At 30.4% G+C, this 233,292-nt stretch overlaps 19 protein-coding genes across 42 annotated transcripts; 14 read left to right on the top strand and 5 right to left on the bottom strand.

Moving 5' to 3' along the window:
• Positions 1–5,893: 5,893 nt before the first annotated feature.
• Eth (ecdysis triggering hormone) lies at positions 5,894–8,311 on the bottom strand. 2 transcript variants are annotated; one of them, XM_072895298.1, is made up of 6 exons: positions 8,306–8,311; positions 7,242–7,312; positions 6,862–7,055; positions 6,654–6,708; positions 6,478–6,571; positions 5,894–6,231 (listed from the first exon to the last, which is right to left on the bottom strand). In XM_072895298.1, the coding sequence occupies exons 2-6, from the start codon at positions 7,291–7,293 to the stop codon at positions 6,165–6,167; spliced, it is 462 nt and encodes a 153-aa protein (XP_072751399.1). In that variant the 5' UTR covers positions 7,294–7,312; positions 8,306–8,311; the 3' UTR covers positions 5,894–6,164. The 2 variants fall into 2 exon arrangements, with proteins under 2 accessions (XP_072751399.1, XP_072751389.1); XM_072895288.1 differs by lacking the exon at positions 8,306–8,311 and adding an exon at positions 7,390–7,525 and having other exon boundaries at positions 5,895–6,231.
• An 867-nt stretch (positions 8,312–9,178) lies between these two features.
• On the bottom strand, positions 9,179–10,855 carry Sifa (neuropeptide SIFamide). The gene is made up of 3 exons (XM_072894754.1): positions 10,817–10,855; positions 10,002–10,155; positions 9,179–9,542 (listed from the first exon to the last, which is right to left on the bottom strand). The coding sequence occupies exons 2-3, from the start codon at positions 10,129–10,131 to the stop codon at positions 9,451–9,453; spliced, it is 222 nt and encodes a 73-aa protein (XP_072750855.1). The 5' UTR covers positions 10,132–10,155; positions 10,817–10,855; the 3' UTR covers positions 9,179–9,450.
• Positions 10,856–13,444: 2,589 nt separating this feature from the next.
• On the bottom strand, positions 13,445–16,451 carry LOC140673271 (uncharacterized). The gene is made up of 2 exons (XM_072906139.1): positions 16,217–16,451; positions 13,445–15,485 (listed from the first exon to the last, which is right to left on the bottom strand). Exon 2 carries the CDS (start codon positions 15,483–15,485, stop codon positions 14,322–14,324), a length of 1,164 nt encoding a protein of 387 aa, XP_072762240.1. The 5' UTR covers positions 16,217–16,451; the 3' UTR covers positions 13,445–14,321.
• Positions 16,452–23,200: 6,749 nt separating this feature from the next.
• Gad1 (glutamate decarboxylase) lies at positions 23,201–49,336 on the top strand. 3 transcript variants are annotated; one of them, XM_072906105.1, is made up of 12 exons: positions 23,201–23,601; positions 24,490–24,581; positions 25,844–25,932; positions 26,561–26,651; positions 29,244–29,480; positions 35,776–36,092; positions 36,421–36,672; positions 37,312–37,379; positions 41,594–41,672; positions 42,925–43,074; positions 43,923–44,117; positions 44,275–49,336. In XM_072906105.1, exons 3-12 carry the CDS (start codon positions 25,876–25,878, stop codon positions 44,446–44,448), a joined length of 1,620 nt encoding a protein of 539 aa, XP_072762206.1. In that variant the 5' UTR covers positions 23,201–23,601; positions 24,490–24,581; positions 25,844–25,875; the 3' UTR covers positions 44,449–49,336. The 3 variants fall into 3 exon arrangements, with proteins under 3 accessions (XP_072762206.1, XP_072762197.1, XP_072762214.1); XM_072906096.1 differs by lacking the exon at positions 24,490–24,581 and having other exon boundaries at positions 23,202–23,601; XM_072906113.1 differs by lacking the exons at positions 24,490–24,581; positions 25,844–25,932 and having other exon boundaries at positions 23,205–23,601.
• A 318-nt stretch (positions 49,337–49,654) lies between these two features.
• On the top strand, positions 49,655–52,497 carry Faa (fumarylacetoacetate hydrolase). Its single transcript, XM_072906126.1, has 8 exons — positions 49,655–49,906; positions 50,459–50,688; positions 50,769–50,909; positions 50,974–51,224; positions 51,350–51,556; positions 51,647–51,792; positions 51,983–52,100; positions 52,233–52,497. The coding sequence occupies exons 1-8, from the start codon at positions 49,823–49,825 to the stop codon at positions 52,313–52,315; spliced, it is 1,260 nt and encodes a 419-aa protein (XP_072762227.1). The 5' UTR covers positions 49,655–49,822; the 3' UTR covers positions 52,316–52,497.
• A 1,479-nt stretch (positions 52,498–53,976) lies between these two features.
• LOC140673292 (cilia- and flagella-associated protein 263-like) lies at positions 53,977–57,101 on the top strand. The gene is made up of 10 exons (XM_072906177.1): positions 53,977–54,327; positions 54,402–54,451; positions 54,592–54,685; positions 55,161–55,278; positions 55,389–55,511; positions 55,616–55,817; positions 55,897–56,133; positions 56,212–56,444; positions 56,518–56,717; positions 56,896–57,101. Exons 2-10 carry the CDS (start codon positions 54,429–54,431, stop codon positions 57,013–57,015), a joined length of 1,350 nt encoding a protein of 449 aa, XP_072762278.1. The 5' UTR covers positions 53,977–54,327; positions 54,402–54,428; the 3' UTR covers positions 57,016–57,101.
• Positions 57,102–57,250: 149 nt separating this feature from the next.
• LOC140673242 (angiotensin-converting enzyme-like) lies at positions 57,251–64,561 on the top strand. 4 transcript variants are annotated; one of them, XM_072906082.1, is made up of 14 exons: positions 57,251–58,208; positions 58,656–58,857; positions 59,230–59,367; positions 59,462–59,620; positions 59,804–59,903; positions 59,984–60,127; positions 60,223–60,526; positions 60,660–60,812; positions 60,949–61,073; positions 61,150–61,325; positions 61,499–61,659; positions 61,756–61,878; positions 61,971–62,155; positions 62,236–64,561. In XM_072906082.1, exons 2-14 carry the CDS (start codon positions 58,738–58,740, stop codon positions 62,349–62,351), a joined length of 2,004 nt encoding a protein of 667 aa, XP_072762183.1. In that variant the 5' UTR covers positions 57,251–58,208; positions 58,656–58,737; the 3' UTR covers positions 62,352–64,561. The 4 variants fall into 4 exon arrangements, 3 of the variants coding, with proteins under 3 accessions (XP_072762183.1, XP_072762174.1, XP_072762158.1); XR_012048028.1 differs by lacking the exon at positions 57,251–58,208 and having other exon boundaries at positions 58,518–58,857; positions 62,236–62,902; positions 62,986–64,561; XM_072906073.1 differs by lacking the exon at positions 57,251–58,208 and having other exon boundaries at positions 58,518–58,857; positions 62,257–64,561.
• A 1,544-nt stretch (positions 64,562–66,105) lies between these two features.
• On the top strand, positions 66,106–71,462 carry LOC140669773 (uncharacterized). Of its 2 annotated transcripts, none has more exons than XM_072899876.1 (11): positions 66,106–66,315; positions 66,587–66,904; positions 67,372–67,506; positions 67,862–68,170; positions 68,404–68,523; positions 68,839–69,165; positions 69,398–69,532; positions 69,800–70,126; positions 70,576–70,680; positions 70,933–71,068; positions 71,273–71,462. In XM_072899876.1, the coding sequence occupies exons 1-10, from the start codon at positions 66,234–66,236 to the stop codon at positions 70,947–70,949; spliced, it is 1,875 nt and encodes a 624-aa protein (XP_072755977.1). In that variant the 5' UTR covers positions 66,106–66,233; the 3' UTR covers positions 70,950–71,068; positions 71,273–71,462. The 2 variants fall into 2 exon arrangements, with proteins under 2 accessions (XP_072755977.1, XP_072755987.1); XM_072899886.1 differs by having other exon boundaries at positions 66,107–66,315; positions 68,404–68,517.
• A 741-nt stretch (positions 71,463–72,203) lies between these two features.
• LOC140673280 (angiotensin-converting enzyme-like protein Ace3) lies at positions 72,204–76,410 on the top strand. Of its 3 annotated transcripts, none has more exons than XR_012048035.1 (8): positions 72,204–72,553; positions 72,624–72,719; positions 72,800–72,974; positions 73,148–73,308; positions 73,405–73,527; positions 73,620–73,804; positions 73,885–74,551; positions 74,636–76,410. XR_012048035.1 is itself a non-coding variant. In XM_072906152.1 (8 exons), the coding sequence occupies exons 4-8, from the start codon at positions 72,918–72,920 to the stop codon at positions 73,998–74,000; spliced, it is 642 nt and encodes a 213-aa protein (XP_072762253.1). In that variant the 5' UTR covers positions 72,208–72,318; positions 72,400–72,553; positions 72,624–72,719; positions 72,800–72,917; the 3' UTR covers positions 74,001–76,410. The 3 variants fall into 3 exon arrangements, 2 of the variants coding, with proteins under 2 accessions (XP_072762265.1, XP_072762253.1); XM_072906152.1 differs by having other exon boundaries at positions 72,208–72,318; positions 72,400–72,553; positions 73,885–76,410; XM_072906164.1 differs by having other exon boundaries at positions 73,906–76,410.
• Positions 76,411–77,780: 1,370 nt separating this feature from the next.
• LOC140666817 (uncharacterized) lies at positions 77,781–82,771 on the top strand. 3 transcript variants are annotated; one of them, XM_072894372.1, is made up of 10 exons: positions 77,781–77,978; positions 78,250–78,567; positions 79,035–79,169; positions 79,525–79,833; positions 80,067–80,180; positions 80,502–80,828; positions 81,061–81,270; positions 81,451–81,777; positions 82,226–82,330; positions 82,583–82,771. In XM_072894372.1, the coding sequence occupies exons 1-10, from the start codon at positions 77,897–77,899 to the stop codon at positions 82,639–82,641; spliced, it is 1,986 nt and encodes a 661-aa protein (XP_072750473.1). In that variant the 5' UTR covers positions 77,781–77,896; the 3' UTR covers positions 82,642–82,771. The 3 variants fall into 3 exon arrangements, with proteins under 3 accessions (XP_072750473.1, XP_072750480.1, XP_072750476.1); XM_072894379.1 differs by having other exon boundaries at positions 77,782–77,978; positions 81,061–81,141; positions 82,583–82,770; XM_072894375.1 differs by having other exon boundaries at positions 77,784–77,978; positions 81,061–81,195; positions 82,583–82,768.
• Positions 82,772–89,975: 7,204 nt separating this feature from the next.
• Positions 89,976–95,133, top strand: LOC140666846 (uncharacterized). Its single transcript, XM_072894392.1, has 10 exons — positions 89,976–90,159; positions 90,431–90,748; positions 91,216–91,350; positions 91,706–92,014; positions 92,248–92,361; positions 92,683–93,009; positions 93,242–93,376; positions 93,646–93,972; positions 94,426–94,530; positions 94,783–95,133. The coding sequence occupies exons 1-10, from the start codon at positions 90,078–90,080 to the stop codon at positions 94,797–94,799; spliced, it is 1,869 nt and encodes a 622-aa protein (XP_072750493.1). The 5' UTR covers positions 89,976–90,077; the 3' UTR covers positions 94,800–95,133.
• Positions 95,134–96,050: 917 nt separating this feature from the next.
• LOC140667797 (angiotensin-converting enzyme-like protein Ace3) lies at positions 96,051–100,244 on the top strand. 3 transcript variants are annotated; one of them, XR_012047074.1, is made up of 8 exons: positions 96,051–96,405; positions 96,476–96,571; positions 96,652–96,826; positions 97,000–97,160; positions 97,257–97,379; positions 97,472–97,656; positions 97,737–98,403; positions 98,487–100,244. XR_012047074.1 is itself a non-coding variant. In XM_072896065.1 (8 exons), the coding sequence occupies exons 4-8, from the start codon at positions 96,770–96,772 to the stop codon at positions 97,850–97,852; spliced, it is 642 nt and encodes a 213-aa protein (XP_072752166.1). In that variant the 5' UTR covers positions 96,055–96,173; positions 96,255–96,405; positions 96,476–96,571; positions 96,652–96,769; the 3' UTR covers positions 97,853–100,244. The 3 variants fall into 3 exon arrangements, 2 of the variants coding, with proteins under 2 accessions (XP_072752174.1, XP_072752166.1); XM_072896065.1 differs by having other exon boundaries at positions 96,055–96,173; positions 96,255–96,405; positions 97,737–100,244; XM_072896073.1 differs by having other exon boundaries at positions 96,052–96,405; positions 97,758–100,244.
• A 1,192-nt stretch (positions 100,245–101,436) lies between these two features.
• LOC140666841 (uncharacterized) lies at positions 101,437–107,038 on the top strand. The gene is made up of 11 exons (XM_072894385.1): positions 101,437–101,809; positions 102,080–102,397; positions 102,865–102,999; positions 103,355–103,663; positions 103,897–104,010; positions 104,332–104,658; positions 104,891–105,019; positions 105,279–105,605; positions 106,057–106,161; positions 106,414–106,548; positions 106,753–107,038. The coding sequence occupies exons 1-10, from the start codon at positions 101,728–101,730 to the stop codon at positions 106,470–106,472; spliced, it is 1,905 nt and encodes a 634-aa protein (XP_072750486.1). The 5' UTR covers positions 101,437–101,727; the 3' UTR covers positions 106,473–106,548; positions 106,753–107,038.
• Positions 107,039–107,901: 863 nt separating this feature from the next.
• On the top strand, positions 107,902–111,905 carry LOC140663830 (angiotensin-converting enzyme-like). The gene is made up of 7 exons (XM_072888368.1): positions 107,902–108,040; positions 108,110–108,113; positions 108,286–108,460; positions 108,659–108,819; positions 108,917–109,039; positions 109,132–109,316; positions 109,397–111,905. Exons 1-5 carry the CDS (start codon positions 107,902–107,904, stop codon positions 108,918–108,920), a joined length of 483 nt encoding a protein of 160 aa, XP_072744469.1. The 3' UTR covers positions 108,921–109,039; positions 109,132–109,316; positions 109,397–111,905.
• Positions 111,906–113,251: 1,346 nt separating this feature from the next.
• On the top strand, positions 113,252–118,392 carry LOC140664465 (uncharacterized). 3 transcript variants are annotated; one of them, XM_072889594.1, is made up of 10 exons: positions 113,252–113,471; positions 113,743–114,060; positions 114,528–114,662; positions 115,018–115,326; positions 115,560–115,673; positions 116,110–116,430; positions 116,663–116,869; positions 117,066–117,392; positions 117,844–117,948; positions 118,200–118,392. In XM_072889594.1, the coding sequence occupies exons 1-10, from the start codon at positions 113,390–113,392 to the stop codon at positions 118,256–118,258; spliced, it is 1,977 nt and encodes a 658-aa protein (XP_072745695.1). In that variant the 5' UTR covers positions 113,252–113,389; the 3' UTR covers positions 118,259–118,392. The 3 variants fall into 3 exon arrangements, with proteins under 3 accessions (XP_072745695.1, XP_072745713.1, XP_072745704.1); XM_072889612.1 differs by having other exon boundaries at positions 113,260–113,471; positions 116,663–116,740; positions 118,200–118,389; XM_072889603.1 differs by having other exon boundaries at positions 113,262–113,471; positions 116,663–116,794; positions 118,200–118,387.
• Positions 118,393–119,453: 1,061 nt separating this feature from the next.
• On the top strand, positions 119,454–121,233 carry LOC140668503 (uncharacterized). Of its 4 annotated transcripts, none has more exons than XM_072897560.1 (6): positions 119,454–119,594; positions 119,676–119,829; positions 119,900–120,197; positions 120,285–120,430; positions 120,527–120,606; positions 120,746–120,920. In XM_072897560.1, exons 2-6 carry the CDS (start codon positions 119,691–119,693, stop codon positions 120,845–120,847), a joined length of 765 nt encoding a protein of 254 aa, XP_072753661.1. In that variant the 5' UTR covers positions 119,454–119,594; positions 119,676–119,690; the 3' UTR covers positions 120,848–120,920. The 4 variants fall into 4 exon arrangements, with proteins under 4 accessions (XP_072753661.1, XP_072753679.1, XP_072753652.1 ...); XM_072897578.1 differs by adding an exon at positions 120,927–121,233 and having other exon boundaries at positions 119,460–119,829; positions 120,746–120,764; XM_072897551.1 differs by having other exon boundaries at positions 119,460–119,829.
• Positions 121,234–122,090: 857 nt separating this feature from the next.
• On the bottom strand, positions 122,091–129,330 carry Jub (uncharacterized). 2 transcript variants are annotated; one of them, XM_072888899.1, is made up of 7 exons: positions 127,984–129,330; positions 126,909–127,878; positions 125,691–125,781; positions 123,739–123,908; positions 123,593–123,655; positions 123,331–123,513; positions 122,091–123,025 (listed from the first exon to the last, which is right to left on the bottom strand). In XM_072888899.1, exons 1-7 carry the CDS (start codon positions 128,841–128,843, stop codon positions 122,804–122,806), a joined length of 2,559 nt encoding a protein of 852 aa, XP_072745000.1. In that variant the 5' UTR covers positions 128,844–129,330; the 3' UTR covers positions 122,091–122,803. The 2 variants fall into 2 exon arrangements, with proteins under 2 accessions (XP_072745000.1, XP_072744991.1); XM_072888890.1 differs by having other exon boundaries at positions 126,909–129,329.
• Positions 129,331–136,268: 6,938 nt separating this feature from the next.
• Positions 136,269–181,305, top strand: Rau (RA domain-containing protein rau). 2 transcript variants are annotated; one of them, XM_072898419.1, is made up of 7 exons: positions 136,269–136,432; positions 140,610–140,718; positions 149,863–150,082; positions 176,451–176,707; positions 177,375–177,438; positions 178,021–178,260; positions 178,714–181,305. In XM_072898419.1, exons 3-7 carry the CDS (start codon positions 149,879–149,881, stop codon positions 179,077–179,079), a joined length of 1,131 nt encoding a protein of 376 aa, XP_072754520.1. In that variant the 5' UTR covers positions 136,269–136,432; positions 140,610–140,718; positions 149,863–149,878; the 3' UTR covers positions 179,080–181,305. The 2 variants fall into 2 exon arrangements, with proteins under 2 accessions (XP_072754520.1, XP_072754512.1); XM_072898411.1 differs by lacking the exons at positions 136,269–136,432; positions 140,610–140,718 and adding an exon at positions 147,903–148,510.
• On the bottom strand, positions 181,031–216,131 carry LOC140668988 (voltage-dependent L-type calcium channel subunit beta-2-like). 4 transcript variants are annotated; one of them, XM_072898376.1, is made up of 11 exons: positions 215,818–216,131; positions 214,385–214,657; positions 203,844–203,960; positions 201,891–202,010; positions 200,763–200,973; positions 197,714–197,811; positions 196,013–196,149; positions 195,499–195,664; positions 195,005–195,374; positions 194,180–194,212; positions 181,031–190,262 (listed from the first exon to the last, which is right to left on the bottom strand). In XM_072898376.1, the coding sequence occupies exons 2-11, from the start codon at positions 214,445–214,447 to the stop codon at positions 190,081–190,083; spliced, it is 1,497 nt and encodes a 498-aa protein (XP_072754477.1). In that variant the 5' UTR covers positions 214,448–214,657; positions 215,818–216,131; the 3' UTR covers positions 181,031–190,080. The 4 variants fall into 4 exon arrangements, with proteins under 4 accessions (XP_072754477.1, XP_072754487.1, XP_072754467.1 ...); XM_072898386.1 differs by lacking the exons at positions 214,385–214,657; positions 215,818–216,131 and adding exons at positions 207,978–208,495; positions 211,668–212,594; XM_072898366.1 differs by lacking the exon at positions 215,818–216,131 and having other exon boundaries at positions 214,385–215,513.
• Positions 216,132–233,292: the final 17,161 nt, after the last annotated feature.

Below are 233,292 nucleotides of genomic sequence, written 5' to 3'. Positions count from 1 at the left end.
CGTGGCAGTTGGTTGCTTCTTTGTTCCTCCGTCGGCATCCGGACAGACGAGATGTAAGAAACGGGAAGGAAATAGAGAATAAGGGAAAATTGAGAGATAGAAAAAGACGGGACCGACGGGTCGGCAGTCGGCAAACGCCAACAAGTTGGACGTAATGGGTCGCTCCGATCGGGCGGTGGTCTCTCTTTCTCTCTCTCGTGAAGCTACGGATCGAGGAGAGCGAATCCGTTGCATGCCACAAATTGGCTCAAATATTTACGCAATTGGCATGATAACCGCATTACGTGATTATGTACGGTTGTTGCGCGCGATCCCGATGCTCACCCTCTTGTACCATCATCAGCACCCTCCGCCTCCTCTCTCCATTCCTCCGTATCTCCCGCCGTCCACCTCCACCTCCACCTCCTCCACCAACCTGCTGTATAAACGGCAAATCAGGGTTATTAAACGACCGCTCGCGGGACATATGCATTGTTCGCGCTGGCCATGCAACTTCCGCCTCGAAGACCTTCCTGCTAGCATGACCCCCTGCCCCGCGTCGTTTTTCCGCCAGCACTCGCTTCTCCGTGGCCAACTCCATTTTTTCTGTATATTGTATGCTGCAGTGATTTTTCAAAGGCACAATCAATTATGATATTTTCAGTTTATTTAATTATATTTGACATTTGTAATGTAGAGATAAAATAAAACTTTAAATGTTAAAATAAGCAAAATCTTAGGATATTGATCTGTGATATGGTAATCTTCTTTTCAAATAATGTTATGATTATTAATAAAAGTACATGTATCGCTTCTTCGTAAACTATATTAATAATTATATAATATTAATACGTGAATTAATTTTATTGCTACTGATAAATAACTGAACTTTTCGATTAAAAAGAAACATATTTTTATTTACAAAACAATAAATTTTAAATACAATTATGTGATAGAATGAGAGAACAACTGCAACGTTCACTCGCCACCTACAAAGATCGTGTTTCCAACGTATTATTTTCATTCCCGAATGGTGCAAAACATCAAGGCCAAAATGTAATAATCGGTCATTTGAATAGATTATTAAATGCGACTGAGAAAATTGCCTCTCACGCAACATTGTACAAACTGCTGATCTAAAGTCAACGCGATGACTTGTATAAAAACTGTCACCACGTGGCATTTTTTATTTTAAAGTGCAATTCAATAATTCATAAATATCAACATCTTAACCTTTAGCGATACAATGTACTCAGATTATAATAATGAAAATACATATATATGCTAATGACCGCACTGAAAAAATTATGTTTTTGAAATGTAGACTTTATAAGGAAAATAGATATTCCTTTTAATAGATATTCTTAATAAATGAGGATATTTTCTTTTTTATACTGATATTTCTTTTAAATATCTTATTTTTAAATTAAGTAAAAACTAAATATTTGACCTGTCAAAGTTTTAATAAATAGCAAATGTTCATTTGTAAAATTCATTTTTATTATCATTGTAATTAATATAATATAATCTTAAATATTAAGTAATATAATGATAAGAAAATATACCGTTCTCTCTTTCACCAGTATATTTTTACATGTTAAGAATATTTAAAACTACTCTACTCTTAGAGGATTTCTCTCTTAAACTAGGAAGATCCTTTTGGCGTTTATTTTAGAGATTATAAAAATAAGTGAAATATTCTGAAGAGAATATCATTTTTTCTGTGCGGTCACTGTCGTAAATGGTTCTAAAGCACATTCAATTGCATTGAATGGCTGAAACATGTGATGCTATTAATAGCCAGAGGAAGCCAAATACATAATCTTAACAAACTAAAATATTTAATAAATTGCAATATTAATTATTAAGAAGAAAGTAGTTTAAATGTATTTTGGGAATAATTTATTCCAAATATTCAAATAATTTAAAAAAATCTCAGTAACTCTATAAAAGTTATCAATATCTCTATCCTCTATCATCCTTAAGGCTAAGTCTTTTACCTTAGATGATTTCGCTTGGACTGGTCGCTTCTTCGAAAATACAGTTACTTGGGCCGTCGATCCAACGTCGATCCGTTACATAACACTCCGTGGAAACGTTCGCTCGTGTTGGCTCGACTCGGCTCGGAGCGCGCGTTACGTGCGGTTTCCGTAAATTGCTACGTGCAAACCCGCGGCCGCTCCGCGTCGCACACGATGCATAATACATACTCGTCCGTCGTGTCGACGTGTCGGCGGAATCGTATAGGTATCCTCGAGAGATGCATCTCGCAAAATGGGAGGCACGCAGCGCCGCGGGGGAAAGCGACCGCGGAAAAATCGCCGCACGGAAACCGCACGTGGCCGAGGAAAGCGGCGGAGAAAACGACGTTTCGTGCACGTGCGAATTATGCATCGCGCGCGATTACTATAGAAAAAATGCGAGGCGAAAATACGGGAACGCGCGAGGATGTTCCGCTAAAGGGTTCTCGTGCTCTCGTGCTCTCGCGAATGTACGTTCGGCGCGCAATTAGCTGAATTAAATAAATAATACGCGGGATAATTATTTGGAAAGTTGGCGCACCGATGTGGCAGTTTTAAGGAATATTGAGACGCGCACCGAGTTTAATTACAACGTATATAGTGGAGGGATATCGCTGCGGGATTTATATATCTATTATTAAGCGAGAGGGAGAATAATTATTACAATTGAGTAATGCTTTATCGCGGCGGGAGATACCGATGCAAAAATTACTGTGTTTACAAGAATTTATCATTTTTTTTAGGCATAACAATATTTATATCATTACCGTTATCTATATAGTAAATCTTTGCGAAAAATCATACATATATAAATGTCTTTTATATGAATAGTTGTGATAATACTTTTTGAGATAGGAAAAAGATACATAGGAGATAATCTACATCGTTCTACAATCGGGTAACTACTACCTGTAGATAATCGAACCTATAGTTGCGTCAAATCACAAAACAATTGGAGTTAAGAGCTATACTTGCCTTAAAACGTAAACAGAGCTATACGTACGACTATATTTAGCTAAAAATTGAAACTATAAGATATACTTATATCTATTGTGTATCTTTAAGCTTCTGTTTGTTTATTTGTCTATACTTTTCATAGAAATTGATTGATATAATCAGAAATCTCTTTTTCTCTTTTTCTATTTAATATAAATAAATTCTTCAATCATTAAAGTTGTCCAAAAGAGACAGAGTTCTGATATGGCGATGAAGGAGAAAAATTCTGCTTCCGATAATCTTGTTGGGATTTAGGTCATCATGACAAGAGAGTGAATCGCCTTGTGGTTACCGCACAATGAATTAAAATTACCGGTTGCGGGGCGGTGGGTCTTAAACACAAAGCATCGCTTTAAAGACAAGAATTATTGTAATTACAACAATTTATTGTTACGAGAAGCAACCAATGGTACAGAATGCTTATTTGATGAATCAATGGCGCTACCTAGTGATGTCTTCTTCAAATATATACATCAAACAGCTTTGACTGGCGACATCTTGAGTTTTAACGTTGGACAACCTTAGGTTACTAATCATTTCAATCATTATATATTTCTACGTCGATATTTTACATTATATAAAATTGAAAAAAATATATTTTAAAATATTATAAAATTATAAACAATAAAAAAATAGTTTTACTCTTACTTACATTTTGCATGATGTAATTATCACTTAGCTCATTTTGAATAAAATAAAAATGTCAAAGAGAAGAACCAATCAATAAGATCAAAATATTAAAAAAATTTTAAAGTTGAAAAAAAATTATATATTTTTTTTATAAACTTAGGATGAATTTAATATTATAAATAGAAAACGCGCAAAAGGAAAAAATAATAATCTTTCCTTCTATCACATAAAACGTGCTGAGAAGAGAATGATGGAAATTTCCAGGGTAGTTCTATCGATTTGGCTTGAAGCTGAAAGTGTCATTTTTCTCATGATATAAGAACCGCAAGGAAATTTATCGACGGCAGATGCGAGGAACATTTATCTTACGGAAGTCGAGATGTGGGACGACTCTTCCTTCATCGTTGCGATCCAGTCCACCTACGCGTAAATCGTAATGTGATAGAAATGATCACATGATCAGGAGAGGTTCCACCCCTTCATTATCATAACCGCTTCTATTCCATACGGGGTCTAAGTTGGCTCTAATAAGGAGCGATCGTGACGACCGGAGGAGGCCACGCGTTTGCTTTCATGTGAAAACGCCTCGTTGTTTCGTTCATATAAATCCACTTTCTTATTTATTTATGCTTATGTTGTTGCACATTACACATCGACCTCCGTCAATATCTTGTAGATGTGCATTAAATAACGCCTCGCGGTGATACGTGCCATGTAACGGCGCAGTTCATCGGAAGATACGAAATTACACATTCATGTTTCGATCTTGCTTTAGCCAAACGTTATCGAATCACATTATTAATACTATTAATTAGTAATTTTGTATGTTATTTAAAAGTTTATATATGATATTAATTATGGAAATATTTTAGCATTATCTCCATGTATCATACATTATTGAAAATAATAAAGTAAATATTTGAATATAATGATAACATATATTGAATTATTTGAAAAAAAATTTAGATATGCAAAACATCTTTTTTATCGCTCAAAAGATCATGCGTATATATAGTTCTTGTTTCGAAAAGCTGCGTGCATTTGAAAGAAAGTGTCCAGACCAGGTTTTACGCAAATGTCGATGTCATGAGAAATAAGGATAGCTTTACCTTTCAAAGCGTTTAACTCAGACAGTATCGATCGCCATATCTCTTACACCAGCCTGCCTGTTACATTCCATTACATATATTCACATCAGTTAAATTATCGATTATATCGATTCTTTCTCAGTTATTACGTTTTCGGTAATGTTAGCGCAAATTATTATTTGTCACATACTGACACATAACAACTGACTCGAAAAAGAGGGATTCGCATCTGTAATTTTAAAGCAACAACTGTCGCTCGAGACGCCTTGCAACAAAAATGTTAGTCCTTCCTAAGTATAGTAATCGATTTGATTGCAGTGGTAATCTTATGAAAAGAGAAAAATATACAGATGCTTATACAAAATATAATATATGGATTAATTATGAAAAACATATAAAGGTCAATTTCGAAATCTATAAAATCTATTAAATAAAAATCTTGTAGACAAAACTTTGTGAAGATTTGAGAAGTAAAAAAATGTCGCCGAGAAAAATAATTTTTAAAGTATTTTATACATTTAATTAAATAAAATTTATTTAACAAGTGTTAATTAATAACTTAGAAGATTGTTATAAATTATTTTTCTGTTGATATTTATTAATAATATAGTAAAATATATAACAGAAATAAAACAGTAAAATAAATAAATAACACATGCGTACAGCATGCTGTATGTTAGTTGAAAATAAAATAAAGATGGACAAAGATTCTTTGCTTGTAATATCCAAGCTGGTGTAACTTCGCGTACCGTTATTTTTCGATCGATTCTTCAAATATCAACTCGACATAATGTTGTAACGGTTGAAAAGTTTTTTCTTTTTAACTGCAGAACGTGAATTGTATATATAAAAGCAGCTGTTTGCGAATTTCGCGAATCGCATACAATCTCGTGTTAATTTGTAAAGATAAAAATAGATTAATTACGTTCAAAATAATATTTCTTTATATGCAATAACATATATAATATATAAAATGAATTATAATAAAAATGGTTTAGAATTTTTTGGATTAAGGAATAGCAGAAATAAAAGAAGACAAAATGTCAGGGTTTTCAGAAAATTTTTAGATTTTATTATTATCAGAGGTAAATATTTATACATTGATTAACACAATCAATAAATTTGTTTGTATATGAAACATATTTGAGACTCTGCATTTTAAACAGCTAATTTATTTTTTATGAATTTTAAACTTTTATGTGCATATCATTGCAGTGTATAATATTGTCACAAAAAATTATGACTTGATTAAAAGGATTAGTTGTTTAGTCAGGCAAATTCTCTCCAACGCAAAAAAGAAGAATGAAAGCGAAACGACAGTTTGTATTAAGATAATATTTATTATTTTTTATTATTTCCCGTCACCACATAGCTCAGCAAAGGCCATATAACGATAACGAATAACATTTAGCGTTTCCAAAGCGATGAAGAATTGTTATTGTTGTTTATGTTATTTTGCTTGCGTGGTCACTCCAGTTTCGGTTCTTTTTTTCCTCTGCCATACTTCGTTCTCGATACTTGAACGAATTAAGTACATTGTGAACATTGATATAACATTAATAATACCTTACATTGTCGAAAATATGTTGAAATAATTATATAAAGTAAAAAATGTTTTTTGTTTTTCAATAATTATTTCAAATGTTATATTTCATACAGTTTTAGAAATAATAATATTCTTGAAAGTATTATAAATTATTCGAAAGAGAGAGAACATTAAATATTTTTGTTTCGTATAATGTGGTTTCTATAATCAAACTTACTCATCACCAGCATCTCTTGAATATCCGGCTAATGCTCGCCATAGCTCCCTCGGACCTTCAATGGCAAGTGGAAAGTTTTGCCAAGACCATTCTTCTGATTAATGATAATAAAAAATAATACATGTTATATGTGTTATTCGGTCATACATATATGAAGAAATATCAATTGATCTAACCTTTCGCGGGATAATTTATACGACGTTTATTTAAACTGTAAGTATCTTGCTGGTCCTATAGTGATAGACAATTGGTTGATTAAAATGCAGAAATCAAGTATTATTCAATATGATCATTAAGAAATCTTCAGAATGTATACAATGTGCCATAAGAGAAAGATTATATAATAATTTTATTAACTTTAATAAAAGAGAAAGAAACAGATACCTGCTGAGTGTTCATATTTCTACCAATCCGAGGTATATGCTTTTCGGCTTTGTAAAAAAAATTTTCAAATTTTCCGCTACGCCCCACTCGAGGCAAAGTAGGTATTTTTGCTATTTTGAGGAAGAACGCTGGTACTTCGTCTGCCTTGGCAACATTTTGACAGATCAATAACATAATCACTCCAAGAAGAGAAGCTGAACATACGAAAATAAAATGTTAACCATCTTAAACATTAAGAAAAAAAAAAAAAAAAAATATATATATATATATATATATATAAAAGAAGATTACTCTTTAGATATATCATGCTTAACTAAACGCTAAACTTTTTATTTTTATGAATTAAATATGAAAATTTGTAATAATACCAATTAATTTACCATGAAAGAAGACACCTCCGATCCGCCGAGTATAAGATCCCTGTAGCATCATGCCGAAAAAATCGCAATACCTGCAAAGAAACAATCACAGTTAGATTTCAAAAGAACAACTTCTTTTACAGGACAGCACATCACCGATTATACGCGCCTCAGAAGCGAGCGTAACGATTATTTCGGTAGGTGAGCGCGTGCCAATCGACGTGGCATTCTCGATCACAGTCGACGTGTAAGTGACTGCCATAGAATTCTGCCGAATCCCGCGGGAAGGATGCACGTCCCGCGGGTGTTCGATGAACACTGAGAGATTTTTCGCGTATGTACGGTTTCTTCCATTACCGTGAAGAGTGGATACGTGTACTTGAGGATTGTGGGCGAGGGAGAATCGACAAAGAGTTTGCACGTCGAGAAACCCCATTGCATTTGAATCATGCTGCACTGTTTGTCCTCACGCGGAACACGCGCGAGAATATTTAACTGCGCGTCGCAAGTAAAATACATTCTATAGAACGGATATGTCGTAGGACGTTAAGGAGAATGTTTGACATACTGAGATGCCTTCGGCTATTGGATGGATAAGAGTAAATAGCACGGAATTTACGAAATCACTGACACGTGATCGATAACGTGTCTTTAAAATTAAGATGATTTTATGTATTAGATGTAAATTTCATCTTTTTGATAAAGAAAATCATGAGAGACAATGTGCGAAAAAATTAAACTTAAAAGATTTTTAAATAACCTCTCGAATTTGATAATAATTCTTTTTAAATAAATATAATTTATATATGTATAATGTATTAATTTTTATTTTAGTTATAAGCTATTAATAAAAATACTTATTTTTCAATTATAACTTTTAAAGTATTTTTCGTAAAATAACGTAGAAAGCAAATGTCATATATTCAGATATGATATTTGCTCTTCTATCTCAAAATCTATCAAAAAGATATTGGATATTCTAATTTCGTCGTAGATATAATTTTAGAAAATCAATCAGATCTTTTACAAAAACAAGAATAATAAAACGATAAATAGTATGTATAATTGTGAATAATATTGCTTACCGCAGGTAATTTGGATGTACTGAACTAAACTCCATTAAGATCCGCATATTTATACTGGATGAAAAAGTAATTAATATTTTGTTCATGTGTATCTTGTAAATGAATACACACGCTTGTAGTCCTCAATAAATTGTATCTCGGCCTGTTTTTATCAGCGGAAGATTTATCGTCCTCAATATCTGATATCTTAGTACATGAAATAATGCACAATTTTACATATTTTCTACTGCAATATTAATATATAATGTATATTGATTTACTTGAATATAATTAATACTGTTATATATCAGATAATATAATTAAAAATTATCAAAATATCTTATAAAAGATTTTTTTCTTAAACTTTATTACGTTGCAATTAAGTAAATATAATTAAAGTATTTTTTATGTAAATATAAAATACATTTTACATTGAAAGTACTATAAATTAGGACATATTACAACACAATTAAATAAAACGTGTGGCAATACTTTTTCAGTCGATCCATACGTGCCTTTTTCAGTCACAGTCAATAGACAATAACCCTTATCCAGACAGGTGAATAATACGTGCTTTCCATATTAAAATCTTTCAATCTATGTTTAAAAATGTTTCAACAAACTCTTATAATTACATAAATTATGTAAACCAAAGATTTCGTTAAATAATATTATTTTGATTGTCTTCAATATTTGATTTTCTGCCAGACGATACATTATATAATAATTGAAAAATTGTCGGGACATATTATTGTTTAACAAAGAAAAAATAAAATTAATTTATTGGTCATCAACACAAACATATTTAATGAAATAGGAGATCTAATGAAAAGGAAAAATATTTAAAATAGTACTAATTAGCTCCTGAAATCATCATATTTTATTTATGATGCTTCTAGTAAACATAGCTAAATCGTGGAATTTTAAACTGTAAATATAATAAATATAATATGTAAACGTAATTACAATATTTTTAAATATAAGTTTATATAACTAGAGATATGAGGAGAAAGGCGATTATTATTAATGCAACTATTATTGATAGAGAACAGTGTGACTTTCAAGCACACGATTATAAAGGCCTTTACAGGAGCTTGATTAATTACATTATTTCATTGTTCGATCAGTCGGCGAAGTAGTGAATCATCTTGGTCGGTTATTGATCCTCAGTTGGATTCTTGACGAGGAGGCCAAGCGCTGCATGTTTCGCTCATGAAGTCGCAAATAGCTGACAGAGTACGGTAGGTAAATTCGTAATCTGAAAATATTAACGAGTAATCTATATTAGTTTTTAAGAAATATTGTGACAAAAAGTGAGCGTCAAAAACCCTCACTAAAATTGATTAGCATAAGAAAAGCTGTAAATTGTAATTATTTTTTAAGCAAGTAATATATTATAAGAATAGATTTGTTTAATAATTATTGTTTTATTTCAAAACGATACAAAAGACATTAAATAAAAAATTAAAGAACAAAATCTAATATATATTTTTCTTTTTTATAGTGTAATATATAATATAAATATAATAAAAAATGTGCTCAGTTGATATTCTTACAATTGGATGCAGACCATAGACGGAGTTGGCTTTATATTTTCTTACAATATATACATGTAAATTATTTAAGAATGACATTTATTTTATAAAGTTAAATTTTCTAAAAAAATATTTTACTAAAAGAGAATTGTTAATACAATTAATATAAAATTGATGCTTACCAGTCATAGTATTTGATCGTTTTCCGAATATGCTACCATTGAAAGGTGGTTTTTTATAGGCAGCATCTACGTTGAAGGCGAAGATTACCACAATAACAGCGAGTGCGAAAGTAACACGGATGGAAACCATGCCGACGATTTGATTTGTTTCCAACTAATATAACAAAAAAGAAAAAAAAATAAAGAATTTTCATTGACAATTTATAATTCTGGAAAATTTTATAATTATTATCACATTCTATTTATTTATGTAATGAAATTAATCATTGTTATTATTATAATTAAAGATGAATAATAATAAATTTCGAGAAGATTTCTAATGAATAAATGTTGTATATAAAATAAAAGAAGCTTACTTGCGAACGAAGAAACTTGCTTGACTCTTAAAGAATTCTAGTCACTGAATGTTACAAACGAAGCAAACGCTGCGAGCTTTTATACTCGAGGAAACGACTCGAAGACAAATGTCTCCATCAAACGCAGTCAACCTACATTATTTGCAAATAACGTCACGAGTTGGTCCAACAGAATATTGATTTGTCGTAAAATATCAAAATTCGTAATATACGATGGTGACCAGCATTTGTGCGAAAAAAACAATACAGGAGTTATATATTAAAAACTTAAAATTTAAACTTTTATCAGAATCGAGAATATTTTTCGCGCGGTATCTGATTAGCTATAGATTAACTTACAATTTTACATTCTTCTACGGAAATAGAAAATATATTACATAGAAACATAGAGTGAAAGAGATAGAATGTGGATTAGTAGCTACACTACAATTAAAAATAACATGTCTATGATACTTTTACCTGAATAAATAGTGCTTTGTATCTGAGAAGTAGATGGAACTCGACTGATGGATGCTTCGACGGTTGGCTTGGCTTTTATAAGAGGATGCTTGCGCTATAGAAGTGCAGTGTATGATATAAAAAGGATAATAAGCTATCAGAGAGTGTAATGTAATTGAGGACCTTTCTGATTGCCTTTTACTTCAGGGAAATAAGAATTGCTTAGAGAGACTATGCATTGAAAATCGTAACACAATTGAATAAGATATCCGTTTAATATTGTTTATTAAATAATATTGTACTGAAATAATTGACTGCAAAGTACAGTGTGCCTTTATGTTACTAATAAGTTTCAATTTCATTATCATTTTTTATTATGAAAAAATAAAGGTAGCAAAAGAATCATTAATAATTATCCCGTTAACATAATAATATTTTATTGATTACATCAATTTCATGATTTATTTTCAAGATGTAATATATTGGAATAAAAAAGACTATAAAAAGTATTTCTCTTTTTATGGCATACTATTTAGGCGATTAGTCGAAAGAGTATATTTTAATTATTTCTGATAATAAAATTATAAAAAGTTATTGTATAATATAAACAACAGGATAGAAAAAAATGTTTATTTCTATTTAAAAATATTACCAACAAATGTTACTTTTTAAGATTATCTATTGTTGCTATATTTTCTCTGCTTACATTACTATCAGTTGATAAAGCGATTTTGCTATACTTTCAATGAACGGTACGATGAAGCAAGTATCGAACGTTGGTAATAAAATGTTATATAAATTTATTATTATATTATCATTAATTTCATAAAATTTTTCATGTTTTATTAACAAAATAATAATATTAAAATAATAGGATTTTTAGAATTTTTGTTGTAACAAATATTGTTTTTATTATATATTTTATTTACGTATAACACACAAATCATCAAGTATACATTAAATCTTTTTGTCTCATATGTACATAATTTACACTTTTAACATAAATAGTATAAATATAATTAGAAAGAGATCATGATTTAAAAACTGTCTAAATTAGTATATCGAAAACTTTTTACATATCTTATATATTGTATTTTTAAATCTTTTAAATTATTAGAGTATATTTATTTATTTTATTACGTTCCATAATCACGTTGCATATATAAAAAGCGATTAATTTTTATAAGTTTTGTATGTTTATAGTTTATAGATACATATATGTAAATATGAAATGTTTGTCATTCTTTTCATATTTTGTCTATTTTATTATATTATACTATTTATATTATTTTAATATATATATATATATATATATATGTGTGTGTGTGTGTGTATATTTATAGTGTAATTAAAATATTTACACATATAATTAAATGATTATATAAATATTATATAAATATATAATTAAGTAATTACATATTAATATAATTTATATATTACAGTAAGATAATAAATATAAAGTTTATTATAGCCAAATTTTAATCACGTTCTCGATGATCAATCGGTTTTACGCGTGTCCACTTGTGAAGATACATATATATTTATTGTATATGTACACATTAATGATATTATAATAATAACATTTTTCTAGGCAGTCAATAAGTAACTCTTGGACATTGTATAATATTAAAAAATCCGTAGAATTAAGGAAGAATATGACATTTATATCGATGAATAATCGAGAGCGTGATACGATTGAAAAAACATCGTACAGGCATACTAAAATCTACGTCTTATTGTCATGTCACAACTTTTCCTTTCGGCACGATATAAACAAACACGCCGCCGATTAATCGCTGTATGATTGACCTAAACCATAATCGTTTTCCGCGATCGATAGCTGTTCGATCAGAAGCAATCGAAGACGACGTATTCATGTCGGCTATCATGCCAATACTTATTGCACTAAATAATTAATAATTATCTAATCAACGTATATATGTTATTATATCCCTCTCTGCTTATAATATAATATAATATCGTATAAAACGGTTGCTCTGCCGCCAAATATTGTTTCGACTACAAAAATGGAAGACGTGGATTTTGTTTCGTCGCTCATATGTTTTTGTTTAATATATTTTATTCTTATATATATAAAAGCTAATTGATTTTGCAGACTACATTTAGCGCGACATTGCACGTTGCATATCGTGCGCGCAATATAAATAGATTTTATTGCATAATACACATATCACACATTGATGTCCTGTTCACACGTCGCAAGTCTCTCGACTGGATTTTATTAACATATATGTAATTAATCTAATTCTTTAAAAAAATTCAGTTATATATATTAATAAACTTTTATAAAACGATTAAGTCTTTAAGTCTAAAGTCACGCGTGCTTGATATTCTTTATTATTTATAAGAATCATTTATTCAAAGATGTTTCTTAAAGATCAATATGTGGAAAATATAAAATATAAACGTTTTTGTTTGGAATAAATGAATAAATATATATACAATGCAATGAAAACGTAATGTTTTTTTAATGTGTAATAACAAATATAATGTCAAAAATGTAATATTTTTTGGAATGCAATTATAGTATCTATATTATTAAATACTTATTAACATGCTATATAATAGTAATTTAAACATACAAAAAAGATATGAATAAAGTTTAATTACATATCTATAAATATCAGCTTTTTGTTACATAAATATATTTCTTTGAAAAAATACATACATGTTATCTGAAAATAAACCTGAGAATTGTGTCAGAACTGATAACGATAAAAATTGTTGATTACGTTTTCTCGATCGGAGTAAAACATAATGCGAATCGTGTGAACTGAACCTTGTGTAGAATTCTTAAGCCTAAAGCGATTACATCCATATTAAATAATAAACCAAATTTGATCTTTTCTATTATAATAATTTGAACTAAACATTTTTCGCAATTATAGTTTATTTATTAATAATATATTGAATGCTGTGTAGCATAATTTATTATTTTAAATTTTAAGCAATGTATATAATTTATTTTTATTACTCTCCTTTATATTTCTAATAGATATTTTTGAATTTATCCAAATTAATTATATATAAGTAATAATAAAATTATAAATCCATATAAATACATATAAAAATAAAAAAATTATAAATCGTACATATAAAAAGTAAAACAAATATGAAAAAAATATATAATATATGGCAAATCTCTCTTTTTTTAAGCAAAAACAATACATATAATTATCAATTACATTGACGTTGCAATTATTATTATATAACGTTGAATAAAATTGTTGCTAACATTTAATAACAAATTATACAACTCCTAAAATTACGCATGCCATAAAATATTACAACTATTGAATAATGATTTTTTAATTTATGTAACTTATTAGAATTGCTTATAAATATTGAGTTATCATGAAAACTCTCAATTTAAATAACAAAAAAAAATTGCTTTAAATTATCATTTCTTTTTTATAAATCTCTTTGATTATAACTAAAATTGATTTTAACATAATGGACTACACCGTAATTCAATTAATCTACGCAAGATATATAAATCCAACCATTATTTACCCTCAGAGAAGTGCAAATCCTCAATGTATTTACACTTATTCTTAATGATGTTACAATTACAGAATTCCACGAGCAAACTTTTTTCTTGTGTCTTCTTATCAGCTTGACAAAAGTTTTTGCAGTTTGTGCAGATCCGGGTCAAGGCCAGTTCGTCGTCGGATGTATTTTTTTCCGTGGATTCTTCATTTACTTTGACTTGCATTTTGCTTTCAGAGTCGACAATTGTTACGTCTGACTCCTGTTGAGCTTCATTTTTTTCTTGGTCTTGTTTTAAGTCTTCTGGTTTCTCTTGTACTAAATCTTCTAGTTTTTCTTGTTCTACGTTTTCTAGTTTCTCTTGTTCTATGTCTTCTGGTTTCTCTTGTTCTACGTCTTTTGGTTTCTTTTGTTCTACGTCTTCTGGTTCCTCTAGTTTTACGTCTTCTGGTTCCTCTTGTTCTACGTCTTCTGGTTTCTCTTGTTCTACGTCTTCTGGTTTCTCTTGTTCTATGTCTTCTGGTTTCTCTTGTTCTACGTCTTCTGGTTTCTCTTGTTCTACGTTTGGTATGTCCTGATCGTTAGAGTGTTTCAATACTTTGACCCACTCTTCTGAATTTTCAACTGAGCGTTCAGATCTAGTTGAATTTTCTGCGAAGCATTTTTGAAATTTTTCTCCTGTCGGCCTGTTTATAAGGCCAGACAACAACTCTTCGTGAATCTCACATATGATGAGCATATCGAGAGGTGAATCGTAGAGTGTGTTGAGGATGTCGTTCGCCAGTTCCTTCACTAAGAAATTGAGCCTCCAACTTTCGTGAAGGCGCATAGTGTTCGGGCTCAAGGGTGTCATAGCTTCACAATAACATCCTAAGTTCGCTCCGAGGGATGATCTTAGAGCAAAACAATTTGCTTCCATCTGAAGTGATAACTCGCTATTGCACAGTTTCAAGCACTGGCTGGTAATAATCCACGCCTGTTGCTCTTCGGAGTCAGACTGAAGCTTGCAGTTCACCTTAGGATATCGCGGATATAGAACCGGATCCCGCTCTCGTTCAGCCTCGGTTTCTGCTCCGGGGTTGCAGATGAGAGCGCATGCGTCCACTACGAGAGGTTGCGGCATGCTCGCGGCGCGGCCCACCAACGCCAACAGGAACACCCAAGAGAACGTAGGCGTCATCTGAAAATGATGGCTAATCAATATTCTGAAGGGGATGAGGGATTCTGCGTTCCGAGCGCGTCGGGAGGGATAGGCGCATATACGGCCAAGAAGGAATTCCTGGAGTCTGACCGCACGTATATATTCGAGAAGGTTGAAACGAGATTCGGTAGGTCGTTGTATAGGATAAAGACTAGAACAGAGTTTCGCGTTGTGGGACTCTTGACGTAATTAATGCTTGCAAATAGATGTCATGCATATATCGAACGTGTAATTTTAAAGTCGAATTATTTTATATAAAGTATCTCGATTTTGCAAATATTATTATAATATAATAGAAAATAATTTTACTTTTTTTTGTGAGAAATTGATAAATATCGTTTTACATAAAATATTTTTAAAATATAATTAATCATTGAATTTTACAATGTGTTTTATTCACTTTAAAAGTAAGTGAAATACGATATAAAATTTCAAATCACTTGTGTAGGATAAAGACCAGAAGATAAAGACCAGAACAGAGTTTCGCGTTGTGGAATTCTTGATGTAATTAATGCTTGCAGATATATATCGAACGTGTAATTTTAAAGTCAAATTATTTTATATAAAGTATCTCGATTTCGCAAATATTATTATAATTTAATAGAAAATTATTTTAGTTTTTTGTGTGAGAAATTGATAAATATCGTTTTACATAAAAAATATTTTTAAAATATAATTAATCGCTGAATTTTACAATGTGTTTTACTCACTTTAAAAGTAAGAGAAATAAGATAATACAAAATCTCAAATCACTTTTCTCCGGATTATAAGGCCTCTTATTTGCAGTAGAATTGTATAGAAATATTTAAAAAATTCACAGTAATATGGTCTTGAAAACTTTAACTTTATCTTGATTTCGCTTTGAAAATTTTTTTGCAAATGACTTTCTCTTACTAAGAGATATACAATTTCACGTCGACGTCTGAAACACAAATATCGCTTTCGACATACAGACTGATGATTTTATAGTTTCAGTGTTAAAAAGTGCCGTCTTTAGCATTGATAGGGCCCGACACCACAATATACAATAGGTAGCGTTTTCTTTTCATTTGTACCTATTGCGAATAATTTATTTTACATATATATGCATACATATACATATTTTACATATATTTTTTAACTACAAGAGAAAAAAGATTTCAAATTTTTTCTAATTATGACTAAATGATTTAGCTTGTACATAAGTATATACTAAGCTAATAAATACTAAAAGTGTAAATTATATTAAAGTATATAGTCTTATATGTCACTCAAAGTGCTTTTTTACTATATTTATAAAAATAAGTTGAATCTTACTTACTCGTATTTTGTTTAAAATGATACGAATTGAAATTGCTTTAACGAATCTGTAATTTTAACGGTAAATTTATTTTATATTTAACTATGTATATTTCTAATATATATACATATACATATATATATATATATATATATATATATATATATATATAATTCAGCTATTTAATTTTAGTCTAGAAAACAAATTTTAGTTTGCACTCGGTGCTCTCGAATTGACGCCTAGTATGAGAATAATTTCGTACAGTCCTGAAACCGTTACTGATATCAATTCAAGCTAACCATAACAAGTACTGTTATTATTTGCTAACAAAGATCGAAGGGTCGAGAAGAGTCAAATATGACCAAAACATAATTGTTGATATAGAAGCACCTGAATAATACGTTAATTTTTAAACAAAATAATAATCGCAAAAATGCTAAATTACGTCATTAATAATTGTTGAAGCAGCGATCGCAAAAAAATTAAATACATTTTGATTCGTTTCAAGATAAAATAATTTTATTGACAGATAAAACTATAAAAATATTATATTTTAAAAAGAATGCCTGTTATATTTCTGAAGAACTACAATCGTAACAATTTCTTAAAAGCATAAAATAGGAAATATTTACATATTGCATTATAATTATAATTGACGTTTTTCTAATTCATCAAATTATGTTCTATATTAAAGAATCTTGTTTTATTTTCTTCATACAAATAAAATATAATATAAATATATCTCTTTAAAATTACAAGAGAGAATGTCGTAGAAATCTGTGACGTACACAAAAAGTATTAATTATAATTCGAAAAGAAAATCGCAGAAAGATACTACAGTTGTGTGTAAATTAATCAATCAGAATAGTATTAATGATTTTTGTCTATACATTTGTCTCACTTTATACACCAATTTTGAATTTAATTTTATCGATAATGACAAACTAAATTTATAAAAAAGAAAGTGATTTTTTTAGTTGTTAAAATATTTTAACAACTTATTTATATTTTCTATTCAGTTTTATGTTATTATATTATTGTTTCATTATTTTATCCTATTGTACAGTCTATTTGTTATTATCTTTACTTTCTATAATTGTGAAAAAACATACCACAAAGCTAATTTCTTTATTTAGGTATGATATCTACAATAACATAATACGCTCGTTTACTTTAATGATTTAAAAGTAAATGAAAAGTTTGCTATTTCGTGATCCTTTGCTGATTGAATTGTTAGTTATCGAATATTTGTATTGTAGTAATATTTTTTAAAATCATACACAGTTAAAAATAAATATTATCTAATCATATTTAATTACATGTAATTAGTATAAATTGTGTAATGCATATGTATTAATCAAATTATACTTATTGCGAAGTTATAACATTTTTACATAATCATATTGGTACTAATTTATTATAAGAATTAGTAACTTATCTAAATATATGATGAGAGTATTAAATTTATACAAATATAAATCTTATTTTATTTTAAAAAATTTATAATTTACTTTTATAATATACTTCTATACTTTTATAATATACTTCTATATGTACAGGAGATTGACGGAGATATATGAAGATTGACAAATATTTACAATGCATACATTTTGCAAAAATAAACAATGAAATAATTCTAAATAAGCATATTTAGTAATGTAGTTTAAAACGTGTCAAAACAATTAATCTTCAAAGTTCCATTCTTAATTTTTCATCATTATACTCATTAACTCGTCTACCTTGAATTGCATAATTGTCATTAGTTTGGCTATTTGTTATAAGACAACAGATAGTGCATGATTCAAGAAAATAATGATAAAGAAAACAATGATATTGATATCTTTTAGATTTATCTTTATTATAAAAATTTCTTCAAATTCAATTAGCTCTCAAGGAAATTGTTAAATTTTCAAAATTAGATAACATTAGGTATATTTATTTTTAGATGTAAAGACGATTATGCTTCATAAAAAATTTGAAAACAACTATCAGCCTGGCGATTAAGAGTCATACGCAGGTGTTAATGCGTAAATTTCTTAGAAATTAATTTTTTTCGCGAAAATTGAAGTAAAATATGTGCCTGTGCACGTTTCAATTTTCGCGGAAAAAATTAATTTCTAAAAAATTTACGCATTAACATCTGCGTATGGCTCTTATTTGCCAGGTTGATAGTTGTTTGTTTGTAAATATTAAGAGCCTTATATTCGAAATATTAAAAAGTTTGAAGTTTTATGTTTTACATTTTTATATAAGTTATTATTTATTTATTTATATTTTAAGTTATCATTTATATTTTTATATAAGTTATTTTTATATATAGTTATTATTTATTATCTACATATGTGACTTCTATTTTTGTTTGTGAATTATATATTATAATAATAAATAATAAATTAATTGTAAAAAAGTTGCAAAAATTATAAATAATTTGATTGTCTGCATTAAACAAATAGGAAAATATTTCCACAGATAATGAAAATCTCTTAACGAAATAAGCGAGGTAATAAATGTTGCTCAATTACATGAGAAATATATTTATTAATTATATAATATATACAATCTTTTAACTTAAAATACTGCCAATACAACATTTTATTTAGAATATAATATATTTTACTTGATACACATATATTTTTATTTTTTGTGAAAATAATATAATTAGAGTTAGTAAAGCTATAAATAAATAAGTTGTAAAATTAGATACGGTATAGAATATATTTTAAATTAAAATACAAATAAAAAGGCAAATTCTACCGCGTGGTGAAAGGGCGTGGTAAGAGTATAAATTTATTCAAAAATAAATCACTAAATTATTGTAAGTACAATCTATCGAACATTTCGGTTAATTCTTCAGACTTTTTTTAGTGCAAACATTTAATTAGCTGACAAGAGATCTTGTAGTAATTAAATAAATAAACATAAATGGCAAAGAGAGTCAAAGATTATATTAATAAAGACAGTTAATATAAAATTAAATAATAATAAATAAGTTAATGTGCGGTAAAAATAAAGCTTATCAGACTTGAAACAATATATAAGAAAATGTCTCGTACGTCAAAACAGAAAAAAGATTCAGATATACGCGCCGCATTCTTACATGCGTTCCTACCAAATTGAAAGTCTAGGAAGAAAATGATGACTGAGTATAATTAGCATGTGTGTTTTTAATAAAACAATAAAAACGCTGAATTATTGTTAATATACGGTGATGGTAAATGCTCGAACATGAGTTGTATATAATAAACAAATCTGTGTCGATGATTTGACAATCGTATGGCAAATGTATTTTAAGACTTATACACATGTAGAATAATGACGAAATAATAAAAATTGTTATATAATTATTATAAAAATATTATAAAATTATTATATAAAATTGGCGGCATTGATTAATTACAAAATAAAAATTATATATTTAACTTTTGATTATAAAATTAAGTATAATTAAGTATAATAGACCTTATAAAATACAAAATTTAGTGCTTAAAGAAGTTGTTGATGATTAATTGTTAGAGATTGAAATGTATTTTTGCCTACAAAAAAAAGCTGTAAAATGATTGAAACACAAAGATATACCACAGCGATTAGTAAAATGTTGTCGACAATTTTCCAGTGATAATATATGTCTACATGGTAAATCTCTTTTCGAGCTCAGTGCAAAATGTCAACTCAATTTAAAGTTTTCTCGAAAGATGAAGAACGGAAAGTTTGTCAGCATCTTCGTATAGCTGAGTTATCTTTCTTGAAGAGTGGAAGGTAGACGGGTGAATGCAGGATCGATGCTATCCAACCATGGTTCCATTAAATCGATCGACCTACTCCTCTTCCCTTTTCTCTGTCAGCCATAGTAAAATAACTTGGGTCCCTTCTTAAAACAGTCACCTCAAGCTGATAGTTACCACTTATAGGGAAACTTTATGCTAAAGCTTTACAAGCGACGATAATACTCTTCTTGTTGATATGTTATGACAATCGGAGTAATCTGTGTAAACTGCAGAATAGTTTTAGAACATAAGTGTCCGTCTGTTTTTTTTTTAAGAATTTGTAATTGCAGTTATTTGATTCTATTTGTAATAACGATGATCTTATTGTTTAGCAAAAACAATTTTATGAGGATTTTAAGCAAGCAATATAATCCTTTAATTTTTTTTGGTTGAGCAATATACTCTTTTAGTTTTTTTTAGACGAATTATTTTAATATCTAATATCATTTAATCTCCAACAAGTTTAGAAGCTTGCAAAATTTTTGTTGCGCTATACATGCATTAATCATATTAAAACTGGTGAACTGAAGCTATTATCAAAATGAATTTCAAATAAATAATGATTTAATTACATTATGTAATTTATATTTGTGAATAATGATTAATTAAATATTTAAAAAATTTCAGTGATACAAAAAGTATAAATTATATAAAAAAATAAAAATTTTTTGTGATATATTATTTAATATGCTTATGATACATACAACTTATATTTTAATTGTTTTGAAGCAATAATACCTATAAGTAATAATAATATTATTATTATTATAACTTATACAATAATAATAAATTTATAATAATAAATATTTTGTGATATATCTACGTTATTTTGAAGGTAAAATGTGTAACAACGAAAATATAATGCGATTAATTATAACTGAATTAAGGTGATAATTTTCGCAGTTTCGAAATAAAAATATAACAATCTATTTTTGCAAATTTTCTAATACATACAGAGAAGTACAGTATAGAAAAATGTTACGTAACATCTAACTTGATGTAAATTTCAGATTTTACTCAGTTCCTTTCGTTGTTTGCGAGGCATTGACACGGTGTAGTACAACGGCGGAAATAGTAAGTTCTTCATGTTACATGGAGAGGTGCGCCCACATAGAAGATTTACACGCCTACACGAGACGAAGACTATATCGACCTCAAGGAAAGAGGTACGTGCGGTATACACTAGTTACGTTCCTGACCCTTTCTAGGTCTCGTCCTGTCCTCCACCTACAACGAAGGACGGAGGACGGTATTGATTAAATTCACCGACGGCCATTTTGTTCTTGCACCCTATTGGTTGCCGTCCATTTTGTCCTTTCAACCCCTCCGTCGTTGTAGCCATAATCATCTCTTCCTCTTTCAATATTCTCGTCTCTGTTTACCTACCTGTTCGCGTTCTTCGCCCTCGACCACCCCACTTGGTCGAAGACGCAGGCGTCGCGACATTTTTCTCTGAAGAGAAATCGGAGACCATCAGAGCAATTAGATTCTTTCATCGTAGCCCGTTGTACATCCTAATGAGCGTTCCGTTTCTATTCTAGCTATATTTTGGCGGTATAAACGTTTTTTTTATTTGGACCTTAACATTTTAATAGCATTCTTCGGCATATATTGATGTAACACTCTGATCATTATTTTAAATTTATTTTATAATGTATAAGATTATAAAAAGATTATTATCTATATTTATTGATATTATATTTCATTTGTGTGCAGTTAATTTTTAATTTGTATCAAAAAATAGGCTGTAACTACTGTAACGACTGTTTTTCTCTATTGCATTCTTTAGTTATAATGTACATGATTAGCTGAAAATGATTGATATTGAAATAACTGATATTTGCCGTTTTTCTCTCAATATTATGAATTTGTACATATCATACATATATCTATAATTTTGATACCATAGTTTCATAAAAAAAATAATATTTAATATAGGTATTTATACGTACAAAACATTACACATGTAAGCTAAAATAAAATGTGAAAAAGAGTATTAACATACACTAGAATATAATTGATTAAATTTTAATAGATTTTAAAAAGTAATCTCATATTGAAGAATTTTATGTGGTAATCAAATTATTAATGAGTTTAGTCGTTAATACAAATTTGTAATTATATATTTTGTATATCTAATGTTTCACTGAGCACTGAAAATTCTAAAAAATTGTCATACGTTTTTGTCAATATATATATATATATATATATATATATATATATATATATATATATATTGTATATGTATATCTCATAAACAGCGACATATTCTATTCTTTAGGACATTTTCGAATCTCATTTCCCTCTCCATATTTCCGTGCAGCAAAGACACTAAGATTTTCGTTTTCCAAACACTGAGATTCTTGAGACTCTTCCTATAAGAACCTTCTGAGATAGCGAATAGAATATAAACATACAAAAGTGTTGGCAGCGAATACGTTCCGCAGAGAAAATCGGGTGCACGGCTAGGATAAATAAAAAGAAATCTGGAAACAAAAAAAGAAACAAGAAGAGAAATTGGCATACCTGCTCTCTCACTTTCTCTTTCTCTCTCTCTCTCTCTCTCTCTCTCTCTCTCTCTCTCTCTCTCTCTGTCTTTTTATTTCACCCTCTTTTTCTCTCTGACGTCAAAAGTGACGTTCGCTCTAGGATTGGTGGTACGGCGACACGCCCTGCATCTACCACTGAATTTCACCCTTCTATTTCATCCCACTATACAACTCCCACCAGTTGCAATCGGACACGGCCACGCCTACGTAAAAGCATCCCCTATTGGAGAGGGTGATTGCGTAGGTTGTGCTGAAATGAAACTGGGTCAGGCAGACTCGAGGCAGGGCCGAGTCAGGCCGAAGCTCGAGAATCGTCCAGGCGTTTTCGGCACGAAGCAGTCCCTTGGAAACCACCCCGAAGCCCGTCGTTGCTGCGCTACTTCGTCGGCATTTCACCTTAAAATCTACACTCGCTCCGAAGCGAAATCTAGCCCTCGTTGAGACCACAAATCAAGCCACCCGACCACCCGAAGAAAAGCCAGTGAAGAAACAAGCAAAATTAGGTAAGTACGACATGAAGGTTGTATTACAGCAAGTAGATTACTTTTCTTCAATTTAAAATTGATTTCTGATGTAATGTGTGTTACAGAATTATCGGGGGAATGCTTTAGAACTTGATAATTCATATTCTATTTAAAAAAAAAATCATCACGGTAAATCGGAATTAAAGATGTGAATTTTTGAAAAGAGTTTGGAGAGTAAATACATTTAAAGGGATTATTGAAATTACAAAATATATAAATTGGTTAGTTAATAATAAAATTTTAATGAGTGTAAAATAATTTAAAATTTTGCTACTGATAACATATTATTTTATAACCTGTGATTCATATAGAAGCAAAATAATTATAGTTGAAACTCGCAATGTTTAATGTCGATTTTATAATTTTTATCTTTCTTCTGGTGTGATAATGCATTTATTTATTTTTACTAAATAATTTATAGCTTTAGCTTTCTCTAATAGTTCTACTGTTTATTACAATTAATATATAATTTATAGTATTATATCTTATAATTCATTCATTTTGTATATCACTTGGTGCAAGAAAAATCTTTTTTTTAATATAAGAATATATTATTTTTTCAAAAATTAATGGCTGAAAAAGTTGTTTATTTATAGAAGTTTTTTTTTAAATTTTAAAAAGCAGAGACTGAATCTACTGTTAAAATAATAAAAAAAATAAATTTTTGCTGAATATAATTTAAGTTAAAAATGATTTTAATTCGTAAATATTTAAGAGAAATATATAAGAAAAAAATTGGAGTGCAAACTAAAATTGTTAATAATATCTTGAACTAATCTTGGAAACATTATTGAATCAACATTTTTATGACAGTTGCCTATCTCTGTTTCTAAACTCTCTTTTAATGGATTATTTCCTCCAAAATAGATTACATACATGAGTTTCTCCACTTCAAGAAAAAAAAAACTTCGACGCATTGATTTGATAAAGCGGATGATGACAACATTCAACACTTTAATGTAACATATATTTTCTTCGAATACATTCATTAATCATGCACGTTTCTCATATAATCATTTTATCTCTCTTCTGTATTTTTTCTATTGCATGTTTCATTATTGTGGATAATCGATGGATGTCTTTCAAATTTTCTCTAGCTTCTCATATCCCAGGACCGCTCTATTGATTCAGAGAGCAAAGTGATGCGATTGCTCAAGAAAATCATGAAGACTATTATTTGGCTTATTTACTACTTAGAACAAAAGTGCAATTAATAGTTTAATAATCTGGAAAAATGCTTATTTTACGGTTACATATTCTTATAATTGAGATAATAATCACTTTAAAACTAATTATCTTTTATTGGCTATATGTGTGTGTATGTGTGTGCATTTCTTTTCAATCGTAGTGTTCGCGATCCCATTATACTTACTTGCGAGCTCATCAGTCTTTACTTGTGGTCGTTGACAAGTGTCAAATAACTAATTGTAAGCACGACCTTGTGTTTCTCCTGTGCCTCTATGTATCAAAACTTCCTTCTTTATACATCTGTTATTCTTTAAAATTAATGTTGCCATCATAATTAAAAACATAATTTTTAGCGAATTCAATAGTAGTCTCTTTAGTTATTTTCTACGCATATCTTAATAGACTCGTTTATTCCACGTTACATTATGTGTAAGTTGCTTTTACCTAAATATTATTTTATTTATTATTATTTAATTTTTGTTTTTTTTTCTATATGCTCTGGTAATCTTTTATATCTTTAGCTTTAATTCTAGATTTTTCTTTTTTTTAATTTTTCTCTATATGATATTTTTATTATTTTTCTTTCTATAATTCAAATTCTTTTTTTCTTTTTGTAATCTTCCTATTAATTGCTATTTAAATCTTGAAATGCTTTATTTTTTCTATACTTCCTATGATATTAGCAGTTTATTTTCTATATATGCAAATTGCTAATAAATCCTACTAATACTATTATTGTTATATCATAAAATTTAAACTTATATATTTTATTAAGAAAAATTTAATTTTGCATAAATTAAAAACTTGCAATTTTTCATGTAGTCATGAGAATGCTCTGTGTTTTAGAAGTTAATTTAAAAAAAAACAACAAAAAAACTGCTCTCTGTCCATGTTTCTTCGGTCGCTCAGCCTATCGCGCTGCCAAGGCGATGACAATCTCGCTTAACAATTTCGCAATCTCGCTAAAACTCGCCAAAGACTCGACGCCGCAGTACGTCGTGACTGAAGCGGAACCTGTTGTTGATTGTTGTAGGGACTGTTGAGGCGAGGGACACAAGCAGAGACATGGACAATGTGCAAATGATCGGCACTAAAATCACAGCGATCAAGGAATACTTATATGTAAGGCATCCACATTGCACATCATTCATCACATCTGTTCGTTTAACGAGATCGGCATCGACAATGTTTTCATTAAAAATATTTTCATTGATTAGTATAAATATTACCTATTATACATGGTAATATTAATTATAGGCTTATTTTATGTTTTGTCAGGTAAGCAATGAATCGTTGTTATAAGGGAGTTCTAGGATATCTAACTTTAAAATAATAAATTTTCAATAGCATGATACATAGAAATCTGTGAATGTATATGTCGGTGAATGATTATATCAGTTAGTATATATAATTGACAAATTCAATATCTACGAAGATAGTATTGGTGAAAACATTGTCGATGAAATTTTTGTCAGTGATTTTTATGTAATTTCATTTAGTGATTCTTAGGTTCATTGTGTCAGTTTCTTGATTTCCAGCAAGCAACAATTGATTGACTTATAATATTATTTATTACTATCACATATATATTTTTATGTCAGCAAATTAATTATTCTATTGATTGATAAAAGTTCTTCGATAAAACGATTCGATTTTAATATTTGCTATTATAAAGGTCAATACATTAATGCAAATGTCATATAACTACGGACAACTTAAAAAGAAAAATTTTTGTTATTTTGGATTTCAGAACTTTGCACGAACGCATTCACCCACCAGACTAATGAGTTCCGAAAATACCTATTCGCTCTCCAAGGAGCATTGCAACTTGAAGTACTCGGGTAAGTCATTATGACAATTTGTAGTTAATCAATTTTTGAGTATTGCATGTGTGTGAAAATAATTTAATATAAAGCTAAATATTTTCTTTTCTAATATATTTGCTTCTCTAACATAATTAATGTGTGTTTGCTTCATGAATGCTACTTTGATTATTCACAATTTTGCGTAACCTATATAATAACCTATATGATATCATTCGGTGTTGATATATAAAATCAATCAAGAAGAACAAATGATATTTGTCATGAGTACATTTTACATTACGCGAGTGTTGACTTAGCTTTTCGAGGGCAAAATTCAAGCGTCACAATATTGTCCTGATTTCGCGAGGCTTGTGGATCGGAAGGGTGCATAATAATAGAGGATTTAGAATTATTCCAAAGAGGTTGGTAGACGCCGAGTGGCTGAGGACAGATTACACGCCGCAGGGATGCGGAAGGGTTTGTCATCTTCACCGTTTGGGAAGTGTTAGCGGGCGATAACGACACGTGCGTGCCTTTCGTAGAATTTTAGATATTTTAACGGATCTTTCCTCCAATGATTTTTACTACGATTCTTTGCCAGTGATATACAAGCATTTAGAAACGTTTCGTAAGAGAACGCATAACGCGAAATCTGCAGTATTACTATAAATTAAGGTCGTAATCCGGCTTCTAAATCGGCGTGACTAATTGCCGCGTGTAACAATCCCCAGAAGACGCGTTGATTAAAGTCGAAATGCGAGGGTCTAGGCACATCTGGTGTCGAATGACTATACGTGCGATAGATATATTGAGTCCGAACTGAGCGATATACTTGACAAGATCTGCGAGATAACTGTTTCATAAAGATTAGAATTACGATACATAATATAATATTGCCTTTGCATTTAACCGTTTATTTAGATAAAATTATTATTATACACAAATTAGATTAGAGTATTGTTTTTAATAGAAAATATTAACAGGCAACAATTAAACTATATTTATTTTAATTAATAACGTGATTAAATCTTGCAATAGTTTCGAACTTGTTTGTATCTCAAAAAGTGTTATAAACCTCGAGAAGAAGGTCTTTGGACATTAGATTGATGGAGCTGGATTAGCTGGATCTGACTGTTGGAAGCCGGGGATTTTCCTTGTCTAACCATAGGCTCAAGGCGATCTATATAAGTTTTCGTACGCCCTTCTTTTATTTGGCACAATCTTTACGATCATTGAAAAAGAAAATTCTTATTGGTTAAAGAGGAATCTTTTTTGAAAAAAGTATTATTGCCTGATAGATCTATTTTTTTAAATTATCATGAAATGTTTTTGTTCAAATATCCTTATTGTTTTATCAACGATTTAACAAAATTATTATTTGATAGGAAATTAGATTTTATTAAACTATTGTGTTTGTAAAATTTGCAAATTTTTAATCAATATTTTCGTTCAGGAGACTTGTAATTTAAAATAATAATATTCGATATTTCTGAGCAATATTGTATATATTGAAAGAGAACAATAAGCATTCAATTCCAAATCTTCTTAAAAAGCCTCCTTGCAATATCCCTTCTTAAAAAATCTAAATAATAATTTGAAAGCGAAGTCTCATAGCAGCTTGGCTGTTTATCCATGGGATCACTTTAATGCAATGAGAGACGAGGGGTGGTCTACTTCATGGGATATTTTATGGTCGCTCTGCTATAGAAGGACAGTTCAATTTGTGGAAGATTTACCACGAGTACATTGAAATGTTCCATTGCAATGACTTCGTTCTATCTTTATTATTTTGCATCGATGACATTCGATAAAAAACTATACTATATATGTATATATATTTATATAAAGTTACGTTTTAGATCTTGGTCTGTTCTGATTTTGAATTATATTTGTTATGTTTGTAGAATATAATATGTGTGTATATATATACATATATATATATATATATATATATATATATATATATATACATAATTATATGGTGCATGATGTATGGATATTGATGTTTTCACGCAATGAATTGCATGCTATTACACTAAAGACAGTCTCACACACATAAAAAATCACGAAGAACTTACTGCGAACAGAAAAAGGAAGAAGAACATGAGATGATGTCATCCCACCAAACAAGTGAGAGTGTGTCAATATAGGTCTATACTTTCAATTGTTTGATGAGGTGAAATCATTCTAATTACGCGTTACCTTCGAGGATGACGTCAAAGTCATGATGGTAGGTCGAGCAACGAAATGACAGCCGAAAGGAATTTTGTCAATATAATTTTAATCGATATCGTTGTAGAAGAGATTTCACTTGATTCCAACAATTAGAGAGTTATCGTAACTATTGTATCGTATTGTGTATAAATTTTATTAGTTTTTTAACGAAAAAGAAAAAAATAATGTATAAGAACTTAACATCGTAAAAACAATATAGATACACAATTTGTTTTGGAAACTTGCTAGTGTGGTATCGCTATTTAATCAAATATTATGCACAAATGTATAAATGTTTACTAAATGTTTACTAAATGTTGTTAAATTGATGATTATTGCATATCATAACATCATTTAACAAATAGACAATTCATATATGAGATTAGTGCTTGTATTTTCTTATTTTGTTCGCAGATATTCTGCCACAAAATGCAGAAGGCTATCCGGCTACTAGAGAGTTCTTGATGAAGGTAGTAGATATTCTGCTAGACTTCGTCAAATCAACGAATGATAGGAATTCGAAGATCCTCGATTTTCATCATCCTTCCGACATGATGCGTCTGCTCGATCTGGAAATACCTGATACCGGATTGACTCTTCAACAGCTCCTATTGGATTGTTCCATGACCTTAAAGTATCAAGTGAAAACAGGTAAGTGCAAATCACGAAATATACATACTATCATGAATAACGCGCAATCTTAATCGAACATTTTTTTATTAATCAATCATTTCTGCAACTAATTGTAAGTCACAACCGTTAACAAATTTTACAAGTATTAATTATAAACGTATTAAAACATAAAATAATATCACAAATGCAGAGAGAAAAAGAGAGACACAAATTAATAAATCATTTTGAACTTTTTTCGATAATAAAAAGAGATCGTAAAGGTGTGTATGTAGATTGTAAACGTGTGTACGTATGTGTGTTAGTATCTAATATATATATATATATATATATATAATATATAATATATAATATATATATATATATATATATATATATATATATAATTATTTCTATTTTTGCAATCTGTTTTTTATTCTTAATAGTAAACTAAAAATAAAAATATTAATGGGATGTATACATTTTAAAAGAGATAATTGTTAAAATTTATCGAAAATTTAATTATAAAAACAACTAATTCTTAGAATAGAAAATGGCAAATTTGGAAGCGTATCTTTCTCTACTTTCTCTCTCTTTGTCTTTTTTTTCTTTTCTCTTTTTTTTAACATTTTAAGAATTTATATACAATCAAAAACTAATATAAAAGCATTTTGAAGCAATTTTGTATTATTTTAAGTCATGATTTTGTATGTTAATGAAACATTTTATATATCAAACATGTAAAAGGCTTTTTATTCCTTCGAAATATCTCGAAATATTTTGAGATTCAAACGATCATTACACAGAAACAAACATATATACATAAATATTTACCTCTTGTCGTCGATTCTTACAGCCTTTCTGTCGAAATTTTACAACAAAAAGATTTTTCGTTTTCTTCATTTTTCTGTAATTTTAAATCATTTTATATTTATATTTCCTGGCAAAAAGACGTATTCTATTTAGTCATAAATAATTTCAAGTGTTTAAAGTGTAGTAAAACTTCAAATATTTTAACTTTAAATAATTTAGTTTTAAAAACTTATTTAGTGTAAGAATTTGTAAATCAAAATTATTTTAAAAACTTGCATCAACGTGAAACGCAGAGATGCATAATACGTAGTGGAACAAAAATATTACAAAAATGCAGATATCCCTGTCAGGAAGAGCATTTTAACACTGCTATCGCGCATCCCTATCCCTTAGGGCGATAAGCCACATAATTTCATATTCAATTTAGCATTTGCGCTCGCAGAGGAGCAAAGATAAGGTGGCGACAGACATCGGCAATGAAGCCCGACGGCTATCGACCCTCGAAATAAACACACTGACGTGGTGTTTGTAATAAATCGACAGGGGTATACGCAGTAACTACAAAACTGAAAGATATCTCCGCGTCACGTTTTCATGCCACGTGCTATGTCATATTTTGTGTCACCATAGATGAAATGCCAAAAGACATTTTTTTAGATAGCTTACATTTGTTATTTTTTATCGTACAAATTTTGCTTTAAAAAATGATTAAATAATATTTTATATTTAAATTGTCAAGTGTTAACAATATGTACATTGCATTTAATGAAATTTTCATCAATTGACAAACGAATGCATCATTCTTCTTGATATAAAATATAATTTATATATAATATTTATTATTTATATATTTTTGTAACTAAATTTTTTAAAATTCTTTTCCATCTGCATCTTTTAATTAATTTCGCAATTTTTTGTCATAAAGTTTATTCTTATAATATGTATATACTGGAAGGTTATAAACTTTATGACAAAAAATTTACAAAATTAATTAAAACATTAAAAAATTAAATATACAAATATATATAGAGAGAGTGAAAATTTTATAAATCCTTCAGATTCTTTAGATATATTTTATTTCATTAGGCATATTTCATTTTAATAAAATGTAAGAAGCAAAATAAATATATCTAGGTATTGCGCCAAGTTTCAATTCGCAGAAATAATGCAGCAATAACGTCGATATGGCTAGATTGTGATAGAGCGGCTTGGCAAAATACCAAAAGTCAACCGCAAATCTCCCTTTCGGCGTGCGAAAGTTCGCTATCTCGGTAGGATTCGATTACCAGCTTGAATAGATGGTAATGCACAATGGAGAAGACCTAACTAAACTTAGGCCAGGAGGAATCTGGTCTGTCTGCAGTCCATGTAAAAGGAAGCGAGGGCCGCGTGATCATCCCCTCGTCACCAAAGGGCGCGTGCACGATACGTGCCGACAAAAACTCGTTATTAGATTATATACCACAAAATTCGAGAGCCCTTCTCACATCAGGTTTAGGAGGATGGTCTACCCTCGGCCACAGGAAAATGTCCTATCTTTGAAGAATATCAATTGATGTGTATCGATATAAAAGTCGCTTTTGAAAGGGAAGACATATATATCAGAAATACATTGAAAAATATCAATAATAGAAGCGAAAATGCAGTGAACCTGGAGAAAAATCTTCCAGTACATATCGATAGAAATCGCAATATAATACTGGTTCTAATAACATATCAAAAATAAAAATTTTCTGCGACGCGATAACAATGGATTCAAGGAACATCTTGAAATGAAAAAATATGATAGAAACTTAAATCTAAAATCTAAATTACTTTTACAATTACTTTTGTATTATTAAACGATCACAAATTTATTATATAAGAGTGACACACATTTGTAGAATTATACAGTATACTTATGCAAGATACAATTATAATAATATTATATAAAAATATAAAATACATTAATATATAATAATTATATTAATAGATAGACACAATTTTCATCAATAGATACAATTTAAATTATTATAATCCAAAAAATAATTGTCCTTTAAATTATAATTATGATAAAAAGACACTACGACCTTATTGTTATTATGCTTAAGTATATGTATGCGACACCGCTGCGTAGAGTGGCAAATTCAATAGGATTGGTGTAATTAAGAGCCATTTCTACACGATTTTTCTCCGGTAGGGTCGAGGGGAAACAGTAAATAGGGAGCAAAACCCGGTTGCAGAGGGTGGTTTACTATGCGATATAGGGGCAGAGGCATTTCGCGAAGCTTTAACGCGGGAAAAGCATCGGGGTGCGGCGTCGGAGGAATTTAAATTGATACCGATAGTTCGTCGCGGAATGCGCGAATCGGTCCGTCACGGAATGTGAAAAATGCCGTATCACATGGATGGTATCTGCGCGATGATAGTTTCTGTTGAAAAAGAACAAGCATACTGGGTGTGCAAAACATTCAGCGCATTTATTTGCATCAAAGTGCACTGCACATCATTCCATTCGCTGCAATTATCTGATCAGAAAGGAATAATTTTAACATTTATCGTACTGCATTAGAATTATAATATTTTTTTCAGGTAAATATATATTTTAAATAAAAATTAATAAACAACTATACTTTAAATAAAACTTAATATAAAGAAATGTATCTAGTTCTGAAGATAATATTTCTATGTTCTAGGACAATGAAATAGTAGAAAGTTACCGTCATATAATATAAAGGGATATAAAAATAGCATATTATGACACACAATTTTGCAAAATTCTTTATAGGAATAATATAACAGCACTGCCAGGCACAATATTTTCTTCCTTATGAGTAGTATGATTGATCGCGTGGCATTAATGTTAAACCCGAGTTACACACTTCGCTCCATACAAATCCCGATCCCTATAATATATCACCGCAGTCTGCTCGGAGCAGGTTCGCCTTGTGTTCTCTCTTTCTCTCGACTATGCTACGTGAGGGCAGGAGCAAATTAGTCGGAAAATGATTCTCTGGATAGTTACGAAGAACGTTTGAGACAAATCATTTATTGTAATAGCTGAAAATCGAGATGTTGTGGTTAAAAAAATTATATTTATGCTTATTAAAAAGCATAAATACAATTGCAAAAATAAGAAACTAAATATAAAGCTATATATAAAAATTATGTAATCTCTAAAAAATGTAATTTATACATAGTACAATATCAACATTTTCATCGTAAGCTGTCATTTTTGATGATTAGACGTTGTTATCACACAAGAGGAGCTTTACAATTTCTAAGAATTAATGTTTTCTTCAAAATTAACGTCTATTCAAGTCTGTAATATTGATCTGTTTATTTTATTTAAGGCAAGAATACACTTGCGTTTTTTTTTTCATTCTAATTGACTTATATTTAAAAATATGTGTACGACATAAAATTACAAGAATAAAAAAAAATAGGTATACATTTTTCTCTCAGCTAATAAGTACGAGATGAGAATAGTACAAACAATGTAATCTTTACGAGAAAATGCCAAACGCCCGCGCAATTTCAAACTCGCGACACAAATCTATATAATGAAAAGCGGCTTATTTTGCATCAGTTGGCCGCACTTTGTTTGTTTTTCCTGGACAGTGTGCGAGTTTGAGAGCCTCTGCAAACAATCTAGTCGAGCAGCGACGCGTGTGACGCGCAAAATGCGGGCGCTTCGGACCATCGAATCCTGCTCCACCCTTAGTCGCAATGCGATTCTGTCGCTCCTATCAGACGGGAAAAAGAGAGAGGATCGTCTTTTCGTACACCCTTCGACCGGACGCGTGCCACGTTCCACGGACCGAGATAATTGCGAATAACAGTACGACAAACGGCTCAAATATCACCGTCTGACATCGTGTCTGAGATGGTTTTCGCGGATTTATTGATACTGGCGTCAATCGATGATTTGTAATTATTTATGAGAGGTAGTTGAGACTTTATTCAAGCTGAATGAAGAACTAAAAATATTTTAAGTATCTCTAAGTACCTTTCTAATCGATGCAAATTTTCAAAACCAAACGTAAAATATTGAAAAACCGTTTGTATTAGAGAGATTACAGTTTTGTTTAAATGGACACACATATGTTAATGGGTCTAATGATATGCAATATTTCTAGTTGCTAAAATAATAAGATGATAAAGTTGATAATAATTCATAGAATAATGAGATGATAAAAATCCACAGGTTAAGAAACATTTGTTGCTACTTTATTTAAGTATGTAGTTTGCGCTCCATTAATGGAACTCTTTTAAACACTGTGTTCATGAGTTTTTCAACAAGAATCGGAGATTATCCTTTTAGGCTTTTAACGTCAATTCGACTTTGCCACGCGGCAAATCCCAAGCTCGAGGTAGCCGTCGGTGAAGGGGAACGTCCATACTTCATGGAGAACGATGATGCCATGTATCAACCATTGTTTAAAACAAAAATTAAAATACATTTATAGGCAACAAAAATTTCTTTTTGTCTCATTTAAACACATATCATATATTTAATATATAAAATAATTTTGATTAGGTCTCATGTGGATTAAAAATCTTTATGTTTTTTTTTTATATATTTTATATTTTTTATTTTTTTACAGTGTTTTTGTGTGTATGTGTGTGTGTGTGTGTGTGTGTGTGTGTGTGGGGTGGAGGGGGGGGGATACGTTAGCCTATGTGTATTGTGCAAAAAGTATAAGAATATCGAACGCACAAGGGTCAAAGTCTTTTCGATACCGGATATTCAATGAAGTGAATCCATCATATTTCAAAGACTAAGGGATTTGCTTCATCCCTTAGAAGGTGTTAGTGCTCTCGAAGGGTTCCTCTATACGTTATCTGTTTCATTGATTGTTTCCTGATGAAACATGGGAGGAAACATGAGAAATAATGTTCTTCTTAAATTTCAATAGTCACATATTCTTTCTTTTCCTTTGTATTTTACAGTTTCTTCGCGAATATCTTTTTTTTTTTTTTTTTTTTTTTTAAATAAACGTATTTATATTGATTTAAAGTAAGTACGTTTAATGCGTAACGCAAATAACGGATTAGAAGACTGACATAGCTACGCATTTATGTGAGAAAGAGAGGGAAAATAAAATACTCGCTCCCCTAGTTGCATCAGAAGGTTGGGATCCCATCGAACAGAAGCATTAGGCTTGATCCTCGCGCGATGTTCAGCCGAGCGGATGACAACGTACTCTGGAAGAGCTTAAAGCTCTCTCTCTAGGCGCCTTTTCTCTAGCGTGCCTTTGGCTTACGCGTTATGATGAGGTCGCGTGTAGCATAATAATACTCGAACACGTGCCACGTCAGCGTTATTAATTACTTTGCTATTAAGAGTCACTTGTCAACAATCACTGCAGCCGCAATCGAAGCAGAATGATTTATTAATTATTGTCACTGACACATCAGTAATTAATTGCATTTGCATAATTTTCAACAAGAATACGTATACTTTAGGAAAATTCTCGCCAAAAAATTATATAAAATCGGAATATATAATCTCTTTAAAGGAACCGTTTTTTCTTACTTTTAGGACATCCACATTTCTTTAATCAACTATCATGTGGCCTCGATTTAATATCCATGGCCGGTGAGTGGCTAACCGCGACAGCAAATACGAACATGTTTACCTACGAGATCGCTCCCGTGTTTATTCTGATGGAACATGTCGTCCTGCAAAAAATGCGCGAGCTCATAGGTTGGAATTGCGGCGATTCCATTCTCGCTCCAGGTGGATCTATTAGCAACCTTTACGCCTTTCTTGCGGCCAGGCATAAAATGTTCCCGTACTATAAAGAAAAAGGACTCTCTGCTATCGGTGGACAGTTAGTTATGTTTACGTCCGATCAGGTACGTTTAAATTTGACTTTTGATAAAACTATTCCTAAAATGAGAAAGTAATGATAAAACTACTCGTCTTTCTTCTCGAAAACTGTTTAACAATTAATTAAGATTCAACCTTTAAAAAAACTTTGTTATCTAAAAATTGAAAAAATTGGAGTTATATGATAAGTAAAAATTATTGAAATTGTTAATTATAAATTTGTAAATTTTTCGAGAGACATTAAGTAAATTTCTATTGAAATTATAGAGGTTATTTAAATATACCTTGATACATCAGAAACAAAGGAAGTTGATTAAACTGTTTACCATTCGTATGGATTATTAATGCCTGCAGTGCCATTATTCTGTGAAATCATGCGCTTCCGTTTGCGGTCTCGGGACGGATAATTGCGTGATGGTGCCTAGCGACGAGCGTGGTCGCATTATTCCATCGAAGTTGGAGGAATTGATTCTGGAGCGTAAGGCCAAAGGTCACATACCGTTCTTCGTGAATGCCACTGCGGGAACAACAGTTATTGGTGCATTTGATCCGATCCCAGAAATCGCTGATATCTGTCAAAAATACAAGCTTTGGTTGCATGTCGACGTAAGTAACGCTCTTTTCGAAAAATGTGGAAACATATATTGTATATTTATGTGCTGAATATTAAACATAAATAACATTAGTATTATTTAGAGATATTGAACATTAATCTTTTTAGACAATGTTAAGTAAAATATTATTTTAAATATATTATTTTAAATCACAAGCAATTTTTCTGCATATTAATTATAAATAAATAAAAAAAAAAATATATATATATATATATATATATTATTAAATAATATTTTTTATTATAATTTATTTAATTGACAATTGCAATAAAATAATAAATATAATAATTAATAAAAGAGAGAATGTCAGTTCGAGTAGTTTTAAAGGATATTCTCACTTAAGTTGTAAAATCCCTTTCAAATCAGATGTGCTTATGCAATCAAGTTCATCCAAACACAGTTTAAGCCGTAAATGCCAAACGCGTAAGAGCTTTAACGTAAATAATAAATGCGGGAAACAACAGAAGTTCCAATACAATACTCATAAGTGAACTGTAGGGAGACTCTAAGTCAAAGAACTGCTTAACGCAGAATCCTACATTTTGCTTATTTATTATATCGTCGTTCTAATTAATTGCTAGCATTCCATCATCAAATATTGTATTTTGAATTTTCTATATTTTTGTTCCAGGCGGCTTGGGGTGGTGGACTGCTTCTGTCGAGAAAGTATAGACATCCGAGATTGACTGGCATCGAACGGTGAGTATTGATATAAATATTAAAATATACTTTTTGCATATCGAATAAAAAACAGTTATTAAAAAATTATAAATTTTATTAATAATTTTTAAATGTTTTATAATATTTAGTTTAAATTAAAGTTTAGATTAAAGTGTTTTATAATATTTTTGTTATTGTTAGATTAAATACTATTGTTGTATAAATAATGTTTATTTATTTATTTATTTATTTATAAACAAGATACAAATATCTTTGGTAAAATTAGGAAGTAAGACAATAAAAAGAGTAATAAAAAATAACTGGGTTAAGCAAATAACAGTTTATGTAAAGTTTGTATGAAAGAACTTAGGCACGGGCAGAAAAAATTAATATTATTAGATACTCGTAGTTCATTACCACGTATAGCGAGATTTAACGGTTTAAACTTGCCATAAGAGGTTCTGTGAGACTCTTTATGAAAGTTCTTACAGTTCCTAAATGATCTAACTGAAATGTGAAATTTTATTTTATCAAGTAATTCCGAGCAAACTATGAATCCATTTATTAGTTTAAAGAGAAATACCTATCAATCATAGTTCTCCTTTTAGTAAGCGTTGATATTTTAAAATTATTTAGTAGATGACCTGAAGATTGGGCACTCTTAGATGAAAGCTAATTTTACAGAGAAAGCGATGTTGTTCAATCCGCACTTCGTGATTTAATTGGATAATAAGAAGCCCAGACAGCCGAGGCACATTCCAGTTGAGATTTAACAAATGTTGTTTTATATGCTTATTGTTCTTATAATGTATCTTTTATACATATATTAATGCAATTACGTTGCGCAATTTTATTTACTTTTGCGATTAAGTCCGAACATCGTAGATATATGTACATATAGGAGATTTAATTCATGTATTTTATAGTCAGAGCTTAGTTGGGCTTAGCTATGATGAACTTCTTTAAAAAACATCTTCAACCTAATGTGCATTATATATGTGGAATAAAATCAATACGAGGATTCGCTTTAGAGGTAACTGCGATTCGAACGCCGGGATGAAAATGATTTTACATGAGAATGGACGAAGGCAGTCAGCCCATAATGTATTGCTCGCATAAACCGCGATTAGGATGCTACGAGGGGCTGGCGCCAGATTGCTTCAGAATGCCTTCTTGTGTTAGCAGTACTCCTATCGATACGGAAATTTTGTACAATTATTGCGAAGCGAGTATCCTTTGCACATTATAAATGTATAAAAATAGTTTCAACAAAATTATATTTTTTGAAATTTAGCTGTAATATTGAAAAATTTTTAGAAAGATATGATATTCAATTGAATATTTAAATAAGCAATATTAATTTCAAATTTTATCGAAAATCTGTATTTCGCGCGCGAGAAAATCCACGACTTTTGATTCACCTAGTATATCTATGGATACGAACGCAATGGAACCCTCCGAGCTGTGATAGGGGTCAGGGGTACGGACGAGGAACGTATGGGGTTGGCGAGATTAATCCACGATTTGCATCCAGGCGCATCTGCTCCCTCAATTCGACAACACACAATCCCTGACCTGAAAATCGGTGCGAGAAGTCTCTCGGGAATGATTTATGTACAAAAAAAAGATAGCGAGCCATCTATCAATCGTCACTATATTTAAAAAATGTTGATAAGTAAAAAAATATATCTTATCTATTTATAATAGATTATGATGATGACTTTAATGTTTCTTAAATTATAATAATTTCATATATTATTATTAAAACGTTTTTCATTTTTTATTTATTTTGCTAGTGAATATCTTTAATATATAATTAACTAAAAATACTTAAAATATATTTGGAGACCATTATCATTATTTTTTATTTATTAATATATTTAATTTTATTTTTCCTATTATATCAATGACAGATAGTGCGTTTGTGATTTTTTTTACGTGGACTGTACCGCGATGGGTACTTCCTTCCTGGAAGTCTTGATTAAAATGGCAAACGAATGGCGCACTGAGAAAGATCCGACGCACGAGCAACAGCTGGATCAGTTCCCTGGAGCACATTTGTGGAACAGAACTCTCCTTTTACATCGACGCGCCGCGACATCGTGCCACCACCGCGTCTTCCCTCCGCAAGACTGAAATAAAAGCCGGTGCCTTGACAATGCCAGATTAAACTCGTACAAAGAGAGCTACCTCATCCTCTGGATGGTCCTCTTTACTCCCCGTCGCATTCCCGTTTCGATGCGTAGAATCGAGAATGGCTGTCGTGATTTCACCTTCTCGGTTAAAGTCGCTCAAAAATGATCTCGTAGAAAGGAACAAAACCGGGAAAGATCGCGAGTGTACGTGAAGTTCGAAGTGTACGTTTCAATTCATTTAGGAAGAGATATTATTAGACCACTTGTAAAACTTTCTTCAAATCAGAGAAACTTTAAGTTCCTAATTGTAAGTTCGTCCTTTACCCCATTAATTTCTTGAAAAGCTAATTATTATTAAAATTTATTATTATAAAAATTTTTTTTAGTCTTTTTATACTCTTTAAAGAAAATCTTTAATTTAGATTTTTCTATAAGATCTATCTCTGCGTTGTAAAACATATTATGTCTCAGTAGGCATTAAACTCTGTTCATATTTTCTTTTTTATCATTACTGATGATGAGTCAGAAGAATAAAATTCGCATTATATAATTTTTGTACGTAGTCTGTGCATATCACACTTAAGGGTGTGGGTAATTAACATTCTCTGTAATATATATTGCGCAGCTTTTGGGGTTGGCATCTCAGATGAATTTAAAAGCGTACGGAAGGGTGCCACGCGCGCCAGCTCCAGCTGCGAATCGCATTAATCACTTGCACTTTATACACGCTTTTCAAGTACAATCTATCGTCTTATATACAAAGAACATTTCTTGCCTTACTTTTTTAATGAATTATTACTCGTAAATTTATCGTAAAGTTTATGATAATTTTTGGATATTTAAAAGATGCAATATAAATATCTACATATTTTAATTTTAACTTATTATAAAATTAATTATATAAATAATGATTAATTTTAAAATAATTTGAACAAATATACTGCAATGTAAGTGCAATTTTCTTCTTGCATAGATTAGACAATTTTTAAATTCATATATTGATATTTGTTTAAATATAAATTAAAATTAACATATAAAATGAGGAAAAAAAAGAAAACACTGCACGAGATTTGGAATAAAATAAAAATGTGACAATCTGCAACAGAAGAAGATGCACACAAGTGAATAATGGACAGCATCTGTTAACGACACGAATCGTGCTTCAAGGGCACTTCAAGAGTACCCTCGTATCATTCACAGGGCATTCAACCGACACGCTGGACCAGTGTCACGATAAACATGTCACTTGCCAAGCATCAAACATTTATCACATAGCACGCGACGTATATACTTAAAGCTGAAATTTTATAATTATAGAAAAAAGAACACACGTGCAAAATTTTTGCAATTTTTAATAAATTCTAATTTCAGAAAAATATTAATATAATATTTTTAACAAATATTATAATTGCAGAATTTTATCTTGCTATTTATTGCGTTTTACCAGATTTAGTTTTCTTCTTTTTTATTCCCACAATTTTCTTTATATTAAAATTATTACTGCTAAAATACTTAAAATACATTACAAGTTTATGTTGAGGAATGTGAACGTAGATGTTCACATTTCATAATACTTTTTCAAGGATTAAGAAGGGTTAAAGGTTTTTACCACTAGAGTAGGTCCCAGAGGATCAGGGGACTAAATCCGGTCCCGTGGCTATATTAATAGCTCTTCTCTCGAATTGATAGACCTCTTTTCATAGCACGGCAGAAAGATAACTCATATTTTATCCCCTATTGGTTCCCGTGGGAGTGGATAAGAGTGGATAAGAGTTTGACGACCAGCTGAGTTTGGCTGGTTTTTTCAGTTAGCTGCGGCTCGCTTCGACAGGTTGCTGATAAGACGAGAGGAAGAATAATTTTTCCATACCATTCATAATCTTGGTCTATATGATATACAATGCTACCGCAAACACGTTTTCAATCTATAAAAAATATATAGAATAATATTTTTCTATAATGTAAAATTACAAAAGAGATTTGATAGTGTGCTTGATGTTTAGGATAATATTTAAAACATTTTAACTAAATTGTTTTATCAGTTCTATTACTTTCGAAAAATTGGAAATTAGATTTTGGAGCAAATTAAAATTTCTTAATAACATATGATTTTTTTAGGGCTGACTCGGTGACATGGAATCCTCATAAACTTATGGGAGCCCTGCTTCAATGTTCCTCTATCCATTTTAAGGAAGATGTAAGTTATGATTGACATTAGATATGTGTGTGTGTGTGTGTTTGTGTGTGAGTAATTAGACATATTTTCATTATTATAAATCTATAAATGATAAAAGTATTGATAAATTAATCAAAATATTTCATGACACAACAGCAGAATCTTTTTTATACAAAGCGTTTTTTATTTTTCGAGTTGTGACATTTTACTCAACGTTTTTCCTTCAAATTAAAACGCTGACAAGTAAATCTCGGATAAAAAGCATTCACGAATAAATGTCAACGTTGCATCCGTGATATGTCCAAGACGCTGCACTTTTAAGAGTTTCCCTCTATCTGTTTCTGAACGTACTGAATTCCTGCATCGCGCAAGGCCAACGACACAACTAGCCGCATTCCAAGGGGTAGATCTACGTGCCGGGGCGCGCGGCACTACAGGAATTTAATTAAACTAAGAGATAACATATGTTGCCATTCCCCCCGCTTCCAACACGCCGCTAGGGAGGGTTCTTCCCCCCACGCGACTCAGTTATTGCTAACTCCGTACTTCCCCTTCGGATATTAAAATTCCGTGCACCGGCTGCCACAAGATATCCAGGGGAGACTGCGCCATGCTTTTGTCGGACCGCGTTGCTGTTGACGTTGAAGCGCGATGTCCACGTTTTCAGTGACATTGACAATCATATTGTTTTTTCTAATATAAATTTACAAATTAAAAACTATATGGAAAAGTATTAATTTATTTTTAACTAATCGACTACATATGTAATTAAATATTCAGCTCTCAGTTTACCAAGCATTAATATTAAAAACAATAAATAGTAATAACGAAAATATTATAAATGGTAACTAAACCGTTTAAAGAATCTTTTTTTAGCTTGAGATAAAATATTTATCAGCATTATTTAAATTGATACTATGTGTTAAGAGTTCCGTCTATATAATGTAGAAATTTTTAAAAATATGTTAAAATTTGAGAAAGCAGGTATACATATTTTGAAAAGGATAATCTTATTTGAAACAATGGTTGTCAATAATGGAGCGCAATATCATTGTGGCATATCCGCCATTTTGTAAATTCAATATCCTGAATTTTCCTCCTCATGCGCATGTGTTGAAACGTCGTATCGACCCAGACAGACTCACCCTCTTCCTCCTCCGGCCTGTCAATCGGAAACCGCGAGACAATTCTGGAAGCGTTCCGTTATTGGAAAAATATTATATGCGATCGTCTCTCACCGATTTTGAAAGCGAGAGCTATTTCCATTTTGCAGGGGCTACTGATCAGCTGTAACCAAATGTCCGCGGAATACTTGTTTATGACGGACAAGCTGTATGACGTGAGGTACGACACTGGCGATAAGGTCATTCAATGCGGACGTCACAATGACATTTTCAAGCTTTGGTTGCAATGGCGCGCTAAGGTAAAATCCGTTAGATTATTACACAAAGCTGCCTTTATGCTCTCTTCCTCGTTACTCATTGATTCTGCATTCTCTCGCGTGACATTATACGTAGCATTGCCCTTATGGAATTTAATACTGCGAATCATTGAGAAAAATAAAATAATTGGTAAAAAAAGAAATACTGGTCGGTATTTCATTAATTTTTTGGTTACTTGGTCCAAACACTAATTGAAGTACTTAATAAAATTACTGATATTAATAAAATATTGAGAATTATCGATAAATACTACCCGGACATTTTTCCCCAAAAAATCAGTTTAATATCTAAATTCCCCTGTATAGGAATCAGAAATTGAACCGATAGAAATAATATATTTATTATAGTTATTATAATCTTATTAACCGCATTTTGTATGCTTTATAATCGCTGATGAAAAAAACTTGTACAAACACGAGTATAGATAGAGAATAGCGCATCGCGTAGCGAATGAGCTTATAAGCTCAAATACTGATTTATTGTTAGAAATTGAATATTGAAATATTCATATTCAGTGCTTTATCTCAGTAATTGAATTTTTAACAATGCTTCTCATAATTCTCAATATTTTGTCATTAACGCAAAGTATTATACTTTAATATTCTAATAATACTATGTTAAATATTAAGGCAGTATTTAATCACTGAAGTGTTTGTAATCACTAGAAGCTCAGTCATTGAATCACTAAAATTATTATACATTAATAATTTAACTACAAAATAATTACAAAGTAATTAATTAATCACTAACTCAGTAGTGATAAATTTCTGTAAAAGTGTTCTATGATGATTTATAAGCTTTTACTGAGTTAAATTTATTTTACTATCAGGGCTCAGAAGGTTTCGAAAAACATATGGACCGGCTGATGGAGTTGACAGAGTACATGGTTAGAAGGATTAAACAAATGCCCGACAAGTACTATCTGATCCTTGAGCCTGAATTGGTGAACGTCTGTTTCTGGTACCTGCCCACACGTGTGCGAAACATGCCACATACCGCGGAGAGAATAAAAATTTTGGGCGAGGTGCGTTTGATAAATTGAAGACATCCGGTTTTAATGCAAGCAATATAATCTAACAGATTTAAATATCTAGCTTTAGATTCTTTAATAATAAAATACTAAAACTTTCCATCTCTTTATCGGAAAAGTCTCGGAACTAAAGAATCATTTATACTTCTAGATTTGTCCAATATTAAAGGGCCGCATGATGCAAGCTGGTACGTTGATGGTTGGCTATCAGCCGGACGATCGACGGCCTAACTTCTTCAGGAATATTATCTCCAGTGCCGCCGTGACGGAAGCCGACATCGATTTCCTCTTGGCCGAGATGGACCGATTAGGCCATGACTTGTAAGAAATCTGTCCACACATAAGTATTAATCATACAATATACAGTGATTAGACGATTGACCGTTGACAAAAAATCATATTATCGTGATAATCATCTGAATTTTTCGCAACGCGTTCAAAAAGATGTGTGTGCGATGAAGCTCAGATCAAAATTTAAATTCATTATCAATATGAAACGTAAGATATCTAAAAATATATTTGGTTTCAATTTTGCAACATTTTCAATTTTGTTCTTGTAATTTTTTGATAATTAACATCAATTTTTAGCAACTTAAATCATTTATATCGCTTAATTAAGATTTCTCGCGTTGATTAACACATTAATATTATTTTTTAAATATTAGCGGCAACATGATGTTTAATTAATTTCGCGTTTAAATTGGAAGAAATTTAAATTGAAGAAAAAGGTAATCTTGTATAGTTCTTTATACAATACTTTTTCATCGTGTTCCATAACACTCTGAATCAATCGACACATATATATATATATATATATATATATATATATATATATATATATGTATACATATGTATACATGTATGTTGACTGACAGAGATAATTTAATTGGACATGAATCTTAATTGAACGAAAAGGACGATAATTTCAATGAAAGGTCAATGTGTAGGTAATGCTTCTTTATCCTGCGGCCTGTTTGCAGCAGTAATCTAAATATATGTCGAATGATATTAGTAGTACATAAGTTTTCTAGATTTAAATGAAACACACAGCATATCTCCGAGAAACGAAAGGTAAAGGTAAAGGTAAAGTTACAGAGTTAAAGATGCTTCCGGCCGTAAACTATGCAGATTAATTATTTTTCGCTGCTCGATGCATGATGATATCCATGCGTGTGATGAAACTATCAATCTCTTATTAATCGAAGCAATATATATATATTCGCTTTCCAAATGAAACATGCGGATAAAATTTTTTATCTTAAAATGTGGATTGCGAAAAATAATGTTGTTTAAAGTTTATACTTAATTAATTATGTTGAATAAACTATCTTTACTAAGTTAATTTTGAGATTTATATAAATAATTATATATTTAAATTTATAAATATATTTTTTTTTCGTTCTCTCTCTCTATTTCTGTCTTCGTGACGATATAATATACACTTTTAAATATATTAAATTAAATATATATTTAATTTGTTAGCGGTCTTTATATATAGTTTATTCGATATAAGATTATTCGATATAAATCGTTTAATATGTTACACTTTTATTAGTTCTTCTTGTTGTTTGTTGATGAAATAGCTAAAAATGTTTACAGTTTCAATTATTTAATTATAATACGTAATTAAAATTGTTTTAGATCTTTGTTTAAAATTATACAAAAATAAATTATGTGAAAGTAAATTAAATTTAAATACAAAATCATGGTTCTCTACAAATTCAAATAAAAATATTTATTGCAATTTAATCAGAATTTGTAGTTTGTCCATAACGCATTGGAACAAAGGCAACGCTATTTTCCTGAGTGTAAAATATATATATCTAAAATGTAACTTGTAAAAAAGTAAACACTTTTTCTGAGCGTTGTTTTGTTTCTGTTGTACGAGTTGCAACTTGCAACACAAATTGTCATCGAATAGTTTCGAAATAAAATCTTTTTATCGCCGTGATGCTATAGATAAATGATATAAGTTGACATTGCTCTTTCCATTATAGAAAATAGATTTAATGCTGTGCATTATTCTCTGTTGAAGTATTGACGGAGTTTATAATTCATCGATTGTTTGCAAAGATAATGTTACACATGAGATGGACTGCATCTATTATATACACAAAAATATATATATAATTTACTGTTAAACAGTTTTAATCGCGAACGAAGAATACTATTTAAAATATATATATATATAGATATATATAAAAAATATAAATATATATATATTATATATATATTTAGTGTTGAGATTTTAAGAATACAAAACACAAAAAAACTCATGAAAGTACATGCTTTTTCAAATATTGGTGCGAACGGTTGTCACTTGATTCGTCGATGCTATTAAAACTTTATTTATTTTTCACTATCAACACAATATTGTTATTAATGATTGATATTAATGAATTATCACAATTATTTCAGTATCAACAAGCTTGCAATAATTTTCTAGAAAAGTAGATCTTGTAAATAATTTTCTGATTACGTGTTGATATATGTTAATTAATATATTTTTTTACGTTTGTGCTCACTAATTTTTATTTCAATATTTCTATATATATATTCTATATACATATGAATATGTGTTATTACAAATAACATAGTAACTTTCTCACTATGATGACAAACGTTTCAATCTGTTCGACGACACTTACAACCGAACGGTTCTATAGATTTCAACTCACTCGCCAATACGGAGTAACAAAAAAAAGAAATACTCAAAAGTAATATAAAATATCTAGATGTATTACTATACAAAGAAATATGAGTGTATTTATGTACATCTTTGGAGAGCACTCAGCGCGCGTTTCCTTTCCATCGACGACTGCCGTGCCGTCGTGATAAATAGTTTAAAACTAACAGATATATAACTTTTCATGCTGAACATTCGTTTATTTTCAGTGTCAAAAGACATCACATGACTAAAAAAAAAAAAAAAGATATTAATTCGTCATTTTTGATCACGTGACTTGTTTTAATATTAAAAATGAGCGTCAAGGGTCAGCATGAAAAGTTATGTACCTTAAGTCATTCTTACAATTAGAGAAATACATTTAGAAAAGGAGTCGCAATTAGTGTCAGGAAATTAATGAGGGATTAATCGAAGTAGAGAATAATCGATATATCCTGTAATTTAATGCCAAAGACGTTAATCGTACGTATTTAAATGACTGCGCTTGGCTGACGAATTATAGCAGGCAATGTCAATTCTATGAAAAACGTATATACATAATATATAAAACATAGAGCGCGTTATATATTGAACTCTGCATCAATGAGGCAAATAAAACTAGAAGTTAGAAAGAATAAAAGCATAATTTATTAAAAAGAAAGTAAAATATTCTAAAGTATTAAATATTAATACTTTTTTGAAGATCACACATTCTTCTTAACTATATTCTTTTTTATTCTTATTTTTACATGAAAAACTATAACAATAATAATTTTTATTCTTATTTATTTGAAAAAATAATAAGACACATTTTTAAAATTATAACATTGTTACGTAATCGCGTGGAAAAAAAATAAATATCAAATATTTTGATATAGCAGCCTTTAAACGATTTACAGTTTGTATCGTAAATTATTGCCGACTTAAAATACTATTCGGAAGAATAAATAGTATTTATTGATCCAGAGTTCAAAAATAATTTATTTGTAATCACTATGCGCCAAAGGAGAGACAAAATGTATTTTTCGAAAGGAAAATGAATTAAACAATTCATCTGACCAGCAAACCGATACCTGCAAAGAGGCATTTTATCAAACCGTTGTTAATTATTATTCATAATTCTATCGGCGTTGCGAGTTTTTTCAGTCATAGTCGTTGGCACTGCCAACATAGTGATCAATGCTATTCGTAAACGAATTTCTCTCGTAATTACACACATCTTACCAATTCCTGTGTAAATGATCGTTTTTTAAGGAAAGAGTGATATATTTATACGGAAAGAGTATACTCGTCCCTGTAGACTTCCGATTATTTAATTTGCGTATAATTAGATATATTGAGATGTTTGGTGCCACATTTTTTCCTTCGTAATGTAAAGCATTGTATATGCAGCTAATATGACGAATATTAGCGATAGAATTAATATAGCATTAATAGTTTAAAAACTGTACTGACTTATTAGAAGTTATATAATATTTATATAATTACAATTTAGAATTGCTAATATTATGCAATTTTTTTGTAGGTAATTAGTGAACCGTATTATAAAGTATTTGTATATAAAGTACCATTTTAATGCGTATAGACACTTTATTTATTATTACATACAATGGAATTAAATATAAAGTTTTTCTAATACAAGGTGATATATATAAATTTTATATTTAATTCTAATTGAGTATTATTTATACACTACATATCTAAATATCATACACATTTTCAAAAATGCACTGCACAAATCACATTTTTGTATAATGCAATCTTATTATGCACTATTCTTAAATGCACTTTTATGCATTTTGTCCTTTATGTTACTTATAACATTATTGCGAATATTATATTTATTACATCGCATTGCATATATTAAACATTAGACATCATATTGCACTAAACACATTACGCTAATAACACTTATCAGTATATTTATTGCTTTCTTCGATAGTCTACATCGACGAGAAATACGTGTGTATGTAACCGAATAAATCTTTTATTTCGATTATGTTAACGAGATAGGAAATCATCTTCTCAAGTCATTAAGTCATATACATCAACTAATATTTCCTTTACTGACAATTTAAAGCATCAAAACTTTGAAAACATTATCGTTAATTATTAGTCCTTGTCCTCATTATCGTTAATTATTAATCTAATTATTAGTCCAAGTTGGTAACGAAACAAGATAAGCAACAAAATCCCATGTCTTCCAAACGACGAGAGTATCGATTAGTGTTTAGCGAAAAAGCCTCGAAACATCTTCGGGGAGAAAGCTGTCCTTGTATACTGTACGTAATGAGAAATACATTTATAAATACATAGAGAAAAAAAAATATATATATATATGTACATGCGTGTGAGTAAAACTTGGTTGATACGTGAATGAGACGCGAAAGAGAGTATGCGGCGTTGAGATAAAAATGATTGTTTGCTGGCACATAACCATGTTGTTCGAATACCGCCTACCTAATTGCCCTTATATCCACTGTATATCAATGTCTAATAAACTGCTGTTATCCCAAATAATCACATAATATATATATAGTTTACATAATTTGTATAAATTTTGTCATTAATATTTTCTTTTTAAAATTTATTGCTTAAAAAATAAGATGAAACAAATCAAAAAATTTCCATCTTAATTAAAACATAATTAAACGTTTATATGTTAAGGTCTATTTCTAATTCAACATCAAAGAATTTTTCAATAGAAAAAAGTGAGACTGAAACTGAGACTGAGACTGAGATATGATATGTATATATTACGTAACAACAATCATTTCTGTTATCAAGTTTAAATAATCAACATTCAAGGCAACAGTGAAAGAAAAACAGAGTAAAAAAAAATACAGTTTTCGTTGCATTATTAATGTGTGAAACTAGTTAAACCGGAGGCTCGGCGCCGAGAATCGTAAACAGGTGTATATATTATACTTGTCGGTCGGACCTTGGTGGGATCACGGAGACGAATATTATCGTCGCAACTGGCGTGCGCGACGCAAGTCGAGTCCGAGATAGTCGTTCGTAAACAGCTGTAATCATGAAATCCTTTGTGAATTATTCAGCAGATTGTGATTTCCCGATCGAGAATTTGCCGTATGGAATCTTCTCCACTAAGAATAAGGTGAGTAAGGCAAAATACATCGTAAACATTTACCATGTTACGTAGTGGGACTCCAAAACAGTTGTACATAAATACATATGTACGATAGACCTAACTTTATGTGATTTAGGGAACTGTAGATTATATCAAGATAAAACCTGTAATACTTACATTTTATATTTATGTATATATATATATTTCTATAAAATATTTTTAAGGATGTTAAAGAATTGTATAATAAAAGATTTTAAAATGTTACATAAAAATATAATTTTAAGCAAAAAATGGAATATTTTCATAGACTACATTAATCCATGTCTCCAATACCTTATAAGCAGCTTTGTCTAGTTTTTTCTAATATACCATCGACTGGTACGTTACTATCGTTCGATAACTTTTCGTTAGTAAAGTATATTACATTGAAAAATTTTCAGATTTATTAGATTGAAATATGAGATTCATATTAATTTTATTTATTAATAATATATATGTATGTTATAATATGGATATATTATATATAAAATATACTACTTGTATATAATACACTAAAGATATTTGTACAAAATATTTCAGCCAGAAAAGAGAATAGGCGTAGCAATTGGTGATGAAATTTTGGACTTGAGTGCTATCGCAAATTATTTCGATGGACCACTATTAAAAAATAAACAGGATGTATTCCGCCGTGATTGTCTGAATGATTTTATGTCTCTTGGAAGACCAGCATGGCTAGAAGCAAGATTAAAACTTCAAGAACTGCTTTCTGCCAGCAATAATACCTTGCAAGATCCGGAAATCCGCTTAAAGTGAGAAACAAATAAATGAAAATTAATGTTGTAAATACATATATAAAGATTTTAAAATAATTAAAAAAAATTTTTTTTAGAAATTTTGTTGCACAGAAGGATGCGATAATGCACTTGCCAGCAAAGATTGGCGATTACACGGATTTTTACTCGTCTCTCAATCACGCCACAAATGTCGGCATCATGTTCCGCGGCAAGGAAAATCCGCTGATGCCAAATTGGTAAATTCTAAATATATATTATACGCGGATTATTTAATAAATCTGTAAATTAATATGATTATAGGAAATATTTACCGGTCGGATATCACGGTAGAGTGAGCTCTATTGTTGTGTCGGGTACACCTATAAAACGACCACGTGGTCAGACACTTCCAGTCGAGGACGCAGCACCAGTCTTTGGCCCCTGTAGATTAATGGATTTTGAACTCGAAGTTGGTTTTTTTGTTGGACCACCTACAAATCTCGGTGATACCGTTCCAGCTTCGAAGGCTTACGATCATATCTTTGGAATGGTCTTAATGAATGATTGGAGTGGTACACTTTGATATAATTAAAAGAAATATTATAATTAATTAATATCTTGCATTTAAATTGTTTAAAATATATATTATTGTTTTTGTAAAAAATCATTTATTTTAATTATTTCAATTCTTTTGTAGCACGAGATATCCAAAAGTGGGAATATGTGCCATTGGGACCATTCGGCTCAAAGAATTTGGGAACTACGATATCTCCGTGGATAGTTACAATGGAAGCTCTAGAACCCTTCAAGGTACCCAACATGACTCAGGATCCAACACCATTTCCGTATTTGCAACATGACGAATCCTGTAATTTTGATATTAAATTAGAAGTTGACATTAAACGTAAGTTTGTCTTATAAATATTACATTTATTGTTTCTTTTTACATTATTTCTTATATTAATTATATACGATTGCAACTTTATTTTTGCAGCTTCAAGTGGTGTAGTCACAACCGTATGTCGAAGCAATTTCAAATTTATGTACTGGACTCCACGGCAGCAACTGGCGCATCATACTATTACTGGATGTAACATTAATCCTGGTGATTTAATGGGCTCTGGAACTATAAGTGGAGAAGTGCGTTTAAAATGTCACTTTTTCATTGATATTATTTAACCCATATGCTACCTTATGTTTTATATATTTATATTTTTAAAATCTTATATTAATTTTTCTTATCAATTATATTAACTTTTTATAAGGTGCAAATTATGATTCTATTATACAATTTTGATAATTGAAATTGAGATGTGATAATCATTTTTAGACTTCGGACTCTTATGGTTCTATGCTAGAATTATGTTGGAAAGGCACACGTCCCATCGTATTAAAAGATGGTACAACAAGAAAATTCCTTCAAGACGGTGATGAAATAATAATTCGCGGTAAAAGAAATAAATTATTTAATATATATATTTACTATTATAATATATATATATATATATATATATATAATATATATAATATATATTTACAGTTAAAAAAATAGTGATTTTTAGAAGTTTATTGTTTTTTAGGTTACTGTATCGGTGATGATTACAAGATCGGTTTCGGATCATGTGCGGGTAAATTGTTACCGCCTACACCGGGTGATATGTAAACAAGGCAACATTGTTTATATATATTTTATTGTTTTTCATATTTTATGTTTGCATTTTAATAGGTAATACATTTTTCTACTATTTGCATACTTTTGTTTTAATTCTTTGTCGATAACGAGATTTGAAAAAAAATAATGTAGTTTTGACTAAGATTGTATAGAAATAAATATCTGACATAAAATGCAGTTTTATACACATACATTTATATATTAAATAGTAGTTCTCTCTCTCTCTCTCTCTCTTTCTTTCTCTCTCTTTCTCTTTAATAAAATGCTGCATAGAAATGTTTTATCAAAATTGTTTTGCTTTCATTCTTATTTTTAAACTTAAAAAATTAATTTTAAAAAATTAATTAATTCTTCTATAAAAAATAATTAATTATTTATTGCTAAATAATTATATATTTATTATCAATTAATAATTTATACTTGTCTATTATGTGTTCTGCATATTGTAATGTATGCATATAATGCGACTTATAGTTAAAACAAATGGCAAACTTACTAATACGTTTAAAGAAATAGTATTGTAACATAACGTAAAACATTATAACTCGATTATTGATCGAAAGCATAGTCGTAGTAAGGGCGATCAATAAGGAGGCCAGTACAGATACAGTTGCAAGAAGTATGGCAGGCGCTCTACTTCGGTGAGTAAAATACAAAAAGTTATGTTTGATAATTGTGAGAGATTGTGCAACGCATAAATTATCGCAATTCATTATCGTAGTTATTAACTAGTACTACGTAGTTGTTATCGTAGTTATTTTTACTTCTGAAAATACATATAAACTGTGTCAAGTATAATATCAACAAGTAAAGTTGGATTTTTCAGGCAATAATGGTTTCGTTATATTATTGAACAATATAATTATAATATTAATTTAATTAATATGTTATATAAATATTATAGTAATATTATATATAATATTATATAAAAATTATTTTTTCTTAACTTTTATTAAGTATGTGTGTACGTACGTGTGTGTTATGTATCCAGAAATATTTATATAAACAAGTTTTATATTTTTCTTTTGTTTTGATTTTAATATTTTATTTAATTATTGAAAAGTTCCAAAAATGATATATTAATATGAATATTATTTGTGATTTATTAATTAATATAATTTTAATGTAATAAGCAAATATAAATTCGTCTTTTTAGTGAAACTAATTTCGATTTTTAATCCTTCCTACCAACGGTAGGCAATTAACATGCTTGGCAATCAAGTTGATTGCTTACCGTTGGCTGAAAAGAACTTATAAATCGAAATTCATTGTAAGTTCTACACTAAAATAGATAGAATACTACAAGATTATCAAAATATTTATATGTACGTTTGTATTTATCTATTCTTACTTAATCTATTTTAAGAAAATAAGTTGAAATGTATTATATAATATTTGTTGTGTTAATACAGTTTTGCATAAAAGCTCTTCAATATTAATATATATATATATATATATATATATATATATATATATATAACATTATTATCTAATATTAATCTAATAAATCTATTTCTTTCTTTTTTTAAAATATATGCCTTTTATGTTTTACATTTCTTAGAAGTCTTCATAATTTGGAAAGTTCGGCTAACGAACCAACTGCTAAGTGGACCATTCCTTTGAGCGACGGGAATCATGTAGTGGAATTTGAACATGGTACAGCGACAGGCCGACGTATAGTAAAAATTGATGGCGACAAAATAGTTCACAGAGATTGGATGTTTCGTCTAGTCGGTGATGAAGTTTTTATGTTCAATAATACTAAGTTCGTGATTAGAGTCGATCCAATGCCAGGTAGAGAGAGAGAGAGATTGATCGCCTTATCCATCTTCGACGATAAATGTTTTATTATTTTATCATGATAATTGTGTGAATAGGTCTGAAATATGCTTACTCGTTGTGGGTGAATGGAAAGAGTTATAAGCAGTTTGTTCAGTCGCAAACAAAGATATTGGAAACTTGGTTGGCTAAAGTTGGGAACGACGAATATAGAATTGTGTTAGGTAATTATATATAATAAAACAATTTATAAGTATATTTGTTGAAATACTTAACTTTTTCTGTATGATATTTATAGATAAACAAGCTCATAGTGTTTGGGTAAATGGACAAGAGGTGGAAGTCGAGGTAAACACAGAATTTTTATTAAACAATGTATTATATTATTCATACTTTGTAATAAAATTTTATTATGTTATGTATTTTAAGTATATGTTTTAATTATACGATATTAAAAATTTCATTTAAATTAAGCAATTTTTTTACAGAACGAATTCATGGACAATGGTGCAGAGATTCTCTTCTCCGTTGGAGATTTACCAGCCGCGATCAGATCTTACAGTTCAGAACAAAAAGAGATTGGTATAGCGTATTCTCTATATATTGATAATGTTGAAATACAGCAAGAAGTTCTATTGGAAGAGTCCTAATTGAAATACATTTTGATCTATTTATAAATTTTTATATTTAACATTAATTGTGATAAGTATATATCGTTAGTCATAAATTAAACACAAATTGACACGTTTTTTTAACAAGATTGTGGTTCTAGTGTGAAATGTTCAATTTGATCAATACTAATCAATGCGCTATGCAATTTTGTCTATATTTTTAAACTATGATAAATGTAATAAAATCGTTGAGCACACACATAATATGATGTGAATTTATTTACTTTATGGTTAAAAATACTTGCTGAGAATTACTTGAAAATAGCTGGAAAGAATGTATGTGTCTCCTTGTTCATGTGACATGTAAAAATTGCAAAATGTGTGAAATAATTGTATACACGTGTTTGTACATTGTGTGTAATATTATATACTAATATTTTCTATAGTGCAAAATTTTAAATAATTTGTTAAAAAACACTTGGAGAATAAAAATGTCGCAACAACGAGTCCTTAGTATCGCAACTATTTTAACCCCTAAACAAGATGAATTGTGTTATTATGAAGGTAAAAAGAAATCTGTATTATGTGTAAAGTAGTTATATCGATGTAAATAAGTGTACTTTTATATCTTAATTATATTTCAAAAATTGCAGAAAGATTTATTTATTTTTTAGATATGACAGAAGCAGAATTACGACAAGCGCTCGAAAATATCGCTCGTTCAAATCTCTTGCTGAAGCTAGAAAACGATGTTTACGAACGATATCTCGCACGTCGAGATCCTGAAAATCTTCAAAGTGATTTTCTCAATCTATCTTTATTTCATCTTTCTTTTTCAAATTATTTTAGATTTATTTTTTCACAAAATTGCTAATCTTAATTTTTTACGTGCTTTATTCAGCAATAGCGCAAATCTTAGAAACCGCTAAACGCGTGCAAAGAATCGCGTCTCAACACCCGGGTACATCACCCGTTATGAGCATAAGCGGAAGTCTGACGAATGTTTACGACAGAGACACAGAAAGTGTTAGCAGCATTCAATCCGGAAGTCGACGCGTCTCGCCAACTCTCTTAACAACCAGAGCGCCAAGAGCAGGATCAAAGTTAGTCCGTCGGGTGTCACAATTTTTGTCACTGTACCTTTCATTACATAAAATATTTCGCTCAATTGTCAAATCATAGACTCACGTATGCGTGTCGCATCGAAATGGTAAATACCGAAATTCGAGAAGTGCAAAAAGAATTAATAAAACTCGAACAAACGTCGGCGAAGAGGAAAATATATCTGCGAGCGCAAATGGAAGAAAATGAGATGAGCATTCGCGAAACTTGTAAAGCTAGGGAGGAATTTGAAGAGAACGTTGTACTGAAAGGCGTAGATAGTATTACAGGAAAAATACCTGCTGAGAAGTTTATTAGGTGTTATATATAAACATCTCAATTATTTATATTGATCATTACGTGGCATTAAATAATAGATTCGAGTTTGATGTATAGATTTATAGAAGAATGGTTGAAAATAGCCGATATCACGGTGGAACAAATCAGATTGAAGATGACTACCATCAAAACTCAGATAAGGAAAGTCAAACTGCAGTTGCAGCACAGGAAAGAACTTGGCGAGGCTCTACGCGCTGTAGATTTCGAACAATTGAACATAGAGAATCAAGTTTGCATACGAGAAATCGACGAAAAGAATCGGTATTTGCTCAAAATGAAAAAGATCGTGGGTAAGGAAGCTATAATGTATAGATAATTCTGCGATTTTTTTCGCAATAACATAAACCGTTACATTTAATGCAGGTCGTTACAGTATTGCATTGACCAAGCACAAGGAAAAATTAGGTAGCTTGATGTCTATCGTGGATGAAATAAGAAACAAGATTGCTTTTAAAAAGCAGGAAATTCTAAAACTGCAGTCTGAAAAAGTAGCTATGGAGGTTGAAATAAAGAGAACGGAAAAACAGCTCAAGTCGGTGATGACATTATTAGAGGATTTTGAGGTAATATTTTTATTTGCATTTTATTGTTGGAAATACTTAAAACTTATTTTTGACGAATATCTTTTTTTACAATTGTTTTATTTTGACTCGATAAAAGATGTTGAAAGATTGGAAAATTAAAACTGATATTTATATTTACTTATTACTTTATAATTATTAAAAGATTTTATAAAAACAGATACCAGATGTCATAGAGTTTATTAAAATGCGTATAGAACTTCAGGAATTACGTAGAATCCACAAACAATTAAGCAGGCAAAGAAATATTCAACTACTAAAACTCAATTCTAGCAGATAGTAACTGCAAGGCGTTTTATAGAGATATTATGTGATTATTAAAAATATATAAAAGTTAAAATTATATTCTATCTTATTTGACATAAACATTTTGACAATCTTTGACTCTTCTATTCTTTTGTATTTTAAGAGACTCGAAATATCCGCAATTATGCAATATAAATTGTACGTAATAGTGAACATAGTTATGTGAAATCACAAAGGTACAATGTTTCTCTTCTCCTACCGTAGAAAATAGATTTACCGTTGTAGGACATATGTGTTGTTCTGGACAGATGCTTATAAGCAGCGAATCATAACTTGTTTCGCGAATTTACATTCAAAAGACTTATTTTTTCACCCCATTTAATAGCCAAAGTTACATTGTATAATATGCTAAAATTATATTTATGCACTTGGAGTTATGCTTGCGTTTTGTATAAATAAACTTAAAATATATATCTGCTTTATTTTTTATTAGAAAAATAGATATTAATTTAAATAAAATATTAGTATGATATAAAATATTAAGATATATATAAATTTAACTATATTCTTAATATACTTTTAAGAATAAAAAACATCAGGTTCGATATTACTTATAAAACATAAGAGACAGTTATAGTCTATATAGTGACTATATCGTACGCTCATGTTGTCACTGATTACGCCACAAGGTACATAATTAAAGTTACGGTATTCATCTACAGCTGAGATGACGGAAGTTCGGATACATATTCTGTTGCGTACAAAGTGCATCTCATAAATTTCAAACTTTTTTATTTTAATTAATACTTACTGTTAGAAAAAAAATAAAGTATACAAAATCCTTTTATACATATATAAAATATATTTTTTTTCAACGCGATGCAGTTGTGAGTTGTAACGAAAGAAAATGCAAGAGATATTGCTTTGCTTTGATATAATAAATATAAAGTCATAAAAATGTCAACGATTTTTTAAATAACTATTATGAGACATTTAATCGAGCAATTGCGAAATTAAAGCGACATAGGAAGATTTTGGCGTGTGCCGCGATGCGTTGGGCGGTTACGCTTCACGCACCGATAGTGCCTGTCCCTTCCTCTTTTCGCCCGTGGAATATCCGTCCCAGAAAGACCCGTCTCTTTTTCTGCCATGATTCAGTTTTGCCGCGACGACATCGAGTTGTTGGTTTCTTCAATCAGTTGCCGAGTGATCGATTGTCATTCTAAAGTATATAAATTTAAAAAACATTTGTGCGATTTATTTATGGCGGGACATCATTCACGATAATTCAACTTTGTTAAAATTTTTGACGTTATCCGATTTGGATTTGAATTATGGCATAATTTGCACTAAAAGAATGACATATAATTGAATATATACGTATTCACAGTTTTCCGATAAATTTTCTTTCACTATTATGTAATTTAAACGTATGATTAAATTAATATTAAAATATTGACGTATTTAATAATTATATGATATTCAAACATACGATAATATACGATAATTGAATATACGATAATATACGATAATTGAATACGTATTCACAGTTTTCCGATAAATGTTCCTTCGCTATTATGTAATTTAAACGTGTGTTTAAATTAATATTAAAATATTGACTTATTTAATAATTATATGATATTCAAACATATAATTTATGCGCCCATTTTTAAGTCATTATTGTAGTTATCCGTTTGTGACTATAATTTTTCTTGAGAATGAAAGACATTTTAATGCATATAAAACGAAGCTCATTATGTCACTTGTTAATGCACCGATAAACTTGAAATCGAAAATGGTGACAGTGGAAATTCGTATTCTTATTGCTTTTTGCATTATTCTATTACGAGGAGAAACTTATGGAAAATATTTGGAGGTAAGATTCCGAATTGATTACAATCTCTTAACTAAAATTATATGTTTGGTCACGCTCGGAAAAAAAAAATCATAGCTATTATTCTCAACATATCAGATCGGATACACATCAGTTAACTAGTACATTTAAAATTGTAATTGTCGTTTCACACTATGCTATATACTTAATACATAAGTTGCTGGAAATATACATTTATTCATAATTATCTTTAATTACGTTATGTCCAAGAGAATACATATTTCCTGTGATTACCTAATGATACAGATAATACACACATATTTAAATAACACTAAATTTAAACGCTTATATTTTAAATTATATTCAAGTATTACATTTTATTTTTAAATATTCTCTTTCATGTATTATTTAAAGGGTACCAATGTAAACTTAGGAGACGCTCTTTTATTTCTGAGAGAATATGATAGTGCAGCTTCGTTAATGTGCACGAGAGTGACGCTGGCCCAATGGAATTTTGCGACCAATGTTACCGATGCAAATCATCAGAAAATGGTGTAACAGATTTTTTAAATTTATATAAAGCAACACATATTAATGATTAAAATAATTTATAAATATTTTGTAACATTTATATGATTTTTATCAGGTAGATGAACAAGAACTAAAATTAAAATTTGAAAGGGCTTCTTGGCGAAAAGCAATCACTTACGCTTGGAGTCGAATACCAGATCCTTTAGCAAGAAGAGAACTTAAAATGATTGTTACGAAAGGTCGAAATTCCTTGACAGACGATAAATTTAATGAGGTAGATAAATATCTTGAAATAAAAGAAATGTTATTTTTTTATCCTTTATATATATAATTAATATAAATATTATTTAAATTGCAATTAAGCGTTAAAAAAATAAGTACAATTAAATGCTCCTGCGATTCTATTCAAACAATCAAATTTATTTATTCACGCATTATTATTGTACCTAATATCTAGACACATCGTTTAATAGCCGAGATGAAAGAGAGTTATATTAAAGCTAGAGTATGTCCGTACAAACAAATTGATGGAGACTGTAATTTGAATCTAGATCACGGTTGGTTAATCGGTTCAGTTTAATCTGATACAAAGAGATAAATATAATATAGATTTACATAACATTATATTTATTTTTAGATATTAATAAAATAATGTCACAATCAAAAGACTATGACGAATTATTGTATTATTGGCACGCTTGGCACGAAGCAACTGGTCCACCACTTCAAAATAAATATTTGAGATACGTTCAATTGGCTAATCGAGCAGCTAAATTAAACGGTATAACTTCGGTTATAAATGTAACACTTTAGCTTGATATATAAAACAATACTTTTTGTATAAGAATATATTCGAAGCTCATAAATTGTTTTAAGGTTTTGCTGATGCTGGCGATCAGATGAGAGAGTTGTTCGAAGATGAATACTTTCAGCAAAATATAGCAGAAGTGATGTCAGCCATCTCGCCGCTGTATAAGAATCTTTTTACTTACGTGCGATCAAAGCTGATTGAAAGATACGGCGACAAAATACAAGAGGATGGACCTTTACCGGCGCATGTTTTGGGAAATATGTGGGCTCAAAATTGGGAAGGTCTGTTCGAATTGGTGCAACCTTTTCCTGCGAGCAGAAAACTCGATGTGACTGTAGATATAATGATTCAGAACATCACTCCAATGAGGTATTACGTTCTGAAACGTATGATACACTCTTTTATAAATTTGTAAAATATAATAATAATGTTATATATAAAATGATATGAATAAATGATATGAATAATGTTATATATAAAAGAATGTTTTCATGGTAAAAAGGATGTTCCAAATAGCAGAGGAGTTTTTCACTTCGCTCGGAATGAAGCCGATGCCGCCGGAATTTTGGAAATTTTCTATATTTGAAAAACCTATTGACAGAGAAGTTAAATGCACTCCCAGTGCGTGGGACTTTTGTAACAGAATTGATTACAGGTTACTCTTTTGTTATTTCTAGAAATTTTATTATGCAAGCTAATTTTTTATTTAATTCTGAATTAGCTTTTTATGTGTGTATAAAATGACAAAGTAATAACAGTGTTTAAAATTGTATTCTTTTACGTAATTGCAGGATAAAACAATGTACCAGAGATACAATGGAGGATTTATTATCGACACATTACGAAATGGCATATTTGCAATATTATTTACAATACAAAGATCATCCAATCCTATTCCGAAATGAAGCAATACCAGGTATTTTCTTTTATCTGTATCTTGAAATTTAATATGGTATTATATGTATATTATAATTATATTTTTTTTTAATTAGGATTTTACGAAGCTGTTAGTGATGCAATTGGCTTATCTGTCTTTACTCCGCAACATTTGCATAAAATCGGATTGTACAAAAATATAACAAACGAATATGATAGCAGCATCAATTTTCTGATGTTAATGGCACTCCGTAAAGTGACTTATATGCCATTCGCTTATATAGTTGATCAGGTAACAAATAATTAAATAATTAATTTATAATTTGCATGTGTAGGTGTAGCAGTTATTGTACTTTCTATGTTTACGTAAGTTTTTCATGACATAATCTTTTGAGTAAGAGAACTGTTTTTATTATATATATATAATTTAATAATCATAAATTGCATGCATTTATTTTTTTCAAGTGGAGATGGCACGTCTTTAGCGATGGCGTGGAAAATATGACAGCACGTTGGTGGGAATTAAGATTGCAATATCAGGGTATTGTTCCACCTGTACCTAGATCTGAAAGGAATTTCGATCCAGCATCCAAGTATCATATTGCAGCGGACAGTCTTTATGTCAAGTAAGTATACAAAATAAATACATGTATGTTTACTGTTACTCTCTGCAGGTAGCATTAAGAGAAATATATTATTTTTATATTTTTATTAATTTTTAGATATTTTGTAAGCATTGCCTTACAATTTCAACTGTTCCAGTCATTGTGTGATATTTCTGGTCACACAGGTGAATTGCACACTTGCGATATTTACAGATCACGGGAAGCTGGTCGATTATTATCGTATGTGAATTTTGTGAAAGCAATTAAATAGTGTTTTTATTGGAAATAAATACACTATTGCTAAAACTATGTTTGTGTAATTATATATACAGAGACGTTCTGTCGATGGGATCTTCCAGACCATGGCAAGATGTCATCAGGCAAATGACAAGAGGTAGAGTAAATAGAGTAGACGCTGGTGCCATGCTCAAATATTTTGAGCCTTTAAATGCGTGGTTAAAACGACAGAATAAGAGACAGTCTGTGATCGGCTGGATGACGAATCGCGACGACAAAGGTTCGATCAAAATTAATATTTATCCAATAATTTCAAATATACTATCCAATAAAAGTGCAAAGTGTATTTTGTAAAAATAGGAATTTTTCATTTTGTTTCAGCATTGTTCGCCGAATGGTATCAAAACAGTGCAGAAAAAATTAAATTATGGAGTTTATTCCCTTTATTATTTGTTTGCAAAGCTTTTATTTATTAATGATTATATTGTATCTGATGATTTGAAAAAGTACTTATATCTAAAAAATTTCTCTCTTATATTATTATAAAGTATTATTTTGATTAAAATTACTATATATATAAGTTGATTATAAAAATATTCTTTATACTAATATTTGTCGTAGACATGGTTTCTCCATGCTTTAATTCAACATTTTGAATTTTGATTTACTTTTTTATTTTAGCCATAATATTTGTTAATAGGATATTAATAATCGCGAGTGTTTTAAAAAATATAAGCGTCTGTAAGAAATTGGAAATCTTTAATATTATTTTATACATATTATTTCGTTGATGCTATACATTATAAACGAGGTATATAAGAGTTTAAGGAGCAAGTGAACTTATATATAAATAGGTAAAGTCAAATTTAAAAATTAAACGCGAAAGATCTTATCCCTAAAGCTTCGTAATTATGAACCAAAGAAATGATGAGAATGATAATTCTGACTGGGACGGAACATAGATTTTAAATAGTGAGCCTTGCGAGTCCGTTGAGCGTTTTGTACATCTGTATTGGATCTTTCATTGGTGAGTCCATTAATTAAATTTGATCGGTTTTTTACCACAAAAAATTATTGTAAAATAAAAAATTATAAATAATATCCTTCTAGGCGACTTACCATTGTGACCCTATTTTGTTCTTCCACAAGTTTTTGTCACAACTTTGTTAATGGATATTTGAATATTGAACTAATGTGTGTCAGAAAAGATTTAACATTAATAATAATAATTAACAACGCGACTTACAATTAGACATCATCAGGTTTCTCAATTTTTGTATTTTTATTTATTTATTTTTTTATCTGTATTTTAACTATTATTACTTTATCATTATCTAATTCGGCACTGAAGAAAGTCCAGTGAAGACTGCTGTTTATGCTTTAATTTTCTTGTTATACATGTTTCTTATTATATTTTTGTATTAATTTTATGTTTAATCTGTATTCTCTATCCCCTCTTTTTTATATTTTGTGACTATTTGGTTTTACTTTTACTTATAACTTGTAATTTCTTCGGACGTATTTATAATCGATATAATTTGTTTTTTATGTTACTTTTAATTAATAAAATTAAAATTTACGCAAAATAATAATACGGTAATAAAGTAATGACTATCCTACGTAGCAACATCTTCGTAAAATTATTCAGTGTATGTCACTTTCAAATAAAATGCCACGAGATAATGGTAATTCCGATACAAAGTAAACAAAAGTACAGAAATGCACTTCTCAATATAATGCTATAATGGCAAAATTGGAAAAAACCAATGACCAAGAAGAAACCCATCATATAGATTTGAAACGCACGAGATAATTACAACAAATCGCACACAACCGTCGCTCAACTTGTGACGCACAAGTGGATATAACAAAGACCCTCTGCTTATAAATTGTAATAAATATATAAATAAATAATAAATATTTTTACAAAAATTTTTTTTTGTTTTGGCGTCACAACGCTACCGCGACGCTTTATATGCATATTAATATATATTTTATATAAATAATTGTATATAATAATATATAAATTAATAAACATAACATATAATGTAATAATTGATACGATTACAGAACTCACAACCACACACACCTAAATGTGCTTTGAAACTCACAAATTTATTCCTAACGCTGGGTGTACAAAATAGTGATAAGTGATGTTGATTTTTTTTTCAGGAAATCGATTTTTTTTTATCTTTAATTCTTTTCAATTCGATTTTTGTACGAACCGATCCTAACAACAGAGAATCGATTTTCGATCCGTTGATATGCTTATTGATCAATGATTACGATAATCTTGCCACGTGACTATTTTATCAATTTTTTGAGAACTAAGTTTATCAATAAATATTAAAAATAATTATAAAAAGATATATTTAAAAGATTTACTTACGGTAAATAAAAAATGAACAATAATAAAGTAAAAAAATAATTAAAAAGTTAATAAAAAAGCGGAAATTATTTTAGTCTATCGTTAAGAGACACGTATTAGAGAGTCGATTAAGAATCAATAAGAGTGATAAGCAAACTCAGATGTCATAGCTATCACATTGAGAAATAAACTGTCACTCGATATATGTTCGTACGCACATTATTGCATCGCCATAGAAATAAAGACGGTATTATTATCTCTTCTTATCATACATCGGTTCTACCAATATAATCTATCGTTAGCTGCACTGCTGCCTTTTAAGTAAAGACAATGATATTTGTCAGTAAACTACGCCTCGAAAAATTTATATTTTTTCAACTTTATATTTCTTATTTCCATTGTTAAAATTGGTACTAAAGAGCTGGATTTTGTAATTTGGCTCATAAAAATTTATAATAAATTGTACACGCGCTGATTTACATTCTATACTTTTAGCACACTGATCATTCGTTTTCTACATATTCTCGAAAAAATATCTCTTTATAAATTTTTCTTTATATATTTTTTATAAATCTAGAATGAATGATAAAGAGTTTTGGCTCTTAAAAATTTATAATAAATAAGAAACAAACTCATAGTCATGTTTTCCGAAATAATAAAAAAAAAAAAATTTATCATACTATTTTAAAAATTTCTACTTAATAATAAAAACAGTTCTTATACATTATTATTAAGATCTACAAAGTAATATAAAAGTTATTTAAGAAAAATGATTCGTAAATTTAAACTTTAGAGACACATATTTCGGTAGAAATGCATTTTAGAAAAAAATTTTATAGAAATTTTTACCTGCTCTACATGCTCACGAGAAATTGTCCATCTTTACAAAGACATTCTGTATATATTATCTACTAATAACACAATAAAACATTATACATTTGTATAAATAAATATTCTTTATCATAACATACTTCTATTAACAATTCTATAATACTTACTTTATATCTCATTTGATTTAAACGTACTTACGTCTTACGAAAACTTACGAAATATTTACAATACACATGTATAATTTGATATGCAGCTTGAAACTCAAGAAGTTTTTTAAGATTCCATTATCACAAATTAATTAAAATCTATGATTTTTAATAAAAATTATTGTAATTAAAAAAATTTATTACATATTATAAAAGCTAAATTGAGGAGACCACATGCAATGAAAACAGTTGTGAAAACTCAGATTTGCTATATCAAAGTTTGACTAATTGTTTAGATAAATATAAATAAATCTTGAATACTTTATGGTATATACATATTTCGATTAAAGTCTATATTCTTAATATATTTTATTTCTTATATTATTGTCTAAATATTGAAATTTTAATTTTACAACCTTTAAAGTATCTCAGTATTTTCTAAAATTTCTTCAATATTTTCTAAAAATGTAAATATAAAAAACATTTTTAAAAGACATAAAAACATAATTATACACAAGCAGCGCATATAACAAATTATAATTAAAATTTTACATAATTTAAAATAATTTATATGTATATTAGTCCCGTAAATCTTAAGTTTAAAGGAATATTTAAGTTCAAAAAGAATGTGATTTGATTTGAAGATGCATAATTTTTAATTAGTTCGATGTTCTGTTCGTATCCTATGACAAAATAAATAAAAAAATTGCTGAACCGATATTAGTTTTTACTCTTCAAATAATTTTATTTTTAAGTTTATTTCTCATGTTGGTAAATAGCGTGAATTTCAGGAGATCGTTAAATAATTAGATACAAAACAAACATTAGTCAGATTTAAATTGTGTATCAATATTTATGTTTTTCAGAAAAATAGTATCTCCTTTCGTGACCTTTCTTAACAAATATATTCTACGAATACGTTGCGACGAAGCAGTTTTTCTATTCTTGTGTTCGATATCATAAGTTGTATAATAGATAGTGTTAATATCATATTTATTAATACGCAAGCAGATATGGAAAAAAATAGCAAGAAGAGAAAGTATGCCTCATCAGAAGAAGACGAGAAAAAGAGTACATCAAAAAACAACGTTTTGGGTAAAAGTTCTACAATTTTGAAATTTTAATTTTTATGGATTTAATAATTTGAATGTAATTAATGGTACCTATATTATATTATATTTGAATACAATTAATAACAAAATTATGTATTCAAATACAATAATTGTATACAAAAGAATTTGATTTAAATTATAGTCCATGATCTAAATATATATGAATAATTAATTTATATAAATAATTAATTTATACGAAAAATTTATTTATGAAAGATTTAGTTTAATAACACTATGTTAATATGATACTAAAGCGCAAGAAAATATGGAAAAAGGACATTGGTGGATAAAACATTGCACAATAAAAAACGATGAAGCACATTGCAGATATTGTAATGACACACGTGATAGAGTTTCAATTGATGCAACGGATTTCGAAACACACCTAACAACACGACATTCGAAATTTAATATAAAAGGAAAATCACAAGATAAAATTATGCAATATTTTAAATGCAAAGACGATGAAATAAAATGTATGACATGCAAATTTCCTATCAAAGTTAAATTAAAAAGTAGTTTTCCAAATCACTTAGAAAAGATTCATAAAAGTGAAATTGAAAACAAACAAGGTAAAGAAGTTAATTTTATGTATATTATGTATTGTACTATTTTTTCAAACATATACTTTTATATAGAAAAAGATATTAAAAAACGGATGTTTGACCTTTATTGTAAATTTATAAATATGTTATATAATAATATTTAGGATAATTTATATAAAAGCTAATATCATATACAGATATAATAACTAAATATTTTTAGTATTATTATATTTTAAGCATAATAATATAATTATTATTTTATTATATTATTTAATTATAATTGATAGATTGTCAAAATCGTGTTTAACTAGTCGCAAACAAAAAGATTCACATAAATAATATTTCCGGATCTGAAAACTCTGATATTCGGTTAATAGTGATTTAATAATAAGAATTTTATAATTAAAATAAATAATGAGATTAAATGTAGATATAGGATATATTACTGACCTAAAAATATTTTAACCTTTATGTTTCAATCATTCTACATGCAGATGATGGACAAAATCAAGAAATAAATAGCGACGTGGAACCAAATATAAAAAATATTATATCAAATTTTACAAAGTACGTATTCCAAAAAGTAGAGGCTAGTAAAAAACAAATAATAGAAGAAAAAATTAAAGAAGGTAAATTATGTTATAAGTATTATTTAAGATATACTTACCCATTAAAGCAACAAAAACATAATATCTATTTCCTAATTTTTTTATTCAACAACGTAACTGCAATATATATACACATCTTTTTATGTACATTTCTAAGTGAAAAATTATAACATTAACGTTATGTTACTGCTATAACATTAATGTTACATTACCGTTGTTTTGTATTTATTTGATAAATATATTTGTAAAATCTGGTATTAAAAATAATTGCGTACTAGCAAATTATTTTGTTTGAATAATGTTCAAAAATCTAAACTTTTGGATATTTAAGTTATAAAATATTTATTAATAACACTATGTTAATATAATATTAAAGCGCAAGAAAAAATGAAAAAAGACCCTTGGTGGATAAATCATTGCACAATAAAAGACGATATGACAAAATGTAATTATTGTAATAAAGGAGAAAATAAAGTTATGTTTCAATTGAATAATTACAAGACACATTTAAAGCAACATTCGATAATTCACATACAAGAAAATAAAAGTATTATGTTGCAATATTTTAAACTTCAAAACGATATACTAGTAAAATGTGTGACATGTGATGAATTTGTTTCGATATATTTCGACACAAACTTTGTAAGGCACTTGAAAAATATACATAAAATTACAAGTAAACAAGGTAAAAAATAATTTCATATATAGTACAATTTCTTTAAGTATATCCTTTTTAATTCTTTACTAATATGTACAATAAACATTTAAAAAAATAGATGTTTGACTTTTATATATACTTTAAGTATATTATAAATATTTGAATTAATAAAGCTTAATATTACACACAGATATAATAACTTTATAAAATTTGATAACACTAAAGATATTTTAACATTTATTTTTTATTCTGTATTGCAGATGAAATAAACCAAAATATTAATAGTGAAGCGGAAACACATAGAATAAATCTTATATCAAATCTTATAAAAAGTATGTTCCGAAACCTGAAGATAGATGAAAAAATTAAACGAAGTAAATGTATAAGTGTTAAAATATTCTTATCTAAACATTAAGTTATTTTTACCCATTAAACATAGAGCAACAATAACATAACGGTTAATGTTACATTACCGTTGTTTTGTATTTATTTGGTAAATGTAACTAACTTTGTCAAAATATTTTATTTTTTTACATCCATTATTTGAATATAATTAAAAATTTGTAAAATCAAGTATTAAAAATAATTGTGTATTAGAAAATTATTTCGTTCAAATAATATTCAAAGATGTAAAAATATGGATATTTAAATTATAAAAGATAAATTAATTACACTATGTTAATATAATATTAAAGCGGAAGAAAAAGTGATAAAAAGTCATTGGTGGATAAAACATTACACAATAGAAAACGATATGGTAACATGTAAATATTGTAAAGATAAAGGAAAGAAAAAACGAGTTTTCCTTAACGTTGGAACTTGCCGTAGACATTTTAAGCTCACACATTCGGCAATTTACAGACAAGAAAATGTATCAAATAATATCTTGCAATATTTTGAACTTCAAGACGATATACTACTAAAATGTTTGGAATGTTATAAACATATTCAAATACAAATCGACCAAGATTTTTCAACGCACTTAACACAAACACATAAAAGTGAAATTGAAAGCAAACAAGGTAAAAACTAATTTTATACATAGTACAATTTCTTTAATTATATACTTCTTAATTATTTACTATTATATACAATAAACATTTAAAAAAATAGATATTTGACTTTCTTATATGCTTTAAGAATATTATGAATATTTAAATTAATTAAACTTAATATTACACACAAATATAATAACTTAATAAAGTTTTATAATACTAAAGATATTTTAGCATTTATTTTTTATTCTATATGCAGGTGAAATAAACCAAGGGATTAGTAGTGAAGCGGAAGCAGATAGAATAAGTCTTATATCATCTTATAAAAATCTTATAAAATGTATGTTCCAAAAGAAGAAGACAGAAACCAAGAAACATAAGATAAATAGTAAAGGTAAATTTATAAGTGTTAAGTTATTTTTATGTATTAAACATAAAAGCACAATAAGAAAAACACAACATCTATGTTGTATGTGTGTTAATTTTCTTAATCAACAATTTAACTGCATACAAAACAGATATATATGTATACATGTATATATGTATATATATATATATATATATATATATATATATATATATATATATCTTTACGTATATTGCTGAGTGAAAAATTATAACATTAATAATATGTTACTGTTATTTTTTATTTATTTAATAGCAAAATTTATACGCAAAATCTGGTGGATGAAACACTGCACAATAGAAAGCGATAAAAAAAAAGTGCGAGCACAATGTAAACAAAAGGATTGTAAAAAAAAATATCCAATTTATTTCAATATGGCGTATTGTTATACACATTTCAGAAAACATTTTAAAATTAACAATGAAAAAAGTGCATTAAATATCATTATATGGAAATATTATAAACTTGTAGACGATGTAAAACTAAAATGCACGGAATGTAATTCGTCTAGTTTTGTTCAATTATCATGTCATTTTCAACATCACTTAATGAAAAAACATCAAATTACAAAAACCGGACAAGGTAAAATAATTTTAAGTATATTTTTTTAATTATACTATTTTTTTATGATTGTACTATTTTTGTAATTATATACTCTTGTGTCCAATAAATATTAAAAAATAGATGTTAGATTTTTATGTACATCATAAATATATTATAAATATTTAAGTTAATTCAAATTAAAACTGTTGTTATTATGTACACATATAATAACTAAATATTGTCAGTATATTATTTAATTATAGTTGATAGTTTGTCAAAATCGTGTTTCAGTAATCGTGTAAAGGTGTGTATAATATTCGCGTATATGAGTACTTTGACATTCGAATATCAGTGATTTAATAATAATAATTTTATGATTTAATAATAATAACGTTATGATCCAATTTATAATACATTTGATTGTAGAACAAGGTTTTATGGTACTAAAAATATTTTAATATTTATTTTTTTAATCATTCTGAATACAGATTTTGATGATGACGCGGAAATAGAAAGTAGTATATTTAAACTTATAAAGAACATATATGATAATATGAAAAGTAACACAACAGTAAGTGAAGAAGATGAACAAGGTATAAATTTATGCTATAAATATATGAATAATATTATAAATTATATATATTTAAATATTTAAATTAGTTATTTTTATATCTAACATTATATTCGGATATTAAGTCATTTTTTGCATTTATTATATGTATAAAATATATAAGTATAACTAATACTTTATAGAATTACATTTGTATAAAGTAATAATAATTGTAGCATTTATATAACGCTGAAATTATTTTTACAGTTTTCATTTTTTTAATTATTTTCTACAGATGATGAATCAATTTAAGCTAAAATAATGGTCGATAATGGACTTCAAAACAGATATTGAAGACATTGCTATAACAAGCAGCAACCAATAATCCAGCATATTTGAAGAAGAAAGAAATGAAATAGCAACACTGACAAGTAATAATTGATTTTATATTTATTACATAATGTAATTTTAAAAATTAAATAAACTTATGCAAATTGAAAGAGTAAGATTGATTTTTCTGCAACTTTGCAGTTTGTAAAATTTTGACTAATTGATTGGTAAACGATATATTTTTATTATACGTTTAATGAAAAATAGAATATGAATAGTTTTATATATATTATCTAATCCGATAGGTACAGCGGAATGTGTATAGCATAAATGCCTTCGTTGATAATCTAATGTAGTGACTATGAGAATAACTTAATAATGAACAAGTTCGTTATACCACGTTATAATTTCCTGTTAGATCGGTACGGAAGTAAATTTCGGAGACTAAAATATTTTATAACTGATTACAGTTCAAATCAAATCAAAAAAAGAAATTACACATAAAGAGAGAGTTTAAAAGAGTATTTTATATATATTTATTTTCCGATTTTTATGTGTTATACTAGTACATATTATATATTTACTAAAAATTTTGTAATGAATTTTTTTAATAAATCTTTCAAACACTTCTCTTAAAAAAAATTAAGAATAATCTTTTTTTATTCTATTTATATGAAAAATTATCCAACTGGCTCGATTTGGTGGTAGTTGAAAAAAAGAAAAGAATTGATTGCAATTTGACTTATATTTTGTTAGTTTTATATATAAAATAAGTATTTATTAAATTATCATTTTTACATAAAATGTTGTAATATGTATATTATACCATAATAAAAACTACATATTAAAAATACATATAGCATTATAATCACAAGAATATTTATATTGTTACGTTCGCGGAACGTTATCGATATTATTTTCCGAACGCGCGCGACGCAACTATTCGCTTTCCTTTCTCACATTCGCGCACATGCAATAAAGGGAGACTTCTTTAAATATAAAACGATCTTTATTAACGTAATAATTATACAGATTATAATTATAATTCTTAAAGTGCACCTTGAAAAGTTTCACGTAAAATTTGGAAATTTGAAAAATAAACAGTGAAAAATTTCACGTGAAATTACATGATCGCCGCCCTGGTGTTATCAACAACGGGTTAACGTACTATATTATTACTAGTTCCAAACTATAGATGTCAATACTTGCAAGATTTTATTCGCCTTAACATTTATGATTAGTTGCAACATGTTATGACATGTCAAGTTATGTTTTTGTGAATATATCTATATGAATATTTCACAGCTTGAGAAGACACAAATTGCAACGGTAACGATTGAAAAACTTCCTCGTAAGTTTTCAATACGCAAAACCTTTTCTTATGCACGTGACAAACTGTGACATAAGAATCTTATGATTGTTGTTGGTTAAGTGGTGTTTTTCGAAAATGGATCTAATCTTGGCCCGCGGACTGAGACTTAGCCCCGATTTATGCACTGTCTCATTTCTAACGAAATATCTGCCGTTGTCCGCATGTTACACGTGTCATGTCAATACATCAACACGTTGGAAGTCAACATTTCCTGGTAAGTTTATGGACATTGGACATTATGTAACATTAACAAATGCATTATTAAAGTTTATTTTCTTTTGCAGAAAGGTATCATCGTTACAGGATCACATCATGTAATTCATCAAGTCTTATAAATAATGTACTTGCATGTTTTCTATTTCGAAATGAAGCGATGCCAGGTATTTTTTTTTATCTGTATTTTGAAACTTAATATGGTGTATTATATGTATATTCTAATTATATTTTTTTTTTAATTAAGATTTTACGAAGCTGTTAGCGATGCGATTGGGTTATCTGTCTTTACTCCGCAACATTTGCATAAAATCGGATTGTACAAGAATATAACAAGCGATTATGATAGCAGCATCAATTTTCTGATGTTAATGGCACTCCGTAAAGTGACTTATATGCCATTCGCTCATATAGTTGATCAGGTAACAAATAATTAAATAATTAATTTATAATTTGCATGTGTAGATGTAGCAGTTATTGTACTTTCTATGTTTACGTAAGTTTTTCATGACATAATCTTTTGAGTAAGAGAATTGTTTTTATTATATATATATAATTTAATAATCATAAATTGCATGCATTTATTTTTTTCAAGTGGAGATGGCACGTCTTTAGCGATGGCGTGGAAGATATAACAGCACGTTGGTGGGAATTAAGATTGCAATATCAGGGTATTGTTCCACCTGTACCTAGATCTGAAAGGAATTTCGATCCAGCATCCAAGTATCATATTGCAGCGGACAGTCTTTATGTCAAGTAAGTATACAAAATAAATACATGTATGTTTACTGTTACTCTTTGCAGGTAGCATTAAGAGAAATATATTATTTTTATATTTTTATTAATTTTTAGATATTTTGTAAGCATTGCCTTACAATTTCAACTGTTCCAGTCATTGTGTGATATTTCTGGTCACACAGGTGAATTGCACACTTGCGATATTTACAGATCACGGGAAGCAGGTCGATTATTATCGTATGTGAATTTTGTGAAAGCAATTAAATAGTGTTTTTAATGGAAATAAATACACCATCGCTAAAACTATGTTTGTGTAATTATATATACAGAGACGTTCTGTCGATGGGATCTTCCAGACCATGGCAAGATGTCATCAGGCAAATGACAAGAGGTAGAGTAAATAGAGTAGACGCTGGTGCCATGCTCAAATATTTTGAGCCTTTAAATGCGTGGTTAAAACGACAGAATAAGAGACAGTCTGTGATCGGCTGGATCACGAATCGCGACGATAAAGGTTCGATCAAAATTAATATTTATCCAATAATTTCAAATATACTATCCAATAAAAGTGCAAAGTGTATTTTGTAAAAATAGGAATTTTTCATTTTGTTTCAGCATTGTTCGCCGAATGGTATCAAAACAGTGCAGAAAAAATTAAATTATGGAGTTTATTCCCTTTATTATTTGTTTGCAAAGCTTTTATTTATTAATGATTATATTGTATCTGATGATTTGAAAAAGTACTTATATCTAAAAAATTTCTCTCTTATATTATTATAAAGTATTATTTTGATTTAAATTACTATATATATAAGTTGATTATAAAAATATTCTTTATACTAATATTTGTCGTGGACATGGTTTCTCCATGCTTTAATTCAACATTTTGAATTTTGATTTACTTTTTTATTTTAGCCATAATATTTGTTAATAGGATATTAATGATCGCGAGTGTTTTAAAAAATATAAGCGTCTGTAAGAAATTGGAAATCTTTAATATTATTTTATACATATTATTTCGTTGATGCTATACATTATAAACGAGGTATATAAGAATTTAAGGAGCAAGTGAACTTATATATAAATAGGTAAAGTCAAATTTAAAAATTAAACGCGAAAGATCTTATCCCTAAAGCTTTGTAATTATGAACTAAAGAAATGATGAGAATGATAATTCTGACTGGGACGGAACATAGATTTTAAATAGTGAGCCTTGCGAGTCCGTTGAGCGTTTTGTATATCTGTATTGGATCTTTCATTGGTGAGTCCATTAATTAAATTTGATCGGTTTTTTTACCACAAAAAATTATTGTAAAATAAAAAATTATAAATAATATTTTTCTAGGCGACTTACCATTGTGACCCTATTTTGTTCTTCCACAAGTTTTTGTCACAACTTTGTTGGTGGATATTTGAATATTGAACTAATGTGTGTCAGAAAAGATTAACATTAATAATTAATTTAACATTAATAATAATAATTAACAACGCGACTTACAATTAGACATCATCAGGTTTCTCAATTTTTGTATTTTTATTTATTTATTTTTTTATCTGTATTTCAACTATTATTACTTTATCATTATCTAATTCGGCACTGAAGAAAGTCCAGTGAAGACTGCTGTTTGTGCTATAATTTTCTTGTTATATATGTTTCTTATTATATTTTTGTATTAATTTTATGTTTAATCTGTATTTTCTATCCCCTCTTTTTTATATTTTGTGACTATTTGGATTTACTTTTACTTATAACTTGTAATTTCTTCGGACGTATTTATAATCGATATAATTTGTTTTTTATGTTACTTTTAATTAATAAAATTAAAATTTACGCAAAATAATAATACGGTAATAAAGTAATGACTATCCTACGTAGCAACATCTTCGTAAAATTATTCAGTGTACATCACTTTCAAATGAAATGCCACGTGATAATGGTAATTCCGATACAAAGTAAACAAAAGTACAGAAATGCACTTCTCAATATAATGCTATAATGGCAAAATTGGAAAAAACCAATGACCAAGAAGAAACCCATCATATAGATTTGAAACGCACGAGATAATTACAACAAATCGCACACAACCGTCGCTCAACTTGTGACGCACAAGTGGATATAACAAAGACCCTCTGCTTATAAATTGTAATAAATATATAAATAAATAATAAATATTTTTACAAAAATTTTTTTTTGTTTTGGCGTCACAACGCTACCGCGACGCTTTATATGCATATTAATATATATTTTATATAAATAATTGTATATAATAATATATAAATTAATAAACATAACATATAATGTAATAATTGATACGATTACAGAACTCACAACCACACACACCTAAATGTGCTTTGAAACTCACAAATTTATTCCTAACGCTGGGTGTACAAAATAGTGATAAGTGATGTTGATTTTTTTTTCAGGAAATCGATTTTTTTTTATCTTTAATTCTTTTCAATTCGATTTTTGTACGAACCGATCCTAACAACAGAGAATCGATTTTCGATCCGTTGATATGCTTATTGATCAATGATTACGATAATCTTGCCACGTGACTATTTTATCAATTTTTTGAGAACTAAGTTTATCAATAAATATTAAAAATAATTATAAAAAGATATATTTAAAAGATTTACTTACGGTAAATAAAAAATGAACAATAATAAAGTAAAAAAATAATTAAAAAGTTAATAAAAAAGCGGAAATTATTTTAGTCTATCGTTAAGAGACACGTATTAGAGAGTCGATTAAGAATCAATAAGAGTGATAAGCAAACTCAGATGTCATAGCTATCACATTGAGAAATAAACTGTCACTCGATATATGTTTGTACGCACATTATTGCATCGCCATAGAAATAAAGACGGTATTATTATCTCTTCTTATCATACATCGGTTCTACCAATATAATCTATCGTTAGCTGCACTGCTGCCTTTTAAGTATAGACAATGATATTTGTCAGTAAACTACGCCTCGAAAAATTTATATTTTTTCAACTTTATATTTCTTATTTCCATTGTTAAAATTGGTACTAAAGAGCTGGATTTTGTAATTTGGCTCATAAAAATTTATAATAAATTGTACACGCGCTGATTTACATTCTATACTTTTAGCACACTGATCATTCGTTTTCTACATATTCTCGAAAAAATATCTCTTTATAAATTTTTCTTTATATATTTTTTATAAATCTAGAATGAATGATAAAGAGTTTTGGCTCTTAAAAATTTATAATAAATAAGAAACAAACTCATAGTCATGTTTTCCGAAATAATAAAAAAAAAAAAATTTATCATACTATTTTAAAAATTTCTACTTAATAATAAAAACAGTTCTTATACATTATTATTAAGATCTACAAAGTAATATAAAAGTTATTTAAGAAAAATGATTCGTAAATTTAAACTTTAGAGACACATATTTCGGTAGAAATGCATTTTAGAAAAAAATTTTATAGAAATTTTTACCTGCTCTACATGTTCACGAGAAATTGTCCATCTTTACAAAGACATTCTGTATATATTATCTACTAATAACACAATAAAACATTATACATTTGTATAAATAAATATTCTTTATCATAACATACTTCTATTAACAATTCTATAATACTTACTTTATATCTCATTTGATTTAAACGTACTTACGTCTTACGAAAACTTACGAAATATTTACAATACACATGTATAATTTGATATGCAGCTTGAAACTCAAGAAGTTTTTTAAGATTCCATTATCACAAATTAATTAAAATCTATGATTTTTAATAAAAATTATTGTAATTAAAAAAATTTATTACATATTATAAAAGCTAAATTGAGGAGACCACATGCAATGAAAACAGTTGTGAAAACTCAGATTTGCTATATCAAAGTTTGACTAATTGTTTAGATAAATATAAATAAATCTTTAATACTTTATGGTATATACATATTTCGATTAAAGTCTATATTCTTAATATATTTTATTTCTTATATTATTGTCTAAATATTGAAATTTTAATTTTACAACCTTTAAAGTATCTCAGTATTTTTTAAAATTTCTTCAATATTTTCTAAAAATGTAAATATAAAAACATTTCTAAAAGACATAAAAACATAATTATACACAAGCAGCGCATATAACAAATTATAATTAAAATTTTACATAATTTAAAATAATTTATATGTATATTAGTCCCGTAGATCTTAAGTTTAAAGGAATATTTAAGTTCAAAAAGAATGTGATTTGATTTGAAGATGCATAATTTTTAATTAATTTGATGTTCTGTTCGTATCCTATGACAAAATAAATAACAAAATTGCTGAACCGATATTAGTTTTTACTCTTCAAATAATTTTATTTTTAAGTTTATTTCTCATGTTGGTAAATAGCTTGAATTTCAGGAGATCGTTAAATAATTAGATACAAAACAAACATTAGTCAGATTTAAATTGTGTATCAATATTTATGTTTTTCAGAAAAATAGTATCTCCTTTCGTGACCTTTCTTAACAAATATATTCTACGAATACGTTGCGACGAAACAGTTCTATTCTTGTGTTCGATATCATAAGTTGTATAATAGATAGTGTTAATATCATATTTATTAATACGCAAGCAGATATGGAAAAAAATAGCAAGAAGAGAAAGTATGCCTCATCAGAAGAAGACGAGAAAAAGATTACATCAGAAAACAACGTTTTGGGTAAAAGTTCTACAATTTTGAAATTTTAATTTTTATGGATTTAATAATTTGAATGTAATTAATGATACCTATATTATATTATATTTGAATACAATTAATAACAAAATTATGTATTCAAATACAATAATTGTATACAAAAGAATTTGATTTAAATTATAGTCCATGATCTAAATATATATGAATAATTAATTTATATAAATAATTAATTTATACGAAAAATTTATTTATGAAAGATTTAGTTTAATAACACTATGTTAATATGATACTAAAGCGCAAGAAAATATGGAAAAAGGACATTGGTGGATAAAACATTGCACAATAAAAAACGATGAAGCACATTGCAGATATTGTAATGACACACGTGATAGAGTTTCAATTGATGCAACGGATTTCGAAACACACCTAACAACAGAACATTCGAAATTTAATATAAAAGGAAAATCACAAGATAAAATTATGCAATATTTTAAATGCAAAGACGATGAAATAAAATGTATGACATGCAAATTTCCTATCAAAGTTAAATTAAAAAGTAGTTTTCCAAATCACTTAGAAAAGATTCATAAAAGTGAAATTGAAAACAAACAAGGTAAAGAAGTTAATTTTATGTATATTATGTATTGTACTATTTTTTCAAACATATACTTTTATATAGAAAAAGATATTAAAAAACGGATGTTTGACCTTTATTGTAAATTTATAAATATGTTATATAATAATATTTAGGATAATTTATATTAAAGCTAATATCATATACAGATATAATAACTAAATATTTTTAGTATTATTATATTTTAAGCATAATAATATAATTATTATTTTATTATATTATTTAATTATAATTGATAGATTGTCAAAATCGTGTTTAAGTAGTCGCAAACAAAAAGATTCACATAAATAATATTTCCGGATCTGAAAACTCTGATATTCGGTTAATAGTGATTTAATAATAAGAAGTTTATAATTAAAATAAATAATGAGATTAAATGTAGATATAGGATATATTACTGACCTAAAAATATTTTAACCTTTATGTTTCAATCATTCTACATGCAGATGATGGACAAAATCAAGAAATAAATAGCGACGTGGAACCAAATATAAAAAATATTATATCAAATTTTACAAAGTACGTATTCCAAAAAGTAGAGGCTAGTAAAAAGCAAATAATAGAAGAAAAAATTAAAGAAGGTAAATTATGTTATAAGTATTATTTAAGATATACTTACCCATTAAAGCAACAAAAACATAATATCTATTTCCTCATTTTTTTATTCAACAATGTAACTGCAATATATATACACATCTTTTTATGTATATTTCTAAGTGAAAAATTATAACATTAACGTTATGTTACTGCTATAACATTAATGTTACATTACCGTTGTTTTCTATTTATTTGATAAATATATTTGTAAAATCTGGTATTAAAAATAATTGCGTACTAGCAAATTATTTTGTTTGAATAATATTCAAAAATGTAAAGTTCTGGATATTTAAATTATAAATAATTTATTAATAACACTATGTTAATATAATATTAAAGCGCAAGAAAAAATGAAAAAAAGCCCTTGGTGGATAAATCATTGCACAATAAAAGACGATATGACAAAATGTAATTATTGTAATAAAGGAGAATATAAAGTTTTATTTCATTTGCATCGTTACATTACACATTTAAAGCAACATTCGATAATTCACATACAAGAAAATAAAAGTATTATGTTGCAATATTTTAAACTTCAAAACGATATACTAGTAAAATGTGTGACATGTAATGAATTTGTTTCGATACGTTTCAACACAAACTTCTCAAAGCACTTGAATAATATACATAAAATTACAAGCAAACAAGGTAAAAAATAATTTCATATATAGTACAATTTCTTTAAGTATATCCTTTTTAATTCTTTACTAATATGTACAATAAACATTAAAAAAAATAGATGTTTGACTTTTATATATACTTTAAGTATATTATAAATATTTGAATTAATAAAGCTTAATATTACACACAGATATAATAACTTTATAAAATTTGATAACACTAAAGATATTTTAACATTTATATTTTATTCTGTATTGCAGATGAAATAAACCAAGATATTAATAGTGAAGCGGAAACACATAGAATAAATCTTATATCAAATCTTATAAAAAGTATGTTTCGAAACCTGAAGATAGATGAAAAAATTAAACGAGGTAAATGTATAAGTGTTAAAATATTCTTATCTACACATTAAGTTATTTTTACCCATTAAACATAGAGCAACAATAACAAAACGATTAATGTTACATTACCGTTGTTTTGTATTTATTTGGTAAATGTAACTAACTTTATCAAAATATTTTATTTTTTTACATTCATTATTTGAATATAATTAAAAATTTGTAAAATCAAGTATTAAAAATAATTGTGTATTAGAAAATTATTTCGTTCAAATAATATTCAAAGATGTAAAAATATGGATATTTAAATTATAAAAGATAAATTAATAACACTATGTTAATATAATATTAAAGCGGAAAAAAAAGTAATAAAAAGTCATTGGTGGATAAAACATTACACAATAGAAAACGATATGGTAACATGTAAATATTGTAAAGATAAAGGAAAGAAAAAACGAGTTTTCTTTAACGTTGGAAATTGCCGTAAACATTTTGAACTCAAACATTCGGCAATTTACAGACAAGAAAATGTATCAAATAGTATCTTGCAATATTTTAAACTTCAAGACGATATACTACTAAAATGTTTGAAATGTCATAAACATATTCAAATACAAATCGACCAAGATTTTTCAAGGCACTTAAAACAAACACATAAAAGTGAAATTGAAAGCAAACAAGGTAAAAACTAATTTTATACATAGTACAATTTCTTTAATTATATACTTTTTAATTATTTACTATTATATACAATAAACATTTAAAAAAATAAATATTTGACTTTCTTATATGCTTTAAGAATATTATGAATATTTAAATTAATTAAACTTAATATTACACACAAATATAATAACTTAATAAAGTTTTATAATACTAAAGATATTTTAGCATTTATTTTTTATTCTATATGCAGGTGAAATAAACCAAGGGATTAGTAGTGAAGCGGAAGCAGATAGAATAAGTCTTATATCATCTTATAAAAATCTTATAAAATGTATGTTCCAAAAGAAGAAGACAGAAACCAAGAAACATAAGATAAATCGTAAAAGTAAATTTATAAGTGTTAAATTATTTTTATGTATTAAACATAAAAGCACAATAAGAAAAACACAACATCTATGTTGTATGTGTGTTAATTTTCTTAATCAACAATTTAACTGCATACAAAACAGATATATATGTATATATGTATATATATATATATATATATATATATATATATATATATATATATTTACGTATATTGCTGAGTGAAAAATTATAACATTAATAATATGTTAGTTGTTTTCTATTTATTTAATAGCAAAATTTATACGCAAAATCTGGTGGATGAAACACTGCACAATAAAAAGCGATAAAAAAAAAGTGCGAGCACAATGTAAACAAAAGAATTGTAAAAAAGAATTTAAAATTTATTTCAATATGTCGAATTGTTATACACATTTGAGAGAACATTTAAAAATTAACAATGAAAAAATTGCATTAAATATCATTATATGGAAATATTATGAACTTGTAGACGATGTAAAACTAAAATGCACGGAATGTAATTTGTATAGTTTTGTTCAATTATCATGTCAATTTCAACATCACTTAATAAAAAAACATCAAATTACAAAAACCGGACAAGGTAAAATAATTTTAAGTATATTTTTTTAATTATACTATTTTTTTATGATTGTACTATTTTTGTAATTATATACTCTTGTGTCCAATAAATATTAAAAAGTAGATGTTAGATTTTTATGTACATTATAAAAATATTATAAATATTTAAGTTAATTCAAATTAAAACTGATATTGTGTACACATATAATAACTAAATATTTTTAGTATATTATTTAATTATAGTTAATAGTTTGTCAAAATCGTGTTTCAGTAATCGTGTAAAGGTGTGTATAATATTCGCGGATATGAGTACTCTTTGACATTCGAATATCAGTGATTTAATAATAATAATTTTATAATTTAATAATAATAACGTTATGATTTAATTGATAATACATTTGATTGTAGAACAATGTTTTATGATACTAAAAATATTTTAATATTTATTTTTTTAATCATTCTGTATACAGATTATGATGATGACGCGGAAATAGAAAGTAGTATATTTAAACTTATAAAGAACATATATGATAATATGAAAAGTAACACAACAGAAAGTGAAGAAGATGAACAAGGTATAAATTTATGCTATAAATATATGAATAATATTATAAATTATATATATTTAAATATTTAAATTAGTTATTTTTATATCTAACATTATATTCGGATATTAAGTCATTTTTTGCATTTATTATAGGTATAAAATATATAAATATAACTAATAATTTATAAAATCACATTTGTATAAAGTAATAATAATTGTTGCATTTATATAACGCTGAAATTATTTTTACAGTTTTTATTTTTTTAATTATTTTGTACAGATGATGAACCAATTCAAGCTAAAATAATGTTCGATAATAAATTTCAAAACAGATATTGAAGACATTGCTATAACAAGCAGCAACCAATAATCCAACAATTTAAAGAAGAAAGGAATGAAATAGCAACACTGACGAGTAATAATTGACTTTATATTTATTACATAATGTAATTTTAAAAATTAAATAAACTTATGCAAATTGAAAGAGTAAGATTGATTTTTCTCCAGTTTTGCAGTTTGTAAAATTTGGACTAATCGATTGGTAAACGATATATTTTTATTATACGTTTAGTGAAAAATAGAATATAAAAAATTTTATATATATTATCTAATCCGAAAGATACAGCGGAATGTGTATAGCATAATTGCCTTCGAAGATAATGTAGTGGCTATTTGAGAATAACTTATAATGAACAAGTTCGTTACACCACGTTATAATTTCCTATTAGATCGGTACGGAAGTAAATTTCGGAGACTAAAATATTTTATAACTGATTACAATTCAAATTAAATCAAAAAGAGAAATTACACATAAAGAGAGAGTTTAAAGTAATATTTTATATATATTTATTTTCCGATTTTTATGTGTTATACTAGTACATATTATATATTTACTAAAGATTTTTTAAAGAATTTTCTTAATAAATCTTTCAAACAATTCTCTTAAAAAAAATTGAGAATAAAAACTCCTACCGGACGCTTGCGCAAACTATTCTTGGGTTAATGGTTGGTTGGGGAGGAAAGATTGCGCAAACATATGAATGGCATGAATATTTTCTCAATGACTCAAAACTGCATATAAAATACATTAATCTAAAAGAACAAGTTTAAGAACTGACTTAGAAACCACTGTATTTGCAATTATTTAAGTAAAATATTTCTTATAAAAATACATGAAACATTTCTTATATAATATATGAAACATTCTCGAATATTAAAAATTTTTGCTTTTATAAAATAGCAGAAAATTGTTATAACACAGATAATCGCTTGAATTAACACATAAATTTAACAGGAGTCTTTATGTATAACGTGCTTATTGCTTCTTATGTAGCTGCACGTGCATACTACTTATTTGAACTTAAAAATAAGAAACTTCTAGCTTTACCTTAATATACATATAATACATAAATGTATAAAATCCAGGAATGATCAAATATATCGAAAAAACAAAGCAAATTTAGGAGAAAAATATTTTAAACAAAAATTTGTCATTTTAAAAAATTAAATAACAGTATTAGAATTTTGATGTTTGATCATTATGTATGGCTCTTGTGAAGATCATCTTAACAAAGTTTTTAAGGGAGAAAGATTTAATCGCAGTATTTTGAAAACATTTTGATATTAACTTTACAATAATATGCAAAATGGTATTTTTTATTTAAAAGTTCAAAGTTTTATTTCAATTTTAAAATATTCGATTTTCTTGGAGATTTGTATTTACTTTATTTTATTTCATTTGCCAAAATGTTTGAAAGACATCTATGTATATCTATGTATATCTGTCATATTTTATTTTCAAAAATTTTATTAGAACAAAAACATATAGTACGTTGAGTATGTTATAAGTACATTAGAGTACAGCTGTTAAAGTACACAGAGTCTCTCAATGAATTATTTACGATAACTATAAATTAGATTTAATGATATTATGTACTGAAATGTTATTAATAATAATCAATTAGACTAATCTTCAAATTATTTATAGGAAGAACCTTTAAATTTTTCTTTTGTGAATATAAAAAGCGGAAAGTATAATAAATGTACTATAAATTTAAATATATCTTTTGAATGCATTTATTTTTAATTGAAATTGAAAACTTTTGACATAACAAGAGAATAAATTTGCTTATTTATGTAGAAAAATACACATTGAATTATAGTGGTGTCTTTAATTTCGACATCACTAGACTGACGTGTCAAGCGAGCAGCCATAACCCAGGACCGCTACGTGAAGCATTGCTAAAGTTGAGCGTTGCTAATTACGTTTCAGATTAATTAAGCCAACACCGATAAGAGGCGTATTGAAACAATTTCGCGTAAAAAAAAAATAATCAAGAAATATATACATACAAAAAAGTACTTTTGACAAAGAATATTGAGAAGAAAATGTTAAAATTTATTATTAATCTATAACTCTCGTGTACTTTTAAAAGTCAAAAAGAAAAAACATATGTTCGAGTTCTTCCAGAACATCTAGCTCTACCAGATCATCTGATTTTTTATGGCCTACAAAGCCTCAAGATTCTCAAGATTTTTCAGACCTTCAAGATCATCAAAATCTTCCAGCCTTCAAGACCTACAAGGTTTCTTAGGCCCGATTGCATCAACATTATTTTGGCTTCAAGCCAGATTTAAATATATGTCTGTCATTATTAATTTAAAAAGAAAGATAAAAATAGACACATGTTTAAGTCTTACTTAAATCCAAAATAATGTTGGTGCAATCGGGCGTTAGACCTTCAGATCCTCAACTACAACTTAGAAAATAAAAACCTTCAGTGCTTTTTATCGGAAAATCATAATTATTTCTTCAATTTCTACTGTCGAGGAGGTTGGTCCCGATAGATATTTATAAAACTCAAGATTGTCATCACTATTCTTCCCAATAACTCCAAGCATTCTTCTCCTTTAACACCAAGGATAATTTGGAAAAAAAAACAAAGAACATTTGGGAGAAATTAAATATTCTAAAGCCTACTATATCTTATAGAAAAAAATTATGAAATAAAAAAAATTAAAACTAGCCTGCAATATCTTTCGAAAATTGTATGTGGTACCAACAATATGTAAAATTAATTGCTTGGATAATGTATTTATCAATCTATGTATTACTCATAAACATTAAGAAAAAGAAAAAACCTTAACAATTATTTTTTATAAACTATAACATTTTTTTAAATATTAGAATTTGTAAAAATATTGCTTGCTTGTAAAAAATAGATAGGTCTAATTCTTATTAGTTTGCCTATATTATATATACTAATAACACAATAAAAAATATTTTATATTTGTGTGAACAAATACTTTTTGTCGTAAAATACCTCTACTAACAATATTTACTTGTTTTTTTATATTTCTACGTAAACAGATGTGCTGATGTTCGTATCATTTGCTTAGATGTAGGACTTAATAAAAATTCAATTACATAATAAAATATTAAATATTTCAATAAATTATCACGCTATTATAATGATTATTCTTTGTAATCTAAAAAAAATATACCTATTTACGTTAATGAAATACAGTTATGGTTATACCAATTGCAAACTTAATTTTTTTTTTGTTTTAGTTTTATGATAAACATATAATTTGTGTGCATGGGTAAAAAATAGAATAACAAAATTTAAGAAACTTTAAATCTTTCTGAGTGATTTCTCTCTCTTTCTTCCCCCCTCCCCCCTCTTTTGCTCTCTCTCTCTCTCCTAAAAAGTGAATCCAGAAATCATAGCACTGTCAGAATCTAGGCTGATTGATGAAATTAAAATTAGTGAAGTGAACATGGCAGGTTATACTATAATTAAATGTGATGCGGAAAATAGAAATACAGAAGGAGCAATTTTATATGTAAGAAACGATATTAAATATGAAATAGTAATTGATGAAAAAAATAGTGTCGAACTGCTGGTGTATTGCGATAGAGATAAAAGAGAAATTGAATAAAGCTATGATAATGGTATTATATTTCTCACCGAGTGCATAGCATCGTGATTTTGTGAGGTTTCTAGAGGATATAGTAAAGGAGTTAGTAATAAAAGGAGACTGCATGATAATGGGAGACTTTAATAGAGATTTTACGATTAAATCGTTTTATACTAAAAAGTTGCAAACGGTAATGGCAAGTTTAGGTATGAAACAGTATGTTAATAAACCGACGAGAGTTACAAAAGACAATCAAACTATTATAGATTTATGTTTTGCTAATAATAAGGTACAAGTACGAGTAATGCATGAGCTTACAATAACAGATCATGCATGGCTAATTGTAAGAGTTGTATTAAAAGCGAATAAAGCCATAAATAAATTTAGAGAATTTAGCGGTAAGAACTACAATGAATTTAATGTAGATGAATTTATTAGATTAATAGAAGTCAGAATAGAGCAATGTCAAGGTTTAGAAGTTAGTGAGAGAGCGAAAAAATTTGTCGATAATATAGTAAGATGCACACTGTATAGTATAGCACCTAGGAAAAAATTTAGAATTTCAAAAGTATGAAAAAGTAAAAAGTGGTTTTCAGATAATACAAGAATAGCAGCAAATAAAAGGGATGTAGCATACAATAACGCTTTGTTCGATTATACGCAGCAAAATTAAATGCAATTCAAAAGTGAAAGAAATGTAGTAGTCAAATTAATTGGAGAAGGAAAAAGAATATTATGAAGATATGATAGACTGTAACAAGAATGATCCGACAAAAATGTGGAAAACTTTAAAAGAAATAGTTAGAGGTGAGCTAATGCATACAAGAGAAATAGAAGATATAGATTTTGAAATATTAAGAGACATGAATGAGTGCAATATAGCTAATAATAAATTTAATATGTATTATATACAAAGTATTAATAATATTGTAAAATCTATAGATAGTGAAAAAGTTAGAAGTGCAGGTCCGAGTGGAAGTCCGAAGACTAGAAGAATTATTTATGTTATTGAAAATAATAACAATATTATAAAAAATTTTGAAATGATTAAAATAGAGGATTTAGAGGAAATTGTTACGGAACTGCGAAAGAAAGAGGTACGGAAAAAGAAATAACTAGTAATATACTTAAAGTAGCATTTTGCGTAATAAAAGAGAAGTTTGTCGAGCTGATAAATAATTCTTTGAGATAAGGTTGTTTTCCAGAGAGTTGGAAAACATCGACAATAATACCGATCCCAAAAATAGAAAAAGCTAAAAAAGCAAATGAATATAGGCTTATTAATATATTACCAAAGTTCGAAAAAATATTAGAATTAGTAGTAAGAAAACAAATTGAAATGTACATACCTTGAATCTAATGTGATATTATAACTTAACGTCAATCGGACATTAGAAGACAGTATTCGTGAGAAACGGCGATTCAAACCATTATCGACGAATGGAAATTGATAGTTAGTAAGGGAAAAATGATAGAAGTAATTTTTATGGATCTTAAACGAGCATTTGACACAATAGATAGAGAAAGATTAATAGAAAAATTATATCAATACAATAATTAGAAAAATGGTATGAAAATGGTTAAAATCATATTCAAATAATAGAACACATCAAGTCCGTTTCAATAATAAATAGTGAAAAATTAATTGTCACTGAATATGTAGTGTTACAAGAGTCAGTTTTAGGGTCTTTGTTATTTATTGTATATATAAACGATATAATTAAAGTCTGCCCGCGAAAGAATATAGTATAAAAATGTTCGCAGATGATAGGTACATTATATGTAACTGGAGTAAGCAGTACGGAGTTAGAGAATATAATAAATATGGCATTCGTATAGTAGAAAAATGGATGAATGTAGATAAATTAAACGCAAAAAAATGAAATACATGATAGTCAAGAGTATTAGGAAAGAACTGAAAGGATTTGCGTTAAAATGTTTGGATGGAACTGAGACAGAGCGAGTAGAAATATTAAAATACTTAGGTATAATTATTGATGATAGACTCCGATTTAAAGATCACTGTGATTATATGTTTAAAAAGATAGGAAAGAAAACAAATTTTTAAAATAGAATAGATAAATTTATATTGGTGTATGCGAGCTATATTGTATATAAAACAATTGTAGCGCCTTATTTTGAATACTGCGCAACGTTGTTAATAGATATGGGGAAAACGCAACTGGATAAATTGCAGATAGCGCAAACTCGAGCCATGAGAGTTACTTTGCAATGTGATAGGTATATCAAAGTAAATGCTGCAAACATTGCAGTTCATATCCGTAAGACAGAGACTATATATTATAACGTGTGCATATTTATTTTTAAGATTTTAAAAAATATGTTACCGAATCAGTTAAGAAATAGAATAGAAATAGTAAGAAATGAGAGTGAAATGCAAATACGACAAGCCGGGGACATTGCACTACAACTTTGTAGAACAAGAAGCGTGTAAAAGAGTATGTTTTATGAAGGAGTGAAAATTTATAACGCTTTACCAGGTGAAATAAAAACAAGTGAAAAAATTGAATCATTTAAGCGTAGGTTAGAGGAGCATATTTATTATAATGTAACTTAAATAATTATGTAATTTTCTGTACTACAAATAGCTGAGAAAGCTAATAAAGATCAACCAATCTATCAAACAATCCCTCTCTTTCCATCTGTTTCCCTCCCTCCCTCCCGCACTCTCTCTTTTTTAATATCTAAACTAATTATTATAACAATTTATGAATAATTATAATATTATAATTTCTTTATATATATATATATATATATATATATACTACATATATTTTTATTATTATTAAAACGGCACTACTTATTGCGAACCTTGGCCTACACTATTGCATTGCTCCCTACTTGCGAGGCCGTAGTAATTTTTTGTAACAAGTTTTGTTCTGTTAGGTAGATTATCAACTCTACTCTAAATACTACATATATATATATATATATATATAATGAGTTAATATTTATTTACATGTATTATATGTACACTGCTCGACAATGATTTGTTCCGTTTTTTTTAAGCAGTTTATGTTCCATATATTACTTTTAGCTTTCAAGAGAGATGGAACGAATCATTGTCGGGCAGTGTACATATATATAAAATTGTATATATCAAAATTATATTTATTTTTTAGTTTCCCTACAATTGTAAGTCTTGAATTAGATGCTTGCTTCATATATGCCACCTGTTGACATTAGAACGCAATGGGTTTTTCAGTTACAGTGATATGTAATAGTTAATAAACACTTTCGACAACAATCTTTTTTTTTATGTCATAAATTCTATTAAGAAAATTATATATTGAAAATAAGAACACATTTCTAAAAGACATAAAAACATAGTTATACACAAGCAGCGCATATAACAAATTATAATTAAAATTTTACATAATTTAAAATAATTTATATGTATATTAGTCCCGTAGATCTTAAGTTTAAAGGAATATTTAAGTTCAAAAAGAATGTGATTTGATTTAAAGATGCATAATTTTTAATTAGTTTGATGTTCTGTTCGTATCCTTTGACAAAATAAATAACAAAATTGCTGAACCGATATTAGTTTTTACTCTTCAAATAATTTTATTTTTAAGTTTATTTTTCATGTTGGTAAATAGCGTGAATTTCAGGAGATCGTTAAATAATTAGATACAAAACAAACATTAGTCAGATTTAAATTGTGTATCAATATTTATGTTTTTCAGAAAAATAGTATCTCCTTTCGTGACCTTTCTTAACAAATATATTCTACGAATACGTTGTGACGAAACAGTTCTATTCTTGTGTTCGATATCATAAGTTGTATAATAGATAGTGTTAATATCATATTTATTAATACGCAAGCAGATATGGAAAAAAATAGCAAGAAGAGAAAGTATGCCTCATCAGAAGAAGACGAGAAAAAGAGTACATCAGAAAACAACGTTTTGGGTAAAAGTTCTACAATTTTGAAATTTTAATTTTTATGGATTTAATAATTTGAATGTAATTAATGATACCTATATTATATTATATTTGAATACAATTAATAAGAAAATTATGTATTCAAATACAATAATTGTATACAAAAGAATTTGATTTAAATTATAGTCCATGATCTAAATATATATGAATAATTAATTTATATAAATAATTAATTTATACGAAAAATTTATTTATGAAAGATTTAGTTTAATAACACTATGTTAATATGATACTAAAGCGCAAGAAAATATGGAAAAAGGACATTGGTGGATAAAACATTGCACAATAAAAAACGATGAAGCACATTGCAGATATTGTAACCACACATGTGATAGAGTTTCAATTGATGTAACGGATTTCGAAACACACCTAACAACACGACATTCGAAATTTAATATAAAAGGAAAATCACAAGATAAAATTATGCAATATTTTAAATGCAAAGACGATGAAATAAAATGTATGACATGCAAATTTCCTATCAAAGTTAAATTAAAAAGTAGTTTTCCAAATCACTTAGAAAAGATTCATAAAAGTGAAATTGAAAACAAACAAGGTAAAGAAGTTAATTTTATGTATATTATGTATTGTACTATTTTTTCAAACATATACTTTTATATAGAAAAAGATATTAAAAAACGGATGTTTGACCTTTATTGTAAATTTATAAATATGTTATATAATAATATTTAGGATAATTTATATTAAAGCTAATATCATATACAGATATAATAACTAAATATTTTTAGTATTATTATATTTTAAGCATAATAATATAATTATTATTTTATTATATTATTTAATTATAATTGATAGATTGTCAAAATCGTGTTTAAGTAGTCGCAAACAAAAAGATTCACATAAATAATATTTCCGGATCTGAAAACTCTGATATTCGGTTAATAGTGATTTAATAATAAGAATTTTATAATTAAAATAAATAATGAGATTAAATGTAGATATAGGATATATTACTGACCTAACAATATTTTAACCTTTATGTTTCAATCATTCTACATGCAGATGATGGACAAAATCAAGAAATAAATAGCGACGTGGAACCAAATATAAAAAATATTATATCAAATTTTACAAAGTACGTATTCCAAAAAGTAGAGGCTAGTAAAAAACAAATAATAGAAGAAAAAATTAAAGAAGGTAAATTATGTTATAAGTATTATTTAAGATATACTTACCCATTAAAGCAACAAAAACATAATATCTATTTACTAATTTTTTTATTCAACAACGTAACTGCAATATATATACACATCTTTTTATGTATATTTCTAAGTGAAAAATTATAACATTAACGTTATGTTACTGCTATAACATTAATGTTACATTACCGTTGTTTTATATTTATTTGATAAATATATTTGTAAAATCTGGTATTAAAAATAATTGCGTACTAGCAAATTATTTTGTTTGAATAATGTTCAAAAATCTAAACTTTTGGATATTTAAGTTATAAAATATTTATTAATAACACTATGTTAATATAATATTAAAGCGCAAGAAAAAATGAAAAAAGACCCTTGGTGGATAAATCATTGCACAATAAAAGACGATATGACAAAATGTAATTATTGTAATAAAGGAGAAAATAAAGTTATGTTTCAATTGAATAATTACAAGAGACATTTAAAGCAACATTCGATAATTCACATACAAGAAAATAAAAGTATTATGTTGCAATATTTTAAACTTCAAAACGATATACTAGTAAAATGTGTGACATGTGATGAATTTGTTTCGATATATTTCGACACACACTTTGTAAGGCACTTGAAAAATATACATAAAATTACAAGTAAACAAGGTAAAAAATAATTTCATATATAGTACAATTTCTTTAAGTATATCCTTTTTAATTCTTTACTAATATGTACAATAAACATTTAAAAAAATAGATGTTTGACTTTTATATATACTTTAAGTATATTATAAATATTTGAATTAATAAAGCTTAATATTACACACAGATGTAATAACTTTATAAAATTTGATAACACTAAAGATATTTTAACATTTATTTTTTATTCTGTATTGCAGATGAAATAAACCAAGATATTAATAGTGAAGCGGAAACACATAGAATAAATCTTATATCAAATCTTATAAAAAGTATGTTCCGAAACCTGAAGATAGATGAAAAAATTAAACGAAGTAAATGTATAAGTGTTAAAATATTCTTATCTAAACATTAAGTTATTTTTACCCATTAAACATAGAGCAACAATAACATAACGGTTAATGTTACATTACCGTTGTTTTGTATTTATTTGATAAATGTAACTAACTTTATCAAAATATTTTATTTTTTTACATCCATTATTTGAATATAATTAAAAATTTGTAAAATCAAGTATTAAAAATAATTGTGTATTAGAAAATTATTTCGTTCAAATAATATTCAAAGATGTAAAAATATGGATATTTAAATTATAAAAGATAAATTAATAACACTATGTTAACATAATATTAAAGCGGAAGAAAAAGTGATAAAAAGTCATTGGTGGATAAAACATTACACAATAGAAAACGATATGGTAACATGTAAATATTGTAAAGATAAAGGAAAGAAAAAACGGGTTTTCCTTAACGTTGGAACTTGCTGTAGACATTTTAAGCTCACACATTCGGCAATTTACAGACAAGAAAATGTATCAAATAATATCTTGCAATATTTTGAACTTCAAGACGATATACTACTAAAATGTTTGGAATGTTATAAACATATTCAAATACAAATCAACCAAGATTTTTCAACGCACTTAACACAAACACATAAAAGTGAAATTGAAAGCAAACAAGGTAAAAACTAATTTTATACATAGTACAATTTCTTTAATTATATACTTCTTAATTATTTACTATTATATACAATAAACATTTAAAAAAATAGATATTTGACTTTCTTATATGCTTTAAGAATATTATGAATATTTAAATTAATTAAACTTAATATTACACACAAATATAATAACTTAATAAAGTTTTATAATACTAAAGATATTTTAGCATTTATTTTTTATTCTATATGCAGGTGAAATAAACCAAGGGATTAGTAGTGAAGCGGAAGCAGATAGAATAAGTCTTATATCATCTTATAAAAATCTTATAAAATGTATGTTCCAAAAGAAGAAGACAGAAACCAAGAAACATAAGATAAATAGTAAAGGTAAATTTATAAGTGTTAAGTTATTTTTATGTATTAAACATAAAAGCACAATAAGAAAAACACAACATCTATGTTGTATGTGTGTTAATTTTCTTAATCAACAATTTAACTGCATACAAAACAGATATATATGTATATATGTATATATGTATATATATATATATATATATATATATATATATATATATATATATATCTTTACGTATATTGCTGAGTGAAAAATTATAACATTAATAATATGTTACTGTTATTTTCTATTTATTTAATAGCAACATTTATACGCAAAATCTGGTGGATGAAACACTGCACAATAGAAAGAAATAAAAAAAAAGTGCGAGCACAATGTAAACAAAAGGATTGTGAAAAAGAATTTCCAATTTATTTCAATATGTCAAACTGTTATAAACATTTGAGAAAACATTTAAAAATTAACATAGAAAAAAGTGCATTAAGTACCATTATATGGAAATATTTGGAGCTTGTAGACGATGTAGAACTAAAATGCACGGAATGTGATTCGTCTAGTTTTGTTCAATTATCATGTCATTTTCAACATCACTTAATGAAAAAACATCAAATTACAAAAACCGGACAAGGTAAAATAATTTTAAGTATATTTTTTTAATTATACTATTTTTTTATGATTGTACTATTTTTGTAATTATATACTCTTGTGTCCAATAAATATTAAAAAATAGATGTTAGATTTTTATGTACATCATAAATATATTATAAATATTTAAGTTAATTCAAATTAAAACTGATATTATGTACACATATAATAACTAAATATTTTTAGTATATTATTTAATTATAGTTGATAGTTTGTCAAAATCGTGTTTCAGTAATCGTGTAAAGTAATCGTGTGTATAATATTCGCGGATATGAGTACTCTTTGACATTCGAATATCAGTGATTTAATAATAATAATTTTATAATTTAATAATAATAACGTTATGATCCAATTTATAATACATTTGATTGTAGAACAAGGTTTTATGATACTAAAAATATTTTAATATTTATTTTTTTAATCATTCTGTATACAGATTATGATGATGACGCGGAAATAGAAAGTAGTATATTTAAACTTATAAAGAACATATATGATAATATGAAAAGTAACACAACAGAAAGTGAAAAAGATGAACAAGGTATAAATTTATGCTATAAATATATGAATAATATTATAAATTATATATATTTAAATATTTAAATTAGTTATTTTTATATCTAACATTATATTCGGATATTAAGTCATTTTTTGCATTTATTATATGTATAAAATATATAAAAATAACTAATACTTTATAAAATTACATTTGTATAAAGTAATAATAATTGTAGCATTTATATAACGCTGAAATTATTTTTACAGTTTTCATTTTTTTAATTATTTTCTACAGATGATGAATCAATTTAAGCTAAAATAATGGTCGATAATGGACTTCAAAACAGATATTGAAGACATTGCTATAAAAAGCAGCAACCAATAATGTAGCAATTTAAAGAAGAAATAAATGAAATAGCAACACTGACGAGTAATAATTGATTTTATATTTATTACATAATGTAATTTTAAAAATTAAATAAACTTATGCAAATTGAAAGAGTAAGATTGATTTTTCTGCAATTTTGCAGTTTGTAAAATTTTGACTAATCGATTGGTAAACGATATATTTTTATTATACGTTTAATGAAAAATAGAATATGAAAAGTTTTATATATATTATCTAATCCAAAAGGTACAGCGGAATGTGTATGGCATAATTGCTTTCGAAGATAATCTAATGTAGTGGTTATTTGAGAGTAACTTATAATGAACAAGTTTGTTATACCATGTTTTAATTTTCTGTTAGATTGTCACGGAAGTAAATTTGGAGAACTAAAATATTTTATAACCGATTACAGTTAATCAAATAAAAAGAAATTACACATAAAGAGAGACTTTAAACTAATATTTTATATATATTTTATATATATTTATTTTCCGATTTTTATGTGTTATACTAGTCCATGTTATATATTTACTAAAGATTTTTTAAAGAATTTTCTTAATAAATCTTTCAAACAATTCTCTCAAAAAAAATTAAGAATAATCTTTGTTTTATTCTATTTATATGAAAAATTATCCAACTGGCTCGATTTGGTGGAAGTTGAAAAAAAGAAAAGAATTGATTGCAATTTGACTTATATTTTGTTAGTTTTATATAAAATAAGTACTTAATAAATTATTATTTTTATATAAAATGTTGTAATATGTATATTATACCATAATAAAAACTACATATTAAAGATACATGTAGCATTATAATCACAAGAATATTTATGTTGTTACGTCCGCGGAACGTTATCGATATTATTTTCCGAACGCGCGCGACGCAACTATTCGCTTTCCTTTCTCACATTCGCGCACATGCAATAAAGGGAGACTTCTTTAAATATAAAACGATCTTTATTAACGTAATAATTATACAGATTATAATTATAATTCTTAAAGTGCACCTTGAAAAGTTTCACGTAAAATTTGGAAATTTGAAAAATAAACAGTGAAAAATTTCACGTGAAATTACATGATCGCCGCCCTGGTGTTATCAACAACGGGTTCACGTGCTATATTATTACTAGTTCCAAACTATAGATGTCAATACTTGCAAGATTTTATTCGCCTTAACATTTATGATTAGTTGCAACATGTTATGACATGTCAAGTTATGTTTTTGTGAATATATCTATATGAATATTTCACAGCTTGAGAAGACACAAATTGCAACGGTAACGATTGAAAAACTTCCTCGTAAGTTTTCGATACGCAAAACCTTTTCTTATGCACGTGACAAACTGTGACATAAGAATCTTATGATTGTTGTTGGTTAAGTGTTTTTCGAAAATGGATCTAATCTTGGCCCGCGGACTGAGACTTAGCTCCGATTTATGCACTGTCTCATTTCTAACGAAATATCTGCCGTTGTCCGCATGTTACACGTGTCATGTCAATACATCAACACGTTGGAAGTCAACATTTCCTGGTAAGTTTATGGACATTGGACATTATGTAACATTAACAAATGCATTATTAAAGTTTATTTTCTTTTGCAGAAAGGTATCATCGTTACAGGATCACATCATGTAATTCATCAAGTCTTATAAATAATGTACTTGCATGTTTTCTATTTCGAAATGAAGCGATGCCAGGTATTTTTTTTTATCTGTATTTTGAAACTTAATATGGTGTATTATATGTATATTCTAATTATATTTTTTTTTTAATTAAGATTTTACGAAGCTGTTAGCGATGCGATTGGCTTATCTGTCTTTACTCCGCAACATTTGCATAAAATCGGATTGTACAAGAATATAACAAGCGATTATGATAGCAGCATCAATTTTCTGATGTTAATGGCACTCCGTAAAGTGACTTATATGCCATTCGCTCATATAGTTGATCAGGTAACAAATAATTAAATAATTAATTTATAATTTGCATGTGTAGATGTAGCAGTTATTGTACTTTCTATGTTTACGTAAGTTTTTCATGACATAATCTTTTGAGTAAGAGAATTGTTTTTATTATATATATATAATTTAATAATCATAAATTGCATGCATTTATTTTTTTCAAGTGGAGATGGCACGTCTTTAGCGATGGCGTGGAAGATATGACAGCACGTTGGTGGGAATTAAGATTGCAATATCAGGGTATTGTTCCACCTGTACCTAGATCTGAAAGGAATTTCGATCCAGCATCCAAGTATCATATTGCAGCGGACAGTCTTTATGTCAAGTAAGTATACAAAATAAATACATGTATGTTTACTGTTACTCTCTGCAGGTAGCATTAAGAGAAATATATTATTTTTATATTTTTATTAATTTTTAGATATTTTGTAAGCATTGCCTTACAATTTCAACTGTTCCAGTCATTGTGTGATATTTCTGGTCACACAGGTGAATTGCACACTTGCGATATTTACAGATCACGGGAAGCAGGTCGATTATTATCGTATGTGAATTTTGTGAAAGCAATTAAATAGTGTTTTTAATGGAAATAAATACACCATCGCTAAAACTATGTTTGTGTAATTATATATACAGAGACGTTCTGTCGATGGGATCTTCCAGATCATGGCAAGATGTCATCAGGCAAATGACAAGAGGTAGAGTAAATAGAGTAGACGCTGGTGCCATGCTCAAATATTTTGAGCCTTTAAATGCGTGGTTAAAACGACAGAATAAGAGACAGTCTGTGATCGGCTGGATCACGAATCGCGACGATAAAGGTTCGATCAAAATTAATATTTATCCAATAATTTCAAATATACTATCCAATAAAAGTGCAAAGTGTATTTTGTAAAAATAGGAATTTTTCATTTTGTTTCAGCATTGTTCGCCGAATGGTATCAAAACAGTGCAGAAAAAATTAAATTATGGAGTTTATTCCCTTTATTATTTGTTTGCAAAGCTTTTATTTATTAATGATTATATTGTATCTGATGATTTGAAAAAGTACTTATATCTAAAAAATTTCTCTCTTATATTATTATAAAGTATTATTTTGATTTAAATTACTATATATATAAGTTGATTATAAAAATATTCTTTATACTAATATTTGTCGTGGACATGGTTTCTCCATGCTTTAATTCAACATTTTGAATTTTGATTTACTTTTTTATTTTAGCCATAATATTTGTTAATAGGATATTAATGATCGCGAGTGTTTTAAAAAATATAAGCGTCTGTAAGAAATTGGAAATCTTTAATATTATTTTATACATATTATTTCGTTGATGCTATACATTATAAACGAGGTATATAAGAGTTTAAGGAGCAAGTAAACTTATATATAAATAGGTAAAGTCAAATTTAAAAATTAAACGCGAAAGATCTTATCCCTAAAGCTTCGTAATTATGAACCAAAGAAATGATGAGAATGATAATTCTGACTGGGACGGAACATAGATTTTAAATAGTGAGCCTTGCGAGTCCGTTGAGCGTTTTGTACATCTGTATTGGATCTTTCATTGGTGAGTCCATTAATTAAATTTGATCGGTTTTTTACCACAAAAAATTATTGTAAAATAAAAAATTATAAATAATATCCTTCTAGGCGACTTACCATTGTGACCCTATTTTGTTCTTCCACAAGTTTTTGTCACAACTTTGTTGGTGGATATTTGAATATTGAACTAATGTGTGTCAGAAAAGATTTAACATTAATAATAATAATTAACAACGCGACTTACAATTAGACATCATCAGGTTTCTCAATTTTTGTATTTTTATTTATTTATTTTTTTATCTGTATTTTAACTATTATTACTTTATCATTATCTAATTCGGCACTGAAGAAAGTCCAGTGAAGACTGCTGTTTATGCTTTAATTTTCTTGTTATACATGTTTCTTATTATATTTTTGTATTAATTTTATGTTTAATCTGTATTCTCTATCCCCTCTTTTTTATATTTTGTGACTATTTGGTTTTACTTTTACTTATAACTTGTAATTTCTTCGGACGTATTTATAATCGATATAATTTGTTTTTTATGTTACTTTTAATTAATAAAATTAAAATTTACGCAAAATAATAATACGGTAATAAAGTAATGACTATCCTACGTAGCAACATCTTCGTAAAATTATTCAGTGTATGTCACTTTCAAATAAAATGCCACGAGAAAATGGTAATTCCGATACAAAGTAAACAAAAGTACAGAAATGCACTTCTCAATATAATGCTATAATGGCAAAATTGGAAAAAAACAATGACCAAGAAGAAACCCATCATATAGATTTGAAACGCACGAGATAATTACAACAAATCGCACACAACCGTCGCTCAACTTGTGACGCACAAGTGGATATAACAAAGACCCTCTGCTTATAAATTGTAATAAATATATAAATAAATAATATATATTTTATCAAAAATTTTTTTTTGTTTTGGCGTCACAACGCTACCGCGACGCTTTATATGCATATTAATATATATTTTATATAAATAATTGTATATAATATATAAATTAATAAACATAACATATAATGTAATAATTGATACGATTACAGAGCTCACAACCACACACACCTAAATGTGCTTTGAAACTCACAAATTTATTCCTAACGCTGGGTGTACAAAATAGTGATAAGTGATGTTGATTCTTTTTTTTCAGGAAATCGATTTTTTTTTTATCTTTAATTCTTTTCAATTCGATTTTTGTACGAACCGATCCTAACAACAGAGAATTGATTTTCGATCCGTTGATATGCTTATTGATCAATGATTACGATAATCTTGCCACGTGACTATTTTATCAATTTTTTGAGAACTAAGTTTATCAATAAATATTAAAAATAATTATAAAAAGATATATTTAAAAGATTTACTTACGGTAAATAAAAAATGAACAATAATAAAGTAAAAAAATAATTAAAAAGTTAATAAAAAAGCGGAAATTATTTTAGTCTATCGTTAAGAGACACGTATTAGAGAGTCCATTAAGAATCAATAAGAGTGATAAGCAAACTCAGATGTCATAGCTATCACATTGAGAAATAAACTGTCACTCGATATATGTTCGTACGCACATTATTGCATCGCCATAGAAATAAAGACGGTATTATTATCTCTTCTTATCATACATCGGTTCTACCAATATAATCTATCGTTAGCTGCACTGCTGCCTTTTAAGTATAGACAATGATATTTGTCAGTAAACTACGCCTCGAAAAATTTATATTTTTTCAACTTTATATTTCTTATTTCCATTGTTAAAATTGGTACTAAAGAGCTGGATTTTGTAATTTGGCTCATAAAAATTTATAATAAATTGTACACGCGCTGATTTACATTCTATACTTTTAGCACACTGATCATTCGTTTTCTACATATTCTCGAAAAAATATCTCTTTATAAATTTTTCTTTATATATTTTTTATAAATCTAGAATGAATGATAAAGAGTTTTGGCTCTTAAAAATTTATAATAAATAAGAAACAAACTCATAGTCATGTTTTCCGAAATAATAAAAAAAAAAAATTTATCATCCTATTTTAAAAATTTCTACTTAATAATAAAAACAGTTCTTATACATTATTATTAAGATCTACAAAGTAATATAAAAGTTATTTAAGAAAAATGATTCGTAAATTTAAACTTTAGAGACACATATTTCGGTAGAAATGCATTTTAGAAAAAAATTTTATAGAAATTTTTACCTGCTCTACATGCTCACGAGAAACTGTCCATCTTTACAAAGACATTCTGTATATATTATCTACTAATAACACAATAAAACATTATACATTTGTATAAATAAATATTCTTTATCATAACATACTTCTATTAACAATTCTATAATACTTACTTTATATCTCATTTGATTTAAACGTACTTACGTCTTACGAAAACTTACGAAATATTTACAATACATGTATAATTTGATATGCAGCTTGAAACTCAAGAAGTTTTTTAAGATTCCATTATCACAAATTAATTAAAATCTATGATTTTTAATAAAAATTATTGTAATTAAAAAAATTTATTACATATTATAAAAGCTAAATTGAGGAGACCACATGCAATGAAAACAGTTGTGAAAACTCAGATTTGCTATATCAAAGTTTGACTAATTGTTTAGATAAATATAAATAAATCTTGAATACTTTATGGTATATACATATTTCGATTAAAGTCTATATTCTTAATATATTTTATTTCTTATATTATTGTCTAAATATTGAAATTTTAATTTTACAACCTTTAAAGTATCTCAGTATTTTTTATAATTTCTTCAATATTTTCTAAAAATGTAAATATAAAAACATTTCTAAAAGACATAAAAACATAATTATACACAAGCAGCGCATATAACAAATTATAATTAAAATTTTACATAATTTAAAATAATTTATATGTGTATTAGTCCCGTAGATCTTAAGTTTAAAAGAATATTTAAGTTCAAAAAGAATGTGATTTGATTTGAAGACGCATAATTTTTAATTAGTTCGATGTTCTGTTCGTATCCTATGACAAAATAAATAACAAAATTGCTGAACCGATATTAGTTTTTACTCTTCAAATAATTTTATTTTTAAGTTTATTTCTCATGTTGGTAAATAGCGTGAATTTCAGGAGATCGTTAAATAATTAGATACAAAACAAACATTAGTCAGATTTAAATTGTGTATCAATATTTATGTTTTTCAGAAAAATAGTATCTCCTTTCGTGACCTTTCTTAACAAATATATTCTACGAATACGTTGCGACGAAACAGTTCTATTCTTGTGTTCGATATCATAAGTTGTATAATAGATAGTGTTAATATCATATTTATTAATACGCAAGCAGATATGGAAAAAAATAGCAAGAAGAGAAAGTATGCCTCATCAGAAGAAGACGAGAAAAAGATTACATCAGAAAACAACGTTTTGGGTAAAAGTTCTACAACTTTGAAATTTTAATTTTTATAGATTTAATAATTTGAATGTAATTAATGATACCTATATTATATTATATTTGAATACAATTAATAACAAAATTATGTATTCAAATACAATAATTGTATACAAAAGAATTTGATTTAAATTATAGTCCATGATCTAAATATATATGAATAATTAATTTATTAAATAATTAATTTATACGAAAAATTTATTTATGAGAGATTTAGTTTAATAACACTATGTTAATATGATACTAAAGCGCAAGAAAATATGGAAAAAGAACATTGGTGGATAAAACATTGCACTATAAAAAACGATGAAGCACATTGCAGATATTGTAATAACACATGTGATAGAGTTTCAATTGATGTAACGGATTTCGAAACACACCTAACAACACGACATTCGAAATTTAATATAAAAAGAAAATCACAAGATAAAATTATGCAATATTTTAAATGCAAAGACGATGAAATAAAATGTATGACATGCAAATTTCCTATCAAAGTTAAATTAAAAAGTAGTTTTCCAAATCACTTAGAAAAGTTTCATAAAAGTGAAATTGAAAACAAACAAGGTAAAGAAGTTAATTTTATGTATATTATGTATTGTACTATTTTTTCAAACATATACTTTTATATAGAAAAAGATATTAAAAAACGGATGTTTGACCTTTATTGTAAATTTATAAATATGTTATATAATAATATTTAAGATAATTTATATTAAAGCTAATATCATATACAGATATAATAACTAAATATTTTTAGTATTATTATATTTTAAGCATAATAATATAATTATTATTTTATTATATTATTTAATTATAATTGATAGATTGTCAAAATCGTGTTTAAGTAGTCGCAAACAAAAAGATTCACATAAATAATATTTCCGGATCTGTAAACTCTGATATTCGGTTAATAGTGATTTAATAATAAGAATTTTATAATTAAAATAAATAATGAGATTAAATGTAGATATAGGATATATTACTGACCTAACAATATTTTAACCTTCATGTTTCAATCATTCTACATGCAGATGATGGACAAAATCAAGAAATAAATAGCGACGTGGAACCAAATATAAAAAATATTATATCAAATTTTACAAAGTACGTATTCCAAAAAGTAGAGGCTAGTAAAAAACAAATAATAGAAGAAAAAATTAAAGAAGGTAAATTATGTTATAAGTATTATTTAAGATATACTTACCCATTAAAGCAACAAAAACATAATATCTATTTCCTAATTTTTTTATTCAACAATGTAACTGCAATATATATACACATCTTTTTATGTATATTTCTAAGTGAAAAATTATAACATTAACGCTATGTTACTGCTATAACATTAATGTTACATTACCGTTGTTTTGTATTTATCTGGTAAATATATTTGTAAAATCTGGTATTAAAAATAATTGCGTACTAGCAAATTATTTTGTTGGAATAATATTTAAAAATTTAAAATTCTGGATATTTAAATTATAAAAGATTTATTAATAACACTATGTTAATATAATATTAAAGCGCAAGAAAGAATGAAAAAAGACCCTTGGTGGATAAATCATTGCACAATAACAGACGATATGACAAAATGTAATTATTGTAATAAAGGACAAATTAAAGTTAGATTTCACTTGGATAATTACAAGACACATTTAAAGCAACATTCGATAATTCACATACAAGAAAATAAAAGTATTATGTTGCAATATTTTAAATTTCAAAACGATATACTAATAAAATGTGTGACATGTGATGAATTTATTTCGATATATTTCCACACAAAGTTTGTAACGCACTTGAAAGAAACACATAAAATTACAAGCAAACAAGGTAAAAAATAATTTCATATATAGTACAATTTCTTTAAGTATATCCTTTTTAATTATTTACTAATATGTACAATAAACATTTAAAAAAATAGATGTTTGACTTTTATATATACTTTAAGTATATTATAATTATTTGAATTAATAAAGCTTAATATTACACACAGATATAATAACTTTATAAAATTTGATAATACTAAAGATATTTTAACATTTATTTTTTATTCTGTATTGCAGATGATATAAACCAAGATATTAATAGTGAAGCGGAAACACATAGAATAAATCTTATATCAAATCTTATAAAAAGTATGTTCCGAAACCTGAAGATAGATGAAAAAATTAAACGAGGTAAATGTATAAGTGTTAAAATATTCTTATCTAAACATTAAGTTATTTTTACCCATTAAACATAGAGCAACAATAACATAACGGTTAATGTTACATTACCGTTGTTTTGTATTTATTTGGTAAATGTAACTAACTTTATCAAAATATTTTATTTTTTTACATTCATTATTTGAATATAATTAAAAATTTGTAAAATCAAGTATTAAAAATAATTGTGTATTAGAAAATTATTTTGTTCAAATAATATTCAAAGATGTAAAAATATGGATATTTAAATTATAAAAGATAAATTAATTACACTATGTTAATATAATATTAAAGCGGAAGAAAAAGTGATAAAAAGTCATTGGTGGATAAAACATTACACAATAGAAAACGATATGGTAACATGTAAATATTGTAAAGATAAAGGAGAGAAAAAACGAGTTTTCTTTAACAATAAAAGTTGCCGTAGACATTTTGAGCTCACACATTCGGCAATTTACAAACAAGAAAATGTATCAAATAGTATCTTGCAATATTTTGAACTTCAAGACGATATACTACTAAAATGTTTGAAATGTTATAAACATATTCAAATACAAATCAAGCAAGATTTTTCAACGCACTTAACACAAACACATAAAAGTGAAATTGAAAGCAAACAAGGTAAAAACTAATTTTATACATAGTACAATTTCTTTAATTATATACTTTTTAATTATTTACTATTATATACAATAAACATTTAAAAAAATAGATATTTGACCTTTTTATATGCTTTAAGAATATTATGAATATTTAAATTAATTAAACTTAATATTACACACAAATATAATAACTTAATAAAGTTTTATAACACTAAAGATATTTTAGCATTTATTTTTTATTCTATATGCAGGTGAAATAAACCAAGGGATTAGTAGTGAAGCGGAAGCAGATAGAATAAGTCTTATATCATCTTATAAAAATCTTATAAATAGTATGTTCCAAAAGACAAAAACCAACAAAGATAAGATAAATAGAAAAGGTAAATTTATAAATGTTAAGTTATTCTTATGTATTAAACATAAAAGCACAATAAGAAATACACAACATCTATGTTGTATGTGTGTTAATTTTCTTAATCAACAATTTAACTGCATACAAAACAGATATATATGTATATATGTATATATGTATATATATATATATATATATATATATATATATATATCTTTACGTATATTGCTGAGTGAAAAATTATAACATTAATAATATGTTACTGTTATTTTCTATTTATTTAATAGCAAAATTTATACGCAAAATCTGGTGGATGAAACACTGCACAATAGAAAAAAATAAAAAAAAAGTGCGAGCACAATGTAAACAAAAGGATTGTGAAAAAAAATTTCCAATTTATTTCAATATGTCAAACTGTTATAAACATTTGAGAAAACATTTAAAAATTACCAAAGAAAAAAGTGCATTAAATACCATTATATGGAAATATTTGGAGCTTGTAGACGATGTAGAACTAAAATGCACGGAATGTGATTCGTCTAGTTTTGTTCAATTATCACATGAATTTCAACGTCACTTAATGAAAAAACATCAAATTACAAAAACCAAACAAGGTAAAATAATTTTAAGTATATTTTTTTAATTATACTATTTTTATGATTGTACTATTTTTGTAATTATATACTCTTGTGTCCAATAAATATTAAAAAGTAGATGTTAGATTTTTATGTACATCATAAATATATTATAAATATTTAAGATAATTCAAATTAAAACTGATATTATGTACACATATAATAACTAAATATTGTCAGTATATCATTTAATTATAGTTGATAGTTTGTCAAAATCGTGTTTCAGTAATCGTGTAAAGTAATCGTGTGTATAATATTCGCGGATATGAGTACTCTTTGACATTCGAATATCAGTGATTTAATAATAATAATTTTATGATTTAATAATAATAACGTTATGATCCAATTTATAATACATTTGATTGTAGAACAAGGTTTTATGGTACTAAAAATATTTTAATATTTATTTTTTTAATCATTCTGAATACAGATTTTGATGATGACGCGGAAATAGAAAGTAGTATATTTAAAGTTATAAAGAACATATATGATAATATGAAAAGTAACACAACAGTAAGTGAAGAAGATGAACAAGGTATAAATTTATGCTATAAATATATGAATAATATTATAAATTATATATATTTAAATATTTAAATTAGTTATTTATATATCTAACATTATATTCGGATATTAAGTCATTTTTTGCATTTATTATATGTATAAAATATATAAGTATAACTAATACTTTATAGAATTACATTTGTATAAAGTAATAATAATTGTAGCATTTATATAACGCTTAAATTATTTTTACAGTTTTCATTTTTTTAATTATTTTCTACAGATGATGAACCAATTCAAGCTAAAATAATGTTTGATAATAAATTTCAAAACAGATATTGAAGACATTGCTATAACAAGCAGCAACCAATAATCCAACAATTTAAAGAAGAAAGGAATGAAATAGCAACACTGACGAGTAATAATTGACTTTATATTTATTACATAATGTAATTTTAAAAATTAAATAAACTTATGCAAATTGAAAGAGTAAGATTGATTTTTCTGCAAATTTGCAGTTTGTAAAATTTTGACTAATCGATTGATAAACGATATATTTTTATTATACGTTTAATGAAAAATAGAATATGAAAAGTTTTATATATATTATCTAATCCGATAGGTACAGCGGAATGTGTATAGTGTATAGCATAAATGCCTTCGTTGATAATCTAATGTAGTGGCTATTTGAGAATAACTTATAATGAACAAGTTCGTTATACCACGTTATAATTTTCTGTTAGATCGGTACGGAAGTAAATTTCGGAGACTAAAGTATTTTATAACTGATTACAGTTCAAATCAAATCAAAAAAAGAAATTACACATAAAGAGAGAGTTTAAAGGAGTATTTTATATATATTTATTTTCCGATTTTTATGTGTTATACTAGTACATATTATATATTAACTAAAAATTTTGTAATGAATTTTTTTAATAAATCTTTCAAACAATTCTCTTAAAAAAAATTAAGAATAATCTTTTTTATTCTATTTATATGAAAAATTATCCAACTGGCTCGATTTGGTGGTAGTTGAAAAAAAGAAAAGAATTGATTACAATTTGACTTATATTTTGTTAGTTTTATATAAAATAAGTACTTAATAAATTATTATTTTTATATAAAATGTTGTAATATGTATATTATACCATAATAAAAACTACATATTAAAGATACATGTAGCATTATAATCACAAGAATATTTATGTTGTTACGTCCGCGGAACGTTATCGATATTATTTTCCGAACGCGCGCGACGCAACTATTCGCTTTCCTTTCTCACATTCGCGCACATGCAATAAAGGGAGACTTCTTTAAATATAAAACGATCTTTATTAACGTAATAATTATACAGATTATAATTATAATTCTTAAAGTGCACCTTGAAAAGTTTCACGTAAAATTTGGAAATTTGAAAAAAATAAACAGTGAAAATTTTCACGTGAAATTACATTATCGTCGCTCTGGTGTTATGAACAACGGGTAAACTTGCTATATTATTACTAGTTCCAAACTATAGATGTCAATACTTGCAAGATTTTATTCGCCTTAACATTTATGATTAGTTGCAACATGATGTGACATGTCAAGTTATGTTTTTGTAAATATATTTATATGAATATTTCACAGCTTGAGAAGACACAAATTGCAACGGTAACGATTGAAAAACTTCCTCGTAAGTTTTCGATACGCAAAACCTTTTCTTATGCACGTGACAAACTGTGACATAAGAATCTTATGATTGTTGTTGGTTAAGTGGTGTTTTTCGAAAATGGATCTAATCTTGGCCCGCGGACTGAGACTTAGCTCCGATTTATGCACTGTCTCATTTCTAACGAAATATCTGCCATTGTCCGCATGTTACACGTGTCATGTCAATACAACAACACGTTGGAAGTCAACATTTCCTGGTAAGTTTATGGACATTGGACATTGTGTAACATTAACAATGCATTATTAAAGTTTATTTTCTTTTGCAGAAAGGTATCATCGTTACAGGATCACATCATGTAATTCATCAAGTCTTATAAATAATGTACTTGCGTGTTTCTTATTCCGAAATGAAGCGTTGCCAGGTATTTTTTTTTATCTGTATTTTGAAACTTAATATGGTGTATTATATGTATATTCTAATTATATTTTTTTTTTAATTAAGATTTTACGAAGCTGTTAGCGATGCGATTGGCTTATCTGTCTTTACTCCGCAACATTTGCATAAAATCGGATTGTACAAGAATATAACAAGCGATTATGATAGCAGCATCAGTTTTCTGATGTTAATGGCACTCCGTAAAGTGACTTATATGCCATTCGCTCATATAGTTGATCAGGTAACAAATAATTAAATAATTAATTTATAATTTGCATGGTAGGTGTAGCAGTTATTGTACTTTCTATGTTTACGTAAGTTTTTCATGACATAATCTTTTGAGTAAGAGAATTGTTTTTATTATATATATATATATATATATATATATATATATATATAATTTAATAATCATAAATTGCATGCATTTATTTTTTTCAAGTGGAGATGGCACGTCTTTAGCGATGGCGTGGAAGATATGACAGCACAATGGTGGGAATTAAGATTGCAATATCAGAGTATTGTTTCACATGTACCTAGATCTGAAAGGAATTTCGATCCAGCATTCAAGTATGATATTCCAGCGGACAGTCTTCATGTCAAGTAAGTATACAAAATAAATACATGTATGTTTACTGTTACTCTCTGAAGGTAGCATTAAAGAGAAATATATTATTTTTATATTTTTATTAATTTTTAGATAATTTGTAAGCATTGCCTTACAATTTCAACTGTTCCAGTCATTGTGTGATATTTCTGGTCACACAGGTGAATTGCACACTTGCGATATTTACAGATCACGGGAAGCAGGTCGATTATTATCGTATGTGAATTTTGTGAAAGCAATTAAATAGTGTTTTTAATGGAAATAAATACACCATCGCTAAAACTATGTTTGTGTAATTATATATACAGAGACGTTCTGTCGATGGGATCTTCCAGACCATGGCAAGATGTCATCAGGCAAATGACAAGAGGTAGAGTAAATAGAGTAGACGCTGGTGCCATGCTCAAATATTTTGAGCCTTTAAATGCGTGGTTAAAACGACAGAATAAGAGACAGTCTGTGATCGGCTGGATCACGAATCGCGACGATAAAGGTTCGATCAAAATTAATATTTATCCAATAATTTCAAATATACTATCCAATAAAAGTGCAAAGTGTATTTTGTAAAAATAGGAATTTTTCATTTTGTTTCAGCATTGTTCGCCGAATGGTATCAAAACAGTGCAGAAAAAATTAAATTATGGAGTTTATTCCCTTTATTATTTGTTTGCAAAGCTTTTATTTATTAATGATTATATTGTATCTGATGATTTGAAAAAGTACTTATATCTAAAAAATTTCTCTCTTATATTATTATAAAGTATTATTTTGATTTAAATTACTATATATATAAGTTGATTATAAAAATATTCTTTATACTAATATTTGTCGTGGACATGGTTTCTCCATGCTTTAATTCAACATTTTGAATTTTGATTTACTTTTTTATTTTAGCCATAATATTTGTTAATAGGATATTAATGATCGCGAGTGTTTTAAAAAATATAAGCGTCTGTAAGAAATTGGAAATCTTTAATATTATTTTATACATATTATTTCGTTGATGCTATACATTATAAACGAGGTATATAAGAGTTTAAGGAGCAAGTGAACTTATATATAAATAGGTAAAGTCAAATTTAAAAATTAAACGCGAAAGATCTTATCCCTAAAGCTTCGTAATTATGAACTAAAGAAATGATGAGAATGATAATTCTGACTGGGACGGAACATAGATTTTAAATAGTGAGCCTTGCGAGTCCGTTGAGCGTTTTGTATATCTGTATTGGATCTTTCATTGGTGAGTCCATTAATTAAATTTGATCGGTTTTTTTACCACAAAAAATTATTGTAAAATAAAAAATTATAAATAATATCCTTCTAGGCGACTTACCATTGTGACTTTATTTTGTTCTTCCACAAGTTTTTGTCACAACTTTGTTGGTGGATATTTGAATATTGAACTAATGTGTGTCAGAAAAGATTTAACATTAATAATAATAATTAACAACGCGACTTACAATTAGACATCATCAGGTTTCTCAATTTTTGTATTTTTATTTATTTATTTTTTTATCTGTATTTTAACTATTATTACTTTATCATTATCTAATTCGGCACTGAAGAAAGTCCAGTGAAGACTGCTGTTTGTGTTATAATTTTCTTGTTATACATGTTTCTTATTATATTTTTGTATTAATTTTATGTTTAATCTGTATTCTCTATCCCCTCTTTTTTATATTTTGTGACTATTTGGTTTTACTTTTACTTATAACTTGTAATTTCTTCGGACGTATTTATAATCGATATAATTTGTTTTTTATGTTACTTTTAATTAATAAAATTAAAATTTACGCAAAATAATAATACGGTAATAAAGTAATGACTATCCTACGTAGCAACATCTTCGTAAAATTATTCAGTGTATGTCACTTTCAAATAAAATGCCACGAGATAATGGTAATTCCGATACAAAGTAAACAAAAGTACAGAAATGCACTTCTCAATATAATGCTATAATGGCAAAATTGGAAAAAAACAATGACCAAGAAGAAACCCATCATATAGATTTGAAACGCACGAGATAATTACAACAAATCGCACACAACCGTCGCTCAACTTGTGACGCACAAGTGGATATAACAAAGACCCTCTGCTTATAAATTGTAATAAATATATAAATAAATAATATATATTTTATCAAAAATTTTTTTTTGTTTTGGCGTCACAACGCTACCGCGACGCTTTATATGCATATTAATATATATTTTATATAAATAATTGTATATAATATATAAATTAATAAACATAACATATAATGTAATAATTGATACGATTACAGAGCTCACAACCACACACACCTAAATGTGCTTTGAAACTCACAAATTTATTCCTAACGCTGGGTGTACAAAATAGTGATAAGTGATGTTGATTCTTTTTTTTCAGGAAATCGATTTTTTTTTTATCTTTAATTCTTTTCAATTCGATTTTTGTACGAACCGATCCTAACAACAGAGAATTGATTTTCGATCCGTTGATATGCTTATTGATCAATGATTACGATAATCTTGCCACGTGACTATTTTATCAATTTTTTGAGAACTAAGTTTATCAATAAATATTAAAAATAATTATAAAAAGATATATTTAAAAGATTTACTTACGGTAAATAAAAAATGAACAATAATAAAGTAAAAAAATAATTAAAAAGTTAATAAAAAAGCGGAAATTATTTTAGTCTATCGTTAAGAGACACGTATTAGAGAGTCCATTAAGAATCAATAAGAGTGATAAGCAAACTCAGATGTCATAGCTATCACATTGAGAAATAAACTGTCACTCGATATATGTTTGTACGCACATTATTGCATCGCCATAGAAATAAAGACGGTATTATTATCTCTTCTTATCATACATCGGTTCTACCAATATAATCTATCGTTAGCTGCACTGCTGCCTTTTAAGTATAGACAATGATATTTGTCAGTAAACTACGCCTCGAAAAATTTATATTTTTTCAACTTTATATTTCTTATTTCCATTGTTAAAATTGGTACTAAAGAGCTGGATTTTGTAATTTGGCTCATAAAAATTTATAATAAATTGTACACGCGCTGATTTACATTCTATACTTTTAGCACACTGATCATTCGTTTTCTACATATTCTCGAAAAAATATCTCTTTATAAATTTTTCTTTATATATTTTTTATAAATCTAGAATGAATGATAAAGAGTTTTGGCTCTTAAAAATTTATAATAAATAAGAAACAAACTCATAGTCATGTTTTCCGAAATAATAAAAAAAAAAAAATTTATCATCCTATTTTAAAAATTTCTACTTAATAATAAAAACAGTTCTTATACATTATTATTAAGATCTACAAAGTAATATAAAAGTTATTTAAGAAAAATGATTCGTAAATTTAAACTTTAGAGACACATATTTCGGTAGAAATGCATTTTAGAAAAAAATTTTATAGAAATTTTTACCTGCTCTACATGCTCACGAGAAACTGTCCATCTTTACAAAGACATTCTGTATATATTATCTACTAATAACACAATAAAACATTATACATTTGTATAAATAAATATTCTTTATCATAACATACTTCTATTAACAATTCTATAATACTTACTTTATATCTCATTTGATTTAAACGTACTTACGTCTTACGAAAACTTACGAAATATTTACAATACACATGTATAATTTGATATGCAGCTTGAAACTCAAAAAGTTTTTTAAGATTCCATTATCACAAATTAATTAAAATCTATGATTTTTAATAAAAATTATTGTAATTAAAAAAATTTATTACATATAAAAGCTAAATTGAGGAGACCACATGCAATGAAAACAGTTGTGAAAACTCAGATTTGCTATATCAAAGTTTGACTAATTGTTTAGATAAATATAAATAAATCTTGAATACTTTATGGTATATACATATTTCGATTAAAGTCTATATTCTTAATATATTTTATTTCTTATATTATTGTCTAAATATTGAAATTTTAATTGTACAACCTTTAAAGTATCTCAGTATTTTTTAAAATTTCTTCAATATTTTCTAAAAATGTAAATATAAAAAACATTTTTAAAAGACATAAAAACATAATTATACACAAGCAGCGCATATAACAAATTATAATTAAAATTTTACATAATTTAAAATAATTTATATGTATATTAGTCCCGTAGATCTTAAGTTTAAAGGAATATTTAAGTTCAAAAAGAATGTGATTTGATTTGAAGATGCATAATTTTTAATTAGTTCGATGTTCTGTTCGTATCCTATGACAAAATAAATAAAAAAATTGCTGAACCGATATTAGTTTTTACTCTTCAAATAATTTTATTTTTAAGTTTATTTCTCATGTTGGTAAATAGCGTGAATTTCAGGAGATAGTTAAATAATTAGATACAAAACAAACATTAGTCAGATTTAAATTGTGTATCAATATTTATGTTTTTCAGAAAAATAGTATCTCCTTTCGTGACCTTTCTTAACAAATATATTCTACGAATACGTTGCGACGAAACAGTTCTATTCTTGTGTTCGATATCATAAGTTGTATAATAGATAGTGTTAATATCATATTTATTAATACGCAAGCAGATATGGAAAAAAATAGCAAGAAGAGAAAGTATGCCTCATCAGAAGAAGACGAGAAAAAGAGTACATCAGAAAACAACGTTTTGGGTAAAAGTTCTACAATTTTGAAATTTTAATTTTTATGGATTTAATAATTTGAATGTAATTAATGGTACCTATATTATATTATATTTGAATACAATTAATAACAAAATTATGTATTCAAATACAATAATTGTATACAAAAGAATTTGATTTAAATTATAGTCCATGATCTAAATATATATGAATAATTAATTTATATAAATAATTAATTTATACGAAAAATTTATTTATGAAAGATTTAGTTTAATAACACTATGTTAATATGATACTAAAGCGCAAGAAAATATGGAAAAAGGACATTGGTGGATAAAACATTACACAATAAAAAACGATGAAGCACATTGCAGATATTGTGATGACACATGTGATAGAGTTTCAATTGATGCAACGGATTTCGAAACACACCTAACAACAGAACATTCGAAATTTAATATAAAAGGAAAATCACAAGATAAAATTATGCAATATTTTAAATGCAAAGACGATGAAATAAAATGTATGACATGCAAATTTCCTATCAAAGTTAAATTAAAAAGTAGTTTTCCAAATCACTTAGAAAAGATTCATAAAAGTAAAATTGAAAACAAACAAGGTAAAGAAGTTAATTTTATGTATATTATGTATTGTACTATTTTTTCAAACATATACTTTTATATAGAAAAAGATATTAAAAAACGGATGTTTGACCTTTATTGTAAATTTATAAATATGTTATATAATAATATTTAGGATAATTTATATTAAAGCTAATATCATATATAGATATAATAACTAAATATTTTTAATATTATTATATTTTAAGCATAATAATATAATTATTATTTTATTATATTATTTAATTATAATTGATAGATTGTCAAAATCGTGTTTAAGTAGTCGCAAACAAAAAGATTCACATAAATAATATTTCCGGATCTGAAAACTCTGATATTCGGTTAATAGTGATTTAATAATAAGAATTTTATAATTAAAATAAATAATGAGATTAAATGTAGATATAGGATATATTACTGACCTAAAAATATTTTAACCTTTATGTTTCAATCATTCTACATGCAGATGATGGACAAAATCAAGAAATAAATAGCGACGTGGAACCAAATATAAAAAATATTATATCAAATTTTACAAAGTACGTATTCCAAAAAGTAGAGGCTAGTAAAAAACAAATAATAGAAGAAAAAATTAAAGAAGGTAAATTATGTTATAAGTATTATTTAAGATATACTTACCCATTAAAGCAACAAAAACATAATATCTATTTACTAATTTTTTTATTCAACAACGTAACTGCAATATATATACACATCTTTTTATGTATATTTCTAAGTGAAAAATTATAACATTAACGTTATGTTACTGCTATAACATTAATGTTACATTACCGTTGTTTTCTATTTATTTGATAAATATATTTGTAAAATCTGGTATTAAAAATAATTGCGTACTAGCAAATTATTTTGTTTGAATAATGTTCAAAAATCTAAACTTTTGGATATTTAAGTTATAAAATATTTATTAATAACACTATGTTAATATAATATTAAAGCGCAAGAAAAAATGAAAAAAGACCCTTGGTGGATAAATCATTGCACAATAAAAGACGATATGACAAAATGTAATTATTGTAATAAAGGAGAAAATAAAGTTATGTTTCAATTGAATAATTACAAGAGACATTTAAAGCAACATTCGATAATTCACATACAAGAAAATAAAAGTATTATGTTGCAATATTTTAAACTTCAAAACGATATACTAGTAAAATGTGTGACATGTGATGAATTTGTTTCGATATATTTCGACACAAACTTTGTAAGGCACTTGAAAAATATACATAAAATTACAAGCAAACAAGGTAAAAAATAATTTCATATATAGTACAATTTCTTTAAGTATATCCTTTTTAATTCTTTACTAATATGTACAATAAACATTTAAAAAAATAGATGTTTGACTTTTATATATACTTTAAGTATATTATAAATATTTGAATTAATAAAGCTTAATATTACACACAGATATAATAACTTTATAAAATTTGATAACACTAAAGATATTTTAACATTTATTTTTTATTCTGTATTGCAGATGAAATAAACCAAGATATTAATAGTGAAGCGGAAACACATAGAATAAATCTTATATCAAATCTTATAAAAAGTATGTTCCGAAACCTGAAGATAGATGAAAAAATTAAACGAGGTAAATGTATAAGTGTTAAAATATTCTTATCTAAACATTAAGTTATTTTTACCCATTAAACATAGAGCAACAATAACATAACGTCTATGAAATAATTTTTTATCGAATAATCTAACTGCAATATAACATAATAAATATCTTTTTATGTATATTTCTGAATGAAAAATTATAACATTAATGTTATGTTGCTGCTATAACATTAATGTTACATTACTGTTGTTTTGTATTTATTTGGTAAATATAACTAACTTTATCAAAATATTTTATTTTTTTACATCCATTATTTGAATATAATTAAAAATGTGTAAAATCAAGTATTAAAAATAATTGCGTATTAGAAAATTATTTCGTTCAAATAATATTCAAAGATGTAAAAAGATGGATATTTAAATTATAAAAGATAAATTAATAAAACTATGTTAATATAATATTAAAGCGGAAGAAAAAGTGATAAAAAGTCATTGGTGGATAAAACATTACACAATAGAAAACGATATGGGAACATGTATATATTGTAAAGATAAAGAAAAGAAAAAACGAGTTTTTTTTAAAAATTACCGTAGACATTTTAAGCTCAAACATTCGGCAATTTACAGACAAGAAAATGTATCAAATAATATCTCGCAATATTTTAAACTTCAAGACGATATACTACTAAAATGTTTGGAATGTCATAAACATATTCAAATACAAATCAAGCAAGATTTTTCAACGCACTTAACACAAACACATAAAAGTGAAATTGAAAGCAAACAAGGTAAAAACTAATTTTATACATAGTACAATTTCTGTAATTATATATTTTTTAATTATTTACTATTATATACAATAAACATTTAAAAAAATAGATATTTAACCTTTTTATATGCTTTAAGAATATTATAAATATATAAATTAATTAAACTTAATATTACACACAGATATAATAACTTAATAAAGTTTTATAACACTAAAGATATTTTAGCATTTATTTTTTATTCTATATGCAGGTGAAATAAACCAAGGAATTAGTAGTGAAGCGGAAGCAGATAGAAGTCTTATATCATCTTATAAAAATCTTATAAAATGTATGTTCCAAAAGAAGAAGACAGAAACCAAGAAACATAAGATAAATCGTAAAAGTAAATTTATAAGTGTTAAGTTATTTTTATGTATTAAACATAAAAGCACAATAAGAAAAACACAACATCTATGTTGTATGTGTGTTAATTTTCTTAATCAACAATTTAACTGCATACAAAACAGATATATATGTATATATGTATATATGTATATATATATATATATATATATATATATATATATATATATATATATATCTTTACGTATATTGCTGAGTGAAAAATTATAACATTAATAATATGTTACTGTTATTTTTTATTTATTTAATAGCAAAATTTATACGCAAAATCTGGTGGATGAAACACTGCACAATAGAAAGCGATAAAAAAAAAGTGCGAGCACAATGTAAACAAAAGGATTGTAAAAAAAAATATCCAATTTATTTCAATATGGCGTATTGTTATACACATTTCAGAAAACATTTTAAAATTAACAATGAAAAAAGTGCATTAAATATCATTATATGGAAATATTATGAACTTGTAGACGATGTAAAACTAAAATGCACGGAATGTAATTTGTCTAGTTTTGTTCAATTATCATGTCATTTTCAACATCACTTAATGAAAAAACATCAAATTACAAAAACCGGACAAGGTAAAATAATTTTAAGTATATTTTTTTAATTATACTATTTTTTTATGATTGTACTATTTTTGTAATTATATACTCTTGTGTCCAATAAATATTAAAAAGTAGATGTTAGATTTTTATGTACATCATAAATATATTATAAATATTTAAGTTAATTCAAATTAAAACTGTTGTTATTATGTACACATATAATAACTAAATATTGTCAGTATATTATTTAATTATAGTTGATAGTTTGTCAAAATCGTGTTTCAGTAATCGTGTAAAGGTGTGTATAATATTCGCGGATATGAGTACTTTGACATTCGAATATCAGTGATTTAATAATAATAATTTTATGAGTTAATAATAATAACGTTATGATCCAATTTATAATACATTTGATTGTAGAACAAGGTTTTATATGGTACTAAAAATATTTTAATATTTATTTTTTTAATCATTCTGTATACAGATTTTGATGATGACGCGGAAATAGAAAGTAGTATATTTAAACTTATAAAGAACATATATGATAATATGAAAAGTAACACAACAGTAAGTGAAGAAGATGAACAAGGTATAAATTTATGCTATAAATATATGAATAATATTATAAATTATATATATTTAAATATTTAAATTAGTTATTTTTGTATCTAACATTATATTCGGATATTAAGTCATTTTTTGCATTTATTATATGTATAAAATATATAAGTATAACTAATACTTTATAGAATCACATTTGTATAAAGTAATAATAATTGTAGCATTTATATAACGCTGAAATTATTTTTACAGTTTTTATTTTTTAATTATTTTGTACAGATGATGAACCAATTCAAGCTAAAATAATGTTCGATAATAAATTTCAAAACAGATATTGAAGACATTGCTATAAAAAGCAGCAACCAATAATCCAGCAATTTAAAGAAGAAATAAATAAAATAACAACACTGACGAGTAATAATTGATTTTATATTTATTACATAATGTAATTTTAAAAATTAAATAAACTTATGCAAATTAAAAGAGTAAGATTGATTTTTCTGGAGTTTTGCAGTTTGTAAAATTTTGACTAATCGATTGGTAAACGATATATTTTTATTATACGTTTAGTGAAAAATAGAATAATTGAAAAATTTTATATATATTATCTAATCCAAAAGGTACAGCGGAATGTGTATGGCATAATTGCCTTCGAAGATAATCTAATGTAGTGGTTATTTGAGAATAACTTATAATGAACAAGTTTGTTATACCATGTTTTAATTTTCTGTTAGATTGTCACGGAAGTAAATTTGGAGAACTAAAATATTTTATAACCGATTATACAGTTAATCAAATAAAAAGAAATTACACATAAAGAGAGACTTTAAACTAATATTTTATATATATTTTATATATATTTATTTTCCGATTTTTATGTGTTATACTAGTCCATGTTATATATTTACTAAAGATTTTTTAAAGAATTTTCTTAATAAATCTTTCAAACAATTCTCTCAAAAAAAATTAAGAATAATCTTTGTTTTATTCTATTTATATGAAAAATTATCCAACTGGCTCGATTTGGTGGAAGTTGAAAGAAAGAAAAGAATTGATTGCAATTTGACTTATATTTTGTTAGTTTTATATAAAATAAGTACTTAATAAATTATTATTTTTATATAAAATGTTGTAATATGTATATTATACCATAATAAAAACTACATATTAAAGATACATGTAGCATTATAATCACAAGAATATTTATGTTGTTACGTCCGCGGAACGTTATCGATATTATTTTCCGAACGCGCGCGATGCAACTATTCGCTTTCCTTTCTCACATTCGCGCACATGCAATAAAGGGAGACTTCTTTAAATATAAAACGATCTTTATAAACGTAATAATTATACAGATTATAATTATAATTCTTAAAGTGCACCTTGAAAAGTTTCACGTAAAATTTGGAAATTTGAAAAATGAACAGTGGAAAATTTCACGTGAAATTACATGATCGCTGCCCTGGTGTTATCTACAACGGGTTCACGTGCTATATTATTACTAGTTCCAAACTATAGATGTCAATACTTGCAAGATTTTATTCGCTGTAATATTTATGATTAGTTGCAACATGATGTGACATGTCAAGTTATGTTTTTGTGAATATATTTATATGAATATTTCACAGCTTGAGAAGACACAAATTGCAACGGTAACGATTGAAAAACTTCCTCGTAAGTTTTCGATACGCAAAACCTTTTCTTATGCACGTGACAAACTGTGACATAAGAATCTTATGATTGTTGTTGGTTAAGTGGTGTTTTTCGAAAATGGATCTAATCTTGGCCCGCGGACTGAGACTTAGCTCCGATTTAGGCACTGTCTCATTTCTAACGAAATATCTGCCGTTGTCCGCATGTTACACGTGTCATGTCAATACAACAACACGTTGGAAGTCAACATTTCCTGGTAAGTTTATGGACATTGGACATTGTGTAACATTAACAAATGCATTATTAAAGTTTATTTTCTTTTGCAGAAAGGTATCATCGTTACAGGATCACATCATGTAATTCATCAAGTCTTGTAAATAATGTACTTGCATGTCAGAGATCATCGAGGCAGGATATGACTAAAAATGGTTTCACTTTGGCATATTATTCGGATATTAAGCAAAGTTCCATGGATGATTGCCAAAAACAACCTCAGGTGGAACAGAAAGTATCAATATTCCAAAAAATGAAACAAATGACCAAAGATTATTGGCATGTATTAATACCTGTGCACATAGTTACTTCTGTAGGATGGGTAGCTATATTTTACATTGCAATTAGAAAGTATGTATAAATATAACTGACACATGTCAAAGATGTTCATGTACTTGACAGTTAATTATATATGAGATTTTTTTTATATACTTCCAGTGGTGTGGATATAGCACAGCTGTTGGAATATATGAATTTTAATGAAAAATATGTAGACGTAGTACGTAATTCAAGCGCTGGTAATTGGGCAATTACTTATGCACTTTATAAGATATTTACGCCACTGAGATATACTGTTACTGTTGGTATGTGTTTGTAGTTTTGATATTTTGTACAAGACATTTGTTTATATATGTGTTTATATTTAAAAAAATATTACTTTAAATATTATCAAAACACAGGAGGAACAACAATGGCTATTAGGTATCTAAACAAATTAGGTTACGGAAAAGCACCATCATTCAAACGTCAGTCAGCAGAGGTGAGTAATGTACCCGAAGTGCAATGTCATTTGCTGAGAGTGAAAAAATAAACTATGTACAACATCTAATCATCTTTGTGTGTCTATATTTGATATATCCGTCTTATCTCTTTTCTTCTTACACGCACACATGGTGCAGCCTATGCGTAAGACTATGAGTAGGTTACCGAATTATTTCAAGTATATTGCGCTGATCTCTGTTGCTTTTGTATTCTGCGAAGTGTACTTGTCGCGTGAATAATATATTATAGATCTCGTTTCCATCGGGGAACGGCGGGAGATTTTTCTTCTTTCCGTAATTGTCTTTAATCGTGTTGTAGCCAGTACAGTCAAACAAATGTGCAGCAGAACACAAGACAAAATTCAAGGCAGAGTGTAAAACGGACCGACACACGGCACCGCCTAAACCATAAATATTTCGTTCGCACTATGTCGAATTTATGAATTGGACTCGGTATAGCTTGGGGCTTAATTATGTCGCGCGCGGTATCCATGTATACTTCTCTTTGTAAATATAATTATGTGACGATAAATTATTTCCTGCGTTAAGTTGTTTCAATTACTTACTTATCCAATCTGTTTATCACTCCATATGCAATAGTCCATATATATAACAGGTCTTAATTATATAATAAAACATGATCATTTATCTTACGATAAAATATTAAATGATAATCTCGCGAAAGGGACTGTAATGTATCCTTTAAAGAGAGAGAAGGACTGTTTAGAAAATAATTTATTTTTTAAATAATTACATTTTTTTAGAAAACATTTTTCATAAGAAAATATCAAAGTTAAATAAATTTTTTAAGAGTATTATCATGGAAGAAATAAATATATTTTTAGCAGTTTGTCTTTATTGAAGGATTTTGTTCATTTACATATTGTATATACGATATAAATAAAATTACATTTTTATCTACAATTCGCGCGAACTTAATTACTTAGTTGGTAATTACTAGATAACATTATATATGTAGTTACGTTTATAGTTCTGAAAAGTAACTATAGTTATTTGGCAGCTTGAGTTGTGCATTTTTCAATATTCTATATATTGTCACTTATCGATATAGCACGCTATACTTTTCAAACGTAGTTTTCTAACTTCCGTTGTTTATGCCGTAAAAACATTAAACGTATTATAACTCTCCAAGTATATTATAGTACATTTTGTCGCATATCGATGAACTATAATGTTACGCGAGTCTTCGCAATGAGACGATATATTTGTCCTAATAAATAATAATGAATGTTTTATGAAGTATAATAAAACTTGATCGACTGACGAAAATAAAGAATCTTCCCATTCATGATTCCGCTATAAATTTACGTTATAATACGAACGTGATATATATATATATATATATATATATATATAATATATATATATATATATTATATATATATATATATATATATATATATATATAATATATATATATATATATATTATATATATATATATATATATATATATAATATATATATATATATATACACCTGTGTTAAAAGGTATGGAATTATCGTTTAACAATAGATAATTATGCTATTATATCACAGTTGCCTGCGCAACTCGTTCATCCTAATGAGACTACTGTGTTTGCAGCAAACACCCTGACTAAATAAATAAGATCGCATATATATTAAATATACCACTTATTCTAGACAATCGGTCCTTGTCTTCAATTAAAAAGAAATATTCTTGTACTCACATATAACTAGATATTACATGATACTTTACTATTGAAAGATTAAAATGATCCCAAAAGGCAGTGTAATGATTTTGGGTTTTTTAAAATATCCAGTCTTTTCAATATTCTAAATATCATGCTTAATAGGGGACATTGCAGTTATTCTCTTTTTTACTATATATATTATTGAGATGTATTGTATTGATTTGATAATTTGCATTTCATAGAGATAATAGTAAATATATTAGCACATAGTATAGTATTATAGATGAGCAATGACAACTATTATATTAAAAATCTTTCATAAAATGTAACTTTTGCCTACATGAATGTATGTTTTGTAAAGTCTGGCTCGTATGTATTTTTTTTTTTAATTTTGCGCAATCGTAAGTGTTCTATTCTGTTATGCAGTTTGTATTTTATTAATTTTCACAGATTTCATTACCGGATGATCGCTACGTGCGCAGTTCGGAAAGCTCCAATAGAAGCTCAAGCACCGATGTAACTTAGCCCATAAACTGATAGCTAGCCGACACTGGCTGTGGTGCCCTTGGTTGTGTGTGCGATATGCGTTGGATGTGACACGCACGACACATAAGTCTGCCATCGAGTGGGTAGCACCGTTTATCCGGTTCGTCGGTTAACTGCATGCCACAATCCTCGCAAACGTAACAATCTACATGAAAGTCTTTGTCCATAGAGACTACTCTGACCGTTTCCTCAGTTCCCTAAACAAACACAGAAAAGAATATATTTTATTGACTGTAATTCACATTGTAAAGATAAAGCCAAAATATATCGATGCGTTAAAATTCTTTTCTCATAAATGATTACAATGATGGAATATATCAATCATCATTTTTTGTTAGGTCTAATATTTTAATAGACATTTTATTAGACGAACAATGATTTTTTTTAACAGAGAATAATTAAATCTAATTAAATTGATATTGCTGAGAGATGATAAGAATCAACTCCTGTTATGACTATCGATATTCGATGTAATAAATGAGTTAATTTTGAACGCGCATACCTCGACTGGCGTAATTCCCTTTCCACAAGATGCGCACTTGGGCGCGAACATTCTATGATAATCGTTTACGCAGTAGATCTTATTGTCGACGTCGACCGTGAAGGGAACGCCATCGAGACACTCATTACAAACGCAACACCTGAAGCAGCCCGGGTGATATGACTTGCCCATCGCTTGCAATATCTGTGGAAGACAAAAGACAATGTTATTGAATTTACAATGAGGTTCTTACGGATGATAACGATTGAGCCTTGTCGCTTACCATTTCCATAATGAGATGGCCACAAATCGCACATTTCTCGGCCGTCTGTTGGAAACCAGAATACTGCGAAGACACAACAATTTTTATGAGTTAAACGAACGATAGATCATTGTTTCGATCATTGGAATTTGAATCGGCTCTCATACCAGATAATCCTCTTCGCAATAGACCCTCCCGTGAACGTTATAGAAAGCTTTGCCGCGTAGCGCCCTTCCGCAGGAACAGCATATGAAGCAATTGGTATGATAGAGATTGCCCATTGCTTGACAAGCTTGTCCGGCGCCGGTCACTTTCTCCCCGCATGTATGACAGATACCTATCAAGAAATATGCGAAATTTTTATGCGTCATTTATACTGCGTGTCTAACACGGTATGTCTATGTATCCTGATAGAATAATAAATTACAAATTTGTGAATTCAAAAAACTGTTAACTCATATCGAAGTTACGATAACACAGACTAATTAGATTAATATTAGACCTGTTTAAAATATAAATTACACGATAGAATCGCATGTAATTTCACGGAACGCAAATTCAAAGTTCATTCGTCGTGCGAAATGCAAGCACACGAAGTTGAAGAACTTGAGGTTCACGATCGAAGGGTTAAAAATACACGCGTCGACAGATGCGAGAATGCATTCACCAGGAGATCGATCGCTGTCAAAAATTACTCGATCCGCTATGGATGAGTGAGAACAAATAAACTCACATCTCTCGATGGGCAATCGCGATCCTGCCATCCCTTAGCGGATGCACCTTTTCCTTACTCGCATGCACCTAATACCGTTTGAATTTTGCGATTTGAATTTTACTAGACCAGTTCTAGCCAGACTAGAATCCGACCAACGAGTCGGACTGGTCTATCTATAACGAGATTACCAGCCACGCGTATGGGACGCAGCGCAGAACGCTGTCCGTCTGCAAGTATGAGCACGACTAGGGGGACATTTACGTTCGTCTAAACGCCTGCCACTTCTCGACTGACATTACTTCGCTCGACCGAGGTTCCTGTTCGCTCGGTTCCTTATGAGCATTAGGCTGCGTCCACATTTATCTTCCAAAAGTTATAGCCGTACATTATCCATCGTCGCTTTTCCTTGCATCGCTTGTCGAGGCAAAAAGCATTTTTTCGCTTAAATATAAATATTAGATTTTTGAAAGAGCACAAGAATTTGCGTAGATGTATATTTATCGCAAATTAGTTTATCGCAGAATGTTTTTGTTTTTCATGAAGCAGTTGGCGTAATTAAATGTAAAGGGAAGAGAAATAAAAGAAAATTTAATTTTCTCATTCGGCATTAGACACATAATCCTGCAAGTTACGTCATCGTAATGGATCTATCTCTTATTATCGTATTTGACACGAGGAAGCCAAAGAAATGATTATGTCAGTTACATGGATGCAATATCGTCATCCTCGCATCTATCTATCAGTATTAGTATGAACGTTACTTTAACGCTTTTAAAGAGCCGTATGTTGTGACTACAGAAAGAGAGAGAGAGAGAGAAAGAGAGGAGCGGCGTATTTGTTTATATATACACCGATGTACATGCGTGCGTGGCGCATACTCGCCCTCGTCCCTTTACATAGAAGAGATGCGTGGGTGGAAGCCTAACGCGAGAGAGTGAATGCCAACGAAGTGTCACGCTGAAAAGTATTCGCGGCGACGCACCGAAACTCGACTCCGTTTTCCGAAACCGGTCTACCGCGGACTTGTTACCGTGGGAATTGGCACGAAAGTGTCACATGTGTGTGTGTGTGTGTGTGTGTGTATCTGCGTTCTTTTTATCGTTTCCGAGAAATATCTAAAATTGTGGATGCACTCGTGTCGATTATCGTGCGAACCAACGTGTGGTGATCGTTCCGCTAATCTCTTCCTTCTGTCATCGTAGGACATGGGAAACATAGAAACATAAATAAAAATATAGATAACGCCGAAGCATAGAAAGATAATTTAGTCTAAATAAACAACCTTTTGCGCCTAATATTGTTCGTTATCGCGCAGAAATGTGGAACACTTGTAAGTGCAACTGATAAGTTTAATTACTTGAAATGAAAAGAATGCCATATGTCGCGCGAGCAATTTTTTCTTACCGAAGTACTCTCCTTCCTCCTCCTGTTTTTCCATTTCCTCTTCGAGTTGTCTCGTCAACTCTTCTATCTTTCTCTCCGCCTCTGTTGGTCCCTGCGAAAAGTAATTTGCATATCATAGAGAGCATATCAATCAATAACAGTATCAGATGTTTTCTAAACTATTATTTCATACGTAATCTAAATCGTGTAAAAAAATTAGTATTATACAAGGCAACGACTATTATTTATCTTATTCAGACTATATAAAGTAATAATAATATGTTTACGTATATAAATTTTTAATATAATATTTCGTGCAAATATTGCGAAATACTATTGTTTATACATGTTCTTGTCAATTTCCTGAAAATAGACAGAAAGATATAAGAAAAAAAACAAAAATAAAAAATGTGTTAAAGCAACACGCAGAAATATGAATGTCTCATGAATAAAATATCATCCAGTGAATGCAAGTTGCTTGTCAGCGGCAAGCAATTTACTGGCTATGATTCACCGAGTGCGTGAAGAAAGAATTCTTCGAACGGAATTATAAGTGGTTATCGAAATTTCGTGAATTAGATATTGAGTAGCAATGAAGAAATGCAAAAGCGAAAAAAAAAAAATACAACGATTGCGAGTCATATTTTCCTTCAGAATGCGCGTTAATCTTATCGTCACATAGGTCAGGCGTTATGTAAAATGAGCGATTAAAGCGAGCATTTAATGAGATCATCGCTGGTACAACGCAAAAGAAGCACGCTTAAAAGCTATGATTTTTCAAATTGCTTTGGTCATTTAACATTGACGAATATCGATAATTTATGTAAATATACTACATTGTTTGCAATGAGAACATAATTTAAGCGGGATAAGATTACATTTCGGTGTATTTGGGACGCGTCAGCGCATTGTTTATCCCCCTTGTACGAATTTTATATATAGTCTTTATGGCATTCAGCCAAGGTACAAGCTTGATGTGCATTATGGTCAATGCGTTTCCTTAACCCACTTAAGACAATGCATTAATTACTCTGATTATTTTCTGCAAAATATGCAACAGCGGCAATAAATGAGAAATGCGATAGAAATATAACAGAGATAGAAGAAGATGAAGAAGCATGTCCAGGATTTTCGAGATAAGATTTATAGTGCAGATATAAAAATTAAAAAATTAAAAGCACAAGATTTTTCAACAGAAATTTTATATACGCGTAGTGTATAAAGTAGTGATAAACTTACCGAAGGTCTAGAAATAACATTGTAAGGCAGTAATCCTTTCCCAGGTGCAGGCTTGATCGGCGGACTAACGGATTTTCTCTCTTCTGCCTCCGAATTGGAAGGTCTTTGTAATACAGGTACACCGGCACTCAAGAGTACAGGCCCTGCAACTCCGCTGGTGACGCCAGGAGGGAGACTAGTGATCCTAGGACCAGTATTGATGTCAGTTTCACCGGCAGTAGTTGAAGCACTAGTGACAGGAGCTTGCACCTGCCCACGTATGGGACTCCCAATGGAACTGTTGAGCGAAGGATGCAATCCATGTCTAGGTGAATTGATTATATTCTGCGAAGTAATGTCTGATGGCATTTGACAATGCGTTGGACTTGTTTTTGGAGAGTCTCTTATTGTATTATTGTTAGCAATAATAGCTCTAGTAGGATCACTTCGATTCGGAGAATATAAAGGTGAGCTCTTTGTAGCTGAGAGATCCGATACATCTGAGATGTAATTCCTATCATTTTGTTGCAGCGTACCTAATCTCAAATGTTCTGTGGAGCGACTTGAAGAGTAAACAGGAGAATTTCTTGCAGGGAAATCCGGTCGATTTTCTTGGTGATGATAGTTCCTTTCATTCTGAGGTATCGCACGATTTGGAGAGTAACATGGAGAATTATGACACGCTGTCTGTTCTCCTGGGCGGATTCCATACACTGGCGAATTTCTGGCTTGCGAGTCCCCTGTGAAATTTGCATTTGCAGTTCTCGAAGAAGGATCAACATATTGCTTGTAATTCTGTGGATTGTCCTGTCGAAATTGGGAAGATTGACCACTATCAATTTGATTTGTGACACGAAATCCTTGTTGTCCACTCATAGTACTTTCCAATAAACCACGATAATGATGAGGTTCCGGTGGTAAACGTATAGGAGGAGATTCACTGTGGTACGGTAAACCAGATCTAGGAGATTGTTGTTGCTGTTGATCGGAACTGTAATTAAAATTTCTATTTGATTGTTGCAATTCAGATGGAGGCACATAAGTGCTCCTTCCAGCCTGATGATCTGAGGATGCGGAAGATGAGCTCTGTAAGTACCTAGCTGTAGATGAATCCATTGATCGCTGTAAACTTGAACTATCATAACTTTGACCACGTATACTACTGCTTCTCTGTTGATTATACGATAAATTTTGGGTCATTCCACGTTGATTCTGACATTGACCTACCTTTCCAGTCATAACAACATAATCACCACCATTAATATTTGCTGGATGGTAATAATTTGGTGGAACCTGAGGTCCTGGTTTATTTTGTATGTTCTCAGAGAAGTGTACTTCCTGTATATTTTCATATACTGGTGGTGCCTCATACGGTGGTAATTCTTTTGCCGGTGATGTACTTTGATAACGATTGCCAGTTGGTACTTGCGGTTGAGCTTTCCTATAATTTCCTTCATAAGAGTCGCCGACCAAGGAAGCTCTAGGACTACTTTTCGGACTTTTTCGTGACTCTATTGGATGGTAATAAGGAGGATGTGGCTGACTCTGCTGCGGATAATAATCTATATTTTCATAAACAGGAGCCTGTTGACTTCCACGAGTTTGATTCTGTTGCTGCTGCTGTTGTAGAGCGTTAATTTGCTCCACTGGCTTGGGAGTAGCAAATCGTGAAGCAGCTATTATGTTTTCACGCTCATATTTATAATCGGTGGCGGCTGCTTGTCTAGAAATATCCGAAGAATTACCTTCAATGAAGCTCTCGATAGCACCGACCGGTCTACCAGACGTTCTGGCGTCGTTTCTATTGATCACGTTCCTGGATGCAGGTACCTGGGCCTCGGGCCTGGAACCCGAGACCCTGGTCGAACTCGTCGCACCACCGGTGTCCGCAGTGTCATCTCCGAGATGTAGATAACCTAACTTTTGCACGTAGGAAGTGTCCGCCGAATTGCACATTGGCAGCGATTCTCGTTTGCACGTCGATCACACCGATCAGAATATTATTTAATCCCTCGCGTGCGCTTCAATTTCTGATTTTCAGATTCAATACTGTCGACGAGCTTGATTCGAAACGATCTGACATCGTATACGTCAAACCGATATCCGCCAACTCATTCTCCTTTTTCTTCTTCTTCTCTTTCCTTCTCTATTCTTCCTTTTAACGTACGCGTTCTCGTTATCTTCTCACGGGATAGCACGAAACTCAACGCAAGATATGTATATCACGAACCCTTTTCTCCTTTGATTTTGGACTACGCCCCTCGACCAATGCGCCTCGGACTCTTACTTTTGGGATGCTGACCGGCGAAGACCTCGGGGCTCTCCTCGTTGCAACACCGAAAAATCACCACCTGCAAAAATTTATGCGACGACGCACACGCACGTAGCACGCACGAACGGGTCAGCGTGCATCGTCTTATGTCAAGACAGGGATCTGCGGTAGATGTCGTGGTATTATAGGATTATTCTGGAGGTAACTATCTGTTATTGCGTCTTATCGTGATGAGGCGCTAGAAGCAAGTTCATTCGGTCTAACGTCATCTGATGTCAATGACTACCCATATGGTAATCACAGAATGGAGTATGTAGTAGTACGGTTGCCGGTGGCAATGTGATTAGTGGTGCCATCAGTGAGCGGAAATTAGAGTAACTTTGGTCCTTTTATGCTTCGTCGTTTCTGCAGGATCATATTCATTCGACGTTTTATACCTTATAGATTTTACATCCAAGGAAACAAACATCAGATTTATTTACGTAAATTAATCGGGTGAATACAAATGATTATATGTACATTTCTTTTATCTGTAGCATTCGATTTTGGATATATTTTATTCTTGAAGTTTAGTGATAATATGTATACAGAATTTTCTCTTTTATATGTTACTACTTTTTTTCTGTTGTAAAATTAATATTTCTTATATATAAAATATTTGACATCATATGAAAAAGAGTTTTTTTGAAAGCAGCTCTGTACACAATATTTTTAACAGGAATTGTATGATATATATTTTAAATTTATTATGTATTTCAAATGATACTTTATTAATTCTTATTATTTGAATATGTGAATTATACATACAATAGATTTTCCTAACAAATGGATTAAGTTGTTTTCACTCCAAAAGTTTCGGCCGCTGGTACGGAAACACAGTATTTTTTTGACGCAACAATATCAGATAAACGAAATGCAAATGAAGATGTGGTTTGAAACAGGTTTTTTTAAAAGCTTTTACCTAAGGTCAGAATGAGCCGGCGAAGACGGTATCTGATACCTCGCGTGTCTTCGTGCAGTTCTAACTACTGTGCATAGAATAATAATGCGATGTAATTCCATGACGTTCATGTATTTTATTTTCACACTCAGTTTAATACAAGACTACCTTGACGAGAAAAAGAAGCGTATATATTAAAAAATGCTTTCTTTCTCTCAACTGATTAAAATTAAAAAATATTTTAATTACAAATATAATTTTTAATTGATTAATATGATATGTACAAGAAATTCTGCAAGTTCTCCCATGTATTTTCCGAATAATTCATATCAAATATATTTTATATTTTAATCTCGGAAACCTTAATTTTTTATCTCATAAATCTGCTTTCATTCTAATTAAATTTAATTAGCTTTCGCACATGACCTATAAAGATAGCGATTTTTAACGCAGTTGCAATGGGATTCGAGACTCAGGATAATCAAAGGTTTGTATGCAATCGCGCGGCTCATCTCATAATCGATGAATTCTGAGAAATGGGTCGACGATGAAATTAATTGTGCATCATGTGTGTACATGTATGTGTATTTTATTCTTTATTATCTTTTCTTCTATTTATATTTAAACAGTAACATTTTCAGATGAATGGATTACTTGTATCTCTCGCAGTTTATTTATATCAATCGTATATGGTTCACATATATAACTCGTCTCGTTTCTCAAACTAGGTGCAAGGGAAATCAAATATTCTCACTTAATAAATAGATAGCTTTAGATCTCTCTGTAGCTCGTATATAAATTAATACGTATAGTTTATTAGTTATTACTTTCTTTTGATATATCTGTACGTAAATCACAATTTTATATCGTCGCATCCTGTCATCCAATCGCGTGCCAAACTATCGACTAGAATTAACAATCGCGGTAGTGATTAAAAAATCTCGGTACATCTGATCTCTGATCATCGTTGCGATGACGTTGCGCCTGTGTTACTTGCTGTAATCGCGTCTCACTGTCGTCCTACGCAGGAAAGGAATCAACTTTTCACCCATCGTAGATCGCAGCTGTTGGCCGTGCGGCGCGATAGCGTGGGTGTCATGACCTCGCTCAACGAAAACCTTATATTTCCGAAAGGTGAGTAAAAAACACAGGCCTCAAGCCCTCTCGCACCACCCACGAGACAGTCGGAACCCACGTTTCGCCAGGCACCTGCCTGCGCGACTAGCCGACAGGATTGGCCAATACCGGTTGATCGATCGATCGATATCAGCTTGTGATGCAATCCCGCGTATTCAGGGTTCGATTCCCGATTAATTCACGAATCTCGTAAAGGCATCTATCGTTGTCCATATGTTCCCTTCCTGTTGTCCAACGACAAATAAGTATCTGCAAATTATATGATACATATATGTTATTGATTTTATAATATAATTATTTGAATGATATCATTTTAATATCAATTAATAAAATATCAGTTTTATTTCTATAATTTTTTAACAACAAAAGCATAATATTTCGATAATTTTTATAATATTTTAACTTGATTATTGGAGATTTTGAGAATTGAGGTAGATATCGCAAATTATATGCCTACTAGATTTCTCATTTTTGCAGACGGAAAGCGTATATTGCCAGGCGATATTGCGTGAGTGCGTGTATGCAAAATGCACATTAATGTCTCTAAGACGCATTGCGTCTCAAACGGAAGTGCAGTGACCAACACGCACGTCACGGCAGCGTATTCTCGTCGCACGAAGCCTTGTATGTATGATATAAGGTCTGATACACGTGTCACGTCGATGTGACAATAAATGAGACGATCGTTTATACGAACACGCGTTGTATCGCGCGTAGATATAATGATTTAGGCAGGAAATACACATCTTCATTCATAGTCTGAAAGTATAGGATAGTCACTGTAGACTGTAGATGAATGAAACAAATCGCATATATTTTTAGTTGCAAATACATACGAACATGTGCACTCTCTCATGTACACAAATATTTACTTACATAATTGCTTATATATATATATATATATATATATACTTATTTATAGATATTTATCTCTGGTTATATGTATTTAGTCTCAACGTATACATATGTTGTATGCATATTTGACGTGTATATATTTGTGTAGAATTCCACTTGTGTTTACGCGTCAGACAAGTCATGATGCATATACAGCGCTACTACTTGTTTCTTGATGCTGACTAAGCAAGGATTTCCATCGCGGAAAGATATAAAGTTGATATCACGATGGAAAGATTATTTAATTGGCTGGCAATGTAATTATGAGAAGGATCAACGATGTTATTTGAAATTGAACTGATTAGTATCATTTCTTGAAATCTTGCAATTACGAAATAAGAAAAAATATATATGTACAAATAATACATATTTTCAATGATATGAAATTAATGAGAATGCCATGTTTTAATGTGTATAAAAACCGAAAAATATTAATGAATATGTTTAGTGAAAAATTGTGATAGAAAGAAAGAGAGAGAGAAATGTCCAAAATTATAATATTTCTTTGTTTATATTATTGAATTATATTTTTTTAATTAATATCATTGTTCGCCAATCAAATCGTTTGAAACGAAAAAAAAAACCGAATGCATAAAAAAATAGGAAGCTATGCGAGCGATGATAAAACACCAATTATGAAATAAACTATATTGATTAATTGCGAAAAGTGCATGATATTCGTTGGTAGGTCTTCCGCACCTGGCAAACCATTTCTTCACTTACAACGACGTTACATTCCGCTGTCACTGCTTTTTGTGCCGTCGAATCGAATTCCTGTACCTTCCAGGTCGTCTCGAGAAGTCAGCGGAAGTCTTCTGCGTTCCAATAGCGAATACATATATGTACATACATGTACACGATACATGCGTGTGCACGCGTTTACTTCCCTCGCTCACACGAGTGTCTATACTGATATCATTTGATATGTGTATGCCGATATATGTATAATCTAACCGTTTCTTGGTTACTACCTTGACAAGAATTTGGCCCGAAAACCGGTTTACGTTTGTGAAACGCATTCCTCTTACAATTAGCAATCTTTTATGAGCTTCCGTTCTAGATTTTTTTAACGTTACGAATGCAATTGACATTAAATTGTAAAGTATCGACAGTTATCAAACTAGCTTTGGTTTAATAATTGGGTTATGAAAAAGAACCATTATATTCGCGAAGATATATTATAATGAGAGGAAGGAAATGGCAAAATTAAGTTTAATGGATATAATGATTGATAATGCGAAATTCGCATTTCCCTCCGGCTAAGAAATGCTTGTTACGGCAAACCATATCCAGAATAGCCTTTCATGCAGAATGAATTGAGAAAAGGAAGAAGATTGAAATGGGAAATAGCGCAAATATAGAAATCAAGTATTAAAGTGATATTAATTCTAATTTATTAAATTATCGATTAAAGTTAAATTATTTAATTCGCAATTAACTTATATTTTTAAATAATTTTCTTAGCGAGAAATATTTTTCCGCTTTGAACTTTTGACTAAACCCAATCAAGTGGCTTTAAATGTAAAAAAATGTGAACATATTTAGATGTAAGCGATAAAATTTATGAGAGGTTGTCACATTGCTATTGAATAATGCGCAAAACAGAGCTTAGCCTTATAGAGGAAATAGATCTAGCAATGTGTAAAGAACTAAGTTTACGTATCCTGACTATAGATCTTTATTGATAAATCTCTTGCTGCAAGTATCCGAAGAAATAATTCTGAGATACATCGAGTATCCGCGAGCGTACTGTTCCCATCCATCCCCAGAAGGACAATAGACTCTCCTGACAAAGAGAGAAGGCCGCTTTCCTTTCTCAGAGTCTGTACGAGCTAGAACCACGACTGGCTTGCTGGCTTTCGATCGTCGCGGTCTTGAAACCAAGAGCAATTCGGAGCGAAATACATAAAGAAGAAGAAGAGAAATAAAACGAATGTTGCCATATCGTGTTATCAATTTACAGAATGTATTACAAAAAGGTGATCCTTTTTTTTCAGAATATTATTTTGGAAATTATTTTCGATCAATTTTATAAAAAGTTCTAATTAGTTTGACGATTCAATTTTTAGATGAAATGTAAAATCTGATATCTCGATGAAAGTTCGTTGCTTGAAAATCATTCGATTATCATTTAAAACTAACAAACAATCCGGGTGGCATAAGGAACAACAGAATTGGGAATTGCTTGAGAACGCGGAAAATAAGGAGAACATAACTTCGCGCTTCCAGAAAGACGATGCATATATGCTACGAAGACTTAATTCGGTTCTCTCACGCGAGTCAGGAAGGCCGTTATACGCGAAGGACGCTTCCCACGTTATATCGTGTGGCAGATGTGCGGTATCGTCTGTTTATTTCATACGGGCGTGTGCATCGTAAATAGGGTCAAAATAGTACCGTACAAATGTAAGCGAATCTTGATTTCATCAGCGAGGATGAATTGTTTCGCGTATGTGTGCTAAATTTTTTTTTAAATATTACACGAGGTTGTTGACGTTAGGCAAATTAATTAAGTGTTACGAATATTTTATGATACTGTTTTTAATATGGAAACCGTTAAAGTTCCGCAATATAAGATAAATATGAATTATCAACTAGTTCATATATTCATCTAGTTTAGTTATGATTGTCATGATAAAAAGTACTTATTAAAAATCGGGATATGTTGACAAGTGGTATCTAGTTTTGCATGCTATCATTCTTTAGAATATATATAATGTAATTTATATATGTTCTAAACATCATTCATGTGTTACGGTGACAAAATCATTGAAAACGAAATTTCCCAGCTTGTATACGCGTAAGATCGGAAGAATGCTGGGGAGCAAGAATCGATGAGACCAGTCTCGGTTCGTTGAGGTCATACGAGACGGTTACGCACCACCAACTCTACGGTATGAATGTCGAAAGACTTGTAAAGTCTGTCGTCGATAGATTTGGATGCAATATAAAAAAATGTGAATATATAAGAGAGTGTGATAATATGAAATATTAAATATAATTTTAGCATACTAAATTTATAGAAAAAAAAATTTTATAATTTTTATTTAATATTCAATAAATATAAAAATGTTTTGAAAAACATTATCTCTGTAAAAATTTTTAACAGTACATAAAAAATTGAAAAAAAATGGTATATTTATTTAAGAAAAAATGATCTCACGACGCTCTGCTTTCTCTTATTACATTTTTAAATCAGGCAATAGGAACATTCAATATCGTTTAGTCGTTTCTCCAGGATATAAATCATAAATCGTGTACGTGAAAGAAAGTTCGTGGAAAAACCCACGCCCTATTCACCGGAAATATTAATTTTAGACGAAACTCAGGTGCGATATTTTCAGGATGCTGAGTAAATGCCTTTGCCGGAACTGTGTAATTGTGATGCGATGAAAACTTGATTGTAACGCAGTATCCTGAAATTGAACGGCAGCAATTAATGCATTCTCGCGAAAAATGCGGAGAACATGTTTCAGAACCGCCCTAATGCAGTGGCGGGAAATATTGATGCTCGATATCGATCGCTTATTATATTAGTTATGTCATGATTACATGTTATTACTCTGCGAAATAAATATCAGCAATTGCTCGCTCTGAAGTGATGTAATAAGTAAAAAAATGTGCATTTTTGTTTCTTTTTAATATTAATATAATATTTAATATTTATGAGTATCTGCAAGTTGTCAAAAATTGTCGGAGTTTTCCACGAATTTATGGAAGGAGACTGTTCTGTAAAGAAGAACGCAAGTCGAATTAGAAAGTATCAGAAGATGTAATTCTAGGAGACGTTGGGAAATGTCAAGATTGTTACGTTAAATTAATTTGCATAATATATAATTCCTGGTAAATTTAGAAATATTTGGAATAATGTTATTAAAAACACAAATATAAAGAAAATAAAGAATTATGAAATAATAATTTGATTGATAATACAATAAAACAGAACACAATAATATCAAAAAATATAAAAATATTATATTATTTAAATACATTTGTATGTCGTAATAAAATTTGATATAACTGTTTATGGGTAAAAATATTTTTATTTACATTTTTTATTTTCCTTTGTTTTTGTTTAGATATTTTTGTTTTCTTTCTATCCTTCTTTTCTTCCGTCGGAAGAGACAGAATGGTTCATTTACATGGTGATATCAAACGGAACTTGTCTTACGGGAATCATCCAAGCGACTTTACACGCGATCCGTTTAATCGAGGCCAACCTGAAAAATGTTTGATTCATCCCGAGAGAACAAGAATTTCCTGTACTTCCAACTTGTTGCACGGAATAGCACAGTTTCAAACGTAAGTCAATGACGATTAAAGCTTTCCGGGAAGTCAAATGATAATAATACCTTCAAGTGAACATTATTACATTAAAAGTTAATTATTATATGAATGTTGAAGTTCTGATATTCGAAATGTGTATCTACTATTTAATAGAGCTGTTATTTCAATATACCATTAATCTAGATACATATAACTGTAACTGATTCCCACGATTATGTAGATACACAATTTGTACGATTAAATTTTAAATAGTGAAATACGAGGTAAAAATCTTTGATTATTTTGTTTTACTATATCATAGAGACAAGTAACTAATTGCGGAAGTAAAACATGTCGATGATAACATAATTTATATCCAGAAAATTTTTTTTATAACACATATATGTCGGAAGATTTGATGTTCTGCTAGCATATCTAATCTGTCACACATTACGCAAGTACGTTCTGTGAGAAAATGAAATCTCAGCATCCTATGTCTTTAGAAACTCGCAAAGAAATTACATGATTCAAGATAGAAACCTTGTGATTCACATATAAATTACATATTTATATAGTTGATACAGAAGAAATTGATGACGCATGTAAATCTTAGAAATTATTATAATATATTTATTATATTTATTATAATAAGTTCTCTAGGCTACTTATTTACTGTCACATATTTATATACATATATTTACTGTATCACTTTCATCGATAAGCATGTAAAGTCATCCATTCGTGCATTTTACTTTTACCGAGCGCGTGAAGACTTTAATCACTCTCCGAACAATGGTTCAGACGGATCTTGGAACAGTGATTTAAACAAGAGATTAACTGAGAATTGCTCTGTGATTTATTGTCTATCAGTGGATTGTCCATACAGATATGATTAGAATGTTTACCAACCAACGATAAATTGTTCCTGATCGTGACAAAAGCGCTCGGCTACAACTTGACACGCGACTCCAAATGTCATGATACAAATAAGCTCGTAAATCTAGCTTTGCAACGGATCACCGATGTTTGCTTTCCATTAGTTTTTAGAAGCTGTGTAATTCTCCGGCGATAAATCGCAGTTACGAACACTTATTTTGATATTTATTAACGTGCGAAATTTATGCTACCATTAATTCTTACATAATATTCTCCGTCCAAAATGAACGAAAAGTGATAAGGCGATTATGAATGCCAAGCATTAAGTCGTTTCAATTAGCATACCGGTTCTTCATTTTCGACTTTCTCTTCGTAATTATCGCGATGAAAATTTTCTCATCGTTAATGTTAGGTTTAAATCGTTTCCCTGCAGCGAAAAGTACATTGTTCCAGCGCATTTGCTCGTATTATTAATGTGCATCTCACATTAAGAGCGGATCATTAGTAGTGAACGATGTATTCTAACACTATGTTAGCATGTTTATTGTTGCAATTATTTAATTTGGTCACTATGCATCAAATTGCATCGATTGCTATTTTAATGTGTTTTAAAACAATATTGACAACATTGATTCATTTTATTTGATAGATCGTAGAATAAAATTATCGATATATATATATATAATTTCTTTTAGCATGAAAATGAGATTAGTGTAAATAAGAAAATTTATACTTTAGTAAATAAGAAAAGATTCGTGGAAAAGTTGTGTCATCGATCTTATTGCAAAACTGATGTTACCGCAACCAATGCAACTGAAACCGCTTTCGCGAACATTAATGCACATTTTTAAAATGTATTTGCATAAGAAACGCATCACAATAGCACGTGTTAATTTTCTTTTATTGCCTGTATTTCTTCTCATCATATCATACCGTTACTTTTGAAAGTGATACGATGCATCGCATGTTTTTTGGCTGTCTCGAATCGAGACAGTCAACCATGCAAAAATCGTTTTCCGTTGCTAAAATTGTTTTCCTTCGGCGGAAATTATGCTCCCGTTCAATGGTATATACACGCGAGCCTCGCCTCGCACGTTGCACAATATTTCGTATCCTGCAGCCGTGTCGTTTGACGCGGGCTATTACAATCGTGCGTGGGTACGCGAATACAATCCAGTAACGCAAGTGCGTAGACGCAACTCAGACGCTAGCGCAATTCTTGGTAGGATATGAAACGACAGTAGGAAGTTGCAGCAACTTCGTTGCGGTTCTGAGATTTGCGCTTTTACGCCCTGGCTGCGAGTGAGAATTATTTAAAATAAGCCTGATGAATTTTTAACGTAATGATTATATATATATAATGTATAAAATATACTTGGATTATTTAGATCAATTAAAAATATATTCTTTTTATTACGATTGAATTACTTTGATTATTTGAAGGACGCGTAGGAGTAAAACGATGTAGGCTACGTAATTGCACATCACGAAACTAGATCGAAGTCGTTCGAGAAAATAGCGAATTTCCATTTATTTCGTTACGGTTTGATAGGTGTGGTTCCGCCGGAAGTCGAAGCGAATTAAGCGTCGTCGTGCCGGAAATGCACGGCAAGACCACGTGAAACAGATCAAGCCGTCATTGTTTGCCACGAAATTGTGGCCGCGTTGTCCCGGAAATAGCGGATCGTTTCCGGAAACGGATGAAAATGTTTGACAAGGAGGATCCAATCTTAATGAGGTAGAAAGTAACTTTGTAAGGTTATTCAATTAAGATTAAAACTCAATCGCGATAGATTTCTATAGTAGATAATTTGTTCTTTCTATTCTTCTTTATATCTGACATTTATTGTTCTAGGAAATAAAACTAGAAATCAAATACCTTTGGAGAGAGTTAGTTCAATAGAATATAATTATACAAAGTTATATCAAGTACACAAACAAAATAAAATCAGCAATTTTTTTCTAAGTCATAGATTGAAAGATTAACTGGCGTAGAAACAGATTGAAATAAAAAAAATTCTATAGAGAAAATATATAAAAAAAGATTAAATATATAACTGCATCTTAGCTATCAGAACATTCTAAGTTGAATTAAATGGGAGTGTATTAGTGTGAACTAGTTACGCTAAAATCCAGTTGAATTCCAATCCCATTCACCGTTCTTACCGTAACGTGCACAAAATATAATATAGATAGAAATATGCTGTATGATATGTATGTAATTAGCTTTATGGTTGATTATACCACAAAAATGCGATACAACACTTATATGACTTTACATGTTCTTCCTGTGATACGCGATTCCGCTATTATTTCTTCTCTCTCACGAAGCTACAACTTTTTCCACGAACGTGACTATCAAATCATCGCTTCGTCTTTCATATGGCCGCTCCATATAATCATATCGATGTGCTTTATCACATGAAAACACAGACTAATGGCCCGTGTTTGTACGTGTCGTTCGTAAGGGTGGAAAGTGCAATGTTCGGCCGCGCCTGAGTAAGGGCGCGGCTTTTGAGGGTGTGGTGTTTGCTGCACGTGCAGGCACCCTTATTCTTCATCCCTATGACAGCACGCAGTAAAGCTATTTAATTTAACGTCATTTTCTTAATAACCACCGACTGAAAATATTTTAGTCATGGAGCTTATAATTAAAAGCTGCCAGGCAGATTACTTTTTATATATAACTGCTTTTAAGATAGTTATTCTTAAAAATTCTCAATTGTTTTTATTATATGTATATAATATTATTAATCTTCTATTTATTGAAATATAATATAGGGGAGATTTTTTTTCAGCCTCTTTATTTATTATTATATATTATATATTTATATTATATCGGATGTGTGTGAATTGAATAAATCACTATATAGTCAAATATATATATATATATAATATATATTGTAAAAGCTTATATAAATATATGATATACGACTCTTGACGATGATAGACTTCTACACAAGGATGATTTATGTTCTGCAGTATTCATTGTCTGAGAACATTTCTCGATGGGCGTTCTAAATTTTTTACAGTATAACTTTATACTGTCACACTGTTAGTCATAACTTATTCCTCATATGATCATTATAATATGTGACATAGCCTTTTATGCATTTTTTGAGATTTGTAAATATTAAAAAATGCAAGCCAGTAGTATATCTTATTTATAATTACATTGTATAAATTGCAACGAGAGAGAGATAAAATAAAATGTACAATAATATTGAAATTTATTTAAGAAATACAATGGTGTATAAAACAGTATTTACAATTTTATCTTAGAAATAGGAAGTAATTTTTGAAGTTTTAATGAAAAATGCACTGGTATTTTTTTCAGGATATGATTTTTCCGGTCTGCTAAGGGCATCATCTGCTCATTCGTTGCCCCTCGTTGCCCTCTGCGTCAACTGTCTGAAAGAAATCCAAAAGTTCACGAAGCGTGTAATGTAAGTCAATCATTCTAGAGATTATAAGAGCTGACCTACATATGCCGAACCACTCCTAAATCACCAATTTGCTGTCAGAGTGCGAAATAGGAAATAGTTAATCAATTACACAACCAAAAAGGGATATAAGATAAAGCATTATTAGATAATAGATAATATTATATATAGATATTAGATAATAGATTTGATTTAGCTACAATCAACAATTCACGCACTATGCTCAGTTATATTTACTCTATATAATATTATTATTTATTTATATATTATAATTATGTATATTTATATAACATAACTATGTTATATATATATATGATAAAAATATAATAAATAAATAATTATAAATAATTATATTATTTATAAATAATTTTTATATTATATTTTTATATTATATTTTAATTATACTGCGATAATACATAATAATAAAATTATCGAATAATTTCGAAATATATCGAAATGTTTTATAGAAAAACATTAGCATCAAAAAATTATCAATTGTACTGATAATTTTAATTCAAATCTTAATGATGATAAAGAATAATTTCGCATCTGTAAAATCGATGCAGATGGTTTTTATGATTGCCTGAATATATCTAATAACACTGAACTAATAACCCAGTGACTTGACAGTTTCTCCAAAAGAATACAAATCTAAAAGATGGTTACTTTTTCCCATAAAAGGACAGTAGACTATATTCTTTATATTTTATTTTTTTCTGAAAGAGATTACTATTATTAAAGTCAGAGATCAATAGAGAAATAAGGTCAATAGAGAACAGTGTGAGATGACTGTGCTATTTTTATCAGATGAAGAAGTTTCCTACCCTAAAATATGGATGAAAATATAATAGAGCTAATAACGCACACCTAGTGTACAATTTCGATCTTTTTTTAACCAAATTTATAAATATAGAAGTAGATTCGTATGATTGAAATATATGTGTTAAGTTAACGTGAAATCTGCCGTTCTATTGCATTACACTTTTCTCTTTAAGAAACTATTTTAAACCTTAAAATAAACGAAACACATTATATATATATATATATATATTTTATCTATAATCACACTATCCTAAAAATATAATAAGCTTGATATGCTGATTTCAGTGTGAAAAGAAGAGGGGCAAAAGTTTTCGTACAAAGGGCCTTATATCCTAGCGAAAGCAAGATAAATATCTGTTTACAGTATGAATGAGGTTTCATATAAGCGACTATCGTACAAATTTGATTCTCAGGTTCCATAACTCGCTCTTAATGTTTGCCAGTTCTCGTGTTATCATGTGATATGCAACGTGAGAAATCACAAGAGTTAGTTTTCATATTTATTTTTCTTCTCGTACCCAACAGGACGAGGGTACGACTTTTGGATTCTCTTATTATCTGTTAAATTTCAGCATAATAAAGTTTAGATAGCATACTACCAGTATAAAACATTACTAAACTTTTGTCTAAATATTATTTTATCATCTTGTAAATGAATTATATCTTTATTATTTTTCCAAATATATCAGTATTTTGATTTTATTATATCTTTAGAGATATAAAAAAGATATATGAAGAGTGGATAATATCGAGATGTACATTATTTTGTTAAAGATAGTTGTTATTTTTTTTCAAGAATTGAAAGTTACACTTTGACTCGATCGATGTACTTTAATAATAGTTCATAATGCGGCAAGGTTTAGCTTCTGCTCTGCGTGACAAAGCTCATTTGTAGGACTGTTTCGTGTCTCGTGTATATATTTGATGGGGAACTCTAAATATAATTCTTTTTTCCCCTTCATCAACGATTTGGATTACTATTCCCTTATGAGCATTGTTTTGTGGTTAGATTTCTTATTAAGATATAATAATTATATGTATAAAAATATTTGCACAGTAAAATTATGCATTATTATGTATTGTAATATTTAGGTATTTCCAATATTAAAAGTAATTGTATTATATTTTTATATTAGAAATATAATAATAATATTAATTAATCTTACATACATATACACTCATTTAATAATATTATTTATTCCAATTAGACGATATTCAAATTCATATTATTTATTAAAATTTTGGTTTTCTTTTCTTGTTTCTTTGCACAATTAATCATTTTTTTCTCTCAAGTTTCAAGTATAACAAAACTTGTCAATATAACAATATAAATTCCGCCGTTGCTGCACGCCTTGAAAATTGCAGTTATAGTAATTCCATCTTTTCTCTCTCTTCCGGCATGTTCATTTTCCTCTGTGAGACATTTTATTCCCAGCTCCCTATATCGCCGAAATTGGTAGCCCCAGAAGGTGGAAATTATTTTTCAGGCGGGGTAACACTCGGTTACGTCCATCTTCGGTTTCGATGGACAGAGGAACTTGTTCGTCTCAGAAGGTAAGATGCATGTCTCTTTTCGTTGTCCCCTCGCCTCGTGCACGCATACGCGCAAATCGGCGTGTGCAGGTGCATGATAGATGCATGTCTGGAAAGAATCGCGCGTACACAGAGGAAGAGCCTCGCCTGTGGGAAAGTAACGTTACACCATGGGATCCACCGGACTGGACCGCGTCGTGCGTTCCACTAAAGTCTCATAGTATCCTGTGTATACTATAGTCCGTCATGCTCGTCGTTGCTTGGTATACACGGTTGAACTGACCACCATGGTTCCGATTATCCCCCCTTACATTTCCTCTCCTCTGTCGCCGAATGGTGAATTGACTTCGTGGAATTTGGATACGGATAAACACGTTGATTTTTCTATCCTTAATTTCTTGTAAATTAAAATTTGTTAAATAATTACATGTAAAATCACAACAAGCGCTACGAACATTTTATGATAAAAATTATAATCATGTTATCAGTGTTTTCAAAAGAATATTTTGCTTGTATATTTTTGATTATTTTCAAGTCTAAGTGATGTAACGCAGACAAAAATTACATAGTATTATCAGCGAGTATCCATAAGCAAGTTCCATAGGTTAAACTGGTAAACTGCTAGGCACTTAAGAATAATGCTATGTAATTTATTTAGCTTTGTTACATCACATATTGAAAATGATGAAAAATATGATTGTAGCGTTTCACTGAAACATCGTCACGGTGATTACACTTTCGGAGTCTATCCTACTTTAACGTCATACATGATAATCATTTAATTTATATACGATAATCATTTAATTTCATCTTGAATTTACGTGGAAACATATTATGCTAAAACTATAAATTTGAAAAGATAAACGTGAAAGTAAATATGAAAACCAGATTGAAAAACAGTCGCATATGATTAATCATGGTTTTTGAAATATTCAAATATTCCAATAATATTCAAACAATTTTATGTTTTAGAAGATGTCGATATCCAAAAGAGATTTTTCACTTATTTATCATTATAGATTTTTACATCATGTGATAAATCTCAATATTATTTCGCAATATGTAATACAAATATTTTATTTTCCATCATATAATAAAAGATGATTTGTGACAAATAACTTATGAAAATTATTTGTCACAAAAACGACTTGGTGTGGCAGAAATCGAGGCTCGTAAGGTACCTACAGTACATACCTTTCGCGCGATAAGGCTGTGCTGACTTTACAAGAACGAACGTATATATGTGCGCACACGTTTCGCATTGTCGGCTGTGCACGCGTGCACTCGCGAGACTTATCTGCTGATTGCAGCTGCACTGGCGGACTGCGATCTAGCTTGGCGCGGTTAATTGAATTTTCTCCTCGAGATCGTCGCGAACGAAGCTAGAGCCAACGATGGAAAGACCTTTCACAGTGAGGTCCCTTGTGTTCGCGACAAAAGACACGCGTGTTGCACGACCGAATCGCGATAGCACGCGTGGCTGCAGCCGTGGAACTCTCTCGTGCCGGCTCGGGACTGAAGTCATTCGCGCTTCTTACAAACATGCCGCCGTTAGATGCGAGCAATGTTTTTTTGCGACTGCCGGTTCTCGACCCCGGCAGAGTCGATGGAAAAAATTCGAGGAATTGAGCGCGGCTCGTGAGATGTACGTCCTTGGAAAAACTACCACGTTGAGTATACATATATCTCAATAGACTCTAATTATATAAAATCTCTCGACTTACATATTATTTTGATGACTATATTAAATCTATACATAATTAACCCTCAAACTGAACACGTGGGTCTTTCGTGTCTGTGACATTTTTAATCCATTGCTTTAAAAAAATATTAATAAAATCTCGAGGTTGGAAACGTATAAAAAAAAAGTTTTTGTCAAAAGGGGCTTACTTATAACTGAAAGGACAATTTAAACACTTCATTCAGTGCAAAGTGCTAGCGAATATAAATTTGCGGACACAAATGACCCCGCATTCACTTTATGTACCTATATATAAAATAAGAAAGGGTGAGTAAGTAAATTTTTTTTAAAATATTGTGTTTTTGCTGTTAATCGTTTTTTATAAAAATAAGTTATAAATTTACAATGTAATCTCCCTAAAAAAGAAATAAATTGCTTTAATTTCTATTGTGTTCATTTATTTTCATGCTAAAAGTATCTTTTGTTAATGATAACGAGCAACAAACAGGAGTTGTATGTATTAATCAATTTTTATACTGTAGATTGTAATGTAAATTACATTTTGTTTTCACTTTTTTTCAAATAAATTATCTGAAAATTAAAAAAAATTTTTTTTCAGAAAAAACACATTTTTTATACCTGAAAAATTACCCATTTTCGATCATTCAAATAATTATATTTTTTTAAAGCCGTAGACATATAGTTTTTTTCGTAAACTTTGAACTTTGACCTAAAAATTCCTGAAAGCTTTTTCGTTCAAAATTATTTTTTCAAATTTTTGTTAATTTTTATATAAAACATCTATATTTCCAAATCTTGATCTAACAAATAACAAAAATATAGTATTTAAAAATATTTTTTCTTTAACTCTACTATATAAACTTTTAGTTTAAACTTAAAAGAAGACGTGTAAATTTTTTTAGAATTTTTTAAGTAATTTTAGAGTACAAAAATTAACTCGGACTCCAGTTACCCACGTGTTCAGGATAACGGTGCCAAAAAAAGTGTTCAATTTGAGGGTTAAGAAAATTTATTAGAAAGTTTAATTTATTATATGAAAATTTAATACATATATTTTAAATAATTTGCCCAATTTCAACCCAGATTATGACGCATCGGAGTATTATTATTTTCGAAGACATCCCTTATTTTTGACACGCCTACGCATCCAAGATTGGCTTCGAATTACATGTGTCGACCACCCCATTGTATTTGGCTGCACCATGAATGCCACCCAAGTGCCTAATCGCGAGCACCTTTCTTTTGGAAACCTACACCTTCCCGAATACCTGCGGTCTGATCGGCAAGTGCTTCTTTCAGATAGTTCTATTATAAATCACTTTAAAGGACCACCGTCGGAAAGTTCAACGCAGTTCAATCGTGGCACGTAACATACCGGAAAATGAAGGATTTCTTCGTTCTTCCGGTACGAGAATAAGCAAGATTACATCTTAGACTGACGCAAATGCAAAATGTAAACTCCGATCTAAATCGCGGAATATAATAGCGACTAGATCGCTATAAATATCAAGCGGATTTTCCATGAAATGAAGAATTTCTCAGAGTCATTGTTTTTCCTGGCGGGCGCTTGCATCGTGCGACGTAACGAATTTATTAAAAAGAATCGGGAAAGCGTACACATATTATCATTCAGTGAATCGAACCAACTCCCACGTATGTTTCTCGCTTTTTCCTCGCGGAGACGTAAACCCCTCTTTCTTCGACATGAACTCGACGCCCATGCAGTCGGGCGATCACGTAGGACGCGCCTCTCGCGTTTTATTTTTTTTTCTTCTTCTTTTCGAATGTGGCAGGTACAGGCGTGTATGTAAAATATCGTCGTGAGGAGGTAGGAATGAAGATTTGTTGGTCGAGCACCAGTCAAAGAGAGATAAGTCTCTAACTCCATGAATGGCCCGATCGCTTGAATATTAGCTGGTTGGCCTTGTCGCAGAATCTTAATTTAACCTTTGTACGATCAGCATAAGAAAACGATCGATCAATTTTGAGTTAAATCGTGTGTGCGAGCGAGAAAATTATATTTCATTCACTTTTACGAATTTCTCGTTTCGCGATTGCGGATGAAAAAATTGGCAAAGTTCTCGCGAGAAAAATAGTTGTAGACAGGTGAAAGACTCACATGTGCGGATGTTAAATCGCAATCGCGACATACTCGGATCCTGTGATGATGATTATTATCTTAACGAGAACGCGCTACCGCCGTAGCTCACGTAATAGCTTCTTACACATGTCGCTACCTCAGTTTCGAATCCGGGGAGCATTTTTGCGCGGAATAACTAATAAAATTGCCGGACGTGCTTATCCGTAACGACCGAGGGATCTGTCGGATTCTTTCCCCACGATGCCGATATACGTGTAGCTCTCGCCTCTGTCTCAACAATATAACGCGGAACTTCCTATGTGCCTCACGTAACATCTGAATCCTAATTTATTTTTATAGCATAAGAATCATAAATAAAGAATCATAAACCAGATCGCTTTCGATAACGTGAACACTTTCTCCTAGAATTTCATCTCCGCAAGTTAATTCGCGTGATCGCTATTCACAGTAATTCATATATACATATATAGAAATACAATAAATATATATTAAAAATATCTCTTAAATTAAATAAAAAAAAGAATTATTAAAAACATCCGTAATCGTGTAATTATATAACAATTTTATAAAAAATTAATATCGTGTATCATATAAATTTATAGCACTCTAAAATAAACATAAATAAATTAAAATCTAAAAAATCAGATTATAAAATTATATAATATTTGCACAGTGGAACTGAAGTGTGTGAGCAAAATCGATAATATTATTATATATTTAGATTATTGTATAATAAAAATTGCAATTTAAAATCTTATATCACACCAATTTATTACCACTTAAGAAAAACATATATACATAAATAAATTATCATCTAAAAGAGCATATTATAAAATTACATAATATTATTAATATATATTTAGATTATTGTAAAATTGCAATTTAAAATCTTGCATTCAATTTACCATTGTCATTCATATTTCTTCTTATTCGCATTCTAGATGGACGTTTTATATTCTCGTCGTGACAAGGATGAGGCTTGGAGTTGAGAGTACGACCTGGACCTCCTCAGGAGCGACTGGTTCCGTGGACATACGCTCTTCTTCTTTGTCGTGAAGAACGCAAGTATCGTCGTCACCCCCGCAATTTCTCGGCGCACGTATATACAGGCACACGAATGCACAGCGGCTTACACAAACAAGAAGGTCGTTCTCTTTCCTCCGCCTCATCCGTTCGCCGGCTTACTATGTTGGCTTACTCGTGCGTTCTCGCCAGTCGCGACAGAACGCTCGTCGAGCGCGCATCGCGGGGTGCATTCGGCGCGTGTTTCAAGCAAATCGATTTCGAATTCCGTTCGTATTCTCCTCGAGGGAAGGAGGAGACGTCTCGTTACCCATCTGACCATTCGATGATTCTCTGAATAACGATGCAAGGACGTTTCGTGTGAAATGTGCGGAGCGATTTGCGCGAAACTGAATGTCATCGCGCGAAATGCGTGCGGCAAGTCTTTCTACTCCATCGAGATTGTGACTGGTGGTGAATTCGTTGTTGTGTTGTGACTTTATCGCGCGTAAATTGCTCTCTAATCTAAGACAGTGAACTTAGATGACCTCGATGTCGTATATTTGTCGATTTTGAATCTTTGCCGCGGATTATTGCGAGTGCGCGGGCCGCTGTGTTGAATAAATTTAGTAAATGTAAGTATATAACCCATAGAAACTAAAAACATTTGTGTATTGTGTATATTTACAACAAATTGTTTTGCTTTTTCTCTCTTCAAAAATCAGCAGTATTTTAAATACATTCTTCTCTCTTCTCATATCGGCGTACATATAACGATGTATCGGATGCACGTGACCACAACACATCGATCTGTTATTGTTGTATGATGTATCCCGGAAAGCACTAATATTTCCTATTGTGATTCCATGTAATCCTATGCAATTGAAATATCGTATAGTGTGTATAAGTAGAATTTATCTAATATACCTATGTTTGAAAACTGATTGTGAGTAGAAAAACTTGATTTCTGAATTTTCGTAAAAACTTTATGAAATTAATACTTTACTTATTAATGCATTTTTAAAATCCTTGGAAGAATAATCGGTAAAATTATATAATAATATTAATATAACAAAGATAGAGAATTGAATCTTCAAAGGGTTTTTATAACCTTTTTGGAACATCTTGTTGGTGAAAATATATTTATATTTTTATTTATATTAATACGTAATATATTAACATTTATATTAATATATATTTTGCACATATGATCTGCAAGTTTCTGGCTTGCATTTACAACTTTCTAGTATTACTACCTCTACGTAAAAGATTTTCTTCGCTTTCGAGGATGTAAGCGTACATGAACATCGGTTTGGTTGTTGCAACCATCTGGTTTCACTCCGACATCAAATTACACGGACGAGTTTGAAAATGTAACCATTGCTACTGTTCGGTTTTTCTTTCGAGCGAGCTTCTCGCTACTTTCCACATTTGTTCAGCCCAGCAATCACAGTCGTTGGACACTACTTATCGAAAGGTCTCCGGCCAATTATGGTTTTTCTACGACCTTGCGAGAGGAAACGTACAAAGAGATTAATTGAAACGTTATGCTGCTATGCGACTTCCAGCAAACGCTGTGTTACGAGTACATTACCGGAAATCCACGCTAAAGTGAAACTTGCAATGGACAATTTCACTCGTGTTTTTTTTTCTTCAATGTTCTTTAAAAGCAGTCTTAAATTTAAATTTACAATAGTAACCGCGAAATTGTAATTGTCATCTTTTTTCATTATGAATTTTCTACAAATCAGTCTCCGTTTGATCTTAATTTTATTACTATTTTTGGAGTTTTGTTCAGTTCTAAAAATTAAAAAAAATAAGCTGAACATAATTGTAGATAAAAATAAAAATAAAAAATATATTTCGGTTAAATTGATTCTTGAGAACAAATGATTGATCAAATTTATATATTTATAGACAATTATGTGTGTCCAGCAGTTTAATGTTTGCGATTTAATGATAAACTATTCTTGGATTTTGATTTCAGATAAGAACAAGGAGGAATGTTGAAACACGTGTCGGTCTCACCGTGGAGAGGACGGGCGGACAGCGTGAGCCTCTCATCCAGCGGCGGCGCGAGTAGCTGCGGAAGCGGAAGTCCTACCCCCGGTCACACACCACCACCCTCGAGAGCATCCTCATGCGCCTCCTTGGTACCCTTAACCGCCCTGTCGAGCTTCTCTCCGGCTGATACCGCGCCCCAACAGGTGAGTACTTCGTGATTAGTTTCCCACACCAGCTCGTAAAATTCACTGTTTACGATCAATACTTCCGCATCAAAATCCGGAAACGAGAACAAAAGATTTCCCTTATACTAGACCCTCAGTATTCTACGTGCTATGAAAAAAAATCATTTCTAAATTAATAATTAAGTAATTAATATTTAATAATAATTAATTAAAAAATTTTCACGACGAGTTCTTTATTTATTTTATTTAACAATACATTACTTGTACGATACATTATTTGATACGTGAAGATTATTTGAGAATTTTGAATGATAAACACTTAATTGATGTATAATGTGATCATATTTATCATATTTTTAATTGATATCTAATGTGATATAATAAAATATACACATGATAGAGCCATTATTGTGACAAAAGGGGTGGATGGTTTGATGTCGTCCGCGGGAGATGATTAAGAACAACGCGGGAGAGTACAAAAAGCGGCGATGTTACCGTCTAATAAAGTAAAATAGAATAAAAAATGCCGACGATTCACTGAGTGACGTAAAGTGGTTTAGCAAGAACGAAAGCAACACTTCTCCCGAGTATTTTATTCACAGCTGTACCACGTGTACATCTGCATGACGGCATTTGATGAATTTATTAAATATTTAATCTAATTATTTATTAACTATTACTTCTTATAATTAACAAAATATATCTTCGTTTTAAACATGATCATAAAAAATAATTGCGATTAAATAGAATAATTAAAACAGAAAAGTCAATAATAGTAGCAATTTTTTTTCAATTTTGTAACCGTAAAAGTATCAACAAATATTTGATTGCTAATTTATTTAAAAAAATGTAATAATTAATATTATATCGAAGTAACAACTGTTTGTGCAAAGTAAATATTTGTAACTTTTGCGACTCAGATCAGTTTTAATGACGGCTGCATAATTTCTCACGGTTTCTAAAGTCCACGCTATAGTGTAACTGCGCTGGTGGTTTCGCGTCCCTTTTTGCGCGGGACAGAAACATGATTCTCTTGAGGGCCTTCGTCCCAGAATGGCATTTAGGCAGGGCATATTTTTCTTCGCCATCTGCACAGACCGTAGCCAAACACATGCTTAGTATCATTCGAAATCTTATTTTCCTTCCAGAAACACTGGAGTATTATAACTAATTGAAGAGAGAGATTAACATTTTAAAAATATATTATACACATATTTTTAAACATCAATTAAATATATATGTATATATATATGTTGTATGGATTTATGCATATGTGTGCGTGAAAGAAAATTATTTACAAATATATCCGGAGGTAGAGCAATGCAATCGGTTGCAAATGGCAAATTGCAAGAATTTTCTAGGGTGAACAAGTATTTTTGCAATTTCACACGCCTAATTAGGATCAGGGTCGGTGTATTTAAAAATGTTATTGCACTCGCGCAAACGTCACTATCCTCATTTCCACTTGAGCTCTAGATATTACATTCGCGCGATTCTCCTCAGTGCCTACACGGCGAAGAGTTGTATTTGTGCTTGTCTGACCTGTTTCGCACGCAGGTTGCAAAGGTCGTCGCAAAATGTATAATTGCTTCCTTTAGCCCGTCCGAGATACATTGGCAATGCGCAAGATCATACGAATATTTTTGTAATTAGTAGAGTATGCAAAACAGATATTTAATGAACACACATTCCGATTACAATTACAATGATCCTATTTAATTTCATGAGTTATAGATAATGGTGAATAAAATTATACAATTACATTGCCTGAGAAGAAATTTTTTAATTTATGACATACATTCTCATATAGTACAGAAAGGCCAAAAGACATCTTAAAGATATCTAAAAGATAATGAGACCTCTTTAAGCCGTCTTTTAGTCATCTTTGAAGGACATGTGCTGCCTGGGTTATTATTGTGGTTAAATTTTAAAAGTATTTTTATCGTGATAAGAAGTAGCGATATTTTTTGTAGCTAAGTAATAGAAAGCAGCGACGGGACCCCGCTTTCAAGGGACAAAATACAAGATCTCTTAGTTTTTGTCGATGAAACCGAGGATTCTCTGTGAGAACCCCGCATACTGAGATGTCACACATATTGCAATCGTGTTCACAATACGCAGTGAAAAACGAAATAAGCCGCAGTGACCATGGCGGATCCACTTAATCGCGCTTTCTGCCGATCTACGCAGACTTTTTTATAGCTCATTCAGGATTAAGCGGTATATGTTTTCAGAGGGGCTTTGGACCAATTACTGACTCGCACGTGAGCTCCATATTTTTCGCAATTAACACTGAAATACTAGACACGTGAGAGATCAACTTATTGTAAAAAATCGTACATTTTATATCTTTTTTAAATGCTTTTTTTTTATTTTTGATATTAACATAAATATAATAAAAATGATTGAATATATCTTATTAAAACAATGGACTGTCTATTTTTGGGTAGCACGAGCTCGAGTTTTATATCTCGTTACGCCTTTGATCTCAGATCTGTCCTGACCCTTGTAATATCCGACGCGGTAGGCCGTGTTTCCGGTTTCTTTACGATTTTTCAATGCCCCGTTGGTTGAATCCGATAAACTACATTTTGTTATTCTAGTTAATGTCAAGTTTCCATCTATCACATTTTATATACATATATGTACCTATATTTGTAATTCTGATGAATTTTATCGTTAGTTTTTGCTTCTGTTATATATTTAGTTAGTATTTGTATAATCTTGTTATATTTTTTAATTGTGTTACTTACTTTTATATAAAATAAATTAGGCTTGTGTACTATATGTAAAGATGATAACAATCGGAAGTAACGAAATTATCATTAATGTAATGTATATATGATTGTGTTGGATTTCGAAAATGTTCATTGTCCCGCGATTCTCTTGGAGCAGAAAAGTTTCTCGCATCGGTGACTCGAGGAAGGTCGAATTCACGACATAGTAGACTTTTCTGATTTGTATAAAGATACTCGTGATTCAAGGACATTGAAATTTTACTGCATGTCACTGGCATATGTCATTTTAAATTAAATATTTTAAAACAACATGCAAATCGACACAAATGTGTGGATTTATAAAAATAGCGGTCAGAAATTTTAATAATTTATTTATGTGATAGAAATAACATAACATATATAGTAAAGATATTTTTCTCTTACAGTTGAGTACTTATTAACGGTTGAATACTGATTAATGTTGTTACGCATCATTCAAGATGCGCAATCACAAATATATTTATTCCAAAATCATTAATCATTACTTTGTCATTTATATAATCAAATTAAGGCCATCTTTGAACAATTTAACTACGCGTGATTACACATGCAAAATACGCATCAGAATTAGAACGTTCATTTAGCGCCGTTTCCGCAAATGTAGATTCGCGTCCGACATTGTCTCTTCTTTTCTTGCTCCGGTTCCTTTATTCACGGAAGGCAGGACGGAAAGAGTACACAATAAATTGTGCGTTGCGTTAATTACTACGTGTCGCCCGCATGATGACGCGACACGAGGAAGAGAAAAGAAGCGGGCGCGAAGCAACGTCTTCGTCAAGGCTTTCCACCGTGGAAGAGACCCCGCATGATGACGAACGTTGGATACACAATAGCCTATAATCAGGATACAACTCATCCAAAGATCTTTGCCCATATTCAAGGATAGTTTCCTCATAACACGGAACGCGCGACAGAGTACAATAGCTGAGGAAAAGATGCTCTTTCGAATGGAAAACGAGAAGTCCATTTGTACCTCGGTCCGATCGACAGGCCTGTGGATTGCATATTCGGATACCTTCCATCGATCGGCTCGCCGATCCGGTTCTGCTCCCATTTTTAATAACTATTTACGATGCACCAAACGCACAGCGTGGCGTTCCTTCTGTTACGCCGAAGATAATTATAGATTATTATCCGCTTGCGTTCGGGGGAACGCGAGAGATGAACTTCTTCTTCTTCTGGGATGGATCGAAGGCTTGGGAGTCTTTACCGAATGGACGACCTTAAGTAAACACACTGCCGCCGTAAGAAAACACTTCGGCCACGGTAAAAAGTAGAAACTACAGCCACCCCGTTTTTCATCATCGACGATGTGGAATTCTTCATCGTTGACGTAATCGAGATGACGTGCTTCGTAATCTTTCCGGATCAAGATCGACCTCGTTTACACGTGAAAATATATGCTGCCGAAATGACATTGCATGAGAGACTTGACGAAGAAATATATATTTCATTTACATATTATAATTATTATAAAAAATATATATTAATAATATATATATTATAAAGTATTAATATAATTATTATAAAGAATATATATCGTAATTATTTCTTCTCTTGAAAAACATGAAAATATTATGCGTTCATACGAAGTTTTCCGTTTATCGCAATCTCTTATCACAAACATTAGACAAAGAAGCGGATGAGTATGTACTAAGTTCAAGATTATACAACCGGAAATGCGGTATGTTAACTAGTAAGCAACAACAGTTCGGTTGTAGTCATTGTGTACGTGATAAGACAAATCTCATCAAATGCGGAAATATTACTGTTACGATAGAAACGAGTTCATCTTTTTATAAAACAAAAAAAAAAACAGTTAACGGAAAAGAGTTTGTATAAATTTGGAAAAACCTTATTTACGAAATACATATTTAAATGCACATATATGTCATATAGTTAATTAATTGATAAAGAATATAGACAAATTATTAAAGTATGAAATGTTGTATCATACTTTGTATAATTATAGCTTCTTTTAATGACATTGTTTTGACAATACATTTTCTCAATTTAATCTTTCGTGGACACAACGGTGAATATACATCAATCGTTTCATTCATGTTTCGCGCTATCTGTGAACGAAGAAAAAGATCGCGGCGCGCTTGCACGTCGTTTATCTTGTTTGACACGTGAATCTCGTTCTATTCTTAAGAGCAACACGCCAATCACCAGCTTTCTTTCTTTATGAGTATGAAGACGATTCGTGGAAAAACGGGCAAATGGTACCGATAAAATGGAAGAAAACCGCCGATACGCTTGAGACGTCAACGCGGCAGATAAACGAAAAGAAATCGTTTTACGATTTTATTTATAGAAAGATCAATGTGTCCGGCTTATCGAAAGGATGGAGTTAAATTACAAATTCAACTAATTGGCTACTGGAAATCTCGTCGCGTTTCTAAAAATAATTTTCACGTCCGCGATATTGGGTACTTTTTAAAACAAATTTGAAGGAATTAAGCAGCAGTGACTCGAAATTCTTCAAAAAAATAATTAAATAAAAGTTGGAATTACAAAAAAAAAAATAATAGAAAAAGAAACGCTATTGAAAATGTAGAATAAATATAGAAAGTAAATAGTTTTTTATAAGTCATGTATCAAATTTATTGACAGTTGGGAACCAATTAATTTTCTTCAGATGGGATTTTTCCACTCTGTGAAACTGATCCGATAAAGCGTTCTCGTCCTGCTCAATGCCACCGAATGATAATTCCTAATTGAAATGCTTGACCATTATCACGCGGGAAAGGCATAGCGCTACATCCGCGATTTAACACTCGAGTCGGCAGTGAACCGGAATTTGTTGCTTAACGCTAGAGATAATCGACGTATTACGCAATATAACACTTATGCATCTTCTAAGTACATTTTAACAATTGCGTATGACTTTATATGATCGAATTTCACACAGTAATCTTGAAATTATATGCAATGTATGTACAAAAATATCGATATGTTTCACAAAACAGATGATAAATGATTTATCGTGTAATATGTCACAGATAATAGCATGTATCGCGACAAACTCTCTTGATTTGGTAAAAAAAAAAATATATTAATAATTGATATATTTAGATAGAATTTTTATGAGATCTTTTATTATCTTTGAATTATTTTAATAGATAATGTTAGTGAAGGATTGAATAAAAACAGCAAGAAGATAATTTTATATTCGCTTGCTGGTGTCTCAAACATAAAATTTTAAAACGCTTGAGATTAATTAAGAGCACATAGCGAATTAAAAGTGAGTGGATTTCATTCATGAGTATTATCGTAAGAATTCTTGAGTCGTGAATGTCTTTAGGGATCGGTCACGGGCTACTGGTGAAAGCGCTTGCGAAGCCGGCTTCTCGCGCACGCGAAAGTACTCATTCGCGAGTATACTCATTCACGCTCTACCGCGAATTATTACCTGGTTAAACTTGGACGATCCAAAAGCGCACTCTACGCGCCGTATATCGATGCTTTACACGCTCGTAAAACGAATGGCACTTCCATAATATGCAAGGACAGGAGAAATGACTGACTCATAAATTACATAAGAGGGATACAAAATTATCAAAGTTTCTCGATAAAGATTATAATTCTGTAAAAGAGAGCAAAATTACATTTTATTTAATAATTTGATTGAACTATTTCTGATAATCCGTAGATTTTTATTTGTATTAGATTACGTTTATCAATAATATTTTGTAGTCGCTATTTATTAATGCGCGCTTAGTGACTTTGAAATTTTAATAATTTCTTTATTTCTTTACAATTCTGATAATAATTTGAACATCATGTTGTTTCTTTTTTTATAAGAATATTAATAAGTAACTAATATTTATGATGTGTGCTATTCATATTACTAATATAAAAGAATTTTTATATTAGAAGACTTGTAGTTTCAGGAATCAGTTGTCGTAATATAATAATAGTAATAACCCCGGAGACGGATGCGGAGACAATTCTTCGAAGAATATTTCAAGTTGTAACGTTGGCGTCTCTCCAGTATTGCATACAATTACGTGTGAACGCGTGCTCATGCAGTTACAATGTATCATTGGCTATTTACCAATCAAGCGTCAAAGAGCTTTGTCACCAAGAGTCTTCAGTATCCAATTGTGTCACCATGTGGGACGAGAAATTGCATTCTGGGAATCCGTTTGAACGTCCTTGATTATTCATTCTGAGAAAAAGAGATCGGAGCCTGTCGTATCTCGAAATGTCATCATATATCTTTGCACTTATGCAGAAATATGTGTCATATACGTATATTCCAAATATACACCTGTTTTTGCAGTACACTTTTTTATAGGAGATTTAATACATTTTCCCACTTTCTTCTTTTGAAAGTTGAAGAAATATAAAATATAGAAAAAATATTAAAGAAAATTAATTGGAAGTTAAAACTTTATCAAGATATAGAAAATTATTAAAACATTATATATAATTATATAATTAAATATGTATACATATTAATTATTTAATTAAAACATAATACATATTTAATTATTAAAATATTATATATACGTATGTGTAATAACATGATATAAAATATTATTTCTTTTAATGAGATTATAGATTATCATTTCCTAAATAGGTAATGCATTGCAGGCACGCATTATGCAATAATTCGTGAGTCACTTGTACTCGTGTCTTTGTTTCTCTATGACTACCGAGAATTTTTTCTTAACCGTTTTTCCTGTACTCCAATGTACTTTCAACATCTGGCCGATCGACAATTGTGGTTCGAGTCTCCGGTGCAGATGGTCAAGTTTGTGTATTGCCCAAACAATAATAATCGTTACATTTAACATTCTTATGTTCTGGCAGCCTTTATAGACGCATAATAATGACTTAATATTGCGACACAATACCGTATAAGCGGAAAGGGTTGGCACACAAATTTCGGAATAATTGGAGGAGTTACAAGGCATTTAAATTTTATTTTTCACATTTAAAAACCCTCGAATTTCACTCTCAAGTATTGCATACACAACAAGTTACAGAATATCTATTTACGGTTATCATTGATTTTATCATTATTGTTACATAGGTAATTAATACATAATATTAGCTTGGCGAGATTAAAAATTGAATTTATCTAATTATTTTTTACGCTTTATATATCGTTTCATTAGTAACTGCATAATATATAATTTATTAGAAATTAAAAAAATTTTTGGCTACGTGTGTTTATTCTATTTACAACCAGAAAGTGTGTTTTCAAAAGTCTGCGCGATTTCGTAACGGTACATTTTTTTCTCGCAATACACGGGGGAAAAGAATATAACTGCGGACAGGTCTGTCGAAAAAAAAATTACACAGCGCGACGGGATGCAAGAAGAGATGATTAATTCCTGCGGTCGCGAGGAAGTAATGTGAGATCCCGGGATCGGATCCTCTCTCGCTTCGGCCAAAAGCATAATGATGTGCGAACAGGTTTCCCTCGTCGTGACTCTGGGAAGTTATCGCCCGGGACCCGGGACGAACGGACGCGTGCGTGCATCTCGGTCACGGCGTGAAACCGCAGAAGATCCTTTCTGCAGAACGATTTCACGGCGCAACGTCGCAGTGAAAGCGAACAATTGTGAATGCCGAATTTGTATGGTCCATCGTGGAATCGCGTGAGGAAGCGATATTGATCGGTGGGCGATCGACAAGGGCGTTAAATTTTAGAATAGAAGGAAACGTCCAGTATTGTCTTCCCCGAGTTTCGTGTGACTCCCGCCACCATCTTTTCAAGTTGTCTATTTTGTTAAAAGTTCTTATTTCCACGAGTTTGTGGTATTTCTTTATTTTGTTACCTTTAAGAATCCATTAATACTCTACAGCCATTGACAAAATTATTAGGCACCCTTAAATTTTCCGTATTTCCTATTTTGTTAATAGTATATAAATACTAAAAAGATTAAAAAATTTAAAAAAACTATCAATAGCAATTTCAAGCTTTAAAATGTTTTTTTTAATTTTTCGTTTGCGATAATTTTTCGCCCAATATTGACAACATGTTTCAAAAATATAGATTTGGTTTCAAAATTATGTATCACGGCCAAAAAAAATTGTAGGAAAGTTTAAAAAAAAAACATTTTGTAGGCAAAATGTAGTTTATGGAACTTGACTTAAATTTTTCGAGAGAAATTTTTTTACCGAGTTACAGAGTGTCAAAAATACAACAAAATTTTAAGAAACAAAACAATGTTCTTTTTTAAAGCACAGAACAAGGAAAATACAAAAATTTTTTTAATTACCGATAGCAACTTTAATGCGCTATCAGTACATTAATAAATTGCTAAAAAAGAACATTGTTTTGTTTCTCAAAAATTTTGTATTTTTGACACTCTGCAGCTCGGTAAAAAAATTTCTCTCGAAAAATTTAAGTCAAGTTCCATGAACTACAACATTTTGCCTACAAAATGCTTTTTTTTAAGCTTTCCTAAATTTTTTTTGGTCGAGATACATAATTTTGAAACTGTGTTAAATCTGTGTTTTTCAGACATGTCAATACTCGGCGAAAAATTTAAAAAAACATTTTAAAGATTGAAATTTCAGCTTTAAAGTGCTATCGATAGTTTTTTAAAATTTTTAAATCTTTTTAGTATTTATATACTATTAACAAAATAAGAAATACGGAAAATTTAAGGGTGCCTAATAATTTTATCAATGGCTGTATGTTACATTTTATGAACATTGAGAGATCTTTTTTCATTTATATACACGGTACTTTTTAAAGCACACTTTCCAGACGTGACATGTACTTTGTCCTAAGTTTTATTACTTGCACGTGCACTTTAAACCAGGTGGCAGAATTCTTTCATATACTTATATAGTGTACTTTATATTCACGTCAGTATCGAATAGTACAACATTTTGACGCAAACGAAAGCTGCTTCAGCGGTACCTTTTTTATCATCTCTTCTCGGGTTGTGAAGGCCACTGTACGAAAACACGTCTCCGAGAGACGTAACGTTTTGCTCGCAATAATTCAACGCAACAGGGCGACCGGGCGCAAACATGGTTATCACGGCGAGCGTTGATATCGCGCTGCGATATACGTACCGCGGTCGGCGCGTCGGCGAACGAGAAAGGGGAATCGACTGAAGAAACTTACTACAACGAGGGCGGCGGAGGGCGAGAGAGGGATGGTGCTCGTCGAAAGAAAGAGTGAATGGGAGCACTGTGCGCCAGATGGCTCGGCGGCGTCGCCGCATCTCGACGCCGCTCTATACTCGCCGAGAGAAAGGGAGAGAGAGAGAGAGAGAGAGAGATATCCGGTCCTATTGCTATTTCATAACCGGGAGGGATCGTATAATACGAAAAGCATCACTGACGATAACTGTCATGCGACTGACCTCTGACAATTCACGGCGTTTTATATGGACTCGGTCGGGTTTATCGCCATGAGATTTCTACGAAATCTGAGGGAATCGGAAGCGTGGGCGCCGTTTATTTCTCGTTGATATAGAAAATATTCCGAAGTTATAGCAGAAATGTCCTGGAGGACAACGGATAACGAAACGAAGGAAACGGCAATGAGAATGATTTTTGTTCGAGTACCCAAATAGTAGTATTATCGACAGTAAGAATGAAAGAAGCTCATAGCTAAATAATTTTTTTTTAAATTTATTTTAATATATTATTTTTTAATTTTTAAGCCGGAAGAAAAGAGAGAAATTTCTTGTACGATTAAATTATACATAAGCAAATATAATAAAATCTTTTGGCGGGAATTTAAATGTAACTGTAAAATACATCCTTCCAAGACGACGAAGTACACGTCAATGATCATGCTGAATAGGATACAAACGGTTGATCCGGAGAACAGACCGGCTGTTCGATGTTCAAAAGCTTGACCGGATGAGACTCATACAAGGGTTTGAGACAACCGGAAGTTTTGCGTGTCACATACAAATACGATAGCACACGGGTCCAGAGCCGGAAGAGAGGAGAATCGATAACTATATAGATTTTCGTCGAAGAGATCAGAGTCTGTACTTTCACATTTATCACTTAAAAATTTTTAATCAAATATTAACAAACAAATTAAAAGCTTTGTAAATTACAATTAAAAAGAGAATGAAAAAAGAAAAAAAAGAAAAACATTTAAGAGTATCACACATACACACAACACACTTCTAAATTAATCAATCATATTCTTAATTTGTGTTGATTCATATTTAATTAATTCATATAATTTATGTTTTGTTTGTGTCATATAATTATGTCAATTTATATTTATACATATGTAGCAAATAATATCTCAAAAAATATGATAACCCAGAAGATATAACTGCAGTTATAATAATCAAAGAAATCCTTTAATCAGCTCTTGAGACAATTAAACCGTCGATGCATTTAACGCATTACACGGCGGCAATGTATCAGACGCGATGACGGTCAGTGTACCGTGTCTCGTGCACACGTGCACGCGTCTGCTTTGTACACGCATACTTGTGAGCCGGGTCGTTGAAACGCGTAAATGGTTGTAATACACGACGGTAGCGTACGTGTTACGGCGTATTACGAGTTAAACAACGTAATGATAGCCACGGCGCCAGCATCACAGTATCTACTTCTGTAGACTCATACATCTTGCGAGTCGGAAAAGATAAAGCAAATACCTTCTCGCAATATTAAATAATAAATTTATTATAAATTATAAATTTTTTATTTATAGCAAAAGTATATTATCTCTTTCTGAAATTAAATCTTTCCTCTTGATTTATATATTCTTTAATATTTTTTTGAGAATCTTAACTTAATGATTTTAATGACAATTGTGTTATTGAGAGACTCTGATGCAAGTGGCGACATGTAAAGTGATATTTTAATTATGAATATGGCGCCAATATCTCTTCTTCCTTTTAATGATTATGAATAGGACGTTTAAACTTAATTAATGCAATCTCGCGGACTTGTACGGGTGAATGAAAAGTGTTTGTGTTTGTTAAGCACATTGTGATCAATGAGAATTAAAATAATATGACTAATGCGGCGCCATAACGACATCATGCATTGTCCTTTTAAGACGTAACGCGTGGATGATGTAACATAGATTATATTTATTAAATTACCGAGTGTAATGAAATAATCAATTTTCAGCTCAATTATAAGTTTAAACATTAATATTTCTGTTGACTTTGAGTACATTATAAAATAAAAAAAACTTTTATCATCCATATCATTCAGTGATATAGATTATTTTTTAAAATAAAACAATCTTATCACTCATGATTAGCAAGCAATAGTAACAAATTTATCTATAAGAAAATAAACGATTTCCTCGAACGTACGAAGCTTTTTTATTGTTGACGGATAAACTTCTTCAATCCCAAAGTTCCTCATGATTTCACGACGAAAGAGTTAAAGCACGAACACGACACTTCCGGTGCAACGAACTCGTCGAACACTCGCAGCTCATTACGACACCAATATTAGTTTTACGGCGAACCTCTGGAAATAGTTCGGTGAGATATATACGTCATCGAAGTCTCGTACGACGTTCGACAGCTATACATAGACTATACATAGACTCTATAATTGCAGAAAAACAAATGCGTTGAATGCAGGTACATGTTGCACCTGCATTTTCCAAACCCCAACAGCGAAAACACGTCGTCGGGAAGACTGATTGTTTTTGCCAATGAATGTTTCGAATCATTGTATCTATAATTTATGGAGAAAATTGATTTTGTTTCAAAGTTTCATAAAAATAAAAGATAATAAATTTTCTATTTGTTTTGATTGCACCGAACTGAAGGAAAAGAGCATCATGATCCAAGGTTAAATTTCTCATGAATTTCGTTCTTGACGTAGCCTTACGACTTATTGACACTTGGTCAAGTGAAGTCAAGAGGATGGGTTAAATGAGACAGAGTACTGCTTGCTTATTTTCAACCTACAAGTGATAATCTCGAATTGTAATGATTTTTTGTAGAAAGGAAGATCATTTTATTTGCATATGAATCGATATCAAAAACTTTTATTTAACAGATTTGTCTCCGGTTATGTCTAGTTCTATATAGTAACGATAATACGAGATATTAAACACGAGAAATTAATTATATACGATTTTAAAAAAATATACATGTATAAACTTTATTATAATAAATAATATTATTTCATCAGTAATATTTTCTTTTACTGTAAAACTGTTGTGAGATGTATGGATTATCGCTGTCGAAAAAAATGGTGTACCTTCTTGTATAATTTCATGCGGCTCTTCTAGGCGCGACGTTGCATTATTCATGAAAACTTCCGCACTTTAAAACTCGCGATAATTCACCCTTGTCGGTGTTATCGTCGCCGGTTACGTCGGTCATAGTCAGGTGTGCGTTCAACGGAAGACTTCGTCGGTGCATTGACTGGGAACAAGGGCGAATTGGCGGCCGAGATACGAAGCGTGGCGACGTGATTGTCGGGACGAAAGCCGAAGGAGTGCAGGACAAAGGAAAACGGCAACTGTGACTGTATGCGCGCGGATGCAAAACCATGTTCCCTCTCAGCCCTTTCGTGACTCCCGCGAATTATCTCGTGCGTCTGCATCGCTATAAAAATGATATATCGCGAGTAAATTATATATCGTGAAGCTGAATATCGTTTCGATGTGTATCGTAAATAAAAAAAAAAAATGACATAGATTTCTTCTTCTTTTTTTCATTTTTCTTGCAACTTGTTATATGCACTGCTTGATTAGTTTAATAATAGCAGCTTCTTTGCGTGGAAAGTATATTTTTAATAATACAAAAGTGAAGAAATTTGGTGTATTTGAATTAATTTCGAGTGTGCACTTGCATTACAAGAGCGTACATTGTTATGTTATAGTGTTTAATACGATGTGTTACAAAGCGATAAATTGTAGAAGATCGTTCATGTCAACCAGAAAATCTACCACTACTGTTACTTTATGTCTTTAATACTTAAGAGTAGGCGGGAAAGCTTTAATGGATGTTTCGGCACGCGTGTCGCATACGTGAAGAACGCACCCGTTCAATAACGAGTGCCAGCCTGTACATTACTACTTTGCACACACATTATACACTTCAGAAGATATATTATCATTCAGTCGTCGGCGCCAAATGGAACAGAAAAAAATAGACCATATAGACTAGATTTATCAGCAATGACGTTGCATAGATAAATCAATGTCATAAAATGCGTCTAAAATTCACAATGCTAATTTGTGTTGACGATTTTCTTTTGCTCTCAAGTAAAATAAATTTACATTAACCTACAATTTATATAAGAAAAAAATGTTAGCAAAACGATATTTACGATATGGAGGTGAAGAATAATAAATATTAAAATGGCTTTATGTTATCGCATCTAAATTATTTTTAATTACAGATACTTTACACAGATGGACATGATAATAAATTTAATAGTACGCCAACTTGCACTCATAAACTATGACTAATCATGAATCTAAATTTAAGTCATTAAATTGATTTATGTAACTGAGTGGGCTTAATTTAATTTAAACGAAACTTATATTTATATTGATTGAAGCCTATATATAAGAAGTTTATAACTACATATAACACATTTATTTTATATATATATATATATATATATATATATATATATATATATATGTACATATGTATAATTATATGAATATATTAATAAAATTGTTATAATTAAAATAATTATTTTATTTTTCAAAAGCTTAGTAAAACTGTTTTTTTATGTAATAGAAATCTTTATATAAAAAAATCCAAGGATAGAATGTAAATATTATTTCGACAGAGATTATCAAATTTTTAAATAAATTAAACGATAAAAATATACATATGTATATCTGATGACGCGCATCGATTGGTCAAAGGTTAAATACGATGTAAACCGGCACGTAAGTCTCAAACAAGATATTATACGTGATCTTCAATTACGCTTCAATTTGTCTTCCGCTCGGAAGGGCATTTGATGAGCCGCAAGTACAATAACTATGCTCGTTTCCCTATTTCGAGAGATCACGCTAGAGTGACACGCTCGATGAGATTAGAGCCGTATCTACGTCGGACCCCGGCATAGGATGTTTTGTCGCTCTTCCACACTCTACGAACCGGATGCGAGCGTTCCACGCATGGCGGCTGTGTGTCGCTAATAATCGCGCGCGTGTTGGTGGTAACGGGGGACTTAAAGTTGGTCGAGTTGTTCTCGTTTAAAACAATCAGCAGGAGAGGAAGGACCAATTATACGGACCTGCGACTGTCTGTCACCGACCTCCTGTGGGCCTCTTAACATACCGCACCAGGTCACAAGTACAAGTAATCAAAACAACATGTTTGGATGTGTGTATAAATAATCCGTAGTAATTAACAATTCGTAATAATTAATTTTATTTCTTGAAAAAATGGAAATGGATGTTGATTGAAATAATTATGGATTATTTCGTATACATACACTAAAAAAAATATTTTGCTAATGTAGATAGATTTTTAGATATCTCAATTAAAATTTATCGCTACTTTTTGTACCTGTTAGAATATTGTTTGTCACGTATAGAATTTATAGCAGCAATATTCTAGCAATACTTCTAGAAAATTTAGATCCCATTGCCAAATATTAATCACAAATATAATTGTTCTTAACAAGATAGACACTGTAGAAAAATTTTCTGTTTAAATTACACTAATAATACAGATATTAATACTGTTTCTAACATTTAAATTGATTAAGTGCAAAATATATGCAGTATCACGGTATTTGCTAATAATTTATCTGTTTCAGTTAATTTTTTACACCTAGAAAGTTTTTGTTAAAATTGCAAGATCATTTTTTTTGAGTGTACAAGCACAATGTTTGAATAAGAAATAAAAATCAAGATAATTATATTTTATAATTGTTTGAAAGAATGTTTTAATATAATAACATAATATAATAATAATAATATAATAATATAATATTAATTATATAATTTTTCATAAATAATGTTTTGTTGAATTTCCTTTTCTTAATTTTAAAGGATGATTATCCTTCTTCGCAGATTCTCGCAGGCAAACTAATTCTTAAAAAATACTTTTAATGGACTTTTGATGATGCTTACTTATTGTCAGTAGACTTGAACATTTTTGCAGTTAATGAATACAATAACGGTAATTGCGGCACATTTTCAATTCCGCTCATGTTAGATACAATTGAGTCAAAGAGCACGTACACTATAAACGATCCTTTATCTAACTCGCTAATTGTACGAACAATTCAGCCACGGGTAACTGCACTGAGTTCGCTTTAAATATCCGTTTTAGGAAAGTTGCTGGGTTGTTACATTAAGTGTATATAAAGCAACATTACATGTCCGCATAATTGTTATTGCCGCTGGCAACTAGCGTTTCTCCAGGGAAGCGCCGCTTTCGACATCCTGTGAAAAGAAGCTATTCTGGAGTGCATACGTAACTATTTTTTATTGCAACTTTAATGATTTAAAGATCGCGATGGTGTTAATGTTTTCGCGCGAAATACGATATGAACTATGTAAAACAGCAGAATACATTTTCTCGATAGGCGTTTCTCTTTCTTTAATCTTTTTATAATAACTTTTTTTGTCTTTAATCACACACATATTGTCTATCCCTTATAACAAAATATAGAATTGCTACTTTTTTTGAGATGAAGTATCCGCTATCTCTGTAATAAAATACTTTTGGAATATTTTTTGAAGAGTGCTTTTACATAAGAGTGGGCGGCGGCATTTTACTCGCAAAAGGGAGACTTCGCCAGCTGTCTTATTCTTTTAAAAACGCAAAGCCGGCACGCGCGACACCACGTCCGTTCCGCCTTTCAAGAGGCGACAGGATGTAAACTCGAAAACGATCCATATCCTGGCCGAATATGCATAGTCTGTCCCATATAATAAGTGGTGGAAATAAAACAACTATATCTGGTACTTCCATTGGTCACGCTTACTTGACGGATGTATGTATATATACATACAAACAAATGCATTATATATTTTTGTTGATCAAAAATATTAATAAAACTTTTTTTTACGTTTTGAAATAAATTATACAAAAAAAATTATATATAATGAAATAAATGATAAAGTCACATGGGGGAGAGGGAGACGGAAATTTCTTGCACTCGAAATAATGCTGCGTAATAATCCTTGCACTTAACACAATCATTTGCGCTTCCGTGTAACTTGTTGCATAACGCATTTATCCGATTTATTCACTGTATAATGCAGTTATTATGTCATCATTATCAATTCACTAAAGTAAATAATGACTTTTGTCATTAGTGAAATAAATACGTCTCAGTATTATGTAAGTATTGCATTTTTAATGTATCAATTAATTAAAATATGCTTTGACACGCATGGAATTTAAATCAACATATATCCAACGTATTAGAAGTATTAATGTAAATATAGTTGGATGTCACATGTGCATATCTGACAATTAACATATTAATTAAATATACATGTTCCTATAAACCCATGAAATACAGAAGACAGTAACAAATAAAATAAAAGATGTTTCTTACAAATTAGAGAAAACAAATCAATTGGCGAAAAAAATATTTAAATGCAAGGATTGTCTTTCTCTTTCTCTCTTTCTCTCTCTCTCTCTCTCTTTAGCAGTGTAAAGGGACGACTATTTGCGGCACGTCTATCACGCGAATTGCATCCTCGCGACGGCACGCGCATGCACTCGCCCGTGCAACGAGTAGTAATAACATGCGGTTTCGCTTTCATCTTGCGCTTAGAGAAAGAGAAGCCCCAATACCATATGGCTCCAGAAGAAGTTTACATACAGGGCGAAGTGTTCGCAGGAAGGAAGCTTTCCAGCATGACCGTGGGTATTATGTTCCATGTATTGAGAACATACTCGCGAAGGACACGGGCCGCTGTGTAAAAGCGGAGCACGCGAGAGGGCACGTGCTCTTCTTTTCTTCTTTAGGACAAGGCTGTTTTTTCCTTTGTATCGCTCGAAGGACCGGAAGCGAGTGTCAATTATCAGCTACTCGAACATCCGTGGCCCTGGGCACGGGATGGATCCTTCCGAGCGAGCGTATTCGCTCCCGTGTGGTCCTTCGCGAAAGGCTTCTTATCGGGACGCGAATATAATTTGCAATCAGAGATGCAGCACGTGCATAAGTATGGTATCGATTGACGATCATATTTACATGCGCGTATCTTAGCTTCGCTGTGGTAATTTGAGACTGGCGACTTCTATTACAGTTTTTAATCATTTAAAATATATTTCTTTGTTTCTTATTAATTCATTTATAACAAGAATTGTTTGAATTGTTTCCGTTTTTATTCCAGGTTTTATTCCGTCAATAATTTAAAAATGGACAAGTTATATATTTTCTTAAAAATAAGAATGTAAGAAATTATTTAAAAAAAGAAGGTCAGCACGTAGGAAATAATAATTTCGATACAGGATTATTATATAATTAGTATTAGAGACGTATTATCGTACATCTGTTGTCAGTTAATACAAACATGACACTTAATTTAGATTAGTCAATCATCAGTTGCATTCTTTATGCAATCATTTTAACAATGTTTTTTATTAGGATATAAAAAAATGATGAGAGAATTATTGATAAAATAAAAGTAGATAAACCTGCCGTTACAACGGTAATCCGGAAAAGGGGATCGCAAGATAATCTTGACCCACACTACATAGCATTGCCTCGTCATCATTATTACCGCCATCAACTTCATGCGATCTAGCATCCTCAATTTTATAACCCAAATGTAACAGTTTACTGTTCCGTGGAAACAGAACATAAATTAAACACAATGTTGCAGTAACATCCTGGTTTTACTGTTCGGTTTTGTCCAAATGAAGGATGTTAGGACTATAAATAGAAGAAATTTCTATTTTTAGTAAAAGTCTACTGACAATAAGTAAGCATCATCGAAAGTCAATTGAAGGTATTTTTTAAGAATTAGTTTGCCTGCGAGAATCTGCGGAGAAGAATAATCACTCTTTAAACTTAAGAAAAGGAAATTCAACAAAACATTATTTATGAAAAATTATATAATTAATATTATATTATTATATTATTTATATATTAAAGTATTTTCTAAAATTATAAAATATAATTATATTGATTTTTATTTCTGAATAATTCATAATTATTTCAATCAACATTCATTTCCATTTTTTCAAGAAATAAAATTAATTATTACGAATTGTTAATTACTACGGATTATTTATACACACATCCAAACATGTTGTTTCGATTGTTTGTATAATACTTGTGACCTGGTGCGGTATGTTAAGGGACTCACAGGAAGTCGGTAACAAACAATCGCAGGTCCGTATAATTGGTCTTTCCTCTCCTGCTGATTGTTTTAATTTTTACGGAGCATATTCTTAAATAATATTATAAATCGAAAATGTTGAATGCATTACGCTTGTTGCAACTATATTTGATCAAATGTAATGATACCTCTAAGAAATTACGATCGGCTTGTTCGAAATGTTTGAATCCGGCAATGCAAGCGAGAGTGATTGACCCTCGCGTGGAATTCCTGACCCCGAAGCGATGGGTTCAAAGATTCCGCAGTTAAACTCGACACGTTCGATTTAACGTCGATTTCTTTCTGAAAAGAGGAACCGTGAAAACTAGCGCTTTCATGCTAGCAGCAAACAGAGAGCCAGTGCAAGAAATAAGATTAAAGAGTTCGTTATACGAAACTCAATGCTAATTAAAATTAAAAAGAAAAGAAGTATTATTCTTAAATTAATATCAAGAATTTATGATAAAATAAAATATAAATTTCAGCGCTTCTTTCCTCAGAAGTTTCTTCAGAAAGAAATTAATATTATTTGGTTCTATATAATTTATAAGAAACGTAAATATATACATATATTCTCTTTCTCTTTAAACGAATTCTGTGAATCACATTTAATATATGGCAATGTAAAATAATTTTTTATTTAAAAGAAAACATTTTTAACGAAAGTCTTCCTCACTATGGAATAGTTTCTTTTCCAGACGCGGTTACATAAAACTTTTTGATTAGCAAACGTGATCATGTAAAAACTCTTTGTCCGACAATGACGAATCAGCCGTGACAGAAATGATTTTCCGCGATCCGTGTTTCTTGCAGTAAAACTTCTCGTGATTTCCCAGGAAATTTTTTTCCCAGGACAATATTCACGTATACTTGTAGAAACCTTCTAGAACTCCTTACCTAATCAGCGGGACAGTTATTCCTGTTATAAATCGACATTATGTAAACCGGGTCGTGTGACGATTCGCGGCACAGGAAGGAGTCGCACGGACGACGTTCTGCGCCACCGTCGAATTCTCACCTCGCGATTTCCAGTCACATGGTACCTTTTCATCGAGCGTGTGAAGTGTGCTCCGTTCGGCAACAATTAATTATTCCGTGGCTTTCATTGTCTCGCGTCGGGAAAGTGGCGCGAAAGTAAGAATCCGAGAGGAGATATTCGAGAGGTTTCTCAACGGATCTGCGACGGATCTCTAATCTAATCGCTGGATCGGCGAACGATCCTGAAAGGACGATTCACGTGGGATGTGGAGAGAGTGATTGTGCTCGGATCAATTGCAAAGTTCTGAATTTAATGACTGCATTCTGGATAGATCGTGTGAGATTAATTAACATAACAAGCAGTTTGGGAGAGACCTAGCAATTATAAAAAAGTTCTATTTTTCTAGGTTGATTTTCATTGAAATTTAATTAAATTTTATTGCGATGATTATTAATGCACACATGTACCGATAGTGATTTCAATTATAATTATTAATCATCAACCCTTTCCCGAGAATAGCTATCGATATTACTCGCGTGCCAACAGTGCGAAAGATCGGTCTGTTATCACTGTGACGAGTGTATGATTGGCGTATTAATTAAAGCCGATGACACTTGAAATCCTATATTATCTGCTGACAATGTTCAAGGTGACCGAGCCACGCAGTATACTGCTCAAATTGTATGCTATCAGCAATGTCTTTGTTACTATGTGTCGCAGGTGTTAATGTCGATGGATATCGTTTTCGTAATTAATCGTAGTTAAGCAAAAATCAATCTTATTATAGATAAAAGCTATCGTACACTGCTTGTCATATAACATGCCTGCGTAAAGGATCTGTTTTCATTTATTAAATCTCGTTTATTAAATGCATTATTCCAAAAAATTAAATCAATCGATTTAATTTTTTAGAATAATGTAGATAATTTAAAAATTTTAATTTCATACCAATTTTTTATATCAAAGAAAACTTTAAAGATAAACAAAAATAGAGTGAATAAAAAGAATTAGAAAAAAAAGATCTAAAAACGTGACCATAATAGAATTACTAATAGAATTAAAAATGGTGGTTTTACGCTTTTAAAACGCAATGTTAAATGATCTACCTCCTGTGGATAATTACTCCTGCAACATTCAGGATCTTAAGCAAAGTATACGAGGGCAGAACACAACGTTTCTCACTTCATTTTAGAAGCGAGTTTTTGTTTTATGCCATCCTCGAAGCCCTTCTTCGACCGGAAGCTAAGAGGAGGATAAATGCGAGGGAACAACACGTGCTCGAGTAACGACGGGTACCTGAAGACTCCGTGTGGAAAAATGGCAGCTGAGCCGAACAGCACGTGCCATGCATATAAGAGGAGATTCAATGGAGTGTCTGGATAAGAAATTTATTATGCAGAGAACTTTTACCTGGAACACCAATACATGGTTGATAGCTATTGAAACTACTGTTCATTGTGGGATTGAATGAAAATGAATAAGCGTTGTCTCGAACATATCGAATCTACATAGCTTGCGAGTTATCCTAATATTTTTTATTTATATAATTTCAAAAATTATCATCTTGTTAAAAGAATCTGGAAATTATGCTGGCCAATCTCAGCGAAAGTCTATAATCAAAATGTATTTGTAATTGTTGAAGATCGCCCAAATTTTTTTTCTGTTGTTTGACCGTGATTTTGCATTATATTCGATATTATCGAGAATTTATTGTATAATAATATATAATCTGTTGCACATAATTCACGGATCAATATTGTAAATTAATATTGTAATTTTTAAATAAAACACGACGGATCTATTAGCTTTGCATATAATTTTTTTCGCTATTCAACTTAATTGTCACTCATGCGGAATATAGCGTCGACGTTGCTCATCTTATCAATTGGAGAATAAATATTATAAATAGATGGCGCCAAGCAAGAGACAACACGTATCAAGAATAATAAAACCCAGTAAATCAATCACTTCCCCTTAATTATATTTAATTTATGATATTTTACAGAGAATAAATGGAAAATTTTAAAAATTGAATACTTAAATATATTAAATTTTGATCACAGATAGTTTGATTGTACATATAATTATGTGATTATTAAAACAAATTAATTGCAATTTTTTTCGACATTTAACATGATAAACTTATAACACTTATTAGGAAATACATCAAGTAATATTAGAAATGTTTGAACTCTTCTTTTCAATATTTCTTCTGATGAAATATGAATATTTCAAAGTGCTCATTACGCAGAAATAACTACATATTTGTTAATTAGAAAAAAGGTGAACTAGTTTAAAAAAGTATTTCCGTTGAAAGGTGTCGCTTGCCTTGCTCTAAAATATTACGTATACCGGGAGTCGTATCATACGTATACCGGGTGTTAATTCGGAACGAACGTTGGGTGCCATCGATAACGATAAGCTCGCGATAAAGATGTCTATATTTAGAATGCTGAATGAGTTACTGGTGAAGCAGGACGAATCAAGAGGCAAGAGTTAAAAGTAAAAAGAAAAGCAATGGCTGATTTACCGGTTTTAAATGTGCAATTAACATAGAAGTTTTGAAGTATATGGCTACGCCTCGCCGCTCCGCTTCGCGAAGAGCAAGTTTGGGATTTTTACGGATTCCAGCTAAATTGGATCCCCTCATTAGCAGGGCATCCCGTGACATATGGCACCCACTATTCCATTCTACATTTAATTTTTTTGTCGCATCGTGTGCCCGATATGGCATATTAGCGGCTAGATTTTAAGACTTCCTCGAATTCCTCAATATGGCATCTTAATTAGAGCTTCGATTTACAGAACCAGTCTTTAGGGCGATATAAAAATACAACCGCTTTTCTCGTTTGGAATCAGGAATGAGCTGTGTAATTAACTAGTATGGAAAAAGCGAAGCCGTCGAACAATTTATCTCTAATATACAATTATAATTTATTATGAGAAGCAATGGATGTTATAAAGTGATCGATGAGTAGAAGATAAACTTGACAAGATTTAACGAGATTTAATCATAATTTGTAAAAATCTCATGTTTTTTATGAAATTTTATATAAAAGCTGCTAAATAATATTTTTAGATAGTATACTGATATATGTATAATGAGATTTTTTTATCTATGATGTTACAATATTTGAGTATAATGACTGGTTAAAAATTTTATATTTTTTTTTATTTTAATATTTCTTATTGTACAATATACATATCAGTACATATCAGTCAGCTGCCATCATCTCGATAATAAAGAATCTTTTTGCAGTATTTTATTACTGACTGTAACGTAAGATCAAGGGCATGAAAATCGGTTTGCATGTTATCAAAATCTCCTTTATGTGCGCTTTTATAAATAGCAGTAGTGATATCACGTACATTATGCAAGGTGAGGTGCACGTCGATAAGTTCGTTCGAGGTACGAATACATTTCGCAGAACAATGCGTTCAGTCTGAAGTCCAATACATAAGTTGAGACATAATAAAAATAAAAAGATATTTAATATCGGCTTTCTCAGTTACTTTTTGGTATCAGGTATCGACGTAGATTTGTTTTACAGTTATAATGATAAAAGTCATCGATGTTGCGTTTTTGACAGCGATCGCACGTGCGCAAGTCAAATAATATTTTCAACTTAAAAAAAAAAAAAAAAAAAAAAAATAATGCTGCACCGAAATATCTCAAGATGTATTTCTGTCATGTATAACCGGGTGCGAGATATTGGAGCCTACCGCTCGTAACCGAGTAACGTACATCCTTCTTGATCCTGACGAAGCGCAGACCTTGCTTTGACACTTGCATACCTTCTAACTTTCGCATTTTTATTTTCATTAGCCGTCGAACGAAAGCATGGTCGATCTGTACTCATTGAGATGGTCCTGAAGTGTATGTTTCAATAGAGTGGCTCTAGAGTAGAGTACGCGTCATACAAATACAATATATGCAAGTGATGTCATCAGCAGAACAATGATTGACCTGCATCGTTATTAATATTTAATAGGCTTCTTTAAAGTTTTAATAGGTTTTCTTTATACTTTATGATTTATTTTGTTGTTTTAGTAGATTAAAGAATTATTTATAAAGATTTATTTTTAAACTGCATACTAATTTCTTACGCGTGATTTGATTTTATATTTTAATTTGAGATGTATTTTATTGATATAATATAAATATCTCCTTTCTCCATTTAACCTTATGTACGATTTATTTGTAATGCGAAAAAAAAGTATCATTGACATAAGTTTATAATGATTCATAATGATCTTTGTACCCTGTTCAGCTGCGATATAATTAAGAAGAAAAATCTGTTTAAAGATTGGTGTACGCGCAGTTGCGTAAATACCAATAACGTAAGCGCATTGGAATTCCAATAGTTGAATCAGAAATTTCGTTGTATTCACGCATATGAAGGCGCGTTTCTGTGAAAACGTGCAAAGTTTGTTGTGAAATGAAAATCTTTCAGAGCGAACCATTGCATATTTACGTAATCGCTTCGATTTAGACTCCATTTGTCAGATCAAGCTCGATATTTCCTCTTCTCTTTATCGATTCTTAATTGTCGTAAAATTCCAATTTTCACAGCGAGTTTATACGTCTTATTCGTGTAATTCTTTTACAAGAATGTGTAGTTTGTTAATTAATAATATAAATCGAAATAATATAAAACAAAGCAAAAAAAGTATTTAGATTGTTACATTTGACTAACAAGATTTCACAGCTATCTCTCTCTCCCTCTTTCTTCTCTCTCTCTCTCTCTCTTCTTAAAATGTAGCATTATGTTAAATTATAAATGTTCACGAATCATTTCCTTCTAGATGTGGAATTAGTGCGTTTCGGTCTCTTTCTTCTCAAAAGACCTCTCATGACGTTGCACAATAAGACGAAATATAAGAGTACTCTTCACGAATCTAACTTTAATATGTGATTGCGCCAGTACGCAACGAATTCCATTGTTGACATTGTAATAAGCGCATTGAAGGTATAATCCCATGATTGTTGTCGAAACGTGTTTATTTCACACGACAGGGGCTTGTCAGCCGGATCCGGACGGAGCCAACTGGATTTTGTAACGCAGGTTCCGGTTTCACGCGATGATTTATACTGGCTTTGACGAAATCACCACACGTGGATGAATGTGCAACGCCTGCAAATATGTTCGAACTGTATGTTTGCATGTTCGTATCAGATTCGTATCTGAAAAACTTTTAACAAAGTGATAAAAACATGCGACTCTGACTCATAAAATCTCACCAACGATAACTCGTGTTAGGAAGACCATTTGCATGAAAACAAACATATGTTTGCGACATTAAATCTGACGTTCTTTTTATTTATGACATTGATATAACATTGATGAAACATTTTTAATATTGAAGATATGAAAAATGTGGATTAGTTCTGGTTGTTATAAAAATGAATGCATGTTATGATTAATATTATATAATATTGATATTTTTTAATTAAGTTCTTTTAGTTTAAAAAATAATTTATATTTTCAATATACATAGATAAATTTCTCGCAAAAATTAGATACCTAATATTAAAAAAAAAAAAAATAAGAAAAATTTATCAGCTTAACTTCGTTAAAAATGAACGAAATTTAGATAAAAAAAAAGAATTTTAAAACTTAAAATCTCTATTTTCGAAAGATCATTATTATTTTTACGCTTCTATAAGTTTAGTAATTTTTACATATAGCTAAAAAATTACGAACTAGACAAAATGTGAAATTTTCTTCTCACTTTGTAGACCCGTTATATATGTCCAAAAAAGGGGGAAGTAAACCGAAATTTTATATAAAATTAAATTATGATAAATATATATGTATAATAAGTTTTGCAAAATCAAATAAATTCAATAAAAAATAATTTATTTTTAGAAACGCATACTTTGCTCGTTGTTCTATGTATATCCTGTCGATATTTCGATAAGTTCTCTGATTTACATGAAATTACGCCCATTATCCTAAATCTGCATACACACAATTAAGTCTAGCAAGCGGATGTTAGCGTATGCGTGTGTGCGATGGCATCTGCGAATGGGGCGATCTGGTGTCTGGTTTATTTTCGGTACGCGCATCCCCTCATAACCAGTCGTATCGGAAGGGTTGATAGTGTTTTATGTCCCGTGCCGGAGCAACGCCTGTCTCTGAGTTAATTATGGACTAATTGTCAAGACCCGCTCTTTGGAAGTTTTTGTCGCGCCGGCAAAACAGGACGTCGTCTTCCTCTTTGCCGTTGCTGAAATTAACTTAAACTGAAGATAATATTTCTGCTCCTAGTCTGCTATAAACATATGTTTCGACAAGTGTCATTAGTATAATAATTGTTTAGACTAGTTTTTATAGTGTGATTAATTCGAAGATTTAAAGCTGTAATTTTTGTTTACAGACGACCATCAAGGTCTATGCGAATTGCCTGCGACCGGACATCGAATATAAGACCCTGAGTATCACCTACGAGACGACCTGTCGCGAGGTCGTGCAAAACCTTCTGAATAAGTATCGCATGAGACATCGCGATCCTCGATTATTTTACTTGATCATGGAGGTGACCGTAAGGAGGGCCAACGTGCGCACCGTTTTGCCGCTCGACGAGGATGCACGGCCGGCCGTCCTGCAATCCTGCCATCCTCGGGGCGATTCCAGGTACGCTTGCTTGCCCCCTACTTTTCTACTTGATTCCCCCGACCCTTTCGGTTTCGGTCGGCTACGTAATTTCAGGGCTCGTGACCATAAACACGTCTCGCACACCACTGAGCACGAGCTAACATCGGCCGGCGTTCTTCGGGTCGCTCACCAATATAATTCTCGGACACAAATGGTCGCGTGGGTCGGTGCGCGATTCGCGAGAATGTAAATACGGCTATTCGGTTGCGAAACCGAATGGAATTCATGATATTTTACGGTGGCTTTGGTCGTAAACGCTATGGATTTGAGGACACTTTTAAAATCTCACGTGAATGTTAAATGCGCACCGTAATATATACACAAGTTACGATACATTATTTTTTTATAGCATTGTACATGAAAAATGCTGTGCACACGCCTTTACAAATTGCTCGGTTGAAAAAAAGTTGCTCTTTGACGATTAGAACGGTTTTCCGACAGGAACGATGTTTTCTTGGTAGTATGAGACTTCCGGTGCGACTTATACGCGTAATACAGGACGAGACCGTTTGTCTCCCCGACACAAACCGGTGCTTTAACATAGAAGTAACGTTCGTGTCCTTTGAACTCACCGACTTCTACCAGCGTTGCGGAATCATTGACACGTAAACTTGTGTGCTTACATATGTCTTCTCCTTGTTTGCAGGTTCTCGTTGCAGACGCGCCGTGGCGGACTCGTCAAAATATACGACAGCGCACTCATGTCCGGGGTAAATAAATTTACTCTTCTACAAGCAAACAGAGATATAACACATACATTTTAATATTAAATCTAATATATGAGAGTAAAAAAAAATTGCATATACAAAAGAAACTTTATTTTAAAGTAATTCTTAAATAAATTGGAAATTTTATAATTTATAATGTTCTTTTTTTGTTATAAACTAAACAATGTATATTATGTCCGAGGTAAATAAATTTACTCTTCTACAAGCAAACAGAGATATAACACATACATTTTAATATTAAATCTAATATATGAGAGTAAAAAAAAATTGCATCTACAAAAGAAACTTTATTTTAAAGTAATTCTTAAATAAATTGGAAATTTTATAATTTATAATGTTCTTTTTTTTGTTATAAATTAAACAATGTATATTATGTTATAAAAATTAAAGAATAATCGTTAAGATATAATAAAAACATTTCACATTATTAAAAATAATTTAAAATATATGAAGTTTGTTTACGTCTATACTATTTTTGAAATATTTTATGGTAAAAAAATTATATTGTTTAAAAAAAATTTTTTTAAATCTTTTCTGAACTAATGGAGAACTTAATGTTTACAGTCGAAGTACAAGAGCCTTCTGGTCTCGGAGCAGACTACCGTAGACGAGTTGATCCAGATGCTGTTGAGTTGCTACAGCTCCAAAGAACCAGTGGAGCAGTTCTCTCTCTACGAAGTCTGCGAAGGTGAAGAGTACCAAAGGAAATTACACCCCGATGATTCCCCGCTCAAAGTCACACAACGGTGGACCAGCACGGACCGACATCTTCGCATTAGGCGTAATCCAGATTACAGGCGGAAGGTATTGCATCTGATTTATTGTGACATTTTGACAAGAGCTCGGTTTGTTTAGATTTGCGCGAGTAATACTTACGATATTTAAAAAGAAAATTTGTTCTATCGTTTAAATTTTCTATTTAACAACTAATGTAATTAAAAAAAAATAATACATACATTTAACATAATTTTTTGAAAAAAAGATTTTTCAAAATAATACCCGTAAAAAAAGTATAAATAGTTTGTGATTATTTTATTTATAAAGAGATGAGACTCATCTCACACAATAAGTTAGTTTCACTGACAGTCTTCCGCCATCGATCTTTGAAGAATAGAGGGTATGAAATATTATGTGTACGTTCAAACAAAGAGACTGTAGTCGTCAAATTCAATTCGTATATAATTATACCGCTATCGGAATTATTCATAAGAGCCTAATAGAAAGTCAAATCTGTTATACAATCCGACGTCGTTTCAGAGCATGTGGGCGTCGGACTCGAGCATCATGGCAATGTCGAGGCTGGATCTCCACGACAGTTCTCCCATCCATTACAGTTCGAGAATCGACAACAACAATCATTTGAGTCTGCATCATCTTGCTGGAAAAACTGTTAATATTAACACTAACAACAATAACAACATCATCCATCGGGATCCGCATCACTCGTCCTTAGGTTCCATTAATCAGGCGCCGCGAATTGTCGTACCTCGTAGCACGGATCTTCCGCAGGTACAGCTGCCGCGGGTGCAGCAACTTCCGCAGAGCGTTCCGTCAACGCCGATCTCGGCAAAACACGTGACTGCCTCTTCCTACGCCGATTACGAGAATTATCTTTTTATATAAAGGCGCGAGTCACGCACTCACGAGCTTGCGTAAACGTGAAGTTGAAATCGCGAAACGGTCAGAGTTACCAGAGACTTATTGGAGATACTAGCAAACATGCGTCGCGGCTATCCGATAGCACAATTGTCTTCGTATGTAATATGTAGACTTCAAGTACTAAGAGCACTATGAGGCGTCAAGAACCGTGTACCTTCGAATTGTGTTAGAAAATTACTTATGTGTCTTTTCCGATGCACTTTCGATTTACTTACGTGTTACTTGGATCAATATATCATGATTTGACAAAGTTTCTTCATGAAGGGAATCTAATTTGCATCGAGATAGGCTGATAATTTCTGACAGATATTGTGATGATTAATACTTTAACGAGCACATGAAAAGCAGTTGTAATAAAAAAAATTGTTTTTTTATTTTTAACTTTATTATTTTTTATTTTTAACTTTCATTATATTCGTGTTATATTTATATACAATCAGTTAAAAAAAAATTTAAAGAGGAAATTGCAATGATTAAATGCTCGTTTGCAGTTTGTATTTCAGTTGATTGAAGGTTGATAACAAAGAGAATTTATTATTAAATATGTTAGTTAGTAGTGAGGGAAATTGTACCAAAGGTAGACATATAAAATTTTAGTGTATTTATATATATACGTATAAATAATATATGCTGCATTCGTAAAACTGTATGCGGCATTCATCAAGTCTGACACATACACTTAAGATAATTTTGATAATTTTTTATAAACATTTGTTTAGAAAACTTCTTGCGCGTTTGAAAAAAAATTGACTTGATGTCTGTGAGAATAAATTTTATATATTTCTTTTATTATTATCAATATAAAATTACCAGATAATTTTAATAGTAAAATTGTGTAACTGCAAAAAAATAAGGCTCGTTTGGAGTGCTTAAAACGCGAGAAGAGCTTAAGAAATGTATTATTATTTATTTATGTAAAATGTAAAAAGCATTTAGTTAAGGTTATCTAAAAGTAACTTTAAATTATTGTTAAACACATCTCTCGTCTATTCAAAATTTTATACAAACCAGCCAAACAGGACATTGGGTATCTTCTACATATAAATATTAGGCGGGAGAGAAAATCGTGTTCAAGTAACACTCATTGTTATCAGATTGTTTAGCGAATTGCTTCGTATAAGAATTTTATACGAATTATTAATAACTCTCCATTTCTCTACTTGTATGTGTATACATATCATTCTTTTTAATCACGTGTAATTTACAAAACGTCAGATCGAAATGTAACATGTGTTGCCGCCTTTACCATAAAAACAAACAACTTTATCGCATTGAAGTTAATCAGCTGTAGAGCAATAATGCAAGATCTAACAATGAGAAATTATGCGAAACAGACTTTGAGAATTACTACACACGATTAACGGCGATTCAAGCAACTTCATCATTTCCGTATCGTGGAAATGAATAAATGAAGATTTGCTACGCGCGTCTTTTCGCCGTACAATACGTTTTAGATTTTATTGCCAAAGAGTCAGTACGAGAGAGAGATACGTATATATAAAAATATAAAATAACCACGCGTGTCGAGTTTGGCAGCCGAATGCGCATTTATACCTACAAGAGTCTTCGATGTATGTATATTGTCTGTAGTAGTGTGCGTTAATGGAACATGATTTTATGTCGCACTTATATGTTGAATTAATGTATCTACGTAGAGTGTAAATATCTTTTTTGTATTGTCCGTTTATATTTTATAGGAGAGAAAATATCGAATAATATGATTTATGTGTCCTAAAAAAAAATGTCTCTGTGTTTTTATTTTATTTTACGATTGAAATTTTTCGTCACTGTTGCGTTTTAAATATCTTTACTTATATGTATCTATAATATACGTGTCACATAATTCATTAAATATGTATAATAAAAAAATACTTTTTGGATAATTTGCAAAAGGGAACAATACAACGCGTCGATGTGTCATGTGATGATAAAAATTTTATTTACAAATGCGACAAATGTAGGAATTCGGGCACCAGTGACATGCGGGAGAGAATCATCTGAGAGCGACGCGTTATCGTAATATTTTGTCGCGATAATCCTTCTTATTTTCGCTTTTTGTTTCTCCAAGACATCACTAGCGAAGGAGAGAATCACTGAGAGATGTAACAATAATAATCTTTACATTAAATATATACGATTAAAATCTAGTTATTTTAAGGGCTATGCGGGAGGAAATTACAATAATAGAAATATTTGGTTTCTCAAGGTTGTGTCCTATTACAGGATCCTTCAAGGGAGGGAGAGGGCAGGGTTAAGGTAAATAGGTGGGGCGGTTCAAGAGAGGGAAAGGGGTCTGGGAATATACTCCTCTTTTGTTTAAGTTTCAAAGGATAACATCACAGCATTGACATATCAACATCGAAACGATCAGAGCATCTCGTCCCTCGAAAGTCATCTCGAGACTTTTTACTCGCTCGAAATGGTGTTTCAGTTACATATTCAGAGAACCTTCCTCTTCCAACTTGCTTGCTCAAGGACTCTCGAGGAGCGCGCTGCAACGGTCGTAGCGCTTTTCATTTGCTATAGAACAATTTACAATATCTCATTAATTAGACGTCTCAATTTTATCTCCAAACAACTGCGCGCATCATATGCAAGCTGGTGTTCTCTCAATTGCTCGTTCGCTCGCTCACGCACGCACGCATACTTTCATTCTTTATCTTCTTTTCTTGATCGCCTTGCATCCATCTTGCGATCGTTACAATTATATAATTGAGTAATAGCAATGTGATTGACACAATTCAACGCAATAGCTTGCAAATATTCTCTCATTTTCTCTCTCTCTCTCTCTCTCTCTCTCTCTCTCTCTCTCTCTCTCTCTCTCTCTCTCTCTCTCTCTCTCTCTCTCTCTCTCTCTCTCTCTCTCTCTTCCTTCATTATCAGTGCAACAATAGTGAAATAAAGCTCTCTTCTCAAGGAAAACGAATGGATCGCGAGTGGATCACGTGGAACATATTGCCACGTACTGAAATATTTTCTGCGACACTGATCGCGCGCTTGGTGTGTGACAGTAATATAGATAATATACAGAGAAAATCTTTGATCCGACGAACCAGCCACGAAAGGGAATTTTATCGAGGACGCTCGCGCGTGCACGAAAAGTCTATCATTTCTTTGACACAATTCCTACACACGCGACAGAGTTGTATCTAATCCTCGTACAAGCGTTAATCAGCCCGAATTGACGACTGTCGCGATACATGCATGAAAACTTTGAGTTTTCGCCAGAATCGCCAGAACTGGCATTGAAAAAGTTATAGTTACATATAGTTTTGCGCCACCAATACTTATCTAAAAAATGTTTTGTTTTTTTCTTTTTTAAATAAATACTAATTAATAATATAAGTTTATAAAAAACTATACTGCATTTTTAAATATTTTAATATTTATAGAAATTAATAATATATAAATAGATATCGTTAGATTATTTTTTAATTACAACTGCGGCTTAATAAAATTCTCATTATTTTAATTAGATATTTCATTTTAATAATACATATTTATTTAACAATAAAAAACGCATCGATTCGGGCCGATACATGACGCCGCAGCAATCTTACACCGCATTTCCTCTCTTTTCGCTATACAGATATACTTTCGAAACCGCATTACATCGCCAACAATATTATTGCGAAAGCCATAAGCCTCGATACAAGGATAGGCATTTCGCAGATATTTTAAGCATACCGAGGGGATTTGCATTGGCCGAATGTCTCCCTTGAGTCATATTCAATCGCGAGGGCACATAAGGCCTGTTGCTTAATCCTCGTTTGGACCTTCCAACCATATGGGGTTGCATTCAGTGAACACGTCGAACACGGACGAACGAGAGAAATCGTCGTCGACGATATTACTAGCATTGCACAAGCGTTGCAAAGCGACTAACAAAGATTTACTACATTAGCCAAGTTATCCTATCTTAAAAGATCTACAATCTGTATAATAAAACCTTATTTTATGACCATTTGTGGTACTCGAGATTAGAATTATTTTACGCGCTACGAGATTAATCAAATAATTAAGCAATTAAGGGTCGCCTTCAAGCGTAATCTATCGATAAAAATAATTTATCTCGAAGAAATCTTTCGGTCGTTCCTACAGAGTCATCGTTCCAATCGACAATTAAAGCTATCGTCGTCGACGATTTCGCCATTGCAAATTTGTTTTAAAATTTTACACTCCTCCACGCATATTGTATAATGTCAAATTAGACCCGCGAGTAGTTTCGAGATCTTCGATTCGATCGTATTTGAAACTAGACACCTGGTCTCTTAACCCTATCATCTTACATCATCTTTCACGTGCACACGGTGCAACAAAATACTTAATTATACAAGTAATCGTCGTTAATTATCGATATAATCAAACAACAATTGTTTAATCTTGTTAGACTCTCTTCTCGTTCCAACAAATAAATCTCTAAATCCGAAACGTCGCAAGTTTCGATCACGCATCGTTCGCGCGATGCGATGCCGAAATCAATTAACTAAGCGAGCAATTATCATTACATGCACACAGTGCGAGCCAACGAACCAAATCACATACAATTATCAGGTCAGGTCGCACCTTACACGCGCACAGTTCGTACAACATCGAAGGTTTAGCCTCGTATTCCTGCCTTCGTTTCTCCTTTCGCACGTCGATACTCGTAGAATCATTTTAGTCTTCAGAAAATTCGTATGTTCCCAATTCGACTTTCAGTGTTTCGCCTTGCTTATGATCATCCACGATTAGTCAAAGCTTCTTATCTAGCATAACGCCTAGACGACGGAGCTCTCTACACGTAAACGTGTTCCGTACAAAATCGTCCAATCGAGTCGTCGAATTTAAAAAAAAAAAAAAGTTGTGAAAGATAAACTCATTGTCAGGTTTCAAACAACTCTTAAATTGATTCAAAAGAAATTTGATCGAAAGACGTTGAAAATTTATCTGAAATATATTTCACAGAGAGAATTTTTTATCCAATGTATTCTGGAAGGATTCGTACGTCAAAATTCGACAACACGATTTTTTATTTCAACGAGGTTCTGAGTCAATCGTGTTAGCTAAACTATGAGCATCGATTTAAGCACTTGTGATCGAAGGATGTGGGTATTTTTAGGATCGCTTCCATCAAGATACATACTGAATTTTTTGGCGCTACTTGAGCGCTACGTATGTAGATCAAACATTATCAACGATACGGAAAATAAGGAATGGATCAAAAGCCACTCAAAATTTTATAAGATATTTTCACCGCAATTGAAATCCATTTCTTCTAAAGGAACGTTTCCGTACGTGTATGTGTATACGTGTACTGAATAGATGTACGTGAATGAGTCAATATACTTATGTATGTGTGAATTTCCATCGCTGCTTATCCCGAGGAGTTATAAAATATTATAAAAATTTCCATATATATCTCGACGATATTTATAAATTATTTATAAGATATACTTTGCACAACTATAACCATAGCGCACGGCTTTTTTCTCGCATTTGCGGTCCACAAACAAGCAAACTCCTGAATTAACGGAAACGATACTCTCGATCTGCAGAAAAACGTTTCGTCGATTTTTACTATAATGTAAATAATAGAATTATAGATAGATATATCAACTTTATATATCATATATGATTACAGTTAAGTATTTAAAAAATATTAAATATATATTTAATATAATTGAAATATATACATATATACATTTAATATGTTTTAAACTTATTCCCTGCATAATAATTTGCATATCTTTGTAACTATAGAAAAGAAAGGAAAAATAAGAATAAGTATATAAAAAATATAATTCAAACAAATGCAGATATTTCAAAGTTTCATTAGATTACCTTTCGTTTATAGCCATACAAGAAGATATTAAAGATTAATGAAGCGTATTTCTTTATCGAGAATATCGTATTTACATTTCCTCAGACCGATCTCATTCGATGCGAATAGACTCGCGGGAAACGAACTTGTCGTACGGAAGCAAAAATAGCGTGAATATCTCTTATGTGGATTCACAGCGATCATGACAAAACCTATATTTACCTAATATGTACAAATCTGGGCTGCGTAAGGACCTCGTGATTAGTCATCTCCAAATGTATCATGAAAATTTCACGTTGAGATGACTCAGCGATGACTTTCAATCGATCAATTTGCTAAAGAGAACGACACTGCTTCCGACTTTCTTATTCGAATGCGTAACATTAGAGATATTTATTTTTATATCTCTTTTACAAAATTCTTCTCCCTAAAAGATAAAATTTATGTCCTCAACACTGATAAGCGACATTGGCGCGATAGTTCGCGTCGGCACGAAATCTCATGCGAAGCTTCAAGATGCTTCAGAGAGGCAGATATCCGTAATATAAATATGTACCTATCTATAATGTTTAAATATATTAGAAAAGATAAACGAACGTAGCGCGTACATGATTGCAACATGCACAAATCAATCATGTTTTACGATACGCTTTTTTCAACAGACAAATCCTTAATTAGCACCAATCATCGACTGCAATATGATTTTATAATTAAGTATAATGCTTGGAAAAAAATTAACTTTTCACATTGACAGCTTTCAAATTAATATTATTCTAACTAGCCTCGCAATATAGTATTATCCTCTAGTTATGCAATTTAATGCTACAAACAAAATTTTCAATAGATTTACAATTCACACAAAAGGATGGAGATTATTTATTTTAATATAACTATGTTCTTTTCTAATAAATTAAATCTATACAATTATAAAAGAATTCAGCGGAAAGTAGGTACCAATTAAGGAGATGTGTATTACATATTATCACTCAATCGTAAAAGTCAACTGCATTTTTTGCCAATCATACATATCTATCTAATATCAAATAATCAAATAGATTGATTCATATGAGCTAAAATCACGATCTGACATTTCAGAATTTTCATAAATGCATCAAAATTCAATCGTAAAATTGCAAAAGTACTCAAATTTGATTAGATTGCGATTACTAGAATAAAACAAAAGTAGGTATATGTAAATGAGTCCTTAATTCAGATGATCAGTGTTTCGAAAAGAAAGCCGATTGTTCTTTGATATTCGAAAAAACAGAGCGGAGGACAGGATTGCGCTCGGAAATTTTATGGAGAATAAAAACCCGAGATTTTTTTTATCCGCGCCTAGTTTATGCTAGTTATACAGCGACATACATAGTTTAAGACATCGCTAATTAAAAGTGCCGCAGCGCATACATTATTTCCTGTCTATAGAAAAAATCTCCAATTAATTATCTCCTAAATGATGATTTATGCCGATGGCCGTGATCTATTCCAAGCTATTTGGCTGCGATAATGTCTTAAGATCTTCGTAAGTTTTATATTTCGTTAAATGTTACACGTTTATTTCTTTTGCAATGTGGATATATCGTCCTAGGCGGGAAATGTTTTGCGTATGTAATTGCAAAAAAAAAAAAATGATTCAACGCGATCAATCTTTTTCTACTTTTTTTTTACCACAGTCGAAATCGTTTCACGGATTATAAACCCGACAGATATTCACGATGACCGTGTCACGTACTAGAGATTCCCATAACATGATATAAATACCTTTCATATTTTATAATTTTAGCATAAAAACCAATTAAAGATCTAATTACACAAGTATCTTTTAGCTGAGCACCGATTCATGCGTCCACAGCATGTCGACGTTACATAAGTGAGTACTTGAACGGTACTCATAAAGGCTTCTTACAGTATTTACATAACGTCATAAGTGAGAAATGTGAATAAAAATATATAGGATTATTTCATACCACAAACAATGTAAATTTCTCAAATTATTTCTGTTAAATGTTTAAAAAGTAAATTAAATTTTTTAATACGTATGTTGAAGCGATAAATGAAATATATTGAATGTTTATAGTGGAATCGTAGAATTTTTACAAATTAAAAAATATAGTTTTATATATATATATATGTGTGTATATAATAACGGTAGAAGTCAAAACTAAAATTGTATATATAATTGATTCTATAATTTTATTAATGGAGAAATGAAATATTGTAGATTTTATTCACATCTCTGCTGAACAGTTAAATTCTTTAATTTTCTCGTACCTCGATTAAAATTCATCGAGCGATATAGATGGAACTCATCATATCATTTGCGTGTACAATTTATATTTATATATGTATATGTACACAGAGCGTTTTTTTTTTTCTTTGACCTGGAGTGTGTATCAGTGTGCATACTTTTGTATAGTCCTAATAAAATGTATAAACACATTAGCGGGACGCGACCGGATGCGCCCGGTCAGAATCGAAAACTTTCAAAGGACTTAATATCGACATCGATATTTCCTGCTTTCGCGAGCCGAGCAATATTATTCATGTGTTTTCTCATAAATGAAAAACTCTCTCTCAAGAGAGGCCTATGTTAATTTGTCTAATTTAATTACGTGATTGATGGTAAGTATCACTACGTTGATCGTTAAGTCGTCGTCCAGCTACGTCCGTCGACGATCGACGATGGATTTCAATTTCTACGATCAAATTCGAGCTCGGGAGCCGTGTCAATTGCAAATCGCTTCTAAGCAATTGCAAAATTATGATGGCTACATTCACTGTTATGATCGACGATCGAATTGAAATCTCTATGATTAGCTACGAAATTTCATTTAAAGCTCTTTTGTTTTCAATTACTAGCAGAATTAGTTGTTAAAATTAGCTATTAAGATTAGCTGGTCATTTTTCTAGACGATCATTAACTTTCTTCAATTACAATTAATCGTCATTATCACTTCTCCTATAATTAAACTCTAAGATAGAAGTCAAAGGTACCTCTCTTAGATCTCATGTCAGTTTTTCTCAATCACAAGAAATATTCAGTTCTGCGTCGATCGTCGATCGTTATTCGACATAAAGATTCGATTATGGGGCCCGGGAGAAGTCGGTGCAGGGATTAAGGCCCCAGGGCTCTCTTCACTTTCTTTCAAGTGCACTTTCTGTCTTGGTCTCCTCGTCCCACGCGATTATCTCGCGCGTCTACTAGTGTTGTTGAGCTGATTCCGCGAATGGAATTTGTCCTGCCTGTATTGCGATGGACAAGGAAGATTATTTCGATTCGACTAGGACTCCTGTTAGAAAGATCATTTGGTTAAACGATCGTTAAAATACGCTCGAACTTTTAATTAAGCATTCGTGATGAATTTTTCCGACAATTGAAAAAGCGCGTGCAGATATCGAGAGAAAAGTTCATCCTTATTGCAATAAATTTTGGAATTTGACAAACAATTTGTGCCCAAAAGTGGAATTCATGCACATCAAAGATACAGGAGATATCATGATGTCAAAATGTACATATGGAGATTTTTGATAATTACAATAATTAATTGATTTTAACAAATTTCGACAATTAGAGAATATCGTAAGATTGCAATTGTTCAGATATAATTTATCGTACCTTTTTCGTTATCATATATTTTGTTCAGTAATACATATGATATTTGTTCGAAAGTAAGTTTTGCAATATTTCGTATGAAAAATGTAATAGAATCGATTTGATTAGGCGAACGATTTTATGTAGCGTACTTAACAAGGAGTGCCGGATGTATAGTCAAGTATATATTTTTAAAGGATTATTTTACAACGCGAGTGTTATGTTTTCTTCTTGTGTAAAATAGCATAAGAGGTGTCTCGAGAGAAGATGCCATGTAGTGTGTGCATCTCGTCATGATCAACAGTTATTACGGTGAGTGATTGACACATTTGGCATAGTATGTTATATAATCGTTATGAGATGGACGATTGACATGTACTCTCTACGCAATACAGCATAGCTCTTAAGCATAACGTCATCGGACAAGTACATTTCGATGATGCTTGTGCGTGTTAGATAGTTCGGTAATTGGTATGTGGTCAACGATATAGCGTAACTCTGCAATCGTGTGGATGACATTGCTAGAGTCATATACGCGACTTTGAAACTGGGACCATTGATTGGTGAGGCAAGACGCGACATACAAAGGTGAAAATATGTTTCTAGATATATGTGTACGAATTGTGGAATTAATATCACGCTGACGAAATTCGTCCAGCAATGCCCAAGAATGCGGCAATTTTGGCATCGAATCATTGCACGTACTTTGTTCGACGATAAGCGACGTAAGTTATCGGAGTGAAGGTGTCTTGATAACCGCACGTGCACGCTGCTAGTGACTGATAGCATCAGAAGAAGAAGAAGAAGAAGAAGCAGAAGAAGAAAAAGAGCTTTTCAATTATCATTAAACTGTCCTTTCTTGATACATTATTAATGAAGCGTAATCATACAATTGAGCTAAGATTACGAATGCTATCGAATTGTCTGGTAGTGCAAAAGAATAGTAGGTCATAATGAACATTATAATCCATTATTACAGATGCAAGAGCTTTCGGAAGATAAGGATTCACGTTTTGATTGTGTTATAAAATTCTCCAACACCACAGTTACAGCGCAACTGAATCGCGTTCTCCAATTAAACAGCAATGAAAAATCTGGCGTAACGCTTTACATTTTTTTTTCTTGCAAGCAGCGCGAATATAAAAATGCAAGCGTTTTTTTTTCGGAATTATAGCGTGCACGCTGCTGGCTGACTGGTAGCGTATCAATAGCGAGGTTTCCTAGTTGTGAACAGGTACGCGAAGATAAATCGTCAACGGTCTCGAGATCGTCTCAAAAATGCGCCCGGATAGAATCGATATATGGTAGCGTCTTTTTAAACTCGGTCGGTGGCGCGTGTCGGCCGATCTGCGGATTCCTATTTTCTTCTGTTTTTTTTTTTTTTTTCATTCCCCCTTTTTTTACTTCTTAGCGCGACAGAAAACAGCCCCACTAACAGAGCGCAGCGATCTTATCGCGAGGTAGCGCACTTCCTAGCGTTCGGTAGCGTTACCAAGAGGCGAGCCCGCTATAGGGCGGTGGTGCGCAGATGGGGACAGCGCTGTAGCGACAGGCCCCGGGGCCCCAGCTCCTAAATAGCATTAAGAGCGCGCGAGTCCTGCTGCTGGCGACGTCTCGAGGCACTACCGTAATCGACGCCGTGCTCCTCCTCACCGTAATCGTGATCCATGCGATCGCCCCGATCGCGATCCATCCGCTCTAGCCGCGATCTTCTTGTCCCGCCGCTGACATCCCCGGCACCGTAACTGGCTCCTGAATTAAATAGAAGAAAAAAAAATTAAAGCTATTTTGATTTATAAATCATATTAAAATGCTCAAGCAGTTTCTGTGATTTTCACAACCTTTATATTTTTTATTATCTAAGTTTTCTTGAAACATTATTTTATTGATAAAAACGATTTAAACTCATTGATGATGCAAATGAAAATACTTTGATATATCTTTATAAATTATAATAAAAGAAGAATGTATTTGTATACACATTATAATTATAAATTTTGAATTTTCAAAGTAAAATTAAATTTGTTATATCTCAAGAAATAATTAATTGTATATAAATTTTGTAATACAATTACAAATTCTATTGCAGAAGCTATCTATATATAATCACATTATTTAAAACTCTACTCTATGAAAAAAAGGGAAGCCACTCTGAAGTACATTATTATTGTGAGCACTATGGGAAAAATCAATTCATTCCAACATTCCACGCTACCTAATCCATGCAAGCTCTAAGCAAAAAAATTAAATAAAAAAATGAGATACGTCGCAAAGACTCCGACGTTCGAACTACCATTGCGCAGGAGCGCAGAAATCGAGAAGTAGAAGAGTGTACTCGTCGCAACGATTAATGTTCGGACATAAAAATCTCGTCAGATGATAGATTGCGTATGATTCGCGACGAGAATAAAGGAACCCTTTATAACTTCTGCTCTCTCGACTCACGCGGCTATGTCGTTAATTTCTCTCTACCGTTAGATAATCTCTATTCTATAATCCTATTCTATGTAAAGGGTTGGTGAAGGGCTTGCGAAACATATTAAAATAAAACAGGGATCTTTGGTAGAAACGACGACTGAACTTCTGATTGTGACACGTGAGAATTTTTCAATTAAAGAAATAACAAATAAAATTCTGTTATTTTATATTCAATTACATAATAAATTATATAATTATTGTATAATAATTATATTTTTCACTGTAGAATAAAAAGAATGTAATGTAAGAAATATCGAAGTCGAGTTTTATAATGTAAGAAATAAAATGATAGTTAGATAACTGATACTTAGAAATATAAAACAATTCAGTTTACAAGGTTTCATTAATTTTACGTAAAATTATAATATTTATATATAAATAATATATATAGTAATATATTATATATATCTTTTTTTAATTTCAAAAGGAAAACATTAAGTAATATGCATCTACATAAATTACAAGCAGATCGTAGAAGTTCAACCGAAATAAAATTCTAACAATAAGTATTGGAACAAGGAAGCCGTTATCATGGGCAAAAAATGGAGCTGAATAACAGTGGCGTAGTCGCGCCCCAATAATTGCAGCAATCAAATAACTTTTATAATATTCTAATCACATTTATAACATTCTTAAAGTATTTATAAAACTATTTTGGCAATAAAAATCAATAAAATCACTTAGAAATCAAATAAAATTGCGTGCAAAAATTTTGAAAATTTTTAAAAAGCAGATCATACTTTTTGATTAAACTTAGAAATACATAAATGCAAAAAAAAAAAAAAAAAAAAATGATTGCGCAGATATAAATCTATGTAAATGGCTGTATTCTTGTGCGTTTGGAAATCATTTTTTAAGTGAAGCAGGTGCGCAGGATGAGACTCGCATGTAATAATTTACGGCAAAGTGTTTTATAGTGTCTACAAAGTCCTTTGATTGTTCTCTGCATAGCGAACTTAGTTACCCCACTGCATACAAAGGAATATAACGTGATAGAGGGAGCATAAATCATTTTCTCTGCTCGAGAGAGATAAAATCGGGTCGTTTCCGTGTTTCCGGGCCCATGCACCAAACCCATCTGTACTTACTACGCGCGCCCTCACAAAGGTATCCCTATTACACAGTCTCTAACTCTCTCAATCTCATCCACACCCGGAATTAATATTCACGGGACAGTGTGTAAAAAACTCTCGGCCGCATAAAATCGCATCCGCGCGATGGAAGGAGGAAGTAGAAGCGACCGCACAACAATAGGTACGTTCGGACCTTCTTAACTCGACTGTTTCTTGCTCTCTTGGTCACCACGACCATAGCTGTATTGGCTCTGTTTTCGGATGATTCCCGTTGCAGCCACCGCCTCCACTTTTATACGTAAACAAAGAGAACATCGGAGTCAGAGCTCGTTGCTGATAATAACAGGGCCTATAGTCTGCGCGTGCCATTTGCAGCATCCTCGCAGATAAAACAATTCTGGCAGACTTTGTTTGCACATTAATCTTTGTTACTGCAACGTAGAGAATTTAGAAATTGATGATGAGTATGATCGCGAAAGAGATAAATAAGAGAGAACTCGCAAATGGAGTATAGCTATCATTGGCTCTCTGCCTCGCGCAATCGCGCAATAGCTTTGGCGTTAATTTGGCGTTGACTTGAAAGCACGCGCTTTTGCAACTTTTTTCGAGCATTTATGATTTCCATAAAACACAAAGAATGAACTTTAAAATGAAAAACAATAGGTTCCATTGTACGCAATATTTATGAAAAAAATATTACAATAAATTCTACGCTTGCAAATTTTCTATTTTTAAAAGTTTTAAAGAATTTCATATATACATGTCCAAGAATAAATGGTTTCACTTGATTTTTATAAATAACATAAACTGAATATTTAATGGAGCACATATCGAAATTTGCTGAATAGGTAATAAAATTGTGTTGAGTTGCTGATTATTACTAAAAAAAAATTATACCAATATTTAGTTTGTATTATTTATATAAAAATCGATTGAAACCTTACCATTCATTTTCGGACAATAACTATATATCTAAAAAAAAATCATTGAAAATTATATGAGAATTTGTATTCACGTATTCTCTCATGCTTAGATTGAAATTTATTTGAATTAAATTCATTTATGATTTTAATAATAAAGTACAATGTACTTTAAATACGAAATAAGTTGCAATTAAAAATTATATTAAGATAAGCATGTATTTAATAATTATTAAATATATTAAATTAATTATAGGGGAAATGAAATTTTCTGGTAACTGTACGAAAAAGGTTAGACGAGCGAGTGTGCACAAATAAAAACGAAACGTAGAATTGTCCGCACTAACAGAGAGATAAACGCGCCCGGTCTTACTGCACTGGATACAAGTTCGTATCAATCCGTACGTTCGATCCGTACATTGCCGCTGAAAAGAAATATATGTCAGGATAAGATGATATTTATTCGATGATAAGCGAATATGTGATAAATGCGGAGGCAACTTTAGCTGTCACAGAGTTACTCTTTTAAGAGACGAGTTAAGACAGAATTGAGAGTACAAAGTTGGAAGACTATTAAATAGCACCTGTCCGATAGAAACATCCTCTACGATTTGTATAGAGATTAATACATAATAAATAAAAGTTTAAAATAAAATTATAAATAATATAAAAATTTTCTACATGTGCATACTTAAAAGATTTTATATAATAATCGTCTGTGCAAAAATGCGTATTTACTGACATATTTAAGTTGTCATAACAAACGAATAATTAACTATCTCTTATATAATTAAGAGAAATTTAAATTATAAAAGATAATGTAACAGAAAAATGTTACATAACTTTTCTACCGCAACAATCTGGAACATCGATATAACAATTGTGTAAGAATTGCTATATTTTGCGTATCGAATAGCGTGCAACAGTAAGATAATAAAAATTCTTGAATATGCAATATTCAATATCGATAACACAAAAAAAAAAAAAAAAAATATATATAAAGATATGTATAAATTTTTACAAGATGCAACGTCTATGTTCAACAGGTTTTTGTAAAGATGGGACTCAATTATCTAAGACGAATTTATGTAATACGTCTACATGCAAAATTAGCGATCCATTTGCTAGATAAAGATAAAAACAAGAGGTAAAGTGTATGTATGCAGAGATACATGCTCGAGGAAAATATTGGTTTTACCTCTTCGATGATAATAAGGCTCATGAGGGGCACCTGAGAGGACAAGAAGAAAGTATCGAGTGTTAGTGGCGAAATTGGGTCTTGTTAAATTTTTGAGTAGGTTAAAAGGCACGAGCGAAAATCAGGATGTTGAAAGAGGACATCACGAAACAATCAAAATGAAAAAGAATGGCTTATATTATATTAAATACTACGAGATAGAGAATACGAAATAATTAACGTCTTAAAAATTATTTTTTCTGAATAACATAATACATAATTTCGACGAAGTCAATATTTCGGTCACTAACTAACTATGTGCATTGCCAAATATGTTCATAGACGAGCCCTATTTCCGGTCGGCAGTGCCAAAAACGTCAATCGACGTATTACGCGTCAATTCGTACTATGTGTCACTGCCAAAAGCGATATATCATGATAAATCACCGTCAGTTTTACATTATTTCCTATGTTGCTTGACAATCTTGGACAATTTCCACAGAACTATTATCGAATGACCGAAGTATTGGCTTGCGAGTATATCTCTGCCCTCGCACATCTGCTATTTAAAATCTTTCTATTATCTCAAAATAGATATTTTGTTCGAAAACAAAAACATTTTTGATCTATTAGAAATTTTCTGTATTTATTATCATCTTTTTGAAAGACGAATATTTCGCTTTTATAATTTAAATTATTAACGTCGAGAGAATCGTGGAAATCGATTGCCTTAAACTATTAAACTGAGATATATGAAATACATATTTGGCAGTCTAGAATTTAAAAAAAAATGATTTATAACCGATGAATAATCTTTCCCTGATCTCTGTGAAATAATCATGATACCTGATGGCACGCGTTGCGTGTATGTATCCGTCGGTGCGTCAGGTGCAGGCACGGCGCGTGGCACCGAGGTAAAATCTGGCGGATGCGTCGCCCTCCAATATGCTTCCAGATACTCGGCCACGTGATCGCACGCCTCCTCTAATTGATTTTCATCCAGGATGACGTCGAACATATCTGGCGGACATTGCGCCAGTTTTTCCGCGGCCACCATCTGCACACTGAGGTGACGTATCTGCGACTTTCCTCGGGTTTTAATCAGCCTCTGCAGAACTTTCGGCGAAGAAATTTTTAAATAGACAATCGTGGGCGCCAGGCTGGTCTTCGCCAACTGCGACGGATGGTTTATGGTATCGCAGTCCAAAACAACTAGCTGAAAGCGTACATTAAACTTGATTGATTGACTTATTCGAAATGGATTAATTTTATTACATCTAATATAATAAGATAGAAAAATTTTGTACAAAAATATTGCTTTAAAATATCCTTTTACAAACCTGCAGAGTTCTAGCAAGTTCAAAGATCCTTTCGATCTCTTGCTGAACTTCCGCTAAACAGCTGCTCCTGCTGGTTGATCGTTCCATGATTGCTCTTTTAGTCGGATTGTTCAGCAAGGATCTTTTTGCTAACGAAATATCTGCCATTACCCTCGTGATAATAATTCTGTAATAATCAACAATTTTTATGCAATTAATAATATAAAAGAAATACAAGTTAAATATTAATTTTTTAATGCTTAAAAATTTATACGACATGTTTAGTATGCATAGCATGCTAGTATTTTTTTTTTTTTTTTTTTTTTTTATTTAAACTGGGTTATATAAAACTGAGCGATAGAGAGAGAGAATTAATGACAAACAGAACGTCTGTTTTGTCTTACTAATATACTAATATAATAAAAAGTAGTTTGCTAGAATTAACAGCTATTTTTATTTATTGTGCAGAAATGTAAAAAGAGGATTAGTTCCTGTTTGAAATTAATAGAGATGAATCTAAAGAATCGAGACAGACCTGCCTTCGAAGCGATGTTTAAGGAAATCGAAGAGCGCCTTCTGCATCATATCTGTCACTTGGTAACCCTTTAGCGACGGTCCGACCAACACCACGGGCCTCATAGATGGTACCACGTCGTAGGGGGTCGTCGTTTCCTGAAAATTCGAGAAAACGATCAGTCCGGCCAATCAAGACGAGCCCCGTTCGCCGGTATCGGCCCCAGGATAGTCTCACTTACGTAGGACTGCGTGTGAGCACGGTATGCAACATTGAAACATTGAAATCAGTTAATGGCCATGTCAATTTGACACATGCGACCTCCTGCACGGCCAAAGTTCTTCCTTGAACGCCCGCTTATGAAATATCCTCCTCGAGCAGAAGGTACTTTGGCCAAGCAGTATGTTAGTAACTACTATATTGAACTAAGGTATTAATTAAGGCCTCTTAATCGCATTAGCTAAATTCTATCCTACGGCGGTGAACAATTTTCATCACGATGCGCGGCTCCGGACAAAGATGATCGTTGAACGCTGTACGCGTGGTGAAAAAAAATTGATTAACACTTTCTTAAAAAGAATCAATGTACTATATTTATTACTGATAAGCAGTGATTTCAGTTATAGCACTGCAAACGGTGAAATTACTTGCTGACAATAAGAAGAATCAGTTAGTGGTCTTTCAATAAAATCTCTCTTATATTTTCATTGAAAATCAGGAAAATACTTATTAATTTTCGGCGAAATTTTGTCACTGCTTTAATCAGTGATATCTTCATTAATTCAGTTTAAGAAAGCAGAGTGTTAAAATGTACATGATAGAATATTTACCAGTCGTTATCTGCATTAACGTGTTATGTGTATTGACACAATATATGATGTAATGTGCTATGAGAAGAAAATACATGCATGTTTCGCATTTTCTGGTAATTCGGATAATAAAAATAATTTAATGTGTAATAAAATTATATACTAACAATAAGTGATTTAAATATGATATGTTGTAAAAAGATTAATCGGACTGAAAATACTTGAATGATATTTTTAGAACTGTATTCATGATTTCAAAATATAAACAAACATATGCTTATAGAATTTGAGAAAGATGTAATATTTTTTGGCATTGACTGGCAAATTTGTCTTATTTGTTAGAGAAACATCTTTTATACAAAAATATATTTAATAATTAATCGAATTTTTAATGCTATCGTTATAACTTCAAATTTATCTGCATCCAGTGAAGTTATGTTTCTTATCCAATATAACTGTTTTCGCTAAAGAATAAATATCTAACAATGTTATAAAATAATACTAAAGACAAAACGTTTCAATATGGATACAATATAAAGTTGCAAAGTCAAGCAATTAGATAGGAATATTAGACAGGATTAGTTGGATGCCTAACAAGTGTGAGAGAATCTGATGCATCGTGCGTCTACTAGATGCAATTATCTTCATTGTGTAAAAATGGTGTGTTAAATAAAAAGAATTAAATAAACTATTCTAAAGCAGAGAGTAAACAATATCGAAACGAACAAACCTACGGTTGTCGAATTTTTAGATTTTCTAACATCACAGTGTGATATTCATTATTACGCATGATGCATCGTTGAACATCACGTCAGTGTGCGTACAGCATTTAAGCTCAAGTGTAAAAGCTCAAGAAGCAATATGTGCATGGTGCGTTAGATAATCGCGACAGTCTGATCCGCTGAATGTTTACCGGCTTCTTGAAGAAGTTCTTCCGTTTCTCCTTAGCAGGTGGTGTCGTCAGGGTCGCTTTGCCGGGCCGTACGTTGCCGACACTGTCACTGTCGTCACCTGTTAAAAGAATATGTTTGCAGTTATTCAAAATCTCGTTTGATTCTCTCGTGAACGATAAGTCCCTCTTTCTCTCAAAGAAGCTATCAAGAAGCATTCAACTGATGTGATGCAGCGTAGATATAATTCACTAATTTATGCTATGTGTTTTTGCTTATAGTAGCGGCTATCAAAGATCAGCAGCTAGCTACAGCAGCACTAAAAATCGCAGATGTGCTATGAGTAGCATGAATAAGGACTTACCTTAATGATTTTAGCAATGTATTAAAAACTAACTAGGGCGTGTATATAATGAAGAGGAAGCAGTGAGCAATCTCTTCCGCGAGAGAGCAGAAATAAAGAAGCTCGCATCTCCGTGTAAACCGCAAGGAAAAAGAAATATATTACATTTAATAAAATTGAGTTAAAAAAATAGCGTACAAGAGTCAGCGCAATCGTTGGAGCGCTTACTTAATGATATTAAAAATTTTTAACATATATATAACGAACATTTCCTCTTTTTAGATCACCCTCAGCGCAATTCGAAATAATAAAAAAGAACTACAAAACACAAACATTTTCACCATATAAACGTTTACGTAAAATTAATTGTAAAATCAATGGAAATTGTCAAAAAAAGAACGGACATATTATAATCATCTTTAAATTTTGTTAACATTGTATTAGTTGGTCAAACCCTTATCTTTAAGAAGTGCATAAAAACGTATATTCAGTATCAAATCCTCCTTAGTTGATAAATGTAGAAGTTTTTTTTTAGTAGAAGTGTATATGGTGATTTTTGTCTGTGAACAATTATGCTACAGAGCATTTATATTAATACTTCCCAGAATTGATTAAGTCGGAGTAATGTAAATTACAAAATTGAACATATAATAAATAACTAAAAGTACCAGATGAATAGATGTTGAGAAGAAGTACAAAATTATACAAAAATTACATGTATCTAAATATTCGTTCGATAGTTACCGTAAAGAAATACTCAGGTAATGATAAGAAATCGACAAACGAAACTTTCCGACAAGATAAAACAATTTAAAAAAGTATAATAATTATAAATGTATTTTTATATATCGGATATGCTTGATATTCAGAATTCTGGCAATTTGTAGATTACAATTATATAAGTATCATTTAAACTATTCTCTGTATTTGTTTGTAAATTTAAAGCAATTTTTTGTATTTTTATACATATTTACAACATCTCTGAAATTAAATGTTTATAAAAAATAGATTCCCTATCTAGAATATCAATTTCATTCCAATTAAATTCATGATTGAATTCTAATCTGTGGTCAGTTATAACGGAATGATTTCTCGTGTTTTTTATTTATTTTTTTTTTATATGACTACGATTCAGAAATCCTAGTAAATAACTAGCTTTTAGTCTGCTCTGCATAGAATGCATCGCAGTTTATGCAATTAATCTATATACAACATTATTGCACACAGATTTAGAGGAGTGGTGTCTTCATAAACTTTGATATGTTACGTAATTTATTAAGACTAAAATAAGCCATATCACATTGAAATCTTTGATAATATTAGTAAATTGTTTAGTAATAAAGAATTATACAATAAAGTAAAGTAAAGAGATGTTTTTTTCGCTGTGTTTAATAGTATTTTTCTTTGTATAAAGTAAATAATCTTTAAAGTTGTTAATAAATAATGCTTTAAAACGTTGGTGAAAACATTGAAAAATAAAATTCAGTTTGTTTATTAAAATTTTAATGGTCAACTCGATATTCTTGGAACGTAACTCAGGGTGTTACAATAAAAAGACTGACTATCAAGCCTCTTTTTTGACAAGCTAAATGTGGAAATAAAAAATTAAGATATCTGCCTGAGAACATTATTTTATGAAATCACTCATTATATAATTATTTTTTAAAATTATAGTGATGTCAAAAAAGTTTAATCTATTATTTTTCCTTTTATTAACTTTTATTATAAATTATAATCGAGAGTGGAAAAAATAAAAAATGTCTAAAACATAATGTCTAAAAAATAAATAATAATATGATTTATCAAGTCAGAAGAAATAGCAAGAGCTATGTTATCTAAAATAAAAGAAGGCAACGAATTTTCATGTTTCAAGGGTTTTCCTCTCTAAATCTTGTAATATATTATCCTCAATGATGAGGGATAAGGGAGAGCCTAGGGGAGTACCATAAGTTTGTATATAATCCCATTGAATATAAAAAATGTAGAGCTTAAAACAAAACTGACAGCCGAATTCCGCTTAGGGATGTCACAATTATTTGAAATGTGATTCCATCTCCTGGCTATCTAATGCACTCTCAATGGGTATATTTGTAAACAGAGAAGTAACATCACAAGTAAAATTAAGCGAAATTTATCATTGATAATGACAAAGGCACTGACGTGCCTGTGTAGGACGTTACACATTTTTCAACAAATAATTCGAATAAATAAGGCTCCAATATTTACAAACACGTAACTAAATCAAATTAGCAATGAGAGCCATACGCGGATGTGATATTTACGCATTAACATCCGCGTATGGCTCTCATTGCCAATTTGATAGTTACGTGTCAACAAATAATTGTTAGAAATATTATTTAGTGTCAAAATTTCTGACAAATTGTAAAATATTAAAAAAATTTTATATTTAAATGTTATAATATTAAACATGATTCGTGCGAGTAATTTCATTCACTTGCGGACTACGCAGAAATTGCTTCGATTTAAAATGTTAAACGGGGCGATATATAAGCGCTGAAAGCTGGTGTTTGTGTATCTGAAATAGTGGGATACTTAGAATATCAAGCGAACGTTATTCGTCACATTTTTTTTACTACCGGCCTGTAGCAATAATCCGTCCGCCTGTAATACACTGTCGAGGATCAAGCTGAGAAAGTTTCCGATCAGATACATCGAATTGAGTACATCGTGAATTTTGGGGGGAAAGAAAGAAGGACGTGCTAGGATACCTGGCGTAGGTGGTGTGGAACCACGTGAGGGCATACCACTCTCGCCAAGGTTCCCTGAAGACCCTCCTCGTGTCGAGTACAGGCCTTTCGTACCACGCGCGGCGCTCGCCTGTAACCTTAAGGCCTCCAGCTTCGCCGGCGACGGGATGAAACCCACGTCACAGTTCTCTTTCACGAGCCTGCCAATCCACCAGTTGTTGTCGTACTTCTCCTGGAAGAATGCGCAGTTCATCAGCGAAGATAATTTCAAAATATATAGCACAAAAATAATCTAACAATAAATTCTTAATTGCACTTGTGCGCACTGGTACACACAAAGGTGTACGATATAAATTTGTGTATAATAGCACACACAAATTTATATTGGCCTAAGTAATTAAAAAAGGAAAATAACACTGTCCGACAAGCATTTTGAGACTTGTACTTTATATAAAATGCGAAAATTATTATGTCAAAAAGATTTTTTGAAAAAAATGGATACTTACATCGCCGGCAACCGAGATCCATCGATTTGAGTCTAAACATTTATTTATTTCAAAAAATCTTTTTTGCATAACATTATTCGCATTTAATATGTAAAGTACAAATCTCAAGCATCACTTTAAGTTGTCGTAGCTACATGCAGCAATCCGAAGTTATTACTGATGCAAAAGTAACAAAATCGTCCTTTCTAGCATATTTAACTGACAATGACGTATAACCCAGTTTTTTCTTTAAAATCTTTTTGGCATAAAGTTTTCTGCAGTTTATATGTAAAGTACAAATCTCAAGCTTGATTTGAAGCTTGCTGTCGTACGTGCAACTTGTAACACGTCACAATAAGAAATTATAACTAATAAAAAAGTATCAAAATTTGCATTATAATCATTTACATAAATATTAATTTTTAATATATTTAACTGAATTTTTTTCAAAATCCTGAATTTAATATGAAAAAATTTATGAGATATGATAAATTTCATGCAAGTGTTCAAAAAAACCCGGTATAATTAATATTAAAGAGCTATTATTTTTCAATATAAATAATAATAATAATAGTTTATATTGTAAATTTGTACAATAATCTCTAATATATACTAGCACTAGTAGAATCATCCGAATTCGCTATAAGCAAACATATACTTTTACCTTGATGTGAAGAAAGTCGCGGACGTCAAAGCTGACGGCGGAGCCGTGGACGGGTGAATCATCGTCGACGGATCCGTCATAGCTCACGTTGGTCCGCACTGCAAACGCTACCGGCTTTGACTAAAATGCAAATTGAAAATTGTATGAAAAATTTGCGAATGCATTTTACATTACATTCGCTTTATTAATATCGCAGTATTTTGTTTTATATCAACATTTGAAATTTTTGTTCTCTTGCCAAATCTCGTGACACATATAAAGACACGTATAAAGAAAAAAAAAACAATATATTTTGTTGAATTAAACCAATTTCACGTTAGCGTGATTTTTTGGAAGTATCTACTTTATAATGTAATCCTTCTGCGATTACTCAGGTCGCGCGGGAGGGGGGAGGGAAAAGCCGGGCTATGATTATCAACGTCGATGGCAAACAACGCGGTGTCGTCGCGTACCACCACGTTTAGTTACGTATCATCGCCCCCTTTCCCGTGTTATCGACTTTTCTATCGGGTCACGGTGCAGTTTCTATATCGCGATATGTACACAAATACGGATAGCTATATCGCTTGTATGAAGTGGAAAATAAAAGCTCACTACATCGCGTCGCGTCGCGTCGGCGAGCTTCACGGCCGATCGACACATTGTCAGCTTATGCGTGGACGCATTGCCAGTGACAACGTCGTCTCTTCAATAAAGAATAAAAGACTATTACGACGAGGCGAAGAGCTTTTCATTTTTATTGCGACGAACTATCCCTCGAAGGTCGTCTCCCGCCAATCAATATCCGTTCATTTCTAAGCCGGAGAAGACTGAGCCGATCAGATTCTCACATTTAATGTTCCTATATTTCCTAATTTTGTTTGCATTTAATTTTGCTATTTTCATTAATTTCAAAAACTTTAGTCTTCGCAGTTTAATAAATCGACTGAATATTTCCAAATATAAAACGTATAAAAAAATGTTGGTAATTATAGCGAAAAGGTCACAGCTCGTAAAGGTCACAAGTAAATAAACTTTTTTTTGTCAAAAATAACAAATTATTATGATATACACCTTATATATATCTTACTGTCAAATTTTAACTTGTTATATTTTCTGAACTCTTTAATTTTTGCAAATTACTCAGAGCATCCCTTTCTACTCATATTTAAGAGGCGATAAAATCGATGAAGTATGACTTTCTCCATAATTACTAATATTTCTTACATACTTTATTTGAAAATATTCAGCCGAAAAATTGCGAAGATTAAAGTCTTTGAAATTGTGTAATAAAGCACAATCAAATGCAAATAAATATAGTAACGTCAAATATAAGTTATAATGTTACATTCTAAATAAATATTTTATTTTAAACTCATAATTAAATCATCCAAATAAATATTTCATTTTACACTCATAATTAAATCTTAATTAAGAGTATTTTTTAACAAGATAATATTTGTAATTATTTCATTTACTTTTCTTTTATATTTGTTTTTGTAAAAATTTAATTCAAAAAATGTAAAATAGTTCAAAAAATGTAAAAATATTTCGTCAAATATTTTCCACGTATTTCTCTTTCATAAAACATCTTTCGATGAGTATCGATATTATTGCCGCATCTAAGGCTCTCAGATCGGATCATATTTTTCCATAAATTTTTCTTCATGATTGGAGTATAAGCGCGAAAAGAAGTTCCGCGAAGCGTTTGATTGGCACTTCACTGTGAGCCGCGTTTTACTTTTATTTTTCCCTATCTTGTGACATTGCATTTCGTCGGAGACGCATCCAACTCTGTCGCTTTTCATGCAAATTCTCGATGTTTATGATGAAATACGACGGATGATAAGTTACATCCGCTCAATCGATATGCAATGATTCAGCGCGTGAAAGAAGAAAAAAAAGAAAGAAAGATAAAACGCAGCTGTAAAGAAACGAAGCAAACTGGAACACGCGGAGGATCAATGAACTTACTCTGGCTTTTTCGAGCTGATTGAGGGCCTGCCTCTCCTTCTCGCGTCGCAAGCTTTCCTTCTCCTCGTCCAGCGAGAGATCTGAGCTCGGCTGCGAGTAGTTCGAATCCGCCGAGCCCTAAAATCAGACAAGTTGTTCGTGAGATTCGTGTAGTTTCGCAGACAATTTGATATAAGAAACATAAAAATTCGCTGTTTACTTATATTTAAGTATTAATTAAATAATTTTTCTATACATAACTCTTTTTCTATTTTACATTTATAGCATATTAATAATTTTATAAATATTAATATTTATAAGCAATAATATTTATATAAATATTGTTTTAAATCACTCCGCACAATATTCTTTATTGAGAGATACCTTTCAACATGCAATCTTAACTATTTTCGTCAAGATTTAGATTATTATGTCCAACGAATAATTTATTATAGCGTTTTTAAACCAAACAAATTTGATTGTCCTAAGAACGATTAATGACATCATAAACCATTTTAAGTTACTAGGGATACTTGGCTTATTAGACTAATCAATGAAATACTTTAAAACGTTTGATTGATTAATCAAGGCAAAGAATCTTAAGCTTTAAAGCAAAGATGGCATCAAATGGGATATACCTTATATTATTTATGTATTTAAAATCAAATTTAAAACTCATTTTTAGTTGAAAATATATTTATGATGAATTGGGTTTAATCGTTCTCAGCGATCAAACTTGCTTCACTTGAAAATGCTATTAAGAAATTAGTTTCAAATATCAATTCATTTCTATGGCAGTATAGTTGTTTCGAGGCAAATCGACTGTATACAGACGCAAATTTTTAATAAGATATAAATACATTACTCTTGCACACATCAATGGCAATATTCTGTTTTAAATGGCATTGTTAATTACATTTATAGTAAAAATAGTATATTAATATTAAAACATATCGCCTACAAACATTTTCTACTAGAGTAATTCAATAAATAAGGTAACATTATCAACCGCACGCATATAGAATATCTTGTCACTTTATTTATTGAATTGCTCTCGTATATCGATGTTTAAAGAAAAGTTTTATCCCTTTAATTCTGTATATTCAAGCAATATCTATTTATTCTGTGTAATCATGTACCGCTAACTGTTACTTTGTCCGCGAGACCGTGAATGATAAAGTGCCCTATGACGCAGTTCATTACGTCTATCACGCCCTACAAGTATCGGAGCAGATTACCTTATAACAAAGGAAAGCAGTCTAGCAAGTGTTAATTAGTTCCTGTTAAAATTAAAAGAATCGATCGAGTATAGGAAGAAGACCTACGTATACTTGATATTCGTCATCGTAAACAAGAGATTGAGACCAGCATGAACTTTAATTAGTATATTAATGAGACGTAGCGGATATGAAATATCAGCAATTTTATTAATATATTACATCTATCGATGTAATATATTAATATCACGGATCCTCGGATATTTTAAATATGTCAAACTCACTTATGTTTGTTATAAATTCATATAATACAAATTCATATGTGACTATTCTGTTATAGTTATAAATATTACATGAGAAGAGGCATCTTTTTTTCCATCTGTTAGACTCGCCTCTTTATATTAATAAAGAATATTAATAAAGAATAAATCATATGCTTTATTTAACACAGTTGTTGGGATGTCTTTTATAAATTAATCTCTTTTATATGAAGTTATGTTTACCTTAATAAATAATTATTATTTTAGAATAAAAATAGTAATAAAGTTTTGTATGCTTAATAAAATAAAATTTGTGTAAAACAAAAATTTCACTTAAAAAAAATAATGAAAATAAGCTTTGGTCCTATTTTCAAATTAAATTATGTTTAAAATCACAATGACAATTTTCATGTTAATAACATTATCATATTCACATTTAACATTATTTTTATCTTAGTAGTTTATCTAAATTTAATTATAATATTTTTTTACATTAATAAAAAAACTAAATAAACTATAAATTTTAGAATTATAAAGTCGGCAAGGCTATTTTCATAATCATTGTCTTCATCTCAAAAAGACTTGAAGAACAAATATACTTTTTTAATGACAATCTTTCTCTTTATTTTACATATTATCCAACCCTTTATAAATATGTGTATACATACATGCGTGCGCTTACGATATAACCACTTCGAGTTTCCTGCAATATATATGATAAAAGTAAGAGAAAAGATAATATTCTAAAAAGACATTATTTAGTAAATAATTTTCTTAAAAAAATATTATTATTTCTATCTTATTTTTCTAAAGGTCTTCTATACTATGTTATTCTGAAAATTGCAAAATAATTGTAAAGATAGCATGTATTTATATATTTATAGAAAGTAATTCATGTATAAATATATATTTCTTTCTCTTTAAATTAACGTTTGATTGAAAGCAACGCATTAATAACTTAGTGGCTTAGTTACTTATTGTTAGTACTTTATGTTGTATTTTAAAATTTTTCTACAATATATATAGAGTGTCCGAGTATATTTCGATGATTCTATTTCTAAGATGGTGTAAAAAAAAATCTCTGATTTTATATTAATTACACAACATTTTTCACGTGTCCCTATAAGAAAACTCGCTTAAACCAAATCGTTGGATAATTGAATCTTATGGTTGACCGAGCACAAATTTGTGATCTTTGTCCAACAATGTTTTAGGCGAATTTTCTTGTGAAAATGTTGCGTACAGTGTGGAAATCAAAGATTTATGCCATCCCACAAAAATAATTATAAAAATAATTGCGAGAATTACACCAAATGTTCTCAAGTGTAGGAATTGAAGAGTGTTGAATTTTCCGACATGTGTCATGTTGTTAATAGGGCACATATTGAAATTTACTGAATAAATGACGAAACTGTTTGAGTTGTTGATTATTATTAAAAAAATTTATACCAATATTCAATTTGTGTTATTCATAAAAATTATTATTAAAAAAATTTATACCAATATTCAATTTGTGTTATTCATAAAAATTTGATTAAAACCTCATCATTTATTCTTGAACACTCCATATTGCGACGTTTTTATAATTAAAAAATATTAGTTATCAGAAAAGTTCGCGATTATTGCATATCATTTTCTATGAAAAAGCGAGAAACGTTTCAATAATCTAATTTTGGAATAACATAATTTTAGAAGATGGTAAAGTAAACACTAATTAATAAGCAATTAAAATTATGCCCATTGTAATCATTTAGATGCTCAAAATAAGAAATGAAAAATAATTACTATTAGAGTTATAGTTAAATTATTTCAAATGTTAATCAAAATTTCAATTATTTCAAAACTAAGCTGATAAATTTTATCTTATAATTATATATAAAAATAACATTTATTTTTACTATATATTTCTTTATTGATAAAATAAAGTGCGTAATAATCAAAATAAATCGACTTATTTCCAATGCTAGAGACCGTTGTGCAAGATCTCAACAGTAATGTCTCAAAAGATGTACAAGATGAGAAAAGTACATCAAGGATAAAAACTGCAGTTCAAGGTCAATAAAGCATATCGTCCAAGCACGAAGCTCGATTTCATGCTAAAAGAAAAGTTAACTTCGATCAAGCGCGCGATTGGCGTAAATCATTGCTGCAATGATGGCACGGATGATCGCTTCTGCTTTACGCCACGTTACCTAATACGGACCTTAAACGACATGTTGTAGAAAATTCTATACGTCTACGAAGCGACGCGTCTTTGATGTGATCAAATGCTTTTCTTTGCGCCTCCTTGCTCAAAGTGCGATCACGATATATAATTAGTTATTTTTATACGGAGACCTCTCTCACATTATATGTAAACTCCTTTGACGTATTTAAGTTTAATTACAGTTATTCTTTGACAACAGAAATAAAAAGATGAGCAAAACTGTATAAACATATTTATGTTTATTATAGCCTTGTGAAAAGTGGAAGAAAAACAAGTGATCAAGAGCAAGAAGAAAACAAAATTTAAAGAAAGTTAAAATTATATTAAAACAATAGCTTAAAGGAAAATTTATTGACAAATAATGATGTCTGTTGATGATGGTTTTACGATGATTTATGAAAAAAGATAATAAAATATCTTCGATATTTCTCGTGTTTGTTGAGTAAAAGAATTCATGTTTCTCTTAATGTACCTGGGTAAATAGCTTGTTGTAGCCGGAATTGTGTTGATTGTACCCGATCATCGCCGGGAATCACCACCATGGATGCCAGGGCTGTTGTTCTGATGGTGTTTAATCTGCCTTCGCTCCAATTCGGAGCCGAAATTTATCGGGCTAATACTCTAAGCGCTCTCGTTTAGTACATGCTACCGCATGGCTATTTTCATTTTCGTTAAAATTTGCTTGGTCTCTATGTTGCACTGACATTCGAGCTTGTGCCGCTACGCCATGCTGAATGGCGCAGTGGCACAGGGGGTTCAAGAGAGTTCTTTCTCAGACACGTATCTCAAGCTTTTTTCGCTTTCGTTTGCAAGCCATCCAAACACGAATCTTGATCTATTCCTGGGCAATCATTATCATCATCATTTCACGATGACAGGCCGCGGTGCGTTTCGCGTTCATGGCGGATAATTAGATTCGATTCAAAATATTCACTTTTTTAATAATAGCTCTCTGCAAGATATATACAGTAGAACTTCGATTTGAACCGACTGCAAAAAAGTATATCGTTGAAAAAGATAATACAATAAAAAAATATGAAAATCCGCATTAATCAGATTGGACGAACGCAGTAGTTTATCGACCTGATGGCGTAAATTTAGCATAATATTGATTTTCGTGGACTAAATATTGCCGTGCTATTATAACAATGTGTTATCATACATATAGTATCATAAAAGAAAATAAAAAATAGGACGAAATTGAACTATTTTCTAGAAACCATTTTAAATCTATCCATTCCATAATTGACCTGGCTAAATTTACTTGCGCAGAAAAATATAGAAAAACTACGAAGTTAATGCTACTTCCTAAAATTGTCTGCCCCACATTGCCAAAAATGTACATGTAAGCACGAAGCATTAATACTGTATGAGGCAACGATACGAAATAGGATAAAAATATCTCGTACGTCAACGCTGGTAATAATGGATCTATCATCAATTTCTACACATTTAGAACTAGAAGATATAAAAGTTTTAATTCTTATTACCCTGTGGTAAATTGTAATTATCATAAGAGATTATACTTGCAATATTCTGTATCAAAAGAGAGAAATAAAAAATAACTGATTCATAGTAGCATAATCTTTATCAGTTTCAAATCTTTATAAGAACTGATAAAACCATTACGTCTATTAAAATAATATCACGTTCACAAGCCGGCTTCCAATTGAACGATCATAAAATACATGTAACAAATTCTCAATCCGCCAGTTGTATGACTCGGTTGATACGTATGTAAAGTTGCACGCGATTTGTTCTACTTAATCGTCTAAAATATTCACCGCTCACCAATCACAGTTGATTGGAAATTTTATTGGCTATGCATTTTGATAATTCTATTAAGTCATGTGACATGCGAGCGTCGAGCTAATATAAATGTCTCGACAGGATTTTATAACTATCTCCCCTGAGAACGTATTATTCTCCGTTCACTTGCGATATTCGTTTTCTTTCACTACAAGATGTATCAAAGACACTGACAATGTACTGCTGAAAATGAGAAAATGTAAAAACTTCCAGTCTACTATAGAGAATTTCTTTAATATAATATATAATTTTTATATGTGCTCCACATTATATTTTGGTACTATATAATTTAAAACTTAATTCTTCCTTATAAATAATTAAAAATAATTTCAATAAAATCTTTTTTTTATTCATCGAAAATAAGAGCTATTTTATTTTAGTTCATTTTCAGAAACTTATGACTTTGTAAATTTATTTGTCACTTTAAAGAATCACTTAAGTTTAAGAATAATCGCGATAAAAATAGAGATTGATCCCTTTTCTTACACTACAACGCTAACGTCTAATTGATTGAAATTCATAATCAATGGTTCTATTTTATCTGACTCGTACGTCTACAGCTTTAATGACAAAACTTTTCAGCTGATTGTCCCCGTTATTGAAGAGTTCTTGTGTTAGGAAAGATCGGAAGTCATTGTCGATGATGCTACTTATGTAAATCGAGTGTTTACAAGTCGGATGTAATCTGTATATTTTTCCAAGACCAATTTATCGGAAATCTCGATCAATGCAAAAGGAGATTATGTGCAATTGGCGTTTATTATTATATATAGTATATATATATATATATATATATATATATATATATATATATATTTATATTTAAAGATTTTTTAAACAATTTTTCAATTTTGCATTAATTAATAACCATTCAATATAATAATTTTCTATATTAAAATTTTATAAATTGTAATGACGAATCTTTCTTTATAATATAAAAATGTAAACTTTTTTAAGCAAAATTAAAATAAAAATTTTGTTCTCTGAAAAATACTTTACATAATTAAATACATAATTACATAATATATATAATTAAATATATACTACTTCAATTGATTGTTAAATATATACTATATATAATTTAATATATAAGATTAAAATTAAAATTTTGCTTCATTAAATGTGTAGTCGAGAAATAAATATGTGTATGACATTCTTATGATATTTTTAAAGTTTTTTTCCTACCCGATATATGAAGTGCAATAAAATGCATTAGAGACCTAGGAATTTAATTCCCGCTGGTAATTTTCCTATAATATTCCAAAGGGAGAGGCTCTCATTTACCTAACCTGTTCCGCCTTGGAAAAAAATGCTGATACGCAGTAAAAATGAAAAAATAGAAAATAGATAGAGTAGTAAAGTGAGTTGAAATAACACAGAAAAGAATTTACGTGTCAAGCGTCGTCACGCAATTCACCTCATCTATCTGGATAATTAATTAATCCATTGCAGAAATAACTTCACAAATAACCTCGTTATTGGCCTCGTCAATCGAATATAGCAATTCGAAGAAACGCGAAATTGACTCTTAAATTATCAACTACATTTCTGGATAATCGATATTGTTGACTCTTTTAGAGATCCATTGCTTTGAATCCTTGAGTCGTCGAAATTTTGATATCCACTCAAAATTAAAATATGTAAATAGCAAATTAGTATATATGATTTTGAGCAGTATTTTATAAAAAAAATTAGAATAAAATATGACAGTGAAAGTTTTCTGTAAATATGAGGAAAGTTTGTTCTTTGTACATTAAAAAATATCTAACCAGCGGTTACAAAGACATTTTCATCAACATAAGTGGTTTTAAAAACATGAAACGCATTGCATTATGAATACAATATATATATTCCTTTTCCGTGAAATGAATCTTTAATTGAACAAACAGGGACGAAGAATACTAACGTGCTTATCTTACTTTTAGTATTTTTTTGAATCATTCAAAGGTTTTTCCTTTGCGTTTTAGATCAGAACCAATTACTTGAGAGATCAATAAGTTTTTTCTATCATACTTTTAAATAGTTATTATATTTTGACAGAAATAATTCTCAAAAATAATTTCAAGAAGTGTCAACAAAGTGCTAGCAATATTGCACACATTCCTAATTATACCATAAATAGAATTCGTTCCAGAAATTAAAATTTTTCGTCGCAATCCATGCCAAAGCCGCTAAACCGATGGTACACCGCAGAACCGTGGCACCCGGAAGGAGGTCAACGACATCATGCAACCTCGAGTGCAGTTTCCACGTTCCAGCTCGCTAGTCGATCGACAAATAGCTTCGGCTCGTCTTATCAATTTTTTTCTTACAAAAGCCTGCGTTCGTCCAATTGTTCTCGTCCGCACCGTACCTTTTACAAACTTTTTCTCTCTCTTCTATACTAAAAAAAATTCCTTCCAAATTATTCACGCTTTCATCTTGGAAACCTTTTCTTTTTATCAACATGAGAGAGCATCTTGTTTTAGGGATGACTGAACGCCTCGTATTTTCTCCACGTGTTCTCACGTTTCTCCGAACACAATCACTCAAAAATTTCACAGAGTATAGTCGAAGGATCAATATCAATATAACGGTGATATTGAAGAAAAAAAAATCCTTTTAAGAATAAGTGTTTTCCCGATCACATTGCGATCGTTTCCAGGACGATCGCGTAGCGTTACGCGTGTCCGAGCTCTTACCACCGTAAACTTTCACCCCTGCGTGCCCGCACGGCAACGGTGAACGCACGGCCCATAAGAGCGATTTGGCCGGCGGTGTCTCTGCGCGCACTGACACGACATGATCCTGGCAAATCACTGGCTGGGTCACCGTTACTCTGGCAATAGTGCCGTTTTCTGACTCGTCCGTATGCGGGCGCCACTGCGATGGTCGGTGGACGACACCCCCGTGACTATATCGATCCGAGAGGTGTTTCATTCCCGGCTCCTCTCCACCGCTCGTCCTCTTCTGCAAACCACCCGGAGCATGCGACCTGCACGACAACGGCAGGCCACTGCTCCCTGACGGCAACGTGTCCTATCAACCACTCGGTGTACATACAATATACTCAGATACAACCGCTTGATCATGTGCGAGGACGGGGGTGAAATTGTCGACGAGCTATGGGGATACAATTGCAAGAGACAAGCGAAAGTTGTATCATGTATATATAAGGAAAATATACAATTTTTAATTTCTTTTTGGAATATATAAACATGTAATGATTTTTAAACTTTTGCAAATAAATTATTTTTATTAAAAATATCGTTTTTTTTATTTAAATTAATAAAGTTATCTTAGGTACGTAAGTAAGGTACATAAGTCAGTAAAAATATAAATTCAATATAAATCCCTCCCTCCCAGATTTCGCATATTCCCTTCTTTGTTGGATGATACATAATCTTGGATTTTCTTTTTTTACAAAAAAGTACGTTTATTTTATATGTAGATATGAAACTTACACATGCTGGGGTAGTATATAAATATTGTTGAGAGAAACATAGAATTTTCTTATCTAGTTCGATCGTAATATGTTGTCAAGTTGATTGCTTTTATTATCGTAATACGGTTATTTCCCAATACGTGAAATGAGACAATTTCGTGAATTTCGCTGATTTCATTTGAAATACAATCCGTTTTTATTTATGATGTGATTGTATGTGTATTCCATATGTCAGAAACATGAGTAGAATTGCAGATAAAAAAGTTACTACTTTTACCGCAAGAAATACTGACTCAAAGCATTTTTTATATCTATATGTATTGCCTATATATATTGTATTATTATTTGATCACAAAATATCGTTTTGCTTGATTGATTGCCAATAACAAATTTGGAAAAAAAATATTATTGTTTCTATTAAGAACTTTGATACTTAAAATTAAATAATAATTTTGAATAATAATTATTTATTTTATATGTACATCGTTTTTATATTACTTTTATTATTTCTGTGTGATAAATAATTCTATGTTATAATTTTGCTAGATAATATCAATAACTTTAACAACATTGATTAAACTAAATTGGTATTGAATAGAATTTATTAATGTTAAAAATAGCTAACAAAAAATTTAGTTCTTTTCTGGAATTAGTTTCATTTTGGAATCTAGGTCATCTATGTAGGTCACGCAGGGTGCGTGCGCGTATTACCTTTCTCTCTTTCAATCTGTCACCTCTTCTTTAGGTTCTGCAGTTTAAAATAATAGTTTCTAAAGATTAAATATTACTTTATATTTTTTTATTATCATCTTTTACTTTTTATTATTTAAAGTTAGTCATTTCAGATCTTTATTATATATATATATATTTACAAATGTCGTAATAAATTAAAAAATTTTGAATTTTAATAGATTAGTTATATTATTAGGAAAAGGAAAATTTATAAAGTCATTCAAGTATTTTACAGATACAAAGAAATGTAAAAACTCTGAAGTATTCTTTAGATATATAGAGATACCAGCTTCGATCTCAAAATCGTATCTCATAAATAAATAATCGGTGAACTATACGAGCATGACGGCAGCTTCTTTCATTGCGATCACGTGGCGCAAAAATAAAATTTAAGAGCATTGTGCTCGCAAAGACAGAATGCGCATGCTCGCGATATATTATAGTAGGTTGCGGACGCAGATGATCGAACTGAAACTTGCTTTTATAAGCATACCTATTTTATAAGCGAATCTATAAAACAGTCTTACGAATAAATAACATTTCGTCAATGGAAACATTATTAGTATGAAATAAAATACATTTTAGGTAATATTAATCTGTTTCACACACATTTGTTTCTTTTATATTTTATTATTATATAAAATCTTTAAAACAGATATATTTATTAAGCGATGCAGTAAATATTCTTGTCTCGATATTTTCGAGATGCAAGAAATCTGTCGCAGCCAAGATATTTGGCAGTTATTACGATTGCGAGGACTTTTAGTGACCGAAGGACATAGTTACTATTTCGGTAGAGATGTGATAAATCTATGACTGGTTATATTTACACAATTCGTCGTAAAGTTTCGTTGATATTAATTAACAAGTGACAACATTATGAACATATTTGGAGATATTTTAATTTGATTTACCCTTCTTCTTCCAAAAGGTTTGTATTGTTCCCGCTTCACTGGTCGCCGATGAAGATGTGCCATGTCGAAAAACGGAAGTTGATGCACGGAAGAGCCAAGAGTGAATAAAAGACGATGCTTGTTGACACTGAGAAGAGCAATGGATCTACCTCTCGACTAGATCAGTTTTCGTCAGCTTAGCAAATCCGTCAACTTCCGGCACAAAATATCTCGAGTTCTGGTTCGAAGCCGCATTTATCACATTCTATTGTTCTATTTTTTTTTTTAATCCGTCTGGCACAGATACACAGCATACACATGTTTCACGCGGAAAAGATGCATCAAAACATTCAATTTATACATTCTCAATCAATAATTAAAAAAAAAAAAAAAAACATACTATCACTTTTTGCAACGATTGAAAGCAATTTTCTGCAATTGCTGATTGAAGGTTTGTGATTTGCTAGAATTGTTTACTGGATCCGACAAAAGTTTGTTTTATACATACATATCAATGTGTAATCAAAGCTAATAATATTTGTGTTTATTATGAAATATATAAACAATTTTTTAATTTCTTCCTTTTTTTAATATATTAGGTTATATTTGATATGGTTTACATATAGTATGATTTGAAATCTTGAGATTTATTAAATCATAGAGACTTTCTTCATTTTGTACCAAATGCTAATTTAGACACTTAAATACGTTTTGGTCTTTATATTTTAATTTAATATAAATTAATTAATCGTATAGTTTCATAACATAATTATACATTTAACGATTTTACTGAATAATATTAACAAAGTTTTGACAAGATAATATAAAGTCAAATTTCGACAAGATAACGTCAAGTATTAAGCTGTGTCTTCTGAAAATTAGGAACTGCTGCTTCATACATCGTCCAATCTTTGGATCAATGCCGACAAGTTAATGTAACAGTCCGTGACGTCTTTAAGAGTATATCAGACGCATAAATCTTTAGCCCTGACCTTGACTCATCAGCATAATTTTTAGCATCAAAGAAGTATAAATCGAATGAAACAAATTTCACGATTATCATTGAATTAATCAAATTATTTAAAAAAATTTTTCAAATAGTTTGATTAATTTTTATGAACGTATTTTAATTGTAGGAAATACAATACATAGTGCAAGAGATTAAATTAATTAAGATAAAATATTAATTACGTGTTCAAAATTAGCATTATATTATATTATTATTATATGTATATTTTTATCATATATCAAATTTGAAAGTTATTTGCTAAGCAAGACGTTTAAATATAAAATATAATTTTATAACAATTATCTCTTGGCTTTTGACAGAAGAAACTTCTAAACAATTTTTTCTTAGAAAAGCTTGACTGTAAAGTTAGTGCGATCCAGTAAACAATCTCAAGAAATGTTAACCCTAACAAACGCTTAAACTACTTAATCGCCGCATTTCATACATCTGCAATCCGTTCGATTAATCTTTTTATCAATAAATCATAAAACTTCACTATATTAACACCAAATCGATCACTTTGCTATCAAGTTGTGACGATACAAAAGTCACGTGTTCGTTTCCCAGAGGACTCTAGAACCCTGATCGCGAGACAACGAACTCAAATTATCGCATAGATGGAGAAAATCGGTTCGCTATTTTCAATAGAAGTTTTCCTTCCGAATTATAAATCCGATCTATCGATGAATAAGGATTTCTAGGATCCGATGCGAGACGAGCTCGGTGTGGATGTGCTGGTGATACTGGTGAGTCGAGGAGCTTTTGGAACGCACCGCGACCTCCTCTGCTATAAATAAAACGGCGGCCGCTACAGCGAAAAGTCTGCCAGCGAGACGGGTAGAGTCGATTCATCGTATTTTTTTTGTTAAATTTGAGAATTGGAAAATTTTCCGAGTGACGAAAGAGTTAGTTGAAATAGATCGTGTCGTCGGTGTTCTCGAATGTATTGATTTATATGCCAAGTTACGTTGATCAACTTTGACATCTTCTCTTCATTTAGAATCTTTTTGCTATCCGTGTAAAATATCGAAGAAGGTTCACAAATATTATTTAATCAAATATTTTGTTTAATAATTTATTTCTTTAAGTATCTACAAATGATCATATTTTGACAAGTTTTAAATATTAGAGTATCAATTTTCCAACAAGAAAGCTTTGTTGAAAATTTCCAACAAATTTATTTTTTAAAAGTCACAGTTTATTTTAAAGTTTTTAATAATTATTTTTATTTTTAGAATATTTCGAAAAAATATATTGAAATCCTACAAGTTACATTTCTTTATTTTAAATTATTTATTGTCAGATTCATTATTAATAAATTTATATAGAAATTTGTAAGTTTTAATAAAATGTTAATGTACATTTATATATATATATATCAGACGATACATATTAATGATTACTTATAGCTTTTTTCTTTTTCAATGTTTTAAAATTGCAACTTAATATTATTTTGAAATATTACCTCAAAGTGTTACCTTGGATAGATAAATAAAAAAATTTTAAGATAACAAAACTTAAGTACTAACAGTTAATAATGTATGAAGTATAATCCAACCGTATTCTTGTAGGACGAAAGATGTGAAACCTTCTGTTTTATCGACGGACAGCAATACAATATTCTCTTGAAACAGCGTTTTACAGTGCATGGATCATAGATGTCCATACTATGGTTTAATTGCAGTTTAAATCAATAAGTTATTTACGTTAGTATAATAATATCTCGTTAGAGAATAAAAAAATACAAACGAGTTATTAATTTATTGTAAAGTAATATTAAATTTTTAAACTGGAAGAAAAGCAATCTTTTTTAAATTATCCTCAAGATGTAAAATCTTTGAGTAGATACAGAAGGGACAAGTTTTACATGTTTTAAAAGCAATCAAAAAAGATTGTTTCATTGTTTATGCATGCAGCTTTACAAAGTCAGATTAAGCATAACAATAAAAAAAGATTTTCATCAATAGTGTAAATTCGATACAATTCAAAACTGTTCTTCCATCGCGCGCTTGTTAAAAGTATCTCATAAATAATAAGACATTTCCTCTTCACTTAAACCGCAAACGAATCATCTAATTTTTCTTTCTAGGAAGATCTTTAGATCTGTTTCAAAGAGGCTACTTTTGCAACGTGTTGTTTGAATAATGAATGCTGTCGTCATGCAGGATGTCTCTCTTTAGGAAGAATCGATGTCGCGCTAAATATACGGAGCCAAAAGTCTTTGCTTAATAGCCGAATGAAACGGCCGCATCGTTCTTTTAAGCACGCTCTTATGTTTCCCGCTTTAATTATTCAGCGTCTCGGCATTTCCGCTGGTATTTTCGTAGTCGTACACCAGCATCGTGCGCGCACATTAAGCGAGACGCCGGGTATTATAGCGCGATAAGATTTACTGGTAACGCGGCATCGTACTACACGAACACGCCGGAATGTTCACGGCAAGTACCTGAGAAGATACCGTCAAGCAAGTGTAGGCAAAATGGACTTACATTCCTCTTTATTATCAAACTTATATTTCAGAGTTCCTTATATTCGCAGATATGGATGTAAATGTCAAAAAGATTTTCAAACGAAGAGATAGAGCTACACTTTGGAAAAATAAATATCAATATAATTAATACATGCGTAATATTTGGTATCAGATAAGAAAAAAATTCCGTGTTTAAATAGACCGTTGTCTATTGAATTTTCTTAATTTTTTGATCTGATATTTAGTAAGATTTACGAGTCTGGGAGAAAAAAGTCTGAGATTAATGAGCTTGATCGCGTGGTGAACGCGCGCGTGCACCTGCTTCGCCTCTCTCTCTCTCGCTTTTGCATCATCGCGTCGTCGTCGCTTCCGGAAATGTAGGCTGCTTTGACAAGTCGCTCGAGAAGACGGATTTAGAACCCCGTTTAGTCCCAACAACGCGGTTTCGCACGTGCTTGTAAGCGTATTCTTTCGAGTTTTTCCAGAACGGTATATCCCGTGCGCTTTCGTGACGCCCGCAGCTGCAGCAATACGCGCCGCGCGTGAAAAAGGTCGAGCTGCAAATTGTTCTCTATTACCGCAAATTAACGAACGATCACTATCGAGAACCTGGAATTATTCCCTGTACTGACTACGGCTGCGTGCTTCTGGCGACCGACAATGTGCGAATGACTCTAAGTTTTCTAGACCAAGAAAAATATACTTAACTCGATATTTATCTGTCCCACATTTGACTTTTTTATTACTTAAAATTATTCAAAAGTTACCGTGTATGTAAGAAATAATGTCTGTAAGAAAGATGGTAGATTTTACTTGTATGTATCAATTACCATGTCTATCTTCTTAATCTCCGCTCTAATGTTCGCATTAATGTAACTTTAATAACAATTCTAGATAGTACGTATTCATTTCAGGAATGTTTCACAAATATCTCTTTGAAACGTTTATAATCAGCTCTTGAAAACGTTTCTGATTAAAATGTCTATTTGACAAACGTTAAAAGAAACCTTTTTTCCTATCAGAAAAATGTTTGAGAAATAGTAAAAAATATCGTTTTTTTCTTTATTTATAAAAAAAGTTTGCTTTCTCATAAAATTAATAAAATAATGCAGTTATACATCGAGCACTGAGTCATCTACGTTAAAGATAACTAAAAGTTTTAGATATCTTTTCAGTTTTCTGTTATACATATAATTACATGTAGAATTAAAGAATTCAAAAACCGTTTTATTAATGTTATATAAATAAATTTCCATAAATTATATAAATAAAATCTTTTATGATTTATTTAAATTTAATCATTTAATTCAAAAATTGTCTGAGTGTAAAAATCAGATATTTATCTCTCCGCTATGTGACACACTATGTGTGTTGTCTATCTCGTAATAATTTAGACACAAAAGCTATATAAAACCTGTTAAAAGGCGGATAATAAGATTGTAATAATTATTTTATCAATTTTTTAACTTCCTGGTACTCATACAGAAGATTCAGATATTGAACTAATTTTTGAAAAGTCGGATAGATAAATGTTCGATTTTAACATAATATGTAATAGTAGTACATAATTAATATGTATATACGTATATCTACTTTTAAAAATTAATTATTTTAAAAAAATTAATTTATCCTGTTTATAGAAACATTAAAAATACGTTTCTTAAATCATAGTTTCAAGAATTTTTGTCGAAACGTTTATTATTGGTATTTGATCTTTAAAAATATTGAATACGTTTATAAAACAAATATGTGCTACCTGAGAATTTATGACCGTTTTGGAAAAATTAAATTAAAAAGAGTAATTATCAAAGAATCCGCACGATATCTTGTCTACAACTTTAGTTTTATATCGTAACAGTTGGAAAATATAGCTTTATTTTTTAATAAAAGAGAAATGAAACAAGCCAAATGGTAAAGCGATGAGCAAACTCATGGTCCCGATGGCGAACGCGAGTACGTAAAGTGCTAAATTCGCCGTAGGGCGGCGAATAGACGGCAGATGGTGGACACCTGAGTTCTCCACGTTGAAAGTTTCGGCGGAGAGCCGATAAGATCGAGGGAATCTTCGTGGTATATTGCGGGCTCAAAGAGACAGAGAGAGAGAGAGAGAGAGAGAGAGAGAGAGAGAGAGAGAGAGAGAGAGAGAGAGAGAGAGAGAGAGAGAGAGAGAGAGAGAGAGAGAGAGAGAGAGAGAGAGAGAGAGAGAGAGAGAGAGAGAGAGAGAGAGAGAGAGAAAGCGCCGCACCATTATTACTTCACTTGTGGTCCGGTCAAAGGATACGCCTCGTGCAAAGAGATGAATTAGACGCGTTTCGATATACGATGGCCTTGAACCGACAACGAAGACGATGACACAGATAGTCATGAAGGCGAATTAGATCCAATAGAACGATTAAGGACGACCGACAACTGCTCGAGGACTCGGTTACCTCGAAAAGATAGTGTAACTCGAGTCGGCAATACTCGACAAAATTGTAACCGGAGATGTGATCAGAACTCGATTATCGTTTCGAGCACGATGGTGAAATTAAAGGAGAGCTTGTCGTGTTTGCGAGAGGATCAGAAATGCATTGTAATGTAAATGAAACGATACGAGAACGTAAACATTGAATTGCATTGTGACTTCCGTCGAGGAAAATATTTCATATTGTATTCATATTTCGTATTCTATTCTATTCGATTCTATGAAGTATGTAAAGCCAGAGAAAAATATGTGAAAAGAGTTGGAGAGATATTACTTATACGTGTGTCCAGAAAATTTTGAAATTATTAAAAGCTTGGTAAATAGGTATAAATAATCGCTGATTTGAAATAAAACAGTATGCTACATATGCTACCCGTAATTATTCAATTCTTCACAAATAACTCGTGATTTTATCAGGTAAATTTACGATTTAAATCATAAGATAATGTTCTAATTTGTTTCTTTGTCTTTATACTTTGAAAAACCTTGCTACAATAATATAGGATAAATAATTTTTTTCTTAATATCCGTAATAACATATTATCATGAATGAGGAAACGATAAAAGTCAATTATTCATGATCACAGATTTCACGCCGTAGTACAGGTTCGTTGCGAGAGAAGTTACCTGGATAATTTTTCTCTTCTCTTCGCTATAAAGCCCAATTTGTAAATTACCGTTATATCATGGTTGTGTTATAGAGTTATGGTTTCGGCGTGGCATTGCCATGGATAATGAAACTCGTGGAATCGAGAGAAGGATGTGGACCCAATAATTACGCTGGTCGTTGCTTTAGGCGCATAGTATGTCGGCTAGTTTAAAAGCGACGTGTGCACGCTCTTAGAAAAAAATATTCCTCCATTAGCAGCTTTTTCTTCTCCCTCTTTTACAGTTCATCATTTATTCTAATGGAATAATTTTATACATTCAATAAGCGTGTCTGGTACGTGCAATTTCTGAAAATTGTCAAAATCGTCGTTTTTTCGTATCGATTTTTCACATCGATCTCTGCTCCTCTTTTGCATAACGCAAATTTTTGACAATATGTTCTTGTAAAAAAGGCGAAAATAAAGTGCAAAGTATTTAAAACAAAATTTCTCAGACGTTGAAATTGAAAAACTTTTCTCTTTAAAAGAAGAAAATGCGTGCAGTAATAACATGCAATTAATATTACGCAACTATAAAATGTAACATGATATTGAATTGAAAAAATGGTATAGCTAAAGAGTGAAAATCAAGACGGTTCAGGTCATGCGTTTTACATGCCGCATTTATGCGGCCAGTTGTCGGCACACCCGCTATGCTTCGCAGGTATACGTATGAAAGGTACATAGGTGTATACGTGTATAGTAGGATACCGTCCAGCTTTCTCTTTTTATAGCCCTCTAAGCACCGTCCCCGCCTTCGTGCGAGCTTCACACAAAAGCGAAGTCGTGAACCGTTGCTGCACGTATTGCGTACGTGCGTAGGTGTATAACGCTTGACGCACTAATGCGACTCACACATAAATGCTTAGGTACAACCTCTGCTAGGATATTCGAAGATATGAACTCTCCTAAGAGAAGGTTCAGTTGCCTGAATGTACTACGTTGATTAGATCTAAAAATATCGTCGACAAAGAAGTATGTTGATTGTTTCTCAAAGCAAAATCTACCTGATTTCCTTCTTCAATGTAGATATCAAAAATAATAGAATTATGACTGATATTTGGTATAAATGCAAGTTAAAAATTTTATTTAAAAAATATCAAAAAGATTTGCAAGTTATTAAACAATTTATAATTATGTATGATCTGATGATTCTTCAAAAATTAATTTTATTCACCTCGTGGTAAAATATTTGAGAGTTTTATAACTTATTTTAATTCATATTTATGGACTCTAACCACTACTGGAATTTCAATATATGGAATACAAACCCGCACCCGCAGTTATAATCCGAATGGTACCGGCTGATAAGTAGCAACTACCTCAAACTAGCCTTGACAGCATAATGAGGCAACGTTCTCCAGCATAGCTTAAATGATTAATAAAATTTCGTTATTTTTGAAGATAGTTCTTTCATTTAAAACTTCAGACATGAAGAAACAGCATCTTGAATACTAATGACACGGAAAGTTATCGAAAAAAATCCACATTAATATCGCTGTGCAGATCGCACGGAAAATTGCAGGAAGGAGCAAAATAATTGGCATTGACGTTTTCTTTCAATTTCTTGGCACTCATAAAGTCTGGCATGCCAATAATAATGTTATTACCGGCACGCCGAGCCTAAAAGCCACGTGCGCGAGAAGCCGTTCGGATACTCGGGATCCGCTCGATATCCGTTACTGTAAACGATGCGAGAGCACTCGGACACGCGCGCGGTACAAATTACTTCAGTAACCGCCCCGGGTGTTTACAGTCATTGACACGTAAGTGCCATACACGTGTCCGATTCGCTGGGTGTATGTATGTATATACACGACGATCGCGCGTACAGTTGCCGTTAGTACTTCGCGTTGCGCAAGCGAAAACTTCGACTATAATGCCTTTTAGTTTTCCCTTCCATCTCCTAAACGTTTCACTTTGCAATATTCTTTATCGCTCGTTAAAACCTCTATTGATTAGAAAATTCGACATAATTCATCTTTTCTTGCAGATTGCGTCATTTTTGATTCAAATTATATATGTAAAATTATTTAATACAAAAAAAAAAAAAAAAAGACATTGAATTAAGCATATTTCAATTATTATTGCATGTATCAGCGCGACATTTTGTGAATGTCAATACGATGGAAAAATTTGTTTACGATGAGTTGCAAACGAATATTAGTGCTGATAACATTGTGTATGTGCGATTATGCGATAATAATATTTGCATTACCTATTCTTTTCTATATAATGATAATATGTATTTTTTTGCGAGTGAAGATTAATTTACATTTTCTCGGAATGTATGCAAATCAAGTTCAAAAACACGACACGCAAAACTTAAGTGTGTAATGAAAAATATTTAATAAAAAAATACATCACGACACATACATACGCATACACATGACGTAACGGTATTAAAATGTTTCTCTCTCGTGATTATTAATCGTGAAATTAAACAACTGTTCAAGATCTATTTGACTTTTAGGCTTTTTTCCTTGAGTACAGATTTATTTTTATGATTCTTAATTGCTCGTCCACATTGATTATGCAACAACGTTAATTTCTTCGTTTATTTCAGCAATCAACTGTAAATTCATTCGTGTAAATGATGCCTGTAGCGTGCGCAAATACGCGAATCAACCTTTAATAATAATTTAATCGAACGTTGTGTCTCCGCCTCTCGCGCACAAACGAACCTTGTTTGTCTGTCCGCCGTCATTATGCGCAACCTAATTACCGGCCAATGATTTCATGGAACGCCATTCGAAATTCAATTGACGAGATGTCCGCGCGATTGCCGATTCACCGACGAATTAAACGGTCGCATTGCCGATCTCGCCTGGCATTTACATATTTAATGCCAAGGACTTGTTGTGAATTATGTCTGAAACGTGGGCAACGCCTACGGGTATGTTTTACATATTTTCTTGTAAAATTCAATCAACACCAAGCGTACAACTAAACAGAGAGACGGACATAACAGTATCTTTCTGGGAAGTACTAAACATATACTCTGCTAAAATTTCGCACTTTATGGATGACTCGTCGTTCAGTATAATAATTCGATAATTAAAAACTTTTTCATTTTAATACAAGAAACATAAATTTTTGCTACATTTTAGTAATCAAGTTGCCGTGATTGAATGGAGGAATCAATGGCTTCAGAATCCTTGAGTGTATCGTGGTACATGCGATGGTACTAGTCAATGACGCTGGCAAAATCATTCTATCGTCAGGAATGATTAGGCGTTTTATCGATTTCATTTACAGGTTGACGAGCGCCAATCGATCTGTCCAACAATGTGGCTCGACTCTATCGTTTGTCAACAGAGCTGTCTCGATAGGGCGACAGCTTCATTGGACAGCACGCGAATTCGTTAGATTTATTTTCGACAGCTGTTCATTGCCCCGGTGTAATCAGAAACAAAAGTTTCAGCGGCAGTTTTTTGCTTCGAGGATATTAAAAATTTTAAAGAATAAAAAATTTTCCTCTTATAATTAACTATTTTTTGAAATATTTGCTCATGAAAAAACTGTCTAAATTTGTGGAGAAATCTATCAGTACATACATTGCGCGACATTGATCAGATACTTTGCACCTACCTACATTAGGTATGGAATACGTCGAGTATACGAGTCAACTTTCACGAGACGAATTATGGATACAGAGGTGAGCGCGCCACCATATACAGAAAGTAAAAAGTCGTTAATCTTCTGTTTTTTCCTCCCGACACAATTACTGTACTTCTAAATAATACAATTAATCCTTATATATCCATATCAAACGCATATATCACATATGTCATAGATTTTATTATACATGGTTTTTTTTTTTTTTTAAGGAAAGTTTATTACCAGATACACATGAAAATCATAAATCAAAAATATTTTATATTGTTCTATATATAAAATTGCTGTAAATGTCAATACAAAATACTCATATTACCAATACATTTCTAACCTTTCAAATTATGAAATTTTTAAATAATTGAGAGAGAATATTTTATTTCTATTTTATTATATAAAACAAATTATACGGAAAAAATATGACATTCTATTTTTCCGAAGAAAAAAAATACCCATTATAAAGTATACTGTTGATTTTGATACACTATGTGTATATACATTGTAACACTATGTTATAACACGAAATGTTAACATGAAATTACATTACGCGTTACTGCTGTTGAGCAAGCTGACTAAATTACTCGGAAATATATAAAGATGTATCAGACTGCGTCATGAAGGCATTGGCGCGACGGTGGACCGCCCATGTGCGATATAACATCAAGGTGGATAATAAATCTGTTGAGTCGTGCGCAGATGATGCGAAGCATGTATAACTGCATCGAGTAGACTAGGCACGTTGCAGTTGCTGCTGTTTAATGATCGCTTTGGAGAAAGCTTTAAGCGAGCGCCAAACTCGGCTGCCGTGGTTGCCGTTGGTTACACAATATCTTATCAAAATTATCGTGAATTATCCATTATATGCGTTTAGATTTTAAACGAATATTGCTGTTTCTTTCAGATTTCAACATGATAAAGTGCGAAGAGAAACTGAAATTATTCGTTTGCGATGAATTAATGCAGCAAGACGTGATGAATAAATGATTTGGTTAATTTATAGAAGAGTTTTTTTTTTATACAAACATATTGTAAATTTTAAAGAGGACGACTATCTTTAGGTAATTTAATACCGATGGACACATTGATCAGTAATCTAATACATTTTAATATTTTTTCTTAATAAAGTATCTTCTTCCCTCTTCCTCAAAAGATAATTATTAAAAAATATTCGGATGTTGCATCATAATTGATAATTATGATTAAAATTTCCTCGATAATAATAATTGCATTTTTAACGACGTGATAATGTATTCCATTACAAATCACGGTTTTTAAATTATTATTTTGTATATGTGTGCGCGCGTGTGTGTGTATGTGTGCGTATATGTTCATGAAATTACGTGCTAAAACATGTATTATGCGTCGTTTCTCGCGCAAATGTTTCCGCACGATACTTTTACTTTAGGCCCTGGTGTATGTGTCGGAGAGCGAGAAACGTAGCGGATAACGAAGAAAAGGTACGTCGCTTAAAGAGTCCAGTCATCTCCCAAGAGCTGACCTTGATCTTGAGAGAGTGAGTGGTGAAGTGCACTGTGAGGGTCAGAAGTAAAGGCGATAGTTAAGGCGCGTTTCGTCATTTTGTGATTTTCTGATTATGAATTAAATGCGCGCCAATGGATTATAAATTTATATATATAGTACATCTCACATTGTATTACACTGGTCTATTTATATCCTGATAAACATTATCTGTTTTAATCTTTAAATTAAAGTTGAATTTAATTAAAAAAAAAAGTGTGGTAAAATTTTAATAATTATTATAACAAAAAAAAACTTTAAAAAAATCTTATTTTTTTTTGTGATTTAAAGAAATCAATCCGTTTGCTAACTTACACATGAAGAATTTTTATCGCAAGTGAATCTCAACTTTCAAGGTTTACTAGCTTTGTACGGCCGCCAAATATACCTGATTCGTATGCCCATAATTTTATGCCTCTCGCGCGTACGTAAATTTCGTTCCAACTTCATCTGAATTGAATTTATGATTCTTCATTAATCAATATTTCGTATAATAGATGGAAAAAAACCAGTCGAATGACTGCGTCATAAAATAATACCAATTTCAATTTCTCATTTTATAGTATTTATCTGCGGATACATGTGATTTATTCACGTTAACGTAATGAAATGTAAAATCATTAACATTATTATTAACAATAAATTATTCCATATCCAAAATCCAATAAAACATCCGTTATAAATAATTTAATGAGAATTTTTTTAGCAAGGTTACCTCTCCGTTTCAAGTTCGCAATCGTTCAATATGTATCTTTTAAATTCTTACAAAAAAGATCTTACAAAAACTGTGATTTTACATCAAGTATATTATACCGGTTATATCAGGCTCGCTATTCCTACTCGTTGATTTTGTATGAAAATAATGCATCGGAGTCGCGAGCGCGACCTAATCCAGGCGTAGTCATAGAGAGACAGGGGAGATGTGTCCGTGGGCCTCTTTTTGGCGGTGTTGCGGGGGCCCGAATGGCGGGCCGTCGGGCCTGCAGTGTCGGTGCACACCGGCCTTTGCGCAGACATAGCGTTTTCGCTCTCTCGCGGTACGCCGCGGTATAATGGCAACGTGTTTTCGTCTAATGTACTTTTTGTGATGTCCTTGATGGAGGAGTCTGCGAATGCAGAACTACAGGGCAGACCCGGTGGGGCCCGCCGGTGTGCGCGGAGTGCCGCGGGGCACAGAAGGTAGAACCTCGGGAGGGCAACGGTAGAGAAGAAAGAGGGGAATGGAGGGGCGCGACAAGAGGGTCCGGCAGCATCTCAACCCACCTCAACTTCGGGCCTAGTCAAGGTCAGTACGGCAGGACCACCCGTCCCCTTCCGCTCCCTCCTCTCTCGTCATCCTCTCTCCGTCACCTCGTCCGGTCTTCTTTTTTTTCTTCTTGCCTCATTCGATTCTCTCTCCGTCTCTCTTTTTCTCGCCACAGTTCGATCCCCTTTTTATTCCCTTACGCCCCTCTACGCCTGCTTCCTCGACGGTGTTCGTACCGCATTATCGCGTCATACCGTGCTAGGACCCACGCCCTCTCTCCAGTGTGCCGCCGTATAAATGTTTTCTTCTTTTTTTTTTTTTTCTTTTTTTCACGAACCGTCTTACGATCCTGCGAAATCCCAATTAGTGGAGATACCCGTGTGATAGGACGCCAGCGAATAGCATAGCGAGTTATCGTAGGACATGTGATAATTCGCACGACGGAGATTGGATCGCGCGAAAAGTGTGACTGACCGACGTAATGATGGCGAAAGTTTTGAGCGATCGCATGAAAATCCGCATAATTCGTCACGCGGTATCGCCATTCGACATCGAGCTCGACGAATTGTCGCGTGTACGAGATTATCGTTATCCTTCACACGACACGTGTGCATGCTTTGCAAGTAGAAAAGCTGTATTTTTTTTTTTTAAACCCTTGTATTTTTTCTTGTTTCTAAAAATTTATATAATTAGCCTGCGATATGAAAATCACCGTCTAAGTGGCGCCGATTCTAATATTTTATATTTATTTATCATATTATTAATAATATTTTTTCAATCATGCAATTAAAATTTAAGAAACTTTGATTGTATTTTAATAGTTAATATTTCATAACATTTTACATGTAAAAATTCTATTTTTAGTCAAATTAATAATAAAATATAATAATATTTTTTCAATCATGAAATTAAAATTTAAGAAACTTTGATTGTATTCAAATCGTTAATATTTCATATGTAAAAATTACATTTTTACTCACATTATCTGCTTTTATCATAATTATCAAATAAGACTATTTTTTTTGACATTTTTAAAATTAACGAAAAATATCTTGAAGCTTGAGATCGAAAGCAAAGTCAAGGCCAAATATCATGTACAGATTTCAGTTGAAAATTCCTTTCGAGGATCTTAAAAGCGCAGTCAACCCGATCGTTCGATCCGGCATGTACCATAGGCCGAATAGCTGCCTCCGGTATATCAAGCGAAATAAAAAGGAGAATCTATTTATCTTGACGCCCGCGATCGTAAAGAAAGGCCTTACGAGGATATCTGATTCATCAGCTTCATTCATCAACGTCGGCCGCTTCTGTTTCTTTCATTTCTTTGAAACCGTACACGGCTTCTCTAGTGCATGAGCAACGCGCGGAAGCATCGGTGCTGTTAGACGAGACGAGCGGATAGAACACTTTGAGTCGGCGATGATGAGACCAGTCGGGAGTTCATTTTCAATCGATTTTGTTGGCACGGCCTAAGCGCAGCGCGAAGAATCATCTCGATTGAGACTGACGATCGATCAAAACAATGACAGTAAAGCCGAAAACTCACAGAATATTATTTTTTCGTATTCTTTTACATATACATATACCTAGTAATAAGTAGGTTTTAGTGATAAAGTGCGAAGTATATACAAGAAGCGATTCATAAAATTTCTCATGAAATAAAAAGAATTAATGGTTGCATTCGTGTGAAAATTTGTCAATTTTTATGTAAAATATTTCTTATTATTATCTTCTTTACAAAATGAAATAATTTATTCGAACAATTATCGTAGACAATTAGTAGTTGCCACACTCAAATAAGACGCGACGAAACTCTTGAGGAAGTTGCAACCTTTTCAACAATAACAATCATTCAAAATTACTTTTATTCGTATTGTTCTATTCTTCTCCAAATTACAAACGCTCGTGCGAGATTGTTGCATTTAATAATGCTGCATTTGCACTACGAACGCATCTTGGAATGTCTGGCGATAATGATCAACATCGAAGAGTGGGATGAGTATTAGGGAGAGACGGTTCTACGGAGCAGGGATGTTACAGGGACGAGAGACAGATAGAGAAACAGAGAAGGAGACATGGACAGAGAGAAAACGAAGGCAGTAATTCGAGGCCCGGGAGGTGAGTGAGCGAGGCATGCTAGTACCAAATGAGATTGGACCTTTTGACCATGCAAGACGACTTTTGGGTCCTGCCTCAGACTCGCCTAAGTCCTTTACGCTCGGTAAGGCCCACTCCACCGCATTCCCCCCTTCTCTCTACCCTCACATTCGACCTCGACGTTGTCCAAGTTCCATTACTGGCAACGCCCGATTCCCCGGACCCTTCTCGCGCCAGTTTGAGAAATTCGGCGATTCACATTTATTTCCTCCAAAGTAAAATAAATTTTTTTTATGCCCGCGGCGCGCCGCGAATAATCGTCATCGTTACGATAGGTGCGATCGTAAAGATTTGCCAGCGATTCGCGTTCTTTTATGCGACCGTAGTCCGCAACGATTCGACAAACATGCTCCGATATATTAAAAACGATTTGTTTATCGTCATGACATTTTTTTTTAATGATTAAACACGCAAAGGCAAAGATCGATGATTAATTACTTAATTTATTAATATATAAATTTTCTTTTCGTTTGTGAGAGAAAAAAATAGATTGAAAAATGTTTAATTTAATAGAATTTATTACGAGAAAGGTATTCAAAACATGATGAAATTTTTCTGAGTGTAGTGAAGGTTAGTCTATCTTGCAAAGGTGTGACTACAGACGCGATGTTCATTATATGGCTCCAAATATTGGTTGCTGGACTTGCATCGCTGCCAATAGCATCGGGTTACAGAATTCTTTTTCCTTTTGACCTATGAAAGAGACCTGCCTTTAAATGTGTCAAATGTATTCTTTGTTCAGTCAGAATATAAAAGTTGTGTAACTGATCATATTTTTGCCCATCGGCATAGAATAAAAACATTCCGATGTTGATATATAGCTCTTCTTATAAATAACTATTCGCCTTTTTATTCAAAGCATTTTTTTTAAATATATGATTTTATAATTAAACATAATTTTTACGCTTGTTATTTTGCAAAGTAAAGTACAATTTTTATAACACTATTTTTAGTTTCTTAATCAAAAATAATTTTTCATTAATCCATTACATTGCTCTCATGTTTTTTTTTAATAAAAATAAGTTATTATTTCCTTTCTAATATTTTAGTAAAATTTTTTAAACATCTCGCTGCATTTATTATTTCGTAATTATAAAAGCAGCTTTGTGATTTGATTTGGATCGCAAGATTCGCGACGCGATGCCCGCTCCTTCAGGACGTATCTAATTGCCCGCAATTCCCGTCTTCCGGGTACGACGTACGTGAGCCCGCATTAATTGCCCCGGGGCGGCGCGCATCTGCGTTCGTTGTCGCGACGTGCGTGCAACCACCAAGTGCCGAGTTGTCACAGCTGCAGGTACCGAGAAGAGCGGTGCAACGGTTTCAATTGTTCGCATTATGGCCGCCGGCTTAGCTTCTCGACTAGGCTTCATAGTTGTTATCCTTGAGAGCGCGCCATGCATCTCCTTCGTTTTGTTTTAGCGTATGCGGACAGAGCGGGCGGAAGGCGACGAGAGAAAGAAAGACAGAAAGAGAGAGAAAGAGAGAGAGAGAGAGAAAGAGAGAGAGAGCGAGCGCGCAGAAGAAGACGGACGCGGTGGGTGAAAAGAGGAGAGGCCGAGAGGAACCACGCCACAATGAGGGTTCCGAATGTTGCAAAACCGCCTGTGACGATACGGCCGGCTCCTACAAGAAATGATAATTGCCCAGTATTCCCGTCCCACGTACCGCGCCTGTTCGTCCCGGTCTATCTATTCCCCCTTTCATCGTATCAACTTCCTCCGCCCGTACGATTGGTATTGCGAGAGCTACCCCTTTTCGCGACAGCCACTGGTTATTAGAGCGTCCTTCCAAGGGTATCCTTGAGGACTTTGCTGTGCCGTTCAAAGAGCGTCGATCTGTTCGGAAATATTTCGTTTCGAGATGTTTTCATACGTGATTATTGGTTTTGTTTCTCTCGTCGTTTTAATCCGGTTTAGTATTCAAACGAGAATCCCGTGAGGCTGGATAAGCATTAGAAAAAAAAAAAAAAATTACTTGAAGTAAAAGAAAGATGGATTCGGCTGATTTATCGATGTTATTGAGAAACCTTGAAAATAATGAATAGTTGTTTGGGCCATAATGCAAAGAGAATTTAATTCTCTTATTTCTAAATTTTTTTCTTTCATGTTGAACATAATAAATTTTATTGCTATATAAGAAAATATATAAAAATATATTTAGAAAATTATCACAATGTTTGAAGAATTTCCCAAAAACATTGAAAGCGCCCATCATCGCTGCAGTCATTAGTTGCAGCGGTTCCACGGCTTAGCTCTGAATTGAGCAGCCAGTTTTTGTGCGGTCCAGACCTAATTGCGGAACGGCTGTACATTTTTTGACGTACTGCGCTCCCATGAAAAATCACTCGTGAGTTATACAATACTGCTCTCTGTAGAGCCCAGTCATCGTGAATCAACGGCCAAAAACCATATGCTTCTGGCCGACTTTGCTATGGAGTCATTGAGAAAACGATTATAATAAGAAGACCACCCAATAAGAGCTTCGTGCTGATCGGCAAATCACCGAAAACTCGAACCAAAAGCCCCTCATTATGCATTTCATTATTTCGCAGGTGCAATCTACTCGCGTATAATCAATTTTGTCGTATTTTTCTTCTTTTGGTCTTCAACACGCGCTGTTTGCACATCATATTTTTTTAAAATCACTTTGACGTGTGAATTTTGTACACGTAATGTATAAAATTAATAAACAAAAAATACATTTTAAATTGTTTACATTATGTTAATGAACATTTGTTTTCTCACATTAGAAATTTGATGAAAAAGTTCTTCAAAAGTCAATCTGTTTCCAAAATCTGCTAATTAAATTATTCGCAAAATTGTGTTGTGAAAATAAAATAGTTCAAATTGTTTATAATAATTTAAATTGTTATCTCATATAAACCTTATATAAATATTATTGTACGTAAATATAAAAGAATATAATTTTGACAAGTTATACTTGCGTGATAAGTTTTTAAGTCATATTGATCTCTTCACGGGCTTGGAATCTTCTACCTGACACTGCTAAGAAAAGTATTATAACCGGCCTGTAAAGCACTAAAGTAAAACAACCGAATAGGTTCAAGGGCCCTATAGTCCCCACACGGTAAATGGACATTAGCGCCCGCATTGTGAACGTCTTTTAGTATAGTGGTAGAATTTCGAACAAAGGAAATATATACTGTGCGCCGTTGAAATTGTAATTTTAGAGTATGTTGCAATTTTAACAGCTAGTAGCGCAGTTTCTGTGTTATAGATGAATTATAGTGTAAATTTTATGCACACAAAAATTGAGAATGGTTCGCAAAATTATTAGTGGTATAAAATTATATCTCTATATATATAAAGTAATGTATTCAAAGATTCAATAATTAAATTATTAATAATTATTATTAATTTATTTTTAAATAATTAATTAACTTATACATTATACAATTAATACACGGTTTTTTTAATAATAATTAAAAAACGAAAAGTTGATATTATAAACAAATTGCAACCATTAAAACTAGATATTTCCCGATCACGTGAATTACTGACAATTTGATATATCCTGCATATATCGACGCCTATGCACCCGTGTATATGTATGTAGAAGCCGCGTTTTATACTTCATGGATATTTTCGGGTCTTCTTAGCTAGTTGCCCCATTCGGTCTATAGTGGGGAGATCACCCGTCGACCGACAACGCTATTGGTTACGAGATTTCGTTACCGCGTCTCTCGATGGGTCAACGTATGAGAGGAATTCGTCGCTTATTAAAGGAAACTCGCGAGATCATGCTAGAGTGTAACTAGAATCGATTGAAATATTATACGA

The sequence above is a fragment of the Anoplolepis gracilipes genome, chromosome 1, assembly GCF_047496725.1.
Source record: "Anoplolepis gracilipes chromosome 1, ASM4749672v1, whole genome shotgun sequence".
Taxonomy (NCBI): Eukaryota; Metazoa; Arthropoda; class Insecta; order Hymenoptera; family Formicidae; genus Anoplolepis; species Anoplolepis gracilipes.
This window is presented reverse-complemented; position numbering and strand designations above follow the sequence as displayed.

Bases quoted from the DNA above. Each gene is read 5' to 3' on its own strand.
- Eth (XM_072895298.1), bottom strand. From the start codon at position 7,293: ATGATGCTACAGGGATCTTATACTCGGCGGATCGGAGGTGTCTTCTTT. The intron at 6,572-6,653 runs GTTAGATCAATT...ATCATTAATCAG, and splicing joins TATAAATTATCCCGCGAAAG to AAGAATGGTCTTGGCAAAAC. The intron at 6,232-6,477 runs GTAAGTTTGATT...AATTCGTTCAAG, and splicing joins TCAAGAGATGCTGGTGATGA to TATCGAGAACGAAGTATGGC.
- Sifa (XM_072894754.1), bottom strand. From the start codon at position 10,131: ATGGTTTCCATCCGTGTTACTTTCGCACTCGCTGTTATTGTGGTAATC. The intron at 9,543-10,001 runs GTAAGCATCAAT...TAATATTTTCAG, and splicing joins ACGATCAAATACTATGACTG to ATTACGAATTTACCTACCGT.
- LOC140673271 (XM_072906139.1), bottom strand. From the start codon at position 15,485: ATGACGCCTACGTTCTCTTGGGTGTTCCTGTTGGCGTTGGTGGGCCGC.
- Gad1 (XM_072906105.1), top strand. From the start codon at position 25,876: ATGGACAATGTGCAAATGATCGGCACTAAAATCACAGCGATCAAGGAA. The intron at 37,380-41,593 runs GTGAGTATTGAT...TGATTTTTTTAG, and splicing joins AGATTGACTGGCATCGAACG to GGCTGACTCGGTGACATGGA. The intron at 41,673-42,924 runs GTAAGTTATGAT...TCCATTTTGCAG, and splicing joins CTATCCATTTTAAGGAAGAT to GGGCTACTGATCAGCTGTAA.
- Faa (XM_072906126.1), top strand. From the start codon at position 49,823: ATGAAATCCTTTGTGAATTATTCAGCAGATTGTGATTTCCCGATCGAG. The intron at 51,557-51,646 runs GTAAGTTTGTCT...TTATTTTTGCAG, and splicing joins ATTAGAAGTTGACATTAAAC to CTTCAAGTGGTGTAGTCACA. The intron at 52,101-52,232 runs GTAAAAGAAATA...ATTGTTTTTTAG, and splicing joins TGATGAAATAATAATTCGCG to GTTACTGTATCGGTGATGAT.
- LOC140673292 (XM_072906177.1), top strand. From the start codon at position 54,429: ATGGACAAGAGGTGGAAGTCGAG. The intron at 55,818-55,896 runs GTTAGTCCGTCG...GTCAAATCATAG, and splicing joins GCGCCAAGAGCAGGATCAAA to ACTCACGTATGCGTGTCGCA. The intron at 56,134-56,211 runs GTGTTATATATA...TTTGATGTATAG, and splicing joins CCTGCTGAGAAGTTTATTAG to ATTTATAGAAGAATGGTTGA.
- LOC140673242 (XM_072906057.1), top strand. From the start codon at position 58,639: ATGCGCCCATTTTTAAGTCATTATTGTAGTTATCCGTTTGTGACTATA. The intron at 59,368-59,461 runs GTGTAACAGATT...GATTTTTATCAG, and splicing joins ATGCAAATCATCAGAAAATG to GTAGATGAACAAGAACTAAA. The intron at 61,074-61,149 runs GTATTTTCTTTT...TTTTTTAATTAG, and splicing joins CCGAAATGAAGCAATACCAG to GATTTTACGAAGCTGTTAGT.
- LOC140669773 (XM_072899876.1), top strand. From the start codon at position 66,234: ATGGAAAAAAATAGCAAGAAGAGAAAGTATGCCTCATCAGAAGAAGAC. The intron at 66,316-66,586 runs GTAAAAGTTCTA...ATGATACTAAAG, and splicing joins ATCAAAAAACAACGTTTTGG to CGCAAGAAAATATGGAAAAA. The intron at 70,127-70,575 runs GTAAAATAATTT...TTCTGAATACAG, and splicing joins AATTACAAAAACCGGACAAG to ATTTTGATGATGACGCGGAA.
- LOC140673280 (XM_072906152.1), top strand. From the start codon at position 72,918: ATGTTAATGGCACTCCGTAAAGTGACTTATATGCCATTCGCTCATATA. The intron at 72,975-73,147 runs GTAACAAATAAT...ATTTTTTTCAAG, and splicing joins TCGCTCATATAGTTGATCAG to TGGAGATGGCACGTCTTTAG. The intron at 73,528-73,619 runs GTATGTGAATTT...TTATATATACAG, and splicing joins GAAGCAGGTCGATTATTATC to AGACGTTCTGTCGATGGGAT.
- LOC140666817 (XM_072894372.1), top strand. From the start codon at position 77,897: ATGGAAAAAAATAGCAAGAAGAGAAAGTATGCCTCATCAGAAGAAGAC. The intron at 78,568-79,034 runs GTAAAGAAGTTA...TTCTACATGCAG, and splicing joins TGAAATTGAAAACAAACAAG to ATGATGGACAAAATCAAGAA. The intron at 79,170-79,524 runs GTAAATTATGTT...ATAATATTAAAG, and splicing joins AGAAGAAAAAATTAAAGAAG to CGCAAGAAAAAATGAAAAAA.
- LOC140666846 (XM_072894392.1), top strand. From the start codon at position 90,078: ATGGAAAAAAATAGCAAGAAGAGAAAGTATGCCTCATCAGAAGAAGAC. The intron at 90,160-90,430 runs GTAAAAGTTCTA...ATGATACTAAAG, and splicing joins ATCAGAAAACAACGTTTTGG to CGCAAGAAAATATGGAAAAA. The intron at 91,351-91,705 runs GTAAATTATGTT...ATAATATTAAAG, and splicing joins AGAAGAAAAAATTAAAGAAG to CGCAAGAAAAAATGAAAAAA.
- LOC140667797 (XM_072896065.1), top strand. From the start codon at position 96,770: ATGTTAATGGCACTCCGTAAAGTGACTTATATGCCATTCGCTCATATA. The intron at 97,161-97,256 runs GTAAGTATACAA...ATTAATTTTTAG, and splicing joins GCGGACAGTCTTTATGTCAA to ATATTTTGTAAGCATTGCCT. The intron at 97,380-97,471 runs GTATGTGAATTT...TTATATATACAG, and splicing joins GAAGCAGGTCGATTATTATC to AGACGTTCTGTCGATGGGAT.
- LOC140666841 (XM_072894385.1), top strand. From the start codon at position 101,728: ATGGAAAAAAATAGCAAGAAGAGAAAGTATGCCTCATCAGAAGAAGAC. The intron at 101,810-102,079 runs GTAAAAGTTCTA...ATGATACTAAAG, and splicing joins ATCAGAAAACAACGTTTTGG to CGCAAGAAAATATGGAAAAA. The intron at 105,020-105,278 runs GTAAATTTATAA...TTTATTTAATAG, and splicing joins AGATAAGATAAATAGAAAAG to CAAAATTTATACGCAAAATC.
- LOC140663830 (XM_072888368.1), top strand. From the start codon at position 107,902: ATGGATCTAATCTTGGCCCGCGGACTGAGACTTAGCTCCGATTTATGC. The intron at 108,461-108,658 runs GTAACAAATAAT...ATTTTTTTCAAG, and splicing joins TCGCTCATATAGTTGATCAG to TGGAGATGGCACGTCTTTAG.
- LOC140664465 (XM_072889594.1), top strand. From the start codon at position 113,390: ATGGAAAAAAATAGCAAGAAGAGAAAGTATGCCTCATCAGAAGAAGAC. The intron at 116,870-117,065 runs GTATGTGTGTTA...TTTATTTAATAG, and splicing joins AAAAACACAACATCTATGTT to CAAAATTTATACGCAAAATC. The intron at 117,949-118,199 runs GTATAAATTTAT...TATTTTGTACAG, and splicing joins AAGTGAAGAAGATGAACAAG to ATGATGAACCAATTCAAGCT.
- LOC140668503 (XM_072897560.1), top strand. From the start codon at position 119,691: ATGGATCTAATCTTGGCCCGCGGACTGAGACTTAGCTCCGATTTAGGC. The intron at 119,830-119,899 runs GTAAGTTTATGG...TTTCTTTTGCAG, and splicing joins TTGGAAGTCAACATTTCCTG to AAAGGTATCATCGTTACAGG. The intron at 120,431-120,526 runs GTATGTGTTTGT...ATCAAAACACAG, and splicing joins GAGATATACTGTTACTGTTG to GAGGAACAACAATGGCTATT.
- Jub (XM_072888890.1), bottom strand. From the start codon at position 128,843: ATGTGCAATTCGGCGGACACTTCCTACGTGCAAAAGTTAGGTTATCTA. The intron at 123,656-123,738 runs GTATGAGAGCCG...GTGTCTTCGCAG, and splicing joins ATTGCGAAGAGGATTATCTG to TATTCTGGTTTCCAACAGAC. The intron at 123,026-123,330 runs GTATGCGCGTTC...GTGTTTGTTTAG, and splicing joins AGGGAATTACGCCAGTCGAG to GGAACTGAGGAAACGGTCAG.
- Rau (XM_072898419.1), top strand. From the start codon at position 149,879: ATGTTGAAACACGTGTCGGTCTCACCGTGGAGAGGACGGGCGGACAGC. The intron at 176,708-177,374 runs GTACGCTTGCTT...CCTTGTTTGCAG, and splicing joins CATCCTCGGGGCGATTCCAG to GTTCTCGTTGCAGACGCGCC. The intron at 178,261-178,713 runs GTATTGCATCTG...ACGTCGTTTCAG, and splicing joins ATCCAGATTACAGGCGGAAG to AGCATGTGGGCGTCGGACTC.
- LOC140668988 (XM_072898376.1), bottom strand. From the start codon at position 214,447: ATGGCACATCTTCATCGGCGACCAGTGAAGCGGGAACAATACAAACCT. The intron at 197,812-200,762 runs GTATCCTAGCAC...TTCTTTTAACAG, and splicing joins TTCCACACCACCTACGCCAG to GTGACGACAGTGACAGTGTC. The intron at 190,263-194,179 runs GTAAAACCAATA...TATTTAATTCAG, and splicing joins GCCTTATTATCATCGAAGAG to GAGCCAGTTACGGTGCCGGG.